The 288358-nt window shown below is 42.3% G+C and overlaps 1 protein-coding gene across 1 annotated transcript; it reads right to left on the bottom strand.

The window, feature by feature from the left end:
• Positions 1–133814: 133814 nt before the first annotated feature.
• TBX15 (T-box transcription factor 15) lies at positions 133815–256679 on the bottom strand. The gene is made up of 8 exons (XM_010589612.3): positions 256369–256679; positions 193359–193572; positions 188652–188753; positions 186865–187036; positions 185407–185574; positions 169323–169387; positions 151464–151561; positions 133815–137029 (listed from the first exon to the last, which is right to left on the bottom strand). The coding sequence occupies exons 1-8, from the start codon at positions 256571–256573 to the stop codon at positions 136245–136247; spliced, it is 1809 nt and encodes a 602-aa protein (XP_010587914.2). The 5' UTR covers positions 256574–256679; the 3' UTR covers positions 133815–136244.
• Between the last annotated feature and the right edge of the window lie 31679 nt (positions 256680–288358).

Raw genomic sequence — 288358 nt, 5'->3', positions numbered from 1 at the left:
TGTGCAGTTGTTACATTTTCAGCTTAAGCTGATTATTTTTGCATAAAAGCAGGACTTTGAACTGGTCCTTCCTGGTTCAGTCATGGCCAAGGAAGCAAAACTGGAACACATCTAAATTTTTAAAATTTGGGTGAACTAGACTGGGACAAGAAAAATTTGGATATGGATTGAAGCCCTGCTAGAAACATAATCTTCCTCTTGGAAAACAAGGGCAGCATATGTCTTGCATAGCAACCAAATCTCTTGTCCATCAGATTTTGAGCAGAGTTGGAAACAGTGGTGCCCTGCTCAAAGATGGTGGCTGACCACACTGCTATAAATGTGTGTCCCTCTCCACAGTTCTGACAATAATTCAATCTCATGCATCAAGCTCCTGAAAGGGCTCACTACGCCTCTTCCGAGTCTTCCATTCCAGGGATTCAATCTGTAATTTTTCCATTCTGGTTATCATTCTGGATCACGCAAATTGTAAAATTTCGGGTCTGTTCTGGTTTCATTTCGTTGATTATGACAGAGCCAGTCTGAACCCATTCAAAGCTCTGCTTAAAAGATTTTATTGAAATACCATTCACAGTAGCCCCCAAGAAGATAAGATACTTAGGAATAAATCTTACCAAGGATGTAAAAGACCTACACAAAGAAAACTACAAAGCTCTACTACAAGAAATTCAAAAGGACATACTTAAGTGGAAAAACATACCCTGCTCATGGATAGGAAGACTTAACATAGTAAAAATGTCTATTCTACCAAAAGCCATCTATACATTTAACGCACTTCCGATCCAAATTCCAATGTCATATTTTAAGGGGATAGAGAAACAAATCACCAATTTCATATGGAAGGGAAAGAAGCCCCGGATAAGCAAAGCACTACTGAAAAAGAAGAAGAAAGTGGGAGGCCTCACCTTACCTGACTTCAGAACCTATTTTACAGCCACAGTAGTCAAAACAGCCTGGTATTGGTACAACAACAGACACATAGACCAATGGAACAGAATTGAGAACCCAGACATAGATCCATCCACGTATGAGCAGCTGATATTTGACAAAGGCCCAGTGTCAATTAACTGGGGAAAAGATAGCCTTTTTAACAAATGGTGCTGGCATAACTGGATATCCATTTGCAAAAAAATGAAACAGGACCCATACCTCACACCATGCACAAAAACTAACTCCAAGTGGATCAAAGACCTAAACATAAAGACTAAAACGATAAAGATCATGGAAGAAAAAATTGGGACAACCCTAGGAGCCCTAATACAAGGTATAAACAGAATACAAAACATTACCAAAAATGATGAAGAGAAACCAGATAACTGGGAGCTCCTAAAAATCAAACACCTATGCTCATCTAAAGACTTCTCCAAAAGAGTAAAAAGACCACCTACAGACTGGGAAAGAATTTTCAGCTATGACATCTCCGACCAGCGCCTGATCTCTAAAATCTACATGGTTCTGTCAGAACTCAACCACAAAAAGACAAACAACCCAATCAAGAAGTGGGCAAAGGATATGAACACACATTTCACTAAACAAGATATTCAGGCAGCCAACAGATACATGAGAAAATGCTCCCGATCATTAGCCATTAGAGAAATGCAAATTAAAACTACGATGAGATTCCATCTCACACCAGCAAGGCTGGCATTAATCCAAAAAACACAAAATAATAAATGTTGGAGAGGCTGCAGAGAGATTGGAACTCTCATACACTGCTGGTGGGAATGTAAAATGGTACAACCACTTTGGAAATCTATCTGGCGTTATCTTAAACAGTTAGAAATAGAACTACCATACAACCCAGAAATCCCACTCCTAGGAATATACCCTAGAGATACAAGAGCCTTCATACAAACAGATATATGCACACCCATGTTTATTGCAGCTCTGTTTACAATAGCAAAAAGTTGGAAGCAACCAAGGTGTCCATCAACGGATGAATGGGTAAATAAATTGTGGTATATGCACACAATGGAATACTACGCATCGATAAAGAACAGTGACGAATCTCTGAAACATTTCATAACATGGAGGAACCTGGAAGACATTATGCTGAGCGAAATCAGTCAGAGGCAAAAGGACAAATATTGTATAAGACCACTATTATAAGATCTTGAGAAATAGTAAACCTGAGAAGAACACATACTTTTGTGGTTACGAGGGGGGGAGGGAGGGGGGGTGGGAGAGGGTTTCTTATTGATTAATCAGTAGATAAGAACTGCTTTAGGTGAAGGGAAAGACAACACTCAATACATGGAAGGTCAGCTCAATTGGACTGGACCAAAAGCAAAGCAGTTTCCGGGATAAAATGAATGCTTCAGAGGTCAGCGGAGCAAGCGCGGGGGTCTGGGGAACATGGTTTGCGGGGACTTCTAAGTCAATTGGCAAAATAATTCTATTATGAAATCATTCTGCATCCCACTTTGAAATGTGGCGTCTGGGGTCTTAAATGCTAACAAGCGGCCATCTAAGATGCATCAATTGGTCTCAACCCACCTGGAGCAAAGGAAAATGAAGAACACCAAGGTCACACGATAACTAAGAGCCCAAGAGACAGAAAGGGCCACATGAACCAGAGACCTACATCATCCTGAGACCAGAAGAACTAGTTGGTGCCCGGCCACAATCGATGACTGCCCTGACAGGGAGCACAGCAGAGGACCCCTGAGGGAGCAGGAGATCAGTGGGATACAGACCCCAAATTCTCATAAAAAGACCAAACTTAATGGTCTGACTGAGACTGGAGGAATCCCGGCGGCCATGCTCCCCAGACCTTCAGTTGACACAGGACAGGAACCATCCCAGAAGACAACTCATCAGAAATGAAAGGGACTGGTCAGCGGGTGGGAGAGAGATGCTGATGAAGAGTGAGCTAATTATATCAGGTGGACACTTGAGATTGTGTTGGCAACTCTTGTCTGGAGGGGGGATGGGAGGATAGAGAGAGAGGGAAGCCGGCAAAATTGTCAAGAAAGGAGAGACTGAAAGGGCTGACTCAAGAGGGGGAGAGCAAGTGGGAGTAGGGAGTGAGATGTATGTAAACTTATATGTGACAGACTGATTGGATTTGTAAACGTTCACTTGAAGCTTAATAAAAGTTATTTAAAAAAAAAAAAAAAGATTTTATTGTGACTAAATTATAAGATGAAAAATTATAAAATACATATATATAACCATTTAAAGAATAATAATAAAGCAAACACCTTGTATTCACCACTCAATTTAAAAACTAGAAGCCTTGAAAGTCTTTCTTTTTTTAATTGTGGTAAGTATATATACACCAAAACGTTTGCCATTTCAACATTTTTTATATTTACAATTCAGTGACAGTAGTTACATTTCTCTTGTTGTGCAATCATCACCACGATTTGTTTCCAATATTTTCCATCACCATTATCTTTTTATGTCCAAACTTTAACCAAGTCCTCTCAGCTCTGACTCCTTCATGAGTTTCTGAGTCTGTTTACTCCATGAATGAATGCCTGCTGTCATTACTTTAGCCCAGTCCTTTCTCATCTCTCACTGCACAATTGGAATAGAATCCTAACTGGTCTCCACCCCACCATACCAGAAAACCAGTCCTGTTGCTGTCAAGTCTGCCTCACAGAGACCCTATAGGACAGAATAGAACTGTTTCCGAGGCTGTAATCTTCATGGAAGCAGACTGCCACATCTTTCTCCCGTGGAGCAGCTTGTGTGTTTGAACTGCTGACCGTTTGGTTACCAGCTGAGCGCTTAATCATTGTACCACCAGAGCTCTTCCTTCCATTATAAAACAAAAAAAACCATAGTCATTGCCATTGAGTCAATTCTGACTCACAGTGACCCCACAGGGCAGAGTAGAACTGCCCCATAAGAGTTTTCAAGCCTATAAAATTTTATGGAAGCATACTGCTACATCTTTTCTTCTGCTGAGCGGTTGGTGGGTTCAAACCACTGACCTTTCGGTTAGCAGCTGAGTGCTTAACCACTGTGCAAGCCGGGTTTCTCCTCCCCACCTCACCCCCAATCATCCCACCCATTTGTGCCATCGAGTAGGTTCTGACTCATGTTATTGTTGTTGTTAGGTGCCATCAACCCGGTCCAACTCACAGAGGCCTTACGTACAACAGAACAAAACGTTGCCTGATCCTGTGCCATCCTCACAATCGTTGCTATGTTTGAGCCCATTGTTGCAGCCACTGTGTCAGTCCATCTCATTGAGGGTCTTCCTCTTTTTCACTGAACCTCTACCTTACCAAGCATAAGGTCCTTTTTGGGGCTTATCCAGACAAGTTATGCACTGTCTACTGCCACCTATTTTCCTAAAAGCATGAGAGTTTCCTCATGAGATTACTGAGAATTGTATGCTTCTTGAAATTGAAAACTGCATGGCCTTACAGATACGTAACTATACACAAAAATCACTCATTCAAAAAACAGCTGCCATTTTTGAGCCTCTACCTCAGGTGTCAGTCACTATGCTAGGCATTTTATAAACATTAATAACTTACATAGTCCTAAGAACAACCCTACCGTTTTAAATAAAGCCTCAGGGAAGTTAGGGAATTTACCCACGCTCACAGCAAGTTAGAGATAAAGACAAAATTTCAACATAAGTATTCTATCTGACTGCTAGTCCTATGATTTTTTCTTTTTTTTAATCTTGTCTTTCGTTTTATTTTCCATCCTTTACTCCTTTTCTTACATTGTTCAAAGTTTTAATACAACAGTAATTTTACTCAAATGCAGATAGTTCATACTTATTAACACAAGCAAAATCAGCTTGTCATAAATCTTTTGTGCTGTTGAATATGTATGAACTGAAGGACAAAATAAAAATTGAGCAGGCACAAACATAGGGTGTGCCACTCTAACTGCTCATCCCTCCAACTGGGACTCAAGCCCGTGACATTTCTATTATACTATGCTCAGGCACCCATAATAAGACAAAGACTGCAGAGAACTGAAAGCGTAATATGGCATGCTACTGCCCTCAAGAAGTTCAACGTCTAGCAGGGGAAATAAACATATACCAAACAGCTATAACACAAGGCAGAAGATAAAGAGATTTTCAAGTGATTAGTGCTGGTGTATCCAATATTTTAAGATAAATAAGTAGCAAAATAATCCAAATTTTAGATACCCCTGACTGCTTTGGTAGATATTTATAAACAAAGTGTTTGTTGAGGGGGGTGGTGGGGCAGGGAACTGAGGAAGAGTTATCTTTCCTATACATGCAACTTTTTTTTTCTTTTCCATTTTGGGACCGATGTAGCTTTAGGTTAAAAACCTATTGCAGTCAAGTTGATTCCAACTCATAGCAGCCCTATAAGACAGAATAGAACTGCCCCACAGGATTTTCAAGGAGCAGCTGGTGGATTCAAACTGCCAACCTTTTGGTTAGCAGCTGTGCTCTTAACCAACTCGCCACCAGAGGTTGTTGTTATTGTTAGGTGCCATCGAGTCAATTCCAAATCCTAGTGACCCTAGGCACAACAGAACAAAACACTTCCCAGTCCTGAGCAATCCTCACAATCATTGTTATGCTTGAGCTCATTGTTACAGCCACTGTGTTAATTCATCTCGTTGATGGTCTTCTTTTTGCTGACCCTTTACTTTTATTTCTTCAATTAGCCAGTACTAATTCCATATTTTAGGAAACAAAACTTTGAAAATTTTCAATCATTCAAGCATTGATAAAATATTTATTGAATATTACTTATGAGTAAGGGATTATATTAAGTGCTAAAGATAAAAGTGAATCAGGCCTTTTTTCATGGCAAAATGGAGGCGTAGGTCTACATGCTACAACACGGATGAACCCTGAAAACATCATGTTGAGTGAAGTAGGTCAATCGCAGAAGAACAAATATTGATGATTTCGCTTATATGAAATATCTAGAATGACAAGTGTATGAAGATCAAATTTTAATAGTGGTTAACAGGGAAAGGACGGATGGAAAGGGGGAGTCATTTTTAGGAAGTATTTAATTTCTGTTTATGGTGATAGAAAATTTTGACAAGGGATATTAGTGATGGTTGCACGACATGATTGATATAATTGGTGCCACTGAATTGTACCCATCAAAGATGTTGAATTGGCAAAGGTTGTGTTACCTATAATCTTACAAAAAATTTTTTTAAAAGTGAATCAGTCCCTTTTTCTTGGCAAGGTGGAGGAGTAGGAGTTGACACATCACATCAAGCACTACTTGGAATACAATCTAGAGTATATGTTGATTTAATTTCTTTTTATAAGCAAGACATAGAAAGAAAAATGTCTCCTGTGAGGGAAATTGAATCTTCTTAGGGATGCCAATGTGGTAAACTCTGCTATGGTTGCTTACAAAAGCCTCCATTCTGATGATATTCTTCATGCTTTGAGAGAATAAAACACCACAGTTGCTAAATGGAACAGCTTCAGGCAGAAATGGAAGCAAATTGAAGATGTTTGAAGATCCCAAAACTACTAGGAAAATGCAGTTAGCCAGGGATGGTCAAATGCTGCTTGACCACCTGACTGACAAGCATGGTTTGGGCAAGAATATTTAGACGTACTCTTAAACCAGTTGCTGTTGATTCAGTTTTGACTCATGGCTACCCTATGTGTGTCAGAATAGAACTGTGCTTTATAGGGTTTTCAATGGCTGATCTTTCAGAAGGAGATCACCAGGCCTTTCTTCTGAGGTGTCTCTGGGTGACTTGAACTTTCAACCTTTTGTTTGGCATGATAATCTCCTCAGGACTCCGGACATGTTCTTAGTTATACAAAATTCCAATATGAATGTGCCAATTGCTCATGAGCAGTAGGATATCTTTACTTTGTTGGGGTATTGGTTTCAGCAATAGATAGAAATGCTTTCAGTTCACTCTGGAGGAAACTGACCTCCACAATCACAATGCAGACATGGGATGCACTATAGAAGGCCTCACACAATAAAGACTGCAGATAAAAATTCTGTCAATTTTCCACTTCAATCTCTTCAGCACTGATCTCTTATTCACTGATCTCTGTTTTTTTCAGTCACCACAAAGGCAGTTGTTGTTGTTGTTGTTAGGTGACTTTGAGTCAGTTTTGACTCATAGCAACCGTATAGGACAGAGTAGAATTGCCACATAGGGTTTCCAAGAAGAGGCTGGTGGATTTAAACTGCCAACATTTTTGGTTAGCAGCCGAGCTCTTAACCAGTAATGTCACCAGGGCAAAGGCAGTTGATGACATTATTAATCTCTTCTTTTACCAGCCACAGTATCTCAATACAATTCAGATGATGTGGCCATATAGTCTCCACTTCTCAACTACAGCAGTCATGACAAAGATATTGTAAAAAGCAGGCAGGTGCTAAAAGGCCTAGTCAAAGTTATTCAGAAGAGTCTTACACATATAAAGAACCTATTTCAGTTTGCTGAATGAGTTTGTTGGGGCCAGAGTAATGTGAACAGGTGCTTGTGGATTACTTCTTGATGACTGGAAGAATTTCCTTGAAACTACTGGTCCTCTCATATTTGAGACCTTTGGTTGCATCCACCAGTGTGTATCATCATTGATATGTTTGCAGAAAACTGGACATGACCCCAAAAGAACCTGAAATATATGTTGTGGATTTATTACAAATGCAAGATTGATTCTAAAACAGGCTCTGCGGTTATGGACAGTCTCATTCCATCCATGAGTGATTGAAAAGACCAAAGTGTTTCATTTAGAAACTAGATCTTGGCCATGAATATGGAGAAAAAGCTTAGTCAGAATAGTAAGTCAGACTCTTTCAACTGGGCAACTTGGAACTCTGATTCCTATTGAAGAAGTATAAAGGAATTTTTTAAAATTCAGCATCATAAACCCATTATAAAAATATGATACACACCTTGGAAATATTTAAAATATTATGATAAACTAGAGGAGGGGTAGTGAATCAAGCCTGGATCCTATTCTGAAATCATTTATGACCTGAAAGGGAAGATAAAACACATAAGTAAATAACTATAATACAAAATGGAAATTAAAATTGCATAAAAGATGCTTTATAAGAGTTTAGGAGAGGAGAAATTCCTTAAAGCTAGACGAATCAAGGGAAAATGAATGAAGGAAGGGGCATTTGATATGGGCATTGAAGGATGGTAGGATTTAATATATATGAGGAAGGGAGGGAAGAGAAAAAAGAAAGAAAGGTACAGGGAAAACAACTTTTATAGAGTGTTATGGATTGAATTGTGCCCCTCAAAAACATGTGTTGTAAATCCTAATAATCTCTATGCCTGTTGTTATAATTTCATTTGGGAGTGAGTTTTCTTTGTTATGTTAATGAGACAGGATTAGGGTAGGGTGTTCTTAAATCAATCTCTTTTGAGATATAAAAGAGATTAAGCAAGTGAGAGAAGCAGAGATGGGGGAAGAGAGATGCCAAGCTTCTTGAAGATCTCTAAGGAACCAGAAAGCAAAAGCTGAAGAGACAAGGACCTTCCTCCAGAGCCAACAGAGAAAGAAAGTATTCTCCTAGAGCCAGCACTCTGAATTCAGACTTCTAGGGTTCTCAACTGTGAGAAGATAAGTATATGTTTGTTAAAGCCATTCACTTGTGGTATTTCTGTTATAGCAGCACTAGATACCTAAGGCATAGAGTAAACTAGCTCTTTGACAAAATTTGAAGGCATGTGAAGAACATTACAGGGTATTAGTGCAAGAAGTTAGGCAGAACTAAACCACAGAGGACACAAAACCTGGCCACAACATGGCACAACGCAGCCCTCCTCTGCTTCTGACAGGATTCCTTCCAGAAAGCTACCACATAGGGCTCCCCACTCAATGTCACGACCTTATTTAAATCAGACCTGACACCCAACACCTCTCTCTTTTCTTCCCCAAGACATTTCCTTTCTAACCCTGACAGGAAGCTTGGCCCCAGAACAGCCTTGAGCACCAAGTTCCCACTTTTGCAGAGATATTACCGAGAGACTTGTGGTGTGGCAGCTTGCCAGGCACCGATCACTTAGCCAGGGGAGACCACTATAGGGGAGTTAATCTGACACGCAGAATGAGCTGCAAGGCTCCCTTTCCAAAACCAGTGCTAGGGCATCAGTGCTAAATTGTACCTGACATTTAATTCCAGCTTTGGGCAGTTTTGTTTGAAACTTAACTTCAGTGAGACATTGATCAGCCCACAACCTTTCATTAGTTTTGACACAATCAATTTTCTCCGGTAGATTGGGCAATCATTAGCTGACTTATAGAAAGGCCTGGGTCACGCACAGCTTTCTACAGGCCTCAGAACTGCACGCCAAGAAGAAACGATGAAAAATTGCTGCTGGCAAGTGGCTGCTCCCTTCTCTACAAAATACAACCAACAAGAGTCTAGAAGAGTAGACATACTTTCGATCTCATCACCTCAGAAATTGGGTCTTTGTAGTTCAAAGAAAGAAGAGAGTCAAGAAAATCATCCAGTTGATTGGACAAGTGGGAAAAGTTGGATGATACTCCATTCACTTCAGGTGTCCTTTACAATGCCGTATTATCCCAAAACTTCTTAACTTACTCTCTCCATGTTTATTTATTGATCTAGGAAGGTAAAGAGATGGAATTAAAAATAAGGGACTTAAAATTTGGGTCCATATAAATTAATTGATGTTTTGGTGACTGAATCAATAAGCACTACCAGATTCTTAGAAACAGTGTAAAAAAGGCATTACTCTCTCCACCCCTTGATGATAGATAAGATGTCGGAGATTACATGATAGAATTTTGCAAGACCAATGACCTATTCACTGAAATACCTTCTTTCAAAAACATAAACAGTGACTGTCCCAGATGGAATTGTGTCCCCCAAAAATATCTTTTGACTTGGCTATATCATGATTCCCTTGTATGATTGTGTGATTGTCTACCATTTTATTTTCTCATGTGATTTCCCTATGTGTTGTAAATCCTACCACTGTGATGTAATAAAATGGATTAGCAGCTGTTATATGGATGAGGTCTACAAGATTAGGTAGTGTCTTAAGCCAATCTCTTTTGAGTTATAAAAGAGAGGAGCAAGCAGAGAGACATGGGGACCTCATACCACCAAGAAAGTAGTGCCAGGAGCAGCGTTCATCCTTTAACCCTGAGGTACCGGCACTGAGATGCTCTCAGACCAAGGAAAGGTTGACGACAAGGGCCTTCCTCCAGAGCTACAGAGACAGAAAGCCTTCCCCTGGAGTTGATGCCCTGAATTTGGACTTGTAGCCTACTAGACTATGAGAAAATAAATTTCTCTTTGTTAAAGCCATCCACTTGTGGTATCTCTGTTTTTGCAGCACTAGATGACTAAGAGAGCGACTATACACATGGACCTCTCCAGATGGAATACACAGGAATCAAATTGACTATATCTGTGGAAAGAGATGATGGAGAAGCTCAGTATCTTCAGTCACAACAAGGAAAGGGGCCAACTGTGGGACAGACAATCAATTGCTCATATGAAAGGTCAAGTTGAAGCTGAAGAAAATTAAAACAACTCAATGAGAGCCAAAGTACCACCTTGAGTATATCCCACCTGAATTTAGAGACTATCTCAAGAATAGATTTGATGCACAACATGGCACTATAGACAGAAGCATCATGCTGTTGCTCTGCAACAAAGACCTGAAAAACCAAGTAAAACAGATACAAACATCAATTCTGGAACCATAAGTGTCAAATGAAACCCTGGTGGCATAGTGGTTAAGAGCTACAGCTACTAACCAAAAGGTCGGCAGTTTGAATCCACCAGATACTCCTTGGAAACTCTATAGCGCAGCTCTACTGTGTCCTATAAAAAAAAAAATAGGGTTGCTATAAGTTGGAATCTACTCTACAGCAACGGGTTTGGTTTGGTTTTTAAGTACCAAATGAAGAGATAAAGAACTCATCCAAGCACTGAATGGAATAAGAAAATGACGAGAACAGAGAATGAAGAAAGCTACGGAGTGGAAGTCCTCTATCAGCTAACATGGCATGGATCTGCCATCTTGGACCCCTTAGCCACCAAGAATGGTAGACAGTGAGTATGGGAAAGTAGCTTAACAGAGCTTCCAGCAGGAGACAGAGCACCAGGTAACCAGGGATACATGCTTTCCCACTCCCCAACTTTCTTCCCCATGTGCAGTCTCCACTAATTTCTGGTGGCCTGAGGCCCTTTAGCCAGGGAGACACTGGCTCCTTGCTGCTTGAACTCCCCCCACCCCCACCGGCCAGCTTCTTCAGTGCCATTTTTTGTTGTTGTTGTTGCTGCTTTTTTGGCATCTTTTGATTTCTTCTCTTTCACCTCCTTCCTTTCGTTTCTCACAAACACCTGGGACCATCTGCCAATGCTGCTCTTTCTTGACAAGCTGAGCAGTACCACTTGGCTAGGGAACCACTTCCCTGGTCCATGCCACCAAGCCAGTGGTCTCCCTCAGAAATTTTTTTCTCTTTTCTCTGTTTCTTGTCACTCTCTACCTTTCTTCCTTTCCATTCTCCCTAACGCCTGTCACCATGTGCCATCTCCGCTCTTTCTTGATGGGCTGTGCAGTTCTACTCAGCTGAGGAGCCAATTCCATCATCCGTGTTGCCACACCAGTGGGCTCCCTTAAGGTTTTTTTTCTTTTTCTTGATTTCGTCTCTCTCTCTCTACCTTCCTTCCTTTCCTTTCTCCAACCCTCCTAGCCACTTATGCCAATTTGGCCCCTTCTAGATGGGCTGTGCAACACTGCCCAGGTAGAAAGCCACCAGCACTGGCTTCCTCTGGTCTGCACCATTCCAATGACATGCTCCCACAGCATCTTTTTGTTTTGTTTTATTGGCTTCTGTTTTTCTCTCATCTTTCTTTTCCTCTCCACACCCACTTACATCTGCACATCACATCCTCACACTCCCTCCTGCCTATATACACCACATGCTGAATGCTGAACCCCTGAGCAGCACAGGCATGAACCACCAGACTGTGCCCTGAACTGCCCCCTGGCCCCACCCTGTTGGCGTCAGTATATGCCACAAAAGACCCATCTCTGCTCCTTCCCCTCCACTGCACGTGTCCTGCTGCACCATAACTAACTGGCCTTGCACATTGGGCAGGATGGTGAGAAGTATCATACCCACAGGCAAGCAAACAACAAAGAACACCCAACCCACCTGAGATACAACCAAATAAAACAAAAAAGTAGGAAGAAATGAACGAATCTACAATCAATAAAGGAAGAAAATAATTACTGAATGTTCCAAAGACAGAAAACAATATTAAAATATATTTTAAAAAATAGGACAGGATAGTCCCAATAGGTGCCCAAAATAAAACATGAGATGAACTTCCAATTGAAGAACAGGCACTGGACCTACCTGATAGGGAATTCAAAACTCTGATGTTCAGTGTTATCCAAGAGACAATGGAAAAAACAGACAAAACTGAGGAAAAAAATAGATAAAATCACGGAAAATGCAGACAAAATCATAGAAAACACAGAGAAAAAGGAAAAAATCAGGAAAATAATACAGGAACAAAAAGTCAAAATAAACACACGATGAGAAATCATACTAGAAAAGCAACTAGAAATCCAAAAGAGAGGTGGAGCCAAGATGGTGGAAGAGACAAAAGCCTCTGGCAAGCCCTATTTACAACAAAGACCCAAAAAAAAAAAAAAAAATGAAACGAGTATATTTATGACAAGCTAGGAGCTCTGAACATCAAAGGAAAGCTTAGGAAATGAACTGAGGGGCAGAGGGCAGAAGAGGCAGCTCAGAAGTGGAGAGGAGCTACCAGACTTGAATCGTGGGGAGCCCTCAGGCACCATTCTTGGAGCAGCAGCAGCAGGCTTGTACTAGCGTTCAGCAGCAGTTTCCTCAGAAAGAAGCAGCCAGCCACACACCCTACTCACACCTCTGGAACAAGAGAAGAACAGAGCTCTTGGCAAAAGCTAATTATTTGCATATATTTTACCGTGCACCCCTCCCAAGCCAGCTTCAGCGGCTGAATTCCCTGGGCCTGAGATAGGCACTGTCAAGTGCCTAGAGCCATCCTCCTGGCCTTGGAGAAGGAAAAAATTTGCAACTGGGGGAAAAGATAATTTGCCAGCTCCACTAACCAGGGGAGCTCAGGACAGAAGCATCTTCTGCCCAGACATAAACGGTCAGGGGACTTTGAGCACCTTTCCCCTAGCATGGACCTGTGTGGGCCTATTTCATGAGAATAGGGCCTTCTTGTCTGATTCCAACTATTTCAGCTGTGTGGGGGAGAGGTGGGTGTTTGATGTTTGACATTGCTTTGCTTATTAAACAGGGTCCTCACCTACCCACATCAAGGACCTAAGGACTGGTGGATCCACTCATGTAACCCAGCCACCTGTGACAGGAGACCAAGGATAACTGGTACCACCCAGTCCTTACAACCAAAAACATTTGGTGCCCATGGTCCCTCTGCAGAACCCACCCACCTGTACACTGTAGGGAACAGGGACACGCTTTCCTAAGAGACCCTTGGGGGTCAGTACTCAGCCCCCGCCTTGTTCAGAGCGTGACCCCCTGCTGCAATCAGATACCAGTATATACACCAATCACCCCTGCCACTCTAAGACTGTAGGACAGAGCCTCTGCCACACACTTCATGATCAGTTACCCGGACACGTGAGCTAAATTCATACAAGAAAAGTGAATGAACTCCCAGACTGATATACCTGATAATAACTACAGCCATCTGGGGAGAGGACACCAGAGCTCCAAAGGTGAAAGTAATAAAGCTACCTCGCTCAAGTCACCCATATGGGCATAGCAAAACAAAACAAAGCAAGAAGCTATGACACAGTAAGCAAGCATAAACTAATACAATAACTTATTGATGGCTCAGAGACAACAGTCAATCTCAAGTCACATAAAGAAACAGACCATGATCACCTCAACAAGCTCTCAAAACAAAGAATCCAGGAATCTTCTACATGAAAGTGCATTCCTGGCATTACCAGAGGCAGAATACAAAAGATTAATATACAGAATCTTCCAAGACCTCAGGAAGGAAATGAGGTAATATGCAGAACAAGCCAAGGAACACACAGATAAAGCAACTGAAGAAACTGGAAAGGTTATTCAGGAACATAATGAAAAATTTAATAAGCTGGAAAAATCCATAGACAGACAGCAATCAGAAATTCAGAAGATTACAATAAAATTACAGAAGTAGACAACTCAATAGAAAGTCAGAGGAGCAGAATTGAGCAAGTAGAAGCCAGAATTTCTGAACTTGAAGATACATCACTTGGCACTAAAATATTTGAAGAAAAATCAGATATAAGTATTTTAAAAAATGAAGAAACAAGAATCATGTGGGACTCTATCAAGAGAAATAACCTACGAGTGATTGGAGTACCAGAACAGGGAAGGATAACAGAAAATACAGAGAGAATAGTTGAAGATTTTTTGGCAGAAAACTTCCATGATATCGTGAAAGATGAGAAGATATCTGTCCAAGATGCTCGCTGAACTCCACATAAGGTAGATCTTAAAAGAAAGTCACTGAGACATCTTATAATTAAACTTGCCAAAACCAAAGATAAAGAGAGAATTTTAAGAGCAGCTAAGGAGAAACAAAAAGTCACATACAAAGGAGAGAAAATAAGAGTAAGCTCAGACTAATCAGCAGAAACCATGTAGGCAAGAAGGTAATGGGATGGCTTGTTTAAAAAAATTGAAGGAAAAAAATTGTCAGCCAAGAATCATATGTCCAGAAAAACTGTCTCTTAAATACGAAGGTGAAATTAGGACATTTCCAGATAAACAGAAGTTTAGGGAATTCGCAAAAACCAAACCAAAACTACAAGAAATACTAAAGCAACTTCTCTAACCATAAGGCCATAAAAGTGGAAATCAATGACAGAGAAAGCAGGGAAAAGTTCTTTGGCTAGAAAATCAAGAATATCAGGTACCAACCCAAGACAAGAACACTAGGCAGAGCAATCAGAAGTCAACCCAGACAGGGAAATCAAAAAAACAAACCAAGATTAAAAAAAAAAAGCTCAAAACAAGGTAACAGCAATGTTATTATAAAAACGAAGACAACATTAAAGCAATAAAGTGGGACTAAGAAACGTAATCACAGATATTCCATATGGAGAACAAGATACGGCGATACAAAGAAATAAAAGTTAGTTTTAAATTTAGAAAAATAGGGGTAAATAATAAGGTAACCACAAAGGAGACAAACTATCCTACTCATCAAAATAAAATACAAGAAAAAAATTGACACTCAGCAGAAACAAAATCAACACATAAAGATAATCTACTCAGCACATAAGATTAAGTGGGAAAAAGAAACTGTCAATAACACACAAAAAGACATCAAAATGACAGCACTAAATTCATACCTACCTATAATCACACTGAATGTAAATGGACTAAATGTACCAATAAAGAGACAGAGAGTGGCAGAATGGATTAAAAAATATGATCCGTCCATATGCTGCCTACAAGAGACACACCTTAGACATAGAGACACAAACTAAAACTCAAAGGATAGAAAAAATATATCAAGCAAACTACAATCAAAAAAGAGTAGGAGTGGCAATATTAATTTCTGACAAAATAGACTTCAAAGTTAAATCCATCAGAAAGGATAAGGAAGGACACTATATAATGATTAAAGAGACAATATACCAAGAAGATATAACCATATTAAATATTTATGCACCTAAAAAAAAAAAATTTTTTTTTTTTTTAATGACAGGGCTGCAAGATACATAAACAAACTCTATCAGCATTGAAAAGAGAGATAGACAGCTCCACAATAATAGTAGGAGACTTCAAACACACCACTTTCGATGAAGGACAGGACATCCAGAAAGAAGCTTAATAAAGACACGGAAGATCTAATCTCCACAATCAACCAACTTGACCTCATAGACACATACAGAACACTCCACGCAACAGTAACCGAGTATACTTTCTTTTCTAGTGGACATGGAACATTCTCTAGAATACAACACATATTAGGTCATAAAGCAAGCCTTAGCAGAATCTGAAACACTGAAATATTACAAAGCAACTTCTCTAACAATAAGGCCATAAAAGTGGAAATCAATGACAGAGAAAGCAGGGAAAAGAAATCAAACACTTGGAAACTAAAAAATACCCTGCTCAAAAAAGACTGGATTATAGAAGACATTAAGGATGGAATAAAGAAATTCATAGAATCCAATGAGAATGAAAGCACTTCATATCAGAACTTTTGGGACACAGTGAAAGCAGTGCTCAGAGGTCAATTTATATCAATAAATGCACACATCCAAAAAGAAGGGCCAAAGTCAAAGAATTATCCCTACGACTTGAACAAATAGAAAGACAGCAACAAAAGAAAGCCCCAGGCACCAGAAGAAAACAAATAATAAAAATTAGAGCAGAGCTAAATGAAATAGAAAACAGAAAAACAATTGAAAGAATTAACAAGACCAAAAGCTAGTTATTTGAAAAAATCAACAAAATTGATAAAACACTGGACAAAAAGACAAAAGAAAAACAGGACAGGAAGCAAATAACCTCAATAAGAAATGAGATGGGTGATATTACTGCAGACCCAACTGAAATTAAAATAATCATATCAGATTACTATGAAAAATTGTACTCTAACAAATTTGAAAACCTAGAAGAAATGGATGAATTCCTAGAAACACACCACCTACCTAAAGTAACACGAACAGAGGTAGAACAACTAAATAGACCCATAACAAAAGAAGATATTGAAAAGGTAATCAAAAGACTCCCAACAACAACAATAAAAAAGCCCTGGCCCAGATGGCTTCACTGCAGAGTTCTCCCAAACTTTCAGAGAAGCGTGAACACCTCCACTGCTAAAAGTATTTCAGAGCATAGAAAAGGACGGAATACTCTCAAACTCATTTTATGAAGCCACCATATCCCTGATACCAAAACCAGGTAAAGACACCACAAAAAAAAGAAAATTACAGACCTATATTCCTCATGAACATAGATGCAAAAATCCTCAACAAAATGCTAGACAATAGAATTCAACAACATGTCAAAAAAATAATTCACCATGACCAAGTGGGACTCATACCAGGTATGCAGGCATGGTTAAACATTAGAAAAACAATTAATGTAATCCATCACTTTTTTTTTATCACTTAAATAAAACAAAAGAATCACATGATTTTATCAATTGATGCAGAAGAGGCATTTGACAAAGTTCAGCACCCATTCATGATAAAAATTCTCAGCAAAATAGGAATAGAAGCAAAATTCCTCAACATAATAAAGGGCATTTATGCAAAGCCAACACCATCCTAAATGGAGAGAGCCTGAAAACATTCTCCCTGAGATTGGGAACCAGACAACGATGCCCTTTAACACCGATCTTATTCGACATTGTGCTGGAGGTCCCAGCCAAAGCAATTAGGCTAGATAAAGAAATAAAGGGCATCCAGATTGGTAAGGAAAAAGTAAAATTATCTCTATTTGCAGATGACATGATCTTATACACAGAAAACCTTAATGAATCCTCATGAAAACTACTGAAACTAATAGAAGAGTTCAGCAGAGTATCGGAATACAAGATAAACATACAAAAATTAGTTGGATTCCTCTACACCAACAAAAAGAACATCAAAGAAGAAATCAACAAATCAATACCATTTACAGTAGCCCCCAAGAAGTTAAAATACTTAGGAATAAATCTCACCAGAGATGTAAAAGACTTATACAAAGAAAACTACAATACACTTCTGCAAGAAACCTACATAAGTGGAAAAACATACCTTGCTCATGGATAGGAAGACTTAACATTATAAAAATGACTATTCTACCAAAAGCAATCTATACATTTAATGCAATTCCGATCCAAATCCCAACAACATTCTTTAATGAGATGAGAAACTAATCACGAACTTCATATGAAAGGGAAAGAGGCCCCAGATAAGTAAAGCATTACTGAAAAAGAAGAACAAAGTAGGAGGTCTTACTCTAACTGATTCCAAAACCTACTATACTGCCACAGTAATCAAAACAGCCTGTTGCTGGTACAACAACAGATACATAGACCAATGGAACAGAATTGAAAATCCAGACATAAATCCATCCACATATGAGCAGTTGATATTTGACAAAGGCCCCAAAACAGTTAAATGGGGAAAAGACAGTCTTTTTAACAAATGGTGCTGGCATAACGGGATATCCATCTGCAAAAAAAAACAGAAATAAGACACATACCTCACTCCATGCACAAAAACTAGCTCAAAATGGATCGAAGACCTAAATATAAAATCTAAAATGATAAAGATCATGGAAGAAAAAATAGGGACAATGTTAGGAGCCCTCATACATGGCATAAACAATGTACAGAATGTTATTAACAATGAGGAAGAAAAACTAGATAACTGGGAGCTCCTAAAAATCAAACACCTATGCTCCTCCAAAGACTTCACCAAAAGATAAAAAGATTACCTTCAGACTGGGAAAAAGTTTTTAGCTATGACATTTCCAATCAACACCTGATCTCTAAAATCTACATGATACTGCAAAAACTTAACTACAAAAAGACAAATAACCCAATTTAAAAATGGGCAAAAATACATGAACAGACACTTCACTAAAGAAGACATTCAGGTAGCTAACAGATACATGAGGAAACGCTCACGATCATTAGCCATTAGAGAAATGCAAATCAAAACTACAAAGAGATTTCTTCTCACTCCAACAAGGCTGGCATTAATCCAAAAAACACAAAATAATAAATGTTGGAGGGCTATGGAGAGATTGGAACACTTATACACTGCTGGTAGGAATGTCAAATGGTACAACCACTTTGGAAATCAATTTAGGGCTTCCTTAAAAAGCTAGAAATAGAACCACCATACGATCCAGCAATCCAACCCTTGGAATACATCCTAGAGAAATAAGACACTTTACACGAACAGATATATGCACACCCATGTTCACTGCAGCACTGTTTACAATAGCAAAAAGATGGAAGAAATCAAGATGCCCATCAATGGATGAATGGATAAATAAATTATGGTATATTCACACAATGGAATACTACAACAGGCATGAATCTGTGAAATATTTCATAACATGGAGGAACCTGGAAGGCATTATGCTGAGTGAAATTAGTCAGTTGCAAAAGGACAAATATTGTATAAGACCACTATTATAAGAACTCAAGAAATAGTTTAAAGAGAGAAGAAAATATTCTTTGATGGTTACAGGGCGGGGGAGGGAGAGTGGGAGTGGGGTATTCACTAATTAGATTGTAGATAAGAACTACTTTAAGTGATGGGAAAGACCATACACAATACAGGGGAGGTCAGCACAATTGTACTAAACCAAAAGCTGTTTCCTGAATAAACTGAATGCTTCAAAGGCCAGGATAGCAGGGGCGGGGGTTTGGGGACCATGGTTTCAGGGGACATCTAAGTCATTTGGCATAATAAAATCTATTAAGAAAGCATTCTGCATCCCACCTTGGTGAGAGGCGTCTGGGGTCTTAAATGTTAGCACACGGCCATCTAAAATGCATCAATTGTTCTCAACCCACCTGGAGCAAAGGAGAATGAAGAACACCAAGGACATAAGGTAATTAAGAGCCCAAGAGACAGAAAAGTCCACATAAACCAGAGACTGCATCAGCCTGACACCTGAAGAACTAGATGGTGCCCGGCTACAACCAATGACTGCCCTGACAGGGAACACAAAAGAGAACCCCTGAGGGAGCAGGAGAGCAGTGGGATGCAGACACCAAATTCCCATAAAAAGACCAGACTTAATTGTCTGACTGAGACTAGAGGGACCCCAGTGGCCATGGCCCCCAGACCTTCTATTGGCCCAGGACAGGAACCATTCCCAAAGCCAACTCTTCAGACATGGATTGGACTGGACAATGGGTTGGAGAGGGATGCTGGTGAGGAGTGAGCTTCTTGGCTCAGGTGGACACTTGAGACTATGTTGGTATCTCTTTCCTGGAGGGGAGATGAGAGGGTAGAGGGGATTAGAAGCTGGTGAAATGGACATGAAGAGAGAGTGGAGGGAGGGAGCAGGCTGTCTCATTAGGGGGAGAGCAACTGGGAGTATGTAAAAAAAAAAAAATGTAGCAACGTGTATATGGATTTTTGTGTGAGAGACTGACTTGATTTGTAAACTTTCACTTAAAGTACAATGAACAATTTTTTTAAAAAAAAATACAAAAGATAAACAACAAGATTTCAGAAATGGACAGTGTCACAGAAGGTTTGAGGAGCAAGTGTGAAACAATGGAATCAGCAAAATTGTAGACAAATCTTCGGATACCACTTTAAAGGAAAATCAGAGAAAAGAAAAATGAAGAAACCTTAGAATTATGTGGAATACAATCAAAAGCAAAAATTTGCAAGAATCGGAATTCCAGAACAGGGAGAGAAAACAGAAAACAGAGAGGATCACTGGAGAATTGCTGACGGAAAAATTCCCTAATATCAAGAAAGGCAAAAATCTGACCATCTAAGAAGTTAAACATACCCCAATATAGGATAGACCCAATAAAATCACCAAGGTATATTATAATCTCACTCACTAAAACCAAAGACAAAGAATCTGGAAAGCAGCTTGAGAAAAACAAAAAGTCACATACAAAGGGAAAACAATAAGACTAAGCTCTGATTACTTGGCAGAAATCATACAGGCAAGAAAGCAATGGGATGACATACATAAAACCTTGAAAGAAAAAAACTACCAAATAAGAATAATAAAATGTCCTGCCAAATGCTTGTTTGAATACGATGGCATGATTAGGACATTTCCAGATAAACAGAAATTAAGGGAATATGTAAAAACCAAACCAAATTTACAAGAAATATTAAAAGGAGTCCTTATGTTAGAGAATCAACAACAAAAGACAACAGCCTGAATCTAGGACACAAGGCTGCATCAGCCAGATAGAACCTAGGTAATAAACTCCCAAAGATAAAACAAACCTAAAAAATTTACAACAGGGAACCAGAGAGGTTAATCTGTAATTCACAGCAACCTCAGAACAATAAGAGGGACTACACGATGTAGATATAGAATCTTCAAATGGAGAGGAAGTCAAAGTGATACCAAGTAATAAAAAACTAGTTCAAACTTAGGAAGGTAAATTTCAAGATAACCACAAAGAAATTCAACAAACTTACTCATCAAAATAAAGAAGAAAAACATAAAGTCTGAGTAAACACAAAATCTACAAAAATGAAAAAAAAAAAAACCCACAAACAAAAGGAATTCAGCACAGAAGAGTAAGAACAAAGAAAGCATCAGCACCACAAAAAAAGAAAAGCACTACTAAGTGACAGCAATAAACTCACACCTATCTTTTTTATCGATAATCACACTGAACATAAATGGCATAAATGCACCCATAAAGAGACAGAGAGTGACAGTATGGATTAAAAAACAGGGCCCATCAATATGCTGCCTACAAGAGAAACATCTTAGAAACAAAGGCATAAATTTGTTAAAAATCAAAGGGTGGGAAAAAAATATGTCAAGTAAACAGCTAACAAAAAAGACAGGGATCACAATAGAGGGTCCCAGACAGAGCTGGAGAAAAATGTAGACCAAAATTCTAACTCACGAAAAAAGACCAGACTTACTGGCCTGACAGAGACTGGAGAAATCATGAAAGTATGACCCCCGGACACACTTTTAGCTCAGTAATGAAGTCACTTCTGAGGTTAACCCTTCAGCCAAAGATTAGACAGGACCATAAAACAAAATGAGACTAAAGGCACACAACAGCCCAGAGGCAAGGACTAGAAGGCAGGAGGGGACAGGAAAGCTGATAATAGGGAACCCAAGGTCAAGAAAGGAGAGTGTTACATGTTGTGGGGTTGTTAACCAATGTAATAAAACAATATGTGTACTGTTTAATGAGAAGCTAGTCTGTTCTGTAAACCTTCATCTAAAGTACAATTAAAAAAAAAAAAAGCATGAGTGCCAATACTAATCACAGAAAAATTAGGCTTTAAAACAAAATCCACTATAAAGGACAAAGAATGATTAAAGAGACGATCCATCATGAAGACATACTCATGATATATATTTATGCACCCAATGACAGGGTTCCAAACCAAAACACATAAAACAAAACTTCAGGGGACTTCAGCAAACATGGCACCATAGACAGAGGCACCACACCGTCCCTCCACAGCAAAGACCCGAAAAACTAAGTGGAACAGAGACAAACATCATTCCTGGAACCTGAAGTGCCAAATGAAGAGATAGAGAACTCAGGCAACAATCAAATGTAATAAGAAACTGACAAAGGTCAGAGAGCAAGGAGAGATACTTGCAAAGGGCCGCATCAGCTAACGCAGCATGGATCCACCATCTTGGACTCCAGTCGGGGATGAACAGACAGGGAGCACGGGAAAGCAGCTTCACTGAACTCCCAGCAAGAGACAGAGCACCCAGCCTGGAGGTGCAGCATCTGGGTCTCCTGGATTTGCCACTCCCACCCAAAGTCAGAGGTCAGCGAACAGGCAGTATGGAAAAGCAGCTTCACGAAGTTCCCAGCAGGAGACAGAGCACCCGGTAACAAGGAATATATGCTTTCCTAACCCCACCCCGGTCTTCTTCTGCCCCCTTAGGCCTCCTCTGCTTCCCACTAGCTGCAGTCTCTTGGCCGGGAGGCAACTGCTTTTGCCTCAGGCTGCTTGGATTCACCCTGCCCACACTGGCCAGGCCCCTGAGCTGGTGTTGGTTCTTTCCGTCTCTTTTGGTTTCTTCTGTGCCTCCTACCACCTCCTCCTCCTTCTCTGGAACACATGACTCTTTGTGCTATCTTTGCTTCTTCTTGAAAGGCTGTGAAGCCACGGTTGGCTGGGGAACCACTCCACCAGCCAGCAACACCACACTGGTGGGATCCCTGGGGCTTTTTTTTTCCTTGTTTTGCTTTGTTTTGTTTGTTTTCTTTTTCTTTTTTCAGCTTGGGAGCCCCTTGTAGCCAGTCTGCACTGCACAGCTTGGGAGCCACTTCCCCAACCTCTTCAGCTGTGTAGGTGGGATCCCTGAGGTCATCTCTATTTTTCTTCATTCTTTATTTTTTCTTTTCTCTCTCTTTTTCCCTTTCTGTCTGTATTCATTTCTCAGTTCTTGTCTCTCTACACTTATCTTCTTTTCCTGTCTCCTGAATACCTGGTGCTCTGTGACATCTATATGCCATCTAGTCAGGCTATACTGCACAACTGGGAACCCACTTCCCTGGTCTTAGTAGGCCCACCAATGAAACTCCAGAACACCTGAGGGCTTTTCTTTTTTTTTTTTTTTCCAAATTTTTATCTAGTTTTTTTTCTTTCTTTTTCCCATTTTGTTTTTCTCCATTTCTCTGTTTCTTATCTCCCCACTCCAAAGGCAAGCCCCCTCAGCATGCTTTTTTTTTTCTTTCCTTGCTTATTTGCTTTTGGCTCCTCTTTTTCTCTCCTCTCTCTCCTCTTTCCCATGCTCTTATTTGGTCCACACATCACAACTTCCCCCTCTTTCCTGCCTACCTATACCGTGCAGTGAACATCACACCCCTAAGCAGCACAGGCAAGGCCTACTGGAACCTGCCCAGTACTGATTCTTGGCCCGCTCTGTTGACCTAGTATGTGCCACAAACAACCCACCCCAGCCGTTTCCCTTCAGCTGGACCTGTCTAGCTGCACTATAGCTGAATGACTGGCCCTGCCCATTGGACAAGGAGGTGAAAAGTATCATGACTAAAAAAAAGAATGCACAACCCATCTGCTCAGACATAACCAAATAAAACAAAAAAGCAGGATGAAACAAACAAATCTACAAGAAAGAAATGAAGAAAATAACTACTGAATGTCCTGAAGACAGCAGACAATTTCAAAGCATATTAAAAAACGGAACAGGATGGGTCCAGTAGGCATCCAAAATAAAACACCAGATGACCTTCCAGTAGAAGAAAAGGCACTAGAACTACCTGACAGGGAATTCAAAACTCTAATATTCAGAGCAATCCAATAGTTGAAGCTAAAAGCAGACAAAAATGAGGAAAAAATAGACAAATTTTTGGAAAAGGCAAATTCATGGAAAACACATACAAAAAAAATGGAACAATTCAGGAAAGTAATACAGGAACAAAATGCCAAAATAAATTCACAACTAGAAATGATACAAAAACAACTAGAAATCCAAAAGATAAACAAGATTTCAGAAACGGACAGTGTCATAGAAGGAATGAGGTGCAGGTTTGAAACAATGGGAGACAGAATCAGTGAAATTGAAGACAAACACTTGGATACAACTCTGAGGAAAAATCAGAAAAAAGAATGAAGAAAAATGAAACCCTGAGAATTATGTGGGATACAGTCAAAAGAAAAATTTGCTAGTGATCAGAGTTCCAGAACAGGGAGAGAAAACGGAAAACACAGAAAGGGTCATTGAAGAATTGCTGACAGAAAACTTCCCTAATATCATGAGTGATGAAAAGTTGTCCATCCAGGAAGCTCAAAGAACCCCATATAGGATAGACCCCAAAAGAAAAACACCAAGGCATAGCATAATCACACTTGCTAAAAATAAGACAAAGAAAAAATACTGCAAGCAGCTGGAGAAAAACAAAAAGTCACATGCAGAGGAGAAACAATAAGACTAAGCTCTAATTATTCAGTAGAAACCATGCAGGCAAGAAGGCAATGAGATGACATATACAAAACCTTGAAAGAAAAAAATTGCCATCCAAGAATAATATACCCTGCAAAACTTTCATTCAAATATGATGGTAAAATTAGATCATTTCCAGACAAACAGAAATGAAGAGAATATGTAAAAACCAAACCAAATTTACAAGAATTATTAAAGGGAGTCCTTCAGTCTAAGAACAAACAACATCAGATCACAGCCAGCATCTAGAATGCAAGGTTGTACCAGCCAGATACTAACCTAGGAAATGAACTATCAACGACTATCCAAAACCAAAACACTTGCAATAGGTAACCAGAGAGGTTAATCTGTAAATGACAACAACGTCAGAACAATAAAAGAGGGAAGAAACAGTATAGGTATAGAACTTTCTAAGAGAGAGAAAGGCAAGGCAATACCAAGTAATATAGACTGGATTAAACCTAGGAAGATAAGGGTAAATTTCTAGGTAACCACGAAGAAAGTTAACAATCCTACTCATCAGAATAAAGAAGAAAAACATAACGTCTCAATAAAAACAAAATCTGCAAAAACAAAAGAAACAAAAAAGAAATCCACAAACAAAAGGAATATGAGACCACTACTGTAAAAACTCATGAAAAGGTTTACATACAAAAAGAAACAATATTTGATGGTTACCAGGGAGGGCAACGGTGGGGATGGAAAAAAGCTTTATAGAAAAAAGATAAGAGGTAACTTTGGTGAAGGGTAAGACAATACACAATACTGGGGAAGCCAGCACAACCTGTACAAGGCAAAGCCATGGTAGCTCTATAGACACCTCCAAACTCCCTGAGGCACTGAATTGCTGGACTGAGGGCTGGGGGGACCATGGTCTCAGGAAACATCTAGCTCAACTGGCATAACAGAATTTATAAAGAAAGTGTTCTACATTCTACTTTGGTGAGTAGCATCTAGGGTCTTAAAAGCCTGTGAATGGCCATCTAGGATACTCCTGGTCTCACTCCTTCGGGAGCAAAGAATAATGAAGAAAACTGGAGACAAAAGGGGAAGATTAGTCCAAAGGACTAATGGATCACATCTACCACGGCCTTCACTAGACTCAGTCCAGTACAAGTACAAGGTGCCCGGCTACCACTATTGACTGCTCTGACAGGGATCACAGTACAGGGTCCCATACAGAGCTGGAGAAAAATGTGGAACAAACTTCTAATTCAAAAAGAAAGACCAGGCTTGCTGGCCTGACAGAGACTGGAGAAACACTGAGACTATGGCCCCCAGACACACTTTCAGCTCACTAATGAGGTCACTCCTGAGGTTCACCCTTCAGCCAAAGATTGAACAGGCCCATGGAACAAAACAAGATTAAAGGGGTCCACCAGCCAGAAGGCAGGAAGGAGCAGAAAAGCTGGTAATAGGGAACTGAGGGTTGAGAAGGGAGAATGTTGACATGTCATGGGGTTGTTAACCAATGTCATACAACAATGTGTGTACTAACTGTTTGATGAGAAACTAGTTTGTTCTGTAAACCTTTATCTAAAGTTCAATTAAAAAAAAAAAACTCTAATAGCACTGAAAAGAGAAATTGACGGTTCCACAATAATAGTAGGAAACTTCAACACACCACTCTCGATAAAGGACAGAACATCTTGAAAGAAACTCAACAAAGATATAGAATGTCTAAGACCACACTTGACCTCATAGACATACTTAGAACACTCCACCCAACAGCTGCAAAGTACACATTCTTTTTCAGTGCACATGGGGCTTTCTCAAGAATAGTCCACATCTTAGGCCACAAAGCAACCCTCAACAAAATCCAAAACATGGAGATAATACAAAGTATCTTCTCTGACCATAACACTGTCAAAGTAGAAATTAGCAACAGAAAGAGCAAGGGGAAAAAAAAAAACACCATGAAGGTAGAAATTAATAACAGGAAGGGCAAGGGAAAAAAATCAAATACATGAAAACTGAATAAAGCCAAAGATGGAATCAAAAAATTCCTAGAACCAAACAAGAATGAGAGCACATCGTACCAAAACCTTTGGAACAAAACAAAGGCAGTGATCAGTGGCCAATTTATAGCAACAGATTCACACATCAAAAAAGAAGAAAAGGACAAAATCAAAACATTAGCTACACAACTCAAACAAATAGAGAACAGCAAAAGAAGCCCACAGCCACCAGAAGAAAAGAAATAATAAAGATCAGAGCAGAAATAAATGAAATAGAGAACAGAAAAACAATAGAAAGAATCAACAGAACCAGAAATTGTTTCTTTGAAAGGATTAACAAAATTGACAAACCATAGGCCAACCTGACGAAAGAAAAACAGGACAGGATGCAAATAACCCAAATAAGAAATGAAATGGGGGACATTACAACAGACCAAACTGAAATAAAAAGGATCATAACAGAGTATTATGAAAAACCATACTCCAACAAATTCGAAAACCTAGAAGAAGAAAATTTCCAGAAACACACTACCAACCCAAACTAACACAAACTGAAGTTGAAAATCTGAACAGACCCATAACAGGAGAAGAGATTGAAAAGGTAAGGAAAAAAAAAAAAGTCCCCCCGCCCCTCCCCCCCAGAAAAAACCCTGGTCCAGATGGCTTCTCTGGAGAATTCTACCAAACATTCAGAGAAGAACTGACATCAATATTACTCAAACCATTTCAGAACATAAAAAAGGAAGGGATACTTCTGAATTCATTCTATGAATCCAGCATAGCCCTGATACCAAAACCAGGCAAAGACACCACAAAAAAAGAAAATTACAGACCAATATCTCTCATGAATATAGATGCAAAAATTCTCAACAAAATTCTAGTGAAGAGAATTCAACATCATGTCAAAAAAAATACTACACTACAACAAAGTGGAACTCATACCAGGTATGCAAGGATGCTTCAACATTAGAAAATCAATCAACGTAATCCACCACATAAATAAAACAAAAGAAATAAATCAGATGATTATCTGAATCAACACAGAAAAGACATTCGACAAAGCCCAACGCACATTCCTGATAAAACTCTCAATAAAATAGGTACAGAAGGGAAATTCCCCAACATAATCAAAGGCACCCATACAAAACCAACAGCTAACATCATTCTTAATGGAGAGAGGCTGAAAACGTTCCTCCTTGAGAACAGGAACAAAATGAGGATGCCCTTTATCACCACTCCTATTTAATATTGTGCTGGAAGTCCTAGCTGGAGCAATAACGCAAGAAAAAGAACTAAAGGGCATCCAAATTAGTAAGAAAGAAGTAAAACTGTCCCTATTCGCAGATGATATGATACTATACATAGAAAACCCAAAAGACCCCACAAGAAAATTACTGGAATAGAAAGATTCGGCAGAACAGCAGGATACAAGATAAACATAGAAACATCAGTTGGATTCCTATGCACCAATAAACAGAGCTATGAAAAGTAAATCAGGAAAACAATACCATATATAATAAAAAAAAAAAAATTGCCCCTAAAAAAATATAATACTTAGGAATAAATCTAGCCAGTGATGTAAAAGACCTATACATAGAAAACTACAAAACACTACTGCAAGAAAACAAAAAAGACCTGCATAAAGGGAAAAACTTTCCATGCTCATGGATAGGTAGACATAACGTTGTGAAAATATCAATTCCACCCAAAGCAATCTACAAATACAATCGATCCTAATCCGAATACCAACAGCATTCTTTAAAGAGATGGAAAAACTAATCACTAACTTTATATAAAAAAAAAAAAAAAATTTATATAGAAAGGGAAAAATCCCTAGAGAAGTAAAGCACTATCGAAGAATAATAAAGTAGGAGGATTTGCTCTACCTGATCTCAGAACCTGTTATATAGCTACAGTAGTCAAAACAGCCTGGTACTGGTATAATGACAGATACATCAACCAATGTAGCAGAATTGAGAATCCAGATGTAAATCCATTCACCTACTATCATCTGATCTTTGACAAAAACCCAAAGTCCATTAGATGTGGGAAAGACAGTCTTTTTAAGAAATGGTGTTGGCAAAACTGGTTGTCCATCTGCAAAAAAGTTAAACAGGGCCCATACCTCACACCAGACACAAAAAGTAATTCAAAGTGGGTCAAAGACCCAAATATAAAACCAAAAACTATAAAGGTCATAGAAGAAAAAATAGGATCAATACTAGAGCCCTAATACATGGCATTAACAGGACACAAACCACAACCAACAACACACACTCCAGAAGATAAGCTAGATAGCTGGGATCTTCTAAAAATTAAACACTTATGCTTATCAAAAGACTTCAACAAAAGAGTGAAAATAGCATCTACAAACTGGGAAATGGCATTTGGCTACGGCAAATCTGACAAACGTCTAATCTCTGAAATCTACAGGAAAATTCAATACCTCTACAACAAAAAGCCAAATAATCCAACTAAAAAATGAGCAAAAGATATGAACAGACACTTCACCAAAGAAGACATACAAAAGACTGACAGATACATGAGGAAATGCTTGTGATCACTAGCCATTAGAGAAATGCAAATCAAAATCACAATGAGATACCATCTCACCCCGACATTATTGGCACAAATAAAAGTAACGAAAGTTGGAGAGGCTGTGGGGAGATTGGAACTCTTATGCACTGCTAGTGGGAATGCAAAATGGTACAACCATTTTGGAAAACAATACAGGGCTTCCTCAGAAAGCTAGAAATAGTAATACCATATGATCTAGCAATCCTACTCCTAGGAATATACTGTAGAGAAATAAGAGCTGTCACACGAGTAGACATATGCACATTCATGTTCATTTCAGCATTGTTCACAATAGCAAAAAGATGGAAACAACCTAGGTGCCAATGAACAGATGAACGGATAAACAAGCTATGGCACATACACACAATGGAATTCTATGCAACAATGAAAAACAATGAATCTGTGAAGCATCTCACAACATGGATGAATTTGGAGGGCATTATGCTGAGTGAAATAACTCAGTCACAAAAAGACAAATATCGTATGAGACCACTACTGTAAAAACTCATGAAAAGGTTTACACAAAAAGAAACAATCTTTGTTGGTTAGGAGGGAGGGGAGAAGTGCAGAGGGAAAAACACTAAATAGACAGCAGATAAGTGGTAACTTTTGATGAAGGGTAAGACAGTACACAATACTGGGGAAGCTGGCACAACTTGTCCAAGGCAAGGCCAAGTAAGCTCCATAGACACATCCAAACTCCCTTAGGGATCAAACTACTTGAGCTGAGGGCTGTGGGGACCATAGTCTCGGGGAACATCTACCTCAATTGGCATAACATAGTTTACAAAGAAAATGTTCTACATTCTACTTTGGTGAGTAGCATCTGGGGTCTTAAAATCTTGAGAGCAGCCATCTAATATACTGCACTTGGTCTCACCCCATCTGGAGCAAGGGAGAGTGAAGAAAACCAAAGACACAAGTGAAAGATTAGTCCAAAGAACTGAAGGGCCACAACTATCACAGCCCACAAGACTGAGTCCAGTACAACAAGATGGTGCCCGGCTACCACCACTGAGTGCTCTGACAGGGATCACAATAGAGGCTCCTGGACAGGGCTGGATAAAAAAGTAGAACAAAATTCTAACCCACAAAAAAATGAATAAATAAAAGACCAGACTTACTGGTCTGAGAGAACCTGCAGAAACCCTAAGACTATGGCCTCTGAACACCTTTTTAGCTTAGCAATGAAGCCACTCCTGAGGTTCACCCTTCAGCCAAAGATTGGACAGGCCCATAAAACGAAACGAGACTAAACCGACACACCAGCCCAAGAGCAAGGACATGAAGGCAGGAGGGGAGACAGGAAAGCTGGTAATGGGGGACCTATTGTCAAAAGGGGAGAGTATTGACATGTTGTGGGGTTGGCAACCAGTGACACAAAACAATATGTATATTAATTGTTTAATGAGAAGCTAGTTTGCTCCGTAAACCTTCATCTAAAGTAAAATTGAAAAAAAAGGAAATGATTTGAAGCACTGAACACTAATGACAAAAGAACAGACAAGTTGTGGGATGACAGCAAAGACATCATACATGAAAAAAGCAAAAAAAAAAAAAAACCCACTGCCATCGGGTCAATTCCAACTCATAGCGACCCTATAAAAGGGTCATTAACATGGAAGGGACTGGACAATGGGTTGGAGAGAGATGCTGACGAAGAGTGAGCTACTTGTATCAGGTGGACACTTGAGACTGTGTTGGTATCTCCTGTCTGGAGGGGAGATAGGAGGGCAGAGAGGGCTAGAAACTGGCAAAATTGTCACAAAAGGAGAGACTGGAAGGAGGGAGTGCACTGACTCATTAGGGGGAGAGTAAGTAGGAGGATGGAGTAGGGTGTATATAAGCTTATATGTGAGAGACTGACTTGATTTGTAAACGTTCACTTAAAGCTAAATAAAAATTATTTTAAAAAAAGGGTCATTAAAAAGACAAAAAAGAAAGAAAAGACCAAAATGGGTGTCAGAAGAGACTCTGAAACCTGTCCTTGAGTATTTGAATAGCTAAAGTGAACAGAAGAAATGATGAAGTAAAAAAGCTGAACAGAAGATTTCAAAAGGCAGCTCAAGAAATCAAAGTATTATAATAAAATGTGCAAACACCTGAAGTTAAAAAAACAAAAGGAAAGAACAGGCTTGGCATTTCCCAAGCTGAAAGAACTGAAGAAAAAAGTCAAGCCTTGAGTTGCAAGGATTCGATTGGCAAAATATCGAATGACGCAGAAAGCATCAAAAGATGGAAGGAATGCACAGAGTCAACTGTACCAAAAAGAACTGGTAAACGTTCAACATTTTTTAAGAAGGTAGCATATGATCAAGAATCAATGGTTTTGAGGGAAGAAGTCCAATCTGCACTGAAGATGTTGGCGAAAAGGCTTTAGAATTGACTGAATACCCACTGAGATGTTTCAAAACAGGCATGCTGCACTGGAGGTGTTCATTCGTGTATACCAGGAAATTTGGAAGGCAGCTAACTGACCAACTGACTGGAAGAGGCACATAATGTGTCCATTCTAAAGAAAGGTAATCCCACAGAATGTGAAAATCATTCAACTATATCATTAACATTGCACACAAGTAAAATTTTGCTAAAGATCATTCAAAAGCAGATGCAGCAGTATATCAATAGGGAACTGCCAGAAATTCAGGCTGAATTCAGAAGAGGACATGGAACAAAGGATATCATTGCTGATGTCAGATGGATCTTGACTGAAAGCAGAAAATACCAGAAAGATGTTTACCTGTGTTTTATAGACTATGCAAGGGCATTTGACTTGTGAATCATAACAAATTATGGATAACATTTCAAAGAATAAGGGGCTTTAGGATTGGAGGAAGACTCATTAACAACCTGCGTTATGCAGATGACACAACCTTGCTTGCTGAAAGTGAAGAGGACTTAAAGCCTTACTGCTGAAAATCAAAGACCACAGCCTTCAGTGTGGATTACACCTCAACATAAAGAAAACAAAAATCCTCACAACTGGACCAATGAGCAACATCATGATAAATGGAGACAAGATTGAAGTTGTCAAGTATTTCATTTTACTCAGATCCACAATCAACACCCATGGAAGCAGCACTTAAGAAATCAAAGAACACATTGCATTGGGCAAATCTGTTGCAAAGTACCTCTTTAAAGTGTTGAAAAGCAAAGATATCACCTTGAAGACTAAGGCGCGCCCGACCAAAGCCATGGTAGTTTCAGTTGCATCATATGCATGTGAAAGCTGGACAATAAATAAGGAAGACAGAAGAAGAATTGATGCCTTTGAATTGTGGTGTTGGCGAACAATATTGAATATGCCATGGACTGCCAAAAGAACGAACAAAGCTGTCTTGGAAGAAGTACAATCAGAATGCTCCTTAGAAGCAAGGTTGGCAAGACTACGTCTTACATACTTTGGACATGTTGTCAGGAGGGATCAGTCCCTGGAGAAGGACATCATGCTTGGCAGAGTACAGGGTCAGCGGAAAAGAGGAAGACCCTCAACGAGGTGGATTGACACAGTGGCTGCAACAATGCGCTCAAGCATAAGGATTGTGTGCATGGCACAGGACTGGACAATGTTTCGTTCTGTGGTACACAGTGTGTCTACAAGTCAGAACCAACTTGATGGCACCTAACAACAGCAATAGTACAAATTATTTGTACTTGAAGTTTAAATGGTATGTGTTGGTACATACCATTTAACACATAGTAGTATGTGTTACACATAGTAGTATGTGTAACACATACTACTGAGAAACCCTATATAGCATAATAAGCACCGCTGCTTAAAGACGATGAGACTATAATCCCAGCTCTCTCATTCTCAGTATGATCTTGGAAAAGTCACATAGCTTCCTTGAGCCTCAGCTTCCTCAACTCTTAAGTAGATTTGATAATGCCTGTCCAATGTATCTCACAGAGACTGGTAAGAGCCAATTCAGACAATAGATGGGGAAATGCTTTGAAAAGGATTAACAATGATACAAATGTAAGGTGTATTCTGTGTTTTTCTTTAAAACAACCTGGCACGGAACCCTGCTTAGATATGGTCCAATGAAAGGTTTACATTTCCTTCTTTAACATAAGTCTTCCCTGAATATGGATTCTGACTCAGAGACTGCCTGCCTCCAAAGATGGTTCTCCTGTTTATTTAGAAAGACCGGGAAGCATGTTCATCAATGTGGACAACTTCAGCTATAGGTATTGGCCAGCATTTATTCAGAATACTTAATGCAGTGGAAATGAGTAAAGTAATAGCTTTGTTCCATGGTCATACTTGGATCACCCCTCAAGCACATGTTTCCCTTGGAAAGAGACAAACTCACCTTAAGCCAAACTATGGCCCACTGTACCCATCAGAGTAATAACATCAGCTACTATAGCAAACCATCAGATCCCATGAGCTTAACCCAACTAAGGCTTATTTCTTACTGGCACCACAGTCCAATGGAAGTTGGGTGGCTCTCCTTTAAAATTAACCCAGGGCCTCAGGCTACCTTCCATCCAAATGTTAGATGGGGGTAAAAAGTTGAATGTGAAGAAGACATGCCAGATACTTACCATCTCAGCTCAGAAGTGACAAGCATCACTTCTTCTCACAATCCATTGACTACAACTACTCACATGGCTAGGAGCCCTGGTGGCACAGTGGTTAAAAGCTTGACTGCTAACTGAAAGGTCAGCAGTTTGAATCCACCAGCTGCTTCTTCGAAGCCTTATGAGGCTGTTCTACTCTGTCCTGTAGGGTCACTATGAGTTGGAACTGACTCAACAGCACATAACAACAACAATTCACATGACCAGTAATTGTCAGAGAGACTGGGCAATGCAGAGGAACATGAGCAATAGTAGTGGGCACTGATAGTCTCCTTCGGACTGCATAATTAGGAAGACTAGTCCCGGCTCAGCAGTCCACTTTCTGGTTTTATAGGCATGACTACAGCATTATCTACCCTGATGGAAACCTTTGGTCATCTCATACCTCATTAAGATAGGCTGGGATAAAATGTGATAGAATGCAAAGGGGAGAAATGAGATAGGATGGCTAGGCTGTCCACTCCTTATAAGTGTCTGTGTACCACTAGGACCTGCGCAGTGCCTGGCTTGTACTAGATGAGATAGATAGATAGGCAGATGATAGATAGATAGACAGTTTGGTAGCTAGATACATAGATTATAGCTATGTAACACAACAGAAGAAGTATAGTACAGAGTGAATATCCAAGGAAGATGGGAGAATATCTCTAGAGCAGGCTTGAATTGTGTGGTTCTCAGCAGTCTTGGATTGTGAAAAAATCAATGAGGCTTAAAGATTAGATAAGGGAGAGAGAGCATTGATCCTCTTCTTTTCTTGGTGGTTTTAATTTTGTTCCACAACATCTACTCAAGTTCTCTACTTTCTTCACTCCAGTCTCACATTTTCCACTCTTTTTCTCTCCCTATCTCTTTCTGCTTCTCTTCAGCTCCAGTTTTCTCCTTCATACTCGTCTCCTTGCTTTTCTTTACATCTCCTAGTGCCAAGGGGCAGAAAGGTTGGAGCAAATGTGGTCGAAGTTTAATGCGTGGTTGATTCTGGACAAAGGTGGGTAAAACTAGAAGTGTGAGAAGTTATTAAAGAGAATGTTAGGTCTAAAAGGGATGCTAAAGACTATGAATTTTGCAAATAAGCAGTTATTTCCTGCCCAATAATTATGATTTAAACATTCTGTGGAACCTATCCATTGCTATTATTTCTTTTAGATATTCATATTTTATGTAAGATTTCTTGGCTAACATATTTGGAAAAGAGTGATGTAGACCAGTACACCTGATTTATGGTGGTAAAAAAATAACCCATAGAAGAGAAAATGGCTTGGCCCAGGTCATACAGTGAGTTACTGAGTGAGTGAGTGGCCAGAATGATCTAAAACCGCACTGTCCAATATGGTAGCCACTAGTTACTTGTGATTATTAAGCACTTAAAATGCTACCAGTCCAAAGATGTGCCATAGTGTAAAATACACATTGAATTTCAAAGACTTAGTAAAAAAAGAAAAACATAAAATATCTCAGTAATTTTTTATTTTGATGGCATGCTGAAATGATAATATTTATGTTGGGTTAAACAAAATATATAGTTAAAATTAATTTAATCTGTTCATTTCTTTTTTTCAGTGGGACTACCAAAAAATTTAAAATACACTTGTGCTCAAAATACATTTCTATTAGAGAGCGCTGGACTAAAATACAGGCCTCTTGACTCTACCAAGACATTTCTTTTCCGTCTCACTGTACTACTTTCATTTGCTTTGTTAGTTTGTCCATTTGTTTGTTTGCTCACTTATTTTCTTCAGCACCAAGCACAGCCCAGTCAGGACCATGTTCCTTTTACCAACTTGAAGTCAAAAGCAAATGTAAGTAAAAGATCTAATCACTGGCTTTCACCAGCTATAAAAATGCTCCTGCAAATAGAGACAAGTATCAATATGCACTAAGTTACTCATGTGTGAAAGAGGGACAGGGAAAAGAGGAAGACTCTCAACGAGATGGATGACACCATGACTGCAACAATGGGCTCAAGCATAACATCGATTGTGAGGATGGCACAGGACGGGCAGCGTTTTGTTCTGTTGTACATAGGTTCGCTATGAGTCAGAACTGGCTCAGTGGCACCTAACAACAAGTTACTCTAGCTCTGCCTAGCTGAGATACAGGGGGCCTTAGAGTGTAAATTGCATATTTTAATCTACCGCACACACCAAGAAAACTGCTAAACCCAGTGTCTGCTAACTCATGAGAACACGTGTGCAGGTTCAAACACCAGCAAATGCTGGAAAAGTCTAGCTGTCCTCAGGAAGACCTATCTTCACAGTTTTAGAAGTTTGTTGATAGTTAAACAGAGAAACAATTTCTATTCCAACTCATTTAATCTGTGACCCTCTCTGTGGGAAGGTCACAGATTAAAGCTTTAGTTCTCACCAAGGAGTATCAATGTCATTAGTAAATGCTTCTGAGCATCTGCACCGTATGTGTCTTTAAAATGTTCCTATCAATTACTATGGAGTGTCCCTATTACTCAGTCTTCTCTCTGGTCCCAACCTGCTTTTTGTATTATCTTTTTATGAAGTTCCTCCTTGATAGGAATTGAAAGAGCTTATAGGCCTCAGTACCAGTGCCTGTTCTTCCATTGTGAATCCAGGAGGAAAACTAAAAGGGGTAAAGAAAAGTAGAAGAGGATGCAGTCTGCTGCTACTGTTCCCTTGTCTTCTGTTTCTTTTCTTGGCTTCTTGCCCTCTTCTGTTCTGGCCTCATCCTCCCATCCTATTTTGTTGTTAATGCAACCAAAATCAGAAGCTATCCCATGTGCAAACACAGATCACTCGCCTGCTTTAGCCAAGAGGACAGTGTCTGTCAATCAGACAAGTTCCAATGGCTTATTGAATGCCAAAGACCCGATGTTGTGTGGTGTGTCACGAGCGGAAGAAATTGACCTCAAGGTGCTAGCCCTGCAACATCACTACCCGGTGGTGTATTCCAAAGTGTTCCATCTAGCACTGTATTTACAGAAAGCTTTTTTAGGAAATTACTCCTGCACAGCATCATTGGAACTCAAGCCCAGTCAGAGATACCTGATCAGTGGTTACTCTTTTATTAATTTCTGTCTCATTAATCCATGTTGTAATCCTTTAATAGGGGCTTCACTGTGGGAAGGTCACAGATTAAAGGATTAGTTGTCATCAGGAGTATCAATGTCATTAGTAAATGTTGCCCTTCTAGATTTCTGCATTGCAGGTGTATTTAGAATGTCCCTACATGGGGTCGCCATGAGCTGGAATCAACTTGACAGCAACGGGACAACAACATCAACAATTATTGAGAGTCCTCACTATACTTGAAATAACTCCAAATGGAATTAGTTTTCTTAGACATATGCTCTGAAGCTTGCAAAGCAAGTCAGTGTGCTGCCTGCATAAGCATTTTCCCCTCCTTCAAAATTTGTTCAGTGGAAATAAAAATGTTGTTGACTTAGCAACCACTCTCTCACTCCTACCCTTGACCCAGGAAATGAGGAACAGAGGTGATTCTAGGGAAAGAAAATGAGCCCTTCCTAGCTCAGATTTTACTGCTAATTAGAAGGATTCTATATTCCATAGAAAAAACTAAATTCTTCCCCAAAACAGCAGAACAGACCCTTTCCAAATTGTCACTAAAGCCAGGCTATAAAAACCACAGCTGTCACCCAAGTCACACATACACACACACCCCCCCCCCACACACACACACACACTGGCTTCTGCGTACCATCCAGGGTGATCATCAGCCACATCTTTGACCAGATTCCAAGGACCCCAGTATATTCCCTGAACATTCTGTCACAACTTTTCCAAGGGCATCCGTTCAGGTGTATTAACAATTCACTTTAACTCAAATCACTTTTTCCCTCCTTTAATTGAATAAAAACAGGAAGCAGTGGGCAGAAGTGGAGGGAGGTAGGGTGGGTTTATAGCAGGAAGCAAAGACCATATGCTTAGGTTAGGGTGTGCCTGGCTCAAGGGATGAGGAAAGAAGGGGAAAGAGTTATTACCGAACCTCAGCAAACCAATTTGTTGAATTATCACACAAGGTCATGAGTAGGGCTTCAGTTTACAGAAAGGGAGAAGCAAAGAGTCTAAATTCACCCTTTAGGACACTACTGGGAATTCAACTCTTTTGTCCCATGTATTCATTATCTATTTTTATATAACAAATTACTCTAAAACTTAGAGGTTTAAAACAGCAAACATTTATTATCTCACAGTTTCTATGGATCAGGAATCAGGGTATGGCTTAGATGGTGTCATGGATCCTGTTCCCAAAGAATATGTGTCAATTTGGTTAGGTCCCGATGCCCGGTTTTGTGTGGTTGTGCTCCGTTTTGTGATTTTCCTATGTGTTATAAATCATAATCTCTGCCCATGGTTAAAAGGTATAACAGTGGGATGTAACACCTTTGCTCAGGTCACATCTCTGGGGTGTGGCTTGCAACACCTTTTATCTTACAACAGATAAGAGGAAAGGAAAGCAAGCAGAGAGTTGGGGACCTTATACCACAAAGAAAGCAGTGCCGGGAGCAGAGTGCATCCTTTGGACCCAGGGTTCCTGAGCAGAGAAGCTCCTACTCCAAGGGAAGATTGATGACAAGTACCTTCCTCCAGAGCCTACAGAGAAAGCCTTTCCCAGAGCTGATTCCCTGAATTTGGACTTCTAGCCTACTAGACTGTGAGAGAATAAACTTCTCTTTGTAGAAGCTATCCACTTGTGGTATTTCTGTTATAGCAGCACTAGATGGCTAAGATGGATGGTTACATCTGGCTCAAGTTCTGTTCTGAGGTTACAGTCAAGCTGTCAGATAGCTTTGGTCAAGTTTTGGTCTCATTAAAAGGTTTGACTGAGGGTGTAGGAGGTCTGCTTCCAAATTCACTCATGAGGCTTTTGGCAGGATGTAGTCCTTCACACCAAGGATACTGCTAAGCCCAATGTCTACTGACTCAATGAGACACCTGCACAAGTTAGGACATGAGCAAATGCTGAGGCTGTCCAGCTATCCTCAGAAAGACCTAGCCACATTGTTTCAGGTGGCTGTTGCTATTTAAACAGAAAAATTGTTACTATTCCAACTATTCAGTCTTCTCTCCAGTTGTGATGGTTAAGGTTGTGTGTCAACTTGCCTGGGCCATGGTTCTCAGTGGTTTGCCAGTTATGATGAAGTTTGTCAGCTATGTAATGATGTAATCACTGCCATAATGAGATCTGATAATATAATCGCTTCCATGACAAGACCTGCTATGAGCAGCCAATCAGTTGAAAGGGAGTTTCCTTGGGGGTGTGGCCTGCATCCAATATATGTGGACTTTCTGGTAAAGTTCACTAGCTTTTGCTTGCTCTGAATCCTGCATCTGACATCTGACCTCCTGTTCTTGGGACTTGAGCTAGCAGCTTACCTGCCGATCTTGGGATTCATCAGCCTCCATAGCCTGTGAGCTAGAGGCCTGCAGTCTGACCTGCTGATCTTGGGTTTTCCAACCCCTGTAGCAACGTGAGTCAGGAGAAGCCTCCAGCCTGACCCATGGACTAGGGACTTTTCAGCCTCTACAACTGTGTGAGCCATTTCTTTGATATAAGTCTCTCTCTCTTTCTCTGTCTCTACATATATATGTATACCAGGACTAAAGTGTACCTGACCCAAGCCATGATGTTTTCAATCACCTCATATATATGTGAAAGCTAGACAATGAATATGAAAGACCAAAGAAGAATTGACACTTTTGAGTTGTGCTGTTGGTGAAGAATACTAAATATACCATGGACTGCCAAAAGAATGAACGAATCTGTCTTGGAAGAAGTACAGCCAGAATGCTCCTTAGAAACGAGGATGATGACATTCCATCTCACATACTTTGGACATGTTATCAGGAGGGATCAGCCCCTGCAAGAGGACATCATTCTTGATAAAGTGGAGGGTCATTGAAAAAGAGGAAGACCTTCAACAAGATGGATTGACACAGTGGCTGCAACAATGGGCTCAAGCATAACAATGATCACGAGGATGGTGCAGGACCAAGCAGTGTTTTTTTCTCTTGTACATTGGGTCACTATAAGTCAGAACCAGTTCAATGGCACTTAACAACAACATATAAACCAAACCTGCTTCCATTAAGTCAATTCTGACTCATAGCAACCATACAGGACAGAGTAGAACTGCTCCATAGGGTTTCCAAGGAGCAGCTGGTGGATTCGAACTGCCAATCTTTTGGTTAGCAGCCAAGCTCTGAATCACTGTGCTGCCAAGGCTGCATATACAAACATATACATATGGTTCACTAATTTTGCTTCTCTAGAGAACTCAGCCTAAGATACCAGCATCAACCTGTTTGTTTTTTGTTTTAAGCGAGAAATGTTAGGTAAAGTCTAGTCCACACTCAAGGAGAGAGGATTATGTATACCAAGGGTCACTGAGATCATCTTGGAAACTTTCTATCACATTTCCTGTCATTGATTAATTTTGATGCAAGAGTTTTGTTTTTTATGTTTCTGTCTCTTAAAGTTTGCTATATCAATTATAAGTAAAGCATAAAAGAAATACTACCTCATGATGATAGATGACTGAGCTAAAAACAATTTGACTTAAATTTTGCTGAAATAGCATTGGTCCAACAACAATTTGGTCAAAATATATCCTAGTCACTGGAGAAAATAACTGTGAAAGCATAATAAAAATATAACCTTGCCAAAAAAAAAAAAAAGTAGAACCCCCTCAAATCCTGCAAGGCAGTTAAAAATGCCTTAAGATTCATAAGGGGCTGCAAAAATACTTTTCATGATGTACCAAAATAAATCATATTATGAAACTGGAGACAGGCTATTCATATTCCAACAAATTATCATATTAGTCAGCTGGCTTCATAAGAAATTGCATTGGGCCCAATTGCACTCAGCTGAATCACCCTATCCCATTAAAAAAAAAAAGAAATTAAATCACTTTGGTGCATGCTTGTTGTTCAGCATTTCATATCAAGATTTCTAGAGTAGGTAACTAGTGTTGGAGTATCCAGAGATGGAGCTTAGTAACAAATTATCCCAAAACCACGTGGCTTAAAGCAAAAATAATAATTTATCATCTCTCAGGGTTTCTGTGGGTCAGGAATTCAGGAAGGAATCCACTAGAAGTTATCACTTAGGGTCTCTCATGCAGTTACAGTCAGGTATCAGCCAGCCGCAGTCATCTGAAGCCTTGACCAGGACTGAAGCCACTTCCCAGATGGCTTGTTAAAATGGGTGCCAAGTTGGTTTTGGCTGCTGGTGGAAATCTCAGTCCATCTCCACATGGGCATCTCCATGTGGCTACTTGAGAATGTCATGGCCAGGTAGCTAGCTTCCCAGAGCGAAAGGTCCAACACACCAAGATGGAACTGCAATACCTTTTATCGCCTAGCATGTCACATACTGTCACTTCCACCATATTCTATTGATCACACAAGGCAAGCCTTGACTCAAAGTAGGAGGACACTACACAAGGGCATAAATTCCAGGAGGTATTTAGGGGTCATCGTGGAGGTGAGCTATCACATAAATAAAAAATATGGACCACGCTCTGCCAGTTTTCTACAACTCCTCCTCTCTAGAACCCTCTGTCTCATTACAGGGATAGACACTGGTCCCTCCTTGGCTTATACAGAGCTCTAAGTCAGGATGAGTTCAGGCCTTTAGGCTGCATTCAAGATGGATAACTGAAATTCAGTTTATGGGACTATCTATCCTTAAACATAAAAGCAGTAAGGTTGCTGCCTGGTGGAACATCAGGAATATGAGGGAGAGCTCTTGCCCAATAAAATACCAATCCCACTACTTAGTGAATAGAGTTTAAATTCCACTAGAAACAGACAAAATGCTGTTACATATTTACAGGAAAATCTTAAAGTACATACACCCCCAGGAGAGGTAATACTGGCCTAAATTTACATCAAGGTGTGAATGATTGATGACAGATTTTTTCCTGAGAAGACGCTTTCATAGAAGTTGGGCAACAAATAGAAAGTGGAAATGACTCTACGAAAAAAGATGGGAGAGGCTTCCAGGAAAGTGGAAGTCAAATCACTGACATCACCATTTTTCCAGGACCTACACGTATCCCACATCAGTTTGAAAAGGGAATTAGAGAAAGTAAGATACAGTAGCCAAAAAGTAAAAGGATCCTAAAATAGAGTGCAGTTGGGAACTAGTAAATAAAAGACACACAGTTTTTAGGGACTATAACTTATTTTTGCCTTTTGAGAATGGCCTATCCACACATCTTCCTCTGTTATATTAGACCTTTAACAGCTCTTACACAAGGCAGCAACAAAAGATGAAGGCCAGAGATAAAGGAGATGGAATTGAGCTCTGTGGAAATGCAGTCATAAAACCACACTCAGATCAGAAATAAGTTATTGCTGCCACGCTCCTGCTGGCCTTTCGCACCACCTGGAATTATCCCAAATGGGCATAAAAAATAATACTAACCTTGGCCCATTTCCTACCAATGACTAAGAGTTGGCTGTGTAAAGAGTGTTTTCAGGTCAAATCCCATGACAATGAGCTTCAGGGAGCAGGGAGGGGTGTTCAAAAGTTTCCAGGGTTCTGCAATTTGGTTGTACCAAATATCACTCGCAATCACTCCCAAATACCTGAAAACCATTCCAAGGAAATAGTCCCTACTCAAAATAATTATGACCTAAGATATATAGCTCATAGACTATAATTTTCAAAAATGTGGATATTGCAATACCTAATTCTTTTGCCATGTCTCCCTTTTTCCTGCCAGAATCAACTCTGCTACTACATTCTTTCTTTCTGCTAAAGAAAACTACTCCCATCTCTTTTCTACTTGTTAGCTATAGCCACAAGATACCATTTTTGCCATGATCAGTGAGTGCTCCATGGGCTGTATTGCCCACATACTAAACCATGCAAACGAATGTTTCATATTTTGACTTTAGAGGAAAGTCCATTCATACAACTAGGAATTCAAGAAATTCTACACACAAAAATATAAAAATTTCATCTCATTCTTTGTGAATTGCAAACTAATTGGAGTACCAGCATACCCACTGCCATCGAGTAGATTCTGACTCACAGCGACCCTAAAGGACAGGATAGAACTTCCCCAAAGGGTTTCCAAAGCTGTAAATCTTTACAGAAGCAGACCGCCACATCTTTCTCCTGCAGGGTGGCAGGTGAGTTCAAACTGTCGACCTTTTGGTTAACAGCCGAGCCCTTCACCACTGTGCCATCAGGGCTCCTGCATAGATATATGTATTTTCCTCAGTGGAGCCCTTCGCGAAGGAAATATTACTTGTGAAATGTATTTCTCTGGAAAGAGACTATGAAATGCAGAAATTGATATGAAAACAAGAGAATTTAAAATAGTGTCCTTTTGCCTTCATCCTTTAACAGGGCTTTAAAGACTATGTCTGTCTTGTTCAATGTTTTACCTCGGTATGTAATAAAATGCTTAGCATATGGTAGATACTCAGTGAATACTTTTTGAATGGATAAATCTGAATAAATAATAAAAGTCAATAAGCTCTTCACCTTAACAATGACCTGCTGCCCCACAACTTCTATGGAAAACCTATTTTTCCAAACCATAGAATACAACTCTAAACCCAAGATTCATCTGGATTCCCAAAACTCTTTCCCATCTCCTTCCTAGCTGACTTTATTTTCCAAATACATGGATACCACCTTTCTCACTTCCCAATCTCTCTCTAGTCCCTACTGATCCTCAAAGACAGGACAAAAATTTTCTATTTCCAAGGCAAAGCAAAACTAAAATATGTTCAAAAGAAATTAGACCTCCAAGAAAAAATACTTAGTTGCCTTACCACATATGCCCCCACTGATTTCAATCATTCCTGTGTTCATATATTAGTTCATTCTTTCAACGAATAATTGTTGAGTGACTTCTGTGTGCTATTACCCATGTTAATACAAAGATGCATCCAACACAGAACCTTCATGAGTTATAGCCCAATAGTCAAAAATTAACCAAAATTGTATATATGGCCTTGGTCATAGAAATGACACTGGAGATCGCATGATAAAATTTTGCAAGAACAGTGATTTATTCATTGCAAATACCTTCTTCAACAACATAAACAACAATACATGTGGACCTCATCTGATGTAATACACAGGAATCAAATCAATTACATTTGTGGAAAGAGACAATAGAGAAGCTCAGAACAAGACCAGGGCTAACTTCAGAAGAGACCATCAATTGCTCATATGCAAGTTCAAGTTGAAGCTGAAGAAAATTAAAATAGGTGCGTGAAAGCCAAAGTACAACACATCTGAACTTAGAGACCATATCAAGAATAGATTTGATGCACTGAACACAAATGACCAAAGACCATCCCACACAAGGAGTTGTGGGATGATATCAAAGACATCATACATGAAGAAAGTGAAAGGTCATTAAAGAGACAAGAAAGAAAGAAAAGACCAAAATGGATGATAGAAGAGACTCTGAAACTTGCTGTTGAACATGCTGTAGCTAAATCAAACAGAAGAAATGATGACGTGAAAGAGCTGAACAGAAAATTTCAAAGGGTGGCTCAAGAAGACAAAGTAAGGTAGGCGGGGCCAAGATGGCGGACTAGGTGGACGCTACCGTGGATCCCTCTTGCAACAAAGACTCGGAAAAACAAGGGAATCGATCACATACATAACAATCTACGAACTCTGAACAACAAACACAGACTTAGAGACTGAGAACGAACAAATACGGGCAGACAGCGATCATTTTCAGAACCAGGAGCCAGCGTACCAGGCAGGTGACCTTCGGAGCCCGATCTGGGGCAGAGCCCGGGGGGCAGACGGCACAGACAAGGGGCCCAGCCCTAGCCCCCGAACTCATCCCGGGAGGGAGCCTAGCCGGTTGGTGCGGGCGGCGTAGCAGCCCAGCTGGTGGGAGAAGTCCCCGGGAGGCAGTGATTGATCTTGGAGCGGGGAGAGCAGCGTCCCAGCCTGGGAGCAGTCCCGCTGGGAGTTTGGCGGGGAGCGGGCTTGGCGTGAGTGTGGGGATCAGCTATATTTCCCTAAAGTGACCCCAGGGGGGGCCCAGACGTTCCTGCGGGCGAAGCCCACCAAGTTCGCGTGTGCGCCGTGGCGCACCGGAGGGAGAAGTCCCCGGGAGGAAGTGACAGGTCTTGGAGCGGGGTGAGCAGCGTCCCAGCCGGGGAGCCGTCCCGCCGGGATTTTGGCGGGCGCGGGCAGGGCGTGAGCGCGGGGACCAGTTATAATCCCCTGAATTGACCCCAGGGGCAGGCCCAGCCATTCGTGCAGGCGACTCCCACCCAATTCACGTGAGCTGTGCGGCGCACGGGAGGGAGAAGTCCCCGGGAGGAAGTGACTGGTCTCCGAGTGGGGAGCACAGTGTCCCAGCCGGGGAGCCGTCCCGCTGGGATTTTGGTGGGCACGGGCGGGGCGTGAGCGCGGGGACCAGTTATATTCCCCTGAATTTACCCCGGGGGCGGGCCCAGCCGTTCGTGCGGGAGACGCCCACCCAGTTCGCGCGAGTGGGGCGGCGAGCCAGAGGGAGAAGTCCCCAAGAGGAAGTGACTGGTCTTGGAGCAGGGAGAGCAGCGTCCCAGCCAGGGAGCCATCCCGCCGGGATTTTGGCGGGCACAGGGGGAGCGTGAATGCGGGGATCAGCTCTATATTCTGAGGTGCTACACTCCTAGCTCTCTGATCCCACCCCCACCCTCCCCAGGCGGCACCATTAACATCCGAATACCCTGAGCCAGAGGGAGAATTCAGATAGGGATCTGACTGAATTTTTTTTTTAGCTGATTACCTGGAAAAACTAGTTTCCCAGTGATGGCTCGGAGACAGCAGTCCATATCAAACCACATAAAGAAGCAAACCATGACAGCTTCTCCAACCCCCCAAACAAAAGAATCAAAATCTTTCCCAAATGAGGATACAATCCTGGAATTATTAGATACAGAATATAAAAAACTAATTTACAGAATGCTTAAAGACATCACAAGTGAAATTAGGCTAACTGCAGAAAAAGCCAAGGAACACACTGATAAAACTGTTGAAGAACTCAAAAAGATTATTCAAGAACATAGTGGAAAAATTAATAAGTTGCAAGAATCCATAGAGAGACAGCATGTAGAAATCCAAAAGATTAACAATAAAATTACAGAATTACACAACACAATAGGAAGTCAGAGGAGCAGACTCGAGCAATTAGAATGTAGACTGGGACTTCTGGAGGACCAGGGAATCAACACCAACATAGCTGAAAAAAAATCAGATAAAAGAATTTTAAAAAATGAAGAAACCCTAAGAATCATGTGGGACTCCATCAAGAAGGATAACTTGCGAGTGATTGGAGTCCCAGAACAGGGAGGGGGGACAGAAAACACAGAGGAAATAGTTGAAGAACTCCTGACACAAAACTTCCCTGACATCATGAAAGACGAAGGGATATCTATCCAAGATGCTCATCGAACCCCATTTAAGATTGATCCAAAAAGAAAAACACCAAGACATATTATCATCAAACTTGCCAAAACCAAAGACAAACAGAAAATTTTAAAAGCAGCCAGGGAGAAAAGAAAGGTTTCCTTCAAGGGCGAATCAATAAGAAAAAGTTCAGACTACTCAGCAGAAACCATGCAGGCAAGAAGGGAATGGGCTGACGTATACAGAGCACTGAACGAGAAAAACTGCCAACCAAGGATCATATATCCAGCAAAACTCTCTCTGAAATATGAAGGAGAAATTAAGATATTTACAGATAAACACAAGTTTAGAGAATTTGCAAAAACTAAACCAAGACTGCAAGAAATGCTAAGGGAGATTATTTGTTCTGATGACCAATAATATCAGGTACCAGCACAATACAAGGTCACAAAACAGAACGTCCTGATATCAACTCAAATAGGGAAATCACAAAAACAAACAAATTAAGATTAATTCTAAAAAATAAATAAATAAACAACATAATACACATAACAGGGAATCATGGAAATCAATAGATAAACGATCACAATAATCAAAAAGAGGGACTAAATATAGGAGGCATTGAACTGCCAGATGGAGAGTGATACAAGGCGATATAGAACGATACAAGTTAGGTTTTTACTTAGAAAAATAGGGGTAAATAATAAGGTAACCACAAAAAGGAATATCAATTCCATAACTCAAGAAAAAAGCCAAGAAAAACGTAACGACTCAACTAACATAAAGTTAAACATTATGAAAATGAGGATCTCACAATCTACTAAGAAAAACGTCTCAGCACAAAAAAGTATGTGGAAAAATGAAATGGCCAACAACACACATGAAAAGGCATCAAAATGACAGCACTAAAAACTTATTTATCTGTAATTACGCTGACTGTAAATGGACTAAATGCACCAATAAAGAGACAGAGAGTCACGGACTGGATAAAGAAACACGATCCATCTATATGCTGCCTACAAGAGACACACCTTAGACTTAAAGACACAAACAAACTAAAACTCAAAGGATGGAAAAAAATACATCAAGCAAACAATAAGCAAAAAAGAAGAGGAGTAGCAATATTAATTTCTGACAAAATAGACTTTAGACTTAAATCCGCCACAAAGGATAAAGAAGGACGCTATATAATGATAAAAGGGACAATTGATCAGGAAGACATAACCATATTAAATATTTATGCACCCAATGACAGGGCTGCAAGATACATAAATCAATTTTTAACAGAATTGAAAAGTGAGATAGACACCTCCACATTTATAGTAGGAGACTTCAACACACCACTTTCGGAGAAGGACAGGACATCCAGTAAGAAGCTCAATAGAGACACGGAAGATCTAATCACAACAATCAACCAACTTGACCTCATTGACTTATACAGAACTCTCCACCCAACTGCTGCAAAATATACTTTTTTTCTAGTGCACATGGAACATTCTCTAGAATAGACCACATATTAGGTCATAAAACAAACCTTTGCAGAGTCCAAAACATCGAAATATTACAAAGCATCTTCTCAGACCACAAGGCAATGAAACTAGAAATCAATAACAGAAAAACTAGGGAAAAGAAATCAAATACTTGGAAAATGAACAATACCCTCCTGAAAAAAGACTGGGTTATAGAAGACATCAAGGAGGGAATAAGGAAATTCTTAGAAAGCAACAAGAATGAAAATACTTCCTATCAAAACCTCTGGGACACAGCAAAAGCAGTGCTCAGAGGCCAATTTATATCGATAAATGCACACATACAAAAAGAAGAAAGAGCCAAAATCAGAGAACTGTCCCGACAACTTGAACAAATAGAAAGTGAGCAACAAAGGAACTCATCAGGCACCAGAAGAAAACAAATAATAAAAATTAGAGCTGAACTAAATGAATAAAAAAAAAAATGAATTAGAGAACAGAAAAACAATTGAAAGAATTAACAAAGCCAAAAGCTGGTTCTTTGAAAAAATTAACAAAATTGATAAACCATTGGCTAGACTGACTAAAGAAAAACAGGAAAAGAAACAAATAACCCGAATAAGAAACAAGAAGGACCACATCACAACAGAGCCAAATAAAATTAAAAGAATCATTTCAGATTACTACGAAAAATTGTACTCTAACAAATTTGAAAACCTAGAAGAAATGGATAAATTCTTGGAAAAACACTACCTACCTAAACTAACACATTCAGAAGTAGAACAGCTAAATAGACCCATAACAAAAAAAAGAGATTGAAACGGTAATCAAAAAACTTCCAACAAAAAAAAGTCCTGGCCCGGACGGCTTCACTGCAGAGTTCTACCAAACATCCAGAGAAGAATTAACACCACTACTACTGAAGGTATTTCAAAGCATAGAAAAAGACGGAATACTACCCAACTCATTCTTTGAAGCTACCATCTCCCTGATACCAAAACCAGGTAAAGACATTACAAAAAAAAGAAAATTATAGACCTATATCCCTCATGAACATAGATGCAAAAATCCTCAACAAAATTCTAGCCAATAGAATCCAACAATGCATCAAAAAAATAATTCACCCTGATCAAGTGGGATTTATACCACGTATGCAAGACTGGTTTAATATCAGAAAAACCATTAATGTAATCCATCACATAAATAAAACAAAAGATAAAAACCACATGATCTTATCAATAGATGCAGAAAAGACATTTGACAAAGTTCAACACCCATTTATGATAAAAACTCTTACCAAAATAGGAATTGAAGGAAAATTCCTCAACATAATAAAGGGCATCTATGCAAAGCCAACGGCCAATATCACTCTAAATGGAGAGAACCTGAAAGCATTTCCCTTGAGAACGGGAACCAGACAAGGATGCCCTTTATCACCACTCTTATTCAACATCGTGCTAGAAGTCCTAGCCAGGGCAATTAGGCTAGACAAAGAAATAAAGGGTATCCGGATTGGCAAGGAAGAAGTAAAGTTATCACTATTTGCAGATGACATGATCGTATACACAGAAAACCCTAAGGAATCCTCCAGAAAACTACTGAAACTAATAGAAGAGTTTGGCAGAGTCTCAGGTTATAAAATAAACATACAAAAATCACTTGGATTCCTCTACATCAACAAAAAGAACACTGAAGAGGAAATAACCAAATCAATACCATTCACAGTAGCCCCCAAGAAGATAAAATACTTAGGAATAAATCTTACCAAGGATGTAAAAGACCTATACAAAGAAAACTACAAAGCTCTACTACAAGAAATTCAAAAGGACATACTTAAGTGGAAAAACATACCCTGCTCATGGATAGGAAGACTTAACATAGTAAAAATGTCTATTCTACCAAAAGCCATCTATACATACAACGCACTTCCGATCCAAATTCCAATGTCATATTTTAAGGGGATGGAGAAACAAATCACCAATTTCATATGGAAGGGAAAGAAGCCCCGGATAAGCAAAGCACTACTGAAAAAGAAGAAGAAAGTGGGAGGCCTCACTCTACCTGATTTCAGAACCTATTATACAGCCACAGTAGTCAAAACAGCCTGGTACTGGGAACAACAACAGGCACACAGACCAATGGAACAGAATTGAGAATCCAGATATAAATCCATCCATATATGAGCAGCTGATATTTGACAAAGGCCCAGTGTCAGTTAATTGGGGAAAAGATAGTCTTTTTATCAAACGGTGCAGGCATAACTGGATATCCATTTGCAAAAAAATGAAACAGGACCCATACCTCACACCATGCACAAAAACTAACTCCAAGTGGATCAAAGACCTAAACATAAAGACTAAAACAATAAAGATCATGGAAGAAAAAATAGGGACAACCCTAGGAGACCTAATACAGGACTTAAACAGAATACAAAACATTACCAAAAATGATGAAGAGAAACCAGATAACTGGGAGCTCCTAAAAATCAAACACCTATGCTCATCTAAAGACTTCACCAAAAGAGTAAAAAGACCACCTACAGACTGGGAAAGAATATTCAGCTATGACATCTCAGACCAGCGCCTGATCTCTAAAATCTACATGATTCTGTCAAAACTCAATCACAAAAAGACAAACAACCCAATCAAGAAGTGGGCAAAAGATATGAACACACATTTCACTAAAGAAGATATTCAGGTAGCCAACAGATACATGAGAAAATGCTCCCGATCATTAGCCATTAGAGAAATGTAAATTAAAACTACGATGAGATTCCATTTCACACCAACTAGACTGGCATTAATCCAAAAAACACAAAATAATAAATGTTGGAGAGGCTGCGGAGAGATTGGAACTCTCATACACTGCTGGTGGGAATGTAAAATGGTACAACCACTTTGGAAATCTATCTGGCGTTATCTTAAACAGTTAGAAATAGAACTACCATACAACCCAGAAATCCCACTCCTCGGAATATACCCTAGAGATACAAGAGCCTTCACACAAACAGATATATGCCCACCCATGTTTATTGCAGCTCTGTTTACAATAGCAAAAAGCTGGAAGCAACCAAGATGTCCGTCAACGGATGAATGGGTAAATAAACTGTGGTATATTCACACAATGGAATACTAAGCATCGATAAAGAACAGTGACGAATCTCTGAAACATTTCATAACATGGAGGAATCTGGAAGGCATTATGCTGAGCGAAATAAGTCAGAGGCAAAAGGACAAATATTGTATAAGACCACCATTATAAGATCTTGAGAAATAGAAAAAACGGAGAAGAACACATACTTTTGTGGTTACAAAGCGGGGAGGGAGGGAGGGAGACGGTTTTTTATTGATCAATCAGTAGATAAGAACTGCTTTGGGTGAAGGGAAAGACAACACTCAATACAACGAAGGTCAGCCTAATTGGACTGGACTAAAAGCAAAGAGGTTTCCGGGATAAAATGAAAGCTTCAAAGGTCAGAGGAGCAGGGGCTGGGGTCTGGGGAACATGGTTTGAGGGGATTTCTAAGTCAATGGACAAAATAATTCTATTATGAAAACATTCTGCATCCCACTTTGAAATGTGGCGTCTGGGGTCCTAAATGCCAACAAGCGGCCATCTAAGATACATCAATTGGTCTCAACCCACCTGGAGCAAAGGCAAAGGAAGAACACCAAGCTCACACGACAACTAAGAACCCAAGAGACAGAAAGGGCCACATGAACCAGAGACCTACATTATCCTGAGACCAGAAGATCTAGTTGGTGCCCGGCCACAATCGATGTCTGCCCTGTCAGGGAGCACAACAGACAACTCCTGAGGGAGCAGGAGACCAATGGGATACAGACCCCAAATTCTCATAAAAAGACCATACTTAATGGTATGGCTGCGACTAGAGGAATCCCGGAGGCAATGCTCCCCAGACCTTCTGATGGCACAGGACAGGAACCATCCCCGAAGACAACTCATCAGCATGAAAAGGACTGGTCAGCGGGGGGGAGAGAGATGCTGATGAAGAGTGAGCTAATTAAAGCAGGTGGACACTGGAGAGTGTGTTGGCAACTCTTGACTGGAGGGGGGATGGGAAGATAGAGAGAGAGGGAAGACGGCAAAATGGGCACGAAACGAGAGACTGAAAGGGCTGACTCAATAGGGGGAGAGCAAGTGGGAGAAGGGAGTAAGATGTATGTAAACTTACATGTGACAGACTGATTGGAATGGTAAATGTTCACTTGAAGCTTAATAAAAATTAATTAAAAAAAAAAAAAAGACAAAGTAAAATATTTTAAAGAAATGTGCAAAAGGCCTGGAATTAGAAAACCAAAAGGGAAGAACACGCTTGGCATTTCTCAAGCTGAAAGAACTGAAGAAAAAATTCAAGACTAGAGTTACAGTATCGAATGATTGTAAGGGCAAAATATTGAATGATACAAGAATCATCAAAAGGGGGTAGAAGGAATACAGCGAGTCACTGTACCAAAAAGAATTGGTCGATGATCAACCATTTCAAGAGGTAGCATACGATCAAGAACCGATGATACCGAAGGAAGAAGTCCAAGCTGCACTGAAGGCATTAGTGAAAGACAAGGCTCCGGAAATTGAAGGAACACTAATTGAGATGTTTCAACAAACCGTTGCATCGCTGGAAGTGCTCACTCATCTATGCCCATAAATTTGGAAGACAACTACCTTGCCAATCAACTGAAAGAGATCCGTATTTGTGCCCATTCCAATAAAAAGTCGAAATTATCAGGCAATATCATTAACATCATACACAAGTAAAATTTTGCTGAAGATCATTCAAAAGCAGTTGCAGCAGTACATTGACAGGGAACTGCAACAAATTCAAGCCAGATCCAAAAGAGGATGTGGAACAAAGGATATCATTGCTGATGTCAGATAGAGCTTGGCTAAAAGCCAAGAATACCAGAAAGATGTTTACCTGTGTTTTATTGACTATCCAAAGACATTTGACTGTGTGAATCATAACAAATTATGGAAAACGTTGCAAGGAATGGGAATTCCAGAACACTTGCCTGCGCTGCTCACGCAGAACCTGTACACGGACCAAGAGGCAGTCGTTCAAACAGAACAAGAGGATACTGCTTGGCTTAAAATTAGGAAAGGTGTGTAAAAGGTTGCATCCTTTCACCACACTTGTTCAATCTGTATGCTGAGCAAATAATCCAAAAAACTGTATTATATGAAGAATAATGCAGCATCAGGATTGGAGGAAGGCTCATTAACAACCTGCGATATGTAGGTGACACGAACTTCCTTGCTGAAAGTGAAGAGGACTTGACCGATGAAAATCAAATATTACAGCCTTTGGAATGGATTACACCTCAACATAAAGATAACAAAAATCCTCACAACTGGACCTATAAGCAACGTCATGATAAATAGAGAAAATATTGAATTTGTCAAGGATTTCATTTTACTTGGATCCACAATCAGTGCCCGAGAAAGCAGTAGTGAAGAAATCAAACATATCGCATTGGGCAAATCTGCTGCAAAAGACCTCTTTAAAGTGCTGAAAAGGAAAGAGGTCACCTTGAAGGCTAAGGTGTGCCTGACCCAAGCCATGGTATTTTCAATCTCCTTACGTGCATGTGAAAGCTGGACAATGAATAAGGAAAACTGAAGAAGAATTGATGCATTCAGGTTATGGTTTTGCCAAAGAATATTGACTATACCATGGACTCCCAAAAGAAGGAACACATCTGTCTTGGAAGAAGTACAGCCAGAATACTCCTTAGAAGCAAGGATAGCAAGACTTCATCTCACGCCCTTTGGACATGTTACCAGGAGGAACCAGTCCCTGGAAAAGGACATCATGCTTGGTAAAGTAGAGGGTCAGTGAAAAAAGGCAGACCCTCAATGAGATGGATTGACACAGTGGCTGCAACAATGGGCTCGAACATAGCAAAGACTGTGAGGATGGCTCAGTGTTTCGTTGTGTCATAGGTAAGGTCACTATGAGTTGGAACCAACTCTACAGCACCTAGCAACAACATAAATACATACATATTCCTTGTGCTAAAGTGCCAAGTTATTCCTAGTACTGAATCTCATTTCAGTAATTATTATGATGATGGGGAAACTAACATTACTAAGTTTCTACTATGTGCCAGGCACTGTATTGGATACTTTCCATGTCATTAAAAATTATTGCTATGGAGCATGAATGATGTCCTTGGATACTGTTTCATTACACTGGGCCTGCGTATGTGCAAGAGAGTCCTCCAGCTCCCCACATTTCCAAAATTCTCTAGTTTTTGTGAAACCAACAACTGAGTCAAGGGTAACAGAAGCAACTATACTTATCAAGTCACAGATCTTGTTAGCGTTTGCAGAATTGTGATGCCACCAGAGTAAGGTTTCCTTTGTGGTATTAGTCAACGTTAGAAGGTTAGGCCTACATTACTCCTAGGCTGTACGAAAAAAAAAAAAAATTGATTTCGAATTAGTCAGAAAGGAGATGACTGAGTCCCTGAGGATGAACATTAATGAAATCAAGAATAAACTCACTGATATAAGTCTTTGGCTTTATTGCACTCTAACCAAATGAATATATCCATGCCTACTGAAACTCTGACTAGCAAAATATCTCTTTTCCTTTGTTCATTTCAACTTCTGACTGTCTTATTTCCCTTGTCGGCCGCCCATCTCTCCATCTCCAAATGTGAATGGTTATTTTCAAGCCTCTTAGATTTATGCACATTGAACATAGCTCACCATTCAAAATGCTTCTAGGTTTGGAGACCTCCTTCTGAGTCAGGAAAAGTGAGATGGTTTACCAGGTGCATGAGTTCTCCATGTGTGCCAATGTAATGCGCCAAATCACTCAGGAAGGGATATAAGATTTTCCAGTGTCTTGATGAGCCAATGAAATAGGTTTTAAATGCCTGAAATATAAATTGACTGCATTTTGTGAAAAGATTCTCTGTTATAACCGAAACCTGGCAGGAGGAGGAGCAACTTGAGGGGACTTTTCTCCTCCCTGACTTGAAGTCCACGGGGAAATGAGGTTTCACCTTTACGCGGGTCTAGTTGCCAATGAATTCAGCATGATTGGACTTCACAGTTTAGATTCCAAGAAATTTCCATTAAAAAGAAAACTCTTGAAACTTGCCTTTATATGGTCATAAAATTCTGCACCAGTTAGCACATTTACCAGCACCTGAAATGATGAGGGAACATCTTGATTCAGTTTAGCATAACAAGTATTTGATAAAACAGAACCCTTTGAGGCATCTCTGAGGTGTTATAATGAGCCTGAGCTGTCATCAGTACATAATCTCTGGTATCTTCCTGATTAATTCTGATCGCTACAGCCAGGTCCACTGTGGGTAAATTGGTGGAAATGGAAGTATCTACCACGCGTTCCTTTTGGATAGGTGAAGAGAAAAAGGGCACACAAAACCTGAACACAGAAAAAGTTTGACCTTAAATTGGAGCCCTTTCTAAACTGGTGCTAATGATTCACAAAACCTTCTATCCCCCACCATCCTCCATTTCAAAAGCACAAAAAGTCAAAAAGGAAATAAGGATGAAAGGGTGATATGTCGGAAGGTTTTATAATTGTAATGATGTTTATTTACACTTAATAAAATTAAAATTTCCCTTTTCAGTCTCAAATTTTTCTTGTCTTGCTTTTGCCTTAATCAAGCCCTTATCTACAAATACTTGCAAAAAAAATCGTAAGGTAGGTCTATTGCAGGAAATTAAAGAACTGAGAAAATCTTCATATAATTCATCGTAGATTATTATCATCAATCCTACACTTCTCCTGAAGAAAATATTTGAATGATAATGATGAGCAACACAACTCCATTCATATTCTGTTTCTTTGTGTCTGAGCAGATCACAAATACTTAGGGCTTCCTTTCTTTTATTTTAAATCAATTAACTTACTTATTTTTATTTATTTGTAGCAATTATATATAGTTTACAGCAATTAGCTATGGATAGTCAGATTGAGGATTACTTGCTCTGAATATTTTTTAATTTTTTGACTAGAACAATGTATCACTTTTCAAATAAGGGGAAAGGGTGAAAAAGGACAATAGACAAAAAAAAAAAAAACTATCAAGTTTAAGAAAAGGCTCTAGATCCTTCCCGTTTAATCAGGTTTTCTCCATCTGGATGTATAAGGCTCAATTCCCTGGAGTTCATCGACTGCTTTGTCTTTACGCTTGATGAGGGACTCACATGCACAACCCTAAACTCTCTCCTCTATCCTTCACCAATCACCCCTCCTCCATGTGCTAACTGCATGGAATCTGCCTCTGAATTGCTCCTTGGCTCCATATTCTTCTTCAGTGAGGGTGAGTTTAGGTAGCTAGAATTCTCTCTTCTCCATCCTCTATTACTATGAGCAACAAGACCCTGAATACAAGACCTTGACCATTTATGTTCATTCGACTTTTACTAATTGAGTAATACTACTTTAGAGGAGTTGGCAGATTTGAATCTGGCAACACTATATTCTAGCTCTATTTTTTGGAAACCATACAGGAAATAGAATACAAAATTTGTCTTCATTCCCTGTCTTCAAGTGCTAGGACGCCTCTCAGCATTAAACAGCTGCCACATTCCTCCTCCAATATAGACTCATGTAGTGGAAGGTAAAATGATCCCAATAAGAACATTTGTGTATGAGCACAGTGAAAATTTTAAAGTGCTTTGAGGTCTTCCAGGATGGAAATATGCAGCTATTAATAGTTCCTCATTAAAAGAGATGGGCTTTGTTGGATTGGAAACTTTAGCATTCTTCTTAATGACTATATCTGCCAGCTAAATGAGGTAGAAGGAAAAGAAACAGAGATTCACCAGAGCATTGGATTTCAAAAAGGCCTGTTCAGTTGACCAGTTTTTGACTTTTTGGTGAACTTGCTTTGATGTTTCATAGCCATGTTTCCACCGAAAGAAAGTGAAAACTCACTTTCTGCAAGATCTGCTGAAGTCCCTTAGGGCTTGATGAGGTGAAGCAGGTGAAATTGCAATGTTGCTATAAATTAATATTTATAGGGAGGATGCTTGGAAACAAACCTGTCTTCCCTTTGTTGGTATCTATGTTGGGCATCATAGAATGGATGAAATAGCCTCTCTATAATGCCTATTACCTTTTATCTAGTACAACTAATATGATTTTTAAAATATATCAAGATACTGAGAGATCTTGGAAATTACACTAGAAAATTAGTCCACAAGTCTAGGAAAACTAACTCTAATTTTCACATTTACATGCCATAAAATGGGGCATCTTGGTCTGGCTCAGTTATTCTGATCATTAACTAGTGGACTACAACAAGATTAAAGACCTGCCAGCCATCCTGTAGTGCAAGAAAACTGGCAATAAAATGCAGAGTGCTGTCTTTGGTGAAAACTCCAAGCAAAACGCCAACTAGATAACATTTTATTTCTGATGCCATAGTCAGAAAGATACGTGAAAGAACTAAACCACAGACAAGAAGTCTCTAATTATTAGCACAGAGTATTTTATATAACACTTGCCAAAACTAAGCCCCTTGCGGTCGAGTTGATTCGGACTCATCACTACCCTATAGGACAGAGCAGAGCTGTCCCATAGGGTTTTCAATGATTGGCTGGAGGATTCAAACTGCCAACCTTTTGGTTAGCAGCCTGAACCTTATCCACTGATCCACCAGAGCTCCACATACACTGGGCCAATCAATATACATATATATATATATACACACACACATATATACACATACATATCTAATCATTCCAAACAATTTCAGTGACATCAACTTCCTCCTCATTAGTCAGTTCATATGAAGTTATATTGCGCTCATTCCTGACCTTCATCCATAATATCCAGACAATCATAGAGCCTTGCTAGTTATCACTTTACTATCACTCACATTGTCCTTCCCTCTCCTTCTCCCATCCCGATTCTTCATCAGTCAATGTCTGAATTACCCAGTATCACTCAATCTTCCCCTTCTGATCCTTCTTGAATGCTACTAAAGACAAATCTTTTTCTAACTCTTCTTTGGTGTTATTATTCTGCTACTTGAAAACATACAGTGGCTTCCTGGTACTTACTGCTTCAACCCCAGCCTTCTGTATCAGGCTTTCTAGACCTCCTTATAATCAGTCTCACCCAATTTATACAACTGTACTTTCCACTAGCGCCCAACATACTTCCTCCATTGCTTACCAGTCACTTTCAGTAAACATGCCCTGTTCCTTTTGAGACTTGATGACTTCCTTGTTGACTTCTCTCTGAATTGCCTCCCTCAACTCAGTTTCTCAACTAATTGCAAGTTTTATCAATTCAATTCATTCAAATATACATAGATTTATCCATTCATCTTGTTAAGGAAACTATTCCAAACAAAAGAGCAAAGGTGTTCTGTGTGGGGAGAGAGAATTGTTGAGCAGCTTCAACATGAAACATGGTGGTGGCAGAGTAAAAGGCTAAAAAAAAATTAATAAAAGGTCAAATCATAGTAATCACTGAAGTATAAGCTGAGAAAAGTATGCCAAAAGTGTTATTTAAAGGCTTTATTTTTTTATCATTCAAATTTATTCTTTTAATTTTTCTTTGTGTGTGTGTGTATTTATATGTGTGTGTGTGTGTACTTATACATTCATGTATATTTATATACAAATGGTTAAGCACCGGACTACTGACTGAATGGTTCGTGGTTCAAACCCACCCAGAGGAACCTTGGAAGTAAGGCCTGGTGATCTGCTTCTGAAAGCTCACAGCATTGAAAACACTACAGAGCAGCTCTACTCTGCACACATGTGGTTGCCGGGAATTGGAATGGACTCAACAGCAGCTAACAACAACAACATTTACATATTCATATAATTTTACACAAATGCATAAATGTGATCATTTACCATACACACTGGATTTTTTAAAGGATTTTTTGTTCCCCATCACTTTTTAGAGCAGAGAGGATTGGCTCCCATTCACTCTCCTCTCTCTACCTCTAACCAAATTATCTTCATTCCCAAGCAAGAAGTTCATGTTAATAACTAACTAGTTTGTACTCATCCACCTTTTTATAGTCTCATATAGCCTTATACAGGCATATATAAACATATGCATATAAAAAAAAAAACATATACAAAAAATCTTTTGACCATTGTTTTTTGTTTTTTTTGTTTACAAAAATGGAATCATATTATATATATGATACTTTATGGAAATCCTCCAAGTAAACTGATACAGCTCCAATTCACTCTTTTCTATTTATTGCATAATACACCATAGTATTAATGCACAGCATATTTCATCATACCCACTAGGATGGCCACTGGATGATTTGTTTTCATATTTTTCACATACTGACATTACTACAATAAATATCCAATGAAATCTCTATGGATAACAACAGATTATTGCCCAAAACAGTGCTGGAAGATGGACGCCCTAGTTTAGAAGGCTTTCAAAATCCACAGTGCCCACAAATGTGAACTCAAGCATACCAAAGTGAAGATGGTGGAGGACTGGGCAACATTTCATTCTGTTGTACATGGGGTTACCATGAGTCGGGGACAACTTGATGGCAACTAAAACACGAAAGTGCCTTAATTATGTTACCTCCCTTATGCACTTCTTTTTTTTTTTTTTTTTTTTACAATTAGTACTTGCTTAGACTTTTTTATTGACATGTTTGCAAATTCCTTTGCATTCTGTTACTTCTTACATCTTATGCCTTCCTTCTTCATTCCATCCTACAAAACACTCAAGAAGTTCTTTTGGTGAGATCTATGAATAGTCAATATTCGTTCTTTAATGAGATTTCAGAATTCAAATCTGGTAGGTTTTCTGGTTTTTTCCTCAGCCCTGTGAAGATTTTATTTCACTGAATTTTTTAAATCTATTTTTTTTTCCTTTTAGGCAACTTTCTTTGGTCTTTGGTTGCATTTAACTATTTATTTTACTATTTGTAATACAGTTTTACTACTAGATACGAATATATTTTTCTTTATATTGCTCAAGTCTCATTGTGCTTCTTCAAACAAGATGTTCACATCTGGAATTGTCATTCTGAAAAAAATTCAGGTATTATATATCTTTGAATACAAACATTCCCTGTATCTCTCCCTTTTCTTTTTTTGGAACTCTGAACAAGATACTTTGTGGTTTAAAATTAGGAAAGGTGTGCATAAGGGTTGTATGCTTTCACCATACTTATTCAGTCTGTATGCTGAGAAAAGAAAGTGAGAAACTGGACTATATGAAGAAGAATGTGGCACTAGGATTGGAAGAACACTCATTAACAACCTATGATATGCAGATGACATAACTTTGCTTGCTGAAAGCAAAGAGGACTTGAAGCACTTGCTGATGAAGATTAAAGATTATAGCCTTCAGTATGGATTACATCTCAACATAAAGAAAACAAAAATCCTCACAAGTGGGCCAATAAACAACATCATGATAAACGGAGAAAATACTGAAGTTGTCAAGGATTTCATTTTACTTGGATCCACAATCAACGCCCATGGAAGCAGCAGTCAAGAAATCAAACAACATATTGCACTGGGCAAATCTGCTGTAAAAGACCTCTTTAAGTGTTAAAAAGCAAAGATGTCACTTTGAGAACTATGTTGTGTCTGACCCAAGCCATGGTATTTTCAACCACCTCATATGCACGCAAAAGCTGGACAATGAATAAGGAAAACCAAAGAAGAATTCATACATTTGAATTTTGGTATTGGCAAAGAGTATTGAATGTACTAGCGACTGCCAGAAAAGCAAACAAATCAGTCTTGGAAGAAGTACAGTTGGAATGCTCCTTAGAAGCAAGAATAATGAGACTTAATCTCACATGCTTTGGACAGGTTATCAGGAGGGACCAGTCCCTGGAGAAGGACATCACTCTTGGCAAAGTAGAGAATCAGCATAAAAGAGGAAGACCGTCAGTGAGATGGAGTGACACAGTGGCTGCAACAATGGGTTCAAACATATCAACAATTGTGAGGATGGCACAGGACTGGGCAGTGTTTCATTCTGTTATACATAGGGTGGCTATGAGTAGGAACCAACTAACAGCACCTAACAACAGGTATATATTGGGCCTTTTAATTATAAACTCTGTGTTTTGTAATCTCTCATTCATATTTTCTGTCCTTTTTATATCTCCTTACCTCTACTCTCCCAGAGTACTAGCCTAATGAAGGGGTTTACATTCCAGCTCTTCCCTTTCATGGGTGCACAGCTGTTATGTATTCTTTTTAAGATGCTCTCAAATCACATATGTATAAGTCACTATGATGTATGCTACTATAATGCTTACACCATTATGATGCATTTTATGATGTTTTTAAACAACTATGTGTAAGTCACTTATAATGTGAAGTTGGAAACGAGAATTTCTGGACTTAGAAGTAGAAACATGTGTACTTCTATGACAATCTCTAACCATTAACTTCAAGTCATTAGACACTGTAAGTAATTACAAAATTGTTCTAACCATGGAAATAGATCGGGGAACTATGAGAAGTATGTGAAGTATACAGTAAACAACCTCCCTGATAAAGAAATGTAACATTAATCAAATCTCTGTAATTAGCCTGGGACACAAATATGTCATACAATTCCCTTAATTGACAATAAAACATACTAATAATTCAAATCTCTATAAATTGGCCTTGAGACATAAATACATCATATACCAATTCCTTAATTAGCAATAAAACATAGTAATTTTGGTTAAACGTGACAACACCAAACCCTTATCTTATGAAGTCAAGGTGAAGAAATTGTATATAAACCTGTTCATTGCTGAGAGAAGACAGCAGCAAAAGTTCTCTCTAACTCTTGCTCTCTGTGAAGACTAAGAGTTTGCTGCGATACTGCCCACCGCAACCGACCTCCGACCCTTTGTACAGGGAACTTCCTCTGAGTTCTAGAGGTGGTCAAGTCTTCCTCCCAAGACTACTCTTTAATGGTAAAAGTCGAAGTCTAAAGATTTGGACTCTAACCATTAAGCTAACATTGTAATTGTTAGCTCTGATTCTTCAGTGTTAAATGGATGTCTTCAGGTCTCACTTGCATGCCTTGCCATAACTACCTTGCAATACACTAAAACAAGTTTATGCATGAAAAATCTGAGCATTTCTTTATTTATTCTTAAGTTAAAAGTCCTCCAGGAAAACAGCTATGTGCCCTATTCCCACGAGAATGTTAAAACTTCAACTTCTAGCTTCTTGAGCCTATACCTAAGTTCGGTATCCCTCTGCACTCTCAATAAATCCATTCATGTTGATGTGTACAAGGTGCAGGCATTCAGAAGATGTGAACCAGGATGGTGGCAAGCCTCAAAATCATGTCAAGTAGGGGGGTTGTTTATTTCATGCTTAGCTTTGAATAATACTTAACCTAAGTAAAGAATTCTAGGTTGGCATTTTTCCTTCTCAGAATTTTAAGGAGTTTGACATTGGTCAGCAAATACATTAAAAACAAAATCTACTCCCAAACCACAAACTCTTTCCATAAAAATAGAGAAGAAAAGTGTTATTATTGAATAATCTTTAAACCAGAATATTATGCATAATAGGGAATCTATTAAAGAGATTGCAAAACCAGAAAGACATCTTACCCATCACATTTATGCTTTCAAATAAAATTGCTAATTTTCCAATATCTTTATGGCAGAATATCTGAGGTTATGCTATTATCCTTCCAGGAAACCAGGAGGTAGGGGATGATTACTCGAAGCTACATTTTAAAGAAGTAGCTCCCAGGTCCTTGAGTTAATACCTTAGATTTACATACTTTTCAAAGAGTCCGAGGAAGATTTTACAAGTTATCTAAAGTGAATTATGAAAAAATAGGGGAGAAGAGCCTCTTCACTTCTTTTCAACATAAAGAATTAAAATCATATTTTCAATTTGTATTTGTCCTTACAACATGGAGAATATAGGTTGGAGAATATAAGTTGGATAATATGTCTTCAAATATCTGAAGAGTTTTCTTGGAAAAGAGTAATTAAATTTTCTGTGTCAGAGCTAGGGCTTTTAGGTGCATGCTACAAGGAAATGTCTTCTAGTTCATAAGAAGTAATCTTTCAACTTTCAGAACTTCCAAAGATGGTATGGGCATTCTCAAAAGGTACTGAGAGCCACAGCATTAGAGAGATTTTCAAGGATAACTAAACAGAGTAACCGTCTTCAAGGAGATTTTCAAAGACAACTAAACAGGGCAATCATTTGGCACGGATGCTGTAGAGGATATTCCATTATCATAGGATTATTGAGCTTTTAGGTTTCTTCCAAAACTGAGAGACTCTAATTCGTTTGCATCCCCTAGATATGATTTCAGAGTATTCACTATGCACAGGCACGTGTTCAATAAATGTTTATTGGCTACTTGAACAAGATTTCTGTATTATTCAGATCCAAAAATGTCAGTGCCTTCTAAAATAAACATTTATTTCTTGCTCACATTATACAAGTTTGCTTACTACTCTGCTAGACTATGCTGTGATCAGCCAGATATGGGAGGTTCCACATATCTTCTCATTCTGGAACAGTCCTAGCTGGGTTCTCTGGAGAAGCAAAACCAGTGAAGCATATAAACATGTAGAGAGAGAGATTTATATCAAGGAAATGGCTCACATGGTTGTAGGGGTTGGAAAGTTCCAAGTCCATGGTCCTGGCTGGAAGCTTCTTCTGATCCACATAGCTGCAGGAACTAGTGAACCCAAGGTCAGCAGGTCAGAAAACAGGCCTCTTGTCCACAGGCTGCGGAGGCCAACACACCCCAAGATCGGCAAGTAAGCTGCTAATTCAAGTCCCAAGAACCAGAGGTCAGATGAACAGGAGCCAGCTGCAGTATCCAGAGCAAGCAGAAGCCAGTAAGCTTTGCCAGAAAGTCAACCTATATTGAATGCAGGCCACACCTCAAAGGAAACTCCCTTTTAACTGATTGGCTGCTCATAACATCTCATCAGGGAGGTGGTTATATTGTACCAGGTTTCATTACAGAGGTGATTACATCATTACATAGCTGCCAAATCATAACAGCCAAACCACTGAGAATCATGGCCCAGCCAAGTCGACACATAACCTTAACCATCACAGGGACCAAAGCTATAGGAGTAGCCACTAACTGAGGCAGATTGTTCTCTAAGTAGAAAGCAGAAACTCAAATGAAAAGCAGAGCCAAGCCATATAAGCACATTTAAACCTTTGCTTAGATGTGGCTTATGTCATTTGCTCACATTCCCTTGGTCAAAGCAAGTCATATGACCAAGCCCAAAGTCAAGGGGAAAGGGAAGAAAATACCTCCTACCATATCCATTTCCATTAAGTCAAGTCTGACTCATAGCAACCCTACTGAACAGAGTAGAACTTCCCCATAGGGTTGCCAAGGTTGTAACCTTTACAGGAGCAGACCGTTACATCTTTCTCCCACAGAGCAGATGGTGGGTTCAAACCACTAACCTTACAGTTAGCAGCGGAGTGCTTAACCCTATGCCACCAGGGCTCCTTATACCTCCTACAGGGAGGTTTGCAACAACCAATTTTTTAATTTCAGGAATTTTGCCATTTGGTTGTTAAACCCTTTGTAGATTGAAACCAGCCACATGGGAATATTCACACCATGGAAGTCAGCAAATTCTACAAATTAGATCTCCCTCCACTCCCTTAGTGGTTGTTAAACATTTATCAACACAGCAATGAGGGGAACCAATAGTTCTGAGCAAATAAAGCAGCCTACCATTGTTTCCTTGGCAACCAGGGTCTCCAAGAGCCCAATAGTAACAATGAATAACACTTAAAAATCCTTCCAGGTGTGTTTCTTCTCTCTACCCAAATGGACATAGCACTGATTTTCTTAGCTCAGAGAAAAGAATCAGTGCCTTAAAAGGTGAACTCTCCTGAACCATCTTCTGTCACACCATGTTGAAACAAAATCAAGGAGGTAAAACTCATTCACCCTCCCTCATCTTTCATGAGCTCAGTTTAGGGTCTTCTGTTTCCTTGGCAACATACCTGACACTGAAACTACTTCCAGTTCCCTCTTTGCTCAGCTACTTTGAGTGTATCCAGTAAAATACTTCCATGCCTTTCTGCTCTGTTGGCACGTTCTATTGCTGTCACCCCACATGAGCTCTCGGGATGGATTCCAGGCTGGGCCCCCCACTTTAGTATACAGTGCCTTCCTTAAACTGAGCTCTAATTGAGTCCAACACTTTCTCTCCTGCAGTGTGGGCTGGATAGTGCTAACTGCTGTCACTTAAGGAACCCCAGGTGCAAAGGCTGGGCCTCCCCCAACCCCACACTGTCATCTCCCCACCTCCCACACTTACCAATTGACCTACACTGTCAAGATTTCCTAAACCAGTGCCTGAAGTCAGGGGTATTTGTGGAATCCCCCTGGAGACCATCCCATCCTGAAGATGATGAAAAAAAAGATTAAGGAGAAACCAACTTGAGATGATACCAATAGGTTTCGGCAGAGCGGCACAAGATCCATGGCCATTCGCCCTCTTTGTCTTTTCTCTCTTGCTCCCAATTTCCCCTTCTCAGCCTCCATCCCCACCCCACCCCCCACCCCCAGAGGGCTGGTTCCAATTGCAAGATTATTCCTGCAACAATCTCTGGCAACTGGAGTGAAAGGTGTCGACAAAGAGGCCCTCTCCACAGCTTCCTTTTCACAAGAAGCATGTATCCAATTAAAGGATTTTAATTAAAATGCTTTCTGTAGCATCCTGTTTCTATTCACTGTTATAAATTAAACTTGACATTCTCTGATTTAACAGGTGGGTGAGATTATTCTGAAAGCTGCCAGATGAGAGGAAATAGAAGCTAGTCTGGAGGAAGCTGTGTGCCTGGAAGTGTGAGTGTGTGTGTGTGCACATGTGTGTGTGCGTGCACACTCATGCACTTGCGCAAGTTCTCAATTATGTGTGCATGTGTCTGTCTTTAAATTGGTTTTAAATTGTTCAATTTCAAGTGGAAAAGTCATGATACAACAAGAGGGGCCCACCAAAAGAAAACAGAACCCCCATCTAAAAAATTAATCTCATGTGATATTTTTAAAATCTCAGCCAGCACTACTGCTTTGCACATTTTCATGGGTGACTTTTCCTTTTCAAAGCATCAGCTCAGAAAGATCTGTAACCTCCATTTGTTGTTTCCCATCAGCGATGTTTTAATCCTCATTACTTCTCTATGTAGGAGCGAAGAGGGAAGACGTTGCAGTGTTGGCCATTACAGGCTTCACTTCCTCAGGGCTTTAGAGGGTTGTCACATAAAGGCTCTGAGGAGTTCTTACCAACTGTGCATTACACCCTTGGATGTAACCCGGTCACTTCAAGGACCCCCTTTGTTCCAGCCAAAGTCATTTACTCACAAAATCTAAACTTGAATTGTCTTATCTTGACTCTGTCTCTCTCCACATAATCCCCTCTGCCTAGACCTCTTTTCCTCAAAACTGTCTCCCTTCCAGATTCTGCTCCCATTTCTCCTCCTCCATGAAACTTTCCCTGATCACTCCAGCACATATTTACTGCTTTAAATGCCCACCATATTCATTTATTTATTCATTCAACAGAATGAATGGTGTTCTAGATGCTGAAGGTAGAATAGTGAACAATAAGAAAATGAACAAATATGAAACATGTCCAGTGGTGGATATGTGCTAGGAAGAAAAGTAAAACAAGGTGAGATAGGCATCTAATTCTATCATTATTTAAAGTTTTACATGTTCATGTTCTACTTCTCCAATTAGATTGTGATTTCCTTAAGGATGGGAATTATGACTGAAACCTAGGGTTAATATTTAAATTATTTAACAATTGGTACAGCAGGGGCACTGACCAGTGAGACTGGACCCTAGCCATCCTAGTGTGTCCCAGCTGGATACCAATCTTGCTAAAGCTTCTTGCATCCTCCAGGCCACAATATCACTCAATATTTAATCCACATATTGGCTTAATAATAACAGTTGGTTTCTCATGTTATCTACTCTAAAAAAAAAAAAATCTAGTAACCTGAAAAAGTAAATGTATTTCAACCAAAGATCTAACTTATATTTAGAGAATATGAAGGATAAGCACTCCTCAACCAGAGCCAGTTACCATTAAGCAAAAATTAAGCAGGCTGAGTAAATTTCCTTGTCAATCTTAACATTGCTTCCAATCTCCCACCCTGACTAGGAAAGATTTTTCAGGAAAAATAGACCCTTTGAAAGAATGAAGAAAACTAAAGACACAAGGGAAATATTAGTCCAAAGGACTAACGGACCACATCTACCACAGCCTTCTCCAAATTGAAACCAGTACAACTAAATGGTGCCTGGCTACCATCACTGACTGCTCTGACAGGGATCACAATAGAGGGTCCTAGACAGAGCTGGAGAAAAATGTAGGACAAAATTCTAATTCACAAAAAAAGACCAGATTTACTGGCCTGACAGAGACTGGAGAAACCATGAGACTATGGCCCCTGGACACCCTTTTAGCTCAGTAATGAAAGTCACTCCTGAGATCTACCCTTCAGCCAAAGATTAGACAGGCCCATAAAACAAAACAAGACTAAAGGGACACAACAGCCCAGGGACAAGGACTAGAAGGCAGGAGGGGACCAGGAAGCTGGTAATAGGGGACCCAAGGTCAAGAAGGGACAGTGTTGACATGTCATAAGTTGTTAACCAATGTCATAAAACAATATGTGTACTAACTGTTTAATGAGAAACTAGTTTGTTTTATAAACCTTCATCTAAAGTACAATAAAAATAATAATAATAAATTTAAAAAAATAATAAATAAATAGGCCTCTTGAAACCCCCTAGAAAAGGTCTAAAATTGCAGCTTCACTCTTTACGTCCATGGAGAAAAAGTGCATAATAGTATAGTCGAAAAATGACTTTGGATTTAACCAGGTCTGGATTCAAATCCTTACTTCACCTGCCGTTTGTCTTAGGTACTTAGCCTAGCTAATTAACTTTTCTGAGGCTCAGTAACCTCAGTTGCAAAATGAAACTAAGGATGAACTTACTTTGCAGTTTTATTGTGAAAATTAAATGAAATAAAGTGGTAAAATTGCATGATACCTACCTGATAAAAAAATCAGTGCTTTGTGAATGATACCGATTGTAGTTACTGTCATTATCTATTGTTATTGAAAACAGCCCAGTCACACATGTGGTTAGATAGCATATTACACACAAGTTGCATCTCCACCTTCACATGCTGATGAATATCTATGTGAGGCTTCTATCCCAACATTCTCCAAGCTCCACTTTTAGCTCTTTCCACCACCTTGCAGATATTAAATATTCCCACGATACTGCAAGCTCCTTGATGACATGAATCTCAACTTCTCTCTCTTCTGCACCTCCATTGCCCTCCATTTCTATACCATTACTGGTATAAAGTTCTGACCACGGGATGAAACACAGCACAGAGCTGGGAAACTGGAGAAAAGTAACCAACATGATTGAAGGAACTGAGAGTGGGGGACTGGGAGAGTTAAGACTCTCGAGCAACACTGAAGGGGGCATGCTAGAAGTCTCCTGAGTCATATGAGGGTGCATCAAGTGAACGCAGATTCTTTCATTAGGGGACAATTGCTTCAAGCTGGAAAGAGGCAAACCTAGAGCAAATAAATAAATATGCCGTTTTCCATATGGATTTTATGATTATGGAATTTATTACCCCAAAGAAGTGATGCATGTTGAAAATATAAATGGTTACAAAAATGAGTGAGAAAAACCCATGGAAGAGTGATGCATCATACGGTTCATTAAAAGAAACTAGAATATTTAAGGTGCAATGGCAACAATCAACAAGCATTTACTAAATCCCACTCTGTGCCAAGCCTTCCACTAAGTGCAGATGGAGAAGCAAAGAAATAGACAGGGTCCCAAGCCTGAGGGATTTTACAGAACAGAAGAGACAAGAGATACCCACAAAAGGCTGCAGAGCAAGTTAGGATATAACCAGCATCAACAAATTGCTATGGAAAATGAAAGGAGACAGAGATGGCTTCCATTTGAAGGCTTCAAGAAAGATGTGGTATGTGAGTTGCACTCTGAAGAAGGGATAGAATTTGGGAGGTGGAAATTAGAGGCAGAGCCTTGGGGAAGGACAGTGGGCCTTGAGAGAGGGAGGCAGTGGCGGGTCAGTGATAGAACTCTCATCTCCTACGCAGAAGATTCAGGTTTGATCCCCAGCCAAAGCATCTCAGCACAGCCACAACTCATCTGCCAGTGGAGGCTTGTGTTTTGCTATGATGTTTTTTTTGAACAGGTTTTAGTGAAGCTTCCAGAGTAAGATGAATTAGGGAGAAAGGCTTGGTGATCTACTTATGAAAAATCAGCCAACAAAAACTGATTACAACAGTCCAATTCTGTTATACATGGGGTTGCCATGAGTTAGATACCAACTCAAAGACAGCTAACGACAACAACATGGGCCTTGGGAGAAAAAGGGTAAAATGGGATTGGCATGCAACATAATGGGACCCTATCTTCCTTTCTGCTGCTGGGCCCAATAACCCTTCCCCATCTGCCCTACCTGGTGGAGGCAGTAGAGGGGAGGTGATTAAAAAAAAAAAGGTAAGGCAAAGATAAGAAAAGGCAAATGACAAAAAGTCTACCCATTTATAAAACAATAGGGGAGAGGAGGTTAAAAGGATGACATCTAAAATCCCCACCAGAAGTCCCTTAAGTAATTTTGTATCTAACATTTGCCCTTTCTGCCTGATCCCCCTCCCCAGTACATTCACACATTATACTCCCATTTCTGAAATGCTTAGCCTATGGCCCCACAAACAGGAAGAAAATTACCATGTAACTGGGGAACCAGAGAAGGATAATCAACATTGTGAAAGGCATAGGGCAGGGGGCACTCAGGTGGTTGATCAGGAGGCTGAATAAAGATTGGCACAGTCAACAGATAAAAACATAAATAACTATGTAATTACAATCCATGATACCAACTCTACAAAAAGACATCATGGTGCAATGAGGGTGATTGGGTGACATATGAAAGGGCGGTAAGGATTTCCAACCAACCCTCTTCCTGGAAGAGGTCTACATTTACCCCAGATGATACATTTAGCTTCTCAAGCAACTTCCCAGCATTTTCTCCCATCTGATTTTCAATCCTTTACCACTTAAAAACCACATATCACACATATCACCTCTTTAAAAGGTAGGACTCCAACTCACAGCAACCCCATTGTGTCAGAGTAGAACTGTGCTCCACGGGGTTTTCGATGGCTGATTTTTCAGAAATAGACACCCAGGTCTTTCTTCAGAGGTGCCTCTGGGTGTACTCAAACATCTAACTGTTCAGTTAGCAGTCGAAGACATTAACCATTTGCATCATCCAGGAATCCCAAAGCACATGTAAAAGAATAGTTTAGAAAACTATTGTAGAGCTGGAAGCCAAGTTTTAAATCATAGTTGGTCACACACATACTGTCTAAGCATCCATAGGACATGGATATATGGATCAAAACATCTGCCCCAAGCATCTAAGGAGATAACTTTCCCAAGAATTCTCCCCAAATGGACTGTGTTTTTCATTCCAGGAAGAAATCCACTTATGACAGTCTATGTTTGGTCTCTGGTTAAAAGATAAATTTTTTTTGGCAATTATGTATGATACCGTGTCAACTCTTCTGGCATTGAGTAAGAAGGACATAAAATCTGCCTGTGTTTCTTCATGAAGGGACTGAGCTATTACCCATCCAATTATTGCTAAGAAAACACTGGCAGCAAAGAATAAATATCTAGGACTGGAGTATCAGGATTAAGCAGTGGAGTTCAGGCCTAGTACTGAGAATTCATCCATCTGAGGTTAAAGGATCAGCAGTTCAAATGCACAAGGAACTATGGAAAAGCCCTAATGTTAAAATGTTCAACCACGCCTTTCATATGGAAACTCATTGCCATCAAGTTGACTCAGACTCATAGAAACCCTATAAGGCAGAGTAGAACTGCCCCCACAGGGTTTCCTAGGCTGTGATCTTTCCAGAAGCAGGCTGCCACATCTTTCTCTCCCAAAGTGGCTGATGGGTTCAAATCACCATCCTTTCAATTAGCAGCCAAGTTCTTAACCACTGTGCCACCAGGGCTCCTTACATATAGAAACTCACACCAAGAAACTATATTTCATTCTTCAGGGAAAAAAAGAGGGTGCTTCCAGAATAATTTCTTCAGCTCTCAACTCTTTGCCCAAATAGGCCCACCAACACAATGGCTTGCCCAAGCATAGCTTTAACAACTGGTGTCTTTCCAACTTTGAATATAATCTTACTCTTATTTAGGGATACCTGCTGATAGCATCTCGGGGGTACAGAAGGGAACAGTAATCTTCCTTCTGTTAGTTCTGCTGCTACAATACAGGAAGACTGACTAATTGTCCCATTTGCCCAGCATGACCTTGTTTAATCACTGAAAGTCCCATGTCCTCTCGGTCCCAGGCAAACCAGGTCGGCTGGTCACCCTATCAGAACACACCAAGCCGTGTCCTGAGTCACCACTGAGGGGGCAGACCATGACTTGGGGAATTAAATGGAAACGGTTACTGGAACAGCACAATAGACTAATTTTGCCTCCTTCACAATTTGATAGGGGCCCAGGTCTCGACTGAAAAAGATCTTTAACCCGTGTTTGTCTGGGACTAAAAAATAAAAAGTTACAACATGGGAACAATATCCAAAAGCTTTCCTTTACTCTGGATAAATTCCTGACAAGAAAATCTAAAATGAAGCCTGCATCCTTCAGTTTACTTGTTTCAAATGGAAAAATCTAACTTCTGTAGTAAAATACCAGGGCTATTAAAAATGTCTTAAGGAAATCTTGACTTCCTGTTTCATAAGCAGCAGAAAGTGAAAACACAATCTCTCAATCTCAAATTGTACTTTGAATGAACGGGAAAATATTGAAGAATGATCTTTAGTAATGGCAAGTATCAAACGTACCAGATCCTGTATAGCTTCTGTCTCCTAATCAAGGGGGACAGTCTGCAAACTTGGGAGAATAGAATAATCACCATTGCAAAGGATATGCAATCTCAGAAGGAAAGGAGGCAATAAAAGATAACCCAGGTCTCTCATTCCAAAAAGTTGCTCCACAGAGTGGCTGCATCGAGATCCCTGGCTGCATCAAGTTTTCCTAGTTGGTATGAGGTTCATTAGAAAAGCACATGCCACATAGTAAATGCTGAATATGTGTGAGTAAGTTTTAACAGTGCTGAAAGAATTGGCAGATGAGAGCCCAGAATCACCACTAGTGATTCTGTATGAAGTTCAGAACATGAGAGAGGTGGCAGAAGAATGAAGATAACTTGCTAACTAATCTTCAGGAAGTTTAAAACAATGCTTCCCGGAAACTGTATTGACTTCCAGCAAAATTCTAGAGTATAGTAGATTATTATGAGCACTGAAGAAAATAAGGATCACTAGAAGCCAGTGTAGGTTTACTCACGTTGCATAATGCTTCGGTTCAAACATCATTTCAGTTGGCATAAGTGATTTTTATTTTGATTTCAGGAAGTCATTCCTAATATCTTCATGAACATGATGAGTGGGAGCTCAGATGAGAGATATCTCAAACCAAACATGTTCAAATTAGAACTCAATTCTCCTAACCACCACCTAACCTAATTCTACTTCAGCCTTCCTCGTCTCAGAAATGGTACCACCATCGACACAGACACCTGAGAGTCATATTTATTCCTAATTTCCCTTCCCCACGATATGCAATTCATAGAAAAAAGAAAAGAAAGAAAGAAAAGAAAATTGCTGTAGAATTGACTGGAACACAAGGCAACCCCATGTACGTCAGGGGAGAACTTTGCTCCATAGGGTTTTCTATGGCTAATTTTTCAAAAGTAGGTGGACAGGCCTTTCTTCTGATGTGCCTCTGGGTGGGCTTGAACTTCCAACCTTCGGCAACTGAGCACATTAACCATTTGCACCATCCAAGGACTCCCAATTCATCAAATAAGGCAATAATCTCTGCCTCCAAAATATACCATCCATCCTCCTTGTTCATAGATGATTCCGTATTTGGTATTTCGCCTATTGACTAAAAGTCTGCTGCAGACATGTGCATGTGCAGAAAGGTGGAAATAGTCCTGGCTGGGAGCCCAGTATCCAATGTTCACTAATTTGTTCATTTACTTGTCTCCATCCTCACTGCTGCCACACTGGTTGGTCTCGCCATCCTCTCTTGTCTACAATCTCACAACAGCCCCCTAACTGGCCTTTCTATTTCAATTCTTGATCCCTATGTGGCATTCTCCACACACCAGCCAGAGTGGGCTTTCAAAAATCTATTCTGTATCGTTCACTGCTTGAAACCTTGAATGTCTTCCCGTTGCACTTAGAATAAAGTTCTAAATTCCTCACCATGGTCTACAGGAGCCTGCATAATCTGCCTCCATCTTCCCCCATCTCCAACTAGTTCTCCACTCTAGTTTCTGCCACACTCCCTTCCTCTTAAACGTCAACCATACAGGTCTTCTTTCAGCTCCTCAATACGTGCTGCTCACCCCAGAGGCTCCAGGCTTGCTGTTCCCTCCATCTGAGTGGTCTTCCCCACTTTTCTCACAGCCAGTCTCTTCTCATTCCTCAGGCCTCAGCTGAAACGTCTGTTCACAGAGATGCCTTATCTGACCCTTGCCATCACACCTAAAAGGTGACTTTCCGTTAGTCTGTATAACTGCATCCTATTTATTAGCTTCGTAGCTCCTATCATGTTTTGTGATTAGTTGTTTGTTTGTTTTTTAACTTCTTTGCTTGCTTATCTCCCTAACAAGGTTGCAAACAGGGTGAAAGCAGGTTATGTCTGTTTTACCAAGCAATACATACCCAGCTCTGTATCTACCTTATAGCAAATAACTAAAAACCAAACCCATTGCCGTCAAATCAATTCCGACTCATAGCCGCCCTACAAGACAGAGTAGAACTGCCCCTTAGGGTTTCCAGGGAGTGGCTGGTGGGTTCGAACTGTTGACCTTTTGGTTAGCAGCCAAGCATCTTCAGCACTGCGCCACCAGGGCTCAGTTATAGCACATGCTGTAATATGTTGGATGAATAAATACATTAATGAAAGAGGTAGATTCGTAGCCAACTAAACAAATTTACCAAAATGCTTGAATAACGGATATGTTTTTATTTTTAATGATGCAATATTCTTACAGAAATTTTGGTGCTTTGGTTTTTCTGGTGAGGTTGGGGGAAGACGGCATATAGTAAAATATCTTATTCTCCTAGGGCAGCAATCTCGGGGAATGTTTTGGGAGCAAAATAATACAAAACAGTTGCTGTCAAGTCAATTCTGACTCATGGCAACCCCATGTGTGTCAGAGTAGAACTGCTCTGTAGGGTTCTCAATGGCTGTGATCTTTCAAAAGTAGATTGCCAGTCCTTTCTTCTGAGATGCCTCTGCGTGGAAATGAATCACCAACTTTTCGGTTAGTAGCCAAACAAGATTGTTTTCGCCACCTAGGGGGCAGCAGTTCACGAAATACCCCTCAAGTATTGCCATAACAACCACTACTTACTTCTCCCAAGACCAACCCTAAGAGCATTATTTAATTTTAATCTTCTTTCCACTCTGACCCTGCACAGTGCTCAACCGGAGCCATAAATGGTATTAACTAAATTGGCCACCAGCGAAATGTCCTGAAGTGAATAAAACAGCCACGGAACAGGACAACGCTTAATTCAGCCCCCACACTTAATAATGGTCTGTCACATCAACGTAGGGAGTGTTGGGAATGGGTGAGGCCGCGGTTGGTAGCTTGTCTGAATAAAATTCAACGGCGTTAGAGATCCATTTCCCTCGTGTCTAGGTTACTTTTCCCCACAAAGCCTACACGAGGGTTGTTGGCAAGGAGCCAGATGGATCGATGGGAGTTCCACACCACTCACTCCTTTCCAAGCCTGGGTCTCTGGTGAAGGTGCTAATGTGCAGTAAAAAGGCCAGGAGGTGATGAGGAGGAGGGGAAAGGGGTCTGGATTACCCATGACCTATACAATCAATCCTTGAAGATGGAGCCTGACTAGATTTGCAGGATTTCCTTTCCACCCAAGAGTATGTGAGAAGTTCAGAGGAGATGGTAAAGAACCAGGAGCTGAGACATGGCCTTGTTAAAATGTGCAAACATTGATGCAACTTTTATAAAAAGTGTTTTGGGGACTGAGGATGGGTATTGAATCCTGTGGAATTTCTTATAGCTCCTTCAGTGACAAAAACTAGTATGACATATTTGGGCAGAGGTTTCTGGAAACCCTCTTTCTCTTCTCCACCCCCACGGCTTAATTCTATGGTCTTCCCCTTCAGAGAAGAAGTTTGGCAAACTAAGCCACCCACTGCCGTTGAGTCGATTCCGACTCATAGCGACCCTATAGGACAGAGTAGGACTGCTCCTTAGAGTTTCCAAGGAGCGCCTGGCGGATTTGAACTGCTGGCCTCTTGGTTAGCAGCCGTAGCACTTAACCACTTCGCCACCAGGGTTTCCTAGAACATGCAAAATGGTATACTCGTAAATCAGCTCTCCAAAGGAAAGCAAAGCCCTGGTTTCTAGGGTATGGTTATGCCAACTTCCATGGTATGAATACAGGATTTCAAACTACCAAAAATGTCACCCAAGGCAAAGTTAAGAAGAGAGGTGCAGAATCAACTGTCATGATCTGGTATGAGCTGACTCCAGCATACCATTGATACATGGATTTTAGAAGGCAAATAATTTAGCTCAAATTCTGGGTCTGCCCATTGCTAGCTGTGTGACCTTGGATAAATTACTTAACCTCTCTGTGCCACATATTCCTAATCTTTTAAACAGGGATAATGTAGACAAAAGGGGCCCTGGTGATGCAGCTGTTAAGCACTCAGTTATCAGCTACTAACCAAAAGGTCAGCAGTTTGAACCCACCAGCCGCTCCGAGGGAGAAATGTGGCAATTTGCTTCCGTAAAGATTACAGTCTAGGAAACCCTATGGGCCGCTTTTGCTCTGTCTCATAGGGCTACTGTGAGTCAGAATTGACCCCACAGCAATAGGTTTTGTCTTTTTGGGTTTGTTTTTGTTTTGTTAATGTAGATAAAATACAAATTAGTTAAAAACGTAAGTTGAAAGAAAACAGTGTACCGTATATGGTAAGTCCTCCCCGAATGTTAGGAGATGGTGGTATTACTGATGATTATTTACTTCAGCTAAAAGGGCTGTAATTTATTATAAGTGACTGACGAGTAGCCAAGAGTTTCTGTATAGGAAAGACTAAACGCCAACAAACTTAAATGCTTAGGCCCAAGGGCTACTAGACTCCAAGCATCTTTCTTGGGAAGGAATTGAAGGAAGAAGGAAAACTATAACTTTTTACTAGATACATAGTTTGCATTTTTACAAGTATTTATTCATGTATTAAATGTATAGTTATTTTAATTTTTAAGATAACCTATGGAGAGAAAATTTCAGAAGCAATACTTTCAGGGTAGTAGAAACAAACAATGAACTTTAAGATTGCCTAGGAATTGAAAATTATGTACAATTCAGTTGCTGTGACCCTCTAATATAAATGCAGATAAAATTCCTGGGAAAATCTTTTTAGAGAATGTGAATTTGGACAGCAGTATATACCAAAGGGTATTCAGTGGATTCAGAGAAATCCCTAGAGTGAATTTTTATAGATGAATTGAGATGATATACTTTAACAGAAACTGTATAAACAAACCAAAAAAAAAAATCAATAAAAGGATAATGATCAGAAAACAAAGTTCAGTTTGAAAATCACTCATGGTAGAAATAGTATCGACATAGTGCTGGGTGGAATGCAATGACCTTCATAAAATCACATCTATCCAGGCTTATACGCCCATGACTTACAAAGTTTTTAAAAAATGATTGTAATGTTTTTGTGGAAGACTTACAAAAAGAAGGAGTCAGGATGGTGAATCGGAGTGACTGAGCAATAATCAGGTTAGTAAAGTTTTGTATTTCACAATTTCATTGGGTCAGTGATCTGTGGACAGACATTCTACAGCGGGGAATTCAGATCATCTATTTAATTCCATGTGAATCACTGAAGGCAGACCTGGGGCCAAAAATAGACTTTGAAGGTGACAGTACTATGTGCAATCTCTGAAATGTCTTGGAATGATGATCATGTAGTTCCTTCATAAAGTTCTGAATTGCAGCAGATTCTTTTGGATCAGGGCTAAAGGCAATACCACCATCAAGGTGTTTGGACACATTGGGCTCGTTTGCTTCCTGAGAACAGAGACATCATTGCCCAAGACTCAGGTGGGTGTGCAATTCCCATCGCCTTGACCAAAACCTAACAGTGGAAACTCTTTGGACTTGGCTCAGCAAAGTACTTCAAAGCACACATTCCATGACAAGGCTGCAAGGAGCAGTGGAAACTGAGACTTGGCCTGATCCAGGGTGCCAAATATGTCTAGAGGTATAGGTTGGTGGGGCCGTGTTAAGAAAAGTCAAGACATGAAAATCTAAGTTGATTTAAAAGATAAACCAGGATCCAATTATTCTTGTCATGTATAAGACTTGCCTTCAAGAGATACTGTGTGTTAAAATCAGTGAATTAAAAGACTCTGTGTAAATAAATAGAGTAGTAGATTGCGAGAAAAAGTGTCTTTATTCACTATTAATGTATTCCTCCTTATTCAGTTATTCAAGAAGTATTTATTGAGCAGTTACTCTAATTGTTCAGGTAAAAAGATAATAAGTATCATGGTCTCAAGCTTTTTTACAAATGTTTTCAAATTCATTGTCTGAAATACTCCGGACAATTACTCTGTCACATAGACAAGGCAAATAGTATTATTTTCTCTCTCGTCATAGTCCTGAGTACTGAGGGTCTAAGGATTTAAATGACCTTCTCAGTAGTGAGTAGCTGAGAAGCAGCATAGCTACCAGGCAGGAGTTAAGAACACAGTCTGGAGCTCTACTACTTGGAATCAAATCCCGCTTCTGCTGTGTGACTTCCAGCAAGTGACGACGTCTCTGTGCCTTGGTTTCCTCAATGGTAAATGGAGAAAATAATAGTTCCTATCTCATAAGGTTATTGTCCCTAACTTAAATAATATGAGTTAGATACTCAGAACTATGTCTGACAGCTGGTAAGTACTTAATAACCCTTGACCATTATCATCAAACTCAATCCCATATGAAAGCTTCCATCACGCTGCCTCCGTCCATAACTCCTCTTTGATTCCACTTTGCTCAGGGCTTTCACTTCCTCAAATCAGAAGCGTTTATATTTCAAACTCTCCAGTTCCACTGGAAATTCTGACTAGGCTAATCAAAACCATTATGACCAAAGCCTTAAGACTGGTAGCCATGAATCAATACACTCTAACAAATTTTCACTTACTATAGGAAAAACAGTTATATTTTCCAAGTCCATCAATCTTCCTGCACGAAAATTAAACCACCTGGGATTCTTGTAAGCATGATATTCCTTTCATTAAAACACTAGTTGTTTTTTTTTTTTTTTTTTTTTGCTTTATGTAGTAGAGGTAAGGCTTGCCTCCAGGAGCTGGTACACACTTTAATATCCACACAGACAAGGATCCCTTGAGAATTAAAAAAAAAAAAAGTTTTAGTTTAGTTTGGTTGAAGTAAGAGAACTTCTGTGATTGCATTTTCACACACTGGACCCTCAGCCAGCCACTGGTCAGTCAGCATACATTTCCTAAGCACTTATCTTATGCAGGGCCTTGTGATAAGTACTGGAGATTCAAAGATAAGAAGTGGTTCCTGACATCACACCAAAAGGAAACTGGAGAGGCAGCTTCTTCTGAATGGGTATCCACATGTTCATATGAATTACCTTATTTGAAAAAGTCTGATTTGGAAGGAGCATTTGAAAATTGCGTGCTGAGCTCACTTCCTTTGGTGCTTTAAGCAAGTTGAAGGTGCCAAGAAACTGAGAAGTCTCATGGAAGTAACGACCACCATGACGGGGACAGAAAGAATTGGATCCATTCTACCTATAAAGTCACAGATTTGGGGAAATCCTGCAGCTCATGTCCAGGATGGGGAGATGTTTTGGCCAGATGGGAAGCCCACATCAGGTTGGACAAACGTCCTGCAGTTAGGCTCTCGGGCCCAAGATGTGTGTTCTCTTGGCAAAATAGCAACTTCCTGCTTCAAAGTAAATAGGCTTAAATGGCTTATGGAAATGGCGCTGAAGGATGCTTGGCTATCCAAAAGCTCTTACAAAACAACTTTTGATAAGTTAAGTGTGAAAGAATCAGAAACAGATGGATTAATTTCACACAGAATACTCAGGGCTTAACAATTAACCAGAAAAGAAAAGTTTTAAAAAGGGAAGGAGGGAAATCATGTTTGGGGATTGTCCAAGTCAGAACTCTTGAAGGAGTGTTTGGGAAGTTCTGCCAAACATCTAGATTTGTCAGGCCCTTTATTTTGACCATTCTACAACAACAGAACCCTAAATGAAATCAAGTTTGCATGCTTCTGTAGCCCTCTCCCAAATATGAACCATGAAAAATGTAGTGAGACGCCCCTTACGTTTTTAGGTCTTTTTCCAACTATGTGCTCCATGGAGCACTGGTTCTGCAAGCTTCCATTCCCTGACTCATGGCATCCTCTCTCTCAAGGAGGCTTTTCATTGTTGAATTAAATCTGTCATGTTCCTTAAGGCCCACCTTCGATGCCAGCTCCTTGATGAGACCTTCCTTGACCCTCCTTCAGGCAGGTCTCCCATACAGCCTGACAACTGCACTTCTTTTTGGGTGTCTCCAGACAGCTGCCACCAAAGTTAAAATATAGTTGTCCACAAACCAAGAAATGAGAAAAGGCCACTTCTGAGAACAAAGTCTGCACCCCAGTGGACCTCTTAAACTGGAGAGAAGAAAGACCAAGCTATGGAATACTCTGTGTATTGGTCCAGATTTAATCTAGAGGATATTTCCCAAGGTATATTCCATGAGATGTTTGAGATTTTACACAAAAGTAAGATTCTGTGGTCAAATTAATTTGGCATTTTTCCAAAATTTCTTAGACCATGTAATATGCTATTTTACGTTGTGAACTTCCAAAGTGGGAGTGGTGAGAAAATAATTGGGTACAGTGTTTCCCAAACTCATTTGACCATGGAACCTATTTTTGAAAAGCATCATTGTGGTGCTCTGAGAAACCCATACAACAAGAAAAAGATAGTTTTCCTGCCTTCTTTTTTTTTTTTTTTTTTTTTACAAATAAATGACATAGTAGCCACTTTAATCTGACTGCCTCTCACGATAATTAAACCGGTTGCCATTGAATCGATTCTGACTTAAGAAGACCCCATGTGTGTCAGGGTAGAACTGTGCTGCTTAGGGTTCTCAAAGACTGATTTTTTTGGAAGTAGATTGCCAGACATTTTTCTGATGTAGCTCTGGGCGGTCTTGAACCTCCAAGCTTTCAGTCTGCAGCCGAGCCCATTAACTCTTTGCACCTCCCAGAACCATAATAACTGCTCTTAATTATTAGTCCTTAAAGTGAGATCCATGAATGGGTTGCGGGATTTTGTCAATCTCCTGAAATTGCATGCAAAATTGTATTCGTGTATGTATTCTAGAGAGACAGGCCCTCAAATTTTGGGAGCCGTTCAAGACTCAAAAGTAAGGAAAATTCTTCCAACAACACCTTGGTAAAACGGAGGGTGTTATGGATTGAACTGTGTCCCCCAAAAATGTGTATCATCTTGGCTAGGCATGATTCCCAGTATTGTGTGGTCCTCCTCCATTTTATGATCTGATGCAATTACCTGTATGCTGTAAATCCTAACCTCTACGATGTTAACGGATCCCTGGTGGTGCAGTGGTTAAGAGCTATGGCTGCTAAACAAAAGGTTGGCAGTTCAAATCCACCAGCCAGTCCTTGGAAACCCTATGGGGCAATTATACTCTGTCCCTAGTGTCATTATAATGTTAATGAAGCAGGATTAGAGGCAATTACATTAATGAGGCAGGACAGACTACAGGATTAGGTTGTATCTTGAGTCAATCTCTTTTGAAATATAAAAGAAAGAAATGAACAGAGAAGAGAGAGACCTCACCACCACCAAGCAAGAAGAGCCAGGTGTGGAGCGCATCGTTTCAACCCAGGGTCCCAGCACTGAGAAGCTCCTAGATCAAGGGAAGATTGATGACAAGGACTTTCCCTCAGAGCCGACAGAGACAGAAAGCCTTCCCCTGGAGCTGGCACCCTAGATTTGGACTTCTAGACTCCTGGACTGTGAGAGAATAAATTTCTGTTTGTCAAAGCAATCCACCTATGGTATTTCTACGATGGCAGCACTAGATAACTTACACAGAGGGCAAATCCCTTTTTGTCCCAGGTAAATGCGGGTACAGAAACAGGCTCAGGAACACAAGTATTCCTCTTAATATTGTCATCCCATGATCAGTATCAAGGTGAAGAATGTTCCTAATTTGATCCAGAGTCCTTTTCTAGGCAGGATGTGGAATTTCCTGGGATGGAAATTCCGGTTTCCAAGGCCCTCATCCTGGGCTGTTCCATCGACAGACTGACTGGTGAGGATATGGATGGCAAATCTGTTGGAGGGACCCCAGATGCCTTCAGGCATCACAGAAATGGGCCTCATTGCACAGGAAAAGAATCCAAGAAAAAACGAGGGAGTTCAAAAGATCAAGATGCATTTTCATTGATCTTGGACTTGTAAGAGCTGCACCATTAATCACAGTCGTTTAAAAATTCCTATTAATGGCCTAGAGTTCTGGGACTCCCATATGGTTTGTCTTTGTAACATTTGGTCTTGGGCATCTCTTTGGAATCAGCATGAGAATCTGTCAGTGTCAGATTCAGACCCGCGCCTACTGCCTGACTCCTGGCCAGTAGCGTAAGGGAGGGAAACAGAAACGTGTGCTTCAATGCATGCTTCAGGATGATGCATACTTGGGGCTCAGCTAAGGGGCCAGAGGACTACAACATTTTGCCCATGGGAGAAAGAAGAAAACTGATGCATATTCAACCAGGCCAAGGAAATGTGCTAAGACCCTTTTGGAAAAATAGTAAGGAAGTAGGATGCTTAGAAAGGAACTCTGCCGTGTCCCATCTATCCCAGATGTGCTGGCAGCACCAGAAGCAGGGCTCCTGGTAGGGAAACAGTGAGGACTTGAGGGTCTGTGTGTTTAGAACAAACCTGTTGCCATCAAGTCAATTCCGACTCATAGTGACACTATAGGACAGAGTAGAGCTGCCCCACAGGTTTTCCAAGAAGCAGCTGGTAGATTCTTACTGCTGACCTTTTGGTTAGCAGCCATAGCTCTTAACCACTACGCCACCAGGGTTTCCGTTTAGAACAAAGCAGTGGCAATTCAGAAAGGACCAAGACCCAGAGCCCAAAGGGAAAAGGGCTTGCTTGCTTCTTGCTCCCTTTCTTGCTGTCACTGAAGCAATGCAATGTGCACCAACTTCATGCAGAAGGGCAAAGTACAGAGCTGCGATGTTCAACATGGAAACCACTAGTGAGGTGTGACAAGTGAGGAAATGGTTAATCTGAACTTGAGATGTGCTGTAAGTATAAAATACATATCAGATTTATAGAATTAGTATGAAAAAATTATGTAAAATATAGCATTTATAATTTTTATATTAACATGTTAAAATAATAATATTTTATATATCGGGTTAAGTAAAATATATTGCTGAAATTTATTTCCCCTCTATACATTTTTAAAGCCGCTACTAAAATATTTTACATTACATATGCGGGTCACATTATATTTCTATTAGACAGACCTGTTCCAGAACATGGCTAAAAGCATCCCTTTTAAGGAAACCAAGCCTCTCCTCCATAAGGAACACTCATTTCTTCAAGCATCAAGTGGTGAGGGATACTGCCGTGTCTCCTCTCAGACTTACTGCACACACCCTGACCCCAGAGACAACTGCTCTGTGGTAAGGAGCTTGCTGATGTAGAACACACTCATGACTGGAGATTAGCAGACTTGGGCTCTAGCCCCTATTTCTATCTTTAACCACTCTGTTGTTGTGTGCCAGTTGAGTTGATTCCAACACATGGTGACCCTATATGACAGAGTAGAACTGCCCCTTAGGGCTTCCTGGGCTGTAATCTTTAAGGGAGCAGATTGCCAGGTCTTTTCTCCCAAAGAGCTCCTGGGTGGTTTCAAACCTTTTGATTAGTAGCTGAGCTGAGTGTTTAACAATTATGCCACCAGGGCACCTTAGCCATCAGCAAAAAGGCTAAACCACTCTGAGCTTCAGAGTTTCCCTATTTCTGCAATGCAAATACAAACTTCTGCACTTCCAAATTCGCATATATCTGTGAAGATAGCTTGGGATAATTGCGAATGTGCTTTTAAAAGTACTAATAATTTATATGCAAATACGAGCCTTTGTTGGAGGCACCAGCTCTGGCTCTTTCTCTTTCTCTATAGCTTGGAGAGAAACAGGAGTAGCTCTCTACCTGCTGGAGGATCTGCCATCTCTCAGCCTCTGGGCACCGATGGAGATGGACTCCTGCAACACTCTGTAGCCCTGGAAATACCACCTTCAATCCAGCCTCCCCACTGTGGCCAGATGCTTATTTAAAAAATAAAAAAACTCATGTCGCTCACCCTCTGTTTAAAATTTTTTACCAAAAAAAATCTATATATATACATATATATAGATTTAAATAAGTAGAGTCTGCCTACTTCTGACCCAGGGAGAGAGGGAGGGAGAGGTGAGGATAGTCTCCTATCAGTCTCTTTCTGGTTGAGGTCCCAGGATTGGGAGTCAGGCAAAATAAACAAAAGATCTTAGTTGATGAAAGATTTGAAAAACTGTGTGAGGTACAGAGGAAGAATGGACACTATGACACATGGAATACCTGTAGCCATTCAGAGTAAGCCCAGGACATCTAAGCCAATTGTGAGCCAGGCCTAATGGTAGCCTCATCTCTGGGTTCATGATAAGGCTGGGAGAAGACCAACAGCTGCAGCCAGACCAGGTTCTGATGGTCCATCAGAGAGAAGAGCTCCAGAGGAAGCCTGAATTAGAAACACTTACCGTTTCTCATTAGGCCCAAGAACGTTATTTATTTTGTTTCTCCCAGACTGTTTTATTTGGCAAATCCTGGGTGAAATGGCATCCTCTTTTCCCAGGGTCCTTGAAGTTGCTTATTTGTTTTTGCAATTGGCCATTTTACAAGTCGGGGTCACAGGCATTCACACTGAGACCTGATGGCACTGGTGAGCATGTGACGGCTACTATTTGCAGCAGCTCTGCCAAGGATCATTCCAAAGCCCTCTCCCTTCACTGTGTGCGGAGAATTCCTAAACCAAGCATGGCTATTCTATGGACACCTCCTGCGTCCTCCACAACAGTCGCTATATAAATATGTAATACAGGTATGGGCCTCTGGCAATCCATAAACTATTCTGACCTGTAGAGTGATTGGACAAATTGATTCACCCTTTGATCTTTTGGGGAAATTTTTCTTCTCACCCAAACTGGACATTAAATCACAAACCACCCAGGAGTGACTTTAGAGAGCTGGACATTCCTCGGTCTATGAATCCATACAGACTGCATCTTGGCCTTCTGAATATTCAAAACTAAATCGGAAAAAAAGATCCTATTATTGGTATGACTCATTCCTGCAGAAATTTCTGGGAAGAATATTGAATGTAGCAGAGCAGTTGAAAAATAATGTCTGCATTCTGGATAAATTTATTATAGAAACTGAAATCAATTAGAATTTGGAACACTTGTAAATATACTTGGTTTAGCATAGTTCCCTGGCTTGATTATATTGGTGAAACAACTGCATGTATTTAATTACCACTGAACTGAATTTGAATGTATTTTAAAGGTTTCCAAGCCAGATAAATTTAAGTCAGTTCAATCCACTTTGGTTGAATCCAGTGGAAACCGCACTTGCCTTCTAGGACATGCATCACCAGGTCCTTGCACATTTGTACCTTGACAATGCTGCACAACGTTAATTAAATATCTGAGCCAGGAAGAGGTTTTGAGCCAATCTTTGTGCACTTGCAACCAACTGCGATGAACCTGTATATGTTAAGCTAGTAGAGGCCCTTTGTGCTGAATACCAAATCAACCTGATTTAGTTTGATGGCAACAAAAATCTAGGGGAGTGGGTATGCCTCTGCAAAACGAACAGAGTGGGGAAACCCTATAAAGTGGTTGGTTGTAGCTGTTTGGGTTGTTAAGGACTATGGCAAAGAATCTCAGGCCAAGGATGTCATCAGAGAATATTTTGAATGCAAAAAATGAACAAATTAAAAACTTAGCTCTCAAAAAAATAATAATAATAAGGTCTGCATGACTTTAATAAAGAAGCAAGGATTGTCTATTTTGAAAGGTAAAAGCTGGGGATGGTCTGCAGGTTGTTATATGGAAATAGAATCTACATTTCCATTGTGCCCAGAATAAGAGAAAGTGGGTTAGAAAACAATTTGGTTCTGTGGAAGGAAACTGGGAGAGATCCTCAATATGGGCTGATTCATTCATTTTTGGATCATGAATCGTTAATGAAAATCTGCTATGGCTTTGGACACTGAAAGCCCAAGCTTATGAAGACCAGGAAGAACACCTCCTGTTCTTAAGAAACTCACCAAATAGTTGGGAAGACAACATGCATCTTAGGCTGGGTTCTCTAGAGAAGCAAAACCAGTGAAGCAAATATATATATATGTGTGTGTGTGTGTGTGTGAGCACGCGTGTGTATATGTATATGCATGTGTGTATATATGTATATGTATGTATATATGTAAGTATATGTATACGTATACATATATGTATATACACATACACATGTACGTGTGTATATATGTATATATACATATATAAGAGAGAGAGAGATTCATCTCAAGGAAATGGTTCAAGTGGTTGTAGAGGCTGGAGTGTCCCAAGTTCATGGGTCAGGTTGGAGGCTTCTCCTAACTCATGTAGCTTCAGGGGCTAACGAACCCAATATCCACAGGTAAGATGCTGGCCCAAGTCCCAATAGCCGTAGGTCAGATGCCAAGGAGCCAAATGCAGGATCCAGAGCAGAGCAAAAGCCAAAGAGCTTTGCCGGAAAGTTCACATATATTGGATGCAGGCCACTCCCCCAAGAAAGTCCCTTTCGACTGATTGATTCACAGCATATCCCATCAAAGAGGTGATCACGTTATATCAGATCTCATCATGGGAATGATCACATCATTATACAACTGCCAAGCTATGTCATAACTGACAAACCACTGAGAATCATGGCCCACCTAAGTTGACACACAGCCTTAATGATCACTGTCCACCCCTTGTCAACTTGGCACCTGTACACATCTCCTTAAATCATACATCATCTCTGAATAAGGTCAAGTATAAAGTCATATTTGCACCTTAGATGATAGAACTAAAATGCATACAACTGAAAATGCAGTAGCCCTGTTTATATCTGTTATTTTACAAATGAAGGAAACAAAAATATTTGATGCACTCATACCAGAAAGGAATACTCATGACAATCACAGTTCTTATTACTGCAACTGGCCATGTGGTCATAGCTGGTATTTAGAACTACCTTCTTTCACCAACCATTCCGTATTCCCTTTGCCCTCAGCAAGTACCTCAGCTGGTCGAGGTTCTTTGCCTAGTGGGGTGACCCAAACCTTCATTATTGAAGGGTCTGGCTCGTTAGTAGTCGTGTCAGCATTAGGTTGCTATAGTTTTCCATTGACTTTAATCACAGCGCATGGTAGTACTAAGAGAAGCCCTAAGGGATCTCCTGCCTTCCAGGCATACTCTTCTTTACATCCATTATGTAGTATCAATCTGATTTCCTCTTGGTAATCACAATCAATCAAACCAGCCAATATGGCAACTCCCTTCTTTGCCTGTTGATCTACAGGTATAAGGAGTCCAAAGTGGCCAGATGACGTTCTTAACTTCCAGTTCAATGGAAGAAATGAAGTGTCTCCAGCTGGGAGTATTCCTTCCTTTGGAACTAAGACCTCTAAAGCTGAAGAACTTAGGGTTGTGGGAACAGCAGGGGAAAATTTTTTGAGTGGATTACTAGAGGTAATAGTGAGTGATACCACTCACATTTCCACCACTTGGTTCCTGGACCCATGCATCCTGGCTATGGGAGAAACAGCACCATATATTGGACACTGATTTAGAGAGTATACAGACTCCTAGAGAACCTTGCCCCAAACTTGCAAGGTATTACTACCTAGCTGGTTCTGTAATTGTGTCTTTAAAAGGCCATTCTATCGTTCTATGAAGCCAGCTGCTTCAGGTTGAGAAACATGGTTAAGATCAGTGAATTCCATGAGCATGGGCCCGTTGCCACACTTCATTTGCTGTGAAATGAATCCCTTGATCTGAGGCAATGCTGTGTGGGATACCATGCTGTGTGGGATAAGACATTCTGTAAGTCCACGGATGGTAGCTTTGGCAGAGGCATTGCATGCAGAGAAGGCAACTCAGTATCCAGAGTATGTGTCTATTCCAGAAAGAACAAAGCACTGCCCTTTCCAAGATGGAAGCAATAAATGTAATCAACTTGCCACCAGGTTACTGGCTGATCACCTTGAGTAATCGTGCCATATTGAGGACTCAGTGTTGATCTCTGCTGCTAGCAGGTTGGGCACTCAGCAATGGCTGTAGCCACATTGGCCTTGTTGAGTAGAAGTCCATGTTGCTGAGCCCATGCATAATCAATCTCCATCCCTGCCACCAGGACCACTTTGTTCATGAGCCCATTGAACACTGACAGCAGTAGCTGGGAAAGAGGATGACTGGTTTCCAAAGAACAGGTCATCCTGTCCATTTGATTGTTTTGGTGAGCATTCACATGAGACACAAATATTTTCACTTCTTTGGCCCATTCAGAGAGGTGTATTCACATACCTCTTCCCCATATCTCCTGGTCACCAATTTTCCAGTCATGTTCCTTCCATATCCCTAACCATTCAGCCAAACTATTGCACACTTCCCACGAATCAGTTTTCTATCGCACACCTGGCCATTTCTCCTTCTGATCAAAGAGAACAACCAAGTGCAGTACTCAAAGTTCTGCCCATTTGGAGAATTTCCTTTCTCCACTGTCCTTCAGGGAGGTTCCAGAAAGGGGCTACAGTGCTGCCACTGACCACTTGTGAGTGGTGCCTGCATATTGCACAGAACCATATGTAAACCAGGCATGAGTCTTCTCTTCCACAGTCAACTGATCATAAGGAACTCCCCATGAGGCCATAGGTGCAGACTGGGAGACAGAGGTAATGCGACAGGAGCGGAGACCATGGGCATTTGGGCTACTTCCTCATACAGCTTACTTGTGCCTTTAAGTCCTGCTGTGGCCTGATCTCGTATATACTGCTTCCATTTAATGATGGAGTGCTGCTTGGTACATCTGACTTTATAACTCTGTGAGTCAGACAACACCCAGTTCACAATGGGCAGCTGCGGCTGCATGGTGACTTGGTGGCTCATGGTTAAGCATTCAGTCTCTGCTAAGGCCCAGTAACAAACCAGAAGCTGTTTCTCAAAAGTAAATTCTCTGCAGAGGATGGCAGGGCTTTGCACCAAAATTCTAAGGTTCTGCACTGTCGTTTATCAATAGGAGCCTGCAAAGACTCTGAACAGCGTCTCTATCTGCCACTGACACTTCAAGTACCATTGGGCCAGCCAGATTATATGGCCCAAGAGCCAGAGCAACTTACATGGCAGCCTGAACTTGTTGCGGAGTCTTCTTTTGTTCTGGGCTCCACTCAAAACTAGCAGCTTTTTGAGTCACTTGACGAATAGGCTGGAATAGCACACCCAAAAGAGGGAATATGTTGCCTTCAAAATCTAATGAGACCCAGTACACATTGTGCCTACCTTTTAGTTGAGGGAGAAGCCAGATGTAATAACTTATCTTTCACTTTAGAAGGAATATCTCGACATGCTCCCCATCACTGAACACCTAGAAATTTCACTGAAGTGGAAGGTGGCAGAATTTTTGTTAGATTAACTTCCCACCCTCTAGTATGAAAATGTTTTACCAATAAACCCAGAGTCATTAACATTTCTTCCTTACTAGGTCCAATCAGCATAATACCATCAATGTAATGGATCAGTGTGATGCCTTTTGGAAGGGAAGGTCAATCAAGGTCATTGTAGACTAAATTATGACAGAGGGCTGGAGAGTTGAGATAGCTCTGAGACAGGGCACTGAAGGTTTATTGCTGGCCTTGCCAGCTGAAGGCAGACTGCTTCTGGTGGTCCTTCAAAACAGGTGTGGATAAAAAGACATTAGTTAGAGCAATAGCTGCATGCAAGTTACCAGGGGATGTATTAATTTGCTCAAGCAGTGAAACTACATCTGGAACAGCAGCTGCAATCAGAGTCATCACCTGGTTAAGTTTTCAATAATCCACTGCCATTCTCCAAAAGCCATCTGTTTTTTGCATAGGCCAAATATGCAAGTTGAATGAAGATGTGGTGGGAATCACCACCCATGCATTCTTCACGCCCTTGATGGTGGCAGTAATCTTTGCAATTCCTCCAGGAATGCAGTATTGCTTTTAGTCTACTATTTTCCCAGGTAGGGCCAGTTCTAATGGCTTCCACTTGGCTTTTCCTACCATAATAGCTTTTACTCCACTTGTCAGGTATCCATTGTGGGGGTTCTGCCAGTTTCTGAGTAGATCTACTCCAATTATGTATTCTGGAACTGGGGAAATCACTATAGGATGGGTTTGGGGACACACGGGATTCATTGTGAGATGAAGATGAGCTAAGACTCCATTAATAACCTGATTTCCATATGCCCCCACTCTGACTGGTAGGCCACCGTGATGTTTTCAGTCTCCTGGAATTAGTGACAGTTCAGAGCCAGTATCCTGTAATTCCCAAAAAAGTCTGGTTATTTCCTTTTCCCCAATGAACAGTCACTCTTGTAAAAGGCCATAGATTCGTTTTGGGAAGGCTGGGAAAAAGGCTAACAGTATAAGTTTTGGGCAGTGTAGCAGGGTCCTTCCTCAAAGGGGTCCAGCCTTCCCTTCATTCAAGGGGTTTTAAGTCTGTAAACTTGCTCAAGTCTGAGAATTGATTGAGGGGCCATGACTGTCTATTCTGACAATTTGAGTTCGACTGCTGTTCACTTGACCTAGAATTCTTCTGCTTGTACAGATCAAGTAAATATATAGCAGATTTCACTACTAAGGATGTTACGACTAAGTAGCCAGCATCATAAATCCATATGAGTCAGACTATTCTGATTACTGCTTTGACTCCGTTGTCCATTACAGTATCCGTGCCCACCTAGTATTTGTCAGCTGAGTGCCACCACTTGGCCCCTATTACCACAGGATCCAATCAGCCCCTTTGCAGTTGTTGTTGTTGTTAGATGCTGTCGAGTCAGTTCCGACTCATAGCGACCCTATGCACAACAGAACGAAACACTCCCGGTCCTGCACCATCCTTACAATCGTTGTTATGCTTGAGCTCATTGTTGCAGCCACTGTGTCAATCCACCTCGTTGAGGGTCTTCCTCTTTTCCACTGACCCTGTACTCTGTCAAGCATGATGTCCTTCTCCAGGGACTCATCCCTCCTGACAGTACATCCAAAGTATGTAAGACACAGTCTCACCATCCTTGCTTGTAAGGAGCATTCTTGTTGTACTTCTTCTAAGACAGATTTGTTCGTTCTTTTGGCAGTCCATGGTATATTCAATATTCTTCGCCAACACCACAATTCAAAGGCGTCAATTCTTCTTCAGACTTCCTTATTCATTGCCCAGCTTTCACATGCATATGATGGGATTGGAAATACCATGGCTTGGGTCAGGCGCACCTTAGTCTTCAGGGTAACATCTTTGCTCTTCAACACTTTGAAGAGGTCCTTTGCAGCAGATTTGCCCAATGCAATGCGTCTCTTGATTTCTTGACTGCTTCTTCCATGGCTGTTGATTGTGGATCCAAGTAAAATGAAATCCTTGACAACTTCAATCTTTTCTCTGTTTATCATGGTGTTGCTCATTGGGCCAGTTGTGAGGATTTTTGTTTTCTTTATTTTGAGGTATAATCCATACTGAAGGCTGTGGTCTTTGATCTTCATTAGGAAGTGCTTCGAGTCCTCTTCACTTTCAGCAAGCAAGGTTGTGTCATCTGCATAACACAGGTTGTTAATGAGTCTTCCTCCAATCTTGATGCCCCATTCTTCTTCATATAGTCCATCTGCTCGTATTATTTGTTCAGCATATAGATTAAATAGGTATGGTGAAAGAATACAACAACCCTGCCGCACACCTTTCCTGACTTTAAACCAATCAGTATCCCCTTGTTCTGTCTGAACAACTGCCTCTTGATCTATGTAAAGGTTCCTCATGAGCACAATTATGTGTTCTGGAATTCCCATTCTTCGCAGTCTTATCCATAGTTTGTTATGATCCACACAGTCAAATGCCTTTGCATAATCAATAAAACACAGGTAAACATCCTTCTGGTATTCTCTGCTTTCAGCCAGGATCCATCTGACATCAGCAATCATATCCCTGGTTCCACATCCTCTTCTGAAACCGGCCTGAATTTCTGGCAGTTCCCTGTCGATATACTGCTGCAACCATTTTTGAATGATCTTCAGCAAAATTTTGCTTGCATGTGATATTGTTCTATAATTTCCACATTCAGTTGGATCATCTTTCTTGGGAATTAGGCATAAATACGGATCTCTTCCAATCAGTTGGCCAGGAAGCCGTCTTCCATATTTCTTGGCATAGACAACTGAGCACCTCCAGCACTGCATCTGTTTGTTGAAACATCTCAATTGATATTCCATCAATTCCTGGAGCCTTGTTTTTCACCAGTGCCTTCAGAGCAGCTTGGACTTCTCCCTTCAGTACCATTGGTTCCTGATCATATGCCATATCTTGAAATGGTTGAATATAGACTAATTCTTTTTGGTATAATGACTCCGTGTATTCCTTCCATCTTCTTTTTTTTTTTTTTTTTTGATTAACTTTTATTAAGCTTCAAGTGAACATTTACAAATCCAATCAGTCTGTCACATGTAAGTTTACATACATCTTACTCCCTTCTCCCACTTGCTCTCCCCCTATTGAGTCAGCCCTTTCAGTCTCTCCATTCGTGACAATTTTGCCAGCTTCCCTCTCTTTCTATCTTCCCATCCCGCCTCCAGTCAAGAGTTGCCAACACACTCTCAAGTGTCCACCTGATATAATTAGCTCACTCTTCATCAGCATCTCTCTCCCCCCCACTGACCAGGCCCTTTCATGTCTGATGAGTTGTCTTCGGGGATGGTTCCTGTCCTGTGCCAACAGAAGGTCTGGGAAGCATGGCCGCCGGGATTCCTCTAGTCTCACTCAGACCATTAAGTATGGTCTTTTTATGAGAATTTGGGGTCTGCATCCCACTGATCTCCTGTTCCCTCAGGAGTTTTCTGTTGTGCTCCCTGACAGGGCAGTCATCGATTGTGGCTGGGCACCAACTAGTTCTTCTGGTCTCAGGATGATGTAGGTCTCTGGCCCTTTCTGTCTCTTGCACTCTTAGTTGTCTTGTGGCCTTGGTGTTCTTCATTTTCCTTTGCTCCAGGTGGGTTGAGACCAATTGATGCATCTTAGATGGCCGCTTGTTAGCATTTAAGACCCCAGACGCCACATTTCAAAGTGGGATGCAGAATGTTTTCATAATAGAGTTATTTTCCCAATTGATTTAGAAGTCCCCTCAAACCATGTTCCCCAGACCCCCGCCCCTGCTCCGCTGACCTTTGAAGCATTCGTTTTATCCCGAGAACCTCTTTGCTTTTAGTCCAGTCCAATTGGGCTGACCTTCCATGTATTGAGTGTTGTCTTTCCCTTCACCCAAAGCAGTTCTTATCTACTGATTGATCAATAAAAAACCCTCTCCCTCCCTCCCTCCCTCCCCCCTTCGTAACCACAAAAGTATGTGTTCTTCTCAGTTTTTACTATTTCTCAAGATCTTATAATAGTGGTCTTATACAATATTTGTCCTTTTGCCTCTGACTCATTTCGCTCAGCATAATGCCTTCCAGATTCCTCCATGTTATGAAATGTTTCAGAGATTCGTCACTGTTCTTTATCGATGCGTAGTATTCCATTGTGTGAATATACCACAATTTATTTACCCATTCATCCGTTGACGGACACCTTGGTTGCTTCCAGCTTTTTGCTATTGTAAACAGAGCTGCAATAAACATGGGTGTGCATATATCTGTTTGTGTGAAGGCTCTTGTATCTCTAGGGTATATTCCGAGGAGTGGGATTTCTGGGTTGTATGGTAGTTCTATTTCTAACTGTTTAAGATAACACCAGATGGATTTCCAAAGTGGTTGTACCATTTTACATTCGCACCAGCAGTGTATGAGAGTTCCAATCTCTCCGCAGCCTCTCCAACATTTATTATTTTGTGTTTTTTGGATTAATGCCTAGTTGGTGTGAAATGGAATCTCATCGTAGTTTTAATTTGCATTTCTCTAACGGCTAATGATCGGGAGCATTTTCTCATGTATCTGTTGGCTGCCTGAATATCTTCTTTAGTGAAATGTGTGTTCATATCCTTTGCCCACTTCTTGATTGGGTTGTTTGTCTTTTTGTGGTTGAGTTTTGACAGAATCATGTAGATTTTAGAGATCAGGCACTGGTCTGAGATGTCATAGCTGAAAATTCTTTCCCAGTCTGTAGGTGGTCTTTTTACTCTTTTGGTGAAGTCTTTAGATGAGCATAGGTGTTTGATTTTTAGGAGCTCCCAGTTATCTGGTTTCTCTTCATCATTTTTGGTAATGTTTTGTATTCTGTTTATGCCTTGTATTAGGGCTCCTAGGGCTGTCCCTATTTTTTCTTCCATGATCTTTATCGTTTTAGTCTTTATGTTTAGGTCTTTGATCCACTTGGAGTTAGTTCTTGTGCATGGTGTGAGGTATGGGTCCTGTTTCATTTTTTTGCAAATGGATATCCAGTTATGCCAGCACCATTTGATAAAAAGACTATCTTTTCCCCAATTAACTGACACTGGGCCTTTGTCAAATATCAGCTGCTCATACATAGATGGATTTATATCTGGATTCTCAATTCTGTTCCATTGGTCTATGTGCCTGTTGTTGTACCAGTACCAGGCTGTTTTGACTACTCTAGCTGTATAATAGGTTCTGAAATCAGGTAGAGTGAGGCCTCCCACTTTCTTCTTCTTTTTCAGTAATGCTTTGCTTATCCGGGGGTTCTTTCCCTTCCATATGAAATTGGTGATTTGTTTCTCTATCCCCTTAAAATATGACATTGGAATTTGGATCGGAAGTGCGTTGTATGTATAGATGGCTTTTGGTAGAATAGACATTTTTACTATGTTAAGTCTTCCTATCCATGAGCAGGGTATGTTTTTCCACTTAAGTATGTCCTTTTGAATTTCTTGTAGTAGAGCTTTGTAGTTTTCTTTGTATAGGTCTTTTACATCCTTGGTAAGATTTATTCCTAAGTAGTTTATCTTCTTGGGGGCTACTGTGAATAGTATTGATTTGGTTATTTCCTCTTTGGTGTTCTTTTTGTTGATGTAGAGGAATCCAAGTGATTTTTGTATGTTTCTTTTATAACCTGAGACTCTGCCAAACTCTTCTATTAGTTTCGGTAGTTTTCTGGAGGATTCCTTTGGGTTTTCTGTGTATACGATCATGTCATCTGCAAGTAGTGATAGCTTTATTTCCTCTTTGCCAATCCAGATACCCTTTATTTGTTTGTCTAGCCTAATTGCCCTGGCTAGGACTTCACATACGATGTTGAATAAGAGCGGTGATAAAGGACATCCTTGTCTGGTTCCCGTTCTCAAGTGAAATGCTTTCAGGTTCTCTCCATTTAGAGTGATATTGGCTGTTGGCTTTGCATAGATGCCCTTTATTATGTTGAGGAATTTTCCTTCAATTCCTATTTTGGTAAGAGTTTTTATCATAAATGGGTGTTGAACTTTGTCAAATGCCTTTTCTGCATCTATTGATAAGATCATGTGGTTTTTATCTTTTGTTTTATTTATGTGATGGATTACAATAATGGTTTTTCTGATATTAAACCAGCCTTGCATACCTGGTATAAATCCCACTTGATCAGGGTGAATTATTTTTTTTGATGTGTTGTTGGATTCTATTGGCTAGAATTTTGTTGAGGATTTTTGCATCTATGTTCATGAGGGATATAGGTCTATAATTTTCTTTTTTTTTGTAATGTCTTTACCTGGTTTTGGTATCAGGGAGATGGTAGCTTCATAGAATGAGTTGGGTAGTATTCCGTCTTTTTCTATGCTTTGAAATACCTTCAGTAGTAGTGGTGTTAAGTCTTCTCTGAAGGTTTGGTAGAACTCTGCAGTGAAGCCGTCCGGGCCAGGACTTTTTTTTGTTGGAAGTTTTTTGATTACCGTTTCAATCTCTTTTTTTGTTATGGGTCTATTTTAGTTGTTTTACTTCTGAATGTGTTAGTTTAGGTAGGTAGTGTTTTTCCAGGAATTCATCCATTTCTTCTAGGTTTTCAAATTTGTTAGAGTACAATTTTTCGTAGTAATCTGAAATGATTCTTTTAATTTCATTTGGTTCCGTTGTGATGTGGTCCTTCTCGTTTCTTATCCAGGTTATTTGTTTCTTTTCCTGTATTTCTTTAGTCAGTCTAGCCAGTGGTTTATCAATTTTGTTAATTTTTTCAAAGAACCAGCTTTTGGTTTTGTTAATTCTTTCAATTGTTTTTCTGTTCTCTAATTCATTTAGTTCAGCTCTAATTTTTATTATTTTCTTCTGGTGCCTGATGAGTTCCTTTGTTGCTCACTTTCTATTTGTTCAAGTTGTCGGGACAGTTCTCTGATTTTGGCTCTTTCTTCTTTTTGTATGTGTGCATTTATCGATATAAATTGGCCTCTGAGCACTGCTTTTGCTGTGTCCCAGAGGTTTTAATGGGAAGTATTTTCATTCTCGTTGCTTTCTAAGAATTTCCTTATTCCCTCCTTGATGTCTTCTATAACCCAGTCTTTTTTCAGGAGGGTATTGTTCATTTTCCAAGTATTTGATTTCTTTTCCCTAGTTTTTCTGTTATTGATTTCTAGTTTCATTGCCTTGTGGTCTGAGAAGATGCTTTGTAATATTTCGATGTTTTGGACTCCACAAAGGTTTGTTTTATGACCTAATATGTGGTCTATTCTAGAGAATGTTCCATGTGCACTAGAAAAAAAAGTATATTTTGCAGCAGTTGGGTGGAGAGTTCTGTATAAGTCAATGAGGTCAAGTTGGTTGATTGTTGTAAGTAGGTCTTCCGTGTCTCTATTGAACTTCTTACTGGATGTCCTGTCCTTCTCCGAAAGTGGTGTGTTGAAGTCTCCTACTATAATTGTGGAGGTGTCTATCTCACTTTTCAATTCTGTTGAAATTTGATTTATGTATCTTGCAGCCCTGTCATTGGGTGCATAAATATTTAATATGGTTATGTCTTCCTGATCAATTGTCCCTTTTATCATTATATAGTGTCCTTCTTTATCCTTTGTGGTGGATTTAAGTCTAAAGTCTTTTTTGTCAGAAATTAATATTGCTACTCCTCTTCTTTTTTGCTTATTGTTTGCTTGATATATTTTTTTCCATCGTTTGAGTTTTAGTTTGTTTGTGTCTCTAAGTCTAAGGTGTGTCTCTTGTAGGCAGCATATAGATGGATCGTGTTTCTTTATCCAGTCCGTGACTCTCTGTCTCTTTATTGGTGCATTTAGTCCATTTACATTCAGCGTAATTATAGATAAATAAGTTTTTAGTGCTGTCATTTTGATGCCTTTTCATGTGTGTTGTTGGCCATTTCATTTTTCCACATACTTTTTTATGCTGAGACGTTTTTCTTAGTAAATTGTGAGATCCTCATTTTCATAATGTTTGACTTTATGTTAGTTGAGTCGTTACGTTTTTCTTGGCTTTTATCTTGAGTTATGGAGTTGATATTCCTTTTTGTGGTTACCTTATTATTTACCCCTATTTTTCTAAGTAAAAACCTAACTTGTATCGTTCTATATCGCCTTGTATCACTCTCCATCTGGCAGTTCAATGCCTCCTGTATTTAGTTCCTCTTTTTGATTATTGTGATCTTTTACCTATTGACTTCCATGATTCCCTGTTACGTGTATTATTTTATTTATTTATTTATTTTTTAGAATTAATCTTAATTTGTTTGTTTTTGTGCTTTCCCTATTTGAGTTGATATCAGGACGTTCTGTTTTGTGACCTTGGATTGTGCTCTTACCTGATATTATTGGTCATCTGACCAAACAATCTCCTTTAGCATTTCTTGTAGCCTTGGTTTGGTTTTTGCAAATTCTCTAAACTTGTGTTTATCTGTAAATATCTTAATTTCTCCTTCATATTTCAGAGAGAGTTTTGCTGGATATATGATCCTTGGTTGGCAGTTTTTCTCCTTCAGTGCTCTGTATATGTCGTCCCATTCCCTTCTTGCCTGCATGGTTTCTGCTGAGTAGTCTGAACTTATTCTTATTGATTCTCCCTTGAAGGAAACCTTTCTTTTCTCCCTGGCTGCTTTTAAAATTTTCTGTTTATCTTTGGTTTTGGCAAGTTTGATGATAATATGTCTTGGTGTTTTTCTTTTTGGATCAATCTTAAATGGGGTTCGATGAGCATCTTGGATAGATATCCCTTCGTCTTTCATGATGTCAGGGAAGTTTTGTGTCAGGAGTTCTTCAACTATTTTCTCTGTGTTTTCTGTCCCCCCTCCCTGTTCTGGGACTCCAATCACTCGCAAGTTATCCTTTTGATAGAGTCCCATATGATTCTTAGGGTTTCTTCATTTTTTTTTAATTCTTTTATCTGATTTTTTTTCGGCTATGTTGGTGTTGATTCCCTGGTCCTCCAGATGTCCCAGTCTACATTGTAATTGCTCAAGTCTGCTTCTCTGACTTCCTATTGCGTTGTCTAATTCTGTAATTTTATTGTTAATCTTTTGGATTTCTACATGCTGTCTCTCTATGGATTCTTGCAACTTATTAATTTTTCCACTATGTTCTTGAATAATCTTTTTGAGTTCTTCAACAGTTTTATCAGTGTGTTCCTTGGCTTTTTCTGAAGTTTGCCTTATTTCATTTGTGATGTCTTGAAGCACTCTGTAAATTAGTTTTTTATATTCTGTATCTGATAATTCCAGGATTGTATCTTCATTTGGGAAAGATTTTGATTCTTTTGATTGTGGGGTTGGAGAAGCTATCATGGTTTGCTTCTGTATGTGGTTTGATATGGACTGCTGTCTCCGAGCCATCACTGGGAAACTAGTTTTTCCAGAAAATCCGCTAAAAAAAAAATGCAGTCAGATCCCTATCAGAGTTCTCCCTCTGGCTCAGGCTATTCGGATGTTAATGGAGCCACCTGGGGAGGGTGGGGGAGGGATCAGAGAGCTAGGAGAGTTGCACCTCAGAATACAGCCAGAGTTGCTTGTCTTACTTGGAATGACTATTATATCTGAGATTTCCGCGGGGAGCATCGCCTATATGTCCTGGCTGTGTGGAGATTGCCCCCAGGGGGTCTGGCCCGCTGGTGTCACGGTCAGATCCTCCGCTGTCAGCCCCACCCCCAAGGTTAAGGCTCCCCTACTGGGACGGTGCACTCCCGACTCCAAAATCAGTCGCTGCCTCCTGGGGACTCCCCGTCCCGCCAGCCGCGCCGTGCGCTGCCCCCGCACACCGGGTGGGCTCCCCCCCCGGGGTCAGCTCAGGAGAGCGGAGCAGCTTCCCGCGCCTGCGCCGCGACTGCGCATCCCAGCTGGGACGCCGCTCTCCCCGCTCCAAGACCAGCCGCTGCCTCCCGAGGACTTCTATCACCGGCTGCGCCACTGCGCTGCCTTCGCGAACCGACTGGGACTGCCCCGGGGTCAATTCAGGGGGATGGAGCTGGACCCCGCGCTCACGCCCCGCCTGCGCCCGCCAAAATCCCGGTGGGACGGCTCCCTGGCTGGGACGCTGCTCTCCCCACTCCAAGACCTGTCACTGCCTCCCGGGGACTTCTCCCACCGGCACGCCGCGCCGCTCACGCGAACCGGCTGGGCGTCGCCCGCGCGAACTGCCGGGCCCCCCCTGGGGTCAATTCAGGGGAGTGTAGCTGCTCTCCGTGTTCACGCCACGCTCGGTCCCTGCCAAAATCCCGGCGGGACGGCTCCCCGGCTGGGACGCTGCTCTCCCCGCTCCAAGACCAGTCACTGCCTCCCGGGGACTTCTCCCACCGGCTGCGCCTCCAAGCTCCCCGCGCGAACCGGCTAGGCCCCCTCCCGGGATGAGTTCGGGGGCTAGGGCTGGGCCCCTTTCTGTGCCATCTGCCCCCTGGGCTCTGCCCCAAATCGGGCTCCGAAGGTCACCTGACTGGTACGCTGGCTCCTGGCTCTGAAAAAAATCGCTGTCTCCCCGTATTTGTTCGTTCTCCGTCTCTAAATCTGTTTGTTGTTCAAGTTCGTAGATTGTTATGTATGTGATCAATTCACTTGTGTTTCCGAGTCTTTGTTGCAAGAGGGATCCACGGTAGCGTCCACCTAGTCCGCCATCTTGGCCCCGCCCTCTCCTTCCATCTTCTTTTGATGCTTCCTGCGTCATTTAATATTTTCCCCATAGAATCCTTCACTATTGCAACTTGAGGCTTGAATTTTTTCTTCAGTTCTTTCAGCTTGAGGAACGCCAAGTGTGTTCTTCCCTTTTGGTTTTCCAGCTCCAGCTCTTTGCACATGTCATTATAATACTTTATTTTGTCTTCTCGAGAGGCCCTTTGAAATCTTCTGTTCAGTTCTTTTACTTCATCAATTCTTCCTTTTGCTTTAGCTGCTCGACGCTCAAGAGCAAGTTTCAGAGTCTCCTCTGACATCCACCTTGGTCTTTTCTTTCTTTCCTGTCTTTTCAGTGACCTCTTGCTTTCTTCATGGATGATGCCCTTGATGTCATTCCACAACTTGTCTGATCTTCGGTCACTAGTGTTCAATGCCTCAAATCTATTCTTGAGATGGTCTTTAAATTCAGGTGGGATATACTCAAAGTCATATTTTGGCTCTCGTGAACTTGCTCTGATTTTCTTCCGTTTCAGCTTGAACTTGCATATGAGCAATTGGTGGTCTGTTCCACAGTCGGCCCCTGGCCTTGTTCTGACTGGTGATATTGAGTTTTTCCATCCTCTCTTTCCACAGATGTAGCCAATCTGATTTCTGTGTGTTCCACCTGGCGAGGTCCATGTGTACAGTCACCATTTATGTTGGTGAAAGAAGGTATTTGCAATGAAGAAGTCGTTGGTCTTGCAAAATTCTATCATTTGATCTCCGGCATTGTTTCTATCACCAAGGCCATATTTTCCAACTATTGATCCTTCTTCTTTGTTTCCATCTTTCACATTCCAATCGCGAGTAATTATCAATGCATCTTGATTGCATGTTCAATCAATTTCAGACTGCAGCAGCTGATAAAAGTCTTCTATTTCTTCATATTTGGCCCTAGTGGTTGGTGCATAAATTTGAATAATAGTTGTATTAACTGGTCTTCCTTGTAGGCGTATGGATGTGATCCTATCACTGACAACGTTGTACTTCAGGATAGATCTTGAAATGTTCTTTTTGACAATGGATGCAACACCATTCCTCTTTGAGTTGTCATTCCCAGCATGGTAGACTATATGATTGTCCAATTCAAAATGGCCAATACCAGTCCATTTCAGCTCACTAATGCCTAGGATATCAATGTTCATGCATTTCATTTCATTTTTTATGCTTTCCAATTTTCCTAGATTTATACTTCGTACATTCCAGGTTCCGATTATTAATGGATGTTTGCAGCTGTTTCTTCTCATTTTGAGTCGTGCCACATCAGCAAATGAAGGTTCCGAAAGCTTTACTCTATCCACGTCATTAAGGTCGACTCTACTCTGAGGAGGCAGCTCTTCCCCAGTCATCTTTTGAGTGGCTTCCAGCCTGGTCGGCTCAACTTCCAGCACTATATCAATGTTCCGCTGCTATTCATAAGGTTTTTGCTGGCTAATGCTTTTCAGAAGTAGACTGCTGGGTCCTTCTTCCTAGTCTGTCTTAGTCTGGAAGCTCAGCTGAAACCTGTCCTCCATGGGTGACGCTGCTGGTATCTGAATACCGGTGGCAAAGCTTCCAACATCACAGCAACACACAAGCCCCCACAGTATGACAAACTGACAGTTTGTGGTTAGGTATCTTAATTCAGTTAGGGCAATTCCCACTGTCATATCTGACATATAAAATAACAATCACAGCAGTCTTCAAGGATGCTGGGGCTCCCTTCACAAATTTGTTCCTCATTGTGTGGTAAAAGTTGTGTCCTCTGAACCCTCCATGTGTGAGTCTAACCTGATATATCTACTCTAACCTGCCAAGGTCCCTAAGCTTTTTTATATCCTCTTCTACAGTGCACCAACGCAGGTCTGCTACTTCAACTTGGTTTAGTGTATGCCACCGCAGAATCCATGCTTCAGCAACCCAAGCAAATAAACTATTAGATCCTTTCCTAACTTCTTGAGCTGAAACACTGAATGAAGAATCAGCTTCCAAGTAAACCCAGAAGAATCATTGCTTAGTGGGTCCATATCAATAAACTCAGACTGATCCATCTTTTTGTTCCTTGCACCATTATCCCACATCCTTAATAGCCATTCCCACACATGTTCCCCAGATTTCTTCTTGCACGTATTAGAAAAGTCAAGCAGTTTTGTGTGTGTGTGTGTGAGTGTAGCATACCTCCTTCTCGGTCACACTTTGTAGTTCACTTTTTGGGGCTTGCTGGGACTGAAGTCTAGTTACAGGTTGTCATGGATTGAATTGTATCCCTCAAAAAATACATGTCAACTTGGTTAGGCCATGATTCCCAGTATTGTGTGGCTGTCCTCCATTTTGTGATTGTAATTTTATGTTAAGAGGATTAGGGTAGGATTGTAACACCACCCTTACTCAGGTCACCTCCCTGATTCAGTGTAAAGGGAGTATCTCTGGGGTGTGGCCTATTCCACCTTTTATCTCTTAAGAGACAAAAGGAAAGGGAAGCAATCAGAGAGTGGGGGACCTCATACCACTAAGAAAGCGGCACTAGGAGCAGAGCGCATCCTTTGGACCAGGGGTCCCTATGCCTGAGAAGCTGCTCCACCATACGAAGACTGAGGACATAGGACCTTCTTCCAGAGCCAACAGAGAGCCAACTCCCTGAATTTGGACTTGTAACCTACTGGACTTTGAGAAAACAGATTTCTCTTTGTTAAAGCCATCCACTTGTGGTATTTCTTTTAGGGCAGCACTAGATGACTACGACACAGGTTTAGAAACCGAAGTGGGTGGTGGGGATGTGTTTTGAGAACACTCAGCATTGTCTTGTAAGGCATCTGCCTCAGGCAATTCCCCAGGCAATGACTCAGGCAAAGGCTCTTCAGACACAGCTGGGTTAATCTTATCAGATGGGGCTGGAGGGGTTAATGGTTTTACTGGGGAGGGTGGCTTAGCAGGTAGAGATGGAATAATCTCTTCAATAATCTCTGTTGGCAGGAGGGATTCAACAGAATTTAAGGGCTCAGTATCCCATTTCCTGGCTATCTGCCCATATGTACCCATCCCAAATTTCAGAATCCCATTTCTTCCCAATCAATGCCCTCACTTTAACTTTAGACACCTCTTGAGGTTGGTAGTTTAGCTGGCAATAATTCAGCCACTCTTACAATAAGATTCTGGGTTTGTTTTTTGGCAATATCAGCTCTGTTACTGCAAGAAATAAAGCTTTCTTTCAAGGTACCACTGGAAAATTTAAGGCTGTTTATGTGGCACTTGAGCTGTGACTCTGAAGCACTGAGCTCATCTCTTTCTTTGACCACTTTGTGTAGCAAAAGTAGACCAATCGACCAGCTTTCTTATCCTTTTCATTATGACAAAATTGTGGAAAGGTATCAAACATGGGATCACCAGAGTCTCGTCTCTCACCAATACCTGATCTATTGGTGGTGATATTTCACATATTTCTATTGCCATCTCAGCCATGGATTAGCAGTGCCCACTTTACTACTGGAAGCAGAGTCATCAACATCTTTAAGACTAACCAGACTTGAGAAGCAACTGAGAAAACTCATCCTTACACTTTTGTTTCTCTAGAATGACTCTCAGTATCAAATATCTTAGGCTGGGTTCTCTAGATAAGCAAAACCAGTGAAGCGCATACATACATACATATATATATTTAATATATGTATATATATTTAAATCGAGAGAGAGAGAGATTTATCTCAAGGAAATGGCTCACATGGTTGTAAAGGATGAAATATCTCATGTCTGTGGGTGAAGCTGGAGGCTTCTCCTTGCTCGCGTAGCTGCAGGGGCTGACAAACCCAAGATCCACACATAAGACAACAGGCCCAAGAACTGGAGGTCAGATGCTGAGAAGCCAAATACAGGATTCAGAGCAGAACAAATGCCAAAGAGCTTTGCCAGAAAGTCCACATACATTGGATGCAGGCGACACCCCCATAGAAACGTCCTTTCAATTGGCTGGCTACTCACAGAAGATCCCATTATGAAGATGATCACATTATATAAGATCTCATCATGGAGAGGATTACATCTTTATATGCCAAAATACACCATAACTGCCAAACCACTGAGAATCATGGCCCAGCCAAGTTGACACACAATCTTAACGATCACAACGTGAAAACCAATAATGACTGTCTGTGAGTTTGCATGAAGAGAGGAGGATGAGAGCTAGGAGAATAAAGCAAGTAACCGGCATTTCTGAGCAGAGTCTTAAAGAAGTGGGAGCTCCTCTCACAGACAAGGTAGACAGGGGCATTTTCACCAATGCCTTCAGTGCAACTTGAGCTTCTTCCTTCAGTACCAGTGGTTCTTTATCATATGCTACCTCCTGAAATGGTAGAACATTGACCAACCCTTTTTGGTATTATGATTCTGTATATTTCTTGATCTCCACAAGCATGAACAAGTGGAAAACAGTGCAGCGTTAGTTAGCACAAAGAACAAATGGGAAAGCGGTGAGAGATGCGGTTGGTGCTGGATTGCCCAAAGGCACCGAGATGAACAACTGAGGACCCCTCCCCACCATTTAATAACTTTAAGATTCATGACCATGTCAAAAGCTCAAACCCAAGCAGAAATGAGGACAATGCTGATGGGTTTATCTGTCCTTTTTTAAAGGAAATGTATGTTCATTGGAAACTATATGTACCAAGGGCTGCGGTAGTGGGCATATAGACCATGTACTGCCTTAAAAAGAGGCTCATAACTTCTTCCAGTCATATGTCTATTAGACCCAACCAAAGATGCCCCAGTCACAGCAGGAATCATACTGGGCCTTTGCTTGCCTTAAAGCGTCATAAAGGTCCCTGGTTGGTACAAACAATTTTGTGCTCAACTACTAACGTAAAGGTTGATGGTTTGAACCCACCCAGCAGCCCCAACAAAGAAAGGCCTGGTGATCTGCTTCTGTAAAGACTACAGCCAAGAAAATTCTGTGAAGCAGTTCTACTCTGTAACACATGGGGTTGCCATGAGTCAGAATCAACTCGACAGCAATGGGCTTGGTTTTGTTTTAAAATATCATAATCGTACTACATCTAGGCACCCTTAAAGAGGCTGCTTGGATTTGAAGCCTCCAGAGAACTTTAGAGCCACCCCTCTGGTTAAGCAAAAGCAAGCGTGGGTTTCTGCTGGGCCAAGATTAGGGTTTGCCCCATCCTTGAAGACAGAAGCACTGTCCGCAAGAGTGCAGCCTGCCCCAAAAACTGAGCCGAGACAAATTTAGCAGGGATGGCTTTATATAGTTCAGTGGGGGAAAGCAGCAAGGTCTGTGCTTTTTTCCATGAGCTAAGGTTTGGAGCAGAGGCCCCGGCTGTCTTCAGAAGATGCCTCGGCATCCAGCACCACAATCATGTGGAGTAACTGGAGCTGGTAAGGAATTGCTACAGGCACATCCTGCCTTCTGACCCATACTTTCTCATAAACACTAGTAGACCCCTTCGGCTCAGAAGTCTCTGTTTTTATTTGAAATATATAGTGACTTCTCCTAAAGATAGCCAAAAATCATTTCTGTGGCATTGAGAGCCCCAAGGAACTAGGACTTTCTTTCCCTACTTTTCCTCTCTGAACAATTAACTTTTTAAATCTTGTTTCTGCTAGAAAATTCCATACAAGCTCAATTTAATTGCCCCTGTACTGGCAACTCTGCTGTTAACAGGGCCAGCTTCATGTGTGCAACTCAGAAGGGCCTGCCCTTGGTTTAATGCCGTGCAGTTGTCATCTTGAAATTCTTAATGATTTTGAACAAGGGCCCTACGTTATTATTTTGTACTGGACCCCACAGTTATGTAGCTGATTCTGACTGAAACCAATAGAAATAATAATTTCTAGCTTTGGAGTAACACTTTTTTTTTACGTTTTTGAATTGCTTTCACAGTTGTTTTCTCACTTGATCCTTACAATAAAGCAGACAGAAAAGGAGAGAAAGTGGTTGAGAAGATACAACCTCAGTGTCAGAAGGGACTTGAGTTTAAAATCCAGGATCTGTACTTATTGGTTTTGTAACCGTATTAGTTTCTTAGGACTTCCATAACAAATTACCACAAACTTGGTGTCTTAAAACAACAGGAACTTACTCTCTCACACTGTCTGGAGACCAGAAGTTGGAAATCATGGGGTCAGCAGGAACATGCTCCCTCTGAAGACCCTAGGGTTCTCCTTTTGCTTTCCCTTGTTTGCCTTTTCCAGCTCCTGGTTGGCTCCAGGCTTAGTTGGCTTGTTATAGCATAACTCCAATCTCACATAACTCCAATCTCTGCCTCTATCTTCACATGGCCTTCTTCCCTCTGTGTCTTAGTGTGTTCTTTTCTGTCATTTATAAGGACACTCTCATTGGATAAGGCCCCTTACCTTAATTATAACTACAAAGACCCTATTTCTAAATAAGGACACATTTCAAGGTTCCAAGTGGACATGAGTTTTGGGGAAACAATATTCAACCTACTACAATAATCTTCGTGCCCCTTATTTAACTTCTCTGATCCTCAGCTTTCTCTTCTGTAAAACAGCACTATTACTTGCTACATTCAAGTTGTTGTGATGACCCTGACAAATAATGCACGTGACAGATGCTGAATAAATCTGTTTCCCTCTTTTTTACTTCCTCTCCATGCTGCCTAATGCTATCAATTTGCAGATATGAAAATTGAAGCTGAGAGGTTTAAACGAGCTGCCACATGTATTCCAAGTCCTCTGAGAAACAGAAATCAAGCTGAGATTAAATGTGCAAATATTTTATTAGGGGAAACCTGTGTGAGAGAAATGGGGAGGGAGTCAGAAAAAAAGCTGAAAGAACTGTCAGGCAAGAAGCAAGCCTGACCCTGAGTGAAGGAAAGAGTGAGAGAAGGTTGGGTTGAACTATCCTAGGCTGCAGTGTCAACTAAGGAGGGTTCCACAAGTCCTTGAGCCAGCTAGTTAGCCATCAGCTCTTCATCACCCAGGATTGGCCCTGCCTTAGTATTCCAGCCACGCTCAGTCATTGGCCGAAGCAGCCTGTGGAAGGTGTTGGTCCCTGCACAAAAGAGGCTGTGGACTTCAGGTGACTTTGGAAACTCTAGTGGTATAGTAATTAAGAATTTGGCTGCTAACCAAAAGGTTGACAGTTTGAATCCACCAGGAGCTCCTTGGAAATCGGGTCACTATGAGTCAGAATAGACTTAATGGCAACGGGTTTTGGTTTTTGTTTTGGTGAACTATTCTCTCTGTAGTTGAAGGTCTGCAAGACATGTTTTCATGGCCATCACACTCAACTTCACATTGAGTTGGTGGCAAAGCAAGACCCACCCTGGACTCTTACCTGCAAGGAATTTAATCAGTCCAGCATCTTTCCTGGAATGGAAAGGTGGTTGTTCTTGAGCCCTCTTTTTTTTTTTCCCTGAAAGAGCAAGACAGTGTTTCATTGTAGGAAATGACAATTAAGCCTGACCCTGGACACAGAAGTCCTCTTGGCCGATCTGCTTTCATCCTGTCTCTCTGAGGAAGCCAAATGTTTCCTCAGAATGCTTCTATCTGCTCATCTTAACTCTCTTGTGTTCTTGGAGCCCCCGAGAGGAGACTCATTTAGTCACGGAGTCAGGCAGGGAAAAGGGAAGCCACTGCAAAACTTTCAGGGTGAATCAGGAAACTTGTGCAAAAAGTTAAGTATCTTTTGGCTATGATGGTCCATGAAATAACTTTTAAGGTAAAAAAAAGAAAGAGAAGGTGGGGAAAAGAAAAGGGGAAACAACATCAGGAAAGCATCTTCCTGGTTACAAAGAATTTTCACATATGCTACACTGCTGACATACTACCCTGAGAAGGAGGTGAAAACAGGGACAGGTGATCTTATCATTTCCATTTTAGAAATGTGCAAACTGAGATTCAGAAAGGCTGAACACTTGCCCAAATTTCCATAGCTGATTGTATTGGTTGAGGGTGTGTGTCAACTTGGCTGGGCCATGATCCTCAGTGATTTGATAGTCATATGATGGTGTGATCACTTCCATGATGAGATTTGATGTTACGTGATCACCTCCGTGATGGGATCTGCTGTGAGTACCCAATCGGTTGAAAGATTTTCCTTCAGCAAGTGGTCTGCATTGAATATAAGTGGATATTCTAGCAAGGCTTGTGGGCCTTTGCTCTTTCCAGATCCTGCAGTTGGCTCCTATTCATCTGATCTCCAGTTCTTGGGACTTGAGTTAGCAGCCTACCTGCGGTCTTACCTGCATATCTTTGGGATTCGTTGATCTTCACAGCTGTGAACAAGAGCCTTGCTCTCTGGACCTGCCAATCTTGGGTTCTCCAGCCCCTGTAGCTATGTGCATCAAGAGATGCCTGACCCACAGACTTGGGATGTTCCAGCCTCTACAACCACGTGAGCCATTTCCTTGACATAAATCTCTCTATATACATATATTTATACACTTTATTGGTTTTGCTTCTCTAGAGAACCCAGCATAAGACACTGACGAAAGACAAAGCTGGAAGTCCAGCCCCCGCCCTCTGTCCTCTTCCCTGAAGGACTGGGTCTACACAATACCAACGAAGCCTTTCAGCTGAATCATAGAAAATGTTAGTCATTTCAGTAAATTGCTATTCTGGCAGCTCGATGGCCTCCTCCTGCTTTCTTAGGGCTCTCTAGAGCTCAGGATACAAAATCACTACCAATACTGATGGGAAGGAAGTGGGAGGATCACCAGGAAAGCACAGTCAAATTAATGAATCAAGAGTGAACAGATGGTAGGCAGAGAAGAAGGGAAGGAAGGAGGGAATAAGTCTAGTCTTAATTAGGTATGAATTCAAAGAAATGGGATGCTTTAAAACTAATTTGTTTTGCTTTATTGTTTTCACCTACGTACGATATTAGTAGAAATTCTTCAAAGACTTGCCTTAAGGAACAAGAATAATTTGTAATCTAGGTTTCTCATTAGCTCAAATGTCCTGAATTCTGAGTTTGTAATGTTTAGAATAGTGTCCAGGCCTTAGTTTGCATTTCTAGTGCATATTTTAAAAGATAAATGAAGCCAGTTAGTAGGAGAAAAAAAAATTAGAATATGGGGGAAAATTGCTATTCACCCACTTGAGTGAAAAATAAAAACCATTTACACCATTTCAAAGCATTGATTTGTTTGTCAAAAAAAGAAACGAATACAATGAGTTAGACTTATTCACTAAAAGCAAACCTAACAGGAGGTAAGATTTAACCTGGTTGAAAAGAATAGAATAAAGCCAATTTTACTTTTTAAATACTATTTTATTCTTCTTTAGTGCCTAATTCAGGCCAGCTTTCTTATATTCTACTTCCTTTTTTACCACCACCCCCACAACTTCACACATACACACCCTGTTCAGTCTAAATTAAAGAAATTTTACTGTGCTTGCAAGGTAAATTTGTAAAAGCCTTTTTCCACCCATGATGCCAAGTGAGAAAGTGGAGGCCCACAGCAAAAATTTAAACAAGGTATAATATCTTTATGATTCCACAAAATCATAGAACCGAAGCTTCTACCCAGTTTGGGAATCCCTTCAACAATATCCTTGAGAGATATTCCTTCAGTCTGCACAGAAACTCTCCAACGACAGGAAGTTCTTAGCTCTGTCAGGGATCATGAGACTTTATAGAAAGGCTCCAACATCTAGAAAATCATTTGTATTTCTTTACATGAAGTTCGAACTGACCCTACAACTATTTGAAGATATTTATCATATCATCCATTCATCTTCTCCTTTCTGAATTATGCATAAGCAGTTCTATCAAGCTTACATGACATTCATGAAGAGGTTGGTCCCATTTCTTTAAAACATGTGACTTGTCATTATTCTTTTAATACACAGAAATAAACTGTGCTATCACTGGTTTGGCTTTTTTTTTTTAATCACTGAATTTGTTTTCCCTTCTTTAATAATGGGGCTAATAATAGTATCCACTTCATAGGTTTCTACTGAATAATAGAAATAGCCCAGACTGTTAGTCTCACTAACATCTGTGTTCTTGCTCATCCTCTTGGGCACACAGCTGGACTACATTTCCCAGTCTCCTTTGCACGAGAGACCGCATGACTGAGCTCTAGGCAATGGAAGGAAGGCAGAATTAATATCTGTCACTTCGAGATCTACTCCACCCAAAAAAATATTTCCTGCATCTGATGCTCCTTCTTTTCTTAACCACCTGCTGTGTGGAGAGAATTCCAAGGATCCAAAGGAAGGTAGAGCCAAAAGAAAGAAAGAACATGAGTCCCTGCATAACTTAGAGTAGAACATCCCCTTACCCCCATCTGTCACCTGACCCACACTGGGGTGTAACATAAGCAAGAAATACATTTTTCTTTCATTAAGTCAATGAGATTTTAAGGTTGTTTCAGCAGTTACCCTAATATTACTATGCACATAAGGCTAATACATTCCTGTAAAAACACAGGGCCAGACATACAGTAAGCACTCGATAAACATTAACTACTACTGTTTTTACCACTACCGTTGACACTAATAGTACCTCTATCATTACTTCTATTACTAACTGCTACAACTACTGCTATCACTACTACAAAAATATTCTAACTGGGGTCCAGTGTATCTCTTATCTCACTTAATCTAGTCATTTCAGCCTGAAGATGAATCCACTATTTTAGGAATTACAACATACTTTAACTCATATTGAAATTCCAATAAACAACTTCAAAAAGAAAGAGAAAAAAAGAAACAGATCCTTCCACACGTGCCATTTTCAATGTAGTTCTCCTTTTTTCTGTCCTTTCCAGAACTCCAACTTCTGGAATTGAAAAATAACCAATAAATATGCTGATTTTAATTATTTGCTGATTTTAGTTATTGACCCATTTAGAAGTCTTCCAATATATTTTGAATCTTGATCCTGTGACTCAGTATATTACTTTCCTCAGTTTTTATATAAGCTACAAATGTTGATGTTTTGCAATCTATTTTCATCCAAATTGCTGATGAAAATGTTAAAGAGGATAAGGGCAAGTACAGAACCCTGTGGTGCATTTCCGGGCACTCTCTTATGAGTTTACAGTAGTCCAGTCATTAACAGGATTTGAGTTTTATAATCTCAGACCCTTTTGTCATCCAGTCCATGTCTCATCACCTTGGCCACAAAATATCTTGAAATCTTTGTCAAATGTCCCTTTAATAGTGTGATTTACTACCTTATAGCATTCTCTTAATCAATTAGTAAATTCGCAAAATGATAAAATAGGGTTTACTTGGGATGCCTTTTTTTCTTAATAATCCGGGGCTGGTTATCAGTAACCATTGCTGTCTTTTCTAAGCACTCACAAGTCATCTGCTTGATAATCTATTCTAGGATTTTGCCTGGGATTGACACTAAGCCTATAGTGTTTAAACTCTCTTCCTACCAACTCCCCTTTCAAAATAATGACATTTTCTCTTTTCCAATTTTCTAGGATCTCATGATTTCTTAGCCATTACCAACAATGGTTTTATTATCTCATCTATCAGTTTTTCTAGAATCCAGGATATAATTCATAGGATCTGAAGAACTGAACTCAGTGAAGTCTGACTTTTCATTCCCCTAGTCACAGAAAGGACTTGCAGCTACCACATGCTGTAACCATGGCTACAAATAATCGCCAGAGAAGATCAGAAAACTTTATCTTATTTATGGAGCACCTCCAGGCTGGGAAACCTGCGTACTCACTCAACTATGTGCTAAAGGTCTGGTATGTCCCAAGCATTTTACACACACATCCATTTAATCCTAACCACAACCCTATGAAAACCAAAGTTCAGAGAATAAAGTTGGCAAAAGTTACACAAATAGAATCAGGCTGAGTCTGGAGTCAAACCCAGGCCTATTTAACTCCAAACCCTGACTCTTTCCCCTGAGCCATACCTACCTTCTTACTAGGGCTCTCCTACTGTATTCTCATCTATCTTGGGCTTCAATTCCTTTTAATTATGTCTGTTCTACACTTTACTGTATTAAGACATTTACTCTTGGTGAAGAAAATTGGAACTTGCCAGAAACTGAGGAGTTTTGCTTTCTCTGTTGTCTGACACACATCATAACATTCACAAAATGGTTGAGCATGTTCTAAACTTAGCAAAAGTGGATTCATCATTTTGTGCAAGCTCATTCTGACTTTTGCTTTTGATCCCAGCTTCACCCCCCATATTTAGCTTAAAATCCTTTTGGTCATGTTAGAAAGTCTTGGCCCCTCTGGGTCCTCAGGATATATACATTGTACTCTTTATCAAAAGCCCATCTTTCTTTTATCAAATAGTTTTCTTCAAATCCCTCTTAAATATCAGGGCACTTCCCATGTCCTTCTTTTTGTGAAGCCTGGTTTTCAACTAGAAAATTCTTTCTTAATGCCCTACCCACCCTCCTTTAATCCAATCCTCTTCCTAGTTGAGTCACAAGCTAAAGGCATGGCTATTAAACTATCTTTTGGTATGAGCTGATGAACACTCCAAGTCTCCCTTTACCTGGGAACATTCTCACCTTTGGAAGGAAAAGATGAAGTGGGGTCTAGTTCTTGCAAGCACAACCTTGAGGTAGACTGCCTGGATCCAAAGAGCGACTCTATCACCTATTACTTCTGTGATCTTGAGCAATTTATTTAACTCTCAGGGCCTCAATTCTTTATCTCTAGGGCTCTCAAGTTATGTAAACTCTTTGTACCTCAGTTTCTTTACCTATAAGATGGGGATAATAACTTTGCTAGGATAAATGTTGGCTATTGTTGGCTTCTGTTAAGTGAAAGAAGAAATACTTGAAGGTCAAGGGCCCTGAAGATGGCCAATAAATCCATACCATGTGAGTGGTTACGTTTTCTGCTTCCCAATGAGCAGCAACAGAACTTCTGACTTGTAAATGTCATCACATCCAAGCCAGAAGCACAAAGCTTCAAACTCACATGCCAGTGAAGGAGACCAGATGAAGACTCTGTCAAACCAGAGAACTCATGCCCTTCTGAAGAAGACAGACCTCCTCAGCTCCCACAGGCAACTGTGGCCTCAGTATTACCAGATCATCTTTTGATTCTTTTCCCGAGAGACATCAAAAGTTCAAGTTTATGTGAAATATCCCAATTTTTAAATGTTGGCAAATTATTTTTTAAATGTTGAGAGATTTTAACAACATGCCACTAGTTTTCAACCTCTGACCTAAAGCCTGAAGTCTGACATCCTACTCCCCTAGTCACAGAAAGGACTTGTAACTACCACATGCTGTAACCATGGCTACAAATAATCCCAGAGATAGGTCAGGAAACTTTATCTTATTTATGGAGCACCTCCAGGCTGGGAAACCTGCGTGTCCACTCAGCTATGTGCTAGAGTCACCTTTTTTTGCCACAGATATTGGTTTACCTCAAGATTGCTCGTGTCAGATCCCCCAGAATCTCCAGGGCAAATTCCTGGCCCATCCCAAGATTCCAGGCACTCACCGGAGATCTTATTTATGGTGTCAATTACTAATGGTCCCGAGATTAAGAACCTGGTAGAACAGATGCCAGGAAAGCTGTTGCTAAAAGTGTCTATGTATGGTTAGAGGCAAGGAGAACCCCGCCTCTTCCCTGCGCATCTGTGGAAGAGAGGGGGAGGTTATTGGAGCCAGCACCCAATGTGTTCGTGGTCAGGTATGCTGAAACCTACAAGATGATCCATTTGGGGAAACCAGGGCTGGTGTCAGCTGTTGAGTAAGCCTTGTTCATTTGAGGATTATGAGAGAGCTGAAGAAGCCATGATAAGTCACTAAGAGCCAAGTCTATCTTTGGGATCCAACATAATTTTCCAGCAGACTTAATCCATAAACAGCTAGCACTAGAGTTAGTTAAGATTTAATGCTTACAGATGTTCAAAACATATATTTTAAAAATTCATGGAAGCATTGTTTGTATTGGCAAAATATAAAGCAAAGTAATAATAAAATAAGAAGCCTAAATGTTTATTTATAGAGAACTGGATAAAAAATACACAGTACATCTACACTATAGAATGATATGCAGCCAGTTATGGGGAAAATGCATCTTTTTAAAGCTCTTTATAGAATAATATGTATGGTGCTGTCACTTTTTGAATAAAACAAATAAAGAAAAGTAAGAAAGTAAGTAAATAAAAACTATGTGACTGTATATGTAAGTATAAGTATATATATGCATATATATATATACATATATATATATATGAAGTGTAGGGGGCCGGATAGACATGGGAAAAAAAAAAGCTGTAAAGTTAAATATGAAATAATTAATAATAGTATGTCAGGGTAAACTTTTTATTGCATATACTTTATTATTTTATTTTGTTACAACAAGAATTACTTTTGTAAATTTTTAAAAAGTTAATATGTAAAGAAAAGATTTAATCCTTATATCAAGGCAACTCATATTAACTTAACCCCAGTTCTGACTCCAATACTGTGCTGTCTGCCATTAACAATACATAATAAAATTCTTTCTATCCTTAACTTTTATAATCCAGTTAAAAAAAACAAAACCACTTACTTCGAGTCAATTCCAACTCATGTATTTCAGAGTAGAACTGTGCTCCGTAGGCTTTTCCTGGCTGTGACCCTTCAGAAGCAGATGATCAGGCCTGTCTTCCAAGGTGCCTCCAGGTAGTTTCGAACTGCCAATCTTTCGGCTAGTAGTCAGGATTTAAAGGTTTGTGACAGGTACTGTTATACTCCACCCCTATACTCCTATACTCCACTAAAACCCCAAAACCAAATTCATTACATTGAGTCGATTCCAACTTACAACAACCCTATAGGACAGAGTAGAACTGCTGCATAGTGTTTCCAAGAACTGGCTGGTGGATCTGAACTGCCAACCTTTGGTTAGCAGCCAAGTTGTTAACCACTGTGCCAACAGAGCTTCAGGGTGCCATTAAAAAAAAAAATCTATTGCCAGCAAGTCGATTCTGACTCGTAGCAACCCTACAGGACAGAGTAGAACTGCCCTATAGAGTTTCCAAGGAGCACCTGATGGATTCGAACAGTTGATCGTTTGGTTAACAGTTGTAGCACTGAATCACTACACCACCAGAGTATGTAGAGTTTATAAATACTATTTAAACCCAAGTTAATCAGTTCTTTCCCCTACCATAATTCCAAGACAAATAACAGTACTCCTGTTTTGCAGATAAAGGAAACTGAGGCTCAGAGGAGCTGACTGACAATAAGTGGAAGAACTGGGTTCTGTCTCTAAATCCAAGAAGCTTCACTACATAATGTGGGAAGGTAAATGTCTACTTTAGGATTTCATATTTCTTAGAATGCCATGGCTGTGAAGAAAAAAGGATATTCCAAGGAAAACTAATTAAGAAGTGTTTGGAAGTGCTACAGCAAAGACATAGATAACACTGTATTTGCAATGCAACATTTTTCATGTGTATTATTTACTGACACCAATTACATCAATCACATTGTGCAACCATCACCAATGTCCACTGCCAAATTTTCCATCAGCATAAACATAAACTCAATGCTTCCTAAACTATCTTTATTTTAAAGACAGAAAACCGAGGCCCAGCCCAGGGACGCCTGAAGACTCATGCATTTGACTAATGATAGGGTTGGGACTTGAACCCACTGCTCTTTCTGCCCATGCTCATCCTCATGAGTGACCCAGTGAAGCATCAAATGAGCATTCCTGGGTACCCAGCTTACCAGGCAAGTACTCTTACCAACTGCAATCTTACTCAAGCAAGATTCCCACTTTTTCAAAAGTTTCCTGGGTCAGCTTTAGTAGAGCAGGCAGTCATAATATTCCAATCATGTCTTTGGGGAACAGCTTTGGTTAACAAATTATTTTCTATTGGGAAGACAGATGAACAAACACCAGCACAGCTAACATTTTTCAGGTGCCTAGTGAAAAAAAAAAAAAAAAATTTGTTTTTTTTTAGTATATGGCTATCACTGAAATCAGGGCTTTTGATCAAATTATCTTTTAACAATCTGGGAGGTAGAGTATGACCTTCATTTTACAGCTAATAAATGATGGAACCAAAGGCTCAAACCTAGGCCTTTAAATATGTCTAGGCTCTTTCCCTGTATGCTGCCTTCCACGGAGTAGCAGAAAAAGCACCGGTTTGGCCCAACGACTATAGCTTCTTTATAAGAAAAACATGCTAATAAAATCTCTGCTTCCAGGGGAGAGTCAATGGAAGTCAAATAAGAGTACATTTCATCCTGTCATCTCCTGACCTATAAAACTAAGTTGGAAGACTGGACTCCTGAAGAGTTGTTGCCTCCAGGCCTTACAGGAATCTCCGGCTATTTCTTATTGCTCGAAATTTCTGGACCTTGTCTTCGGGCCAGCTTCCTGTTCTCTAATCACAGCAGTACTTCATTCTGTGCTTGGACAGTCTGTGAGATCTGTGCTCCCTTGGAACAGATGGCAGTTCTTAGGCTTAAAAATTCTATAAATCTAGCCCTCTAGGTTTCCTGAAGTGGGCCTTCAGAAGAGCTGGAGCCAAGATCTATGCTCTTCATTTAAGCCTAAGTGTTACTCTACCATCTTCCCACCTCCTTCTTAACGTCTCCATAAGTCTTAGTTCTGAACAGTGCCTATAACTTAATGCAGTGGGAGAAAAAGGTTGGTTTTGTTTGGAAGAGTGGGTCCCACTTGAGTCTGTAACCCTGTGGTACAGCTCTTCACAATGCAGCTTTTTTCCTGAGATAATCAGCTGAAATGAATACATTCTTTACTACTGGTTCTTCTTTAATTATTTCTCTAAACAGAAAAGACTATGTCATTGAAGGCATAAAAATGCACCTAAAAAAATATTCTGCAGTACACCCCAATAGAATGGAGGTGTGACATCCCCAAGAACAGCCAAGTCACAAAAGAGCTAGTCATGCTGGGGGCCAAGTTAAATAACTCATAATTTTGGATCTCTGGGTCCTGCTAGCACTCTTGAGTGTGGGCTTATGAAATGCCTGAACAGGCAAGGCGGCCCTTATTGAATCTTGCTTGACTTGGCCCTGGCATGGGTAACTCTTCTGAGATTTGGCTTTCTCCACACATCTCACACCTTCCCACAAGTGACCTTTTCACTCTATGCTTGCCTTTTCTGTTGTGGGTTAAGTGTCTGCACACATTCACGTCATCAGGTTCCCGGTGTAAAGATGACGTGGTAGCATATTGCTCTCCGGATGTGCAAGAGGAGTTGAAGTTCTGCTGGGGCTCCTGCAATCCTTTCTGGAATAATTATGGCTATAAGGATATGGCAAGGTGATGAATGCCCTATATGTTTCTATGATGCTGCTACTTGAGCTGCCCATCAGTTTTTATCAAACTGAGCTTCCACATATCCAATGGCACCTAAAAAAAAAAACCTTGAAATCTAAATCTTAGACCATGTGTTATTTCCTAACATTCCGGAGCCATTTCCTCTGATATAAAATTTCCCTGAATTCCACAGGCATACTGATAGTAAGCCTCTGCATTTACTTGGAGCATTCTTATAAGCTACCCTGATTACAGTCACTGGTCCTCAGCTTATCCCATGGTTGTGTTAAGGAGACTTGCTTTCAACTATCCATCATCCTCCCCAGGAAGACTTCCCTGAACAGACTTGACCTAACTGCTTCTCTTCTGTTGTCCCACAGAGCCCGTGCTTACTTATGATTGTTTCTGTTTCCAGTCTGTTTCCACTACTAGACTGTGAAACCATAAATTGTATGGGAACCAATAAATCCATGTGAACTGAGTCGCCCACTGTGATGGTTAAGGTTATATGTCCAGCTTAGCTGGGCCATAATTCTCAGTGGTTTGGCAGTTGTCATGGATTTAATTGAGTCCCCCAAAAATATTTGTCAACTTGGCTAGGCCACGATTCCCAGTATTGTGTGATCGTCTACCTTTTTGTCATCTGATGTGATTTTCCTACGTTATAAATCCTACCTCTCTGAAGCTAATGAGGCAGGATTAGAGGTGGATATGTTAATGAGACAAGGCTCAATGTACAGGATTAGGTTTTGTCTTAAACCAATCTCTTTTGAGATATAAAAGAAAGAAGTGAACAGAGAGACATGGGGACCTCATACCAAGGAACAAGAGCCAGGAGAATAGCATGTCCTTCGGACCCGGGATCCTTGGACTGAGAAGCTCCTCAAACAGGGAAGACTGATGACAAGGACCTTCCCCTAGAGCTGACAAGAGACAGAAATTCTTCCCCTGAAGCTGGCGCCTTGAATTTGGACTTGTAGCCTACTAGACTGTGAGGGAACAAATTTTTCTTCAAGCCAAAAAAAAATTATATAGATCAACTCTTACTTATCTATAGATAACCAACACTTAGCACTATTCCCTGCACAAAATAGGTATCCTATGCATGTTGATGAGCCAGTGTTGAAGATTTAATTGAGTTAATTTGGGATGGATATTTATTTCCAGGCCTGTGAATTAACTCTATTCCACAAACTCTTTTTATTGCCAGTTTTACCTTGTCATAAAATATTAAGTATGGCTTGTGTTGACACTTGGATAAAAGGGCACATACTCAGCTAGAGTTGTCACCATGGAAAAGCTAACTCATTAGTTTAACTCTCAAAGGGTAAGCTTATTTACAAGATCTTATGGAGGGGGGCAGTGTGGCAGTGGGGACTGACTTCCCCCCCACCCCACTTTCTTGTTGTAGGAGGCAAGAAATTTTTATCAGCCACTTGGATTGGCCTTTAGTTTGGTCTGTAGCTCAATATCCTCTGGCAGCATCTTCCTTAAAACCTCCCAAAGGCTGTGCTGGGCTTCATGGGCATTATCAAACCAAACTGTCTAATATGATATTCGTCCCTAACCCTTTGTCTCAACCTTCCAGTCATACCCCCACCACATGAGCATGCTTCTGACTGAAACACATAAAGAAGAGATAATCTTTGACACTTTTCATTTACTTGAAGGTAGCTCTGTTCAGGCACATATGGAGGATGTTCTTAAGTCATTACGTTTAAGAGAGTATTATTTCCTGGCGGTTTGAGCAGAAAACTTTTTAGTTTCCCAGACCCTGGATTCCTGTCCTCTGTTCTTATTCTTTTACTATGGCCTTTTTCTTTTTAATTCTGAATAGTCAGTGAAGCCCTTCTCTGGCCATGATTTGGTACAAAGAGCCTATGTTAAAGGAAAGTTTGGAGAACTTTAATGAGATATGTGTAAGCCCATGTTCCAAAGACAGGAAACCATTATTTAGGAAAAAGGCTCAATTGATGAAGCATGAAAAACCTCCTCAGACCAGCAAACTCTGATAATGGGAAATAGAACCTGTGGTAATTTGCCTATGTGTTTCTGGGAGCCATTTTTGCATGAAAGGATAGCTGAACTAGTTTTCATCTGAAAAGAAAACTAATTGTTGAGAAAAACCAAGATGGTTTTTGGTTTGTTGTACAGGGTGCTCACTCCATACAATTCCTCTCTAAGGAGCATCACCAGCCACATTCTGAGGTCAAAAGCCTGGGTGTTGCCATGAGTTAGATAAAGTCTAGTTCCAGAAACCCAGTTTGGAAGCTGTGATGGTTAATGTTGTATGTCAGCTTGGCTGGGCCATGATTCTCGGTAGTTTGGCAGTTATGTAATGATGTAGTTATCCTCCATTTTGTGATATAATGTAATTACCTCTATGATGTGAGCTGATGTGATCAGCCAATCAGTTGTAAGGGGAGTTTCCTAAGGGGATGTGGCCTTCATCCAATACAAATGGACATTCTGGTAAAACTCGACGGCTTTTGCTCACTATGGATCCTGCATCCAGCTCATCATCATCTGACTTCTGGTTCTTGGAACCTGAGCCAGCAAGCTTCTGTATTGCCTGCCAATCTTGGGATTCATGGGCCTCTGCAGCCTGTGAGCCAGCAGCCTGATATCTTAGCTACTGATGTTGGGTTCATCAGGCCCTGCAGCTACATGAGTCAGAAGCCTCCAACCTGATGCCTGACCTACAGACTTGATGCTTGCCAGCCTGTACAACTGCATGAGACATTTCCATGAGATGACAGATAGATAGGTAGATAGACAGATGATAGATAGATAGACAGACAGACAGACAGATAAGTGGTTCACTAGTTTTCTTCTCTAGAGACCCCAGTGTAAGATATATGGTACCGTGGGTGGTTCTACAGAAACAAAATTGTAAGGATGGGCTTTCTAAATTTAATCATAAAGATGTTGATAGCTCTGCTTCCAGTAGTAAGGAGGGCACTGGTAAACCATGATGTGAGGTGGCAAAAGAAGTACACAAAATAACACCACCAATACATCAAGTATTGGTTGGGGGCAAGGCTCTGGGTGATCACATGTTTGAGACTTTTCTACAATTTTATCAGAATGAGAAGGACAAGAAAGATGGTTGGTTGGTACTACTTTCAATAGATGAAGTGGTGAAAGAAAGATATGAGTGCAGTGCTACAGAGTCACAGCTCAAGTGCTGCATGAATGACCTCAAAATTGCCATTTGTGCTCTGAAAAGAAAAGCCTTATTTCTTGTATTAACAGAGCTGATATTGTTGAACACCAAACCTAGAGTCTCAGTCTAAGGGTGGCTGAATTATAACACCAACTCAATTCCCAACCTCAAATGGTGTTTGAAGTTAACATGAGGGCATTTACTGGAAAAAATATAGGGCCCTGAAACTTGGAATGGTGACATATGGGCAGGTAATCAGGAAGCTGGGGACACTGAGCCCCTAACTTCCATTGAATCACTCCTGCCACTCACTTCCCTCTGAAGAGATCACTCCATGGTTGTCTGCTAAACCACCCTCCCCAGTAAAACCATTAGCCCCTCCATCTCCATCTGATGAGATTAACCCCCAGCTGTGTCTGAAGCGCCTTTGTCTGAGATATCACCTGGAGCGGAGTATGAGTCATTTCCCCGGGCATTGCCTGAGGCAGAAACCTTAAAAGACATTGCTGAATGTTCTCAGAACACATCCCCACCACCCATATAACTAGACTTAGGGCCCAGCGAGCCCCAAAAGGTGATATACAGAAGGAGATACACTACACTCCAAAAGAACTGCTTGACTTTTCTAATATGCACAAACAGAAACCTGGGAAATATGTGTAGGAATGGCTATTGAGGGTGTGGGATAATGGTGCAAGGAACATAAAGATGAATCACTCTGAGTTTATTGATGTGGCCCCACTAAACACAGATTCTTCATTCAGTGTTTCAGCTCGAGAGGTTAGGGAGGATCTAATAATAGTTTATTTGGTTGCTTAGCTGAAGCACAGATTATGTGGTGGCCTACACTACATCAAGTTGAAATACCAGACCTACCTTGGTATGCTGTAGAAGAAGGCATCCAACAGCTTAGGGAAATTGGTATGTTAGAGTACATTTATCAGGTTATCCCACAGACCCACTCAAGTATTGCCCAGAGAACACATCTTCTACCGCAATGGTGAGGAACAAATTTATGAAGTGAGCCCAAGCATCTCTGAAGACTGCTGTGATCATTATTTTATGTAATTCATAGTTGACAGTGGGAATTGCCCTAACTAAATTAAGACACCTAACTGCAATGGAGCTGATTGGACCCTGTGGTGGTAGAGGCCAATGTTAGCACTCAATCAACAAAGACAAGGTGGGCATGGTTACTGTAATGGACAGAATAGTTTGACAAGATAGACTTATGGCATTGGCTACTTAGTCATGGTGTCCTTAGAAGTGAAATAGATGGGAAATCTACCAAATTTTTACTTGATCTGTACAAGCAGAAGAATCCTAGGCCAAGTAAATGGCAGTCTAACTTGATTCACCAGAATAGAGAGTGACAGACCCTCAATCAATTCCCAGGCTCAAGTGAGTTTAGAGACTCACAACCCCTTGAATGGAGGGGAGGCCAGGTCCCCTTAAGGAAGGACCCCAGTACATCGCCAAAAATTTGTACCGTTAATACTTCTCCAAGCCTTCCATTAAGTGATCTAGGGCCTTTTACAAGAGTGACTATTCACTGGAAAAAAAGAAAATAATCAGACTTTTCAGGGATTACTGGATACTGGCTCTGTACTGACACTAATTCCAGGGGACCAAAAAGTCACTGTGGCCCACCAGTCAAAGTGGGAGCATATGGAGATCAGGTTATTAATGGAGTCTTAGCTCAGGTTTGTCTCACAGTGGATCCAATGGGTCCCCAAACAAATTTTTTAGTGATTTCTCTAGTTCCAGAATGTGTAACTGGAATAGATATACTGAGCAACAGGCCAAACCCCCAGTTGGATCCAAGCAACTGGGGTAAGGGCTATTATGATAGGAAAATCCAAGTAGGAGCCATTAGAACTGCCTCTATCTAGGAAAATAGTAAATCATAAGCAATACTGCATTCCTGGAGGGATTAGAGATTCCTGCCACCATAAAAGACTTGAAGGATGCAGGGGTACTAATTCCCATCACACTTCCATTCAAATTGCCTATTTGGCCTGTGCAAAAAACAGGTGGCTCCTGGAGAATGACAATGGATTATTAAAAATTTAACCAGGTGGTGACTCCAATTGCAGCTGCAGTTCCAGATGTGCTGTCATTGCCTGAGCAGATTAATACATCTCATAGTACCTGGTTTGCAGATATTGATCTGGCCAATGTCTTCTTCTTAATTCTGGTTTTGAAGGAACGCCAGAAGCAGTTTGCTTTTAGCTGGCAAGGTAAGCAATACACCTTCACTGGCCTATCTCAGGGGTATATCTGGCCCTATGTCATAATTTACTCCGAAGGGGCACTGATCGCCTTTTCCTTCCACAAGACATCACAGTGGTCCATTATATTGATGACATCATGCTGATTGGACCTAGTAAAGAAAAGATGTCAATGACTCTGAACTAATGGGTAAAACATTTGTGTGCTAAACCAAAAAACCAAACCTGTCAATTTCAACTCAGCGACCCTATAGGACAGAGTAGAACTCTCCCCATAAAGTTTCCAAGGAGGGCATGGTGGATTCGAATGGCCAACCTCTTGGTTAGCAGCCATAGCTCTTAACCACTATACCACCAGGGTTTCCATTTGTGTGCTAGAGGTTGGAAAATTAATCCAACAAAAATCCAGGCACCTTCTACCTGAGTGAAATTTCTAGGGGTTCCGTGTTATGAGGCATGTCGAGATAGTTCTTCTAAAGTGAAGACTAAGTTTTTTTTAAATCTGGCCCCTCCCAGGCACAATGCCTGGCAGGCCTCTTTGGATTTTGGAGGCAACATATTCCTCATTTGGGTGTGCTATTCTGGTCTATTTCTAATTAAAGTCAATGGAAAACTACAGCAACCCAATTCTTACATGACTACTAATGGATCAGGCCCTTCAGGAATGAAGGTTTGGGTCATCCCACCAGCCAAAGAACCACGGCCAACTGAGGTATTTGCTGAGGAAAAAGTGAACACAGAATGGGTGGTGGAAGAAGGTAGTTCTAAATACCAGCTAGGACCATGTGACTGGAAATAAGAAACATAAGTGTTGAGTATTTCTTCCTTGTATGTGTGCATCAAATATTTTTGTTTGTTTTTTTTTTTTTACACTTATAAAATATAAGATGTAGTCAGGGCTAGTGTGTTTTCAGTAGAACGCATATTAGTTGTATCATGATAGATGCATGACTTTGTAATTTATTTAGAGATTTTGTATGGTTCAAGGAAGTGTGTACAGTTTCCAAGTTGACAAGGGGTGAACAGTGATGGTTGAGGTTGTGTGTCAACTTGGCTGGGCCATAATTCTCAGTGGTTTGGGAGTTACGTAATGATATAATTATCTTCCATTTTGTGATATCACCTCCACAATGTGATCTGATGTGATCAATCAATCATAAGGGAAGTTTCCTCAGGGGTGTGGCCTGCAAACAATACATATGGATGATCTGGCAAATCTTGCTGGTTTTTGCGTACTCTGGATTCTCCAACCACCTCATCATCACCATCTGACTTCCAGTTCTTGGGACTTGAGCCAGCAGCCTGCAATATTGCCTTCCAATCTTAGGATTTGCCAGCCTCCACAGCCCAACAGCCAGCAGTCTGCCACCTGACCTGCTGATCTTGGATTCCTCAGACCCTGCAGCTATGGGAGTCACAAGAAGCCTCCAGCCTGATGCCTAACCCACGGACTTGGGACTTGGCATCCTCTACAACCATGTGAGCCATTTCCTTAAGATAAATTTCTCCCTCTCTGTAAGCCTATATGTGTGTGTATGTATGTGTGTTGTTGTTGTTGTTGTTAAGTGCTTTCGAGTCCTTAGCGAACCCATATACAACAGACGAAACATTGCCTCGTCCTGTGTCATTCTCACAATCATTATTATGCTTGAGCCCATCGTTGCAGCCACTGTACCAATCCATCTCTTTTAAGGTCTTTCTCTTTTTCATTGACCCTCTACTTTACCAAGCATGATATCCTTCCTCAGGGACTGGTCCCTCCTGATAACTTGTCCAAAGTGTGTGTGATGTACTCTTGCCATCCTTGCTTCTAAGTAACATTCTGGCTGTACTTCTTCCAAGAAAAATTTGTTTGTTCTTTTGGCAGTCCATGTTGTTGTTGTTGTTAGGTGCTGTCGAGTCAGTTCCGACTCATAGCGACCCTATGCACAACAGAACGAAACACTGCCCAGTCCTGCACCATCCTTACAATTGTTATGCTTGAGCTCATTGTTGCACCCACTGTGTCAATCCACTTCGTTGAGGGTCTTCCTCTTTTCCGCTGACCCTGTACTCTGCCAAGCATGATGTCCTTCTCCAGGAACTCATCCCTCCTGACAACATGTGCAAAGTATGTAAGACACAGTCTCACCATCCTTGCTTCTAAGGAGCATTCTGGTTGTACTTCTTCTAAGACAGATTTGTTCGTTCTTTTGGCAGCCCATGGTATATTCGATATTCTTCGCCAACACCACAATTAAAAGGCGTCAATTCTTCTTCGGTCTTCCTTATTCATTGTCCAGCTTTCACACGCATATGATGCGATTGAAAATACCATGGCTTGGGTCAGGCGCACCTTAGTCTTCAGAGTGACACCTTTGCTCTTCAACACTTTGAAGAGGTCCTTTGCAGCAGATTTGCCCAATGCAATGCGTCTCTTGATTTCTTGACTGCTTCTTCCATGGCTGTTGATTGTGGATCCAAGTAAAGTGAAATCCTTGATAACTTCTTTAGTGATTTCTCCGTTTATCATGCTGTTGCTCATTGGTCCAGTTGTAAGGATTTTTGTTTTCTTTATGTTGAGGTGTAATCCATACTGAAGGCTGTGGTCTTTGATCTTCATTAGGAAGTGCCTCGAGTCCTCTTCACTTTCAGCAAGCAAGGTTGTGTCATCTGCATAACGCAGGTTGTTAATGAGTCTTCCTCCAATCTTGATGCCCCATTCTTCTTCATATAGTCCAGCTTCTCATATTATTTGTTCAGCATACAGATTAAATAGGTATAGTGAAAGAATACAACCCTGCTGCACGCCTTTCCTGACTTTAAACCAATCAGTATCCCCTTGTTCTGTCTGAACAACTGCCTCTTGATCTATGTAAAGGTTCTTCATGAGCACAATTAAGTGTTCTGGAATTCCCATTCTTCGCAGTCTTATCCGTAGTTTGTTATGATCCACACAGTCAAATGCCTTTGCATAATCAATAAAACACAGGTAAACATCCTTCTGGCAGTCCATGGTATATTCAATATTCTTCACCAACACCATAATTCAAAGGCATCAATTCCACTTCAGTCTTCCGTATTCATTTTCCAGATTTCACATGCATATGAGGTGATTGAAAACACCACGGCTTGGGTCAGACGCACCTTAGCCTTCAAGGTGACCTCTTTGCTTTTTAGCACTTTAAAGAGGTCTTTTGCAGCAGACTTGCCCAATGCAATGCATTGTTTGATTTCTTGACTGCTACTTCCATGGGTGTTGATTGTGGATCCAAGTTAAATGAAACCCTTGAAAAGTTCAATCTTTTCTCCATTTATCATGATGTTGCTTATTGGTCTAATCGTGAGGATTTTTGTTTTCTTTATGTTGAAGTTTAATCCATACGGAAGGCTGTAGTCTTTGATCTTCATCAGTAAGTGCTTCAAGTCCTCTTCATATTCAGCAAGCAAGCTGTGTCATCTGCATATAGCAGGTTGTTAATGAGTATTCCTCCAATCCTGATGCTGCATTCTTCTTTATATAGTCCAGGTTGGCATATTACTTACCCAGCATATAGATTGACTAAGTATGGTGAAAAGATACACACACAGTTGCATACCTTTCCTGATTTTAGCCACTCGGCATGCCCTTGTTCTCTTTGAACGACTGCCTCTTGATCTATGTACAGGTTCTGCATGAGCATAAGTAAATGTTCTGGAATTCCCATTTTTCACAATGTTATCCATAATTTGTTATGATCTACACAGCCAAATGCCTTTGCATAGTCAATAAAACATAGGCAAACATCTTTCTGGTATTCTTTGCTTTCAGCCAGGATCCATCTGACATCAGTAATGATATCCTTCATTCCACGTCCTCTTCTGAATCTGGCTTGAAATTCTAGCAGTTCCCTGTTGATGTATTGCTGCAGTTGCTTAAGAGCGACCTTTAGCAAAATTTTACTTGTGTGTGTGATATTGTTCAATAATTTCCATGTTTGGTTGGATCACCTTTCTTTGGAATAGGCATAAATATGGACCTTGTCCAGTCAGTTGGCCAAGTAGCTGTCTTTTAAATCTCTTGGCATAGATGAGTGAGCACTTCCAGTGCTGCATCCATTTGTTGAAACATCTCAACTGGTATTCAGTCAATTCCTGGAGCTTTGTTTTTCACCAATGCCTTCAGTGCAGCTTGGACCTCTTCCTTCAGTATCATTGTTTCTTAATCACATGCTACCTCCTTAAATACACATAGTCACTATACCAATTCTTTTTGGTATAGTGACTATGTGTATTCCTTCCATCTTCTTTTGATGACTCCTGAGTCATTTAACATTTTCCTTGTAAAATCCTTCAATACTGGAACTCGAGGCTTAAATTTTTTCTTCAGTTCTTTCAACTTGAGACATGCTGAGTATGTTCTTCCCTTTTAGTTTTCTAACTCCAGGTCTTTGCACATTTCATTATAATATTTTAATCTGTCTTCTTGAGCCACCCTTTGAAATCTTCTGTTGAGCTATTTTACTTCATCATTTCTTCCATTTGCTTTAGCTACTTGATGTTCAAGAGCAAGCATATATATGTACGCTTCACTGGTTTTGCCTCTCTAGAGAGTCCAGCCTAAGACAGAAGCTGTCAAGGAAGATGGTTCCCAAACTGACTGGGCCTTTGGGGATTGCAAATACTATTATATGACAAGGTTTTCTATTCTTCTGACTTGGGGTATGCAGTATCATCCAAACGCATGCAAACACTAGAAGCTGAGTAGAGCATTATCCTGATATTCTAGAAAATAATCCAAGAAGCTGGACTACATGATAAAGAACAGAGCATCAGGATCAGAGGAAGATTCATTCAAAACCTGCAATATGCAGATGACACAACCTTGCTTGCTGAAACTACAGCCGTCAGTATGGATTACACCTCAACATAGAGAAAAAAAAAATAAAGAAGACAAAAATCCTCACAATGGGACTGTCTTGATCATCTAGTGCTGCTATAACAGAAATACTACAAGTGGATGGCTTTAAAAAAGAGAAGTTTACTCTCACAGTCCAGTAGGCTAGAAGTCCAAATTCAGGGTGCCAGCTCCAGGGGTAGGCTTTCTTTCTCTGTCAGCTGTGGAGGAAGGTCCTTGTCATCATTCTTCCCTTTTTCTGGGAGCATCTCAGTGCAGGAACCTCAGGTCCAAAGGATGCTCTCTGCTCCTGGCACTACTTTCTTGGCGACATGAGGTCCCCCTGTCTGTCTGCTCGCTTCTCTCTTTTATATCTCAAAAGAGATTGGCTTAAGACACTATCTAATCTTGTATGTCTCATCAACATAACTGCCACTAATCCATCTCATTACATCATAGTAGTAGGATTTACAACACATAGGGAAATATCAAATGACAAAATGGTGGACAATCACACGACACTGGGAATCATGGCCTAACAAAATTGACAGATATTTTGGGGGGACATAATTCAATCCATGACAGGGACCAATAAGCAACATCATGATAAGTGGAGAAAAGATTGAAGTTGTCAAGGATTTCATTTTACTGGGATCCAAATCAATGCCCATGGAAGCAGCAGTCAAAAAATCAAACAACGCATTACACTGGGCAAATCTGCTGCAAAAAAAACCCTTTAAAGTGTTAAAAAGCAAAGATTTCACTTTGAGGACTAAGGCACGCCTGACCCAAGACATGGTATTTTCAGTTGCCTCATACACACGTTAAAGGAAGACTGAAGAAGAATTGATGCCTTTGAATTATGGTGTTGGCGAAGAATATTGACTATACCTTGGATTGCCAAAAGAACGAACAAATCTGTCTTAGAAGAAGTACAGCCGGAATGATTCTTAGATGTGAGGATGGCAAGACTTCATCTCACATACTTTGGACATGTTATCAGGAGGGACCATCCCTGCAGAAGGACATCATGTTTGGCAAAGTAGAGGGTCAGCAAAAGAGAGGACTACCCTTAAAAAGATGGATTGGCACAGTGGCTGCAACCGTGGGGTCAAGTATAGCAACGATTGTCAGGATAACACTGAGTAGTGTTTCATTCTTTTGCACATAGTGTTGTTATGAGTCAGAATTGACCCAATACCTAATGACAGCAACAACAAAGTGTCTTAGGAGAATGGGAAAGAACTCCTAGAGAAATATATATCTTATAAAAGAACTAAACTCTAGTGTGGCAAACTGAAATGCTCCAGATTGTTTTGCAAAGCAGCTGAGAAGCTGGAACTAGAAGTTAGCCTTGCCCTTACCTGCTGGCCTTCCAAAGGAAAAGCAAATCTTAGCAAGATTAGGTTGACCCAGGGGCTGGCAGAGACTCACTAAACCCATTGCTGTTGAGTCAATTCCAACCCATAGCCACCCTATAGGACAAAGTAGGGCTGCCCCATAGGGTTTCCAATGAGCGAATTGTCGACCTCTTCATTAGCAGCCGAGCTCTTAACTACTGTGCCACCAGAGCTCCAGGGATTTGCTAAAGGCTAACATATCTGTTTCCTTTTTTCCCTAGGCACACAGCTTGACTCTATTTCCCAGGTTTCCTTGCAGATAGGTGTGACCATTAGAGTTCTAGCCATTACAATGGGGAAGAAGTCATGTAGCCAATTCCAGGCATGGCCCATAAATGTTCAAACCTCCATTCTTTCTCCACCCGCTAGTTGAATGGAGAAGACCAAACTATGTCTTGAAGACAGGGGAGCCATGAAATAGAAGGAGTATGACTCTCTGGATCACTGCTTGGAAAAGAGCCACCTAAACAGGAATGCCATGTTACATTGTGATATGAATGAGAAATAAACATTAACGTGCTAAGCCACAAAGATTTGGGGGTTTTATTACATTAGTCAGAGAGAGTTTAAGATGGCCTTTACCAGCCTATGGTTGGAAGAAAGATATACAATGTACCCTGATGGGGAGCACTCCAAAAATCCTCTTCATGGATTCCAGAAACTTCCCCTAGAATGAGAACTGATGGAGGGTTGACTTGGCAATCATTTGGCAACCTTCTTTGCCCACTTTGGTTTCACTGAGTAAAAATACTAAAAAGAACACAAAATCTCTTTGGTTTTCTGTGCCACTGCAGAGCCTGCAATAAAGTCATAAAAGCAGAAAGTGTGAGTAGGAAGCATCTGAAGTGGGAAATGCCATTAGGCTGGCCCATAAAAGATGAGTGCTATGAGCAGTAAAATGAGCTAAGAAGGAAAACATGATGAATGTTTTCTCAGACTTAAGCAGTATGGTCTCCTTTCACTATCCCACATGGCACTGTGTGCCTGGCTGGAGAAAGCAAGGAACTGTGTGTAGAATCAGCCTCAGGGAGTATGGTAGTTGAGCCTATCCCTGGGTCTCAGGCAAGCAGGGAGGTGTAGCTTGACTCCACCACCATCTCCCAGCCCCCACTGGTCCTTCTCAAGTTGAAGTCTCCACAGAGACACTGGAGGGAATCCTGAGTTACAGAGCCAGGACATCTCACACAGGAAAAGGAAACCCAGAGTCATGGTGTCAGGAGAAGTAAGGAAGATATTTTGAGGTTTGACTTATGAACGTGAACATCCTTTCCCCCAACGCCACTGTCACAGCTCATTGTACCATACATAAAACACTAAGCATTTGTCTTTACTGCCCCCTCCTTTCTCCTCAGCGTCTGCAGCATCCATGAATTCTTCAAAGTACCATTCAAATCCAACCTTCTTCGTGAACCCTTCTCTTTTTATTATGTTGGTGTTGTTGTTAGGTACCCATGAGTTGATTTTTCACCCATAGCAACCCCATGTAAAAGGATAGAACTGCGCGTAGGGTTTTCTAGGCTGTGATCTCTACAGGAGCAAATTGACAGATCTTTCTCCCATGAAACCGTTCGCTGGGTGGGTTCAAACCGTCAACCTTTCAGTTAACAGTCGAGTGCTAAACTGTTATGCCACCCAGGCTCCTTTCTCTTTATTATAGTCCCTATGAATCTCATTTTTGAAAAAATACAGTAGTGGAAAGGCTAGGGCTGAAGCCCTGTCTTTGTTACTTGCAAGCTCTGTGATTTTGTGCAAGTTACTAACTTCAGTGGGTTTCAGTTTCACCATCTATTAAATAGAAAAAAAATGCAAATTCTTTAGGGTGGTTGCAAGGATTACAGGATATTACCTAGCATAACGTTAACATGTAATAAACACTCAATAAAAATTAGGCTTCTTCTGAAATTCTGCAGCAGACATGGTCTTTACCACCAATTTAATACTTTTATTGTTCACTGTTTTATAGGCATATATCTTGACTCTTTAATCTGGCTGACAACTCCTTGAAGGTAAAAATTTTTTTATACCCCCATTTTACATAGAAAATGGAGATATAGAGAACTGAGAATGCTATAGAATTCCAATCCATATTTATTTGTTTATTAATTTTTGTTAATTATTAATCTTATTGTTATTGTTAATCATTTGATCACTAGCTTTAATCTTTTACCACAGTCAGGCAGAAGGGGTGACTCTCATCTTCTGTTAAGGTGGTCATGAAATTAGGATTTTCTTGGGGCCATGCAGAAGAGAGATGGAGACATGTGTAGTCTATAAATAGCCCCACTCCCAGAAGGCCAGCAGCAGGTTTCAGCAAATAAGCATCAAGGCTATAAATCCACTGTAAGGACAAAAATGCCTCACCTGAGCCTAGCAGACGACATCTTCCTGTGAGGATATAACTGTTCTCAGCACAAGACAGAGGAAGCAAATTTTAAGAAAATATCTGCATTTTCACTAGCTTTGAAAATCCATCTAAATGAGCCTTCGCCCTGTTTTCCCAGTCACTCTCTATCAACCTATGATTTTAAATTTCCTCAAAGTAATTGTTGCAGTCTAGAATTAATATTATTCATTTATGTGCTAGTATATTCAATATCAGTCTCCCACCAGACCATGAGCTCCCTGAAGGCAGGACCTTGTCTAATTGTTCACTGCAATGTCCTCAGTGCCTAGAGCACACTTGGCACAGACAGAAAAAAAAAAAAATCATTGCCATCGAGTCAATTCCAACTCATAACGACCCTAAAGGACAGAGTAGAACTGCCCCATAGGGTTTCCAAGGAGCAGCTGGTGGATTTGAACTGCTGACTCACTGGTTAGCAGCCATAGCTCTTAACCACTAAGCCACCAGGGTTTTCACTTGGCACAGAGTAGGCATTAAATAAATATTTATTGAATTGAGCAGGATGAATGAATGAATGAGTCTGGTCATAGGCATGGCACTGTCTAGAAATCAGATCTCCAGTTGACAATCGTAAGCAAAAAGCTTTTGTGAAAATTTATCTTTGTGGCTAGGTTTCCTTGGGAAACCAACTGTTCTTTAGTTTGCTGAATGGAAGTAGGTATGGCAGAGCTTCTTTGAAATCCTCAGAGTACTAAGCAATGAATCAAACATTTGGCATGAAACAAAGAGCTCTGTCCTTGGATCCCAGCCGCAAAACTCCCACTAATGAAAATATTCCATAGAAAAGGATATTAATCTACAGGCAGCAAGAAGGTTCTGGATGTCTCCAGCTTTATTAAATTACTGTTCGAATTGAGATGCTATCATTTTTCCTCCATAACTCATTTACTTTATTGTCTTTTAAAATGTTATTTTATTCTCACCCCATTTTTTACTTCTATAAACATCCTGAGCACTCTTTAAAGCTCAATCAAGTTCTATCTCCCCAGTGAAAATAATCCCAATCTCACCTTCTCACACTGAGGGCCTCCTCTGATTTTTCAGGGTCTTTTTATATCATTTGCCTAACCTGTGCATGCCTGCCTGAAAAGTAAACCCTTTCAAGGAAGAAACTGTGACATTGTTTTTCACCTCTTCTCCCCGCATTATGCCCAATGGGCACTTGCTGGCTGCTATCTAAATTTACATTACTCTATCACAAGTACTGTATGGAATACAGTAAAGCTTTTTAAATTAGGTTTTATTAATTTAGAATGACTGATAATTCAGTCATGCAACCTGTTGAACTATCCTTGAAAATGGGTTTGGTAGACAAATTCAATAATAAGAATGAATGCATATTGAGCTTCTATAGAAGGCCAGGAATTGTCTTGAGGCATAGAGAATGCAAATATAAACAAGACAGGTTTTCCTCAAGGAACATAAGGGTGGAGCGTCTTAATCTAGCGAAGAACATCCTTTTAATAAATAGCCCCTTATACGTTATCGATGTGCCAATTACAATGAATTTTCACCATTTCATTAAAGAGAATTGGGTAAAGCGTATCCTTCACAATTCTTTACCCAGTTTATGTTCAAAGAAACATTTTTATTGCTTTATCCGGAACATATAGAAACATGCTATAATTCAGATGCAACTGACCTGGATTGTTCTAATTTCCATTCAAATAACAGAAATTTCCTGTACTTAATACTCTAGATGATGATTGAAATTAGTCTTCTTACTATCCAATGAATATATTGCTTGGCATGTTATGATTATCTATTATCTGAGAACCTCAAAGGGTGTTGACCAGTGAATGATATTTGATATGCTGCTAAGTCAGAACAATGAGCTTCGTATGTAGTTGTTCTCAGTGTACCGGTACATAGCTGAGATACAGACAGGAGTGCCTTTTTTAATTTAGAGAGCTTTGATGCTCAGAGAGACTACAATTCACAGAGGGGCTGTCATTGTCCCAGCTATTTTGGCAATAATTTGCTGACTGTTGGAATTAACTGACATATCACTCCTTGAAGTTATTTATAAAACCAAAGCACTGATTAAGGTTCTTTTCTCCCCCGAACTAAGATCCAATTCCAATGAACGTGTGGTTATGAGCAACCTGAACCCCAAATCAAGCCCTGGTGAGTGGGCTCCCAGTGTAACTGTCCACCAGAAAGCTGTCTGGAGTAGAAGTGAGAGGAGAGTTCAAGTCCTGGCTCTGCTGCTTCCCAGACACACAGGGACCATTACAATCCTAGTTCTCCATTTGCAAAACAATGCACCCTGCCCTGTTCACTTCTCATGCTTACTGTGAGGTTCCAGTGAGGTGATGTATGAAAATGGTTTTAAATGTATAGCCCTAGGCACTTTATTCAACTGTTAGAAATGGGCACTTGGTGTACCACATACTGCGGTGGTACATTCAAGGGGAAAGGTACATGTTTACAATGAAACATGTCAAGTCCAGCTTCAGAGACACTCTTGTCTTCACCCCTAGGGTGGATTGGGAATAATCTTTCCTGATTGTCCAAGTGCCTCGTGGAACTGCTGGGATTTCAGCAGAATGACATAGCCCTAATTGCACAGGCCCTTAGGTCCTACCTGAGGGTCTTGGTCAAGTATTTAGCCTCTTTTTAAGCCTGTCTGATCTGTAAAATAGAAATAAAAATAATGCTTATCTCACAGAATTATGGAAGGATTAATTGCTATAATCATGTAATGCACATTGTATAGCATCTGGCCCACCAACCATTGGTCAGTTTGCCATATTGTGGTGGCTTGCATGTTGCTAGGATGCTGGAAGCTATGCCACCGGTATTTCAAATACCAGTAGAGTCACTCATGATGGACAGGTTTCAGCAGTGCTTCCAGACTAAGACTAGGAAGAAAGACCTGATGATCTATTTCTGAAAATTAGCCAAGGAAACCCCTATGGATTACAACAATATTGTCGATATAGTGCTAAAAGATGAGTCCTCTAGGTTGGAAGGCACTCAAAATACACATTGGCTGCAACAATGGACTTGAGCACACCAAAGATCCTAAAGAGAGTGCAGGACTGAGCAATGTTTTGTTCTGTCATACATGGAGTCGCCATGAGTCAGAGCCAACTCAACAGCAGCTAACAACAGCATAGTGTCTGACACATGGTAACGCTGAAGATTACTGTTAAATTCACACAACGTTCTGCAGCTAATATGAAAGTGAAAATCCTACTAATGTCAGAAGAATTGGTTACAGGACCTATTTCCCTTTGACTGGCAGTACTTTCCTGGATAATTCATTCCATCTCTCAGGGGCTCAGGTACTAATTGTAAAAAAAGAATGATAATAATTATTCCATGGGATCTGTATAAGGATCACATGAAGTAGTATGTAAGTGCTAAGCACATTGTAAAGCATGATACAAGTACATAGGGCTGTTTGGTTTTTTGTTTTTGTCTTAACAAACACGCAGAAAACAATTGCAAAGATTTTATTTAGCGGCTTTCTGTGCTTGGCACTTAGAAACAGAGTTCCGTGCATAAGGGCAAATTTTTATACACTTTTTTCTTCATACATATTTTACATACCCTTTTTATTGCCCCCATTTTTTAATATTCATAATATTGGATTCCCCACTAGGCACATAAATACATTTATCTACAACACCTCAAAACCAAAAATCTTAATAATATCTGTATTATTTTACTTGGTATTATTTGCATTTCCACACCACTTAAAAAGTTTAGCTTGTACCAAGCTTCACTTGTTTACACCACTTAAAAAGTTTAGCTTGTACCAAGCTTCACTTGTTTTCTTATCATTAAAAGATTTGAAGGGGAAAGGGAAAAAGGAAAAAAAAAAAAATCTTCAAAATGCAATGAGCTATTTGATAAACACAGAGATCTAAGGGCAGATGGAAGGGTGTAGAAGGCCCATCTATATAACTCCCTGGAGTATGACAGGATTTCTCCTGCCACAGGGACCAGTGGCCAGCCGATCCAGGTCAGGTGTCTGGACTTGGCATGCAGTGGGCCAGGCCTCTGTTTGTTGCCTCTGCTCTTGGTATCAATTGTCAGGATTATAAAACTCTTCCTTCTTCACACTCCTTCTATTTCCCTTCCCCTGCCAGGCTGCATGCTGTGGAATCGGCACTTCCTATGTGGTGCACCTCTCTTCTGGCTCACGATAGTCAGAGCAGTGGAATCAAGATGCATTCTTTGCCCCAGTGCCTCTCACCAGTGCCCTGGTCATGCACCCAGTGCAGAACACAGAAGCACAGTGTCCCAAAGAGGTTTAATCCTCACTAACACCATGATTCCTTCTATAACCTGTAGGGGAAAAGGAAAGCAAACAAAACAAAAACAAAATTTCCTTGGTGAATCAAAACTCTCATCATTGCTGACACCTTCTCTCTCAGTCTTGTTCTCCACGTCCCTCTTGCTCTTTGTTATTTCTCTTTCTCTCTCCTGCTCAGCTGCTCTGACTCCCTCTTTTCACGGGCACCAATGGAAACATCAACGATAGCACGCTGAATGAAGAGAGCCAAAGTTTAAAAGCAATCTTGTTCAGGCAGTCAAGTCCAGTTGTAGTACTGATGTCTTTCCACCTTCATCAAGGGAAACGGTTCCAGGATACACGGTTCATTCCAGAAACAGGGTAAGCTGCAGGGGAGAAAGGCTGGCAGCTACAGCTGGCCCAGTCCATCTAGAGTTGTATATAGACAAATTCTTGGTGAAAGCACCCATTCTGGGCCTCCCTCCACAAAGAGTTCACCCAGTTCAGAGTCAGTGTGCATGTATGGTTCTGTGTGTGAGTGTGTATATGAATATACAGTCATGCGCCATATAACGTCCATTTGGGCAACGTCTGACCACATATACATCCGTGGTCCCATAAGGTTATAATAGAGTTCTGAAATCCCAATTGGAGAACAGGACTATAGAACGTAACAGGACGTAGCGAACACAACAGCTTTCCACATGCAACACATGTATCTCACGTCTCTTGTATACAAAGCGATAGTGCTGCCAGGCGTATAATGGTACAGTACATATATAACCTATAATACATATGTCTTGATAGCCATAATAAAAGCCTACGTTACTGGCTTATATATATATATATGTACTGTACTACGTCATTATTTTAATGTGAATTTTCCCTACTTACAATAAAAAGTTTACTGTGTAACAGTGTATGCTTCAACTCGTAGGCAGCAGCATTCAATCTCATGTATCACACATCTCTTGGGTGTCGTAACGTTCTCTGTTTAATTTTCTTTCAAAAATATTACTGTGAAGCGCATCATGGCTCCCAAATGCAGCAAAACCAGTGCTACTGATAGCAGCAGCAAGAGGCAAGGAAGTATCCATTTGGAAGTGAAACAAAAAGTTGTTAAACACACAAACGTGGAAAATCAGTGAATGCTATTGCTCAAGATTTCGGCATGTTCACACAACGTCCAAATCACTTGACGTTCCATTTCACAGAACGTATGATGGACGTTAAGCAACGCATGGCTATATATGTATGCATGTATGTATGTATACGTAGGTCTGTATGTGTGTCTGTGTATATGACTGGTCATGGCTGCTACACCCTAGCATCTCCCTTAACATTATTATAAAATGATTATTCAGTTTTCAAAGGCCACTTGGGGTAGACGATGGTTTATAAAGCTAAGGTTTGGGATGACAGGAGAATGGCCACTGAGTTGGGGATGATTCCACCGTAAGTATCCTTCAGTGGCTTAAAAGTGTCTCTTGTTTTTCCTGGGTATATGTTTTCCTCCTCAAAAAAAAAAAAAGCACAGTTCCTCTTTTTCAAAGGGCTCCCAAAGCAGAGGATCTGCCCAGGGAGATTCTGGGGCCTTGGCTGCCATGGGCTCCGTGGTGTCTGACTGGCCATTAAACCATGTGCACGGACATCTGGGAGGAGGAGCCTGGGACTGCCCCATACTGCCGGCCATCACAGGTGTTGGTCGCCTGCTGATTATTGGGTGAAGGGCTAATCATGTGCATGCTGTGCTCCATCCCTGTGGGCAGGTACTGCCTCTCACCAAAAGCCCCGTTGGAAGGAGAAGAACAGAGTAAAGTGCTTTGAGAGGCGCTCAGTTTTTCTGGGCTTGCAGCTAGCCTAGGGGAGGTGGGGAAATTGTATCCATACAGGTTGTAGGGGTTGTGGAGGGAGAAGGCATTGTAGGAGCTCTGCTGCATGTGGCTGCCCCCGAACATATGTGGTGAGGAAGAGCTGGAGGCTGCATTGCCTGCCTGCATGACATACTGAAACTGGGAAGTTGGGAAGGACCCCAGCTGGCCACCATAGGCTTCCATCTTGCTGTTGCTAGGCAACGAGGGAGGAGTTGGTATTCCTGAGATCAGGGATGGAGTCCTCTGAGGCATGAAGGTTTCTGAGGGCTGAGTGGCTGAAGCAGTGCCACTCTGGAGCCTATTGTAGCCACTGTCACTCAGCCCTGGGTAGCTCTGCAAGGCAGCCATGTTGCTTCGGGCACAGGGTGGATAATCAGAGAGGTTTAGATTACACAGCTGGCTCTCTCGACAGCCCACGTTGAAAGTGTTGGGGGCCAAATGAAAGGTTGGAGGAGAACAGGATGGAGATAAAAGATGAGAAGAAGCTGAAGGGGATGGTGTCCCAGTGCTGGAGGTGGTTGGGGAAGTGCCTGTGCTGCCCCCTGAAAACGAAACATAAATACCATTAAAACAAAAGGTCCCTGGGTGGTATAAATGCACTCGACTACTAACCTAACAGAAACCCTGGGGGCACAGTGGTTAAGAGCTACGGCTGCTAACCAAAAGGTTGGCAGTTCAAATCCACCAGGTGCTCCTTGGAAACCCTGTGGGGCAGTTCTACTTTGTCCTATAGGGTTGCTATGAGTCGGAATTGACAACAATGGGTTTTTGGTTTGGTACTATCCTAAAGTTTGGTGGTTCAAACCCACCCAGTGTCTCCACAGAAGACAGGCCTGGCAATCTGCTTCCGAAAGATACATTGGCCATGAAAACCTTATGGAGCAGTTCTACTGTGAAACATATGCGGCCCCATGACTCAGAATCAACTCCACAGAAACGGGTTACCATTGAGACAGAGGTTTGTAAGATCAGTCTGTCTAGGCCAGATACAAGCCATGCAGGAGATATTCTCAGATGTCCAAGATGGGCTGATTTTTACAGAAACATTGCTTTCTCTTAACCTGGCAGACTTCTGCTAAGTGATTCCACCTATATACCGCTCCCCCACCCCTGCAAAAAAGTACAAAGAAGGTGGAAAAAAAATAAATAATGCCAAACTTTTGCTTGTTTCTGTCTATAGGAGCCTTAGTAAGACCTGTTAAAAAATAAACAAATAAACCTTCTGTCATGGATTGAATTATGTCCCCCCCAAAATGCATGTTTCAATTTGGCTGATTCCAATGTTGTTAGACTTTCCTATATGTTGTAAATCTGCCTCTATGATGTTAAAGAGGGAGGATGGGCAGCAGTTATGTTAGTGAGGTAGGACTCAATCTAAGGATTGGATTGTGTCTTGAGGTAATCTCTTGAGATATAAAAGAGAGAAGGGAGCAGAGAGACAGAGGGACCTCAGAACACAGAGAAAGCAGTACCGGGAGCGGAGCGTGTCCTTTGGACCCCAGGGTCTCTGCACAGGGAAGTTCCTAGTCTGGGGGAGGATTGATGAGAAGGCTGACAGAGAGAGAAAGCGTTCCCCTGGAGCTGATACCCTGAATTTGGACTTTCAGCCTACTTTACCGTGAGAAAATAAACTTCTCTTTGTTAAAGCCATCCACTTGTGGTATTTCTGTTATAGCAGCACTAGATGACTAAGACACCTTCCATTATTCATTTTGCTATTTCTCACCCTCATATTCACTTTCAAGTAAGACCTCTGGTAATCAGCATGAAAATCCTAGCTCAACATTTTCCACTTTCAGTGGAAATGCATTAAATGTACATTTTATCCAGGGAATGTTGCCTACTTTATCACATTTAGTCTTTTAGCCAAAATTGCAGGATACTAAAGCAGGACTCTAATCTTAGAGGAAAATGGGTACTGGGGCAGGATACCAAGTCAAGGCTGAGGCCTGGAAGTGCTAAGCAGAGGGACCCAGGTTGTAGGGACGAGAGTATGACATGGAAGTTCTGTCAGATAAAAGACAATTATAAGAGCGAGGTTACATGGTCAGAATAAAACAAAGCTAACTTGAAACAAAATGATGATGAGCCAAAGGCCCTGTTGATCTCCCTGCAGAGGAGCCTACCAGTCCCAGGGACTAGAACAAAGACTGTAAATGGAATCTTTGGATTTGGAGATTTGTGAGGACAGCTACCAAACAGACCAAAAGTGACCTGAAAGTCAGGAGATACGGGTTCTACTCACAACTCTGCCACACTAACCTCCCCCTCCCCGCCCCGCTCCAGAAGCCTGGCCTATCTCTCTGGGTTTCAGTGTCTTCCTCTAGAAGTGAGGAATTGAGTTAGCTCAGTGGTTCTCTAGCTTGGCTGCATGTAAGAATACCTGAGAGCTTTAAATATGCTAATGTCCCAGAGCTGGGGACAGGACCTCCACACCAGTATTGTTTTTAAAGCGAAACCCTGGTGGCTTAGTGATTAAGTGCTATGGCTGCTAACAAAAGGGTCAGCAGTTTGAATCTGCCAGGCGCTCCTTGGAAACTCTATGAGGCAGTCCTATTCTGTCCTATAGGGTGGCTATGAGTCGGAATTGACCCCACGGCACTGGGTTCTGGGTTGGGAAGGATTCTAATGCGCAGCCAGCATTGAAAGCCAATAATCTAATCCATATTCCTCTTTTCAATGCACCCTGGGTAGTGATTGTCAAACTTGACCATGCATCAGGATCACTGGGAGGGCTCCTTAAAACACAGGTCAATGGCTCTACCCCCTAGAGTTTCTGATTCAGTAGACCTGAACAGGACTGGAGAATTTGCATTTCTAACAAGTTCTCAGGTGACGCTGATGTTGCTGGTCCAGGGACCCACATTCCATGTTAAAGGAGCTCCAGGTCCTTTTCATCTCTACAAATCCTGAATCTGCATTTGAAAAGGTAGCTCTTATGACTTGTGAATGCAAGGGCTGGATTGGTTGCTTACACACCTACAGACTCAGGAAGGCCAAACTCACTTCACAGGTGTTCTCAGGTAGTTTAAGAAGACCAACAATGACCTTTACACGCCTCCGCTTTCCCGAGACCAGAAAGCCACAGTTAGCATCCACTTCCTGTCCCACCCAAAGGAAGCTGAAGAAAGTGATGAGTGCCAGGGCTGCTGGGCCCTTTGTTTGACCGTGATGGAATTCCCTCCTTCAGGGCAAGATTGGGACTTTCCTAGAACTGTTGTAAGCTGTAATTCCCCAAGGAGCTTGGAACCCTTTAGGTCATCCACAGCTCAGGTTGGGACTCTTAGAATCTGAGCTGCTATAAAAGGGAAAAGAACATTTTAAGTGGAAGGAGTACAGATAATATTTTTCAGTGAGAAAAATGGGCAGAAGACCAGCAGAATTCCAGGGATATTGGGATACAGATACCATCCACACTGTACAAAGGGGAAGCATGCCAGATATATGAGTGGAGAGGTAAACGCTTAAAAAAAGAAATTCTAAATTATATCAAATCTCTATAAAGAAATTTTAGGAAGGGCAAAAAAAGTCCTGAGCCTACATCCACAGATACAGACAGTCCTGTAGAAGTCCCTGGGTGGCGCGAACAGTTAACAAGCTCAGATGCTAACTGAAATGCTGGAGGTTTAAGTCCACACACAGGCATCTTGGAAGAACCGAAAAAACCCATTGCCAGTGAGTCACTTCTGACTCATAGCGACCCTACAGGACAGAGTACAACTGCCCCGTAGGGTTTCCAAGGAGCAGCTGTTGGATTCAAACTGCCATTGGTTAGCAACCATAGTTCTTATCCACTGCACCACCAGGGCTCCACCTTGGAAGAAAGGCCTGGTGATCTACTTCCAAAAAACCAGCCACTGAAAACCCTATGGAGCACAGTTCTACTCTGATATGCATGGGGTCGCCATGAGTTGGAACGGACTCAACAGCAACTGGAATTGGCTGAAGAAGCACAAATTTGGCTCTTCCTAATATTTTTTCAGAGTTAAATTTTTACAAACACAAACTAAAACCATCTCTCCCTTGGTCAAAAGCAGTTCCCCAATGCATTTTCAAGCTAGAATTGAGGTTATATATAAATAGCCACTGATTTTAGAGTCATTTCAGGAAATTCTCCTTCCTTGTCTTCTTGTTCAAATGTTAAATTCCTTTAGCAGGGGTGAAAGGATTACAGATACTGCTAGGAGATGTAAACCAACAGTTGGCCATGGTGGGAAGATCACCAGGCTCAATTCTAGGTGCATCTGCCTCCTCCCAGCTCACGACCACAGGCAAGGTGGGGAGCCTCAGTGGGCCTAATTCTCATCTGTGAAATGAAGAGCTTGAATGAGTGGGTCCCAGTTTCTGTCCCCCTCTAACATTATATCTGTGTCTGAGGATTAAAGTTATGCTAAGATCTAAGAGACAAGTTAAAAATACTTTCCAAAGGATTATTTTAATATAAGGAAGGAGTTCTGGAAGGGGAAGGTTGAGAAGGAGGAGGAAGAATATCTCACGCTTCTTATTTTGGTGTCCCTGAATGGCCTTGACTACAGTGCCTTATAGGAAGGTTAGGGATTCATTTTCTCCATCCATGTGGTTCCTCTTTGAGGCATGCTACACATTTTCCTCCTCTGCCACCCTAAACACCATGAGCTTCAGTGAAATAAATGCTATAGCACAAACGGAGAAACTTGACTCCAGCTGTGAAGAGATTTGTGTTTTACAGGATATGTATCTAGTCTCCCCTCTTTGAAAGTCCGTCCTTGCCCTCCATGAGCTGGTGTTTATGTGATCCCTGAGGAGACCACCTGTTCAGCACGCTGTACCGCCCAGTTATAGGTACACTCCATCAGGCACTGGCCCTAGCCCTGCAGCAGGAAGTGCAAGATGGAGCAGATGACTTTTTACAACTCTAAATGGCTTTCTCAGATGGCCCAATATGGAGCGCATGGTACTGATTTAAGGCCTCAATTGGTTTCACTACAAAAAAATAAGAAGGGAACTGTTAACAAGTTACAAGGATTTCTGCTGGGCAAATGAGAGGCACATGTTAAAAAGTTTGTAATCAGCCTGCTTTGGCTTTTAAATGACACACCCTGGAAGTGAGACTTGCTGGCCTGCTGAGCTTCAGGGGGTGGGAGCCCCCAAATGAACTAGTGTTTAAAGATAGAAAGCAAGCCTGTCCAAGAGAAGGTCACATTGCCTCCATTTACTTTGAAGAAATGCTCTTATGCACTTAAAGTTCTCATTACCGATAATAGCTATTTTTCAAAACCCACATGGAGAGAGAAGACTATGGTACTCATTTTGGAAAGAAGTAAACCAAGATACTAAGAAGTCTTATGAGCTAACAGCCTGTCAGTTGTTAAACAAGATTGGGAGTGCCAGCCAATTGCTAAATAGGTATAAGAGGCAGCCCACCCTCCCCGAACATTTCAACACTTGGCTGGCTAGAGGCCTCTCGGCCAGGGCACACTGATTCAGAAGGGGTCAGAGTTGCCGTGCAAAAAAAAAGCATGCTTCCCCTTCCTGTGTAGTACTCTCTTTCCTTTTCTCTCATTCTCTCTATACCTGCCAGGTCCTGAATGCTCTAAATGTCTGATATAAACTTTATTTAATGGATAAGCACGGGCTATAGGGTCAGACAAAGGTAGCTTTCAATCCCAGCTGTCTTACTGCTTATGGAATGTTGGCAAGTTAGTTTCTCCAAGTTTCGAGTTCCTTAACCGTATAAATGGTTATCTTCTTTGTTGCGACGTATTGAGAATAAATGAGATGATGCATACTACAAAGTGCCCAGAACAGTACTTGGCACATTGTTGTTGTTTTCTTCCATCAAGTCAGCCCCAATTCAATGCAACCTGAAATAAAACTCTGCCCAGTTGGTTGTGGATTGGACCATTGTGATCCAAAAGTTTTCACTGGCTCATTTTCTGGAGTAGACTACCCGGCCTTTCTTCCTACTCCATCTTAGTCCCGATGGTGGCTAAGCATGAATTGCATTGGCTGAGAATTGAACCCCAGGCTCCCACATGGAAGGTGCAAATTCTACTACTGAACTACTTGGTACATAGTCATTAAATATTTCTTTCTTTTTTTTTTTTCTTCCTTTCTATGAGAGAGGAAAAAGTGAGGGACGGAGAAGGAATTTGGGAGCATTTAGGGGATGGCTATCAGGCATTAGCCTCTGTCCATGGAACTGAGTATTTTGGCTCCCACTGAACATTTTGTCACAACAAGTAAATGCTCCAATGGTACAGGCTAGAGGTACCTCCATGGTTGTGAATAATATATCACTGAGCACGTGATAGTTATGGTCCACTTGGGCCATATTCCCAAAGGCAAAAATGACTGGTTCCTCTCTGAATTATCTACCACCATCCCTCAGAACAGAAATGGGCTATCCATGGCTCCATCTCAGATCAAGCAAATATGAATTGACAGAACACAATACGTAGATTGGTTTCTTCCCCACTGTACTCAGAGGTCTTAATCTACTTCTGAGAGGTGATTAAAATGCAATGCCCTGAGTAGATTCAAACTCTCAGGTGTTCCAGCACCAACCCCTCATCCTAAACTGCTTTCACCCTATCTTACCCATGGACCAAGTAAGGAGGAACCCTTTAAAACTCATACACAACATTTACTTGCTCCAGTATTTGAGGCTGACAGAGAAAACAATCAAAAAGAATATATGGTTAGCAGTGATCCCATAAAAGGACAATAGCCTCGAATATACTTGTGTACCATGAAGACAAGTTAAACGTGGCCATGAAAATCCTGAATACCAAACCTGCTGACTTTTGCATCTTTAAATTGATCACTTCCAGATTGTAATATGGAGGCTTTTACATACGGTTTCCTTTTGGGTTTATTTTTTTGTGCTTCCCCCCCCCCCAATTGAAAAACAGTAAGACAAAACTCCATCTGAGCTAGTAAAGAATAAATTTCCATGTAATTACTCGGTTCCACAAGCCAGACTCTTGTCTCGTATGACTTGATGGTGTCTGTCCCTGAGGAATGCTGATTCATTGGTGTCTTTGAGAACGCTTCTTTGAGATTTTCAAACAGGTATGAGGTCAAACGTCAACACTCCGTGGACCAATCCAAGGGAATAAACCCAGTGCCATAAGGTTTAATGAACACATCCCTGTTCATCTCAACTATGAAATCGTACCCTCTTATAATGCAAATATGAAACATTATAATGCTAATGGGAATTGTGTGATTTCATTCTTAGAAAAACTCCTAAAGCGTCCTTCTCCATAAAATGTACAGGTATGCATAGGTCTAAATTCCTTCCCTTTACAATGACTTTTAATATGTTCATCCAATTCTCATTTTTCACACTGGCTCTCTATGTTCCAAGACTCTCTGCTTCTTAGATGGTCCTCTTTTGCAGCTACCACATTCCCTAGGTGAACTGCCCCCACGTCTTCACTTTCCATCAGCTTGTTTGCTTTTTCTGCCACTTGATTTACTGCCTTCCTTGCTGCAGTGCACATCTGTTATTACTGTCATTTGGAATTCATCTGCCTCTCTCCTAGCAATAGTACCCAGATTTTCCATTGGGAAACACCCCTTCTTCCACTCTTACCTCTTCATTCTTACCTCCAGAGAAGGCATGTGACTCAAGTCTAGACAAGGAAAAATGTCATGTTCCCCCGCCATAGTAACTGGTTCAGGGGTGATGCAGTTAGAGTCAATGAGGCTCTGTGAGACTTAGCTAGAAATCTTAGAGAAGAGAGGCAGAGGCCCCTTCCTATCAGATTTAACCCTAAGAAGATGTAGGGCAAGGACTGCTGGCAGCTATGTTACCACCAAGAGGAGCCTGAGAATGAAGTCAACATGGAAGAGAGAACAGTCGAGAGATGAGCAAGACCTGGCCTTTGGTGATCTTGTTTGGGCCTCTGGCTCGAGCTTTGCATTAAAAAGCTACTTGAATACTTTCAGATTCATGAGCCAGTGAGTTTCCTTTTTGTTTATACCTTTTGGGGTTTATTTAACTTACAACACTAAGAAGCCTAATTACTACAACTCTAATTCTACAGGTAATTCTGCTGTGAATCTAAACATTAAGGTAAAACTGGAGGAGAGAGAAATGGAGATGAGAATGGTAGGCATAGACTACAGACCACTTTGTCAGATGGAAGCTATGAATGATGTTTTCCTATGATAAAATCCTAACAAGTACTAGCTAGGAATTTCACCTATCTGGACACCTGATAAGGGGCCCTGATGGCGCAGTGGTTAAAATGCTTCAAAAGATTGGCAGTTTGAACATACCAGCCACTCTGCAAAAGAAAGAAGTGGCAGTCTGTTTCCATAAAAATTATAGCCTTGGAAACTCTATGGGGCAATTCTACCCTGTCCTATAGGATCGTTATGAGTGAGCAGTGGGTTTTTGGTTTTATTGGACACCTGATGGATATCTGGCTCTCTGAAAGAAGAATGCCTGATAAGATGTTGACTTTACTTGCAAAAAATATAATCTCTCGACTGGTTGAGGAAATAATCAAGTGAATGAAGTGAAAATGCTAGAATATTCATAAGAAAGTGATTTTACATATTAGAGTTTATAACAAATAAAGAATATAATTTAGTGAATAAAAAATCAATTGTTGGTTACCTCAAAAAGGTTCCTAAAAGTCCAGAGAAAAACTATGTATAAATACATTGACAGAAAATCTAGATGGGAAGATGATTCCAATAACCAAGTACGAACCCATAATTGATAAAAGAGAAGTATTTACAGACTAACTGTTCTCTGATGGGATTTCATTATTAAATGAAATATAAAAAGACATAAGGAAACATATAAATAAGGGCATAAAAAATAATGGCACTATCTCATGCGAATAGTGTCAGGTAGCCCAGAATTAATTGAAGCCTGTAGATTTCCATAACAGTGATAACCACTCTCTTCTTCCTTCTACTGGGTTTCCTTCTTTCAAACAAGGTATGTCATTTTCAATATCTATTCTCATCCTTAATTCTGCTCCAACAAGATTCAACGTTACTGATTGAAGCATAGGAAACCCTGGTGGCATAGTGGTTAAGTGCTACAGCAGCTAACCAAAAGGTCGGCAGTTCGAATCTACCAGGTGCTCCTTGGGAACTCTGTGGGGCTGTTCTACTCGGTCCTATAGAGTTGCTATGAGTTGGAATCGACTCAATGGCAATGGGTTTGGTTTGGTTTATTAAAACATAACAAGCACTAGATATTAGTTGATGAGATGGGTAAATAATGAACCTTATTTATTCTTAGTGTTAAAATTTCAAGGTTGGTTTATTTATTCCCCATATCACGTGCACTGATGTGTGGATACCTGAGACTGTTCCCAACTTACTGTCCTTCTACGTCCTTGAGAATTTCTGGGTACTTCCTTCACTATCCTTTACCAAACTTGTTTTTTTCTTGATGTCTACTTTTTGTTCTTTTTTTTTCCTATTCTCCCTCCATTTCAAATTTAGCTGAAAGTTGTCTTAATTTAGTGAAGTTTTAGGCAAACACATTCACACCAGCCCCTGTGATACAGATCCTAACAGAATTAATTTACTCATTTAACCAGTATTTGAGCACCAAATGTGTACTGGATACGATGCCAGGTAGGGTATTAATTGTGAGAAAAATGTAGACAAGAGGAATCTGACAATGATACAAATAAACCAAAGCACCCCCTAGGGGAACTTAGCCTACTCCAGGTGGCAGAGAAACCTTCCCCAAAGACTTGATATTTTGAGCTGAGATATCAAAGACAGATAGCACTAACTATGAGGGCAAGTGGCATGGGAAGGAGCCATCCAGGCAAAGGGACCAACATGGAACAGGAAAGAGCATGGCATGTTTGAGAAAAGGTAGTAAGATCAGTGATGATGGAACAACAGAGAGAAAGAGGGAAAGTAACATAGGTTAAAGCTAGAGTAGTAATTACAGTAATAATAATAACAATAGGGAATATTTATTGAGTACTTATTACATCCTAGATATTCTTCTAAGAACTTTACATGTATTATCTCATTTAATTACTACTACCTCTATTTTAAAGGTGAATGAGCCAGAGCATGCAAGGTCTGGTAGGCCATGTTAAGTAGTTTGGTGTTTCTAAGTATAAATTGTGGCCATTGAAGGATTTTAAGCAAGTTAGGGTAGGGTGTTGATATTAACATACGTGTGTTTTGAAAAAACTGACTCTGATTGCTATATGGAGAAAAAATTCCTTGGAGAAGAAAATTCCTTGGAGGGCAACATCATCCAGGTGAAAGATGATGACAGCTCAGAGATGGTGGTAAGGGAGATCAGAGACGTAAGTGGGTTCAAGAACTTGGCTGGATATCCTGGGTAGAACAGGAAGGAAGACATCCAGGATGAAGTCCAGGGGTCTGATTCATGGAACCAAATGGATGGTGGTGTACTTCCCTGGGAATAGGGCACCAGGTCCATGAGGTAGTTGACGAATTCAGTTTTAGACACACTGAGCATTAGGGGCTTTTCGGACAAAATTGAATATGTAATCAATAACTGTTTTAAGCGATTGAAATGAGATCTGGCCAACTCCTGTCAGGAATTCCTTGTTCTTAAAATGTAAGCCATGCAGCAGAATCAAAATTTTGTTCTTCTACAGCTTTAAAAAAAAAAAAAAAAAGGTGCTTTAAAAAAGTTTCATGTGGACATTCAGTTGCAAGTTGCACAGATGGACATTATTCCTCATCTCAGTGATAAACAAGATATGTGAAAGTTGGCTGTCTTTGAATCATTACAACGACCTTACAGTTCAAAGGCTGTTGGCCATTGAATTGTCCTTCTTTCCCAATATTTTACAGCATTAACTTGCTCAGTATCTGATCCTTCCCACTGACCAATCACTAAGTATGACAAATCAGTCCATTGAAAAAGCCCTTCACCAGCAGAGGCCCTCATAATTCAAACTTTTTAACTGTCTGACAAACATTAAAACACTCGGTGGTGTTGAAGTCTGTTAGGGATGTCTGCTAGAAACTGAGGAGAAGAGAGGGCTTCTGTAAACGACAGGTCTTCTCATTTGCACAGATGAAGAGACATGGCCAGCTCTGGTGTCACTTCACTGATCCAGAAAGGTTCCTTTTAGCACAGCAGTTGTCAGATTACTTGGAGTCAGTGCTCACTAAAGCTCTCGTTTTTGGTCACACAAATAGCTTCATTATGTTGTTGTTGTTGTTGTGTGTCATCAAGTCAATTTTGTCTCTTAGTAACCCCATGTGACAGAGTAGATGTAATCTTTGTGAAAGCAGGTCACCAGAACTTTGTCCTGCAGAGCAGCTGGGTGTGTTCAAACCGTCAGCCCTTCAGTCGACAGCCAAGCACTTTGCCATTTGCACCACGGGGGCTTAACGTCGTTATCATGTATGTATATACAGAAATTGAAGCACAAATTTTGGTCAAGAATATCTGTCAGAACAACAACAGGGCTGACTGTAGCTACAATTAACCTGCGCTCTTATTTCTTTTTTTTTTTCTTATTTTCTTTTTCCTGGGTTCCTACGTCTTTTCAGACACTTTTTTTGTATGTCTGTTTTACCTCAGTCTCCCCAAACAGAACTTACTTGGTTAGTTCACTTTCTCCCTGTCACTAGCAGTACTGGAGCAGAAGCCATTCCTGAAGTGTAATTTCTATCTCCACACACTGCAGATTGTCCAAAAGTATAAACTCCCTTGCTGATTCTAAATGAAGACATCTGAAGATAAGACCATATGCTCGACTTCATCAAAAATGAAATACAGATCTATTTAGAGCTAATGCTTGAGTTGTTGAACAATAAACTCTCAACAGAAAGAGTCACCTAAATTCTTTGTGGAAAATAAAAACTCTGCTAAGTGAGAATGAATAAAAGTATGATCTGGTGGAAAGAAAACTGCCCTGTCAAGGAGGACATCTGCTTTAGTGTTCTCAACTCAGATCCACCACCACTTAACTACAGATATCTTACTAGACGGCTCTATGCCTTACTTTCTTTTTGTGTCAAAGGCAGAGAATAATGAATCCCATCCTATATGCAACACTCTAGAAAATGTTCTTTTTTTTTTTAATAGAAAGATTTGGGTTATTGCAAAACTGTGACTAATTCACCTAAGCGCTTTCCTTGAAATGTTATCGGCACATGGGTCTTAATGAAAAAGGCATCCATAACCACATTCAAGCAGAAAGGCTGATCCAGCATCCATCAGCAGCAGCATGAAACTGTCCTAGGACTGAGTATTTAACACGCCAGATATTCACGTAGTTGAGGCAATGAGGCAACATGGACACCTGGTTGAGTCAGTCATGACCTGGATGCTGGGTTCTGTGTCAGCATTGCCAATGCTTCTTCCGTGAAAAAGGAATTACTGCATCGTCAGTCCACCACCAAAGTTTCCACTAGAAGCTCACCTCTCTCTGCTTCTTCTAAGACACAAAACAATTTAGCAAAGAGGGCTGTTTCTCTTTTCTTTGTTTTATGAGTGATGCTGTCCAGAGTTACTGAAGCTCTTGGTTCTTAAAGGAAGAGGGAATGGGTGTCGTTGCTTTTACGTTCTTTGTTAATGTCAAGAAACCAAGCCACATATTTTTCAATAATGAGAATCTGGATCAAGTTCAGTGCATAGTTCAAAAATATATTCCAATTAAACTATTTAATAGAGTCTTGGCTTTTCTTCTAGCCCCATCCTACCACCATATGTATCCAATAATTCCAAGCTTGTGCCCCACCCCAACAAACGGGAGGGGCACTGAAGTGATGGTGATGTCATGTTTCCAAAGTTCAGTTTCTCTTAAACCAGTGTTTTCAAAGTGTCAATAATAAACCTTCCATATTAATAAATTTTTCAGTAGAAGCACCACGAAACCCACTCTGCTGCACACCGGAAAAACTCATGCAAGTTTCCATGCCTGTGCTTGCTCAATAGACCCACATGCTGGTAAAATGCAGGTTGTCATCCCCAATGAGCACTCCCTAGCCATATACACATTCATATTAGGCAACTGTACTTCAAGATGGAGTCAATGACCCTGCCTACACTGGTCACCAAGCAATCTTCACTCATCATTCATTAGGTGCTTCCTGGGCGCCAGGCCCTGAGACAGGCCTTGGGGATACACCAGCAAACACAATCATTGCCATCAATCCCTGCTCTCAGGAACTGGCAATATCCCTGCCAACCTTCTCATACCAGTCTCCACGATACAGACTCCTGCTTAGCTAGGTCTTGGGTAGTCAACAAGTAAACAGAGCAGATAAGCAAAGAACCTACCTCAGAAATAAGCAGAATCAAGTAAGCACACTTTCACACGACATTTGTCCAATTATAAAGCATGTTTATATAAATTGCATTACAAAAAGATTATTCCTCTTTCGTAGGTGAGGAAACTGGGGCTCAGAGTAGAAGTAACTTACCCAAGGTCACATAGAGAATTAACAGCCATCAAAGATGAGGGTCTAGATTTCCCAACTCCCAGCCTTCAGCTCTTTCTAATACCTCTGCCTCTTAAGAGCCATGAGAGCCTCAAAGCAGTAGTTAATACCTGAATATTTCCTGATCCCGCTTCTATCACAGCTTATGGGGGTCAAGTCACTTCATATAAAGGGCTTCCATTTCTCCTCCAGCAATAAAACAGAGATGGAAATTCTGGGTCACTTAACCTCACCTGATGAAGATTAATGATCTAATTATGGTTTGAATATTTAACGATTGGAAAGGAATACCCTCTGTCTCCCCACCACCACTACCACTACTTCTTCCTCTTAGGCTTCCAGGTACTGGGGTATACAGGGGACAAAGATGATGAGAACAACTAGTGTGTACTGAGTGCTTACTATTTCTATGCACATTATCTCATTTAATTCTCACAATAACTCTATTATATTCTCCCATTTCACAGATCAAAAAGCTGAATGTTGGAAAGGTTGAGGGAGTTGACCAAACTCACAAAGTTAGGAAGGGACAGCGCTAAGAGTGTACAGGGTTGTCTGACTCCAGATTCTATGCTCTTAATCACTACACTCACCTTAAAACCTAAGAGATTTCACAAATTTAGGTTTCAACCTTAATTTAGTGTTCAAAGTACTAAAAGCTCCCTAAGAAGGGAATACAATATCATAAATTATCAAGCCCTAGAAAGGCCTTCCAAAAGGGAGAGCCAAAATATCAAAAGTTAGTGTTCTCTTACTGGTAGCCATTTGATGGAACAAAAAAAAAACCTCAGTCTGTAATTTTGATCTGTGTCCCTTTTTGGGCACAAGGATTCTTGGAAAGAGAAACTCATAAAGTGTTTGACACTTTGGGAAGCCATCATCAAGGTACCCAGGTAGATGGATGCTACAACTGGGAGAGCCACTGACTGAATTTAAAAAAACAGTTGAAATAAGCCCACAAATTATCTCGCACTCATGGCCACCTGTTTCCTAATCTGAACTACAACAGAAGGGAGATTACAAATTGGATGAAAAACACAAAGAACTGGGGGGGTTGGGGAGGAAGTCCACCTAGCCCACCAAGCTGAGAGGAGTGTTGATCCAGATACAGCAAAAACAGGAGAGGGCACAAGTTGCAGGATTCAGATGGGTTTGCAATGACTCCCTCCTCACCAGGAGACCTGGTGCGATTTATTCCCATTTTCTGGAGCTAAGTTTTTCTCATCTACAAAACTGTTAAGGCTGCCATGAGGAATAAATGGAGTTATTATAAAGATTCCTTCAATAGCAAGGGCTATATAAATTCTTAGTAATAATCATTTCATCACCATCATAAACATATATCCTTGCTTTTAGGCAGAAAAATATTGCCACATGAAATGCTGCCTCTGGAACTGGCCTATTTGCACAAGCGGTGATGCCTTAGTTATTTACGGAGCTACCAAGTTCTCTTGTTCCAGGAGAGTCCGTGTAAACCATGACTTGGCTTAGGGCCAGAGGTGCTATATTCAATTCACTCCCTCCCTAGCCCTGTCACTAAGTAGAGACCTTGCTCCAGGGATTTACCTTGCTGCTTTTGCATGGTGGTGAAATCTTCAAAGGTGAGTGTGCGCACAGGGGGTCTCCAAAAGGCATAAGTCTCCATGATGGCTTCCAGTCCAGTTCTGTAGAGAGAAAAGCCAGCGAAGGAAGTCATAAATCATCCCAAGAAATGACCTGACTTTTAAAGATCCTGAGCTGGCTTGTCTGACAAGTAGTACATGAATTGACACTGAGAGATACCACCACCAAGGTGAACGAGTCCAGAAAAGCACAAAGATCATGTGACACTAGATTGCAAGATGAAAAACAAATTAACCTGATTCAGAGTATATTCAAGCAAATGTATAACTATGATGGAATTTCACTCTGACCTTTCTTCAAAGGAGGTATGGTTGGCATGAAAAAGCATGCTAAGTGTCAAAGATCACTACCACTAATATAATAAGTACAGTTAACAGAGAATAGCATTGACTCTTTAATGCAGAAAAATGCCATCATCATTACTACAATACGCTGACACAGCCTGTCCCAGAGTCAACCCCACTCCTCGACTATGTAAAGAGTCAATGAAACTGTCCAGCTGCTGTGAATTTAAAGCCTTCTTAAATCAAAAGAGACAAGCAGGGCAACATAAATAAAAGGAAAGGCAAGTAATGAAAAAGCATTCTAGTTTCTGCTACAAAAAGAAACACCTACCCAAAGGCAAAGAAAGGGCTCGGTCTTAGAAATATTGCCTAAGGCAAAAAGACTAATATATTTCTCCAAATATTTATCTGTATTTTTTAATCTAGGAATCAAGCTGGTCTTTGAGGGTCAGATTCTTCGAACTATCAGACTTCAAGAAATGTTGAATATTTTACAAGTAAATTTCTTTTAGGTTTCCAGTTCATTGATGTTCGAAGTTCCACTCATTAGGCTATATTCTCAGTGTCTACTTTACCCTTCAATTAATTATCTCTCTTCCGTATGTATGAAATGCTGATAGACATCATCTTCCCCTAATTATTCAGGTATTTCAGATATATTCTTGCTGATATTTCATATCCTTAAAACTGAGTTTTGGTGGGGTTTTGTTTAAAGCTTTGAACACAGCTTCTGATTAATGACTTTTCTTTAAACCTAACTGCTTAACTTCTATATAAGCATAAGGAGAGAAGGTGCAAGACTACAGGGCAAGTAGGAGGAGGAGGGTAGAGGAGAACAGGTGGCAAAAATCCTTTCAGTGCAAAGTCACTGGAAGGTACCATGGTATCCCTTCCTGGAGAAAACAAGTTTTTCCTTTTGAGATGAAACTTAAGTTGCCTATCCTTCTCCCTAGGTAATACATTTCCAGAGTTCTCTTCAGTCCTGCATACCAAGAATGAAGTGAGAAGTTATTTCATTTTAAGTGAGAACAAGTATTCCTTCCTTATAAATGACAATAGGGATACCCTGAGGTTCTTCTCAGATGAGCTGCTGATAACACTGACTGGCTCTTTGTGTTGGAAAATATCCTCTGTGAACATGCTTTACTTGCACAGTTAACTTTCTAAAGTCTTCCCTGGAATCTTGGAGGCTTTAAATACACTGATGTTGGCAAACCAAGCTCTGTATTTCAAGAAGAGGTTCAGAAGAGAGGGTGTTGCATGGTGTTTATTAGCTGTTAATCTGTTAGAAGTAGGAATAGAAGACATCTCCACATAGTACCGTACATTAATGCTGAATACAGTACATGAAACTATTTGTGGAGAGAATGGGCCCAGGCAATTAGGGAGTTCAGAATAATAAGGGGATAGGCAGATAAAGCCATGCTGAGCCTTGGTGGATATAAGAAATAGATAGGCCAGGCTTAGATCTGACTGCTTTGTTTTGGAATGTTGGCTGCCCACCAGAATATCTTAGGATTCCCTTTAATGGCACAGGAGGCTCACTGCAAATGGCAGGGTCTTTATTGTTCCACATCCTCTTCCATTCTTCCCAGAAACATGTACTGATGGTGAGGACAAAATATTAACTCAAGGACAAAGAACAGTCCATTCTCATTTCATAATAAAGTGCTGGAAGACTAAACTAGCAGTAATACAGTGATATGCATGCCAGTATTATATTTACTGGAAAAACAGAAAATGTACTTTGGTTTCACTCTTACAACAGGCAAAAAGGCTGTGGCAAAGATGTTAAAAATTTTATTTAATCAGCCAATCCTTAAGCAGCAAAGAGATAGTAATCATTTAACCCAAATCTAAAATGCAGCTGAAAGGCTGAATTGTGGGATTATAAATTTAAAAGTAGGGGAGGATCTTGGGTCCCATCTACTTCTATCTCCTATGATAAACTATTGAAAGGTTATCCAGCCTCTGTTGGTGTCTTTTCCAAGGAAAATATTGAGCTTTTTTGATAGATGCATTAGAAAGTTCCTTCTGACATTGGGCTGAAGTCTCTGATGTAAATTTCACCCTCTGGTACCATTACAAAATGGGTAAATGGTGAGACTGCCAGACATTTCCCACAAGGAGTCCATTTGTCGCATCATCACCAGGGGGACCTCCCTTATCTGTTGAGAACATAATGGATGACATGCCACATATGAACACACCCATGGTCCATCCAGTTTAGTAGTCTGTCACAACAAGGGTCATTTCTATTGGGCAGGGGTGGGGGCATGACTACCAAAAAATAACAGCTAAGACCACACATTCTTGACTTTACTAATCCACTGTGGATCCATCTCACAGAGATTTATCCTAGACCCTTTACTGAACCTATTTATATATTCAGAATGTTATCTCTTTTTAGAAAAACTAGCCACATTCTCTAAAAGTGTACAATGTTCAAAGCAGATGTATTTTACTAACTAAAATAAGATATTTTTGGTTCAAAGAAGTCTTCAGGGGATAGTTTGGGCTTAAGGTTTAAAGTTTAAATATTATCTCAGGGCAGCAGTTTTGAGGGCTCATCCAGCCTCAGTGGCTCCAGAAAGTCTGGAGTCCACTGGGAATTTGAAATTCTGTCTCGTGTTTTTCCCCTTTTTGATCAGGATCCTTCTACAGAATCTTTGATTGAAAATAGTAGCTGGGCACCATCTAGTTCTTCTGGTCTCATGGCAAAGGAGGCAGTCGTTCATAGAGGCAACCAGACACATATTCAATTTCCTCCTCCGAATCCTGGCTCTCCTTCTCCGTTGCTTTCGGTGAATGGAGACCAATTGTTGTACCTTGGATAGCCTTTTGCTAGCTTTTAACCCCAGCCACTATGCAACAAACTAGGAGGTAGTTCAGAGGTGCTGAGAAACAAATTAGACTAAATTGATTGGGATGTCCCCTGAAACCATGACCCTAAACCTCCAAGAAAACAAATAGCATGAGGTGTTGGCTGCAACTCGAAAGTTAGGATGGGACGCTTAGAGGGTAAATTTAAGATGATTGTGGTGGAATAGGAAACCCTGGTGGCATAGTGGTTAAGAGCTATGTCTGTTAACCAAAAGGTTGGCAGTTCTAATCCACCAGGTGCTCCTTGGAAGCTCTATGGGGCAGTTCTGCCCTATGGGGCAGTTCTGCTCTCTCCTACAGGGTCGCTATGAGTTCGAATCGACTCAACAGCAGTGGGTTTGGTTTTTGTTTTTGTTTTTTTTGGTGGTGGTGGAATAATGTGGAAAAGGATAGCGAGACTAGTAGCACAACTTGAATGTAATTAGTGTCACTGAATTGTACATGTAGAAGTCGTTGAAATGGTGTTATCTTTGGCTGTGTATACTTTCACCAAAATAAATTTTTTTTATAAATTTACACAATAATTTCTTTAAATATACTCATTTTAAATTAAAAAAAAAACTAACTCTGTTTACTATACATCATATTTTCATTTGCCCTCAAACTCTATTAAACTTCTTTAGACAGACCTAATTGTTAGAAATTACTTGGTCTATGTATCAGGAGTTGATGAAGTACCATGGCATAGTAGGTGGTAGATAACACACCTCTCTCCACCACTAGCATGTATGCACCTCAAGGCCTTTGCATTCCGTATATTTCTATGCCCCAACCCCAGGGCCTAACACAGTACCTGGCACATGGCAGGATCGCAAAGTAGAGGAATGAATTTTTATTCTATCTTTTCTTACCGAGTCATTATTTCATAAACTGTATCCAGCATTTCTATTCTAAGCCTGAGACTTTAAGAAGACAACTTCATGTAGATTTCAAGACTCTGAAGACAAGTCCTCCAGTATTAGACATTTGGGAATTGTTTCTATAGCTCACTGTGCCTTTCTTGACTCAGGTCTCAGAGAAGTTTCAGTTTTCCTTTTATTTCTTCCATTCCCGCAATGGAATTTCTGACCTTCAGCAGAATATGAGTCCCATAGCAGAGGCCAAGCATTTCTACCCCTCATTTTCTCTTACAAGAGTCCTTGCCAACTACACATGAACATCTTCAACCACCTAGATGTCTATTCAAACTTTATCCTGTGCTATACATTATTTACTTATTCATCATCATGTTATCCTACTTTTGCAAAATTTTATATCAAGGTTCTTACAAAGCAAATTCAGTGTCTAAGAGAACAGATGAAAAAAGTGGTCTTAGGTGTTTGCATGTCATTAATATGTTCCACATGGAGGGCCTCTCTGGGTCTGCTATGCACCAGAGGCCTGATGTCATCTCTGAGGTTTACAATCAGAGATGATCAAATTGGCAAGTGTCCCTCTTTGCTTGCTTTTCCCTGTTTGCTCCAGTGACAAGAGAAGCCTTCTCTAAACCCCCTTTGTTGGGCCCTTTAGCTGTAATCACCTCTCTGATTTCCAGGCCTCTTCTCTTTAGACTTTTCAGCCTACTCACTGGCCAAACCAACAGAATGAAGGGGAGGGTGGGAGAGGAAGTGAGCCAAAGAGCTCTTCTGCAAATTGTTGATGCCTCGAGATTAACTGTTTTGGAAAAGTAGCCAGACTGTAAGAAAATATCCTTCCAGCCTCCTTATCCCCAAAAATAATAATAATAATGTGGGATCATCCCTCTGGAGCTGAAAAAATATTTGATAATTACAACAACATTTATGATCCAGGGTAGCATACCAATGCATAGCTTCTGCTTTTAATTTGTCTTATAAGAGGGAGTTAATGTACATGTTTCCTTCATTTATTTTCTCTTTAGTTCTGACTTTCTTACTCGGTTTTAACTCTTCCCCACACTATTTGCTGCTGACAAGGGTAACACAAGGAGCATATGCTATAGTTTGATAAGGCCAGTAGTCATCTCTCAACAGAAGATAGTCAAGGACTAAGGGAAGCCTACTGAGACAAGGGTCTCAAAGTACATAGTAAATAACCAATTAGGAAAACAATTATTCATTTATTCAACAACTATATGCTGGGTTCAGGAGATATGATGGCAAAACACACAAAAAATAAATACAGGATCTCTACCCTTCAGGGGATTCCTAATCAATAAAAAGAGAACAACATATAAATATGGAGCCCTGGTGGTGCAGTGGTTAAGAGATGGGCTGCTAACTATAAGGTCAGCAGTTCGAATCTACAAGCCGCTCCTGGGAAAAAGAGAACAATATATAGATGACTAATTTCTGAGCTGTGTGATAAATGCTACACTGGAGACACGTAGAAGATACCATGGATCACTGAGCAAGGAGTACTTAATACACCAGGAAAACTTGAGGAAGAGGCCTTAAAAGGCGAGTTGCTTAAGCTTAATATTAAAGGGTACTCAGCAATTTTTCACAGACAAGAGGCAGGAAGGGCTTTCCTGGTATAGTTAACAGTATGTGCAAAGACCTGTAGATGTGGAAGAGAAAGCATTTTGAGGGAGCTGAAAATACTTCAGGGTGGCTAGAACTCAGAGTTCAAGATGGGAGGGTGGACATCATGGGCCTTTATTCCATGTTAAGTGCTTGCATTTTGTCCCATGGGTGGTGCTGTGTCCCTGTCTCCTTTCCTTTCCCTTCTTTGTGTACTATTTGAAAAGGCACACAACTGGAATACATAATATATGTTGAAATACCATATCTCAGCTTCATAATCCTCTTTCTTAGACTGTTCTCGCTCCATTAAAGTGAGGTCAAACCTTCAACACTTTCTTCTCCTTCAGTGGACCTGGAATTGGCTCCTACATTCAGATTACTCAGGATATGTATTGTCTTGGGATATTCCAAAAGACCTCCCAACCCATTAACCTATTGTCATCAAGTCGATTCCGACTCATAGCAACCCTACAGGACAGAGTAGAACTGCCCCATACGGTTTCCAAGGAGCACCTGGTGGATTTGAATTGCCAACCTTTTTTGTTAGCAGCGGTAGCTCTTAACCACTACACCACCAGGGTTTCCTCACTATGACACCAGGGTCTGCAAATTGGCTAAAAGCCATCATTCAATTAGTCTCATGGAATTGAACATGTGAAAAATGTTGGATTGGCAAATATTTTGTTATCTCTATATTTACAACAATTAAAAAAGCAAACAAAAAAAACTGGCTTTAGGTGGTGTTATAAGTATATTTACATGATGAGGAGGCTGTCCTTCATATATCTTACATCCTCCCTTGGAATCTGAGTAGGTAGTAAAAGCAGCCTACAAGGAGTTTTCATTGCCTCAAGAAGTATAATAAAAATCCATGATAACACAAAGCAGGCTAAAATATTAAGTTTCTATACGTTTGACTAGAATGGCCTAACTTTAATTTGGTAATACTAAAATCACACAAGAGACAAATTAGACTAGTGCTAAAGATCATGGGCTCTGGGGATAGAATGGCTGGTTCAAATTGCGACTCTGCTTCTTAGTAGTGAAACCTTGGCCAAGTTATATAACCCGTTCATGCATAAGATAGAGACAATTAAATATTTCCTCCTAATTGTTGCTTAATAAATGCCAATTGATTAAAGACAAGACCTATCAAAACAAGAGAGAAATCATAACGAAAGGCTGGGAGACCATTGGTCTAACTCAAGTAAAAGAAACCCAACTACTCAGCTCAGGTTGTAACCTGTGATAGAAGACAACATTCTTACTTCACTGGAATTCAAATCTATGTCAGTCCTCTGGCTCGGGGTTAAATGTGAAGAGAGATGTATCTTACCTAATTCCATTCCTCACTCTTCCCTCAAAGAACCGAAAACGAGTCCCTCAAGTCCCTGTAGGCCTCATTATCTTGCAGATATTTCAGACTCCAATATGTTAGCCATTAAAAAGACGTTATCCCATTTGATGACACCATTGCTGGGCAAGAGCCATAGATAATAAAACAGTTGCCAACTTTCCCTGGCAAATCCATATGGCCAAGAAGACAATGGTGGAAAAAGCTCATGACAGGGGAGGGAGAACAAATAACAAAGCAGAGAAATATGTTAAATACCACTAGAAGACTGTAAGCCAAGGGGACATGATAAACAGCTATGGCCTAGATGGAGAAGGGGATCCAGCTGGACCATGCTGCCAGAATCCTGTATGGGTTCGGCTACCTTGAACTCTGGATGCAGTGGCGCATGAGGGGAGAGGCCAAAGCTGATTACATCCACAGATCTGCTAAATGGCAGAAGCCACCCTGCCAGGGATAACAAAAGAGTATGTAAAATCTGTGGGGGCTAGTGATATTGCCAGGAAAGAGCAGGATGAGATTGACTCGAAAAACATGGCCAATGGCTCTAGGCAGAACAAATGAAAATACTGAAATTGAAAGTGAGGGAGACACTTGGCAAGGCATACTGGTTGAAAGAAGGCAAGTGGTCAGTTCATTGGCTCTAAGCTTGTTGCATGAGCCTTTAAGACTGAGAGGGAGCCGGAGGTGGATGAGGGCAAGTTGTCTGCTGACTGGTAAGCTGTGCTTAACAGGGGAGAGTGAAATCGTTCTCTGGGTGCTGTCATTGGCCACATTTGCAAATTCTAAAAGCTAGTAGCTCACCATATTCAGTTTTGGGGGAAAAAAAGCCAGTTACTGTCAAGTCAATTACAACTCATGGGCACCCCACGTGTGTCAGAGTAGAACTGTGCTCCACGGGGTTTTCAACGGCTGATTTCTCAGACATAGATCACAAGGCCTTTCTTTGGAGGCACCACTGGGTGGACTGAAACCTCCAACCTTTCTGTTAGCAGCCAAGAGTGTTGACTGTTTATACCACCCACGGACTCTGTATTCAGTTTCCGTCAGTAAAATGGGGTAAACTGCATGATACCAATTAACTAACTGGTAAAAATGGACAACCTGGATGACAGAAATAATTATTCCTATTATTTGTACACTTATCACTTGAATGGCTAGAAATAAACTGTGAGGTTGAACTGTATGAAATGTTAGCATTCTACCATTTTTTACCTGCAAATATAGTAATTTTATATGTTCAACTTAATAGGTAAGTAAGGGTGTAGACAAGATTTGAGTTACTTGATTACAATAGAGAGAACTCTATTAACAGATTTTAACTGAAATCCACCCTGCACCCTTCCTTCCCCCTCCCAAGGACAAGTTTTTTCTCTCAGATCTAAGCAAAGACAAACTGGTCCTGGGGCTAATTTATAACTGACTTTCTCTTCTCCCTCCTTTTACTTCTATGAACATTACTTAAAAAAAACAGTTGCTGTTGAGTCGATTCTGGCTCCTGGCAACCTCATGTGTGTCAGAGTAGAACTATATTCTACAGGGTTTTTAATGGCTGATTTTTCAAAAGTAGATCACCAAGCCTTTTTTTCTGAGGCTCCTCTGGGTGGACTCAAACCTCCAACCTTTCAGTCAGCAGCTGAGCATGTTAACAGTTTGGAGCACCCAGGGTCTTCCTGACATTACTTAAGCACTCTTATTCCTCATCTCACAGTCCTCTTTCTGGATGCGTGCTCCCCTTTCTATTGGGTATTCTGAGGGGGTGCTGGGCCTCTGACAAAGGGATCCTGTCTGCACCCCAGAGAGGTGATTCTTCACCCTGTGAACTTAGCCTTGGGACAGCAGCTACTTAACAGGGGGTCACAGGAAAACCCTTTTCTCCCAAATATCTTCCTCACTGTCATTAGAGATTAATTCCTTCCATTGGATTAAATATTTATTAACCTCTTTAAGCATCCTCTTTAAGCAAGCAAATACATCCATTCCTGTAACACAGTTAATGGCTCTGTTTGTAGATCACTGTCCCCTAAAACACTATGTAAGCAGGCATTGGACACCAAGAAGGACTGCCACGAGTCACATTCTCAGAAAACAGCAGTACTGGCTGGAAACACTCTGAGAATGAGCTCAGACTCAAATTTCCTCTTCCACCTCTTCCTGCTGGCCCTATTGTGTTTTTAGTGAGAGGTAACCCGTTAACACTATTCATATAAATCATATAAACCTCTCTCCCCATGATGCCAGGCTTGAATCTGGCTCCTTTCTGACGGTTCCTGAGCTGTGCAATTTGACTTTCCTGGCTCAGGCCTCCAAGGGTGGACTCCACTGAGAAAAACACACCCTCCTAAGAAAAATTCCTAACACAAGGTCCTTGCAACCTCTCAGCTGTACCAGTTCCCTGGGCTACAGGCATCACCCCTCCTGGGACCTATCAGGGGATCAGTAGCAATGGCTAGGATGCCATGCTAGCTGGGAGCATCTGAAGGAAACCATGACATAAGAGCCAGTCCCCCTTGCAGGTGGCTTAGATGCAATGGAGGCTGGTAGTAAGGGTAAAGGCCAAGGTGAAAGATGGGATGAAGGGAGCTGACACAGAGGAACCCAGAAGCTTGCATTCCATGGTATTTTTTAAGACAAGTTCATATAACCCCTCATTCCCCAGACAGACCATAATTTTAATCCTCTCCTTTTTATGTATGTGTTTGCTTTGGAGGAGGTCCCTGGGAATTATATAAAATTCCCAAAGCTGACTTGGGCTTTTGATAAAATCTTGGCAGCCACCTTGAACAGAAGCTTTCACATTCGATGTCAGAGGAGAGACCCAGAGAGTCCCTTTTCGTTCCTTTGGCGACCCCTTACGCCCTTTAACATGCAGGCCCTCTGTAGTTGCCATCCCCCTCTAGCTGGGCACAGCGGGCTGATGAACCTCCTAAGCCCCTCCTGGACAGTGAGACTCAGTGCAAGGATTCCTGCTTCTTTCTTCATCTTCATGACCCTTCCCTTCTGCCTGGAATGGGATCCCCATTGGGTAACCACTCCAAAGACATGATTTCACCTCTTGGTTCACCACTGGGAGACCTTTCTCAACCAAACCTCATTCTGCTTTTAGCTCGGCTTCTGGGAACCCCTTCTTTGCTGAGGCTCACAGAATCTGAAAAATGCTAGGTGACCTCCTTCTCCAGGAAGCCAAAAAACAGAGTCATCCCCACTATCCTGAACCAGCTAAGATGGTCTGAGGGGGTGTGTGCTGAATCTCCTCTTAGGCTAAATCCGATTCTTACAGCAGTAATCAATCTCAGAATTGAATCAAATTTGCCCTTCATCTTTCAAACTAAGCCTATTTACAGATTCGTTCTTTATTTCCTTCTTCTTTGGTGTCCAAAACTAGCTCTCCGCTGTTGCTCTGTCTCCCCATCCTTGGCTAAGACTTTCTCACTGTAGAGTGTCTAGCTTTTAATTTCTCTAGCACTAATCAATTTTGTTTTCTGTTTCGTATCTAAGCACTTAATTATTTTCTTCTGTATACCTTTCACTATGGAGAAAACCTAAGAATAGAAACATGAAAAGACATGGTCCCAGTCCTCAAGGAGCTTACAGTCTAGCAGAAGCCAGAGCCTGGGAGCACATACCTGAGGCAAACAATCTCATACTGAGGGGATCTATTTTATTCCTCCAGGAACAGGGTGATATTACTGTCTCTCCTAGTAGGAAAAATTTTCCAAGTAACCCTGGTATCGTGCTCTTGGGCTAGGCCTGATTAGAGATGAACATATACTGACCTCACCCAAAACCAGATTTGAGCCACATAATTTCTGAGCGATCTAGAAGTTGTGACAATTTAGAAATAAACACAATTTCTCTCCCATTGCAGAGACAACACCTGGAAGCAAAATCTGTCAGTGTCTCCACTCTGAAATGTCCTGCCACCTACTACTCTTCCCCACAATATGAACACACACACACGTACACACACTCACACATGTACACTCATATTTACACATACACACTCACACACATACAAACACGCTCACATGTACATACACATACACACACATATACACACATACACACACTCAGACACACATACACACTCACACGTACACAGTCAAACACATACACGCACTCACACACACACTCCCAGTGAAGACTTCTAACCAGGTGCCTAATCACATGGGAATGGAAAGCAGCGGCTCTATCAGTCAAGAAAACTTCTCACACTGAAGCTTGTGAACAACACTTCCTAAAGAGGCAGGCAGTGTTGTGCCAGGCTGTCAGGATGGTGACACCCAGGCCTGACACCAGGTACCCACTGGGTCTCCTGCTGGGGTTCTGGAAGACACAATGACTGTCTCCCCTTATCCTCATCTGAGCTCAGAATCAATTTTGAGAAACGCACAGAGACCTCACAAAATAGAGACCAAAATGTCCACTTTACTGCTAACAAAGGTGTCTGGAGACAATGGCATAGGTGTGAAGGCTGGATGAGCTAGCTAGAACTCCCCTGAAATAAGTTCACTCCCCAAAACTCCTGGCCCCTTCTGCTAAGCTTACCAAGCAGTGGCAAGACAGCCTGGAAGGTACGCTCTCTGCGGGCAAACAGGTCCTGATGGGCCCCTTCTCCCAGACTCAGAAACGAGACCAGTCACTCCAGTTCCCAGTGAGAAGAATGAGAAGGGCATGGGGCTAGAAGCCAGGAGGACTTCTACATGGATATCTCTTTATGTGAAAATATGCACAATGGGAAAGAAGTCTCCTCCTCCACAGCTCCCTCCAGCATTCTTTTCTACACTTAAGGGGGCACTGCTGAAGCTTGGTACTCTGATGGCACTGCTGTGAGTGGCTTTCAGACTAAGAAAGACCCACATGAGCATTTTAAGGGGGTGCGCTGGGTGAATGTGTCCTTCCTATCACACCTCCCTTCCGGAGCCTCCGGGTATGCTGGGATAGATTGAGATCGACAAACCCGAACGTGTTTTGGTTTGAGGTTTGGCAAATTCTGTAACTCCAAAGTATTCCACAAATGTTTTGTGTTCTGCAAAACCAAAAAACATTGGCCAAGCACTTTCCCCCTAATTTTTAAGCCCATGTGTTTTTAAAGGAAATGTAATCCGTATGTTTTGGGTACATTTATATGCAACTCATCAAACCATGCCCTCTGTATGAGTCACTAGATGTCTAAAATGCATTGGGAAGATCTTAGATTTTTAAGAACTCTCCGTTAGCACAATAAGGGCAATAGATTAGGCGCTGGTTGGAAAGTGGTAAACTGGATTCTAAGGCTGGCACAGAGCCACCAGTTCCCTGAAAATTTGTAAAAAAAAAAAAAAAAATACATATATATATATATATGTATATATCCTCACCCATCAATTTTTCCCATCTGCAAATGGTAGTAATTACTCCTGCCCTCAACAGATCCTGCAGGCAACTAGTGAGAAGTAATGTGTAATTAGCAGGTAATTCTGAGCTTTTAAGGAGCTCTGGTAGTGCAGTGGAAATCCTGGTGGTGTAGTGGTTAAGTGCTATGGCTGCTAACCAAAGGGTCGGCAGTTCGAATCCTCCAGGTGCTCCTTGGAAACTCTATGGGGCAGCTCTACTCTGTCCTATAGGGTTGCTACGAGTTGGAATCGACTCAACGGCACTGTGTTTGGGTTTTTTTTGGGGGGGTGGGTAGTGCAGTGGTTTAAGTGCTTGGCTGTTAACCGAGCAGTTGGTGGTTCAAACCCACCAGCCCATCTTTGGGAGACAGATGTGGCAGTCTGCTTCCATAAAGATTACAGCCTTCGAAACCCTAGGCAGCAGTTCTACTTTGTCCTATAGCTTATGAGTCAGAATAGACTTGATGGCAATGGGTTTGGTTTGGGTTTTTTGAGCTTTTAAAAAAGAGAAATACAAGACATCTGTACTTATGCCAGGAGCCCTGATGGAGCAGTGGTTAAGAACTTGACTGCTAACCAAGAGGTGGGCAGTTCAAAGCCACCAGCCACTCCTTGGAAACCCTATAGGCCATTCAACTCTGTCTTGTAGGTCACTATGAGTTGGAATAGACTCAACGGCAATGGGTTTCGAACAAGCTTATTTTAATCTAGCTTCCTAGAGTTTTTTTCCTAGAGTACCGGAGGACAAAAGTGGCTTATACCATTAGTAATTCATTAAATTGCCCCACTGTAACACAGGTGAGTTCAGTGTCTTTACACCACAGTCTCACCTGCTAGCGAAGTTCAGCCTGGCTTATTGTCCTCTACTAAAAAAGCCCCTCTTTATAAGGGGTTAGAGGGTAGATGAGAAAGTCATGAGGCATAGTCTTTATAAAGACAGCCTGAGAATATACAGATTGTTTTATTTGAAAAAGAGAAGGTGCTGGGTGACTTGAGTAGTGTCTTTAATAAGATAAAGGGTTTTTAGAGGAAGAGTTTTGTTCTCTATATCTTTTGAAGATAAAGTAAGTCAAGTTTAGGCTGTTATAACGACAGAGAGGAAAGAGCACTGATTTTTGAAATCAGGCAGGCACAGGTTTTAATCCCTGCTCCAGCATTTACTGTGTATCACTAGAAAAGTTGGTTAACCTCTCTGAGTCTCAGTTTTCTTATTTGTAAAATACAAATTTTGAGAATTAGGGAAAACATAAGTAAAGAGTCTAGAATATACAAGCATTCAAGTACAGAAAGTTGTTATAATTACTAACAGTACTTAAAGTCATCTGTAGGTTTTGATGGGACATAATGAAGAATTACCATCCTATCAGAAAAAAAAAAAAACATTGAAATGGACTAGGGAGGGTCCATAGTTCTGGTTTCCTGGAGTTCTTATGAAAAAGAACAGCCCACCGGGGCAAGACAGGCAAATAACTAGGCAGTAAGACATTCACCAGCCTTCAGGCAGGCAAAAGCCTTCTAAAGAACTGAAGAGACAGGATGACCTCAGCACTTGAACTGAGATGTCATCACAGCTTCCTGACCAGCAGCACAGACTTCAAGACACAACGCTTTTATTCTTAAGATTAAAGGGGTGGGTTCATTTCCCAGAGCATAATTCTAATGCTGGTCAACCCCGCTCTAGATTCCAACTTTCCATTCTATGCAATGCCCCTGCACCTTCCATTTCAAGCTGCTGAGCCATGTTCCTGGGCAGGCACCATCATCTGTGGCCACTAGGGCCTCCTCAATGTTCCACAAGCACACCCAGCACACTTCTCTCTTTGCACTTGCTGGTTTCTGTCTACCTACAATCAGGTACCTGCCTGGCAGCTTCCTTCATAATAACATTCAAAGTGCCTTATCAGGGAGACCACCCCTGGCCAGTTTATAGAAGTGGCATCCACTCTTACTCTATCTCCTAACCTATTTTTCTTCTCAGCAGCTATCAATAACTGACGTATATGTTCCTTAATAACTATGCAATACATGTTACAAATGGTAAAAGTATATCCAGATGGCTATTTCCAAGGATAGTGTGATGGTTAAGGTTGTGTGTCAACTTGGCTGGGCCATGATTCTCAGTGGTTTGGCAGTTATGATGTAGTTTGGTAGCTATGTAATAATGTAATCACCTCTATGATGAGATCTGTTATGAGCAACCAATCAGTTGAAAAGGAGTTTCCTTGGGGGCGTGGCCTGCATCCAATGCAAGTGGACTTTCTGGCAAAGCTCATTGGCTCTTGCTCACTCTGGATCCTGCAGCTGGCTCCTGTTTTCCTGCCGATTGGGATTTATCAGCCTCCACAGCCTTTGAGCAAGAGGTCTGCTGTCTGACCTGCCAATCTTGGGTTTCCCAGACCCTGCAGCTATGTGGGTCAGGAGGAGTCTCCAACCTGACCCACGGACTTGGGACTTTTCAGACTGTACAACTGCATGAGCCATTTCCTTGATAAAAATCTCTCTCTCGGAATGTGCTGTCTCATTAGGGGGAGAGCAGCTAGAACTACATAGCAAGGTGTATATAACTTTTTGTATGAGAGACTGACTTGATTTGTAAACTTTCACTTACCCAGTGCCGTCAAGTCGATTCCAACTCATAGCGACCCTATAGGACAGAGTAGAACTGCTCCGTAGAGTTTCCAAGGAGCACCTGGTGGATTCGACCTGCTGACCCTTTGGTTAGCAGCTGTAAATTGTGCTTTAAACTTTCACTTAAAACACAATAAATAAATAAAAGTTTGCAAGCAGCCATCTGAGATACATCTAAAAAAAATCTCTATGTATATATGTATATATAGAGAGAGTAAAACAATAGATAGATACATACATCCATATAGATGCATATGTAGAGAGAGATGATAAATTGATAGATGATATAGATAGACAGATGACAGATAGATAGATGCATCACTGGTTTTGCTTCTCTAGAGAACCCAGCCTAAGACAGTAGGTACCTACCAATAAGGAAGCACTTACTGAGGCCTCAACTTCAACCTTAGAAACATGACCAGAAACTCTGAAGAACAAGGACTCCAATGGGGGAAAAAGTAAAAGAAAAAGAAAACAATCTTTGTACTGCCAAGAAGAAAATAGACAAATACTGGATGCTGCTGGGGTTACAGAAGAAAAGGAAAAGAAATTGTTGAAGAACTAAAGTCAGTGGTGTTGGCCCCTGGAGACAGATAGGTGTGCCGAAAGCATAAATTCTTAACTTTTGGCCGTGAACCTCTTTGAAAATCTAAAGAAAGCTCTAGAACTCTCCCAAAAAAAAGTATACCCAGCCATCCACATACAATTTTGTTTACAACATCCGGGTGCTCACAAAAACCCTTAAATCCATCCATGGGCTCCAAGCTAAGAATCTTAAATGTCCTTGCCACATGTGGGCTACTTGCAGAAATAGCCTATCATGAATGTCCTGTCCCACAGAATCACCATCAGGGCAGATCTGGAGGCTTCTCGATGAAAGGCCAACTTCTACCTCTGACCTCCTTACCACTAACAAGGTCCTTAATCAACCCAGAGTATAGAGTCCTGAAAAGGAGGCAACAGGAAACAGCTCACAGGCACCCTGTGGCACCTAGACCTGGAATAAGCTACTGAGGAGGAAAAGAGTGGTCCATTTGAAATGGAAGAAAAAAAAAAAAATCCCACTGCTGTCAAGTCAATTCCAACTCATAGAGACCCCACAGGACAGAGTAGAACTTCCCCATAGAGTTTCCAAGGAGCGGCTGGTGGATTTGAACTGCCAACCTTCTGGTTAGCAGCCGAGCTCTTAACCACAGTGCGACCAGGGCTCCAATGGAAGAAGAGGTATACGTTTTTCACTGGATAAATTTTGGAAATAAACACCTTTTTCGTATTTTAAACAAAGAATTGTCTAACAAGAAAGCATTTCGCCTGGAAACCATATGCCTGGGTTATTGTGTGGCTCTACCACTAACTAGTTGTTTGACCCAGAATGTATTACTCAATTTCGTTACCTACAAACTGGGGGTGTAAGTGAATTTTAATTTATTCAGTAGATGTGACCTTAAAAAATGTCGCAGTAAATAAAATTTGCAGAAATAATAAATGTGTTTTAAATATAAGAGTTCTAGAGCCCTGGTAGCACAGCGGTTAAGAGCTCAGCTGCTAACAAAAAGGTCAGCAGTTTGATTCCACCAGCCGCTCCTTGGAAACCCTATAAGGCAGTTCTACTCTGTCCTGTAAGGTCACCGTGAGTCAGGGCTGACTCGATGGCAGCAAGTTTGGTTTTTTCGGTATAAGAGTTTTATAAAGTCTTTTCATAGATCTTTTTGTAAAGGAAATGATTTTTAGCATAAATCTGAATTCTAATATAATGCACTACATATTTCATGAAGAATTTTAAACATAATACTAGATGGTTTATCTGAAAACACTGGCAGAAAGGATACCAAAGATGATCAAATTACATCTCCCTTGTCTAGCAGTATAACTTCTGACAATCTGAGTCATCCAATTATAAAGAGATGCCCCCTAATCATTAAAAATATCCGAACAACTAAGTGGTTATAACAAAGTTTATCCACAATATAAGACACAAATATCACATTTGCTGATTCAGTGTCATTTGTATAAAATAAAAGTTTCTGATTGAATAACCCTAGATGTAGCTGATTCTTTGGCAATTTTATAGATAACAGAAGATTTTAATTTTATCTCGGAAGGAAACCACTGGAAGGATTCAGAAGGAAGAATTATCAGCCAGAAAAGCACCAGTCTTTAATGCCGTTTGCAATAAGGGCTAAGAGTCCTACAAGTTTCAGCAATTCCTAAGAATTCCACTACATACAGTAACAACCTAATCACAATGACAATCATAGGTCCCCAGGAAAGGGTTCCATGGCATATTCTATAAATCCTCTTTACTAACGCAGGAATCATCTAATACATTTTGGAAATATTTCCTAGGGTGAAAATGATTAAAATTTTTAATAAAGTTTTTGCTCTTAAAGGTAATATTTCCTGAAAAGTTTTTTGTCCACAATTCCTTGTTTCCTGATAATACAAGATAAATGAGATATCATTGTAGGTGCTGTAGATGCTGCTCAGGAGAAAAAAAAAAAGGCCCCCTTTTGGTGATAATAAATCCATAAAATTTGTTTTAAGGGACTGATTACCAAGTACTGTGTAGGAGAGAAAAAACACCACAATGGATTTGATTTGGTGATTTAGAGAGTGTGAACAAAGAATTTAGATAATTCAGCCTTTTGAAGGTCGCTTTTTGATTCTCGGGTCAACACAGTGGCCCAGAATGCAGGTGTTTTTCCAAAAAGCAGGACCCAGGGGCCACCAATGGGGATTGGAACAATAATGCTACGGAGACAAAAAATGTCAGTGTCTTTCCCAATTACTCTTACCTGTTCCTCCCAGAATCTCTGAATCCTTTAGCAAAAGGGTTTCGGTCGATTTTTAATCTGGTGATCTGGAAACAAACAAAAAATCATGAATTGTATTTATTTTAAGGTTCCTGAGTGATGTAAATGATTTATGCTTGACTACTAAAATTTTTTTACTAACCTAAAGGTTAGCAGTTCAAACCCACCCAGTGGTGCCGAGAGAGAAAGACCTCATGATCCGCTTCCCTAAAGATTACAGCCAAAAAACCTCTCCAGAGCAGCTGCACTCTGTAACACGTGGGGTCACTATAAGTCAGGATAGATTCCACAGCAACTAGTCTGTTTGCTTGTCTGTTTTTGTATGTTTACGTTACTGATTTCTTTTTCAGTTACTCTACAAAAATTTAACAAAAACCACTCTGTTAGTAATAGCTGTTGTTTTCATTTCGTTTCCTTTAGTTTGATATTTTAATTGGCATCTAGATGTCTGAACCACCTGACTCACTTCTCTCTAAACACCAAGGTTTGCCCATAAACTCTCTTCTGCTCACCTTCCTTAACTCAAGATGGTGATAAATCACTTGCCTAGATAAACACGGAAATGGAAACCTAGGAAATGGTGGGGTCCATGGTACATGACACACCAGAGGCACTTAACTTGATGAACATAGTATCACTGAGCAGTACATGTGAAGATTGTTGAAATGGCAAATGTTTTGTTACCTCTATATTTACCACCTTAAAAAATTAATTTTTAAAAAAGCATCATAAAGCAGCTGAAAAAATACTTGATAAGTAAATTCATGCTTGTAGATCAAATGAATAGATAAGTGAGTGCATGAATAAAGGAATGAATGAATTCAGTCAATTCAATCAGTGTAAACCTCCAGGCTGAATCAGACTACCAGTCAATCTGTCTCAATCTAAAAGATTCAAATATTGTCCATTTCACTTGGTTGTGGCTTCCCACCAGAACTCTTCATTTAATAACCTGAAATGCTCATGTAAAAGACACAAAAAGTAGCTCAGCCTTCCCAGGATTTTGCCTAAAGGAACATCTCCAAATGTGTAACTGGATAGGACAGGATTCAGCCATTTCATCCAGGTTCCATGGCTCACAAGCAACTCAGAAGAAACAAATAGGAAGCTTCGTAAGGTTTGAGCAAACCTGGCCATCCAACTGTGTCATCTGGGCTGGAGAGGTCCTCAGGGGTCATCTGGTTTAACCTCCACTCAATGTACAAGTCCCCTTCTATGGTATCCCTATCATAGTCCCGTCAAAATCCACCATGGTTGTATATATCGCCCTCGTGCCTCTAGACTGGAACAAGCCTGACCAATAGATTCCATATGCGCTCTAGTGTTTCCACTTTCAGCCTGGGTCATAGGAGGCATTTTGATACCTTTGTGTCTGAACCAGATGTTACTGACTCATACATTCAAGCGATCGAGACAGCGGGTACTGGGAAGCTCAGGAAAGAAGGGAAGGCAGTCTTGACGGAATGCAATTCTAGAAATGAGGGAATCTCATTACTTAAGGCTATCTTCATATTTCCGATAATTGTAGAACTTAGCACGAGGACAGCTAAAGTTGTTTCCTGTACTGTAAATCTCTCCAAGTCCCTCTTCCATCTCACTTCCTCAGGGCAGAATTTCCCAAAGCCACAGTCTTTACAAGTCTTTAAAATGCAATGTGAGATTCTGACAGAACAGATTGACTTGAAAGAACCACGCTGGCTTCGAGGCTAGTTTTCTCCCAAAACATTCCTTGCTTCCAGAATGGAACACTTAATAATGTAGCACTATTTTTAATAATGTAGCAAAAGCAACTTTACTTCTACTTTATAGACCAGAGCAGGATCCTGAAGGTTTGGCTTTCAGTGTCTGCCACGTGAACACTGTATTGAGTTTAAAGAGTGTCACTGCTTTTCTGTTTTTGACTTAAATTCAGGCCTTTCTTCCTCCATAATCCACAGCAATAAACCACACGCCGCATTTTCTTTTCAAGTCGGGGTTATAATATTTTATTTCCTCTTTCAAGTTGGCTTATCCTGTCTGACTCGTTTATGATAGGGGTTTCTGATATATGATTGTGCTGCCATGTTTTCGGGGCCTCCACAGACCCCTGTAAATATAATGATTTTCTGTTTCATGGGCCTGGGAGAAGTAGATGAAAACCTGTTTCTCACCACTTACTGGATCCCAGACCAAGGGACCTTGCATAGAAATTTAATGGACAAATGCCAGCTAATGTAAGAAAAAACTACACCTTCACACTTGTTTCAAAGTGTTCAATGTGCAATTTAGAGAGTTTTATGAAAAGTGTGGTTGTGCCACTCATTATTTATTACCAAGTGCCTTTTGTGTGCAAAGGAATGTGACAGGCAACACAGGTGACACAAACCTGCATATAGTCAGTATACGGCTATATGTAGTCAGTGTTTTCCCTCAGGGAGCTTATAATCTAGAAGAAAAAGCAGACATATACACTAAAAATTACAATATAAAACAGAAAGTGATAGGATCACAATAAAGACAAAATTCCACAAGAGCGTGGAAGAAACAGCCATTACTCCACGTTAAAGGAATCTGAGGTTTAGCGTAAGAGTAAGGCCTTGAAGGATGTGTAGGGTTTTAATAGATAAAAAATGCAAGAAGGGTAGAAAGGAAAAAGGGAAGCATTTCACAAGAAAGACCTATGTAAGCCAGAGTATCAAAGTAAGGAAAAATTAAGCATATTCAAGAAATATTGAGTAGCCCAATTTGAGTAGAGCATAGAGGATGAGAAGAGGAGCAGTGAGAGAGAAGGTAGAAAGGCTGGCCTGAGACCACATCAAGGCATTATAGATTACCCTATAGGCAGAGAAAGGAACCCTAGTGGTGCAATGTTTAAATCTTTGGCTGCTAACCGAAAGGTTGGTGGTTGCAACTCACTAGCAGTTCCATGGGAGAAAAGACCTGGCGATCTGCGCCCATAAAGGTTACAGCCTAGGAAACTCTATGGGGCAGTTCTACCATGTCGTATAGTGTCACTCTGAGTTGACTATGAGTCGGGATTGACTCAATGGCACACAACAACAACAACATAGGCAGAGAGAGCAATTTTAGCTATAGAAACCAAATTATGATCCTAGTCGATGCTTGTGGTGACAACTTTGGCTATGTCTACAAATGTCATGAGTAATGGGGACAATATTTTGGCAGAGTAAACCAATGTGTTTTCAACCCCAATAATCTTCAGTCTCTAATAGTCGTATGGCTTCCCTATCAAGAGCTGGCCTGGTAGTATAGAAAGGGATGCAAAGAACAGCCGAGCCATAAGTCTTGCAGCCTATGGAAGATGAAGATATGAGGATAAAATATAAGGAGGAAAAAATAGAAGAAGAAGTAGAGAATCCTTCTCTCCCACACCAATAGAGTATAAGAAAAGAGGAGACAAACGGGAAGCAAGTAGTTAGACTTACATACACCTTACCAATCAAAATGCTGATGGGGTGGGGAGAGGCAGAGAAAACTGGCAGGGTGACCTCCATACATACGTGGGGTGGCTGCATCAAAGTACAGATGCCACCTGGTCTGGCTAAGCAAAAAGAGAGTTGTGTTACCATTTCCAGGCCTACTATGGCTCTTCTGTGGGAGGTAGGGGACTCAGAAGTCCTCCCATGTCACAACAGGGACAGTAGGGTGACCCTGACACAGAGGTTCTACAGCCTAATGAGGAGTCAGAGGACATGAGGAGACCTGAGGTGAGGCTGAACCAGCAATGGAGGCCCACGAGGCCCTGAGTTAGGCAAAAAAAACAAAGCACAAATCATCAGGCTCCAGCATTCAACCAAGGGACCCAAAGATTAGACCAGACCAGATACCCCACAGCAGAGGCCCATGAGGGCCCAGAGAACCTGAGGCTCCATGTCCAGCCATGGTAATGATTATAAACCCTGTCACCCCCACCCTACACATGCGCCCTACATCTACAGACCATCTGGTATGGAGCGGGGGGGGCGGGGAAATCCAGGGGAAAAAAACAAAAACTAAATATTTACCCAAAATAACTGAACTACATGGAGGAATAGCTAACCCCAAATAGAATTGAAAAGTTTACATTTCCCCCTACCCGACCCCAAGACAGGGACCAGGGCTTTTTAGAAAAATTAGTTCAGATATAAGTGGGTGGGGAATATATAGGGAGAGGGAAAGAGCCAGACACCGGGTGGTGCAAATGGTTAACATGCTTGACTGCTAACCAAAAGGTTGGCAGCTCAAGTTCACCCAGGGGTGCCTCAGAAGAAAGGCTTGATGATCTACTTCCAAAAAATCAGCCATTGAAAACACTAGGAGCTCAGTTCTACTCTGACACACATGGGGTCGCCATGAGTTGGAATCGATTCAACGGCAATTGGTATATACGTGTATACACACACACAAACATACACACACAGCATGTTTGAATAGTTAATGCTCGATCCCCTTCGATAATTGTGTCTATCAGTTACACTCAAATATGGCTGCCTATCTCCACCACCCCTTCTCATCCAGACCACCATTATCTCTTTTTTTCTTTTCTTCCCCACCATTATCTCTTGACTAAACTACTCTATATGGCCTTTGAACTGATCTCTGTCCTTCCAGTGGTGTCGCTAGGGGATACAGGGATGTGGACCTCACTGGGTAACACTGTCAGAGGAGGTGACACCAAAATGACTGTTTATAAAATTTTTGTGCAATGTTTCAGCAGAAATTTATTAGCTTTTTATAAAAATATCTCTGTAATCAGTTATAACAACAAAAACATTTTTTGTAAGCCCAGCTTACATGTGTCAGTATACCTACAAGGTTAAAACTCTATGCTAATTTACTTTTTGAACCTTATAATGCGCTCCGGTCAGAGCTGTCATTATTACCCAATTACAACGATGCTTGCAAATTACGTGGCTTCAACTGCCTCGTGCTACAAGCACGCACTGTTGTTTTCCATACTGCCAGTGTTTTTATAGTTGCTGATTTTGTCAAAATGGCTGTTATTTTAGCTACAATATTGTGGTAATTGGTATTTGTGAACCTACATCAATAACTTTTTTGAGCATGCAATGGTAATCAAAGGAAAAGAAGGACAAAAATCAAAAAAGGCTTCTGCACAGTTACTAATAATGTTGTACTTCGATGTAGAAAGAATTTACAAAACAATTTTTAGTATTCATATAATCTAAGAAATATTACGTTTAAGCAATTTACAACTGTATCACATTCTATGATTAAAATTGATAATAAACTTACATGTATAACAATTTTTGATTATATAGCTCTTTGATAACAAGAGAAACTGACAGCTCAACATGAAGTAGGGGAAATGCCACATTTCATTACTAAGGGTTCTATATGGTTTTGTATGGGAGGAGGTCCATGGTGGGGTGACACCATGCATTACCGCAGTCAGTGACACCAACCCTACTGATGCCACTGCCTGCTTCTACTTTTGTCTTCAATCTCTTCTTTACCAAGTGATCTTTGTTAACACATAATGGAATCATGCCATTCTCTTCTGTGGCTACCAGTGCATTTAGAATTCAACCCAACCTTCTTATGAGGCCTTGTAGAACCAGCACACCCTGGCTCCTGCCTACCTCTCAAACCTACCCACCCTCCTCTACCCCGGCCCACAGACTGCATCCAGATTGGGCTGCTCCCAATTCTGGAATGTGCCAAGCTCCTTTCCTGCTCAGGCCCTTCACACTTGCTCTGCCCCAGACAAGAATGCTCTTCACACCGCTGACTCCTTGAGAGAGGTCTTCCCTGATGATCTCTCCTACATTTATGTCAGACCACATAAACCGGTATAAAAAACCAAAACCAAACCCACTGCCGTCAAGTCGATTCCAACTCATAGGGACCCTATAGGACAGAGTAGAACTGCCCGATAGAGTTTCCAAGAAGTGCCTGGTGGATTCGTACTGCTGACCTCTTGGTTAGCAGCAGTAGCACTTAACCACTACACCACCAGGGTTTATAAGGCCACGGAAATAAAATCAGTGTAGAAAAATATTTCCACAACCTGTTATTCTCTTTAACTGCACCCTGTTTACCTCCTTCTTTGTTCTTAACCCAGCTGGTAATTATATATTTATTTCTTTGTTTACTTTTTCACTCTCTGTCTCTCCCCCTGGATTATGGGCAGGAACCATGTCTATGTTGTTGTTAGGCGCCATCAGATAGGCTCCAACTCATAGTCACCTTATGTTTAACAGAATGGAACATTGCCGGGTCCCATGCCATCCTCAAAATCGTTGCTATGTTTAAGCCCATTGTTGTAGCCACTATGTCAATACATTTTAAATGTAAAAATGAATAATAATGTAAGAACTAGGGATCATCCGTCCGAAAACCATGACAAGCCCTAGAGAAGCCAGACCAAACAACTCACTCCATCCTATTTGCTTTCCCTGCAGGTATTACAGACTAAAGTTTTAAATGCCTTTCCAGTCAGAAGAGTCTATTAGTAACTTCCTGTGTAGCTAAGGCTATTCTACAGTAGTCATGTTTAAACTTGGTCCAGTGATAACGAGGAGACATGGGAAATTCAGAGGTTGTGGAAGCATTTTTCTACCTGACTTTACCTCCATGACCTTATACTGATTTATGTGGCCTGAGTTACTGAAGAATGTGGCATATGAGGAGGTGGCTGCTGTTTTGCCACAATTAATTTTAATCATTTTCACTGACTTTTTTAGCCAAGTAATATATGGGCAGTTAATAAACGAGGTATACCTCACAATGCACAGTGAAGACATAAATAGCACAACCTACAAAGGAAATGAAACTTGAATATTCTGAGTATGATTTTATAATACCAAGGCTGAAAGGGCCTTCCCTTATTAATGCACTCTTGGTTTTTTTTTCTTTTTTTTTTTTTTTTACCACATTTCTTGGAGGGTTTTCCACTGGGATTTTTTTTGAAAAAAAAAAGACCTGGTCTATATGAAAAGAAATATTCTGCACATTGATTTGATTGGAAAGTTACAGCAAAATTGGCTCAATAGTTTAGACTATAATGAATGGTTCAGAAATCCTATTGGATTTGCTTATAAAAACCTGCCTGAGGTTTCAGACTTCCTATCTGATCCATGTAGCCAATTCTCATCAAGAAATGAGTCTGTGTTACCTGGGCAGAACAGGGATTTGTCTTTCGAAATTTAGTTTCCTATTTGGGGATGAAAAAATAAAATCAAGTTTCAGCAGTCTTTTTGCCTTAGAGATGACAAAGACTTTGCAGTGGAAATTTCCTGTTAATTCCATGAGGACATGTTGGCACCAGCTTCTTCCAAGAAAACACATAGAGCGTAGAGTCACCTTTGTTCAAACTTCTACCACCTTATTCTCCACAATGAGATTCTGGGCATGGCGTAACTTTCGCTCTGCCATAGACCTGCCAAGTTGGCACTGTGAGAGCAAATAATAGTAATAATAACCTCAGTATGCTAGCAGCCCTGGGAGTTTATGGGTCAGCCAGGAGGGGTAGGAGGAGGAATGGGCAAGGGGAAAGAAAAGCATAAAATGTTCCACTGAAATAGAAACGCTTTCTTCACACTTCACTACTGCTTATATCCAAAGAAGCAAAGCTGCAGACATATAAGGAAACTGGTAGTAGAAATGTGTTAGCTAGTCATTCATTCAATCAGTCACTCATTCACCTGGCATATTTGCAGTGCTATGCACTGTGAGACGAACACAGATATCTTTGAATTACGAAGATGGAAGAGTCCATCTTAATTAGTAGTTTCTAGACTTCAGGATTTCATGGGTCAATTCCAATCCCCCCACAGCATGTGAAGGATCAACATTGATATCCCAATTTTTCAGTCTACCAAGTGAAGAGAGTTCACATCTTTCTACTATCCCCTGGCATCATCATTTCATAAAATAAATTACCTTTTAGTATAAAAATAGCAGGAAGAACAAAAGAAAATAATGGACAATCTATTAACCGCTCATCTGTCAGTTTGTCATACTGTGGTGGCTTGTGTGTTGCTCTGATGCCAGAAGCTATGCCACTGATAGATTATTTCAATACCAGCAAGGTTACCCACGGTGGACAGGTTTCAATGGAGCTTCTAGACTAAGACAGACTGTGAAGCAAAGCTTGGTGATCTACTTCCAAAAATTAGCCATTGAAACCCTTCTGGATCACCACAGAATATTATCTGACTCATTTCCTTTGGACAAATCATGAGGAGGTATCAGTCACTGGAGGAGGACATCACATTTGCTGAAAGAAAGGGCAAAGGAGACCCTTGGCGAAATAGATTGGCACAATAGCCACAACAATGGACTTGAACTTGCCAGCAATCATCCTGGGGATGATGCAGGACCAGGCAACATTTTGTTCTGTTGTACACAAGGTCACCACGAGTCAGAGTTGACTCGAAGGTAGCTATCCATCTACAGAGGTACAGTCTACTGAATTGAATATGTTTAGATCTATGAAAAATCCCTAAGTTATCCTTTTTTTTTTTTCCCATTTTTCAGGGTACCATAAAAAACATCTCCATGGGCTGGTGACTAGGAAGCACTGATCCAGGCCAAATCATTAGTTTGCAAATGAGAATACAGAGGTGGAGTGATGTGCCAAAGGCACCCACCAGGGTGACAAAATAGAATTCAGTAGGAAGCACAGGCTTCAACAATGGGGAAAAATAGGAGCGGTCATAAATGAATAGTAGATTTGGGAATATTTTATTTGTCAGCAACAAAACACCAGGCTCCCGCCTTTCAAGCGTGGACTTACTAAAAATGTATTGGTCTTCAATACTGTGGGTACAAAAAAAAAGTTTATGAAGATGAACACTTTCATAATTTTCATACTGGAAAATCTTGTGTCAACTGTCCCTGCTTGATGACAATAAGTTGCTCCAGTCCTCATGAAAAACATGCAAAAAAAAAAAAAGGAGGAGAAATTAAAATTCCCAAGTTAGAAAAGATGTTGTAAAGCACAGGTGAACTCCTCATTTTCTAGAAGGAGAAACTGAAGCCCAGGAAACACAGTAATCTGCTCAGAGTAACATAAGTACCACCACTCATCTATCGGTTTGTCATTCTGTGGTAGCTTGTGTGTTGCTGTGATATTAGAAGCTATGCCACCAGTATTTCAAATACCAGCAGGGTCACCCATGGTGGACAGTTTTCAGCAGAGCTTCCAGACTAAGACTAGGAAGAAAGACCTGGCGGTCTACTTCTGAAAAAAATTGGCCAGTGAAAACCTTATGAATAGCAGCAGAACGCTGTCCAGTGCAGTGCCCGCAGATAAGCCCCTCAGGATGGAAGGCACTGAAAACATTACTGGGGGAGAGCCTCCTCAAAGTAGAGTTGGCCTTTATCATGTGGCTGAAGTAAACCTTTTGGAACCTTCACCTGCTGATGTGGCACAACTCAAAATGAGAAGAAACAGTTGCAAACATCTATTAATAATCAGAACGTGGAGTGTACGAAGTACAAATCTAGGAAAATCAGAAGTTGTCAAAAATGAAACAACATACAAAGATCAATAGCTAAGGCATTAGTGAGCTGAAATGAACTGGTATTAGCCATTTTGAAACAATCATATAGTCTACTATACTGGGAATGGCAAATTGAAGAGGAATGGTGTCACATTCATCGTCAAAAAGAACGTTTCAAGATCTATCCTGAAGTACAAAGCTGTCATTTGACGGGATAATATTCATACACCTACAAGGAAGACCAGTTAATATGACTGTTATTCAAATTCACTTACTAACCACTAATGCCAAAAATGAAGACATTGAAGAAAATCCAAGTTCTGCAGTCTGAAAGTGCTCAAAAGTGCAATCAAGATACATTGATAATTACTTATGATTGGAATGCGAAAGTTGGAAATGAAGAAGAACATGCAATAGTTGGAAAATACGGCTTTAGTGATAGAAACAACCCTGGAAATCACATGATAGACTTTTGTAAGACCAATGACTTCTTCATTGCAAATACCTTTTTTCAAGAACATTAACAGCCACTACACACAGGGACCTCACACAGGAATCAAAATGACTACCTTTGTGGAAAGAGACAATGGAAAAGCTGAATATCACCAGTCAGAACAATGCCAGCAGCTGACTGAAGAACAGACCAACAATTGCTCATATGCAAGTTCAAGTTGAAGCTGAAGAAAATTAAAACAAGTCTACAAGAGCCAAAATACAACCATGAGTGTATCCCACCTGAATTTAAAGACCATCTCAAGGATAGATTTGACACATTGAACACTAATGGTAAGTTGTGGGATGACATCAAGGACATCACACATGAAGAAAGGAAAAGGTCATTAAAAAGAGAGGGAAGAAAGAAAAGATCAAAATGATGTCAGAGGAGACTCTGAAACTTGCTCTTGGAGGCAGAGCCACTAAATCGAATTGAAGAAATGATGAATTAAAAGAGCTAAACAGAAGATTTCAAAAGGTGACTCAAAAAGACAAAATAAAGTATTACAATGAAATGTGTAAAGACCTGGAGTTAGAAAATGAAAAGGGAAGAACAGACTCAGCATTTCTCAAATTGAAAGAATGGGAAAAAAGAAAATTCATACCCCAAGTTGCAATTTTGAAGGATTCTACAGGCAAAATATTGAACGACGCAGGAAGCATAAAAAGAAGATGGAAGGAATACACATAGTCATTGAACCAAAAAGAACTGGTCAACATTCAACCATTTCAGGAGGAAGCATATGATCAAGAACCAATGATAGTGAAGGAAGAAGTTCAAGCTGGACTGATGGCACTGGTGAAAAACAAGGCTCCAGGAATTGACAGAACAGCAACTGAAACGTTTCAACAAAGGGATGCAGCACTGAAGGTGCTCACTTGTCTCTGACAAGAAATTTGGAAGACAGCTACCTGGCCAGCTGACTGAAAGAGATCCATATATGTGCTCATTCCAACGGAATGTGATCCAACGAAATGTGGAAGCTATTGAACAATATCATTAATATCACATGTAAGTAAAATTATGCTGAAGATAATTCAAAAAGAGTTGCAGCAGAAAATCGAAAGGGAACTGCCAGAAATTCAAGCTGGATCCAGAAGAGGACATGGAATGCGGGAGATCATTGCTGATGTCAGATGCATCTTGGCTGAAAGCGGAGAATATTAGAAAGATGTTTACCTGTGTTTTATTGACTACACAAGGCAATCAACTGTGTGGATCAGAACAAATTATGGATAACACTGTGAAGAATGGGAGTTCCAGAACACTTGATTGTGCTCATGAGGAGCCTGTACATAGAACAAGAGGCAGTTGTTCGAATGGAACAAGGGAATACTGCATGATTTAAAATTAGGAAAGGTGTGCATCAGGGTTCTACCCTTTCACCATACTTAGAAATTCTGTATGCTGAGCAAATAATCCAAGAAGCTGGGCTATGTGAAGAACCTGGCATCAGGATTGGAGGATGACCTATTAATAACCTGCGATATGCAGATGACACAACCTTGCTTGCTCAAAGTGAAAAGGACTTGAAGTACTTACTGATGAAGATCAAAGACTACAGCCTTCCGTATGGATTATACCTCAACACAAAGAAAACAAAAATCCTCACAACTAGACCAATAAGCAACATCATGATAAACAGAGAAAACATTGTCAAGGATTTCATTCTAATTGCATCCACAATCAACGCCCATGGAAGAAGCAGTCAAGAAATTAATGACATATTGCCTTGGGCAAATTTGCTGCAAAAGACCCGTTTAAAGTGTTAAAAAAACTAAAACAAAGATGTCACTTGGAGGACTAAGGTGCACCTGACCCAAGCCATGGTATTTTCAATTACTTCATATGCATGCAAGAGCTGGACAATGAATAAGGAAGACCAAAGAAGAATTGATGCCTGTGAATTATGGTCTTGGTGAAGAATGCTGAATATACTATGGACTGCCGGAAGAACAAACAAATCTGTCTTGGAAGAAGTACAGCCAAAATGTTCCTTAGAAGCGAGGATGGTGAGACTTTATCTCATGTACTTAGGATATGTTATCAGGAAGGGCCAGTCCCTGGAGAAGGACATCATGCTTGGTAAAATGGAAGGTCAGCGAAGAAGAGGAAGACCCTCAATGACATGGACTGGCACAGTGACTGCAACAATAGGCTCAAACATAGCAACAATTGTGAGGATGGCGCAGGACTGGGCAGTGTTTTATTCTGTTGTATATAGGTTTGCTATGAGTCAGAACCAACACAATGGTACCTAACAAAAACAACAATAACATTGGTAGGTAGTGGAAAATTCAGGACTAAAACAAAGGTCTCCAAATGTCTAGCCCATTGGTGACTGTGGAAAAAAACACTGACTTTCCTTAGGAAGACTGGGTAACATTTCAACTCAATTCCATTCCCTCTTTTGTCCTTCCTGCATGTGTTCCTCCAAACAAGTTCCTGAGAACACTGAGGACCAACCGTTGACTAGTTTCCTCTTTACTTTCTCATAGGTCTCTGAAATTTCCCTTAAAATAAAAAAGAGGAGTAAACAATTTTGTCATAAAACATAAATTGTTCTAATTCTAAAATATCAAGAGAAATAAAAACATAGCAATAGATGACTACAGCTCACAAGAGAGAACAATTTATAGTATCCGGCATCTTCATGACAAATCTGAAAATTGTTAGGTACCAGTTCTGACCTCCAGAGTCCAGACTTCGAGATTCCCATGGGGAAAGACCTGAGGTTATTTTGCGTTATTAGAAGGTACTGTATTATATTAGGTCATAGCTACACAGCCAAAGGAAATGTTAAACAATTATCCTTGTTGATTTATATCGGGCTTGTTCAACAGGCAAAACCTGTTATCTTGATCTCAAAATGGGAGAAATTGAGTATGACTCACTTATTTTGAATGTCATCACATCGTGAATTCACCAACAGTATATGAGGACAGAAAGATCAAAGCAGTTACCTATTGATTCTAATCCCTTCGAGACCCAGTGCAGCTCCTCCAGGTCCCAGCCTTCTACTTTTTCCTTAATGAGCAATTTATTCTTTAAAATAGCCTCTACTCCCCACTCTCCTGCATACCTGTGCAGACCCAGCCTTGGAGCAACGCAGGCTGACTGTTATGAATTGTGTGCCAGTATTGTATCAGTGGGGAGCCCTCGTGAAACAGTGGTTAAGACTTCGGCTGCTAACCAAAAGGTCGGTGGTTCACATCTACCAGACACTCCTTAGAAACTCTATGGGGCAGCTCTACTCTGTCCTGTAGGGTGGCTATGATCAGAATCAACTCAACGGCAATGGGCTTGGTTTTATTGTGTCAGTGGATTTATATACACCCACTCACTAAATTCTCACAACTTTTTGAGGTACATTTTCAGATCAGGAAACACAAGTTGAAGGGGGTTCAGAAACTTGCTCAAAGCCAGACAGCTTGTCAGTGGAAAGATCAGAAATCAAGCCGGGTATGTCTGATGCCAAATCCTGTGATCTTAATCATATATCTTGCCCCCACCAAACCACCATTGCCCCCACCCCAGCCCAGACATAGACAAAACATGTATGTGAGTAGAATGTACTCAGAAGCAGAACACTGAATATGAGGGGAGGTAGAGCAGGTAAAAGGGATTTCAGATACCCGTGTTTGGTCCTCCTCTATTGTAAATATAAGTTGTAGCTTTCTAGTTACAACCTGGGTTACAAACAGGACTTCAAACTGGTTCTTTCCAGGTCGACCCCCTGCTGAGAATTTGCATTTCTACCCCCTAGATATTCTGAATCAGAATCTAATACCCAGAATGTAGATTCTAATTCAGTATACCTGGGATGGAAATATAAATTCTCAGTAGTCGTTTGAACCCAGGAAAGGTGTGGCAGTCCTCTGTACAGATTTACAGCCTTGGAAACCCTATGGGGCAGTTTTATTCTGTCCTTTATGGTCAGTACGAGTTAGAGTTGACTCATCAACACTGGGTATGGTGTTAAAATGTAGATTCTGATTCAGTATATCTGGGTGAAAAGGCAAATTCTCAGAATGAGGTTGAACAGGAAAGAACTGGTTCGAAGCCCTGATCACAATATTTGCTCTCCTGGCCTGCAGAACTGATCTCAGTGAGGCATAGAATGCTCAGTGTTCTGGGGCACATAGGACAGTGTTCTAGTTTGTTCTACAAACTAAATTCTAAAGTTGGAATACTTATTGCCATGTCTCTGCCTTCATGGGAAACCCATGATTAAATATAGTGGCTGAGGTATTCCTGGAAAAGTCTAATCAGTTATCCATTACCCAAAGCGCTTACTCCCTTCTTCTGAACCAAAGCTAATATAAAGGTATAGCTCCAATGGCTATATCTATGTTGCTGCTATATATAATCAGAGCTGGAAAAATCTTGACTATTAAGACCCTCCATGGCCTTTGCAATTTTACTATCCAAGGAGTCCTAGAGAGTTCAGGAGTTTTTAAATAGTGCCCAAAGCCAGCTACAGCTCTTCCTCTACTTTAGATCAAATGTGGCACCCACTCAGAAAACCTCAAGTGGAGGAATTTTACAGCTGCTGAGAAAGTCTGACAAGATAACCCCACTGCTGTCGAGTCAATTCTGATTCATGGCGACCCTACAGGACAGAGCAGAACTGCCCCATAGGGTTTCCAAGGAGTAGCTGGTGGATTCCAACTACTGAGCTTTTGGTTAGCAGCCAAGCTCCTAACCACTGTGCCACCAGGGCTCCGACAATCAGGTAGTACTTAATATTTATTGGACTAACAGGTTTTTGTATATCATATGCCTCTGGAGGTAAAGAACATCTAAGGAAACTTGTCCAGATACACCATAAAAGACAGAAACACCCTTCACATATGAACCGAAGATTATATAACTTACCTATCCCCTCTGGCACATAGAAAGCAATCGATAAATATTTAGTAAATGAACGTTTTTCTTCTATTGTTTCCATTATCAGAGCACTGGTTGAAAAGTAGAGTGCCAGCACTAAAGGTATTGAATGATACTGTGCATTCATTTTGCCTCATGCAGCTCCAAAATAAAGCATGTAGTTTTCAAGCAGAATAAGCAAAAAACAAACAAAAACTCTTAATTTGATCCTGAAAAGGGTTCACAGCAGAATCCTGTAAATTAGGCAATTTGTGGAAAGATGAAGTACAATACCATTTTCAAAACTGGGATTCACAAGCAACTTTAGGGAGTTGCATAGAATGACCAGTAATAAATCCATCCAGTCACTGTTTGCAAAACACCGTTCTAAACACCATTGTTTAGAATGTCCACAATAATTTCAGACCTGGCTTCTCCTTCCACCTCTCCCCATCCACACACCTCCTCCATTAGTCTGGCTAATTCCTATGTGTGTCTCGATGTCAGGTAAAACTTCAGCCCTTCCAGGAAAACTTCCCTCTTTCCCCAAACCAAGAAACACCCTGTCCACATCTCTGTCATTGAATATGCCACCATATTATCATTACATATTTATGTATCTTTTGCTCAACAAAGACTCCTTTTTCTTAAGGGAAAAATAAGTCTTAATCAGTTCTATTTGTCTACTAAGCCTGAGCATAGTAAACCCTTAATAAATATTTGTGGAATGAATGAACACATCACAGACATACAGACTTTAGGTGTGGATGGTGATCAGGTGGAGGTACACTTAATGTGAAAGTATAGCTGGAAATAGTGGGTCTTAAATGGAGTTTGGTGAAAGCCTTGATGAGTTTGATGTGGCATGGCGGAGGGAGACACAGAATGCAGATAAGATGTAAGGTATGAATTAAACTTCAGTACGTACAATGGAACCCCAAATGAAGAGATGTTTCCCTGGACATAGTAGAGACCGTGAACACAGGTACCACTACAGAGAAACATGAAAATAACTTAGGAGGTTTGGTCCTCTTGGTCAAGGACCTTGTCTCTGATCTAAATCTAGACAGTCCCAGCTGCTACTAGACATTACAGGGTTGTCATCACCAATGCCCTATGTGCACTGCAAGCCTGGTGTCTCACATTCCAGCTCCTCAGTGCCATGCAGAAGGACTAAGCATTTCTTACCAAAAGCAAGAACAGACTCTTCTGAAAGCAGATGCAGCGGAAGACTCCCACAGCAGCCTCTTACCTGCTGATTCTGATAGGCTGTGACCGTGGTAAACACAGTCTCAGGAAAGTTGAATGTTTTCACCCCATCCCCAACAGGGACAGGCTTGGTGGGCGAAAGGTCGCTGCTGAAGTCCTTGCGAATCACATGAACTCGAGGCTGGTATTTGTGCATAGAGTGCAGAATGATCTGAAACGAGAAGGGGAAATATATCAAGGCCGGTTTTAAGGTCCTTATGTCTCTTCAAGCTCATGTGCAAAATAAACCAGAAGATAGAAGAACTATGGGAAGACCACAGGTAGGGAATGGGATGCACAGGAAACGTGAAATCAGTGTACACGTCCATTTGTTGTTGTTGTTGTTTGCCAGCGAGTTGATTCTGACTCATGGTGACCCCATGTGTGTCAGAGTAGAACTGTGCTCTATAGGTTTTTTAAGGCTGCGACCTTTTGGAAGCAGATCTCCAGGCCTGTTTTCTGAGGCATCTCTAGGTGAGTTCAAACTGCCAACCTTTTCGCTAATAGTTAAGCACTTAACTGTCTGCACCACTCAGTGACCACTTGCACATGTCCGTGGCAGGAAAGATTAGCATTAGATAGATAGCATTAGACGGAACCGTAGAGCAGGTATCTTAATCTTGGGTGGTGGAGGTAACAGGTTCGCTTTGATTGGATAAATGCTAAATGGCTGTTCTGGTACCAGTGAACAACACTCCACTAAAAAGTCTCAGAACCTCTTACATGCGACAAATCATCTGCTCTGACTTCAAATTTTCAGCATGGGCTCCTGCTGTCTTTAAATACTACAAGTTATTGTTTGGCACTGCTTGTGTTTCTGGAAGTTCTCTTATGTCATATGAGAATAAACGTACACATGTGTCCCTTCCCTCAGAAAACTGTCATTTCCTTGAAGATAGAAACCATGGTTTTAGCTTATTTTCAGCCTTCTCATAGCACTCAGTATGGATCCTGGCATTCAGTGAAATCTCAGGACCTATTTTACTGCCAATAATAAACTAGAAACATTCAGTGCTCCAATATGCCTGGGAAGCCTTAAGACCTAGTCCTTTCTCACAAATTCATAAATTCCTTGACCAATCAGCCAAAACCGGCACTTCAGATGTTTCCCCTAGGTTATTGCTTTTTAAGTTATTCTACTGAATGGTGTAATTTCTTTTCATGTTGTTTAATTTGTCACGTGTTTCTGTCTTGCCTCCCCAACTGGACCGTAAGACTCTGTAGCATAAGGAGTTTGTTGGATACAACATTTTGTCTGATGTATAGCAGATGTTTGTTAAATGCTTGATTTGTAATAAAGGAAATTTCACTAGAGGACAAAAAAAAACTTTTATGCTCATTCTTAAGACTTAAAATGGCATTGAGAGTGGTATTCTACCTGTCTGAAAAATTCTTGGACTAGTCATCTCTAGAGTAAAAAGGAAAAGAGGGAAGAAAGGAGAGATAAGATTCTTTGACTCACGTGTCCTTGATCATCCAATTCATTGTTGGTCAGCTTGAGTTTGTCAAAACTGACCACCTGTCTCATCCAGGTGTCTCCAGAAGCTAGAGAATCAGGGTGGATATAAACTCTTGGGGGCACAGGGGAATCAGCGTTGCCTGCCACCATCCACTTGGAGCTGTGATACACATATCTGAGATAGAGAGGGAGAGAGGAGAATTCAGAGACAGACGCGAAGAGGGAAGAGAAGCCAGGGAAACAAGTAGAGATAGGAGAGAGGAAGGACAAGAAGAGATATCAAGAATAGAGACGTGATGGGGGTGAAACAGGGAAAATGAGATAGAGATAGAAATGAAGGAAGAGGTGGTTTGGGGGAGTGGTTAATGATCAAAGCTACAGCTCTCGTGAAATAGACATTCTCACAGCCCCTCTCTTGCCACATACCCCTGCGTGCATGCAGACATCTGAACCCACGTGTCGGGCAATGGAAAAGGCATTTTACTGCAGCCTTTCACCTTTCAAATGCAAACCATACAATCCCTTGGCCACTTGTTCAAGATTTGGTTCCTTATTACAAACATCGCCCATACTGTCTTGTAAAACACAGCCATGTGCAGAGACCCTCCAAGTCTCTCACTTGTTAACCATTTACTGTAAGAATCTGAATTCTGAGGCATTTCTATGAAAATGGAGGGCCTTTGCCTTAGTGCAGTCATTCCCAGAAAGACCACTAAATCTTCCCAGCTAGTGCTCTCTTTGATGAACTTAGCTTTGAACTTCATTATCTTCCACATTATTTTCCCACAAGGGTAATGGAAATGGGATATTCTTGGTAGCAAAGAGGTCAGTTTACCAGACTTTGCCAGTCTCTCCATGAATCTGTCTCTTTCCTGCTTCTCCATTCTAAAGGACCATATAAGACCTGACCCTGGCAAACAGAAGCTCTCCAAATCACAAATCCTAAGATCCTCTACAACAGATCTGAGGTACCCCCTCTCCTAAGTCTTACAATCGAGACCACTTTTTTCTTGGCCAGCTCTCCCTACCACCATATTAGTCCTGGCCTTCCTCATTCGTCTCTTACCTCCAAATGTAAGGATTTATGGCTGAGGCCTCAGACTATAGATCTTTCAAAAACTATCCATGACTCACTGATTTAACTGAGACCTCAGTGGTCCATGAAGCCACTACTTGTTTCTGAAAGGAGCTATGAATAAGCTACCCAAGAGACCTGGAGACTTTGTGGTGTTTTAATGATTTGGAGAGAAAGTTATTTAACAACCTCACTCACAACCCATATTAATGAGCAATAATTCTCTCTAATTAGATGTTTGTCTTGAGGTCTTACCCAACTCTATTCTTCCTCTACATCCTCCACAAGGTAATCCGTCAAATAAATGATCGAATGTACTACACTGCCCTCCTCGTCCTTTCCCTCTCCAAAATAAATCATTCCAACTCATTTAGCATTCATAAACTCAATAATTTCATTTCTTAATCACTTTCAAGGCTAATTGAATTAATTTCAGACTTAAGATCCACTCAGTTTTTAATCCCCTGGGAGTCACTATAAAAGTCTACTCTCTATGAAGACATAAGGAAGATTCCAGACCAAACCATTATGGAGCTCTAATTTCCTACATCTAGTTACTACTTCCTGCCTGGTACTCTGCCACAGGCCATTGGCATATCCACCATTCTTCATTCCCTATGCAGTGCGCTGTGAAAATGCTTAATCTAATGAGTTTAAAGAACCCTCTTGGAATGCTAATGATGTCCACAATTCCACATCCCATAGTTACCATTACCTGTATCTTTTATTGTCCACGGGCACAATGTCCATTGCTATGTAGTACTGCTGGTGTGGATCCAGGCCGGTGATTTTCACTCTCATGGCAGGAAACATTCTCCTATGAAGGGGAAGAAGGCAGCAAGCTCAGCAATAAGCGATGGGGGAGTAGCAGAAGTAAATGCTTGAAGAGTCTCTTCTTATTAGGAACTTAAGCACACCAGAGCCCAATGTCCTCTAATTCTCAAAGTTGGTGGATTTTTTTTACGTTGGAAATTATCACTATAAAATATGCTGGGGACTTGTATTGCTGAAATAGCACCTCTTCTTAACTTAAATTGACCAATTTGATGAATCACACACTCATAAGGCTCATACTATACCCTGTCTTGGTCTATAAACACATATACAGCTAGTATAATTCCCCTCTTAATAACAATGATTGCCCAATATACATTCACTACATTATTAGTTCGGAAACTCTGGTGGCGTAGTGGTTAAGAGCTACGGCTGCTAACCAAAAGGTCAACAGTTGAATCCACCAGGCATTCTTTGGAAACTCTGTGGGGCAGTTCTACTCCATCCTATAGGGTCACTATGAGTTGGAATCAACTCAACAGCAATGGGTTGGGTTGTTGGTTGTACATTATTAGTTAATCTTTAATGTGATATATACACGTGTGTAGATATATGTATCTGTTACACACATACATTGCCAACTAGACTATAATATTCTTAACTAGACTTAATATTCTTTATTCTTAATAAGAGTATAACATAACTTGCACTCCTCTTATTACTCAAAGAGTTTCTCATTGTAGGTGAGAAATATTTTTAATCGTGTGAGTCTATTTGAAAATGATTACTCTAAAAATAATCTCACAAGAAAAGAAGAAAAAAAAGGAAGGTACTATCGCCTAAGTTGTTGGTTCTTATGTTTTGTTTGGTTTTTTTTTTTTTTTTGGAATGCATAAAACTGTATAAAATTTTCTGAGAGTTCTCAGGCTGTCAACATGTGTGTTAGAGGAAGAACCCTGCAGAATACAGAGCACATAACAAACGAATTCTAGTGGCCTCTGGCAATACCTTGCCTCTACCACAATAGCTTGTTAAACTTGCCAAAGCAAGCAAGGTCAGGATATGGCACTTTACAGCTACTCTCATAACTGAAGAGAGGAGGAGAGGAAACAGCCCAAAAGAGGTATTGAGTTTCCAGAAGTCCAGAGTAAATTCACCATTCTTCTGTAACCATGAGAAAGAAGAAAAACATCAAGCTCTTTTGTATGTCATTCACTTACGGGCCAGACATAAAAACTGCTCAGTTCAAAAATTTGGATTGGCTTGAATGTGCTCGTAGGGACTTGTATACAAAATGCTGCATTAAGCCTAACCATCTGGGGCCAGTTAGTCGAGCTGGGCAAAGCACAGTGCTAATGAGGTCAAGGTCACAGGCTTGATCCACATATAGCTTAATTGGCTTTGCTCCATTTCACGGCCATAGACCATACCCTGACCCCAGGCAACCATCTTATAAATATGCACTGGTTGGGTACATGTGAGGCTCTCTGTGCTAGTCACGCACTTCACTACTCCTCCTGGAACAGCAACTCAAAGCTCTAATGTCTTCTGGCAGTAGGTCAGTGACATCATAACCTTATTAGAGGGAAGGCACAAGGGGGAGTATAGACTTTTAATATTGTTGATGGCTAAGTTTTTAAAAATTCATAAAGAATAATATGTAACCATTCCCACTTTAGTAGTCTTCAGAAGCTCACATTGGCATATTATTTTAGATTTTCTCCCCCTACCTCTGCAAATTTAACTATAAAGGCTTATGTTTTAGTTTTCCCAAATGAAATTTGATGGTGGGCTACTCATAATGACTAAGTCTAACATTCAGTATGGGTTAGGCACTTGGAGCCACATTAATTCTTTCCAAAAACTTGGGAATGTTGATCTATACTTATAAGCACAGGTTGTGTAATTTCCTTCTTAATAGCAATGATTTATGATTGTCCTGTATGTATAAATGGTTAGAGAGCATCTTACCAGGGACGGCAAGATCCTCTCACTTGCTACCTGAGATAAAGAAATGGGGTTCCTCTCAGCCACCTACAGAGACTGTGTTTCATTGAGAGAGATGGATTTCTTTTCTTGATGGCTTCAAGAAAAGGAGGTAGATGTTTTTAAATTAAGTACCTGTTTTGTTTGAAGCACTTACTATAGGACCTTTAGTGGAGAAGCTACCATCTCTTACCAGTACCCATGTTCTAAAATGAAAGAGTTGGGTGGCTTCGATATGAATAAGTCATTTAGCTCCATAACCTATAAAACAAAGGAATAGGACTAGATAATCCCTAAGATCACCTCTGCTTTAAAATTCCATGCCTGTATTTCAATTGTCTTCTTAAAGACTTACCAAAAGTTGCCTTTTTTCTTTGTCAGCACTTTAACAGTATACCAAGTGAAGTCATAACTCTGGAGAAAAACTAGTTTTTCATATTCCACAAAATGAGATGTAGGTTTGGCTTTAACATTATGACTAAATTTAGGCCAGTTCTTTTGTCTTCTAAACCCATTAATTCCTCCAAGCACCTCTGTCCATGGTGCTGATTATACTGATTATGTCGGTACATGCAAAGATTGAAGGTTCTACAGACTGCAGTAGTTCTGAATCAACAGAACTACAGTTTGGGGTATGGGAACAGGCATGTGGTAACTAAGATTTTCTGCAGAGGAAGGTCAGGAATCAATGCATAACTAAGGTCTAAGAGAATGGGAGTTCAAATTAAAATTGAAAAACTGCATAGGAAGGAAAATGAAGTTCGATAGAAATCAACTGGGAGAGTGGAGAAAGGATGGAAGAAATTCACAGAAGAAAAATCCTTCTTTGCATGTTTCTGAGGTGATACAGAATTATATGAGCAGAGTGTAGCAACAGCAAGAGGCTGAGGCAATCCAATACAGAAGCAATGAGTATAGTTTCTAAACTTAAACAAAGGACTCCAATATGACTAAGAACAAACTGTATGACTATGTTGAGGAATATCTAGATGTATTCACATATAAAAGTAAATTTGTAAAGACAGAAATATGGAAAAGAAAATGCTGCAGAAGAAATCATGAAATGAGGTCACAGGAGAGTTATCAAAAAAGTGCTGAAATGAGCTGAATTTACAAAAGTGTAATTTACTGAGTGAGAAGTGTGATACCAGGAACAAGAGTTACTGGAATACACATACCCAATGGTACTAAAGTGAACACCCACAATGAAAACTGGAAAATCTTATAGAAAAAAAAAAGTAATATCTCCCCTCTCACCAAACCAATCCCCTACCAAAAATTAAACAAAAAAAGAAAAACTTTTTCCTTGAATTGTTGTTTTCTTCCAAGACTTAACATCTCAAAATGTAGAAAAGGAGTTGACTGAAGCCCAAGCAATGAAAAAGAAACAATACTGAAAGTAACTCCTTCAGAGTTGCTCCTCCTAGGAAGCCTTTTAATGGTTTTATTCACTACTAAAACTTAGAGAAGGAAGAGGGTTCCAGAAGAAATAGAAGATGAACATGGTTTCATGTTCCTTTTAACCTAATGTTTTTGTGGTATTATATGTTTTGGAGAGGTTTCTCTATATGCATTCAAGTAAACTATTTAAAGTAAAAAATATATATATTTTTTTACTTTAAATATTCACATTCATGCAGATAGCTTAAGAGCAATGAAGCAGGTCTTCTTAGGTCTCAATGAGACTAGATTGACTTTGAAAATATTAAGTAGCATAATATTTTTTGTTTAATTTCAATTAACTATTCCTATATACCAAATTTAGTTTGTTCCAAATCATTTTCATTTTTAATCCAAGGCGCAAGAACTACAACCATTTCTTAGCCCTGAATTATAGTTAAGAACATTGTTTTAGAGTCAGACAGATTTGTCTGGAATTCTGGAGCTTTCCTGTTACTACCAAGGTGGCCTTAGTCAGGTTAATTAACCTCTTTCATCCTCTGCCCCTCATCCATAAATGGGATGATAATATCCTACTTCACAGAGTTGCTGTGAAGTTTAAATGAAGTAATTTGTGTTGAGTGTCCAGCTCCAAACAGATACTTAACAAATGAAAATTAAAAGATACCAAAAACGAGTAACTGAACTAAAAGTGTTTATTTCCAGAGAAACTGTGTTTTTAAAACTTTCATCACACTAGTTAAATATTTTGCAAAAATTTCCTCCAGATCGCCATTAACTTTTTATAATAATTTCAAGCCAACAATAAAACACAAGGGATCCACAAGCAGGGCTCAAAATATGCACCAAGCCCAATGCTTACAAAAATGTCTGACTGCTTTAAATGCCTCAGAAGACGCAAGCTGTTGCTTGGGGAGCAAGCTATGTCTTTTGAAAACGTTGGATGGTGAAGTAAGCACTTGCTTTAGAAATGTACCTTTTAGCTGCTAAGATACCAAGGGCCTCCACTGTTAGCTAAACCGCATCTGTAAGTGAGAAATGTTTGTGAGGATAGTGGTGATTTAGGTTTGAGTGGCCTTGGGAGGAAAATAATAAAATCATAGTAAAGACAACAGGACCACTTTACCAAGATGTCTAGATGCAGGAAACTGAGGGCAAGCTGCTTTGACTCCACTGACGCTACCACAAATAAATGAAAATATGTCACAGCTCCTACTTCTGCTCTCCTTTCTTTGAACGTGGCCATGGAGCATGTCCTTACCTGCCCGCTTTGGTGATGATCATTTCAGTTCCAATGTCATGGAACCTCTTCCAGAGGTCAGCACATTGCAGCTCCACCTGAATCTCCTCCATAGAGGACATGGTGGCAGGCACAGGGCCTGCAGCACCGGAGGTCAGGTCCCGGTGAGTGTCGAAGGAGCAGGAAGTCCGCTCGGTGAGCACCTCAGAGTCTGAACCAGTGCTCTGCTCAGAATCTGCAAGAGGAGCAATCAAGCCTTAGGTGAGAAACTGCTGAGCACCCACCCTAAAAAAATGTGTGTGGGGGGTGGGGAGAGGGGTGAACAAAAGGAGGCTTAAAGCTGGGGTGCTCCAGAACACAGCACTCAAGGTATTTTATTATTTTTTTTACGGTTTGTTTTTGTGATTTACGACCTTCCTTCAAGTTTTGTGTTTCCAACACAGCATCTGGCATTTTAGTAAGTTTTAGCAACAGCTGAAGAAAATTGGTCCACAACAGGCAATGTGAAGAGTACTAATGTCACCACATTGACGAAAATGAGGCCAATTGGGGTGACAACATAAATAAATGCCAAATTAAAAATAATAATTACAGCCTATCTCTCCAAATCTACATTAGACTATTTCCCTGGGGCGGGGGGATGGGTTCAATGCTAACAACAATATTTTCTTTAATTTCGTACCACGCGCCATCACTGCCCATCAGGCAGTTATTTTTAAACACAGCCATTTTCCCCCACTTACATGGCCTGGCCATCAAAAGGAATGAAAAGTTGTTTGGGATCTTTAGAAACACTTTGTCGTGTATTTGAGTAAATGGCTTTTCCTGAGAGTCCAATCAGGCCATTTTGGGTGAATAAAAAAAAAGTCTGTTGTGAGGCAAGGATGTAAGCATATGGAAAAAGTTACCCAAGAAGGCAGCTGAAACAAAGGGAATAAATGAGTTCAGGAGACACCTTGATTGGTTTCTGAAGTATGTGCAGAGGGGAGGGGTGATCCAAACAGGAAGGTGGGATCGAGAACAACCAAATAAAAAGCTGGCATGCTGAGCCAGATGACGGTCCCTTCCTGTGTCTTCTGTGCTCAAGGAGTGAGGCGGCAGGAGGGGGAGGGGATGGGCATAGACTGATGAAGAAGACCGGAGTCAGATTTACCAAAGAAGAATATTCTTTAATTTTTTAAATTTACTTTTAGGGACCTGATGCCAAGAATTGAATGTCCTACGATTTTCCAAATTCAGATTAAAAAAATTATCCAGATTAGCTGCTATAATTTTCTTAAATTCAATGATGGTGCAAGCCAAGTCTAAAAACCTGTTTCTCTGGCCCTTAACACGCACGACTCTGATTGCTTCTCCTGTAAATAAACACAGCATAAATAAAGGTTGGAAATAGAAGTGTCTCACTGTGACAACTGACTTTTCAATGTTCTCAAGGGTCACAGGTTCTTGAGCATCAGTCCTTGGCAGTAGTGGGATGAAGGAAGGATGGAACAGAATGCCAGACCATTTTGTTGCCATTCCCACTTACTTGTAGCAGATTTCTAGGTCTGTGATTAACCCATCCCACAATTCCTTTATTTTTCTTTCCTCCTAGCCCTGACAGATTTCTCCCTAAAATCCAGGCAGCATCTCTGGCAAGAGTCTCCCACAGCTTCACCAAAGCCCACAGGAAGCTAAGGGCCCACAGGGAGCAAAGTGTCATTGCTCTCCATCCTCCCCATCTCCCCCTTCCCTTTTGAAGGGCATTCAGGTCCCTACAGAACTGCCCCAAACTCTTAAATAAAGGGGAAGTTTCTGACCAAAAACTTTAGTTTATCCACAACCACTGCCCCCAATCACCATCTTCACCAAAGAAAATGAACAAATGTTTTATAACTAGGTTTTGGATGTCTAAGCATAAAATTTTATACCTTGGACTAAACAGCTGTAAGATAGGAGCTAATTTTGGTCTCCTTCAAGCACAAAAAAATTGGATCTGCTTTTCTAAGACGAGAACTGCTGTTGACGGACAAGGCTCCATCCTAGGATGACTCTATGTGCTTTTCAGTAGCAGGGCATTACATCATCACACACTCAGTCAAACATAGTAGCTCAGCTTCCTCAGACACGGATTCCCAAATCTCATTTTCTTTCTGTGATATCCCAGGAGTTCCTTACTTATCACGAGTACTGTGAATTTGTCAAAAATTTCTTAAAACAAGATTTAAAAAAAAAAGCCTTGCCTATCCTTGAGAGCAAAGTGTTACAAAATCTCCTCACCAGACAGCATTACAATTATGTAAAAGTTGGAAAGAGACACTCTGAGTAGGGCCCACCAGATATGTTGGACATATGATTTCCCCAGTGTGTGTTTAAGAACAGAGAGGGAAGGGAAAGATATCACTGTACTAAGTAATGAATATTTAATGGAAGCCAAGTCCAGGCTGGGATTGGAATAGGGACTACAGCTGGTGAACTAGGAAATAAAAGACCATGCTATAAACTCACTATGTTATCTGGAATAAAATGGCTAATCAAAACATGACTGCTAAATGGATAAATGAATAACCTTAGACAAGTCACTTAACCACATGGGCCTACTTTCTCACTGTGCAATTAAGACGGATTGAACTAAAAACGTTCAGCACCTCTTCCACCTCTAATGAAGAAGAATGGAAGAATCCTCTCTGATGCAAGTCTCAATGGTAACTCAGGCAACTTCAGTTAGAAGCATCAAATTTAAAACTGTATAAGCAAGACAAGCTAAAGAAAGAAAAAGAAAGACTGGGGGCCCGGAATCATATTATTATAGAAGTTAAAGAATTGAGTGGGTGTTCTAAACAGGTTTGCAATTTAAATCAAATCAATCAAAAAGCACCTATCAGCATATGGCCCTATATGAAGTTCCAGGTAGATAATTTGAAACAGAAGTTTCCCAGTTAGTATTGATTAATTATGTGTTTATTGAGTGCTTACTATGTGCCCAGCGTTGTGCTAGAGTCTGAAAAATACCAAAGGACTCAATGGGGTCCTTCTTCAAGGCACTTACAGTACAAATGGAGACTAGCAGCACTCACGAATAATCAGAGACTAACACAAATACTACCACACAGTTTCCCATACCATTACATATTGCCTTGGATGTTCCATAGCATCTCAGAAAAGACAGGGCTTTAAGAGGGCTGGAACTGTCCTGGGAACTCATGGTTAGTAGGTCACCTCTGGGTAGTAGAAGTCTATGGAGCATAGGCAGTATTTGCCTTTTAGAAGAGAATTTTCAGAGACAGTTATTTGTTTCCCTAGAAACACTCTGAGGTTCTTGATTCTCATTCCTTCATAAAATAGAGCCCAGTGATGCTTACCTACAGAATGAAGGCCCCCGTCCACATTTTCAAAAACATGAATACACTGTAATTTTCCATTCTCAATTGTTTCTTAGATATGATGATTGGAAAATAAAATTCATGTTATATTTTATATTTTTTAAAAAACATCCAGATTTTATTTTAAACCTCCAGAGTTGTTCACTCCATGTCAGAGGTAGCTACAGTACAATACCCTTAAAATAATAATTTCTGAGTCAAGATCAACAGTCTAGATAAAAATAAATTTTAACCCTTCGTAAAATGCATTTGTAAATCATAGTTATATTACATATTCAGATAACCAGACCAATAATTTCAAGTTGAACAATAAGCTATTAATCAGAATATATAATCAAGTTACCTAAGCCAAGAAGAAATACATAGCGGGTTATTGCAATCAAATCAGATCACTCATTCAGAAATACAATCATTCCCTTGAAGATCAGAAAACACCTCTTTGTTTTCAAGTGCTTTTATTCTTAGCAATTTGTGACTTCCTGTCTTAAAAAAAATAACCATTAGGAGCTCATTTGGATGACCCAGAAAGATTCTTTTCCTGTCAGATGCCTTTATGTGTAGTATTTTAACAAAGGACATTTCAGTAAATCAGGAATATAAATGATAAATTTACACATAAACAAGGAAGTTAAACATGAAAACTTAGAAACTTGCACTGAGCCAGTTACATCTCACTGGAGAACATGGTGTGAATCACAGGGTCAAACCAACAGATCTATTCCCATCCAAAAAAAAAATAACCACAAATCCCTAAAAGGCAGATACTAACTATGGAGTTCAGAGTGTCACCCACTATCTCCGACCTATTTATGCTTTTATAAAATGGATACTATAATACTAAGTTCACACAGAAAGTTGAATTTAGCTTAGAGTGAGTTCCATTTTCAACTCATGGATAAGGTACTCTAAAAAATTCAGTAGCAATAATAAAATAGATTCTTAATTTATATTTTACATATTATTTATCTATCCTTTCAATTGAAAAAGCAAATGTAGCCTTTATTTTTATGTCCATTTTGTGGATAAGGAAATTGAGGCTAAGAGAAATTGAAAACTAACATGGACTAGAAGGTAGGTCTCCTGCCTCCTGATCTCCCCACGATCATACTAGGTTCAACCCTGGCCATGGCCATAACAGCCAGTAATTCCATAAAACCAGTTGCCATTGAGTCAATTCTGACCAATGACAACCCAATGCGTGTCAGTAGAACTGAGCTCATAGGGTTTTCAATTTTTGAGTTCCAATTTTCTTAAATTAGATGCACAGTGCCATTTCCATAAAACTAATTTTTCAGAAGCAGATTGCCAGGCCTTTCTTCCAAGGCACCTTTGCCTTACTCCGACAACTGACCTTGCAGTTAGCAGCCCAGCACATTAACTGTTTGCACCACCCAGGGACTACAGTAATTCTGTAGCACCTCTCAAATATTTTGACCATTCTTACAACTAAAATGTCTTAAACACATTGATCCTGCCCAAGTCACTATTCTGGTACCCAATTTCATTAATATTTATAGCACAGGACATGCACATTTAACTAGAGGTACTATAAAGTTCCTTTTAACTCCAACATTTAATGGATGGATTAGTTGTGCAGCTTAGAGACCACCAGGTCTAACAATAGCAAATCGACCAAAATAAATTGATTTGGTTTTCAAGCAAAGAAAATGCCTTACATTACAATGTACTTTAATTTTAATGAACAGTTAATATCAAAATTAGACATTACTAAACAATCTTCCAGGTGATCTGCATCTCCACTTAACATATACTTTTTGAGGAGTTAACCATTATTACAGTGAACAAAGTACATTTACTCCTGGAGATCTGCTACTCACCAAGAGTGAAATCTTGGAAAGTCTCCTCAGTTCACTGGGCCTCAGTTTCCTTATCTTTACATGGCGGGGGGGGGGTGGGCTATGAAAGCTTCCAGCTCAAAAAATTATATCTATATTTTTCTGATAAAACAGAATCAAATTATTCTGTTTATAGTAATAGTATTAACTTTGAACAGTAAGAAGAGTATGAGCCCACAAGAACTATCCCAACTAAAGAGTTAATTTAAAAAAAAAAAACACAAAACCTGTTGCTGTCGACTCAATTCCAACTCATAGTGACCCTACAGAGAGAGCAGAACTGCCTCACAGGGTTTCCAAGGAGTGGCTGGTGGATTCAAACTGCCGACCTTTTGGTTAGCAGCTAAGCTCTTAACCACTGTGCCACCAGGGCTCCAAAGAGTTAACGGTGTCAGGCACTATGCTAAGACTTACACACACAACATCATTTAATACAACACACCTAACAGTTACTATTATTAAATCCATTTTATATATTATTGATGTTATAGTCCAGATTACATCGATTCTGCCTCCTAAGGATTTTGCAAGCATATGGGACTACATTTAATTTCATTTTTATTTCACCAAAAATTTCTGCTTTCTATAAACCAGGTTATATGCTAATGTGAAGATGAATAAAACGGGTTCTTGCCCTAAAGGAGCTCACAGTCTGGTAGGAAGGACAGACAAACTGTTAAAGCAGACTGACCGCGAGAGCTGCTCCAGCAAATGCAGAAGCTTAGGCAAGCAAGTCAATAATGAGAGAATTAAGAAGACTTTACAGGTTGACATTTGAATATGGACTTGAAAAATAAGTTTAATACCAATAAGAAATTATGGGGAAAGAATTTCAGGTAGTGGGAACAGCATGAGTAAGCACTTGGAACTTTCAGGAAATTACAAGCAAACTGCTATGGCCAGATCTGGGATACATGAGGAAAGAGAAGAGAAATGAGGGAGGAAAGCCATGTTCACTTCACCTGAATGACTATTTATTGAACATTTACTATGTGACAGTCACCCTTCTAGACTTTTGAGATACACCAGGAAACAAAAATCTCTGCCCACGTGGAGTCTACATTTTAGAAGAATCTTTGATGCCATAATACAAAGCTTAGGCTATGTTCTCTATATACCAAAATTTTCTTTTAAAGCAAGGTAATGATAATTCCGTCTTCCCTTCCAGACCATGAATTCCACAAGTTGAGTTTAACGCTTTGCCGTTACATGATGAACTTTAACCTGGTTTAAATGTTGGTAATGGGTGATGGAAGGCTACTACAAAATCATGTAAGCAGTGTAGAATTTTCTGAAATTGGATGCACAGTGCCACTTCCATAAGACTGGACCTTGGTTGCCATAGTTTCACCCCCCCAAAATAAAATAGTTTGAAACAATAAAGAAAGCCCTAACCCAGATGATAATCAAACACTTCATCACTCTTGTTTACTCTGACAAAGATGTACACAAATACATTAAGTGGTATTTCCTACCTGGTGCTGGTAGAGCAGCCACTCACTCCTTGGTCTACTTCCTGGAGCCCAAAGTCTCTAGAACCCATGACTCTCACACAGCCATGTCAGGGTTCCCATTCATACCAAGGCAGCCGTCAGAAGCTTATAACCCAGGCAGCACTCCCTCTACCAGGCTCAGGTAAACTCCTGTTTCCAGAGTACCTCTGCAGTGGAAATTGGTTCTAGGCTGTCAGATTTTACTAGGTAGCTTAAAGAAAGTTGGTGATGAAACTTTTCATAGAATAATTCTAAATATGGCAGAAGCAGAGCATTTGGCACTAACCTGAGTACAGACTGAGCCCAAATTTGATACCCAGTCCAGAGCTTCAAGGGAATGAATTATAACCCAGGTTGGATTAAACTAAACTTATAATGATAGCAAACACTCAAAGAAGCCTGGTAGGTGACTTTAACACTGGAATGGAGTCTTTGGGCTCTCCATGCCCTTCAAGTTCTATTTGGGAGAAAGGGGGAGGTAATCTGAAGCCTGCAATTCCTGTGCCAATAAACCAATTAAGGAGACTAAGAGCACATATCTCTCCAGCTGCCTAGAGCACTCTCCACCCGACAACCAGCACCTCTCTCTGTGATACATAGAATCACAGTCAAGGACTCAAAGTCATTCTCTGAGATCTAAGTCTTTTAAAGAGGCTTTGCAAAAAAGTAAGCGTGGTAGTTTTTATGTTTATTTCTTGTTGAGCAGACAAAGTCTCAATGTCATTACAGTTTCAACCTCTAGTGCTCCAGTATGCTTTGAAAGCACGATACTAGGCACTTCGTATCCCTTACACCATTTTCACAGAAACCCTATGAAGCAGGCATTGTTGCTGCCATTTTACAAAGGAGAAAACTGAGGCTTGGCAAGATTAAGAGACTCTTCTAACATTATAAAACTAAAAGATGTCGGGGCAGGACTGTAGTTAGTTTGACTTCGGAGGCAATGCTCTTTCCACTATACACCGAGGCCCAGTTTGCAGAACTAGAACTGCAGGTCTGTGAGCTTTGAAAGTAAAAACACAGAGCTTATGTTCAGCCAACTCAGACAGCTCTGTGGACATTAATCCCTTGTCAGTTCTCTTGGGAGAGGAGAAAATTCAAACCAAGGTCAGACAGGAGTTCCCCTTTCTCATTTCCAGTGCAGTTGTGTTCAGGAATATATTAAGTCTCTTCACAAAACTAAAATGAGTTACTAAGTAAGAACAAGTGTAAAAGGCCCTCTTTCATTGTGTCTTACTTCCCATCCCTAGTTCCACCTGGGTAAAAGGTCCAAATGTGGCAGATTACTGAAGATTACTGTCAATGTCAAATCGATCTCTTGTTTTAACCTAGACCAATCAGCAAAACAACATTAGAGGGTACATGCAAGATGTTTAGGCTTTGAGAAATATGTAATGACAGCACTGAAAAATAGGAAAAGGCAGCTGAAATGGTTCCTACTTATGCAAGATTTGTTTCATTTAGGCTTAACTCAGGCCAGTGTTCAGGCCCCAAAAGTTTTCAATAGTCTCAAATGGGTATCTATGCTTGAGGAGAATTCATCCAGTAGTAATGTATGTGAAACCACTTTGTAAACAGTAAGGAGTCAAATGAACTTATAAGATTAAATGCCGATAATGGAACTTATCAGGAAGACCCAGAAAAATAAAGGACAAATATATGAGCCCAGAATTTTCTAGAGCAGCCCTAATTTCAAATATTCTATCTCATGCTCCCTATAAAATTAATATTTGTGAGACCAAATTTTTGATTCAGAAAATATTCCTGATGAAAGTACAGATAGTACATTAATGAAATAATCAAAAATTGGCCACAAGCCACAGAGCAAATTCCGATATAAAGAAGTCCTCCAAAAGCTGATTCTGATGGACTGGGTGGTCTTCAAGATTTAGCAGTCAATTTTAAGCCAACAGCTGTCAACACAGGCCCCTCCCTGAGGCTCATGGCATTTTTTCTGGGTGAAGTGACACATTAGCTCATCACCAGGCCAGGGCTTGTTTGCTCTTTGAAATCACAACTGCTTCTAACTTCCCACTTTCCCCACCTTGCCCACCCCAGCCACAGCCATAGCACCATTATACATCTGGCATAATGGTCTTTTAGATTCAGTAAAGTGAAAAAGTGCCTTTCCCCAAAGGCTCTAGAAGCACTCGCCCTCTACTTTACTAGAAGGTTCGCAGTGGGCACGAATAAATAAATTCATAATAATGTGTTCAAGCAGAAGAACTAATCAGCCAATTTCCAAGCATCAAGTATAATTTAACTATAACTTCCAGAAACAGTGCCCCTGGAGGTGGCAATTTCAAACGTGTAGGTAGGATAGATATTTGAGCATAGCCAGGAACATGCAATACCTTTCAAATTACTCAGGAGACCGCTAGCTATACTAAGTTTAAGATTCACCCAACCCATCATGCCAAATACCGAGAACCATCCTGTTTGATAAATACAAGACCTACTTGGCCGGCAGCTATATAACAACCTCTCCAGTAATCTTATGAATTCATTTATTTAATCAATCATTTATTTTTTTTTTCAGTAAATAATTATTGATTATCTAGCCTGGGCCTGGCAATGTGCTAGGTACTATGAGAAGCACACAAAAGATTAGGATATGATCTATGTCCTTGGAATCTGACAAAATTTCTTAGTGGGGCAGGACCAAAAAAAAAAAAAACCACCCATTGCCGTTGAGTCGATTCTAACTCATAGCGACCCTATAGCACAGAGTAGAACTGCCCCATACGGTTTCCAAGGAGTGCCTGGTGGATTTGAACTGCTGACCTCTTGGTTTAGCAGCTGTAGCTCTTAACCACTATGCCACCACCAGCGGGGCAGGACAGCTCCATAAATAAATCTAATAAAAGTAGGAGAGTCAAGACCCACCATGGCACATTCCACACTGGCGACTGGGATCCAAAGACTGAGTTCTATCACTCACCTCTTGTCTTTCCAACTGTCTAACCTTGAACAGATCAACCTCTGTGAGCCTTATTTTTATCATTTGTAAAACAAAGATATCATTAGCAACTGTTGTTAGTTACCGTCAAGTTGACTTCAACTCATGGTGACTCCATGAGTGCAGAGTAGAACTGTGCTCCATAGGGTTTTCATGGCTGTGACCTTTCAGAAGCAGATTGCCAGACCTGTCTTCTGAGGTGCCGTTGGGTGGGTTTGAACCACTAACCTTCAGCTAGTAGTCGAGTGCTTAACAATTTGCACCACCCAGGGACTTTAATTAGCAACTACTTCGTTTAATTTTTATGAACACTGTACGAAGTGTGGCGCCCTGATGGCATAGTGGTTAAGAGCTCAGCTGCTAACTGAAAGGTCAGCAGTTCAAATTCACCAGGCACTCCTTGGAAACCCTATGGGGGCAGTTCTACTCTGTCTTATAGTGTTGCTATGAGTCAGAATCAACTTGATAGCACCTAACAACAACAAACAACATCTGAAGTGTGTATTTGCTTTTCCCTTATCAACAGTAAAAATGAATGCTAATTTTCATGTACTATTATCAGGGTAAAGTATCAACAAAACACTATTGAGTATAGAGAAAAGGGGAATCTCTTTCAGCCCAGGAGTCTTTCTAAATCAAATGAAGGGGTGTCTGAGATTCTAAGGCAGACATGAGGGAAGGAGAAAGATCTTCAAAGTAAACGGAATTTTGAGGCAGGGACATGGCAGCAAAATCTACCAGACATGTTCAAAGAAGAGCAAGTAATCCAGACCACATCTGTGCTATTCCTCTTGTATCCCTAGCATCTGGAGCAGTGTCTTGCACCTACTATGCACTCAGTAAAATATTGTTGAATGAATGAATAAATGAGGGGGTGAATGAATGAATAAAATGCTGTATGATTAACGAAGTAGGAGAAAGGACATGGCTAGAGAAGAGCTGAAAGAGTAGGCTGGAGCCAGATGAAGAATCTTGAATGCTCTTCTTCTGATCTTCTTCAAGGAGACCAATATTATTCCTAGTAATGAGGTGTCTTAACTGAACATCATGTTTCTAATGAAATTCCAACATGGTTACCTCCTCAGCTGCCGGAATCCTACCAGCTTCTCCTTGCATGACCATGAGTCACATGAAACTGGCCAGCAGGGCCCAATCAGAAATTTTTCAGGGGCTTCAAGCTGCTCATGCCTGTTTGTTCAGTGAGTAACAGTCACAGTCAAGCATCTAGAAAATACTCAGATACTAACTCTAACTCTCCTCCACATGAACCTAAAAAGGGAAGGTGCCAGCCGGTTGGTCATGAGGATAAAATGGGGGAATCATCAAGCCCTTCTACAAATGCTAGCACTAGTGATGCTGAGGGAGAGACAGAGAGGTAGCGATACCTCCTCCTTCTGGAACAGAATGACTCCTGCACAGACAGCCTCTGCACTCACCCCCACCCATCACCAGTCCCTGCTGTCTGGGGTGAGGCATTCTATGTGAGCAGGGGCAGATTAGCCAGTAAACAAGGTGCACAAGGGCTTACATTAAGCAAAGTATGCACGGGTTTACTTGTGTTTACTTACTAACCTGTAGTGCACAATTTCACATGGGTTTCACCACATCAGATATGAAACTGTGCACTACAGATTTGTAAATAAACACAAGTAATCTGTCCCTGTATGTAGGGACAGTGTGTGGTAGGGGAAAGAGTACAGTCCTTCCTTGGAATCACACTAACCCAGATGTGTGACTTTGGGCAAATGACTCAACCTCTCTGAGCCAATATCCTCATCAAAACAAGGATAATAAAGAGATACCGATGGCATGCAGTAGGATACATTCAATTTTAGGTTCTTCCACCACTTGAAAAGGCAGGTGACCGCAAAAATTAGATCTTTTCCTAATCACGTCTCTGTCTATATCTGAGAGGGGGACAGAAAGCTTGTGTCCTTTCAAATGGAGAAAAGCAAATCCCAATAAAGAAAATTTTAAATGTTGAACAGGAAAAGATCACCTGATGAAGAAAATAATTCAGGGCCTGGAAACAAAAACTATTAAAATCAAATGATATTAGAAGGTAGAAGGGTGGAAGGGCAGAGGGAGGGAAAACAGAGAAAATGCTGAATAAGAAAGCCCGTTTTTGTGTGGGTCTACTTAAGTGACACTCTCCTGGTCCAGGACAGCTGCCACACTATCTAAGAAGGAAAAGGCTAGAATGTGAAAGAAGAGGTACCAGGGCAACTCACTGAGGAAAGATGTATGCTGGGTTTTCATTAAGTAAAAGGGGCCAGGGAAGCAAACTCAAGCCTTGAACAGAGAAGCAGAGAGACCAACCAGAGCTGAAGAAGCAGCCCAATAGCACAGCCCCATGACAGGTAAGAGAGAGAGAGCCGAGAGGCTGCGAGGGCTCCAGACTACAGATTGACAACCTTGTCCAGACCACCCAGCCTCTGGCTCAGGATAAGGAAAGTACATGCTGAGGAGTCAAAAACAATCCAGTGCCTAAGCGGGAGTCCCAAGGGGCATGAGAGTTGGGCATTATAATCATACATCTAAGGTAACTGAGACTTAGACAAGATCAAGTGTCCACCACCACCCACCCAGAAGAAAAGGACCCCAGTCTGTCTTACTCCAAAGCTGGAACTCATTCTACCATCCACACCACCTTGAGAAACCCTAAAATCAAATGCCATGACAACAGACAGGACCCCGCTTTGGGGGCACAGGCAAAGCACTAAGAATGAAACAAATCCATTGGATGAATAATACTGTCTTTCCATTTAAAACTCACTAATGCCAGCATGGAGCCCTGGTGGTGCAGTGGTTAAGAGCTCAACCGAATCCACCTGCTGCTCCTTGGAAACCCTATGGGGCAGTTCTACTCTGTCCTATAGGGTCGCTATGAGTCGGAATCGACTCAAGGGCAAACAACAACCCCACCTTAAGATGCTTGCAGAACTTAGAGCCTCGCTCTCACATCCCACGTTCCCAGATCCCTCCAGAATCGCCCACCTCCCAAGTCTCTCCTGTCTTCATCTTTTTCCTCTGAAGCCCTCCCCAGAGAGGAATGAGTCAAAGGAGGCTAACCCCAGCATGGATTTTTGATGATGGTCAAGAAGAGGGTGGGGCTAGGCCAGGAATTGCCTAACACTGTCTTCTGTGTAGAAGGGTGGCTTGGGAATCCCAAAGTCAGCATGTTATTCCTAACTCCAGTTCTGACTCCTAGAACCATCCTGACCAGGTCACTTAATTCCACTCGTACCTCAGCCAACACCTTGGCTATAGCACGCCTCTGTTTCTTCCCAGGCCTACCTACCTTGAAGGGGCAGAATGACCCTTGAAGAGACACTGTCCTCCAAGTGTGTCAGCAATTCAGAAACTGACAGCTTCTAAAATAGCTGGTGTGCTGCTGGGTGTCTCTTGCCCTCTGAGGGAATGGTGGTGTCGCCGAGGCAGCAGAATTTCCCTGCCAATGCTTCTCCTGCCCTCCTCCCCATAAGAACCTGTACTGCCTCTCCCATCCCAGCCTAAGAAGACTTTGAGCCTGGGGGCTGTGGCATTTAAGCACTGTCAGAGTTCCCATTTCAGTACCCGTGGTGGTGCCAGTTCAGCATCTGTCATGATGACCCAGCCTGAACTGTATTTAGAAATTTTGGACATGGCACTGTGTCCCGGCCCATCTTAGAGTGACAAGAGATTTCCTGAGCACCTGGGCTTGTGATTCAAGCGCGCCTCCTCCCAGGGAATGAGGGTCATACTGACTTTCTTCTAATGGTCTGTTTCCTTTTCAGGAGGACACTCTTCTGTTGGATCCCTCTTACCAGAGATTCAATCTGCATCAGTGCTGTTATACAGATTTTTTTTTTTTTTAATTCATGCTTTTCATAAAGCTTGCAATACATGGCAAAGGAGAGAATAACAGAAAAAAAGTTGATCAGGAAATGAGTTTAGTGCTCTGTGCATGAACTCTTCTTATAAAGATAAATCTCCCTGGAAATAAACCTGGGAGTTCTCAGAATCTACCAGAAATTGCTGATGAATAGAAAGAGCCTGCCTAAGACTCTTCTAGTGGACCAAAAAACAAAACCAAACCCATTGCCATCGAGTCGATTCTGACTCATAGTGACCCTATGGGACAGAGTAGAACTGCCCCATGGGGTTTCCAGGGAGCACTGGGTGAATTCAAACTGCCGACCTTTTGGTTAGCAGCCGTAGCTCTTAACCACTACGCCATCAGGGTTTCCTTCTAGTGGACAGTGTGTGACAATTCACTTTCCTGGCAGCCTTCATGTCAGTCTTGAAAACAGCCTACTTGAGTCCAAAAAATTATAAGTCAATCCTGGCTAGTGGTAAAAATAAATAAATAAACAAATGAAACTCCTTTATTTAAACTGTGATGTAATCCTCCCCCAGATAGGCAGACTGATAACTGTATAAAACTAATTGTGTGGGCTGCCAGTATTGAAGGTTACTGCACACAAAGTGGGTCTAGGTACTCAACTCTGCTGGACCATAGGAGAAGGAAAGGCATTTTCTATAATTGACCCCCAACTCTCTGGCCCAATGTCCCTGACTAGAGTCCCTTGGAGACACCCTGTCATTTAAAAGGCATCACTGTTTGGCTTCTCCCCACTTCTGGGCAAGGACCCAGAACTCAGAGAATGTGGTTTTAGGATCATGGCATCTAATCCATTCTAGGATTATTTTCCCCTCTACAGCTCAGATGGGTGTGTTAATCATCACCTCCCTTTGTTCTGTAATAAATTCAACCCTGGCTAATTCCAGGCCTCTATGCATCACTGGAGTTTAAAGATGGAGTTTTGACAGGTCAGATATTTAGAATCAATGGACCACCAACCAGTCAAAAATCTTAAGTAGTTTTAGGAACATGTGGAAGTAATTTTTTCCAAGAATTCACAAGTCTGGAGGATGAGATCTTATTGATGGCGTATGGGCTGTTGTATATATTAAAGTACTGCCTTATATACCATCTTCTACATATAATCAAAACTGATTTAACAGTGAAGGCAGATTTTCCTCATTACGCCAAGTATTACACAAGCGCTATCAGATACAAATTACAATGAAGTACACAATATTTAGCATGTTTAAAAAAAAAAAAAGGACCAATAAAAAAACTAAAGTTATAAGTAAATGTGCAATGACCACATATCTAAAATACAAATGTTATAGGCTAGGGAATTTCATAAAAATCAGTATATTTTCTGTGACACTGGCTATTCATCTACGTTTTAACTAAAATCATTTCAAATGCATGCAGTAAATCTTTTTGTAAAGAAAAAATACTCCATAAAATATTAATTTCTAATCTATTAAGAAAACATTCTGCATCCCACTTTGAAGAGTGGCATCTGGGGTCTTAAACGCTAGCAAGCAGCCATCTAAGATGCATCAATTGGTCTCAACCCACCCGGATCAAAGGAGAATGAAGAACACCAAGGACACAAGGTGATTACGTCCCCAAGAGACAGAAAAAGCCACATGAACCAGCGACTACATCATCCTGAGACCAGAAGAACTAGATGGTGCCTGGCTACAACCGATGACTGCCCTGACAGGGAACACAACAGTGAACCCCTGAGGGAGCAGGAGAGCAGTGGGATGCAGACCCCAAATTCTCATAAGACCAGACTTAATGGTCTGACTGAGACTAGAAGGACCTCGGTGGTCATGGCCCCCAGACCTTCTGTTGGCCCAGGACAGGAACCATTCCCGAAGCCAACTCTTCAGACATGGATTAGACTGGACAATGGGTTGGAGAGGGATGCTGGTAAGGACTGAGCTTCTTGGATCAGGTGGACACTTGAGACTATGTTGGCATCTCCTGCCTAAAGGGGAGATGAGAGGGTGGAGGGGGTTAGAAGCTAGCGAAATGGACACGAAAAGAGAGAGTGGAGGGAGAGAGCAGGCTGTCTCATTAGGGGAAGAGTAATTGGCAGTGTGTAGCAAGGTGTATATGGGTTTTTGTAAGAGAGACTGACTTGATTTGCAAACTTTCACTTAAAGCACAATAAAATTATTTTTAAAAAATTAATTTCTACTTCTTTTAACGAAGAGGTTATTAACCCAAAGTCAGCGAATGGTCTTTAACAAAACCAAACCCATTCCCAGGGTTCTAGATGTCTGTAAATCAGTTGAAATTAGAAGCCAAATTTATGAGAGTTTGCATTTATCTGGGGAAAGGATAAATGGTATTCACGGAATTCTCAAAGGAGTCTGTGATTCTGAAAGGCCAGGGACCACTGGCTTAATAAGTGTTCTTCAAGTGAGGCACACTTCCATTTTTCCAAGCTCTCTTCCACTGTAATGTATAGCATTTTCTCCTAGCCATCCATACATTTCCATTGGGAGAAACACTCAAAAGAATAAGATGGAGAATACTAGCAGTGCATCTTAATGAAAACATATTCTCTGTCTCCCTTCAGAAGAAAAAGTGGTTGCGTTTCTATGTGTAAAACCAGTTACTAATTGCTATCAAGTCGATTCTGACTGATGATGACCCCACGTGAGTCAGAGTAGAACTGTACTCTATAGGGTTTTCGATGGCTGATATTTCTGAAGTAGATCACCAGGCCTTTCTTCCAAGGCAACTTCGGGTGGATTTGAAGCCACTGCCAGCCTTTCAGCTGGTAGCTGAGCAGTTAACCACTTTGATGTAGTGAGGAGAAATGGTCATGTGGGACTACTCCACGTTCTCTGCATGCTTCCTTACTTCCTATTTGTCTTTATTTTAACCACATGTACATGTAAAGCAGAATTGATTTTCTGTTTTGTTTTGTTTTTTTATTATAATCTACATCAAATCTTTCTAGGAAGTAGGTGGATCATATATTATCTTTTAGCACCTTTAAAAAAATAAATAAAGGAAAATGGGGCTTTTCCTTTGGCCTTGCTGCTTTTAATCTCATACTCTTTCACTGTCCTTCCCCGTTTCTCAGAAAAACATCAGTGGCACAGGAACCCAGGCTCACCAGGCTGCCTGCCCTTATGTCTGCCTAAACTACAGTGAGTTTGCTATCATGGGACATGGGTTCCAGTTCAGCTGCTTCTGTTCCTCACCAGGAATGTGCTCTTGGTCCGTGGTCCCCATACCTGAAAAGAACCACCCCATCCTGCCCCCAGCCTCCTCCAGGGCAGTGCTGTGTCTAGCGCTATTGCCAGAAGCAGCTCCCCAGGGAATGCCGGACACAGTGAGGCAGGGATGCTACCTGGGCTGGGCTACCAAGGCTTTCCTAAAGGCCACAGCAACAGATCCTGCCCAGGAGGGGAACATTTTGGTGAGCTCAGTTTGTTTGCTACTGAGAACCTCCTTGCCCTCATATCTTTGTCTATTTTTACCACACTATGACATCGAAGGCTCTTTGCTGTCATTAAAGTAAATGATAAACAGAGTAAACTCTGTGTTATCTGTCGTTCTGTGGGGAAAGGAGCCCTGGATTCAGAATTGGAAGGCAGGAGTTTGAGTCCTGGGTCTGACTCTTGGGAGCAATAGGACCTTGAGGAAGCCACTTAACCCTGAGGAGTCTCCGATTCAGGGGTGTAGCTACAGAAAATAGCTCCTATGGCAAGCACTGAAATTGCACCCCTGTCCAAACATCTGACACTTGTCTTTTAGATAACTTCAGCATAACATCAGCTCAAAAATACAAGTTAAGCTCGTTAATCTTTTACCTAACACATTACGACACTACATGAAAATTACAACTGCACCTTCCTTGCTTGCACTGATGAAAATTGGTCTATGATTTGATCAAAGTCATTTGTTTTTTTTTTCAGTTTCTTCTCTTTCTACACTCAGCAGAGCAAGATTACACAGCCTGCCTTGACCCATGGAGGCTCTCAAATATGAATGTATTAGTTTTAACTTGCTGAATGATCTCTCACAACTGGCGATGAAAACTGCTTGGGTTACTGTATTTTCACACAAATAACGCACACCTTCTATGTTTGTCAACTGTGCCTTCCCACCTCAAGGTATTTTTGTAAGCACTGCTACGCCAATTTTTTTACATGTTGCTGTAACAGAAACTGCTCAGTGGCTTTCCCTTCAAGTGGTGCCCAGGGAATGTGCCATACCTGCCATGCCTTAGATACGCCTCCGGTCTCAGTGGAGGCAACTGTGAAAAGCGGACAAGGAGTCCTAGCCACCCAACTCAATGAGTCATCAGCAGGGTAAAATAGTGCAGTTGCAAGTGCTTTGTAAGCTACAAAGTGCCTTAGAAATCTAAGTCATCAGCACTACATGTAATCATTTAACCCACAGCGATTTCTCACTGTGCTCTAAGAAAAATAAACACCATGCTAAATCCTTACTTACTTTACAGGGCCTATTAAAGATGAGGAAACCGAGAGAGAAGCAAAGTGGTGAAGTGAAAAGAGCTGTTTGCTGAAAGCCAGAGTGTCTCTTCTCACTCATCATGCCTCGCGGCCCCCCGTGTTGTGCACTTACTTTATGCTTGCTGAGCAACTACTGCTTCATCTTTAAAGTTGAGATGATAATCCCTAGCTCCCACAAAGCTAAGGTCTGGATAAAATGATCTCCCCAGCATCTTGCTCCATGACCTATGATTCTGCGAGATGTAACCAAGGTCACAGGGTAGCTAGTGGTGAAGTGGGGACTAGAAGCCAGACCCATTGACCAATGTACCCCATCATATCATCGTCCTGTGGCCTTCAAACCACAGGATGTGGCCATCTCCCCAGTGGTGACCCTGCTCTTTGGTATATGATCCTGAATTATCAGTGAAAAATCACGGAGCCATTAGGCTCACTCCCGTGCTAAGTGTATTTTATTATATTCTGATTCTCTGCCTATCTACGTATAATACATGTAGCAACTCCCCACTGATCAAGCAAAATATTCCATCCCCCAGTGCAGGTGGGCAGGTTTCTTCGTTTAGTGGTTAGATGACTGCACACACTCCAGGGGAGCTGCTATATCATAGACTGTCTTACATGGAGGTTACCAGGCTGCAAGATGTAGTCCCTTGGGTGGCACAAACAGTAAACACACTCAGCTGCTAACTGAAAGGCTGGAGGTTCAAGTCCACCCACAGATGCCTCAGAAAAAAGCCCTGGTGAGAATGAAGTAAACTAAAGATGCAAGGGAAAGATTAGTCCAAAGGACCAATGGACCACAACTACCACAGCCTCCACCAGACTGAGCCCAGTATAACTAGATGGTGCCTGGCTACCACCACCGCTTGCTCTGATAGGGATCACAGTAGACGGTCCTAGGTAGAGCTGGAGAAAAATGTAGAACAAAATACTAACTCACAGAAAAAAAAAAAAAAACACACTTACTGGCCTGACAGAGACTAGAGAAACCCTGGGAGTTTGGCCCCCAGATACCCTTTTAGGTCAGTAACGAAGTCACTCCTGAATTTCATCCTTCAGCCAAAGATTAGACAGGCCCATAAAACAAAATGAGACTAAAGAGGCACACCAACCCAGGGGCAAGGACTAGAAGGCAGGCGGGGACAAGAAAGCTGGTAACAGGGAACCCAAGGTCAAGAAAGGGAGAGCGTTGACATGTTGTGGGGTTGATAAACAATGTCACAAAACAATACGTGTACTAATTGTTTAATGAAAAGCTAGTTTGTTCTGTAAACCTTCATCTAAAGTACAATAATAAATGAAAAGAAAAAAAAAAGAAGAAGAAAGCCATGGTAATCTACTTCTGAAAAATAGGCCGTTGAAAACCCTATGAAGCACAGTTCTACTCTGACACAACACAAGGTCACCATGAATCAGAGTTAACTTGGCAGCAACTGGGTTTTTTGTTCTTGTTGCTATTGTTTTTTAGGCTGCAAGACAGTTACTATACCCAAATTGTTCTCATCATTATCATCGACAAACTTTGTGCAATCCAATGGCAAAATGTTTTGTATACTGGCTCCATGGGATTCCAGACCTACAGCAGAGGGGCCCTCTGCTTCCTTGGTGTAAAACAAAAGCCAGTCAGGGAAGCCTGGGGTTTTCTACAACCAAGGTACACAACAACAACAACCAGCTTCTCTAAGACCCAATGTTCCTGTCTCTTTTCTTCTCTGGGCCTCAGTGTAGCTCTCCCCTCAAAGCACTCTTCACTTCTCATTGTCCCCCACAGGGCCACTATTGTGGCAAGACTCAACAATGTTTACAACTTGCTTTAAGCAGCACAAGGGGATGTCTAATGAAGGACGTTGCCCTTGATTCTCATTTCTCCAATGGACCTTCTGAAACATGCTGCATGTTCCCTCACAGGAAATGACTTTCCTTCCCTGAAGAAAGAACATATGGTGGCTTAGGCTGGGATTACATATCTGGATTCAGCTCTCACAAATCTATTTATCCCTAAAGATAGATGTTCTACTAACACAGTCCTTAGAAGAAAGAATGTGATGTTTCTTGCCATGCTCTTAAACTACCTGTATAAAGACCTCTTTTTTGTCATTATTTACAATTGGTCCGTGACAAAATACATTCTCTTAGATGGTGCTATGGATTAAGCTGTGCCCCCCACCCACCAAAAATATATGTTGGAATCCTAATCCCTATACCTGTGAGTAAGGAGCCCTAGTGGCTCAGTGGTGGGACCCACCAGCTGTCCACTGGAAAAAGATGTGGCAGTCTGCATCTGTAAAGATTACAGCCTTAAAAACCCTATGGGGTAGTTCTACTCTGTCCTATAGGGTTGCTATGAGTCGAAATCCATTCAAGACAACAAGTAAAAAGGGTAATACCTGTTGGCGTAATCCTGTTTAGAAATAGGGTTTTCTTTGTCACGTTAATGAGGCCCTACCAGTGTAGGGTGTGTCCTAAGCCTAATCACTTCTGATTTATAAAAAGAGCAGATTAGACATAGAGGCAGACACACTGGGGAAGACAGACCCTGTGTGAGGTTTCTCTACAAACCAAAGAACCAAGAAATACCCAGGCTACAAACAAGGAAGGAACTAACATGATTGAGACCCTGATTTGGACTTTTAGCCTCCAGAACTGTGAGAAAATAAATTTCTGTTCTTTCAAGCCACCCACTTGTGGTATTTGTGTTACAGCAGCACTAGGAAACCAAGACAGATGGGGAGGGCAAATGAGTTTCAACATATATGTCAACTCTGATCAGCTGAGACTGGCTGTGGAGAGAACAAGACTGAAGAGTATGAGGGAGGCCCAATCCAAGCTTGGAGGAAAGAGTACCAGATTGATCAGCGATGTCTGCCATGAGCGTGAGAGTAGGGAATAGCAACAAACGTATTACATACCTGATATCATGTTCTTTCAAAGGTTTCTAGTAAAATGCTGCCATGCATGAGTTGTCACAATGCCCTTCTTACAGGCTTTAAGGGAATCAAAGGGTATTGTGTCATTTTTCATAATTTATGTTATTCTGTCCAAGTAGTCCAGGTTTCCAGGGGCACCAGATAGGCCACTAATCTCTCTCCTCTAGCAATAAGGTCATCATGTTAGCAAACCTCTCTGCTCTGACACAGTTGTGGTTTTAATGGAGAACTAATGTCTTCATCAGTATCCGTGCTATTTCACACTTCATTTCCTTCCCAACTCTTGGATGAAAACCATCCAGTCCCGGTGATTTACTTTGTGGGAGTTTCTTTCAAGTTGGTTTCCTTCTCTAGGGATGCCACGCAAGCATTTTCAGGGCTCCAGCTGGGGAGCACCCAGCCTTGAAACATCAGTGTGTGATCAAGTCATTCAAGAAAGCCAAGGGCCTTGGCAGGGGCCAAGTGTGGAGGCCCTTAGACGAGGTCTTCCAGTCTGAGGGTAACTGAAGCAGCTGCTACTTTTCCCACCTCTCTGTCAGTACTGGTTCAGTGGCTCAAGGTGGCCACAACTGCCAGGGCCACAAGAACTAGGAACAGAGGGAAGGAAAACACACACGCTTTGAAATTGTGATCCACAATTCAGGCTGTCTCCAGGTCTCTGAGTTAATCTCATAAAGTCTTGCAATGGCCTCAAGGAAAGAACTGTCTTATACTTCTTTTACATGCCCCATAGTCGTAGCAATCATCCAACCCAGATGCTCTAAGACATAACAAGTTTGTCTCTCCTTGTCATGTGCTATCCATCCCAGTTGCTAGTGTGAGAGAGAGAGCCCTCTCCCCACTAGTGTTTAAAAATTCTTGACTATGGCTATTATTGCCTTCTGCTCACAGGAACGTTGGAGTTGGGCTGGAAGATAACATAAGTATACTATGAGGAAGCAAAATATTTTTTTTTTAATGACTTTCTATGCTTAAAATTAACCACATCTTTACAGTGAATGCAAGACTGTCAATTCTCTATTATTTTAAGTGTTAGTTCTCTGCTTATCCAGAGTCCCACTGAGAGATGAGGGAGTAACAGCCTCAGCCTGTTTTTTACAAGACTATCAATCCTGGTGTCAAGCATCCAGCTCCAGGTGTTTCATCCCTCTTTCTCCTAGGCATCTGCCCTTACACAGCATTAAACACCCATGAATGCCCAGACTGGGCACCCACAGAAAGTAGAGTTGAACTTCCCAAGTGGGTTAGCCATAGAAGGCTCACTCAGTAGAGGCATAAGTATTCATCAGCTCAAGAAAGGCTGACAAGGACATTTTCCTCTGCCAAAGAAGCCATACTGGAGCCCACAAAACACAATCAGGTACTTCTTTTACTTGAAATTCTGCTGGCTCAGAAAACCAGGTGCAGGAAATCACCAGGAAAGACTGTCGTCAGCCAAAGGCCTTTAGCCCTTGAAGGAACAGTGCATCTCACATTTAGGTCCATCCTCAGATTGTTGTTATTGTTGCTGTTGTGTACCATCGAGTCATTCCCACTCATAGTGACCCTATGTGACCGAATAGAACTACCCCATAGAGTTTTCTAGGCTGTAATTTTTACAAGAGCAGATCACCAGATGTTTCCCCTGCAGAGGCACTGGGTGAGCTTGAACCGCTGACCTTTCAGTGAGTAGTCAAGCGCTTAACCATTGCGCCACCAGGACTCCTTAGATTAGGCCTCTTAAAGTAGTAAAGATGGAAAGCAGACACAAAAGAGGACTGGAGGAAATGGAGTTTAATTTTTTTTAACATACACAGACCCAATATTTTTTACACTTTTCCACATTGCCAGGGACTGCTAGCTGGGAAAAGCCTGTGGCCTGCTGAGAGTATTCTAAGTCTTAGACATGACTTTGTGACTAAATTCATTAAGGCTGCTGAATTTTTTCAAACTAGTGATTTTTGGACTGTCCTCTGAAACTTACCTTCACAAAGGAGTCATCAGAATTAAATCTATTCTGAATGATCTCCTTTGCCTTAATCGCTTTAACATCCAATTCAGTCAGCCAACAAATACAAAATAGAAGATACAGTATAAACATAAAATTGACTGTAAAAATAAAAAGATAGAAAGTAGTGTTCAGGGGAATTACTACTGCTCCACACTCCTCAACAGAAACATGGGGTCTCTGGCACCTTCCTCATTCCGCACCCACTTCCTGCCCCATCCCCACTCTGGGCCTTGGGACTCTCACGTCCTCACTTCAACTAACTAGGAAGAAAGTAAAGACGACTTACTCAAACTCTGAATTATAAAACGCATTTTTAAATGTCGTTTCATTACTTCAAAGCTCACACAATAAGATTTCAGATGGAGAAAAGATGAGAAAGACATTGCCTAGTCAAAGGTATTCAAAGACCTGCCTATAGAATACATATGATGTTACACACGTCAGAATTATCTGAAAGCCATGGCTTCTTAACCCAGCACTAACATTATATACACAGAGTTGTTCAAAGTTTCTTTTTTTTTTTTTTATCTAAGCTTATTAGCCTCCACACTCAAGAAAAGTCAAACGATTCACTACATGAATTTGATTAATGATGAATTTGATTAACTGATGAATATTTTCTATCCCCCTACAAAGGTATATACAATTTCAGCAAATACGAATTAATTCTCAACAGCCTAAACAGGGCCAAGGGGTTGCCCTTATTAGGAGTGGGAGTTGACTTAACATGAATATCAGAAGATATCTATGTAGTGGCCTTTGCCCACACTTCTACTTCTCAAAACCAGGAAGACAAAATAAAAACCAAGGTCCCCATCCTCAAGAACTGTCACATGACAGCCAGGCTGTGACTGGAAGGAGCACTAGTCTTCACGTGGACACTAGGAAGGGCATCGGTCCGATCAGTACTTTCTACTGAGCTGTCAAAATCTTCTTTTCCCTCAAGCTGCAAGCAAATTGTAATTTGAAGATTAGAGGTCACAAATGGACAAAGTCAGATGACCCTCTGGGGACCAAGAAAAGCTAAGGAGTTCCCTGCTTGGCTTTCCAAAGCGAGGATCAAAGGAAGCTTGGAGTGGGTGCAATATCATAGCCCTGGAACGGAGGTCAGGTATTTGGCCTTTTCCTGGCTTCCAATGATATTGAATACAACAGATAAATTAAGATCAAGGCACAAGGCAGTTCTAAAAGCATCAGCCTGTCCCCAGGAGATCCCAGAGGCAGAGCCATCATCCACCACCGGCCAGATCCTGTCCTCACTTGGAGGAATGCCTGCTAACATGGGGATGGATTACATACAACGACATCTAATCAGAAGCCCTACAGCATGATCACAGAAAGGGGTAAACTCATCAAGAGCATTCACTTGGCCAAGCAGGAGAACCTAATGCAGGCACAGGACGAAGTCAACAAAACCCACTGTGTCCCAGTTCCTGATTAAGCATATGTGCGTGGAAAAGTGATTACCCAAAATAGCAAGCAAGCGCTCAAGTACTTACGGGAAAATCTGACCCTTTAACTTAAGGCAAGTGTGGCTTACCAGCAAATCTCAAAGACAGGAAATATTTCTGAGATTAATAACTCAGGCCAATATTCATTTCAAATTGGGGGATCTCTCTAATCCAAGTGCTGGTTTCCACTGATATCCCAGCTGGGAGCACTGCATGGTTTCTAGGCCCTTGTTCAGTATTGCCTTCAAATTCTATCAGAATCCACCCCACCATAAAGAGGGCAAGTACCTCCTTGGCTGGAAGAACTACAAGATATCAAGCTTCAGGCTTTATCAGGCCCAAGAGTGGGTCTTTCAAAGCAGAAAGCAAATGTAAAGAATGTAAACCATCTTTCCAGAGGCCATCTTCATGGACAGCATAGGAATCACCTGTGTGGTATCATCTTAGGGTTTCCAGGATGACCTTCCTTGCCCTAAGCTTGCCTAACTCTCACCATTGGAGATTATCCAGGCCATGGTTTTATTTTTATTTTTAAAGGGACTTTTCCATATATAGGAGCTCCCTTCTTTTAAAAGCGCAAGATATTAGGTCTCCCAAGGCTATCTGCTTTTTATATAGGGACAGTGTGGTTTAAAAAAAAGAAAAAGGGTGCTTGGGAAAGGTGAGGTCTGGGACTTCTGTCGTTGTTTTGCTTCTACAAGAGAGAGTCTAGAGCCACTCCAGGGCTACTAGGTTAAGCTATCACAGCAAACATATGAGTCAATAAATCTGATCACTATATTTCCCATCTCACACATCCCAAAGCAGTCAGGATTATTCCAGAAAATTGAGCAAACAATGAATAGTTATTAAGCATGTACAATGGGGGATGTTAATAAGTATAATGCAAGTACCTGCCCCCAGGCACTTACAATCTAGTGTGTAGACAGTGTGGAAATATAAAACCCTTGGGCCAGTTTTCTGTGAGGCATTCTTTTCTGTGAGGCTATACTCTTTCTGCTTGAGCAAAAACACAGAGCAATTTTACAAAGGCTAAGAGCTCCCTAGAGCCCTGGTGACGCAGTGGTTAGAGCTCAGCTGCTAACCGAAAGGTCAGCAGTTTGAATCCACCAGCCGCCCCTTAGAAACCCTATGGGGCAGTTCTACTCTGTCCCATAGGGTCACTATAAGTCGGAATCAACTCGATGGTAACAGGTTTGGTTTGGTTTAATAGCTCCCAGACCTAGCACCATCAGGGAGAGAAAGAAGGCAGAGAATCACCTAAGGGTATTTATGCATGCTTTCCTGCTTTGACTCTGTGACCCTGTTCTAGGCTCCATGGAAGGCTAACTGTTGCCTTCCAGTCAATTCCGACTCATGGTGACCCTATGCGACAGAGTAGAACTATACTCCTTAGGGTTTTCTTGGCTGTAATCTTTACAGAAGCAGATCGCCAGGGCTTTCTCCCACGATCCCACTGGGTGGGTTTGAGCCGTCAGCCTTTAGGTTAGTAGCCAAGAGCAAACCATTTGTGCCACCCAGGGACCTTCCATGGAATGCTAACGTATGGAAATCTAGCGAGACACAAGACTTAGGTGCAGCTACCTACACTACCCTACGTGCGTTCCAAAGAGATTTATAGCCCAGTTGTAAAAGGTCACACACAAAGCAATGCATCCTTCCAATCAAGGTATGTGGGCACAGAGCTCACCCTAACTATACAAAGACCCCCAGTCCTAGTGGTTATGAGCTGTGGGTCTTGCCTCCCTTCTCCATCCTCATCCATACCCTCTTCCTGAGAATTGGTACAGACTTTTCACTGGCATCTATATGACGCAGAGTTCTGCACTCTCATGTGGTATTTAGCGTGGCTTTGTGTATGCTCTTCCTTTCTGCTCTACTAGAATGCAAACTTCATAGGAGCAGGGATTGTTTTATGCTTCATAGGATCACTAAGGGCTAAGAACAGAACCTACCATCACTCGACAGAAGCATTCTGAGTTAACTCAAATAAACTACGTAAATCAAAATGATACATCAGTGCAGTCTAGCAAGTCACACCTAGGCTTGCAACCGCAAAGCAGAACAAAGGATTCAAGGAAGGCTAACTGACGACACCTTCTCGGGGGAAACACTGACGATATCACATACAGAATACACTGCACGGTGCAGTGAATGCAACAAATAACTAGTCAACTTGCCACATGGAATCCAAATCCTATCCTCGGCTAATATAAATGGAAAAAAAGAAAAACTCAAACCCGGTTCTGCTGAGTTGATTCCGAATCATGATGGCTCCCTGTGTTACAGAGTAGAACTGCTCCACAAGATTTTCATGGCTATAATCTTATGGAAGTAGATTGCCAGCCCTTTCTTCCCATTGCACTGCTAGGTGGCTTTAAACCTCCAACCTCTGGGTTAGTGGTTGAGCACAATTTGCAACACCCAGGGATTGTCAGCTAGAATAACCCCCCATAAAAGGAAAATAGTTAATGAATTAAAATTTAAACACATTGTTCTAGGGCTGGGGTAGTAAAGGTACAAGATGAGCCTGGAACATCTCGTTGCACCAGAAGGTAAGCAAGTGTTCAAAGGATAAGGGGACATATCATAAGCACAGAGGAGCTAGCTTGAAAGGGCTCCCACTGTTCAAATCAAGGACAATTTCAAAATCAAAAAAATAATGATAATCTATTTGAATATAATAGGAACCCATGAATCCAACTAAAATAAACAAGAAGAAAAACCCTTCCAATAAAAGGTCAACTAATAAATATTTTTTATAATAAATATAGATAAGTGGTTTTTTTTTTTTTTAAGTCAATGGATGCTAAAACAAGTGGCTGAAATTTGATTAGGAAGAAGATGCTCACACAGTCTCAAAATATCTCCCCGTAATTATTTATTAATTTCAAATGGAACAAGCTAACTTTACAGTGGAGGGAACTGATTGATACCACCTTAACCAAGTAATCAAAGTTAATATCACCAGGATTGATATAAACCAACATCATGTGCTCTTGATATGGTACACTGAGAAGGACATATCACTTCTAAAGTATTCTTGACAAAGATGTATAACCTGAATCTAAATATGAAGAGACATCAGAGAAACTCAAGTTAAGAGGCAAAAAAACCAAAACCAAACCTGCTGGTTGTTGATACCAACTCATAGCAACCCAAAAGGACAGAGTCGAACTGCCCCATAGGGTTTCCAAGGAGCAGCTGGTGGATTGAAACTGCCAACCTTTGTGTTAGCAGCCTTGCTCTTAACCACTGTCTGTATGTATCAAAAAATAAAAGGGTCAAGAAAGACAAAGCTTGAAGAACTGTTCCATATTAAAGGAGATTAAAAGGATTTGACAGCCAAATGCAATATATGACCATAGATTGGATCTTAGATCAGGAAAACAAGAATAGCTATAAAGAACATTAGGTCCAAGGCTTCGAGTCAGTTCGAATGGTTTCAGTCATGGCCAACGAAACGAAATCAGAACAGGGCTGAATATTTAAAATTTGGGTGAGGTGGAAGAATAAGCAGAATGGGAAAAATTACGGTTCAAAGCCCTAAAATGGGAGATTCAGAAGAGGTGTAGTGAACACTTCAGAAGCCTGATGCAAGAGGGTGGATTATTTCCAGGACAGTGGGGAGTGACACACATTCAAGGCGGTGCAGTCGGCCTGCCACCATCATTGAGGGGGGCACCACTGTTACTGACTCTGCTGTTCAATAGACTTGACTGCTATGCAACACGCACACTGCCCTTGTTTTCTAATAGGGAGATTAAATTTCTAGCAGGACTTCAACCTGTAATTTTTCCTGTTCTGTTTATAGGTCCACTTTACTCACATTTTAAAAATTCGGTCCACTCAGGTTTTGCTTCATCATCCATGACTGAAGCGGGCAGAACCGGTTCAAAGCCCTTATTAGGACAAAGGGTAAAAATCTGAATATGGACTGCAGATTAGATAACAGATGGTATCAATAAATGATGCCTCCAATTTACTAACAAATGGTTGAGAAAAAAATTATGCATGTATGCATGTGTGTGTGTGGATACGTGGATAGCAAGCTAGATTGACAGACAGATACAGATAGAAAGTTGAATACCATAGAATCTATTTTCAACTCATAGTGACCCCATGTAACTGAGTGGAATTATCCCACAGGGTTTTCTAGGCTGTAATCTTTATGGGAGTAGATTGCCAGGTCTTTCTCTCACAGAGCTGATGGGTGGGTTCAAACCACCAACCTTTAAGTTAGCAGCTGAGCACTTAACCAGGGCTCCTTAGATAGAAAGCAAATGGAGCAAAATATACACAATTGGTGAAGCTGAGTAAAACATACATAGATAGGAGTTTCTTGTACAGTTCCTGCAACTTTTCTATAAATTTGAAATTATCCCAAAATAAAAAGTGGAAAAGTGTTTAATCATATTGGAAAAACATCTAAAAGGTTTTGAAAAGGTTATCAGTGGAGAGGTGAAGAAACATTCATGTCTTTAAAGTTAGGTTAAACCTGCTGACACTCCAAAGTTACAGAAGTCACAACAAGAGCTTGCTAACACATATGAAGATTCAGAATGAGATCTCTGGTTCCTGTCTACCTCCATGTATATGAGTAAAAGACGAGAAACTTAGCAAATTAGACTTGATTATTGAATATTATGTTTAACTAATTAACACAGTGTTGGATGAAATGCAAAGTATTGTGAAACAATGAAAACAATTAAGTGTTGACAATACAGTTATGCACTTGACAATAATCAAAGAAGAAAAAGGAAATGAATTTACTCACTCTTGGATCAAGCCAATGAGTGGCTGGACCTTGACTCTCTGGCTCAGAAGACTGACTCCTTGGCCCACTGCCCCCACCTCAGATCCAGGAGTTGGGTGTGCCTAGGGTAGGGCCAGAACTAGAGAAGATGAGTAAGGCAGTGGCCTGGGGTGCAAAACTTAAGAAGGGGCCAAAAAATTCAGTAATCAAGATAAATATTCCAATGTAATTTTTTTAAATTCAAAATTAATGCAAAAGTCCACAATGGGGTAAATATCAAAATATTAAAGCTGGGATCAGGATCAATGTTACCGATTTTTCCATTTTTCTCAGGCTCCACTATCACTTCAATATTTTACTATTTAGTTTACCATGGAATTTTACACTAATTCTGATTTTTTTTTAATATTGCACTAAAATATTATTTATATTCTTTACTGAGATGAGCTTTACTTCACCCTAGTCCTGGCCTCACTCTAGGGAAATACAGCCTACTGCTTAACTCCTATCCTAACACAATATCATTGCATATCCCTCGGCCCTCCCCCCCCACCCGCCCAGTGAAGCAGCCGTATCCCCATGAGTTCTGGGCCTGGGTTTTACCAATGTCTTGTCTTGTTAGAGAGCCCTGGTGGCTCAGTGGTTAAGTGCTTGGCTGCTAACCAAAAGGCTGGCAGTTTGAATCCACTAGCCACTCCTTGGAAACCCTATGGGGCAATTCTACTCTGTCCTAAAGGGTCGCTATGAATCGGAATTGACTCAACAGCAATGGGTCTGGTTTTTCTGGTTGTCTTGTTAGGACCAGCTACACCTGATAATTCCTGCCTCCTCTGCTTTCCAGTGGCCTGGTTCTGAAGAAGGAAAGCATTAAACAGGTGTTTCACCACAGGAGAGGCAAAGTTAGAGGTTGGAATAGTGTATGAGGCGGCAGATTGATAAAGGGTAGGCAGACCATGATTAGTGTTCCAGTATTACAAATATTGGAGTTCCTGGGTGGTGCAAATAGTTAACACACTCAGCTGCTAACCAAAAGGTTGGAGGTTGGAGTATACCCACAGGCACCTCGAAAGAAAGGCCTGGGGATCTACTTCCAAAAAATCAACCATTGAAAACCCTATGCAGCACAGTTCTATTCTGACATGCGTAGGGTCCTCATGAGTCACAGTCTATTTGACAGCCACTGTTTTTATTATGGAGCCCTGGTGGTACAATGGTTAAGAGCTATAGCTGCTAACCAAGAGGTCAAATCCACCAGCTGCTCCTTGGAAACCCTATGGGGCACTCCTCTTCTGCCCGATAGGGTTGCTATGAGTCAGAATCAACTTGAAGGCAACCAGTTTGGTTTTTTATGTTTTGTTTTGTTTTGTTTTATAAATATTAGTTAATCAGGAGACTCTCTGACTCAGAGAGAAGGTGCCTTACCTGGCATCAAAGAGTATAACATCTTCCATTAGGTATATAAATAATCTGAAATTAAAAACATTTCTAGTGACTTTTCTTGAGCGAAAAAGTAGGAATAAGGAGAAAAAGGTAGTATGGAAGAGAGGAAGAAAGGTCAACAGTTGTTAAGAGCCTCCTATGCACCAGGAAGTTCCCTGGATGACGCACACAATTTGCACTCGGATACTAACCGGAAGACTGGTGGTTTAAACCTAACCAGCAGTGTGGTAGAAGAAAGCCTTGGTGATCTGCTTCCGTAAAGATTACAGTCAAGAAAACTCTATGGAGCAGTTCTACTCTGTAACACATGGAGTCGCCATGAGTCAGAATCGACTCAATGGCAACAGGTTTGGTTTGGGCTTGGGTATGCACCAGGATCTGTGCTAGGTGCTTCCCACGTTACTTCAAGGAATCCCACCATCCCACCACTCTCAGTGCTCAGTTGCCGAGGACACACTCTGCCCTATGCCAGGAAGCTTTCAGGTGAATAAGACTATGTATTTACAGACATCTGTGGTGGAGACCATCAGCAATCCTTGGGAAGGCAGAAAGCTATGTCTGCCAGGTGTGCAAGCTTTCTGTATCTGGGTGTAAAATGTATGAGGTGTCTCAGGCTGGTGCCTGAGAGATGATGGTCCTCGATATTTCCAGTACCTGACCTCTGTCAGCAGTGCAGGGGCTCCAGCCTCTGTAGCTGGAAAAAACACACCATCTCTGCCAAGCTGAGCCGAGCCTCCTGGATTACTGCTGTCGCAGCACCTGTTTCATTACTATTGCATGTTACCCATCTCCTAGAATCGCCTGGATATTCTGAGCACTAGTAAAATATAGAACCTGGTTCTCCAGAACAGTGTCAGCTCACCTCTAGCCCTCTCGTGCCTCATTATTAACTAGACAATGAACTCACCTCGGTGAGCAATAAGAGCTACATAGAGACCGAATGGGAAAGAGATGAAATCTGACTTCAAAACCAGAATAAGCATGAATAGCTACAGTAAATTCAACACATCCAAAAACACTCTGATTAAAACCTGAGTGAGGAGCCAATTTCTGTTCCTTGTGCAGACACCTGGAATATATTGTCTTGGGGTGGAGCAAAGAAGCATGTCTCCCGTGGCTTCCCAGAGAATGGAAGCCCTTGACAGAGACCAGCTTCTCTGCATCTCTCCTGCATTCCAGGAAAAGGACCAGCAACCTGGAGATTGGAAAGACAACCTCAGCCCTGCGGGCTAGCTAAAAAGAGTCCCTGGAGCAGAACAAAACATGGAGAGAGGAGAGAAAAAGGAGGAGGGGTAGGGCAAGGGAGCAGAACGTCTGTCAGGGACTGGTGGGTTTCAGTGTGGCATGATGGGGGACTCCTCAGCTATTTCTGCTCTGCTTTTGGCAACCTGTCCACCTTGCTGTGTTTATGGGCCTGACGTGACTTTCCACCCAAGTGCACCCGCTGGGCTTGCACTGGAAAACTTGCCACCTTCTTCCCAGTTCACGTTTCATTCGCTTCACACCAGGAAGCTCTGGTTTCAATAGGGTGGTGCATTTTTGCAGCTGAATGGAAACAAATGGATGTAAACCCAACCTGGAGAACACCTGCAGCTCTTCACTGCACTTGCTCCTTCCTCCTCACCACCAGCTCCCCAGTCTAGTCTAGGAGGTGACTGACTTGGGTGTCCAGACTTGGTGACTGAGCTTCTCCAGGCTTTGTTATCCAGAGCTTCCAGCTTCCCAGGATCCCAAGACAGGGAGCCAGTCCCCAAAAGCACTGAAGTTTGCACAGATGGTGGGATGACCAGAAGGCCAAATTGGAGAATGAGGGGAAGGGCTGTGGGGAGCACATGCCATGGCAGGAAGCACGGGGTTGTAATTTATGAGAGATGACACAGCCTCCCAAGCAGGCTATTTAGTAGCCAGCAGTTTGTCTGAGGCTCGGGGCTTCCCGTTCCAAAGCTGAGTGGGTGTGAGGAAATAGGGACAAGCAGCCACTCTGACTCAGTCATACTGAATGTTTGCTACTCAATGTTTTGAAAGGAGAGGGGAAGGCAGGAACCGAGGTCTGGTCAACACAGCAGTGGCTCGAAGTACAATTTAATCACCCTGGACTTGGCCCACCCATCCTCTCCGAGTGAGGGATGGAACAATTTGTTACTGCTGCTGTCAACAACACAGGCGACACAGCCAGAGGCCTGCAGGCAGCAGTACAGGAGAGGCGGGGGAGGGGGGTGGGGAGGAGAAGGGGGTGGCGTGGTCCTCTGCCGTGGCAGCAGCAGGATAGGAGTGGACCACAGGGACTGGGAGTTCACACAAGGGCCTCCTTCATCCAGGCCCTGCTGCTGGGAAACCTGGTGGGAATCAGGAGACAACAAATGACTTCCTGGCTCCCCCTTCCAGGCCTGGCTCCATACATGCCCCGCTGGGCCACTCAGCACCTGTATTCCAGCTATCTGATTATGCAACTGTCTTCTTGAGAGCCCCAAAAAAAAAAAAAAAAAAACCAAACCCATTGCTGTCAAGTCTATTCCAATTCATAGAGACCCTATAGAACAGAGTAGAACTACCCCATAGGGTTTTCAAGGAACAGATGGTGGATTTAAACTGCCGTCCTTTTGATTAGCAGCTGTAGCTTTTAACCGCCGTACCACCAGGGCTTCTCTTGAGAGCAGGGACTGTGTTTATTCATCTTTGTGCCTCCCAGCACCTAGTACCCTGTCTGGCTAGGTTAACGTTTGTCGAATGAGTGAATGAGCTGTGGTGGCACAGCGGTAAATCAATCAGCTGCGAACCAAAACGATGGCAGTTCAAACTCGCCCAGCAGCTCCTCAGGAAAAAGACCTGTCCATCTTCGATCTGCTTCCGTAAAGGTTACAGCCAAAAGACCCTATGGGGCAGTTCTACTCTGTCGCATGGGTTTGCCAGGAGTCAAATCAACTCGACAGCACCTAACGACAACACTGATGAAAATGTGATTCATTCTCTCCACTGAGACCTGAGGGGACTGCTGTGCTGCAGATCAGTCTATGCTTACAGCACTAGTTGGGATAAGGCAGCCATCTTCATGGGGCAAATGAGAGAAACTCAAAGTGCACACAGAGGACGGGGGCAAAGAGCGGGAATTAGAAGAAAAACTTGACTATAACCAAAATGAAACCCACTGGCATCAAGTCGATACCAACTCATAATGACCCTACAGAACAGAGTAGAAAAGCCCCATAGGGTTTCCAAGGTTGTAAATCTTCTATAGAAGCAGACTGCCACATCTGGGTTCGAACCACTGACCTTTTGGTTAACAGCCAAGTGCTTAACCACTGCACCATCAGGTCTCCTAACGACTATGGAAGCCTAATAAAGTTTCATCTCACTAAGTCCCCCTATTTTACATGTGAGGATTCTGAGGCCCAAGGAAGAAAAGTGATTCGCTCAAAGTCTCCTATCTAGTTACTGGCAGAGCTGGGAGTAGAGCCTGGAGCCCAGCCCAGTTCTTTCCCACCATAAGCTGAGTCACCTCTGTGAACATCTCCTGAGCACTCTTGCCGTGTGGGAGATGGGGACACCAAAATGTTTAAGGCACGAACCTTCCCTCAAGCTACGTACAGTCTAAGCGGAGAGACAACACTTGCTCTGAAATCAACGCAGACTATAGTACGTGTGCTGATGCAGATGCTAACTGCACTGGCTCTCTTAAGACACAGTATGTGAATTATCAGGTAAGAACTTCTCCGGTTACAGTAAGCTGCTATTTTTACAGAGGGGCTAGAAGGAATAAGCCAGTTACCATTCATATTCCCTGAGTGGTGTAAATAGTTAACATGCTGGGCTGCTAACCAAAAGGTTGGCAGTTTGAGTCCACCCAGAGACATCTCAAGAAGAAAGAGCTGGTGATCTACTTCTGAAAAATCAGTCGTTGAAAATCCTATGGAGCACAGTTCTGCTCTGACACACAAGAGGTCGCTATGAGTTGTAATTAACTCAAAAGCAACCACTTACGCCAATTTTCAAAAAATTCCAATACGTGAAATTCAAATCCTACTTGGTAGAATTTCTTTCTTCTTTAAGGACAGAGCTATGCAAAAGGCAAACATTCATTTTTTGCAGCACTCTAAGGGATATTTGCTTCAGGGTCATTATTGCTAACTAGTATTTCTAAAAATTTTGGCTATCTGAGCTTATAAACTGTTCCCAATTTCAGGTTAATAAGAGTTTACTGTAGCTTCTTTTATGTAAAGCCTGAAAACATCTTTGAACTTGTCATTTCAAATGCTGCCTATGACCCTCAACACACATGACAATTCAAATAATGATGAGAAGGATAATTATTATCACTCCCTGAAAAAGTAGACCAGGGTACTCAGGCTACTACTTTTGTCTCTGGCCAGGGGCAACCACCAACCCTTCCCTGTCACAAGCACTGTGTGGCAAATGGCAGCTGGACAGGTAAATCTGGCCCCCAGTGGTCAACTCCAACCCAGTGTGAGTGTTAAAATGCTACAATAACAGTACTTTGTATTTAAATAACAATGATGCTTTGCCCAAAGCCCTCAAAATCTTTTACATGGACAAAATGAAAACAGATTAGGCTCCATGATACCTTTGGTATACCATAGAACTGGCACTCCACAACAGTCTCCTCACCGTATTTGTTTAGTTAGCTATACAATGCAGGCAGAATACTCCTACTTCAATGGGAATCTCTAAGATCGATGCCAATGATGATCTTCAGAGAAATATCAATCATAACCACTGACCACTGTATCAATTCAATGTATAAATTTAGGAATGGTTGTTTTATGATCAAATCACAAGTAAGGAGGAGAGATCTCACAACAGGACTAGCTCCTGTCAACACCTCAGTTCTGTTAAAACTAAAGCTGAGGCTTCAGTGCAACCCTCTTGGTCTTTATTCCCTTTCCATGACTACCATGGAAGCCATGTATTGAGATAGTGGAGCTACAAAATGGAAGCAGACTGGATCCCTGAGTCAGCACTTGGAAAAGAGTCATGCTGGAGGATGTTCAGACTTTTCTCAGTGTGATAGACTGTTACAGCAATGACCCCTAATCAATGAACCCTTCTTCCCACTATTTGTATACCCTTGTGTAGTCTCCTCCCATACTGACTCTGGGTTTGGCCGTGTGACTTGGTTGGACCAATGGGACTCTTATAAGCATATGCAAGGCTTGATGAGTGCTTGCACGTGGGGCTTGGAACACAAGCTCTTGAAGCCCAGTTGCCATGCAGTGAAGAAACCCAAACAAGCAACATAGAAGAGTCACATGGAGGAAAATAGAGGAACCCAACCAAAAGCCAAAGCTGAGACCACAAACATATGGTCCTAGTCATGTCATCTCAGCCAGTCAGTTGAGCCACCCCAGCTCAGGATCCAGCAGGGACAGATTACCCAATAAATAAGGTATGCACAGGCTTAAATGTGTTTACTTACTAATCTGTAGTGAACAATTTTACGTGAATTTCTCATTGGCTTAATTGTGCTTACTTACCTATCTATAGTGCACTATAGATTAGTAAGTAAACACAATGAAGCCCTTGCATACCTTGCTTACTGTAAGCCAATGCATACTGTGCTTACAGGTTAATCCACCCCTGGGATCCAGACTTCATGGGACACAGAAGAATCATCCCCGCTATGCCATAAATACCTGACCCACAGAACCATGAGTAAATAAAAGGATTGTTGTTTAGCCCACTAAGTGTTTTAAGCCACTAAGTGCAGAAATTAATAACTGAAATGCTGAACAAGAAATAAACTCTTATCTTCATATTTCTTGTCTTTCCTCACTCCATGCTTTAGCATCTTATTTACTATTATCACATGCCTCTTCCTAAGGGGTAGTTCTGGGTACACAATACTTACTAACATTAACTGATCCACTTACTGTGGGTGACTTTAATTCTTCTAACAAACCTTTAAAGATTAAGAAATTGAAGTAGACGCCTGGAGCAAAGGATAATGAAGAACACCAAAGACACAAGGAAAATATCAGCCCAAGAGAAAGAAAGGGCCACATAAACCAGAGATTCCATTGGCCTGAGACTGGAAGAGCTAGATGGTGCCCCGCTACCACCAATGACTGCCCTGATAGGGAACACAACAGAGAATCCCTGATGGAGCAGGAGAAAAGTGAGAGGCAGATCTCAAATTCTAGGAAAATGGTCTGACTGAGACTGGAGGGACCCCAGAGGACATGGTCCCTGGACTCTCTGTTAGCACAAAACTGAAACCATTCCTGAAGCCAACTCTTCAGACAAAGATTAGACTGGACTATACGGCATAAAATGATACTGGTGAGGAGTATCCTTCTTAGCTCAAGTAGACACACAAGACTAAGTGGGCAGCTCCTGTCTGGAGGCGAGATGAGAAGGTCGGGGTGGGACAGGAGCTGGTTGAATGGACATGAGAAATATAGGGTGGAGAGACAGAATATGCTGTCACATTATAGGGAGAGCAACTAGGGTCATGTAACAATGTGTGTATGTTTTTGTATGAGAAACTGACTTGAATTGTAAACTTTCTCTTAAAGCACAATAAAAAAAGAAAAAGAAATCGAGGTAGAGAGAAGTTAAGTAACTCACCCAAGTTTTTAGAGCTAGCACGTGATAGAAACACAATTCAAACCCAGATGAAGCTCAAAACTGCTACTCTCCTCAAAAGCTTCTAGTGGCTCCAAATACCTACTCAATTATTCTTTGTGCCTAGATTTTAAAGTCCTTAGGAAAAGACAATTCCTTACTCAGCTACATCCTGTAAGTGTTCGATAAACAGTTGTTGAATTTAATCAAATGGACTATGTGTCTTATGGCTCTTGTAAAAACAACCTGAGGAGTTTGTGCATGGGTCAAAGAAGGCATAAGCACTAGGATCAAATAAGAAGCATGGCTTATACCACTTCCCAGCCATTCTTTGGAGAAACGTGGGAAGAGTCATGTAGGAGCCATACTCTGGATCCCCCTCCAAGCTATTCCAGTGGTTCCAGTTCTTTCCTTCTACAGGAAGGGATAAACACTCTTCATATATTTCCTCTCACCCCCAACTGCAAGGAAAACAGTAACACTAATTAGTTGTAACAGGGTGTTCATTTCACACAGGTCTCAGCAGGTTGCCCTGCTGTTCTTTGAAATGGTCTGGAAACAGCCTTGATTTTAAACATCTGAAGATAATTGAACCAAAGTTGCACCCAGAAACACTGAGCGACATGCCTTTTATTCTCTCCCTTACTAACAAGAAATGTTTGCTGCCATTTCTTATTTATTCAACACCTTGAAAGCCTCCGGCACTGATGCCTTGCACCCTGGGATCCTAAAAGAGTAAGTTAAAGTAATGATTGGTAATAAATGGAGGAGCAGGGAAGCCTGAGAGATTAAACAAAACCCTATGCCTGTGTAAAGAGAAGAAGGAATTGCCCTACAGACCTATAAACTTAAACTCTGTACCTGGAAAGTATGGGGAAGTTGCGGGGGGGAGAGCTGAAGAGAATTTATGAAAAAATCAATTTGCAAATATTTTTCAAAGACAAAGATATTAGCTGGCAAAGATAAAAACGGTCTCTAATATATCGTTGGCAAGCAAGTGGGAAAATAGGCTGTCATATGTTGTAGATGGAAGTGTAAAGTGAATAACCTATTTTGAGGGTAATTTGAAATATCCATCAAAATTTTAAATGTACAATAAAAAAATTTTTTTAAATGCACATAGCTTGAACTACACGATTCCACTTCTAGAATTTATTCTAGAAACATTACCATAAGAGTGCCCAAAGATAATCTTAGCAGTTTTATTTACAGTAGTAAATGACTGAACATAATATAGAGGTCCATTAAAATAGGTTTCATAAAACTTATGAAAGATCCACAAAATGGAATGCTATGTAACTTAAAAAAGGAGGGGGGCCACCAAGATGTCCTTCAGTAGGTAGATGGATAAACAAATCGTGGTATATCCGTACAATGGAGTATTATTCAGCGATAAAAGGAAATGAGCCATCAAGCTACTAAAAGACATGAGAGAACCTTAAATGCATATTGCAAAGTGAAAGAAGCCAGTCCTAAAAAGCTACATAATACATGACTCCAACTATTCAACATTCAGAAATCCTGCTGGCATAGTGGTTAAAAGCTATAGCTGCTAACCAAAAGGTTGCCAGTTCGAATCCACCAGGCACTCCTTGGAAACCTTATGGGGCAGCTCTTCTCTGCCCTATAGGGTCACTACGAGTCAGAAGCGACTCAACAGCAATGGGTTTGTTTCTTATATGACGTTCTGGAAAAGGCAAAACTACAGAACTAAAAAGATCGGCAGTTTCCAGGGATTCAGAGGGAGCAGGGGAGGGCGGAATAGGTGGAGCACAGGGCATTTTTAGGGCAGTGAAGCTATTCTGTGAGACTGTAATGGTGGTAACATGACATGAAAAAACATGACATGAAGGATTTGTCAAAACCTAAAGGGCTATACGTCACAAAGAGTGAACCCTAACGTAAACCACGGATTTTAGTTAATAACAATACAACAATATTAGTTTACAATTTTAATAAAGGAGCTCTGTCTGCTTACCAAAGGTTGCAGTTCACATCTACCAGCCGCTCCTTGGAAACCCTATGGGGCAGTTCTACTCTGTCCTATGGGATGAGTATGAGTTGGAGTTGACTCAACAGCAATGGAGTTAATTGTAACAAATGTACCACACAAATACAAGATGCTAATAACAGGAGAAACAGTGTGCAGAGGAGAGAGGGGGTTTATGGGAATTCTCTGTGCTTTCTACACGATTTTTCTGTAAACCTGAAACTGCTCTAAAAAATAAAGTCTTTTTTTGTCTTAGATATCAGGGGGTATGGCTATTTAACAATCTCCAATACAACAGCTCTAAACTAAAACAGCCCAAAGTTCTATGCTATAATTTGTATTCTATTGTTAAAAGCTTGTATATACATATAAATATATATATACGCACACATGTATACATGCATGTGTATAAAGATTCATACACATATCTGAAATTATGCAAAAGAAACTGGTAATAGTGGTCGATCCTGAGAAAAGAAGCAATGAGACTTGGGATGGGATATTACTTTTCACTTTATGCTCTTCACTGACTACCTCTTGTGTTGTTTAAATTTTTTTTAATATTGGCTGAGATTTTTTAAATTTGTAAATAAAAAACCAAACCCATTGCTATCGAGTCGATTCCAACTCATAGCAACCCCATAAAACAGAATAGAACTGTCCCACAGAGTTTCCAAGGAACACCTGGTAGATTTGAACTGCTGACTTTTGTTTAGCTGCTGTAGCTCTTAACCACCATGCTGTCACCAGGGTTTCCGTATAAATAGAAGAGGAAAATAAGTAACAACTGTTCCGGCCTCTTAAAAAACACAATCTTGCAGGCCAATATGATCTTCTAAAGCAGAGACGTGGGCCAGATACTTACCAGGAAAAGAAATATTGAATTTACCTTGTCATTTTGAGCATTTGATTCTGTTTTTCAGGAAAAATCTGTGAATACATTTACCAAGCAGAGAATTAACAGGGAGCCCTGGTGGTGCAGTGGTTAAGAGCTATGGCTGCTAACCAAAAGGTCGGCACTTTGAATTCACCAGTTGCTCCTTGGAATCCTTATGGGGCAGGTCTACTCTGTCCTAGAGGGTCGCTGAGTCAGAATCGACTTGACAGCAACGGGTTTGGTTAGAGGTAACCAGAAGTCTATCCCCAAAATGAGGTACCTAATGACCACTGCCACCCACCAAGGATCTAACAAATGGCACAGAGGAGGTGCTCCTGTGTTTACTGGGCCGTAGCTAAGGAAACATACAGGTGGGCATTCTGGGCCCAGAAACCCTGGCTCCTTGAATAAAAGAGTGATGGAAACCTTCTACATCACTGTCATGTACCTGGAGCCCAGCCTTCAGCAGTCCCCTGTAGAACGCTGCCATGGTCAGAGACCCTTCGAATGTAAAATGGCACTCTGCCTGCCCCCGGAAAATCCCCTAGTTCCCCTCCTCCAGGGTAAGGAAAGTAGACTGTACTGAGACTTGGGTGTTTACTGGGGAAGCACAGGGTCTACCCCAGAGCTCTGCTCCTACTTGGCTATGATCTCGGACAAGCTATCTTCATATGCTTTCCCACTTCTTAAAATAAGGTGGCTATGGAAGCGGACAGGAGCTGGTTGAATGGACATGGGGAATACAGGGTGGAGAGGAGGAGTGTGCTGTCTCATTAGGGGGAGAGTAGCTAGGAGTACACAGCAAGGTGTATATAAGTTTTTGTAGGTGAGACTGAACTGATTGGTAAACTTTCACTTAAAGCACAATAAACAAAAAATAAAATAAGGTGGCTAGTGGCCCCATTCTGTCTGGTTTTGGAGAATCAAACGAGATTATCACAGGATTTTTCCACCCTAGGACAGACAGACCTTTGAGAATAAACTGGTTATACAAATGTAAAATATCACCAATATTCCACAAGTCATCTTTTCAGGGGGAAAACAGCAATTTGACTGAACTTTCCAATCGCTCAGTTCAGGCAAAGCTGTCAATCTGATAGCCCAACACAAAAGCAAAAACCCAAAGGTATGATTAATTCATTGGTTGCTACACACTACCTGAGCACTTACTGCAAGCCAGGGATGGTGTAAGGACTAGAAATAAAAAGACAGACAAGACAGGCTCCTGACCTAGAGGAAATGCCAGGCCTAGTCAGGGGGTAAGATGTAAGCAAATAATTGTACTCTGATATCATCAGTACAGTATTTTATTAGAGGTACAAGCAAAGTGTCATGGCCAATTAAAGACAGAGATTGACTCCATGACACCACGTCATCTGCAGTTTTGACCTTCACATACAGACTTATCAAAATACCAAGCTATATAGACTAGAAATAATGGCTCGACAAACTGCATACTTATTTGTTCAGAAATCTGCGATTGTGATTAGTAGTAATTTTTTGGAACGGGATACTTATCAACATGCTTGCTTATTGTTGTTTCAATTTAGTCAGGCATCTTAATTAAATAATTTCAAAACTGAAGGGCCGAAATGACTTAATAATTGGTGGTCACTTCATATTTCACAGTGGTAAAAATACTGTGTAAAAATTCTAGAAATGACCTGTAAGTAGCAGCATTATTAGGCAATATTCCAACCAAGATGATTTAAAATAATGTGTTCACAACCACTAAGCTCAGGTTTTATGTTCTCTGTGTCCCTGACAAACACAGTTTTATTACAGCAAAACAGCAGCTCATCGGCCAATTCAGTGGATCAAATCCATTAGTTAAGTGAAGGGGAAGGACAAGTAGAAGATAAAATAGTTAAAGCAGTTGCTTGAAGCCCTATAGACAAAAGTAAAGGTTAATCAAATGTTTCACTTTCCAACTTGTGTTTCATTCAATTCAGTGTTTCATTCAGGTCTAAACAGCATCCTAAGAGCTGCAAATTTTGAGCAGAGCTCCCTGAGTTAACGTGCATAAAATTAAATTTAATTATAATTTAATTCACTTCAGAAGGGTACTCAGTTGTCAACGTCAAAACCCTGAAGGAGTTTCATTTTCCATGACCTCTATAAAATAACAAATTGTGTTTGCTGCAACCAGAAAAACATCCTGAGCCTCATTTGCCGAGGGAGCCTGTAATCAGGTATTACTTACTGCCCCCACATTATTTCAATAGCCACAAGTCATTCCTATTAAAATAAAAAGTAATTTTCTGACCTTGCTCAGTAACGAATGTTCTCAATTATGACATTTATTTGGGTACTAGCATAACTGTTATAATGACTTTTAAAATACAGGTTCCAGAACATTCGACCACGTGCCAAACATGCATTTTTCAGTCCCTTTTCACTCTGGCATTCCTAAGAAAAAGGTAACAGTACGCAACAGTGATTTCCGAACCTAGCTGTCCATTAAAATTATCAGGGGGACTTTTCTAAAACACATCCTTCAAACCCTCCTTCCCCTCCAAGACTCCTGAAAGGGCTCTCCAGAGGTAGGACTCCAGAATCTGTGCTGGCCACAGACACTTCAGGTATATTAGGTGATCAGGCTAGTATGAAACTTCATTTGGTATGGGGCATCCTTAAGAGAATTCTGTAGACAGATCAGAAGGGAAATACTGCTGACGATGAGAACTTAACAGTTACGGAACAAATCAGGTAAATTTGAACATGTATGATTAAAATGATGTCAAGAAATTAGCATCAGTTGCGTTACGTGTGACGATGGCACTGTTTTTAGGTCAGAAAATGACCTTTTATATTTTTTGAGGTCTACGAAAGTACTTTGAGTCCATTGTTATGACTATGGTGTCAATTGATCTCATCAAGGATTTTCCTCGTTTTTGATGATCCTCTACTTTACCAAATACAATGTCCTTTTCTAGAAATGGGTTTGTCTTGATGACCTGTCCAAAGCAAGTGGGTAAAAATCTCATCATCTTTGCTTCTAAGGAACATGGACTCAAACATACCAATAGTTATGAAGATGGTGCAGGACCAGGCAAGATTTTGTTCTGTTATACGTATGGTCACCATGAGTTGGAGCTTGACGGGAACTAACAACAAAAACCAACCGCTACACTTTAGTACTGAAGTACCTAGTGGTGAAATGATGTGATGTCTGTCTGAGGTTTGCTTTAAAAGTCTCCAGGGAAAGAGAAAAAAGAAAGATAGGAGACAAGTGTAGCAAAAATATTGATGGCATTGAAGTTGATTGACGAGTTCGTGAGGATTCATGGTACTTTTGTGCATAGGAACTTGACAATACAAAAAAATCTTTTAATTATCTTAAAAACAACAATAACTGCAAACCAGAACCGATCTCTGCCATACAAGGATGTTTTCTACTACCTCTGAAACATGGTTGGTTGGCATGCTGCACTCTCCTCCATTTACATGAAGAAATAAGGAGGCAGAAAGAATAGATGATTTACCTGTATTGCCAGCTGCCTCTTACTAGTGGGTGCCTTGACATTTCTTTCTCATAGAAGTCTTTCCATTGAATATTCTATTTGAAAATGGAATTAGAGACCCTTCCCTAACCATAGCTTAAGCAGCGTTTTAGAAGGTGACCTTCATAAGACACTTGGAATTTTTCTTCAGGAAATTCTATAAGGTCCAAGGAAACTAGACACTTTTCTTTTCAAACAGAAATGCATTGAATCTGTGGGCATACCACACAGCTGATGAAATCCAAGTCATCAGATATGCAAACTGGGTCAACAAAACCTCTACAAATACACAGAATCCATTAAATCTGGCTTTACCAAAGCGATAGGAATTTGTCTTCATTTCACTCTAGAACATGTAAAAACAGCAAACATCCTCTGTGCATTGAAATATGACTTGGTCATCCAAAAATTCCATGTAAACATTTTATGAAAACTCACATATTTCAAAAAGTGAAGTTCACTAGCACCTAAATATAAGTCTCACTGGTTAAAATAAAGTGTGGATATATTTACAGAGACTACTCAAAATAGCAGAAGAGTTAGTGCTTAATTTTTATGTCCCTGATAATGTTTTGCACTTGCAGGTAAGTAGGCTATATTGCTGATGCTGCCAGATGAAAAAGAAAAGACTCAGAAGCTCTAAGCATGCAATTAGTTTGAAGGACTGGTAGTTCTAAAGAGATGCATGTCATGTGGATTTGGGATTACAATCTGCAGTGAGCGTGGCCCCGAGTTTCCAGTTACAGACAGCTTCCCTGTTTGTCCAGACCCCTTTCCAGATAACACCAGGCCTCAAACTCAATCTTGAGTATCAGGAACTCCAAGCTTTTTTGAAAAGTATATTTGTAAAAAAAAAAAATTTTTTTTTTTTATATTTGTGGGTAGGATCAGAAAGCCAATTTTGAGTCCTCTTAAAACAGACTGGCTCAAATGTCATACATTGATTATGTATCACCAAGCACAGATTATAACAAGATCTGGGTTAAAGAGAAGCCATCCTAGAAGTTGTGAAAGGTAACTCTCAAAGTGGTCAGAAGGTCTCTTTCCCACAGTATCTGCACCAAGTTCCTAAGCATCCTGGATAAACGTGTTTACGCCTGTACCTAGTATAGCTCAAAACACCAGCTTCTCCCAGTATGTATCCTACAGCTCAGGCCCATTCCATCTTCACCCTTACTCAACAGGCCTACATCTTCTGAAACAGAAAAGAGGGGATCTCATGTGCAGCCACCACCTGTCAGTCAGTGGACACTTGCACGTTGCTAAAATGCTTATCAGGTTTCGGCAGCGCTTCCATACTAAGACAGGCTAGGAAGAAAGACCTGTTGATCTACTTCAAAAAGTCAGCCAATGAAAATTCTATGGGTCACAATGGTCTGATCTGCAACCAATCATGAGGGTGGCATAGGACCAGGCAGCGTTTCCTTCTGATGTGCATGGCTCACCCTGAGTTGGGGACTGACAGCTAACAACAACAAGGCAGTGACTTTCTGGGGTTACTGTTGTGGCTATTGATCTTGACCTTCTGGACCATGGGAGACCTAAAGGGAAGCCTACAGTTTAGTTAAGGCTAGGTGATGCCAAGGAATGAATACTGAACTTCATGCAATATACACAAATATATTCCATATGGGCAATATATACTCCCTGGGATGCACTTTAGCACTGAGGACCCTCGTTTTCCTTCAGGAGTGTGCAAGTAGGTCCTTCATGACCTACAGCTGGATCTTGTGAGTTGTTGTGTGCCTCCTTCTAGGCTGAGTTCCTGAGTCACATTCTCCTTCTAAAAAGGATCCAGAATAATCACCATGTGGGAATGGTAGACAACTTCTATTGTCATTGGCTACTAACAACAATGCATTTCCCCATTTTCGGACCCATGAACCCATCTTGAGGAAGTATTCTCATGACTCAGGATCAAGGATATTCAATTGGACGAAGATATACTCAGAGTCATTCTGCTTGCTTACATATAAAGTGCAGACAAGTGCTCTTTTCCCACAGCTTGGAGCTTAAGGCATCGACTCACTCCAGGTCCAATGGCCTTCTGTGTAAGTTTGGCTCTCTGAAGCTGTCTCCACTCCACTGTGTTTAGAATATCACTATGTGTCTAGAATATAATTATGGCTCAGAAGCCACTGGCCCTGCAGAGCTCCCTATGACACGGAATCAGCCCCAGCAATCATCTACCACTCTGGGCATTATAACCCAGAGCCCAGAAAAGTCAAGTTTGTATACCCTGCTCCCCTAAAGCAAGTTCCAGCTACAGGCAGAAGTAAGGTAGGTCATAAGACATAAAGGGACAAAAGGAAATAGCCAAGTGAGGTTGTTTTTCCCCATGACAGTGCTAAGGACTTTATAAATAATTTGGCAGGTACGAAAAAGTACCTGGCACTGTATGTATCTGTCTCAGACTCTTCTTTACCCCTGTGCTATTTCTGAACTGCATTCTCACAGAGCTGCCTCACACTCCTCAGCCCTCCATCCTGCTCAGAAATTACCTTGTGCTTCAGAGGGTTTCCCCTCTTCTCCTCTCCTGACAACCTGCCTTCTCCCCGAACACAGGGCTGAGCCCTGAGCTGGGCCCTCCTGTCAGCTCACTCACATATTCCCCCCTGCTCATGGGATGGGGAAGTCAGAAGAATTTCTCCTGTTCTGCTTCAACTTAACCCAACTCTGCTCTTCTCAGGCAAACACATGCAATCTGTCTTTCATTTAGAGATATTTTTTGCACTTCTGTTTAACACTGGGGATTTTCAGATTGCCTTTTATTCAATTTCTTTTTCTCCCTTGCTGGGCAGGAAACAGAGGCTGCTGGACGTAAGGCCGGAAACAAATAGGGAAAGATGGAACAGAGTTACTCCCACAAACTAATCACACTTCTAAATGCCAAGGCCTCCTCAGGAGAGAGCTCCTGTGACAGACTCCATGCAGATAGCATTCAGCAATTTCTATCCACCGAAACACCTTAATAGCAGAATTTGCTATCATTTTCTTCTTATTAAAATTCTGTGGTCTTATCCCCATTACAAATAGAGACTCAAAGAGTATAGAGAGATCAACCGACATGTCCAAGGTCACACCTAGAGGGGGCTGACAGGACCCTGACCCACCTCACACTGGGCCTCCAGGACCATCTGAAAGCCAAATCATCTGTAAAACGACGGTAGTGGTTATAGAACACATCACTAACATCTGACAACTACCAACTCAGTTTAACAAATGTTCACTGAGCGTTAACGGGAATTCAAAGATGAGTAAGACACAGTACTCTCCTGGGTTTTACAGTCTAGGCAGGGCTTATAAAATAAATACGCCTTGCAAAAAGTTATACTTCAAGGCAAAATGTGTTAAGTATCATAAGAAAGGTGCAAAGTATTAATTTTTACAGGCTTCTACTTTACCCCTTCTTCCTATGACCAATCCTAAAATGTAGAAAAGATCAATCAAAAGCACTGTGTATAGAAGTGTAAGTATGTACGTATACGTACATGCACACAAACAAAGATGGCCACAAAACAAAGAGTGATGGCCAAAACCAATGTCTTCTGGGGTACAGGCATAAATCACTCAAGAGTCTAAAGGTAAATATTAACCTACTAGGGCAAAAAGAAGATAGCAGGTGCACATCCTGCCAAGGAAAGAAAGGACTAAAGCCGAATTCCTGGCCTATTAGTAGCATGAAGCCAGCAGGCATTCTATGAAGCCAAAGGCAGGGCAAGAACCTTGTAGTCGAGTCAGGTTATTTCAAGGGAAGCTTCCTACGACAGTGGCCAACAGGAGGCCCCCTCAATTTTTAAGATCCTGGAGAGCAGCAGATAATCTAGCTTGGACTCCCTGGTGACTATAAAGTTACAGAAGCACACTAGCACTATTTTGAGAGGAAACCATAGAGGGGCTCCTAAAGAGGAGATCGCTACAGCAGACTCCAAGTGAAGATAAAGTTGGTGGCGTGCAAGAACTTGCTTCCATTATGGCAATACCTGCAACTGTGTAAAAAACTATACATAGCTTTCTCAAGTCATCCCTTGTTTGAATGTGTCCATCATGTCAACTGACGTTTATATCAAATTACCCTTCTCCATCTTGGAAACAATCCTGCCATATTGGGTGCTGAAGACAGGTCTTGAAGGTAGGATAAACTTTCTTCATAAGAAATGTTAGGGGAGGAGAAGGAAAGAGCATAAGCAATGACATGGAGGATGAGGTTATTACCCTCATTTTACACATCCCAGTGCAAAAACCCAGTGCCGTCGAGTCGATTCCGACTCATAGCAACCCTATAAGCAACTGTAAAGCGGCTAAGTCACTTGCCCAAAAGAAAACACAGCCAGAACTAGATGCTTGAGTCCAGTCTCCCTGAGCCCAAAGCCCATGCTCTTATCCACTGTGCAGTGCTTCGGCTTCCATCTACTGTGTCAGTCTCCCACACCAGGCGACATTTTCTGCTTCTAGGGTACGAAGGACCGTCTGCTTTCTATAACATGTCATACTCATTTACCAAGAGAAGCCATCAATGGAATACAGGATTGGCACCAAGTTGACAAGATGATGGATGAAAACCCCTCAAGAATCAGAAAAGTGATGGGTGAAAACCCCTCAAAAGTCTGTATCTATATATATGCCTAAAAATCGTCCTTGCAATAAGGCCGGATCTGTCATTCTCAACACTCACCAACAATGAACTACACAGCTGTGGAGGCCTAACAATTTGGGCAGGAAAACAGACAGGCAAAGAAAAAGAAGAATGTAGTCAAGCCCCTAGGAAAAAATGTTAACATCCGGAACCAATTCACCCACGCAAGCTAGGGAACCGTTACACCCAGCTCCTCTCCATAACACCCCTCGGCCCCCACCCCTCACCCCTCCCCTAGACACACACAAACACACACATGCACACCCTTGCCAGGGGCTTGGTTTATCATTTGCTCACCCATACAGCAGTCAAATTGGTCTGTGTCTGTAGGAAGCGCCTCCCGCAGTACCACCCAGTCAGAATATCACAGGGATGCCTTAAATCTTTGTGATGTCACAGTCTAATCTGGGTAATGCACAGTTGCACCAGATGGGATCTAACGTTCCCAGGATGAATACTGGTCATGCAACTAGTGCTCTGAATGCTGAAGGAAAAACGAAACGGCCAAGGCCGGGCTGGTTCCATAGCTTGTTGAATCTACATTTCTAATTGGACAGATCACATCGATAAGATCCAGCAAGTCACCTAGGACTGCAGCATTCATCTCATCCTCTGCCACACTCTATATTTCAAGAACTTGGCCCCACATGGGTTCCTTGGGGGAAAAAAATGGGTCTGGAGATTCATATGCTTCCGTTGCTGCAAAAGCGTATCAAATCCCATCAATCAGTTGCCTGCACGGAGTGAGGTTGGCAATAGGAGAAACCAAAGCTTTAAAACAGAGATGGGCTTTACGTCTCTCTCTTTTTAGCTTCTAAAAGCCACATTTCTATCACTGAGCAGAACCCTCAAGAATATGACAGATCATACAATTAAACAGCCCAGAAATACAGTGAAACCCTGTGAGAACCAGAACGCGATGGGACTGGCTTGTTTGTCTGGGCCTCACGAGTTTTCCACCTTTGACAGGATGCAGCCTTACCACTTTTCTATAGCTCGTTTTAGTGGAAAATATTTGTTTTCCTTCTCTGACCAGTTTCCGCCTTACACAGGTTCCAGCTTTCCCAGGCTTACTGCACATTAATGCTAAAGTTCACATGTTGAAACCAGGGGGTATAGTTTTCTCCAAATTCCCACTGGAGACATCAGATGTCCTAAGAAAGGAAGGATCCTTGGAGTGGGAGGAAAAGTGATGGAAAGACAGTGAACAGGTGGACTTTCACAGAAAACCCTGAGACCCACTGAAACTCACTGCTGGGATCACATCCACGTACAGCACGGACAGTGAAGAAGCACAAGGTGTAACCGTTCCTTGGGATGAAAGATTTCTGAAACTAATTGATCCTCTATCAAACAAGGCTGCTCTAAATAGAGCTGTTACAGAATAAATGAATTGGAGCAGTCACTCAGAGGTTAAAGTTAAGGCCAGCACTCTGAGTGCTGGTGTACTTGCCGCCAGTCCTCAAGGCGGTTTCCTAATCCTCGGGCATTAAAAAGAAGCCACTGTGGAAATCAGAATCTCTTCCTTTGTAAATTCAATCCATGGCAAAGGGATTTCAGCTGTGATTGCTGAATTTGAAAAAGAAAAAAAAAAGCAACAGTACTTAGAAATGCACGAATTGCCCGTCACTGCAACTGATATGTTTCTAAGCTGTTCCATTTTGAATCAATTACCAATAAGATTCCATCCATCCCGTTGTGAATGGAGGAGGGATGGGTAAAACAGAGCCATTAAAGTTTCCCCTGAATTTTACTGCATGAAAGGGATGGGAAGGTTTTAGATCAAATTCTATACGTAGCCACCTCATTTCAGACAGATTTCTGTGCACCAAGGCAAAGAAAAATAGGTCGAGCGGGGAAGCCTGCACGTGCCCCTTTCTGAAGACCATGGCTTAGAACTCAACCCTATGTCGCTACCACCCTGAGGCCTCTACTAACAGGTATGGAGAAGGCAGCCTGGGAAACCAGTCTGATGCTCCTTTTGCAGAGACTAATAACAAAGGACTCGACTCATAGTCCTTTGTTATTAGTCTCTGCAAAAAATCGACTCCACGGCACTGGGTTTTTTTGGTTGGGTAATAACAAAGGCAAGAAGCCCTGGTGGCACAATGGCTACTCCGCTGCTAACCGAAAGGTTGGTGGTTCAAACGCCCCAGCCACTCTGGGAGAAAGATGTGAAAGCCTGCTTCAGTAAAACATTTACAGCCTTGGAAACCGTATGTGGCAGTTCTACTCTGTCCTATAGGGTCAACTGAGTTGGAATGGACTTGATGGCAACGGGTTTGGTTTTTTTGTTTGTTTTGCTTTTGGTTTTATTTTTAATGACAAGAGCAAAGGGCAGATACCAAGAAAGAGTAAACAAGCTCTCTCTTTCATTTATGATTTAACAATTTCTGTTTGAAGGACAGCACAGGGCAGTTCAAATTTCTCCCTAAAGCACTTATGAGTCATCTACAAGTGCCTGGCGGGGGTGGGGGGGCACACAGTAGGAGCAATATAGCCTAGCGGTTAAGGACATTGACTCTGGTACCAGAAGGGGCAGGCTGGGTTTAAATTCTGACTGGGTTGCTTAAAATGGATTGAAGCCTCGTGAACATGGACAAGTTATTTAATCTGTTTGGGCCTCAGTTTCCTTGTCTGTAAAATGGGAAACGATTACCTCCCTCTGAGGATTACTGGGTGGGTACAATAAAAGAATGTGAATTAAACTATCAGCATAGTGCCTTGGCACAGGGTGTGCCCTCAATTCATCAGTCCTGGGTGACGCAAACTGTTAAAGGGCTCGGCTGCTAACCAAAAGTCATCCAGAGGGTACTTGGGAAGAAAGACCAGGCAATCTACTTCCAAAAAACCAGCTATTGAAAACCCAACGGAGCACAGTTCTGTTCTGACACACATGGGGTCACTACGAGTCGGTATCGACTTAATTGCAACTGTGTTTTTGGTTTTTGTGTGTGTGTATGTGGACATTTTGAGATAAGATAGTGCTAGTAAGATTGGAGAAAGTATAGAAATACCCATCTAGGCGATAAAATGTGGGGCAAGGAGTCTGTTTTGAAGACTGAGAGTTGAATTCCAGTCAGGGCAGACAGACTCCCTCTTCCTCTGGATGGGAGGGGCCTAAATGCTTTTGACAAAGGGCCCTGGCTGGGCTCTACCTGGAAGAGGCAGTAGGAGAGACCCCTTCTCCATTTTTCTTCCCCTGGGAAGCCACTGTCTCCCTCTGCTGCCAGGAAACAATATAAACAGAGACTGGGTGTAAGAACTTAGAAAAAAAAGTAAATGATCAAATCCAGGCTTGTTTTCTAGAAGGAAGAAAACTGTGCAAACTGGGGCAGCCAGATGTAGGTTCCAATACAATGTCTCGAGCTTTTGCTTTTCCTTTAAAAAAAAAAAAATGACTTCCCAGTCTTTTCTTCCCAGGTATTCAGCTTATTTACAGGATTCTCTTTGCTCTTTTAACTCAACCAAGCAACACCTACCAATTTTTTACTGCAGCCTCAACTGATTGGTGTAACTGGCTCATTTTGCCCAGAATCCTGGGGGTCCACCAGGAGACAGGCTTTACAAAGGCCTTGTGAAAATGAATCTTCCTTATCTCCTATGAGATAAAGCCTGAACTTTTGGGGATTCCTGAGCTCCAGGGGGAGCCCTGGTAGCATAATGGTCAAGAGCTCAGCTGCTAACCAAAAGGTTAGCTGTTGCAACCTACCAGCCGCTCCTTAGAAACCCTATGGGGTAGTTCTACTCTGTCCTATAGGGTCCCGATGAGCCCGGACTTGACAGCAATGGGTTTTTTTGGCTGGAGCTCCAGGTAGGAATTATCAGAAGACAAATCAAACAGAATCATGCTTTTACTACTCTACTTCCCTGAATCCAGAAAGGTCCCTCTGTCCTCCGCCTGGGCCGAGTTCCTGGGGAGTTGGTAAAGCTGCGGCTCTCGGCCCCATCCTCTGCCAACCCCACTTTCCTACCACATGTCAGCTCACGGATCCCCACCCTTAGATGTCCTCCCTCCACCTGTTCCTCCCTCAGATGCTCACTTAGGTACTGACATTTTGCTTCAAGGAACCCTGAGTATCAACAGCCCTCAAAGTTCTATTGGACTTTATTAGCCACAAACTATAACCATAGGCCATAAAAAAAAAAAGAGAGAGAGAGAATCCCAAATTAAATCCCAAATAGTCCCTTTAAAGCAAAATGTTAGGGGAGAGGGGGGTGGCTGCTACAGATTACAACTAGAGGCAACTCTTGATCCAAGCAGGTCACTGAAGCGAGTGATTACTAGCTACTCAACTGATTCAACTGATAGTTGAATTGAATTACAATCCAACTGAGAGTAATAATAGGCACTGTGCTAAATCCTTTGTTCTTTTGTGCACATTATATCATTTAATCCTCACTACAGCAAACTTTTGAGGAATATTTTTATTATTCCAATTTCACAGATGCAGGAACTGGGGTTAAGAGAAGTTTAAGTAACTTGCTCAAGGTCACACAACTAGCAAATGTTAGAACCAAGGCTCAGACACAACCGTCTGACCCCAAGGACCTGAGCTTTTAACCACTATACCATATAATTTATCCATTCATTGCACCAAAATGAACAGTAATAGCAACTATCTTATAGGAGCGTTTTAAAATATATATATACACACACACACACCCGCACATGTGTGTGTGTGTGTGTGTGTGTGTATATATATATCACTTAGCACAGGGCCTGGCAGTGTTCAATAAGGGTTGCTATTATCATTGTTCTTACTTTGTTATCATTATCATCATATTATTATATTTACTAAGTACTTGCTATGTGCCAGTCACTTGTGCTAAGCACTGGAGATACAGAAGCAAAGAAGACAAGATCCTTGCCCTACAGCAGCTTATAGGACAAGAGTGAGAGATGAAGACCTGTAAACCCGCAAACGTCTGCACTGGGGCTGGAAGCATCAAGTAAGAGTGGGAAGCCACCGCTGGGGATTGAAGCCCAGTTGCAGAAGTCAGTAAGGAAATAAAGTCTCACAAGACAGAAATATGAGAAACCCTCCTAGGTGTATGCTGGGCCCAGTTTTGCATCTGACCCTTCCCTCAAGTTCAGCAGCTATGAATAGAGGTCTTGAATGCTACGCTGTCTTCTGATCTATCTTGTTGACAAGCGTTTTGCCTGTTACTAAGTCATCCTTTTAGCATTCTCACATCTCTGCCAGATCAAGATCTCGGCTTAACAGACTACACATGGAAAATAGTTACTAGTGCTTTCTGTCAGGTTCAAGTAGTAATGGGGGACAAGTGATATATATACTTTTTTTTTTTTTTTGGTCCCACCAATTCAATTCATCAGTGATGAAGTTGCTTTTTATTCTCAAGCCTCATTTTTCAAATCCACAGAGTTTTTACAGTTGTTTCTGGGAAGGACACGAAAATGTTCAAAGCAAAAATAAATTACATGTCCTTTAAATTTGCAAATGCCATAGATCCCTTTCGGCAGGAAGGTTCTGCACTTTCACACAAGTTAACAATAGGCTACAGCAAACACAAAGCACTGGAAATCACTGACCCAAGACTTCCCAACATGTGATGTTAATTTTAAAACTTTTTCAAGAGCTTTATGAAAGACCTTAATTCTAGCTCTGAAATCATGCCTCTTTTTTTTTTTTTTTTTTTTGGCCAGTGTTTCTTTCTATTACTGCTACTCTCTACAACTGCACTAAAATTTCCCTTATTCCAACAAAACAAAGCGTGGGTCAAGTGACAGGCAAGGTGCGTTAGGAGAAAATGTTAATATTTCAACAACAAAAAAAGTTAACAGGATCACAGAATTATAAAGCTTCAGGGACCTCAGGTGTCATTTGAGCCTGTCTCCCTCATTTCACAGACCAGGAACTGAGGCCTCATTCGTGGCTATGAAACAACTTTAAAACTTTTTTTTTCTTTCCAGCATTAACATGTCTGCTTTGAAAACAAATATTCCTGGTGCCAACATTAATGGCAAAACCAGAATTAGAATCTAGGTCTCCTAATACATGGGTATCATATAGAGTTAGGAGGGCCTGTGATGAGAGCTTTGTAGTATAGTGAAAACTTATAGAATATCCACACAAGCAATTACGGTTTCTGAAAATGTTTTACAAGTTAGTACTTCCCAGGTGGCACAATGGTTAACTGCTCGGCTGCTGACAGAAAGGTCATCGACTGAACCCACCAGAGCTCCACAGGAGAAAAGACCTGGCAATTTGCTCTGATTAAGGTTACAGCCTAGGAAACCCTATGGGGCAGCTCTACTCTGTCCTATACGATTGCTCTGAGTCGGAATCGGCTCCACCGCACACAACAAAATTTCTATTCAAGCTTGTTTATACCACTAATTCCCTAATTAAACTGTTTCTAAATATTGCATAGGTAGACCCCAACCCTTCCCAGGCCTTGCTGCCAAAAAATTCAAATTATTAAGTTTCTGAAATGAGGAAGCTTTCTCAAACCCAGGAAAACATCGCTGTGTTCACAATCATTGACACAATTGGTCGTCCTACCTCATTGTGAAAAATCAATTACTTTCCCAAGTCCTGAACTATCCAAAGTCACCTAAACCCTAGGTTTACAACTCTGTGCCCTGAGGCCTGTGTGTGATTGGCTTTCTGGAGCGAGGGTATCTCCGGAGCAGAACCTGCCTCTCAGCTCACTAAGGCTGAGTGAGCCCTAGCCTGCTTCTGACAGAAGGTGACCACAAAACTAGTTGTCATTTTTTAATCTACTTTGTAAAGTTGGATGGTTTCTTTTTATCACTTATTTTGAAGAAGAAAATTACCTCTTTGTTTTTAACCTCCAAGAACTACGTGAAGGGTAATCGCTTGCTGTCCCTTCGTCTTGGTGAAGGACGCCCGGATTCCGGGCATGGGCAACGCTGCAGTTACTGACCCTCTCAGGCACCCTGGGATCCTTTGCATCTCACACCCACCGACCGGATGACTCGTCTTTTTAACAAACTGCCTACAATATTCACTGACCCTAGAATTACCCATTTGGAAATGGTTAGGGATTAAAAGTTCTTCAAACCGAAGGATTCTTGGTTTCTAATTGCTAATGTTTGAAGTCAGTTTGATTCCTCGGAAATTTGTTCAGCCTGATGAAAGCAAAAGCTCAAAGTCCCCTCAGGGAGCGAGGTGTAAGATCTTTGGGTTGGGTTTTTTGTTTGTTTTGTTGCTGATTTTTTTTTGGGGGGGGGCTCTTCTACCAAGGTCATCCCGGTTAGCCCAGAGCTCCCACATTATCCGGGATGTAATCAGAGCTGAAAAGGGAACCCACTAACCCTTGAGTTGCCAGACTCCCTCGTTTCAAAGGCCCCCACGGCCAGCGCAAGCGCACGCGCTTAATAGAGCCCCGGGAGCTAGAGGAGGAGCGCGGAGCTGCACGCACCGGGGCCGGTGACTTCCCCGGGCCGCGCCTGTCCCGCCCGCGGCGCGGCCGAGGCCGGGGCTAGGGGCCTGCGGCGGGCGGCCGCCGCCAAGGCCCAACACGCTAGTTTGCGATGGTCACCGAAGTTGGCCTGTTTTCCCAGGGATGGGCCCGCGGAAAGAGATGCAATCGCAGTTCCTGCCGGGGCGAAACGTCATCTGCAAATTTTTTGAGAGGGGAAAAAAATGGACGTTTTCAACTTGTGTGTAGGAGGTTGGGGGAGAACAGGATGGCGCGGTGAGGGGAAGTGAGTGGGGGGAAGGGGAAAGTACGGGGTGGGACTGTTTTCCCGAGCCCCGGTCTGGGGCTTTAAAAATACATTCCGGGCGGTGAGGCAATAAAGAGGCGGCAGAGGGTGGTGGGAGTAAGAATAGCGGTTCACCCAGCTGAGAACGAGGCGCTAAAACTCCCAGGCTCCGGGCTAGGTATATAAAAATAACCTCTAAAGATCCCTTTGAAAGGGAACTCTACAGTTATTGGTAGTATTTCGGTTTTTAAAAGACAGCTGTATTAGGATATTACTCGTATAATTAAGAATTAGGGTTTGGGTTTTTCTTTTCTTTTTAATCTTCTAAGGTTTGCGACAGTATTTGGGAAATAGGTCATTTGAGCCTCAGCGACTGTATTGTAGAAAATATAAGAGAACAAATAAGGAGAAGAGTTTTACATGTACTGTATTTTTTAGGTATCCAGTAAAATTCCCAAAACCACAACGTTTCTCTCATTATTTCTATAGCCATTATTATTATCCAAATTTCTCATAGTTAACTCCCTTTACTTCATGGAAGAGCGCGAAATTACTCTTAAGAATAAAAAAGCAGTGTTGTGCCCATCCAAAATGAAGATGGCATCATTCATAAAATTAAATGCCAAATTTAATTTGAAATATTTCCACTCTCCTTGTTCTTTTACATCTTATCTGTACACTCCCATTTTCTGTTTTCTTTTAGACTCTGGTCAAAGTCTAATTTGAGAGTTAAATGAAAATGCCTAGAAGTTGTAAATCTGGGAACCTCTAGAAGTGGTGAATGATACCCAGAGGTGGCAAAATTTCTGAACTCTCAAATTTTAGGTGTTCCCAATTTGATAAACTGGCTACACATACCCACAAAGGCTATTTCTTTTCTCTGGAATATTATCTATATTCCGTTCTGTTGTTCACACTCAAAACTTATACATAAACACATACACCTGTGTAGGTTACTACCTTTATATCTTACATATGTATTATATATATATATATGGCAAAGCTAGATGCTGGCTGATTTTTAAAGTACAGAATAAAAAGTAGTGATTGCAAGGCCTCTTTTCACTTCTGGTATCAAAGGCTTATCAACCAGTTTGTACGCAGCAAAATGTTCTGCCTCAGAGTGAAGCCATTAATGGTGCTGAATAAATGTTGATTGGTCGTCACCAGTTGCTTGAATTCCCCCACCTCTTTCCATTTCACAGCGGTTCCTCCCTTCCAAGTCTCATTTTCCACCCCTGACACTTAGAACCAGGGCCTCACTTAAATTAACTAATAATTATCCTTCCCCAAAGAAGTGTAAATAGACCCTGATTTATAAATTTGCTAATTGCTGTTCCCAGTGCAGACCCCCAAGTATCTCAGTCACGCACATATAAAATCCCAGGCTCACTAGAAACCAGAAAAAGCAAAGCAAAAATAAACCACAGGGATGAGAGAGAGTGAGAAGGGAAAAAGATTCCACATTCCACCAATTCCCTACTTTTCCCTTTTGTGGAAAAATATCCCAAAAGGTCAAAACATAAACCTCAGATGAAGAAAACCGCTTAAATATTCTCTCCTGCTGAACTGCTTTGGGTCTCTTGGGAGTCAGAGAGTAATAATGAGCTACACCCCGGAATAAGCATCTGATGGGTTTCCGCATTTCCAAAAAGGAAAGTGACATACCATGGTCTTTATCCCTATGCAATTTGCACAGTCCAGCCTTGCTATCTTTTATCTACAGCCACGCAGAGAAGGAACTCACAGATTTAAGAAGTAATCGTTTTCCTCCCAGGTGTGAGAAATAAAGTTCTACCAGCGTCCATAATCAGGGCCTCAAAAAGGCCTCCTATCATTGATATTTTTTGTTGGCAATAGACAAAACAGTTGTGATCCTAGCAATGCCCTTTGAGAGGCGTAGAGGAACACAGTGTTTCAGTCTTCTGAGTCGAAAAGCATTTGTCCCTCTCTCCTTGTGGCCCAATGTGGAGGGTTAATGATGAGGGGTTTGTTTCCATTAAATTCATGTCCACACACGGAAAGGAAGTTATACAGATAAAAAGGGGGACACAAACCACCCCTGCCAATATTTTTAGTTTGGGCCCCCAAGTTAGGCATTCCACGCCATCCTTCACTAGTTCTAATGCCATCTGTATTAATTAAAGAAAATTTAAACTAATTTTTAATAATATTTTTATAATACCATCTGAGGTATTTGGTATAAAAAAAAAGGAGGATTAAGTATCAGGAAAACGGCAGCGGTCTGTTTCCGTATAATTTCAAGCCGCACTCCACCGGAAGTGGAGTTAAAGTCCACTGGAATTTAATTCCCCCTTCGTCCCTGCATGAGGGTCGGCCCATAAACTGTTCTTTCTTGGAATTATAAAATCAGAAAACCTAAAGTAGCTAGCTCTGAGCCCAAATATAGTGTTCAATAAGAAAACAGCGCTGAGTGGGGCGTGGAAGATCGGAATTCAGAATCCCTGAGCCTGAGCTCTGCGCACTGGTCTATCCCAGGCAGCGCGGCTCTTCCTTCGTGGCGCGCTAGGCCTGCATGCGTCGGGAGGTTCTCCGAGGTGCAGAGGCGGGCGGCGGAGGTCGCCGCCAGCCCCAGCAAAAGGAGAGGCCGTTCCCCGTCCGTTGGTCCTCCTGTTACCCCGTGCCTTCCACGCACATTGCAAGGGTTTCTGTAGCACGGGGCGGGGGGGGGGGGCCTACAGAGGTGCAAACCATAGCCCACACTCTGAGCAGCAGGAACCTCCCCCCTACTCCAATCACCTGTCCTCCCACTTCCCTCAAGGATTTTGCTGTTGTCATTTCTATGAGATGAAGAGAGTTCTATTGTGCCATCGCTCCAAGGGCCGGAGTTTTACACAGGACGTCTCCATAACCCCTCCCTACAGCTCAGGAGCCCCTGCTGTGCGCACTCCCAGTTCCGTGCAGTCAGAGGGTGTCTGATCTCGTCGTCGTCCGACCACAGCGCGAAAAAGGCGCCTGGCAATCATCCCCGAGGAAAGAACCATCCTCACCCGCCAATGATAAATCCAGACCTAACCTCCCCTTCACCCTCCTGCCCCTTCACACAAGGTCACTTACCAGGGAGCCATCTCCGAGAAAGTCCGTTTTGACCTGACAGGCAAGAGTCTTGAGCATGTCCAACAGGCCCCTCACACCTGGCTTGCCACTCTCGAGGTCCACACTGGTGCAAGGGTGCACACACCGACCGGTGCCACATTGGGACCAGGGTTCCTCATACAGGACCCTACCCTAGGCAGACCTTTGGGCGTCTCGGTCCTGCGCGCCGCACACCCTGACACTGCCATGTGAACCCTGGCTGGTGCCTGCCCGGTACAAGCAGACTCTCCCTATTGCCTTCAAGCTCATCCTTATTCCGTTACATAAATACCAGTAAGAGTTACTTCTTCCGTTTTCGCCCTGTGTTCTTTTACTGGGGGCTGGGGGCGGGTGGAGGGGTGATGTTGGGATTAAAAGCTCAGTGTTTTACTCTGAGCAAATGAACCATAAACTGGCAGATGAATTCGAGAAACAAATTGATCTCGATAACTCGGAAAAAAGAAGGAAAGAAGTGGCCTGGCGTAATCCGAGGTTTCTGCGGGGGCTTTTCTTCCTAGTTTCACTAGGCATTGCGCGGGTGGGTGTACACGAGGGTGCGAGCGCTGGACGCGTGTGTACGTGAGAGCGGAAAGAGGATCTGCCCGTGTGTTCTTGGCTCTGCCTGCCTGAGTGTGCCCACCCGCGTGTGCCGCCACCTCTCCAGGCCTTCGGGGCGCCTAGGCTGCAGGACTCAAGGCTGCTAGCTCTGGAGGGGGAAATCCTTCCACAGAAGGTTTGAATTATTTCGCGCCGCGGGAGACCCGGCCTCGGCCGCTCACGTCTGGGGATTTGGGCGGGAAAGTTCCAACCCAGAGCTGGGGAACCCGGGTGGAGCAGGGACTGGGGTCTGAGCGCAGATGGCGCCGCCGCGTGCCTGAAATATACTTCAAGGCCGAAGCTAGAGCAGCTGTTCTGGGCGATGCAAGTCGAAAGTTTTCTTCTGTTGCTGCTTGGAGGGAGGCGGGGGGGAGCAGGCTGGAGAGCCAGGCTCCTCGGAGATGAGTGCTGAAACCCTCCCCAGCCCGCAGTGACTGAGGCCTGGCGGTTCCTCCAGAAGATCTCGAGTGTACGCGCGGGCGTGACAGTGAGGAAGCTACAAAGGCCCCTCTCCAAAACCGGGAGGGCCTCGGGGGTTTTCCGGGCTACTGGACTCGGTGGAAATTTTCGAAATACATACATTCTATGTGCCCTCTGACGTATGAATGCCTGCACCGCGCTGGCCAGGCTGGTCCCCCGCTGCTGCAGATTGGCGCCCCAGGCTGCGGGAGCCCGGGAGCCTACTAAAGCCAGCCCGGTCCTGACGCGGAAAGAAAAACCGCCTGTGAAAAACAAAACCGAGCGTCTTCGAATAAAAGCAAAACATTAGTAAAATCTAACCCTTGAGGTGTCTGAGGATCTCTGGAGTTTGTGGCTCTGGCAGTCAGTGCGGGCTGAAAACTGGGGGTACGAGTCAGAGAGCTGATGAGAATGCTAAATACAGTTGCTCTAAGTGTGTGTCCTGTGTATATGTGCCCGTTTGTGCTTAATCCCTCCCCAGTCCCGTGGCAGTTTTGTTTTTGTTGTATTTCTCCTGTTCCTGTCTGGTTATCGGCCTAGGGCAAGAGAGGCACGCGGCGACTCCAATCCCATAGCAGCCCTAACGGAGAGAAGCCAGTTTAAACAAAATCTCGAGGCCCAACCGGGCTGAGACGCAGCCTCGATGGGGTCGCCTGCGGCCCCCCTCCCCCATATACACACCTTTAAATGGGGCCTTGTGTTTGTTAGGGTGCTGCATTAGAGGAGAAAAGGAAAAAAGGCCTAAAGGGGACCCCCAAGCCCGGGTGCAACGCGCTGTCAGGGAAGGATCCAGCAGCTCCGCCTCCTCTGCTCCTGAGACAGGCAACTCTCTACGCTACTGCACCCTTTCCCTTAAAGATCTTTTCTCGATCTGCGTCCAGGCTCGTAAGAAAGCTTCGGCCACTGTGGGGCACCAACTTGGGGATCCTCCTCGGCCCATGGCTCCTCCAGGCCTGGACCATAGCCGGGCTCCGCAAAAGGCCCACGAATGCTCTCGGCTTTAGGCTTCTCCCTGCTCCCGGGCCCTTGCGCCACAAAATATTTCGTTTTCTCTCTAATCCAAAAGCCCAACTTTGCCTTAAAAAAAAAATTTTTTTTTTTTAAGTAATGGGGTCGCTATGGGTCGGAATGGACTCGACGGCGACGGGTCTGTTTTGTTTTGTTTTTAATTGGTAATGGAAACAGAACTCTCTGTTACGTAAGGTTCTTCTATGTCAGGTCCTCCACCCTATCACCCAGTGGGAGCGTGTGAAGAGGATTCCGGAGATTAGAATCCGCGTTTATACCCCTGGACTGGTCTCTCCTTGCCCTGAGCCCCTTCACTTAACTTCTTCCAAGAACAACAGAGAGAAAACTTTTAGCTGAGTCCCTGATTATGACCCCGCTGTTGGCTCTTTTGAACATGAGACCCCAGAGGGGCTCTGGGCGACCTAGGGCCTCCCAAGAGAAACGTTCCCGCGGACAGAACGACTGCCACGCGAAGCTAAATAACTTCTACCGTTTCCACCGTCGAGAAAATAAACGACCCTCCTAAATCGTGATTTGTCCTAAGGCCTGAAGGAATGTCCACTGAGTGTGTAAAACCTAGTGAGGTTTTGACAACAGATAAATGCGGTGAGAAAATGGGGTCTGGTGAAAGAAGGGAAATACACATTCGCCACGCGTTTCTTTCTGGATTGCCCACGCAGGGTTCTGCGTTGTCAGGCACTCGCATCCAAATACAGGGGAAGACTTGAGCTGACGAAATAAATCTCCTTTTAATTTTCTTTTCATCGACTAATAAAAATAATTCCCCAACACTAAACCCAAACACCGTAACGGGCCACAAGAACACGGAGAATTCATAAAACCCTGTCTCTGCAGGTCACCCGCTAATCGCGTTATTATTAGCCTCAGGAGCATGGAAATTGAACTGTCACTGCCTAAAGAGAAAATGTAAGCGACAGCTGTCCCTCCTCGGGCCGGCCGGCTTTCCGGCCGGGATCCCGAGTTGTCCAGAAGCTCTCGGGCCTGCGGCCGCTCCGCCACTATGCAGGACGCTACCCACTCCCCGGGCTTGTCCGCGCCAGGATCGTAGTCTACTCCCCAGCCCTGGCTGGTGGGCAGGAGCACCTCCAGTGTAGTTTTAGAAGCCCGAGCTGGAACGTTTCTGAAGCCGCCAAAGCAAGCCGCAAGCGTTGTGTGTGTGCGCGCGCAAGATTCTTCCAACAACAGCTGCTTCCTCAGGCTGTTTTGCACAGTTGAAATCTTGGCACTTAATACCAACGTTAAATTGCCCCCTCCCAAGGTCCTATTAAAATACAGACATCTATATCTGCCCTACGTTTTATGTGTTGTGTGTACATAATATGCACAGAACGCGCAGAGATCGGAGACAAAAATTAATCGCATGTTCGGCTCCCCAAATACACACAGCGATGTGGGTCCTGAAGAATGACTCAAGGCACGGAACGAGAGTCTAACATCCACTCTTGTTTCCACAAACCCCAACAGACTAGAAATACAATTATGCTCCCTGTCTCGGGAACAGGGGAAACACAACAACTTGAATCCCAGAAAAAAGTTGGTGGGGGAGGGGCAAGGACCCAGGCTCGAAGCTAAATGGCACAAAGTGGGCATTTCTTGAGACAGAGGTGTCGGGCCGGAAAACCGCGCCAGTCAGGCAGGAACTCGAGGAAGTAAGTCTCGGCTCCCCTCGTTCCCCGCCTTTGCCTTCGACCCACGCCCCTCCTAACCCCCAGGGGCCTAGCTGCTTTTAAGCTGCGGGTACCAACAGGCCTCCACGCTTGACGTTGGCGACGAAAATGCAAGGCTCAGACCTGTCCCCTAAATTGGTTCCGGCGAATTCAGGGAGATTCAAGGTATTTGCAAGAAGAAAAGGGAACCCGCGCTGGAGCAGTGCAGGGCTTCAGCACTCAGGGCCTCCCTCCTCGCCACTCCGCCCGCCGGCTGGCAGCTGGCTGGCCGCCCCTAGTCCCCAGTCCGCCCGCCTCCGGCGGTCCAGCCCGACGCACTCACCCGGGTGGGGCTCCAGGCAGTGCGCGGCCGCGTCCTCGGTGTCTCCGAGAGGGCCCGCGGGGCTCAGCGCCTCCATGGACAGGTCCAGCCCCTTCTCCTCCCAGTCTCGCAGTTTCCGCTTTTTATTCGAGCCGATCAAGGCTTCAACTGAGAAGGCATGTGCTCGCGAGCTCAGGGCGACTGCAGATCTTCTCCTTTCACTCATTTTAGCCGCCCGCACCCCGGCCCCCGCTCGCTCCGCTACTCCTCAGCAGCCTGCGCCCTCACGCTCCGAGCGCCTGCCGGGCTGAGCCCCGGAAAGGCGGCGGCGCGGCGGCCGAGGCCGAGGCGTCAGCGCCGCAGGTCCTCTGCACCCTCCTCCTGTGCCCTCCCCCGCCCTCCGCCGCCGGCTCGGACAGGCGCCCCCAGCTGCCCCTGCCGCTAGGAACAAGCGCCGGGAGCGCCGCCCGCGCGCCGCATGAGCGCTGGAGTCCCGCTTCCCACCCACCCGGGCAGGCGCTCACAGGCTGTGCCGACTGAACTTCATCTTTTTTTTTATTCTCTCTCTCCTCCCTCTCTTTTTCTCTCCTCCCTCTCCCTCTTCCTCTCTCGGTCTTTCCGTCCCCTTGGATCCAAACTTCTGGGAAACTTTTTTTTTTTCCCCCCCTAAATTCCTCCCTTCCCGAGGAGCTGGGGGCAGTCAGTGAGCTCCAGTCCGAGGGGCAAGGGAGAGGGAGGGGGGTGGAAGAGAAAGACCGAGGGGAAAAAAACCCAGCCCTGACCAATGGCGAGGAGGGAACAAGAGAAACCCTGAGAGCGCAGGCCAATGAGAGGAGAGGAGAGACTGAGGCTCCGGCCAAGGCTCTGCGCTCCAGCGTCCCAGCGACGCTCCTGGGCCGACCTTAACCCCTGGCTTCCCGGTCCCTGATGGACTCCTGGGGGCGGGGGAGGGGGCCAGGGAGGGAGAATGAAAGCCAAGGTCGGATCTGCGCTGTTAACAAACTTCTGCAAATCCTAAATCCTTACCTCTTCCTCCTAAATCTGCTGGATCTTAGAGACTCTGCAAGTTCAGTCATTTTTAGGCAGATCTGAAGGTTTTGGGCTCTGACAATGTTAACCTGTCCAAAAATGTCAGAAAACGACCTTTATAATCTTGCCTACCCCCCAGTGTTTTTAGATCTGCTGGTTTCGCCCCAGTTTCCCCCACCACACAGGCTCTTACGTTTCTGTTGAGCGTTTTCTAAACAACTGTGCTTAAGGCAAAACGAAACGAAGCAACCCCCCAAAAATCCGTTACTATCCAGGGTCTTGTAATCGAAAATCCAAAGATCGCTTCCTCCCTCCAGCGCTACCTGATGGAGGAGGAGACGCTGGCGCCCTCGAGCCAGAGGCCGGCGGTGGCGGCGCCAGGCTTACCGCGCGCTCCACAGGCGTGTCCCGGATGGGCCGGCACCCAGAAAACACTCGCCTTCCCTGCGGCGCGGACGCGCTGCTGTGGGCCGCCCTTCGCCTTCTCCGGGCGTTTGTTGCGGAGCGGCCCTGGGCGGGCAGCCTTGACAGTGGAGAGGGCGCTTTTTCTTTCCTTCAACCCCGTTTACCTCAGGAGTCCTCGGCTCTCCCTGCCCTGCTGACACCCTTCCTTAATTTTTTTTTTTTTTTACAGGACAGTGTATTCATCAGGAACTTAATATCCAACACTGCTACACCTTCTTATTTCCCACACCCTCTCCCCGGGTTCCGAATCTGGCGGCAAGAGACCCTGAGCGCAGCCTTGGTTCGAGCACGCTCAGACCCCCCCCCCCATCCAAGCTGGGAAAATGTCACGGATTTCGCCGACCACGACCTACCACAGCCTGATCTTGCCGTTCTAAGGTCCTGATCTAGACGTTTCGATCCTCTTTTGTAGAGGCTGGAAAGAAATGGACCCCGGGGGGCAGGGGAGGGGGATGAGCGAGGGACCCAGCGGCCGAGCAGACTTGTCACGCTGACAGGCTGTGAAGCCATAAGGGACAGAGGGCACCCATGCCGAGCCAGAGGCCACCAAGAACGAGCGCCCACCCGTCCTCCTACCCAGGGGCGAGGAGAGACGGGCCCGTCGGGTCTCTGAAACGCAGAGCTCTTGGCTTGACCACCTAGGGGCCCGAAAAAAATGTAGCCCCTGCTGTAGCTGGAAGCGCGCCGGTGCTGAAGGCCACGACTAAGGGTCGTGAATGCTCCTGGAGCCTCTTCAGCCCAAGAGAGGAAGGCAGAAAGGCCATTTTGGGGTCCCTCAAATTGGACCCCAGCCCCGACGACAGGAAGCTAGCCACAAGGTGAATGGGATTGAGCCAGGCCTGGGCCTCCTGGGTCTTCCTGGAGCCTGTGTCTCTGGCTTGAGGGTCCCTGGGGAACACGTCCAAGAACCTTGGGGAGCTGACAGCTGGGCACTGGGCCCCCAGCGCCTCCCACGCGCTGCCGGGCGAACTCTGGGAGCCTGAGCGGCAAGGCGCATAGTTTCTCACTTCAGCCATCGCTCGGCATTGCTTGTAGGATTCTTGCGGAAAGTGACTGCGTTCACCCCTACAGACGTTCAGCAAAAATGCTGGAGACATGGCAGGGCCGGAGCGCGCAGTTCCCTTCCCTGGCGCCTCAGACCTCTCTCCCAACTCTAGCGTCGCCGGGCGTTCTTCCGCACAGCTGTCCCGGACCAGGCGCGGTGCGGTAGGGAAGAGGCCTGCTTCTAGCCTTCCCCGGCTCTTTCCTCTGCCCCACCGCCTATATCTCCCACTGGCTGTCTAGCCTTCACACTCTCCCAGAGGCCTGGTTTGGTTTGAGAAGTGGACACACTATAGGCCACACACTCTCCCTGGGGCCAAGAAAGTTACTAAAAAAGAAGACTTTTTGGTTACCCACGCACCTAAATGCAGGCCCAGAGGGGTGCACGATGTAGGTGTCCATGAACATGACCCACAGACGCACACAGAGGCATGAGCAATGCCTTCAAGGACACCCCACCCAAACGCTCCAGACCTGTGAGCTCTTGGAGTTCCTGCACCCTTCCTTCAGTTTACACATAGGTTCCACCACCCCATCTCATATACACACATATTCTGGAATTGTGGGTTAAGTCACTGAAACCAATCTGACCCCAGAGAAGCCAAATGTAAGTCATGAAATTAGGGTTCTTTTACCCTAGGTAACCGAGAGGGGCAGGAAAATCTTTTTGTGACTCTGTATCTGTCAATTTAAGTTTTTCCCAAGGAATGCATGCCTTGGTGTGTGACTCTGTACTGATGGGGCAGGAAGTCTGGAGAAAGATTAATCAGGACGGTTTACTGTTTGTGTGACCTAGATGTGTAACTGTGTGTGGTTGGGAGGAGAAGGGAGGATTTAGGGGGATTAAATGTAAGAAGCTGGGATTGTTGTACTCATTTTCCTTTCACTAATGGCATCAAAGAACTTTCAAAGTCTCCTCTCAGCCCCCTCCTCAGTTTCCCTCTCCTTTAACCTTTAGGAGTAAGAGCGGGGTCCCCAATGTATGAGGCTAATTCCTGAGGCAATTCCCTGGTTTCCCAGCCACAAACTCTAGCCTTGTACTTGGTTGGAGGCTATAGCCTGGCAGTCTATTCCAGGTCTATTTCGGGTCTAAAGTTGATTGACAAGGACCAGGCTAGATGCCCCACCCTATTTGCAGGGCTCCAAAGAGCAAGAGAAGGCTGTTGGGGTACTGGGAAGTTGCGGGGGCAGGGGGGAGTGTCAAGGAAGCCTTACTGATCACCTTCTAGGACATATGGGGCAAGAAGACAGTCAGTCCTAGACTTGGCAGCATAGTGATTGCTCCCATGAAACTGACCTAAACCCAGTGCCATCCTAGTCCAGGTATTTTCATTTCTCAGTGGAACAACAGAGAGTCTGCCTCTGAGCATCGTAGAACAAGAGTCATAAACACAAACACTCATTTCTAGAAATGGAGCCCCACATACTTCACATACCTGCCCTTCCCTCCTATTTCCTCATCCCCAATACCACCCTAAATACCTCCATTATTGCTGAAATAGCGATAAAAATAAAAGCTGCCTTTGATTTTGGAGTTTTGAGTGGGTAATTGAAAACAATGTTAAAAATACAGTGGTTATCCATTGGAACAGGTTAGGCTGCCCCTAAACACATGTGCAGGATACCCTGTGTGGGTGGGAATAGCAGTGATTTCACACCGTCTAGGCAGGTCATTTTTCTGGGTAAAAAAAAAAAAAAAAACCATTACGAGGAGACTATTGGGTTTGGGTAACCACCAGTAACTCCAAGGAGAGGTGAAGCCTGGTGACCAGGCCCCACTGAGGCCAAACTGACCTTGGACAAGTAAAATAGCCCCTTGCCTCTGTTTCCCTGTTTCAGACTGAACGAATCCTGGATTCTCTACAACTAAGCAAAGCATGCAAGATAATCTGTTTGAGACTGGACAGGAGAGAGGTTTTATTATTGTTGTGATTCAATCTTCCAGGAATGTGAGGCAGACGTTTCCCCTTTTTCCTTCTGTTCCCAAATTGGTGCCCCAAAAGCAACAAAAGAGCACGAAATGGGGAGGCAAAACTGTCTTGGAGTCTTCACGCAGGGGCGGGGGGGGGGTGGAGGGCAGGGGTAGTGGGGGGTGGGAAGGAATCCATTTCTGGAAACCTTGCCCAATTGCCAGTTCCTTGGAGGCAGCGAGGGCCCAGTCCTGTCGGCTTGAGATAACGCGGTTCGTTCGGGTCCCCAGGAGCTGTGAGACCGTCGTGTCGTTGACTATTCAATTCAACCACCCCTTCATGCTTTACAAATGAAAGTGCATGGCGGCAAAAGGGTCTTTAACGATGTTTTTTTGTTTTCGAGAAATAAAATCTTTTGTTTTTATTTTAAACCAGCAGTGTGCCCACCTCTCGGTCCTTCCAGATGTTTGCAATAAAATGGCAGGTTTTGCCTTTGGGACTGGAAATAAAATTTAACGGCCTTTACCCTGTAATTATTCTCTTAGCTCGCCCTTCATAAATTTATCTGCTTTCTATCGGCGTTGGGGCAGGGGGCGAGAGAAAGGAGGGAAAGCCCCGATTTTATATTTGTGACTATAAAAAAGCGCCACCCGGTTTCCTCGCCTTCGGCCGCCACGGTGTGCCCGGGAGAGCCGGCCCGGCGGGCGGCAACATTGCGCTATTGTTCGCTGGCCTAGGTCTGCGCAGGAGCCGGGCTCTTCCACAAAGGGGGCCTTGTGTAGCCAAGCCCAGGGCGGCCGCGCCCAAGGGGCGAGGAAATCCTGTTCCCCCAGGCCCGGCTCCTCTTTCCCTCGGGCGTATGGCGCAACCCGGCAATCCGACCTTCGCCTTCAGTCTGCGCCCACCGGGCGCCAGCTTCGGCCCCACCAGCCTTCGCAGGAAGCAAAACCAGCCTACGCTGAGCCCACTCAGGCGCCTGCCGGGAGCGTGAGGGAGGAGCCTACCTTCTGATTTCCAGGCGCTACGGAATCTCGGGCCAGGGGCTCCAGGCGTGTGGGATTCCTGGGAGGCCCTCCAGCACCTTTTGCTTCCTCACCTGGCTTCAGCGGGGCGGAAAGGTAGCATTCTGCACTCTCCGGAGCTCAGGGTTGCTTGGCAACCCAGGTGCTCCAACCCAAAGGCAGCTCCTTAGGGCCACAGGGGTGCACTTAGAAATAAATGTGGGTACACCAGCAACTACCATATGCTCGTACAGGAAGCCTGCAGGTAAGAGGTTTATGCAGGTATGTATCGAGCGTGGCTACGCAAAGCCATATGTATATGTATCTGCTAGCGCACAAGGCATATATATATACACTGTGTACACTTACATGCCTGTACCCAGGCATGTACCTTTCTAGAATCAAACATGCATGTAGACATAACCCATGTTGAGTACACAGCGTCACACACAGCTATATGAAGAAAATTCTAACCACATACTCAGCTGTCCCCAGAATCTGCAGAAATCTACATTAATTCCTCGCTGCATCTCTCGCCCCTGTCCAGGTTCCCTCAGGCTCTCCCTGGCCTCCTGAAGCTAAACCCGTGGGGCTGACCGCGACCCAGTCCTCTATATCTGCACGGAGCTACCTGCATGTTCATGGTCTCCACAGCGACAAAAAATAAAAATTAAAACGGAAAAGTGAGGAGTGTCTGGCCGCGAGGCCTCGCCCTGAAGAGAGCCACCCAGTGCTGGGGCGAGACTAGGGCTTTCCCCGAAGTCTCTAGGAGCTCCAGCAAGGACTGGCAGGCCGGGGCAGTGAGAAGTGGTGCGGCCAGACCGGAGCAGCAGAGTTTTGTTTTGTTTTCAACTGCACCCAGCCCCCTCTACCTGCAGCCGAAAGTCAAACCACTAGGGCTAGACATGTCCTTGGTGGAGCGTTCTTTTCGAGTTCTTATTGGCCCCGGACCCCCAGCTTTTCCAGGTTGCCCTCTAATTGTGGCTCCATCCCCTCCTTCCTGGGGGCTTACAGGTGCTTGGCTAAGCGAGGCCGAGTTCCTCTACCCTCCCCTCCCCCAGGAAGAATTTTCTAAAGCTTCAAACCCACTGCCGGTCTAGTCGATTCCGGCTCATAGCGACTCTATAGTACAGGGTAGAAGTGCCCCGCAGGGTTCCCAAGGCTGTAATATTTACGGAAGCAGACTGCCACATCTTTCTCCACGACAGCAGCTGGGGGGTTGGAACCGCCCACCTTTCGGTTAGCAGACCAGCACTTTAACTACTGCGCCACCAGGGCTCCTTATCTAAAGCTTACAGGGGTGAAAATGAGGGAAAAGCGCCAGGCCCCCCCGAAGTCTGGTTGGCTCCAGCTAAAAACTGAGCCAAAGCACGGTCAGTCCTGGGGAGCCCTGGGACGTAAAGAGGATTCCTGACTTGGGGAAGTGGCTGGCAGAAGTGGGGCAGGGAAGAGGGGCGCCGAGAGCTTGGAAACGGCGCCTGGCACGAAGACCGGCAACAAAGGGCAAGCATTAGGGCTGGATGTGATGTCTTTTTTTTTTTTTTCTTTTGGTCAGTCGTGGTTGAATTTCACTTGCCACTAATAAAACGGCCAGGTCCTGAGGCTTCATGAGCAAACGTCGACCTGTGGATATTTACAGCCTCATTACAGATCAATCGCTCCCTCTCCCCGAATGGAGAACGAATTGTCCGTAATCCAAGCAACATGGAAAACAAATCTCCACACTGGACCTGGTGGAGGTGCTGGGGGATTGGATGCCCCGGCAGGTGTGCAGTGCGGAGCTGAGAGTGGCGGGGGTGGGCAGACTTGCGCTTGGCTCTGCCTTTCGACTGGGGGCGGGGCGTTGGTCATGGGAGGGGTTTCCGTGGTTTGGGCCCATAATTACTGGATCATCTCTTTGACCATGCCCGGGAAAAACCTAATCAAAGAAGGTAGGAACGAATCGAAGCTGCTGTATAGTATGCCTAGTCCCTGGCGATGGCCGAAAACTGCTTGGGGTTGGTAGATTATGAACATGGGGCAGTTCGTTGCCGGGACTAATGAGCCTTCAAAATGGTTGTTTTATACCCCATAGCCCCTTCAGAGCAGAGACACACATGTGGATGTCTGCGGAGAGGCCAATATTGCCAGAGCCTCCGTGCCTGCTACTGGAGAAAGCAGTGGAGATCACCTCTACCCTGAAAGCGCTCTAACAGTTGCAGGAGACTTTGTACTCTGGTCATAGCCAAGTAAACCGGAGAGGCAAGGGGCCAAGAAAGTTTCCTATTCCTAACCAGAAAAGATGCGTATTTAATTCACAGACCTTCCAGGATCTGCTGGGACAGTCAACAAAGCTGGGCGGGGGGGGGGGGGGGGGGGGGGCGGGGAGAGGCTCTCTCAGAGCACAACCACCAGGAATCCAGGTCTCCCTAATTCTCCAAAGGGCCCAGGAAATTTGAGGACTCTGACTGGGCAGGAGCCCTGGTGGCGCAGTGGTTAAGAGCTCAGCTGCTAACCAGAAAGGTCAGCAGTTCGAATCCACCAGCCATTCCTTGGCAACACTAAGGGGCAGTTCTACCCTGTCCTATAGGGTCACTGTAAGTCGAAATCGGCTAGACAGCAACAGGTTTTTCTGACCCAGCAACGGCTGGTGGCATTAGAATGGGCCTGGAACTGCACCAACAACCCATCCCTATTATTTCTATCCTTGACCTCCCTCATTACTGGAAATGAGAACTTCTGACCCACCTCAGAAAACAGTAGAAGGCAATGATGTCCAGAGACCTCTCCTTCCAGGAAAAGCAAAGAGAGAAAAGATAAGTGTTTATTTGCACAGCCTTCCTCTTGCCACTAAGTCTCTCTGTATCTCCTTTCTTTCTGGTCTGCCCTACTTATCAGGAGCTAATATTTATTAAGCTTTTACTCTGTGCCAGGTGTGGTGCTAAGTGTTTTACTTGGACTAACTCATTCCACCCACTTCAAGTCCTATGAACCAAGAACTAGCATTACCAGCCCCTTTTACATATGAGAAAACTGAGGTACAGAAGGGTCATGTGACTTGGCCTGATCCCACAGCTTTCAACAAGGTAATATGGCTCTAGGGCCCAAATTCTTAATCGCTATAACCTGAGTGGCACAAACAGCTTGTGCTCAACTACTAATGGAAAGGCTGGAGGTTCAAACTCACCCAGTGGTGCCATCGGAGAAAGGCCTGGTGATCTGCTTCTGTAAAGATTACAGCCCAGAAAACCCTATGGAGCAGTTCTACCCTGTGACAAATAGGGCAGGAATCATGGCAATGGGTTTGGGTTTTTTTGTTGTTACTTTATATCCCCAGCAGGAGTCCTTGGGTGTCCCAAATGTTTAAGCACTGGGTTACTAACAGAAAGATTGGCAGCTTGAATCCACCCAGAAGTGCCTCCAAAGAGAAGCCTGACAATCTACTTCCAAAAGACCACAGCCATGGAAAACCCTACTCTACTCTACTCTGAAACACACAGGGGTCTCTATGAGTTGGAATGGAACTACATGGCAAATGGTTATACCCCTAGCCTTGCCTGGTGCACAGGCATATACATGCAACTTGCGTGCCTAGATTCCTTCTGGCTGCAGGTTACATGGCAAAGCCTATGCAGTAAGAGAGGGCCTGGGAGTAGGCTGACACCCTGTTATACAAGCAAAAACAAAAAAGCCCACCCGGATCCAAAACACACAGAAGGCCTTCTCAGCTCTAGCACAGGATCCTTACAGGAATAAAGGGACAGGAGCTCCCATCTCCCCTTCCCTCAGGGCAGGCTCAGGCCTGGCAAAACAGAATAGAGATCACAGCAGGAGTTGCAGTAGTTGATTCCGGGGAGGGAGTTGAGTATGGTTGCCTCGGGCAGGCTCCTTCAAAGAGGATCAGGGTGCCAAACTCTCTTTGGGCTCAAAGGGCTCCTTTGGCTTACCTCTGGCAGGCCTCGCCTGGTGGACTCACCTGTCAGTACCTTTGCCTCCCTGTGCCTGGGCCGATTCAGCTTGGGAGGCTTCGCCTTAGAAGCTTCTCTTCCCAGACTCACTGTGTGTTTCTGACCCTTCATTAGCTCAAACTCAAGGTCAGTGGTTCCATGAAGCCTTCCTCCACACTGCCCCACCAGTAATATCTCATCAGTGGATCCCTCATACTTGTCGGCTGGTAACTGAACATTTAGGAGGTGATTGGATTTAGGGGGAAGCAATGAGAAGTCCTTGGAGCGCCCAAGCTCAGTTCTAAGCACCTGCCATTTGGAGTGGAAATTGTTGGTGCAGCCTTGGACGGTAGTCAGTGCTCCAGCAGAGTGTCTTTGCCCTCAGATGGGAGCTTCCCGAGGACAGGGCATGGAAGTCATCCCCGTAGTAACTCCGTGGCCACTAGCTAGATGTAGCTTCCTACACAGGGCTCTCTCTATATCACCCCTCAATCGTTATATATGTAGCTCACATATGCCTGAAATGCAAATACAGAACGGGTCCGTCGCTCAGAACAATTATTTGCACCAGTCGTTCATTTCTTAGGGTAGCTGAGGACTCTGAAATCAGGTTGGACCTGGGAGAGGGGTGACGGGAAAACTCCTAGATCCTTGGGGCTAGGAGCATAAGGGAACAAAACAGAACTCCAGATGTCAGAAGAAAAATCTCGGCTTGGGACAAAACTTTTTGCATAATTTGACGGGAATTCGGAGTAAGGCAGAGGCCCCTGGCGACCAAGAAGTCCCCGCTCCCCTCTCCGGGGAGTCGGGTTGGGCGGAAAGTATTGAGCCGCCCTCGGAGTCGCCACTGCTGAAAGGGCACACCCCCGCAGTGAGTCCCGCGCAGCCATCGGGCTCTGAGGAGGCTCAAGTTGGCTGGAGGCGGGGGGTGGGGGGGGTGGGGACTGAGTTCGGTTACGTCTTGGCGCCTGGGTGACTGCATCCTCTTCCCCTGCCAAGGCCGCAAGTCTAGCTCTCTTCCCCCTATCTCCCACTCCCGTTTCCAGCTAAGGCTACGCGCTGAGCTGGCTCCGGGAGCTGAGGCTGCGGGTGTGAAGGGATCTGCCCGGGGAACCGCCAGTCACTGGAACCGCCTGGGCGCTAGCCCCAGTCGGCCGCTTCCTGCTGAATGGGTCCAGGAAGAGAGGGAAGAGGATGAAACGCAAGAGAACCCCCCCATTTTCCCTGTTCCGGATTTTGGGTTTCTCAGTGGAATGCTGGCAGCCTCTCCTCTTGGGCTAGTTTTTCTCTCCTACTGATGGCATATCCAGTCTCACTAGCACCCTTACCCCTGGCAAGGGCTTGTCCAGTTAGCATAGGGATGTGCTGGTTTCCTTGGTGTGGGTGTTGGCCAGGCGTTAGTTTGGTTCTGCTCCTCAATGTCCCTTCTGCCCTCACTAGTAACTGCTGCCCATGTCGGTCCACCCCACCAGGGGCCTTCCCACAAGCCTCAGTTGTATTTTTTCCAGCCAGCCAGTTGACTGCAATCACTGTACTAGCCTGAGACTCCTGCTTGCTATCTTTCTATTCTTCCGGAATTTTTACATCATGACTGGTTGCCTAGTTACCCTGTGTCTGGGCTGGGCAGACTGTGGGGAAGGATGTGAGTGAGTGCAGGTGTTAGACAGGTAAAGGAGGGGAAAGATATTCTCAGGGAGGACCCACCAAGCCCCTGGCTAGAGCTGTGGCTCCTGGGAGACCCCTGAGGGCTCTACTAGGGGATAACTTTCTTTGCTCTCAGTTTCCCACCAGCACACTACACTCCCTGGACTCTATTTGAGTGTAGCGGTGCAGGTAGGCAGGTGGGCTAGTGGCCTCCTTGGAGCCTGAGAAACTTGGATTGTGGCCTTTTGGGACTGAGAGAGACTCCAGAAAGTAAAAGGGAAACAGAAGGAAAGGATGGAAGAAAAAGCCAGAATGTAGGAAAGAAAAAAAACCAAAACAAAATGAAAGAAGACAAAGAGTAATAATAAAATTTAAGGAAAGAGACCAGGACGGCATTCACCTCCTGAAACCCCAACCCTGGCCATGGCATAGAATCAGTGTCCTTCATCCTGCCCCATCTTCACCAAGCAGCGTGGCATTAGCAGGATTGGGGTGAGTCAGGGCAGAGGGCCAGGGGGGACCTAGAATGGAATCTTCCTGAGAAAACACACCAGCATAGCAGACCACGCCCCCTCCTGCCCCCACACCCCGTGGCCCACTATTCTGGGTTTAAAGCTTTGGGACAAACTTGACTCCTGCAGAGAATTAAATGGCCTGGCTGGGCCACCAGCCAATACAAGGGCAGGGCTGGGGGTGCCTCCTGCACCCTTTCCCCAAGTCCAGATGTGCTGGATACAGAATTCTCCATGAAGCCACAGGATGGGGGTTCATGATGAACCATTCATTCATTAGACTCTTCCGCCACACTGGACCCAGTTGTTTAGGGGTCGTGTATCTCCCTAGGGCAGGGCCTTTCTTTCCTCTGTGGAAGGAGGAAAGGAGAGAAGAGGTCTCCGTTAGAGAGGAGAAAGGGTGAAGTTACGAGGAGAAGACTGGGAGAAAGGGCTGAGGGCAGCCAGAGACTGAGCAGGCCCTAGGGCAGTGGGAATTTGGCCAAGTCTTCAGAGGAGGGAGAGCCAGCTGGCAAGGTGTCAGGGTGGGAGGAGTTGGTGGGAAGGTTGCGGTGGTTCACTAACTAGCTCTTTACCTACTTCAATTTTCTCCCGAATCTTAATCCAGTTTGGGGTTTTTAGGAAAAGTGCCAGGAAAGGTGGCATGTCTGCCTTATTTCAGTAAATGTCCGGGCTTTAAGTCGCCAGTAAGGTAGAAGGGAATGAGTTGACATTGGTCCTCCACCCCCTGAGTCTGCAGCTCCCCCCACCCTCCACTGGCTGGGGAGATGGTGGGGATAAACCAAGTTTTCCTCTTGAAGGTCAGGGGGTGGTCTTCTCTCAGAGCCCACCCACCCTCTTCCAACTCACTTCCCTGAACCCAGATCTCCAGCCTTAGCTTCTCCTCCAGTGTTGTCTTTCCCACCTGCCACCTCCCTACACCTTCTCTCTAAGCATCTCCAGGTCAAGGACAAATAAAGCCCAGCTTCCTGCCCAGGGTGAATCGCCTGGAATGGTCCGCCAGGGGGAGGGGAAGAAAAAACCCTGCCCAAGAGGAATGCCCTGCAAACCCGGGCACACAGATGTGCCAAGCGCCGCGGGCCCAGCCCGGCTCAGAAAGCTTTTCTCAGCTCTGCGCCCTCAGGATTACATTATTTTCTCCCCGGTCTAATCACCCTTTCGCCAAAAAAAAAAAAAAAAAAAAAAAATCAGATAGAAATTGCTGCATTGCAAGATCAAAGTGCCGCTTTCTGGTGCATCTGGAAGAGCGGGAGATGGAGGGAGAGAGAGGGAAGAGTGATGCAGCCGCAGTTGCCCAACTTCAAAGTATTCTCAACAGTGAATTTTGGCCACTGTTTTTATTTTAAATTCTCTTTCCCTCCAACTTCCCGGTGAGCTCAGTGAAGAAGCTGCAACCACACTTGTTCCAAGCAGCGCCCAGAAACCTTGCCCTGACCACCTCTGTGCGCCTGCTGGGGACTCAGAGCCCTGAGGTTCCTGCAGAGGCTTGAACTCAAGCAGAGCGCGGGGATAGTAGGGGAGGGGACAGGGTGAAAAGGGGAATGATGGGGGCTGATCCTGAGCCCAAGGCGTCAGCTTCCCGTCGAGTCACCAAATTACCCAGATAAGCCGCGGAGATGCTACAAAATCGCCAGGGCCCTACTTCTCTAGTTTGGACAATCTCCTGCCAGTCTCTCCTCTGGTCTGGCTGGCAGACCGCTTCTGCTCCGCCAGAAGGTCTGAGGGAACTGGGCTAGGATTCGAATTTTTCGGGAGACCCCGTTCTGTCCCAAGTTTTTCAGGCAGAAGTTAGCGGGGCTTTGGATTGTTGATTTGTTTCTACGTGGCCCGGCCATCTGGGAGACTATGCAAGTCTGGTTGAGGCCGGATCTTTCCATAGGGGAGCGTTGGGCAGGCGCGGGCCACGCAGAGGGCTCAGAAAGTGCGGCGTCCGCGCCCGCGCCGGAAGCCGCGGGAAGCGCCCGGCGAATTCTCAGGGTTTTTACAGCCAAAGCAGCTGAATTCAGGTCGGACTGAGTCCCTGCCGCGCGACCTCACTTTTTCGCCGGGGGAATGACAGTGGAGCCAAACGGCAGAGACGAGGGAAGAGCTTAATATGCAGGCAAGGAGTGCTTTTTCTCTCGGGCTCTGTGGAACCTGCCTCCGGACCAAAGAGCTCTGGGTGACCGCCACATCCCGCACGGAGTTCCCGAGCCCTTGAGTTGGGCCCCAGGAGAAACCGCAAGACTTGGCTTCTCCCAAACTGCGGCGATATTTTCTTTCCGGGAGAGATCGAGTACGCAGTATCATCTGATTGCACTCGATCTGAATTGTTTCTGCGTGGCCATGTCTGATTTTTAATTTCAGATTTTCCTTCCAGAGCAGGATTGGTTAAAACAGACGAGCGCGCGCCTGTTCCTTCCTGCCCTGGATTCCGCATCTCCCAGCTGCCGGCGAGACTGCACATCGGACTAGGGAACTGTCAACCCCTTGGGAGGGAGAGAAGGCAGCATGGTGTTGTGTTTCCCTTTGCTATATGAGAAAACAGAGGTCCCTAAAACTTCACCGACTGGTCCCAGACTACTGAGCGGCAAAGTTAGGACCCTTACCCAGGTCAACTAAAACCCCTTTTCCTTCCCACTCTCCAGGTGTGATTCCACCCACTTCGCGTTCTCTTCCCCCATTTCCGTAACTCGAAGTCACCCGGCCCGGGGTAGCCCGACGCGGGGCTGTGCACACCGCCCTCACGCGCACCGGGCATCTCACCTCAGCCAGGCAGGTGCAGAGGTGGCGGGCGCGGCAGCCGCAGGTCGTACGGCCGAAGGGCAGGAGCAGGCTGGCCGCCTCCTTCTGCTGCCCTGTGGCTGAAGGGGCAGGGGAGGGGGAAACAGGGCTGGGGAAACCGCCGTCAGCGGGCCCGGGCCCCGCCTCCCGGACACAAAGTCCAGGAAACCTCGGAAGTTTCCATTGTCTGAGGAACTTCACTTTTAACGAATTGTTTCTACAACCACGGAGCTGCGAAGACAACCGGACAGCTACGGGTTTGTGGAGAAGAGCGGACCTGGACGGACCCTGGTGAATCCCTTTGGCGGGAGCCTGCCGGCCTGAAAGCGTTACCGGAACTGCTCAACGAGCTGGGCACAGCGAAACGGAAAGAGCGCAGCGTCCCAAGGCCTCCCAGCGCGGAGGTCAGGAAGCTATGCACCGGTATCTCAGGCTGTCCAGGTGTGGGCCCTCGGGTTCTGGATGGGAAAGGGCCGGAATCCGGCAGTGGAAGGCGCCTTCAGAAAGCGCATCTCCCCCGGAAGGCTCGGTGCCAGGCTACTGGCTCCAAGCACCAGGTTTCCCAGCTTTTCAAAGAGATTAAATTTGTCCAGGATCCCCACTGTACAGTGTGGTCGGTGGTGAAGCTGCCCCGCTCCTGGCTGCACAGAAGCCACACACCCCCACTCCTCCCCTTAGATATTTGCCATGCTCTTTCTGCCCTTTTCCTGCAGCGCACACCATCCTTGCTTCTACCCGGCGCTTCAGAGTAGATTCCCTAAAGGCCCAGGGACCCTCTAAACGCTAATCTTCTCTTCTTCTCATCACACTGTGTGAGAAACTGCTCTCTCTCTTTTGGGAAACAGTGGCGCTTGGGCGTGGATCCAACTCACAGGGTCATGGAGTCTCGAGGTTACCTTGCACAAGTCTCTTGATTACCGAAACCACACGTTTTTCATTTGTAAAACTGGTGCGACTAGGGCAGCGTAGAAGAGCTTCACTGTTACTGGGGTCGGTCACCTGTGAGCCTGGATGCCCACCCGGGGAACATCCGACACGTGTGCTCACTCACACATCTTCACACATTTGCATTCCGCCACCCGAGCCCGGCGAACACTAGTGCACACGCTCACACTGCCCGACCCTTTCTTCCTCTCCAACTACTTTCCCGGCTTGCTGGCTGGTTTCTTCTGGGTGATTAACGACGCCAGATAGTGTATGGAATTCGGCTTCTCCCGCTCAGCATTTTCAATTCCTTAATTCGTCCCTAGGTGACCGTTAGCGATCGAGGCTGTAGATCACGTCGGGAGCGGGCCACGTATACCCAGCAGCTGACTCAACACTGTTGAGTTGGGGTTTGGTTTCATTTTTTAAAGGCGATCCAGAAAGTAGCCCCCAGAGAACTTCAAGAAGGCAGCAAGGGGCCACAGAGGTTCCTGCGCTAGGCGCCTTTGGGTTGTCACCGCTCTTATTCTTTATAAAGCTCTAACAAATCGCGAAGTCCCTCTGGGCCTTAGCCTCTGATGTGGATGTGGCAAGCAGGTGAGGAAACTGAGGCTCAGGGGTATCCTGCCCCAAATGGGCAGCATCACCAGAACTGTGCTCTGCAACAGGCCTGTTTCCCACGTGGACCCCTGGATATACTTTCCTGGTAGTTAGCAGGGAGTCTGTGGGGAGGAGAGACCCCACTCACTCTGGAGCTCCTCCAGAAGCAACCACAGTTGGACATTTTTCTAGGGGCCAGGGTTAGAAACAAGTTAGGCTCCCTTGCACTGCCCCGCATCACCACCTCTGCATGGAGTCAGCCGCTGGTCTGTCCCCATTCTTAGTCCCCCTCACTGTGGAATCGCATTCAAAGAACGGATGTTGTCCCTTCTGACCAGGCTCCAGTGGGATCTGAAATACCGCCAGGTTGCACCAAACACCTGCTGCTGTTTCTTTGGTAGTTTTGGCTTTGGTGGAGCTTTCATAATCTTTTTCTGTCCGCTTCCCCTTTCTAAGCTGACAGCTTCCCAGAGGGCAAAGCCATGGGAGACCTCCCCTTCTGAAAGCCACATGGTCTCCCTAGTTCTAGGGGAGTATGAGAGGAGGTAGGAGGGGAGAGGCTGCAGTTAAGGGGAGAGAAAAGTGGTGAGGGAAAGGGAAGGGGACAAGGGTTTCTGCCCTTGTTTTCCTGGGTCTTTCAGGCTGGGGCAGACTTATCCTGTTAAGAGGCGCCAGAAATCAGCTTGTCCCTCCTCTGTGGTGACTGGGGCACAGCTTGCTATCCCTTGGGAAAGGGTCTAGGGGAGGTGGGAGGGAGAGAGTTATCAGCATCCCCTAGGTGGCAGCAGGCTTGGATAGGGAGAGGAGGCTCTTTCAGCTCCCTCAGAGGGATAATGACTTGGGGTCCGCTGGGTGGCAAGAGTGAGAGGCCCTGAGCTCTAAGACCTTGATCCTGGACTCCTTTCTCTAAGGCACCAGGTTTGTAATGTCTGAAGACACACACCTTTGCAAATAAAATACATGTTTTTATAAACAAACCTAGGGTACTAATCTCGGCTAGAATGGGAACTGGGGCTTCTACCCTTCCTGGAACTGGCAATCCTTTCCCAAATAAAGGCTCTAAGCTTTCCTGAGAACTTCAGCCATTCCGTGAAAATGCTGACTGAGGCGGGGGTCTGCTAACCTGGGCAACCCGCCCTTCTGCAAGCCTGTGAAACCCTGCAGTCCACCTCCTAAACAGAGAGTAAGGGAGTGTGCGGGTTTGCAGGATGAAATGAGCTGAAGAGACCTGTATAGAAACATGAGCTGTGATCTGTAAGGGAAGTAAGAACGTGCCCAGAGTAATGCATTTGCTTTTGCTGGCTGACTGACAGGCTTTGGTGGGGGCCGGATGAGTTTACCAAGTGGATGCAGGAGGGCTGCGCAGCAGGCAGGGGAATGGAAGGAGGGGGCTGCTAAGAACCAGAAGACTAAAAGAGAGATACTGAAAATCCCCCTGTATTCTGTGCACACAGTTCTTTGTCACAGGTAATGTAGAGGTATACTACATTGGCTTATACAAGCTTATTAAAAAAAAAAACCTTGCTTTGCACAGACTATAGATGTTATGTATATCTTTTAATCAAATAAGCTTTTATATGCCTATGTAGTATACAAGTTCATTCATTTACTCAACAAATAATCATTCAACGTCTACAGGGCATTTTGCTAGGTTTTTCTTTGGAGGTATGTGTGTGTGTCTGAATACAGATTCAAGCAGCAAACTCCAATTTGGCTTTGCGCAGGTTTGTGAGACTTTCAGCTCTGAACTCTCAGAGTGACAGGGCTCAGACTCAGGATACACACACACTTTGGGCCATTGCCAGAGGTGGTAATGAGTCTGCTGGCGCCCTAGGAGTTCACACTTTTCCTCCTGTGCAGTTGTGGAAGTGGAGGAGGAGCAACTTGGAGCTCCAATTTCCAGTCCTACTGCCTTTGGGGGTAATACTGAGAAGCACAGTGTGCTAAATCCCTTTTAAATAATGCTTTTCATTCCTAAATCCTGTTCCTCTTCCAGGAGCATTCTAAGGTGCTTGGGAACCACAAACACTGTAACCAACGAATTTGTTTTCAGTGTATACGCCAAAAAAGAGACTGATTTAGGGCAAGGTCCACAGGTGCAAACTTCAACAGCACGTGCGCGCAGACACTATCACATGCACGATTACACAAATGTACTTACGTCAAGTGTCAACACACCTAGGGAAAAAGGCAGAATGGGGGGGGGGAGGTAGAGTGCAGTCAGTAGTTTTCTCTACTTACCAAATTCAGAAATTCTACAAGTAAGCTCAAAAATATCACTTTGTTTTTTAACAACCACCTTCATGGGCCCTTACCAACTCAAGTGCTACATCAGTCCATTACCAAACCAGCAGACCCATTTCCTGAACATGTACCAGAGAAAGTGCTAGTTATTTATGGCTTTATGGCAAGTGCGTATCTAAGTACGCTCCCTGGTATCCAATGCTCAGATCCCTTGCCTACAGGAGCTGGTGGACCAGGCATAGCAGCCTTTGCAGGGGCATTTGCGAGTATAAGCATATCCCTGGGCAATGACTTTGACTTCTACCATTCACGCCAAGCAGAGAGAAGTATCAGTGTAGGAATTCTGTCTGAAATGCATTTTTCAAAAATCTAATTGGGCGAAGAGATGTGCGACAAAGGGATGGAGACGAAGGTAAAACGACTTAAATGACAGAAAAGCCAACCACATGCACCAATGGAAACTCCGCTGGAGGGAAAGCTGGGGGAAGTTGGGGATCGGATGAGCACCACCTGAAGTCATCCACAGGCCACTGTGTTCCAGCATAATCCCTGCGCCTGTGGCCAAAGCGGGAAGAATTCACTCAACACGAATGTATCGACAAGAGGGTACTGGGAGTCGGAGCTTCTTCTTTGATGGGTTCAGAGAACACTGTGAACTGCACATGTCTTCTCCAATGGTCCATTTGCCCTAGCCATGTTTAATGAAGTAGAGGATGGAGAAAATGACCCAGCTCTAGCAAGCTGAAAACATTTTCACTTTCACCTTAAACTAGTGAAGCAAACGGGTTTTCCTTTTCGGAACATCGCCCTCGTTTTTCCTTCTAGCCTTTGGGAATGTAGCCTCAGACTTAAACGCGCACAGTCATTTCCACTGCACCTGCACAGGTGAGACAGGCTCATACCTCCGCGGCGCCAGGTCGCCATATTACCGCGGCTACGACTCTGGGAGAGCCCTGGCCGCGAGCTTCCCTCCCCGGCCGAAGTTCAACGGCAGGGTACTCGGTGGTGTGTGCCTGTGGGGAAGGGAAGCGAGGTGGTCTGAGCGCCCGAAGCGCCCATTAGCGCCGGGATGAGGCGGAGAGGCAGACCAGCCGCTGGCTGCTCCAGCGCAGGAAGCGGGAGGTGCCAAACGGACAGTTTGCAGCTCTGTTCTTTCTACCGGTCTCGGAGGCGAGGAGAGGCTTCTGCGTGAGACTCCGTCCGTACCCGGTGAAGCGCAGGGGCGACATGTGCGACTCCCGCGCGGCCGCGATATTCAGACGCAGACCGGGCGGGGAGCCGCCACGCGGAGCTCGGGTGGGGCTCGGGGAGGGGGGAAAAAGCAGGAGGCGGGCCGGGCTTCTCGGCCAGAGTCCTCAAGGAAGCCAACTTCGTCCCTCGGGCTACCTCGGACCCGACGCTTTCCGCGATTTCACACGCCGGGGACACACACGGAAGACCTCGCCGACGGGCACCTCGAGCGTGGGCGGCCTGTGAGCCCCTGGCGAGGTTTCCAAGCAGGGACTCGCTCCCTCCCCAGCCTCACAGCGCCAACTCCCACGTGAGCGGCCGCCCCGGCGTGTACGGCAGCCGACGAGGGGGCAAAAGGACGCCTTACGGAGACGGAGAAGGGCTGTATCTTCCCGTGCGCTCTATGCGGGGTCTCGCCCTGTTTTTCGTTTTCTGACGAAAAACAAATTCTGTTCTGAGCTTTATTTTTTTTTTTCTTTCAGATTTTGAAAAGCGATTGTCCATCCCTTCCTTCCAATAAGGGCCTACTTCGCAGGGCACAACTCGAGGAGAAATGCGCCCCCGCCTGAGAATCCTGTGGGGCCTCCGAGGCCGTGGCAGCCGGTGTAGGCCCCGGGGCTCCGATCCGCACAGTTCGCGGCCCTCGCCAGAGCAAACAGCGCGCGGAGGGCTGGACCCGAGGCCGGGTCTTGGCTGAGGCCAAAGCCAAGCTCTTCGACGAGCCCATGTGATGTGCGTTCTCTGCCTGGCATTTTCTGTCTCAGGAAACCCCCTCTCTTCCTGATCTTTGAGGGTGCCTCCCTTCTTTAACAAGATGGGAAAAGCCTTGAATCGGACCGAGTCCCGGCTGCTGTTTCGTAGAGCGTGGATATAGCTTTATTTAGGTCTCATCGCTTTTGGATTTTATTTTATGTTCTGATAGTTCGCACGGCTGAGCAAGTTCTCCGGCTGCCGCCGCGATACACACGCACAGAAAGGGGCAAAACCCCCAGGCCTTCGCGGAAGCGCCCCCGGTTCTGGGAGAGGCCGCTGTCTGCTTTCTTGTCACATTTTATTGGCATATTAAGGTCTTAGGGGCTCTTAAGGCTAAGATATTAACCCCCTTGAGTCGGGAACAGCACGAAGGTTTCAAACACTATGGTGTCCCTAAGTGCGAACAGTGCAGTCGGGGAGCCTGAATCCTGCCTCGAGGCAAAGCGCCTCACTGCCCGGCCCGCCCGGGCCTCGAGCTTCGGCGCTGGGAGAGGGCGGGCGGCCTGGGCTGGCTGTGCGTCCTGGCAGCTGGTCAAGGATGCTCGGCGGGCCGAGATGCCCAGATTCGGGCGCGGGAAACGCAGCCTTTTCTCTCCGCACCCGGAGCGAACCAAGGCGCGCACTCGCTTGTGGACGAGAGCGTGTGGGCGCAGCTGGACTTCAGGGGCAGGCCTGGGAACCGGAGCTTCCTCGGCTCGCCTCAGTGAACGGCCTCGGAGGTCCCACGCCCCGTCCTCCATTTACTAACAAGTCTGCGCGTTCAGGGCGGGAGCTGGGGGGTTCGTAATCGGAGGGGCTGGCCCGGCCGGGCCCTGGAATCCTCCGCGCTCGCCGGAGCCGTTTGCATTGTTTGAGGTCATTAGCGTCGTAGGACCTGCTGTCTGCGGCTCTTACCCCGCTGCCTCCTCAGCTCCTGTGGCTTTCCTTCCATTTCAAACGAAAACTTTTTGATTGTTCTACAATCCCCTGCGAATTTACTTGGTACCGACTCCTGACTGATTGAGAAGGGTGGAAGGCTTAGTTCTTAAACCGCCTTCCCGCTTCTCCTTTTCTCTTTTCTCACCCCTCAACCTCAGAAAAAGAAACTGAGCACATTGAGAAAAAAGGGTAGTAAAATCAATAATAGTATATTGGACTGAGGCAGAGGAACGTTAACAGTCACAAGACTGCCCCCAGGTGATGGTTTTCGGCAATAGCAATCATTTGTAAGGCAGTTGTAGGTCACTTTAGCTTTCTTTTGAGCCAATGTCATCTGTGGTGGAAAAGTTATTGAATTCAAACGTTTACTTTAATCCCCCAAGAAAAGAAGAAATGGCCCGGAAGAACTTCTCCTGCCCATAGACGCTGAAGAATCTGTTCAATTTGTCTTAGTCCTACTACCGTTTATGGTATCCACTACGTTTATGATAGCCGTGCTTTCAAAGTTAAAACTCTCCCCTCCCCAAGGGGCAGACCTGTTCCCATCCATCCCTTCCCCCTCTCCACCTCTTCCTTGTTTCCTCCTTCTGAAACAATAGGCCAGGCTTCTGGAGTCAGTCTGATGATATAATCCTTAAGGCATTCACGGGCAGACCAAGGGCCAAGCTATCAAAGGGTTCAGCTTCTTCTTCTTTTTTTTAAAGCTGTTTACTATTCAGGAAATTTGGTAATTATTTTTTTTTCTCTCTCCATGTAGTGGTATTACCCTCATCCTTTTGATATTAGATCCTCTATGGGCCCCTAGCTCCATACTGAAGGGAACAGAGAAAGATGAAGGGGCTGAATTCTGCATCAGAATGTAATTTCCCTGTATGTCATCATTGCTGCTAAAGACTAGCTTAGGGCTTCTAACAGAAGAGGAACCCCGGAGCAGGCACAGAATCCTAATGTTTCTGGGGGCAGAATGGAGTGCAATTCCATTTATTCTATTATACCACAAACGTGGTTGTTTTGTACCTAACTCCACCCACATACTTTCAGTTTTTTAATCATGGAATTAAAAAGACACAGAAAGAGGGGAAAGGGAAGATAATAACCAAATTTTAAAAATCATTTATTTAGAATGTTTTACATGGAGTCATGCTTTTTTGGAGGGAGGTTGTTGATAGTATTAATATTCTTGGTATGTTATAATGTTTACCATGCTATTCCCTGTGCCCAGCACAGTGCCTTGTTCATAATAGGTGGCACTCAATAAATATTTGTTGAATGAATGAACAAATCATTTGAGAGTAAAAAACAAAAGAGCACAATAGGGATAGGATATTTAACTCCACTCAGTTAAAACCCTTCCATGAGGCATTTCTTGAGCTAATATATCCTACAAAGCAAGACTATTTTTGCTATATTGTGAGGGACTATGTTTAATGGAAGGAGCCCCTAGTGGCGCAGTGGTTAAGTGCTGGGCTGGTAATCAAAAGATGAGAACCCATCAGCCACTCTGCACGAGAAAGATGTGGTAGTCTGCTTCCCTAGAGATTTACAGCCTTGGAAACCCTATGGGGGCAGTTTTGCTTTGTTCTATAGGTTCTCCATGAGTTGGAATTGATTCAACGGCAATGTTGTATTTTAAATGTTTAATGGGTTTAAGTTTTGTCTCCCTGACTAAACTAACATACTGAAATCAGAGACCCAATCTTAATACTTTAATTACATACAATGTCTTGCATGTTGCTGGGTAATTGATCAATCATGTTAGAGAGAGTACAGTGAAAAGCAAGACTTACGTCATTATTTTTGGTCATGATTCCAACTTAAAATGGAACATGTCAAGTGAAATTTAATTTGCATGCATCCCTTTGGGTAGTTCCAGGTGTCTTGATAGATGGACAGTAGTGGCCCAGGTGTGGGGTAGTTTATGTTCCAAATCCTACAACTGGGTCGTATTTCCTCTTGCCCAAATTCTCTCCAGAACACCTTGCCCTCCTCATCTCAGCCAATGAAAGCATACAGAAGGGGTTGAGTCTTTCATGTTACCTCCCATATAGCTTTTTTTTAGCTGCGATGGCTGGTTAACTCCATCAATTTACGTGGATACTAACGAAGTCATCACAAAGGTTTCATCCACTTGGACACTAGTTTGGCCTTATTCCAGGCACATCCATGATCCCACATCCATGATAGCCTTTCCTAAATAAATGTGTGTTATTTGACCAAAGGAAACTTAATATATACTTATAATAGGTTTTTGAAAAAGTTATGCCAGTTAATTGGATTTTCCCATAGGAATCAAGGTATCATATAAGCTTATGTGCCTGTATCAGACTATATAATGAATAAGATACATAATATAATACACAAAATATAAAAGACTATATGATAAATAACCCACTTTCAAGGAGATTTCTGTTTTTCCCCTCTTTTTGTATTTTTTCATTGAAAATTTCCCCATAGCAAACATAGGCACTGGAAATCAAGTTGTCCGTCATTCCTTGTGAATTTCCAAACAGAAAGACTTTCTGCTTTTTTTGAGTTTCCATCTTTTTTGTATCTTGCACCCTCATGTAAAGCACCATACACCAGACTTTAAAATGTTGGCCTTCCTAGCAATGCATAGGTTGTTCATACTTTGATTCCTCATTACATTTTTGCTTTAGCATGTAAAAAAGGCTCAAATATTTGAACTGAATGTTTTGGCTAAATTAGAAGGCAGACAGTTCTGGGTTTGATTTACCAAATCAGAGGTATTTTCTATATCAGCCACACATCCTGCCTGTTATAATGGTGAATCGCAACTGTCAGGAGTCTTTTCTTTGATCAGTTAAAAATGTTTAAAGAATTCTAAAGGATCGAAAGCTGAGTGACTAGAAAGTAATGGGGCTGATATTTAAAAAACAAACATACCAGAATTTATTCAAATGAGAGTTGTCTCTCAAAAGAAATTCCATGGAGTTCTATATCTTATTCAAATGATCACTCAAAACATTTTTGGAATACCTCTTTTGGAAATGCCTTCAGGGGCAGTTTACCATAAGAGATTCTGCATCACCACTAAGTTCAATCTTTTTTCCCCCTTTGCTGGCTAGTATGGGTGCATTGCCAGAAATCAAAGCTCTGCAATTGAAACTCCAGTTAACTCCAAAATTAACTCTAAAAGCCAGGAGTGTCCGGTGCAGAGCAGCATCTCCACCTAGAGAAATGGTGTCACTTGGGTGGTGTTGCCTTGACAGAATACATAGCAAGCAACCTAGTAGCCTAAAGCAACCACTGTGGGCTAGTCCCAACCATATCCAGCCACTCCAGACCTCAGGAACAAAGCTGACCCAGGAAATCAGAGGAGGTTCCTGGAGGGAGTACTTCTGCCCAGGGAGTCCCAGATATCCTGGGCCCCCTTATTTGAGACAGTGCTTGTTTCAGGATAGCACCCCTATCTAGAAGTTTCTGAGATATCCTAGGAAGGTCTCAGAGGAATTAGACTAAATGTCCCCTCACCTTCCCAGCCCCTCCAAACAAAAACAAACAAAATAAACAACAGAAACAAATACTTTAGAGTAATCAGACTTGTAGGGCCAAACAGTGAAATTGTAAAGGTTTGCTGATGGCTTAAATAATGACAGAGCATCTATAGATTGAGAAAAAACAGCCCAGTGGCCAGCCACATAATGCTCCGAACATAATCTTCCCAAGTGCAGACCAAGGAAAACTCCATACTCACTACCAGCACCACCATAGGCCTGGCATAGTAGTCTTTATGGTCATATTGAAGTAAATGATCTTTATAATAGCCTAACCTCCTTGATCTTCTCTCCTTCAGAGACCATATTTTCCATCCTCCATCAGCAATCATTACTTGGGCCGTATTGCAAACTTTGTCATTATCAAGAATTATACTCCCATAGCCTTGAATTCAAAGAGTTCCTGGGTGGGGCAAACAATTAAGCACTGGGCTTCTAAACAAAATGTTGGCAGTTTGAGTCCCCCTCCCCCCACCAAGGTGCCTTGGAAGAAAGGCCTGGCAATCTACTTTTGAAAAATCAGCCATTGAAAACCCTATGGAGCACAGTTCTCTCACACATGTGGGGTCACCATGAGTCAGAATCGGCAGCAACTGGGTGGTTTTAAATCTTGAATTCAAGCACCCCACTCTCTGACCAACATTTTCTCTTTCTAGTTCACTCTCAATTCTTTGACACTACTGGAACCTTCAATCACTTTTCACTGCCTCCACACCACTCATATCCTCACTGCCCCCTCTTAGCCTGTTTGGATATCATGGCTCATTGACATACTCACATCCTAGATACACACTCAGGTCTTTTACCTCTTTGCTCTTTGTTGCAATCACCTGGCAAAACCGAGCTCTATTAAATACAACTTTGCCCACACTTTGCCTAAACTCACACAGCAGCCTGTGGCTGGAGCAAAACAATCAACCATGCTGACTGCTGTCATTTTAAATTTATGATCCCTAACCTCAGGAGAGCCCTAATGCTGCCTGGCAGTTCTACTACATTTCCACCCAGTTCATCCCCTTTCTCTCTTTCCTGGATGACTATTTCATACCTTCTCCTTCTTGCTCCTCAAACTCCAACACCACCCTCCTCCTAATTCTCTGCCAAGGACCTTGCTTCCTATTTCACTAAGAAATGGAAGCAATGAAGGGAGCTTCCACCTGCTTTTCTACCACGTGTAAAAATCTACCTGCATTTGTGTTCCTTCTCTCTTCTCCACGTTCCCATCTAAGTCCAACCTGTCCACATGTGCCCTGGATCCCAACCCTTCTCACAGATTCAGTAATACCTCCCATTCCTGCATCATCCAATTTCCCTCTCTACTGGACCACTCCTAACAGCACACGAACATGCAATTATTTTTCCCATCTTAAAGACCTCTCTTGATTCTATATCACTGTCATGCTTCTCTGCTTCCTTCACAGTAATGCTCCTTGGAAGGGTTGTCAAGGACACTGTCTCCAATTTCTCTCCTTCCATTCTCTTTTGAATCTATTCAATCCAACTTAACAATCCGCCCAAACTTCTTTGATCAAGATCACTAAACGCCCCACATTGTTAAATCCAACGGTTCTTTTTCTGTCATCACCTGACTTGACACGGATTAGTCTTTTCCCTGAAAATGGCTTTTTCAATTGGCTTCCAAGACACCACTCTCTCCTGGCTTTCCTTCTGTCGCTTTAGCCTTTCTTTCTCAGTCTCATTGCTGGATATTTCCCTATCTCCTTCTACCTCTAAAGAGGATCAGTCTTTGGCTACCACTTCTCTCTCTCTGTCACACTCACTCTTTTGGAAGTTTCATCAAGTCTCCTGGCTTTAAATGCTATCTATATATTGATGACACCCAAATTAATATCTCTAGACTGGACCTTTCCCTGACCTCTAGCTTTAAATATTCAGTTGCTCACCCAACATGTCCACATGTTTAAAGGCAAACTCCTGATCTTTCCAAATTTGCTTCTCCTGTAGCCTTTCCTATCTTACTAAATATCAACTCCATCTTTCTAAATTTTCAGGTCAAAAAGCTTGGAGTTACACTTGACTTCTTTCTTTCTCCTAAGTATCATAACCAATCATCAGCAAATCCTATCATTTCTACCTCCAAAATGTATCCCAAATCTGACCACGTCTCAGCATTTTACCACTTCCACTGTTACCCTAGTCCAAGCCTCTTCTCTTGCATGGATGATTGACATACTCTCCTCATTGCTCTTCCCACCTTCCATCTCTGACCCCTATAGTCTATTTTCCAACACAATAGCCAGCATGAACCTTTTATAACTTAAGGCTACAATGGCTTCCCAATCCCATCACCCTAGAGTAAAAGCTCGAATTCTTTCAATGGCTTCTAAGGCCTGACTCCACTATCTTCCCAGCCTCATCTTTTACCACTCTCCCTCTCATTCACCCCACTCTAGCCACACTGACCTCCTTGCTATTCTTTACACAAGCCAAGCATACTCCTTCTTCAAGGCCTTTGTGCTCGATATTCCCTTAGTCTAGACTGGTTTTCCTCCAGATAGTGCATTGCTGGCTCCCTCACCTCATTCAGGTTTCTGCTTAAATTTCACCTCAGTAGAATCATCCTTTACAACCCTATTTAAAACAAGCACCCTGTTATGGATTGAATTGTGTCCCCCCAAAATATGTGTTGTAAATCTTAACCCCTATACCCATGGTTATAATCCCACATGGGAATGGGTTTTCTTTTTTATGTTAATGAGATAGCATTAGTGTAGGCTGTGCTTTAAGTCAATCTCAATCTCTTCTGAGATATAAAGAGATTAAACAAGCAAGTAAACAAGCAAGTAAGCAAGCAGAGGTGGGGGAAGAGAGATGCCAAGCCACATGAACATCGCTCAGTAGCAGAAGCTCAAAAGAGAGAAGGACCTTCCTCCAGAGCTGACAGGGAGAGAAAGCCTTCCCCTAGAGCCAGCACCCTGAATTCAGACTTTTAGGCTCTTAAACTGTGAGAAAATAAATTTGTTTTTTAAAATCATCTATTTGTGGTATTTCTGTTACAGCAGTGCTAGGAAACTAAGACACACCCCATTCCCATTTTCTTTATATTTCTACATAGCACTCATCACTTTGTGACCTATCATTTACTTCCCTTGTTTATTTGATTGCCTATCTCTCCTTACTACAGTGTCAATTCAAAGAGGGCAGGGATTTTTGTCTATTTTGCTCCTTGTTGTACCCCAGTGCCTAGAACAAAGCCTGGCACATAGTAAACACTGAATAAATATTCGTTAGATGATTTAATGAATTTATATACTTACCTGTCCTCTGAATCCACTTGAATTTACAACCCCTAGTCTCGCCCTCCTCTCAGAATTGTCCAGGCAGTAAGCATCTATTTAGCATCTACTCTGTAACCAGTATTATTCTCCAGACTATGAGTAATTTACAAATCCTAAAAACCTCCATCTTTTTGCAATAATTTATACTCAAAGGTACTTACAAAAAATATAAGGTAAAAAATAATAGTCATTTCTGATACAAACTGCAAGTGTAATAAACAGATTAGTTGGTGCCAAAGTACTCAGGGAAACATCTGTAAAATGGGTTTGTGAGGATGAAGCATGGTTACAACTTACCAAACACTTCTTCACATGTTAAATTAGGAAAAGATTTGAAAGTTATGAGAAGAAAGACAGGGGCCCCTGGGGGCCATATAAATTCCCTCATGGAATGCTCCTGAGGATTAAGAAGCAGTTAACCTGTCAGGCAGTGCCCAAGGTGTTGGGCCTGGTCAGCCAACACAAGCAGATCACAGTGATGTCATTCCTGTAACACGAATCCTTGCTGGGGGGTGGTGGTGGGGTTTGCTGGAGTCTCACAGAAGAGCACCTCTCCAGCCTGCCCACACAGCTCAATTTACTCTCAATAAAAATGCAATAAAAATCTCACTGGCCTCCAGGCTGTTGAACACTTTTGACTCCAAATTATTTGGCATAGAAATCTTGACTGACAATATTTTCAGAAAGAAGATGGAGGAAGTATCCTTAAAGGGAAAAAGGAGGGAAAGAAGGAAATAAAATGGCTATTTTCTTTTTTAAATCAACCCAAATGGTTGTTTAAAGATACTGCAAGATTTTAAAAATGTATGAACCGAGGCTCAAATAGTTTCTGGGAGAAAATGGCAGGCATGCAGAATGAATTCTGTGTTCCTAACAGTTGGCAGGTGAATTAAACCAAACATTTCTTCTAAATATTCACATAACTTTGGGGAAGGCAGGCAGCGCTGTTACCTCTTCATTATCACAGAGCCTGGATTCACTGCAGTCTCAAATTTGGCTAGTTTTTGGATGCACTAATGCTTCTACTATATGTTGGAGCTATCCACAAAGTGTTCAGCTCCTACGCCAAACACCTTCTATCAGTTTGCTATGTCTCGTTATTGTTAGTTGCTGTTCATGGCAACCGTATGCATAACAGAGCCACATGTTGCCGGGTCATGCACAATATTCACGATCTTTGATATATCTGAGCCCGTTGTTGAGGCTATTGTGTCAATCCATCTCATTGAGGGTTTTACTCCTTTTCACTGACCTTCCACTTTACCAAACATGATGTCCCTTTCTAGCAATTGTTCTTTCCTGATGATGTATCCAGAGTAAGCAAGACAAAGTCTAGTAAAAATACTTTATTTAGGTTTTGGATTATCTACACTTCTCAATTATCTGGGTTGTCTCATTAATAAGAATAATGGTGAACTGGCTTTAATATGGAATCCTAACAAATTCTTTTATGAATTGCATTCATTGTCTCCCTTATTTCCTCTACTTTTATCATCTATTAACTCTGGAGTGTGGAGAGGTCTTAAACAAAACACTCTAGTACAAGAGTCTTCCTTCAAAGGCAGCCTATTTTCTAGTCTATCACTGATACCACATTAGTCTAGTCTGGTCTAATCTACTGCTCTGAACACAGAAGATTATGATAATCAGGATGGTGACAGCAAAGATAGTATTTTCCTTCTATGATATTGATGTCAGAACTTTGAGAAATAATTTAAACATTCCTAACCTGTGGTTAGTACAATTTTATGACTTTCTCACTCATAAATTTAATCTGCCCTCAGCTGTTTTTATTTCTAAGGCCATATAACCCTTTACAGTGTAATAAGTACTATAATTTTACTACCCACTGTGTAAAATAACTCACATTCTTATTTGTCTATCTTGGCTTCAGGAGCTCCTCATTAATCCTAATGTTGGCAATCAAATCTCTGTTCATTCTATCTACAAAAGTAACATCAATTCTTTCTCCTTTAAGGATTTACGTAGACCCAAATGACCAAAATTTTTAGGCTGTCTATAAATATTCATACTTGGAGCTCTGGTGGCATTGTGGTTAAGAGCTCGGCTTCTAACCAAAAGGTCAGCCGTTCGAATCCACCAGCCACTTCTTGGAAACCCTACAGGGCAATTCTACCCTGTGCTATAGGGTGGCTACGAGTCAGAATAGATTCAACGGCAACACTTTTTTTTTTCTGCATAAATTATCACATATATAAACAAAAACAATCTAAGCTAAATTATTTTAAATTAGTCTGATGAAAAAGCAGAGCAGACAGGAAATAACAGAAAGTCGAGACGCCAAGTATGTTTTCATGACTGATTATTTGCATCTCTGTCTCTCTCTCTGTCACTAAAAATGTAAACTTCTTGAGAGCAGAGGCTGGGCTTTATTCATTTTTTTTTATCCCTCCAAAAACAGTGTTTCTAAGACAGGGAACAGAGGGACCCCCAAATCTGTAAAGTAACAGGAAATGGGCCAGGGCACAGAAACAAAGCCATTCCCCAGAACAGTGGGGCACGGTATCAGAAAACAGCCCACGAACTTCTTTAAAAGTTGTCTTTCAGAATCAGCTCGATAAAACCAGCCCGAGGGACATGTGCAGAACATCTACCTGTGACCGCTGTGTGACCTTCCATCAGGGGCAGTGAGGGGCTGCAGCTGCAGCTGGGGAATTGAACCTGGGGAGCAAGAGACTGTGCAGGCGTGACACCCCATAATAAGTCCTGGTATGAATCCCAGAGGACAGGAAACATCTTAGAGAGCTGCCGCGTGCACACTGTAGTTAACATATCCCCACCTGTGCCAATGAATAAACATGAATCTTTTCCCACCCAAGAACTTTTAAAAATCCAGGCAAGTCTTTTGTTCTGTGAGACAGGGCTAAGTGTAGCTTAGGCCCTCCTCATCTCTGCTTGCAAGCCTCTTCAATAAAGCTTTGCTCTTGTGGAAAACTCTTTGTCCCTTACCTGCTCATTCCTGACCAGTGAGAAGCAAGAACCTTATTTAATTAAAGGCGTAGAGATTGCGGCAACAGCTCTCAAACAGTGTATATCAGAATCACCAGAAAGGCTTGTTAAAACACCGATTACTAATCCCTACCTAGAGTTTCACATTCAGAGGAGTCCATGGATTTGCATTCTACCAAGTTCCCAGATGAAGTTTTTGCTGCTGGTCTGGGGATCATATATACATATATATATTTTAATTTTTATTGTGCTTTAAGTGAAAGTTTACGAATCAAGTCAGTCTCTCACACAAAAACCCATATTCATACTCCCAATTTCTCTCCCCCTAATGAGACAGCCTGCTCCCTCCCTCCACTCTCTTTTTTTGTGTCCATTTTGCCAGCTTCTAACTCCCTCTACCCTCTCATCTCCCCTCCAGGGAGGAAATGCCAACATAGTCTCATGTCCCCCCGATCCAAGAAGCTCACTCCTCACAAGCATCCCTCTCCAACCCATTGTCCAGTCCAATCCCTGTCTGAAGAGTTGGCTTTGGGAATGGTTCCTGTCCTGGGCCAACAGAAGGTCTGGGGCCATGACCACCGAGGTCCTTCTAGTCTCAGTCAGATCATTAAGTCCGGTCTTTTTACGAGAATTTGGGGTCTGCATCCCACTGCTCTCCTGCTCTTTCAGGGTTTGTCTGTTGTGTTCTCTGTCAGGGCAGTCATTGCTTGTAGCTGAGCACCATCTAGTTCTTCTGGTTTCAGGCTGATGTAGTCTTTGGTTTATGTGGCCCTTTCTGTCTCTTGGGCTCATCATTACTCTGTGTCCCTGGTGTTCTTCATTCTCCTTTGATCCAGGTGGGTTGAGATCAATTGATGCATCTTAGATGGCTGCTTGCTTGTGTTTAAGACCCCAGATTCCACTCTCCAAAGTAGGATGTAGAATATTTTCTTAGTAGATTTTATTATGCCAATTGACTTAGGTGTAGGGGGCCGTATTTTGGAAATCACTGCCTCAGCACATAGAAGGCTCTCACTAAATGTTGGTTGAATTGCATTGAAGTAAACTGATTGGAGGGAGGACATTAGACAATGAGGCTAATAACATTAGTGTGTCAGTTGGTATCTAAGGTACTGTAACAATGAGATCCCAAGATAAAGTGGCTTAAATATGATAAAGTTCATTTCTCACACAATAGTCCAGAGGTAAGTGGACAGTCCTGGGTAGAAAAGGCAGCTCTGCTTTCTGGGACAAGGAAGGTTGGCTCTGCCCTTCTTTCACTTGTGGT

The sequence above is a fragment of the Loxodonta africana genome, chromosome 3 (assembly GCF_030014295.1).
Source record: "Loxodonta africana isolate mLoxAfr1 chromosome 3, mLoxAfr1.hap2, whole genome shotgun sequence".
Classification (NCBI taxonomy): Eukaryota; Metazoa; Chordata; class Mammalia; order Proboscidea; family Elephantidae; genus Loxodonta; species Loxodonta africana.
The sequence above is the reverse complement of the archived record's forward strand: the minus strand, read 5'-3'. Positions and strand labels throughout refer to the sequence as shown.

Excerpts from the sequence above, each read along its gene's own strand:
- TBX15 (XM_010589612.3), bottom strand. The coding sequence starts at position 256,573 with ATGAGTGAAAGGAGAAGATCTGCAGTCGCCCTGAGCTCGCGAGCACAT. Across the intron at positions 187,037-188,651 it reads GTGGACAATAAAAGATACAG|ATATGTGTATCACAGCTCCA; the intron begins GTAATGGTAACT and ends TCTCTATCTCAG. Across the intron at positions 185,575-186,864 it reads AATTGGATGATCAAGGACAC|ATCATTCTGCACTCTATGCA; the intron begins GTGAGTCAAAGA and ends TTCTCGTTTCAG.